Source organism: Patiria miniata, unplaced genomic scaffold (assembly GCF_015706575.1).
Source record: "Patiria miniata isolate m_02_andy unplaced genomic scaffold, ASM1570657v1 HiC_scaffold_28, whole genome shotgun sequence".
Taxonomy (NCBI): Eukaryota; Metazoa; Echinodermata; class Asteroidea; order Valvatida; family Asterinidae; genus Patiria; species Patiria miniata.
In genome coordinates, this window is record NW_024037067.1 from 2,873,576 (window position 1) to 3,148,583 (window position 275,008).

The 275,008-nt window shown below is 39.8% G+C and overlaps 30 protein-coding genes and 1 long non-coding RNA gene across 50 annotated transcripts; 13 read left to right on the plus strand and 18 right to left on the minus strand.

Annotated features, from left to right (window-relative positions):
- Positions 1 to 7,983: 7,983 nt before the first annotated feature.
- LOC119734819 lies at positions 7,984 to 12,949 on the plus strand. 2 transcript variants are annotated; one of them, XM_038208393.1, is made up of 3 exons: positions 7,984 to 8,096; positions 8,210 to 8,329; positions 11,524 to 12,949. In XM_038208393.1, exon 3 carries the CDS (start codon positions 11,672 to 11,674, stop codon positions 12,635 to 12,637), a length of 966 nt encoding a protein of 321 aa, XP_038064321.1. In that variant the 5' UTR covers positions 7,984 to 8,096; positions 8,210 to 8,329; positions 11,524 to 11,671; the 3' UTR covers positions 12,638 to 12,949. The 2 variants fall into 2 exon arrangements, with proteins under 2 accessions (XP_038064321.1, XP_038064320.1); XM_038208392.1 differs by having other exon boundaries at positions 7,984 to 8,329.
- Positions 12,950 to 14,350: 1,401 nt separating this feature from the next.
- On the minus strand, positions 14,351 to 15,385 carry LOC119734820. Its single transcript, XM_038208394.1, has 2 exons — positions 15,041 to 15,385; positions 14,351 to 14,637 (listed from the first exon to the last, which is right to left on the minus strand). The coding sequence occupies exons 1-2, from the start codon at positions 15,363 to 15,365 to the stop codon at positions 14,384 to 14,386; spliced, it is 579 nt and encodes a 192-aa protein (XP_038064322.1). The 5' UTR covers positions 15,366 to 15,385; the 3' UTR covers positions 14,351 to 14,383.
- A 4,321-nt stretch (positions 15,386 to 19,706) lies between these two features.
- On the minus strand, positions 19,707 to 30,802 carry LOC119734818 (D(1A) dopamine receptor-like). The gene is made up of 2 exons (XM_038208391.1): positions 28,416 to 30,802; positions 19,707 to 21,996 (listed from the first exon to the last, which is right to left on the minus strand). Exons 1-2 carry the CDS (start codon positions 29,216 to 29,218, stop codon positions 21,672 to 21,674), a joined length of 1,128 nt encoding a protein of 375 aa, XP_038064319.1. The 5' UTR covers positions 29,219 to 30,802; the 3' UTR covers positions 19,707 to 21,671.
- Positions 30,803 to 31,903: 1,101 nt separating this feature from the next.
- On the minus strand, positions 31,904 to 41,450 carry LOC119734817 (tRNA-splicing endonuclease subunit Sen54-like). The gene is made up of 10 exons (XM_038208390.1): positions 41,066 to 41,450; positions 39,145 to 39,303; positions 38,316 to 38,379; positions 38,033 to 38,116; positions 37,543 to 37,638; positions 36,989 to 37,038; positions 35,446 to 36,767; positions 35,067 to 35,127; positions 34,403 to 34,516; positions 31,904 to 33,783 (listed from the first exon to the last, which is right to left on the minus strand). Exons 1-10 carry the CDS (start codon positions 41,080 to 41,082, stop codon positions 33,630 to 33,632), a joined length of 2,121 nt encoding a protein of 706 aa, XP_038064318.1. The 5' UTR covers positions 41,083 to 41,450; the 3' UTR covers positions 31,904 to 33,629.
- A 481-nt stretch (positions 41,451 to 41,931) lies between these two features.
- On the plus strand, positions 41,932 to 51,286 carry LOC119734911 (sodium-independent sulfate anion transporter-like). Of its 4 annotated transcripts, XM_038208542.1 has the most exons (16): positions 41,932 to 42,037; positions 42,453 to 42,772; positions 43,188 to 43,410; positions 43,937 to 44,102; positions 46,015 to 46,069; positions 46,191 to 46,290; positions 46,706 to 46,857; positions 47,283 to 47,355; positions 47,644 to 47,694; positions 47,893 to 47,953; positions 48,064 to 48,260; positions 49,000 to 49,130; positions 49,462 to 49,629; positions 49,919 to 49,984; positions 50,106 to 50,220; positions 50,369 to 51,286. In XM_038208542.1, the coding sequence occupies exons 2-16, from the start codon at positions 42,557 to 42,559 to the stop codon at positions 50,395 to 50,397; spliced, it is 1,803 nt and encodes a 600-aa protein (XP_038064470.1). In that variant the 5' UTR covers positions 41,932 to 42,037; positions 42,453 to 42,556; the 3' UTR covers positions 50,398 to 51,286. The 4 variants fall into 4 exon arrangements, 3 of the variants coding, with proteins under 3 accessions (XP_038064470.1, XP_038064472.1, XP_038064471.1); XR_005272131.1 differs by lacking the exons at positions 49,919 to 49,984; positions 50,106 to 50,220; positions 50,369 to 51,286 and adding an exon at positions 48,505 to 48,601 and having other exon boundaries at positions 49,462 to 49,553; XM_038208544.1 differs by lacking the exons at positions 49,462 to 49,629; positions 49,919 to 49,984; positions 50,106 to 50,220; positions 50,369 to 51,286 and adding an exon at positions 48,505 to 48,601 and having other exon boundaries at positions 49,000 to 49,376.
- Positions 48,063 to 54,451, minus strand: LOC119734912 (ADP-ribosylation factor-like protein 16). Of its 2 annotated transcripts, XM_038208546.1 has the most exons (6): positions 54,096 to 54,451; positions 53,158 to 53,216; positions 52,876 to 52,995; positions 52,488 to 52,603; positions 52,161 to 52,360; positions 48,063 to 48,246 (listed from the first exon to the last, which is right to left on the minus strand). In XM_038208546.1, exons 1-5 carry the CDS (start codon positions 54,154 to 54,156, stop codon positions 52,189 to 52,191), a joined length of 528 nt encoding a protein of 175 aa, XP_038064474.1. In that variant the 5' UTR covers positions 54,157 to 54,451; the 3' UTR covers positions 48,063 to 48,246; positions 52,161 to 52,188. The 2 variants fall into 2 exon arrangements, with proteins under 2 accessions (XP_038064474.1, XP_038064473.1); XM_038208545.1 differs by lacking the exon at positions 48,063 to 48,246 and having other exon boundaries at positions 51,444 to 52,360.
- A 106-nt stretch (positions 54,452 to 54,557) lies between these two features.
- On the plus strand, positions 54,558 to 63,338 carry LOC119734909 (hepatocyte growth factor-regulated tyrosine kinase substrate-like). Its single transcript, XM_038208539.1, has 15 exons — positions 54,558 to 54,742; positions 56,501 to 56,585; positions 56,781 to 56,856; positions 57,520 to 57,612; positions 57,772 to 57,892; positions 58,160 to 58,281; positions 58,504 to 58,628; positions 58,762 to 58,945; positions 59,137 to 59,190; positions 59,377 to 59,418; positions 59,581 to 59,754; positions 59,990 to 60,197; positions 60,320 to 60,492; positions 60,700 to 60,957; positions 61,070 to 63,338. The coding sequence occupies exons 1-15, from the start codon at positions 54,595 to 54,597 to the stop codon at positions 61,643 to 61,645; spliced, it is 2,439 nt and encodes an 812-aa protein (XP_038064467.1). The 5' UTR covers positions 54,558 to 54,594; the 3' UTR covers positions 61,646 to 63,338.
- On the minus strand, positions 63,076 to 71,858 carry LOC119734910 (cytosolic endo-beta-N-acetylglucosaminidase-like). Its single transcript, XM_038208541.1, has 13 exons — positions 71,665 to 71,858; positions 69,953 to 70,148; positions 69,039 to 69,187; positions 68,752 to 68,906; positions 68,092 to 68,240; positions 67,680 to 67,845; positions 67,452 to 67,555; positions 66,536 to 66,644; positions 66,156 to 66,346; positions 65,641 to 65,777; positions 65,316 to 65,520; positions 65,034 to 65,160; positions 63,076 to 64,628 (listed from the first exon to the last, which is right to left on the minus strand). Exons 1-13 carry the CDS (start codon positions 71,741 to 71,743, stop codon positions 64,227 to 64,229), a joined length of 2,169 nt encoding a protein of 722 aa, XP_038064469.1. The 5' UTR covers positions 71,744 to 71,858; the 3' UTR covers positions 63,076 to 64,226.
- A 315-nt stretch (positions 71,859 to 72,173) lies between these two features.
- LOC119734908 (centriolar coiled-coil protein of 110 kDa-like) lies at positions 72,174 to 79,682 on the minus strand. 2 transcript variants are annotated; one of them, XM_038208537.1, is made up of 12 exons: positions 79,557 to 79,682; positions 78,898 to 79,070; positions 78,415 to 78,543; positions 76,755 to 78,267; positions 76,205 to 76,486; positions 75,808 to 76,079; positions 75,324 to 75,440; positions 74,975 to 75,076; positions 74,670 to 74,786; positions 74,165 to 74,343; positions 73,785 to 73,847; positions 72,174 to 73,598 (listed from the first exon to the last, which is right to left on the minus strand). In XM_038208537.1, the coding sequence occupies exons 2-12, from the start codon at positions 79,054 to 79,056 to the stop codon at positions 73,349 to 73,351; spliced, it is 3,183 nt and encodes a 1,060-aa protein (XP_038064465.1). In that variant the 5' UTR covers positions 79,057 to 79,070; positions 79,557 to 79,682; the 3' UTR covers positions 72,174 to 73,348. The 2 variants fall into 2 exon arrangements, with proteins under 2 accessions (XP_038064465.1, XP_038064466.1); XM_038208538.1 differs by lacking the exon at positions 79,557 to 79,682 and adding an exon at positions 79,317 to 79,529.
- A 2,001-nt stretch (positions 79,683 to 81,683) lies between these two features.
- On the minus strand, positions 81,684 to 84,271 carry LOC119735020 (manganese-dependent ADP-ribose/CDP-alcohol diphosphatase-like). The gene is made up of 3 exons (XM_038208699.1): positions 83,922 to 84,271; positions 82,845 to 83,603; positions 81,684 to 82,420 (listed from the first exon to the last, which is right to left on the minus strand). The coding sequence occupies exons 2-3, from the start codon at positions 83,590 to 83,592 to the stop codon at positions 82,128 to 82,130; spliced, it is 1,041 nt and encodes a 346-aa protein (XP_038064627.1). The 5' UTR covers positions 83,593 to 83,603; positions 83,922 to 84,271; the 3' UTR covers positions 81,684 to 82,127.
- A 2,054-nt stretch (positions 84,272 to 86,325) lies between these two features.
- On the minus strand, positions 86,326 to 92,496 carry LOC119734726 (protein Njmu-R1-like). Its single transcript, XM_038208266.1, has 10 exons — positions 92,362 to 92,496; positions 91,467 to 91,562; positions 91,099 to 91,224; positions 90,543 to 90,692; positions 90,368 to 90,425; positions 90,094 to 90,210; positions 89,774 to 89,838; positions 89,393 to 89,604; positions 88,011 to 88,182; positions 86,326 to 87,734 (listed from the first exon to the last, which is right to left on the minus strand). Exons 1-10 carry the CDS (start codon positions 92,484 to 92,486, stop codon positions 87,581 to 87,583), a joined length of 1,275 nt encoding a protein of 424 aa, XP_038064194.1. The 5' UTR covers positions 92,487 to 92,496; the 3' UTR covers positions 86,326 to 87,580.
- Positions 92,497 to 92,753: 257 nt separating this feature from the next.
- Positions 92,754 to 97,783, plus strand: LOC119734729 (meiosis-specific with OB domain-containing protein-like). The gene is made up of 13 exons (XM_038208268.1): positions 92,754 to 92,931; positions 93,125 to 93,182; positions 93,448 to 93,579; positions 93,841 to 93,916; positions 94,280 to 94,472; positions 94,730 to 94,830; positions 94,974 to 95,026; positions 95,143 to 95,238; positions 95,527 to 95,622; positions 96,037 to 96,193; positions 96,345 to 96,534; positions 97,117 to 97,203; positions 97,610 to 97,783. The coding sequence occupies exons 1-13, from the start codon at positions 92,794 to 92,796 to the stop codon at positions 97,700 to 97,702; spliced, it is 1,470 nt and encodes a 489-aa protein (XP_038064196.1). The 5' UTR covers positions 92,754 to 92,793; the 3' UTR covers positions 97,703 to 97,783.
- Positions 97,784 to 97,973: 190 nt separating this feature from the next.
- Positions 97,974 to 101,621, minus strand: LOC119734728 (heat shock 70 kDa protein IV-like). The gene is made up of 2 exons (XM_038208267.1): positions 101,117 to 101,621; positions 97,974 to 100,743 (listed from the first exon to the last, which is right to left on the minus strand). Exons 1-2 carry the CDS (start codon positions 101,302 to 101,304, stop codon positions 99,015 to 99,017), a joined length of 1,917 nt encoding a protein of 638 aa, XP_038064195.1. The 5' UTR covers positions 101,305 to 101,621; the 3' UTR covers positions 97,974 to 99,014.
- A 6,789-nt stretch (positions 101,622 to 108,410) lies between these two features.
- LOC119734730 (PHD finger-like domain-containing protein 5A) lies at positions 108,411 to 110,507 on the plus strand. Its single transcript, XM_038208269.1, has 3 exons — positions 108,411 to 108,522; positions 109,061 to 109,251; positions 109,676 to 110,507. The coding sequence occupies exons 1-3, from the start codon at positions 108,471 to 108,473 to the stop codon at positions 109,763 to 109,765; spliced, it is 333 nt and encodes a 110-aa protein (XP_038064197.1). The 5' UTR covers positions 108,411 to 108,470; the 3' UTR covers positions 109,766 to 110,507.
- Positions 110,508 to 111,213: 706 nt separating this feature from the next.
- On the minus strand, positions 111,214 to 114,347 carry LOC119734732. The gene is made up of 2 exons (XM_038208274.1): positions 114,145 to 114,347; positions 111,214 to 113,396 (listed from the first exon to the last, which is right to left on the minus strand). The coding sequence occupies exon 2, from the start codon at positions 113,379 to 113,381 to the stop codon at positions 111,750 to 111,752; it is 1,632 nt and encodes a 543-aa protein (XP_038064202.1). The 5' UTR covers positions 113,382 to 113,396; positions 114,145 to 114,347; the 3' UTR covers positions 111,214 to 111,749.
- A 76-nt stretch (positions 114,348 to 114,423) lies between these two features.
- Positions 114,424 to 124,132, plus strand: LOC119734731 (tRNA (guanine(26)-N(2))-dimethyltransferase-like). 4 transcript variants are annotated; one of them, XM_038208270.1, is made up of 15 exons: positions 114,424 to 114,626; positions 115,242 to 115,437; positions 116,279 to 116,541; positions 116,648 to 116,703; positions 116,923 to 117,041; positions 117,851 to 118,038; positions 118,820 to 119,045; positions 119,365 to 119,513; positions 120,398 to 120,487; positions 120,818 to 120,890; positions 121,308 to 121,442; positions 121,803 to 121,997; positions 122,363 to 122,442; positions 122,895 to 123,014; positions 123,866 to 124,132. In XM_038208270.1, the coding sequence occupies exons 3-15, from the start codon at positions 116,297 to 116,299 to the stop codon at positions 123,954 to 123,956; spliced, it is 1,767 nt and encodes a 588-aa protein (XP_038064198.1). In that variant the 5' UTR covers positions 114,424 to 114,626; positions 115,242 to 115,437; positions 116,279 to 116,296; the 3' UTR covers positions 123,957 to 124,132. The 4 variants fall into 4 exon arrangements, with proteins under 4 accessions (XP_038064198.1, XP_038064199.1, XP_038064200.1 ...); XM_038208271.1 differs by having other exon boundaries at positions 114,424 to 114,608; XM_038208272.1 differs by lacking the exons at positions 114,424 to 114,626; positions 115,242 to 115,437 and adding an exon at positions 114,920 to 115,166 and having other exon boundaries at positions 123,866 to 124,130.
- Positions 124,133 to 131,340: 7,208 nt separating this feature from the next.
- Positions 131,341 to 161,461, minus strand: LOC119734733 (neurogenic locus notch homolog protein 1-like). Of its 5 annotated transcripts, none has more exons than XM_038208277.1 (53): positions 161,023 to 161,461; positions 157,718 to 157,837; positions 157,342 to 157,490; positions 156,735 to 156,945; positions 156,267 to 156,380; positions 155,671 to 155,784; positions 155,096 to 155,209; positions 154,865 to 154,978; positions 154,458 to 154,571; positions 154,010 to 154,123; positions 153,689 to 153,802; positions 153,308 to 153,421; positions 152,941 to 153,054; positions 152,449 to 152,562; positions 152,226 to 152,339; positions 151,691 to 151,801; positions 151,175 to 151,288; positions 150,787 to 150,900; positions 150,539 to 150,652; positions 149,535 to 149,648; positions 149,307 to 149,420; positions 148,896 to 149,009; positions 148,573 to 148,686; positions 148,063 to 148,176; positions 147,804 to 147,917; positions 147,424 to 147,537; positions 147,035 to 147,148; positions 146,567 to 146,680; positions 146,215 to 146,328; positions 146,001 to 146,114; positions 145,487 to 145,600; positions 145,139 to 145,252; positions 144,505 to 144,618; positions 143,991 to 144,104; positions 143,671 to 143,784; positions 143,104 to 143,217; positions 142,752 to 142,865; positions 141,991 to 142,197; positions 141,627 to 141,770; positions 141,191 to 141,319; positions 140,911 to 141,027; positions 140,573 to 140,683; positions 139,989 to 140,105; positions 139,388 to 139,504; positions 138,450 to 138,677; positions 138,218 to 138,325; positions 137,712 to 137,825; positions 137,232 to 137,342; positions 136,863 to 136,973; positions 136,285 to 136,420; positions 135,440 to 135,481; positions 134,103 to 134,261; positions 131,341 to 131,884 (listed from the first exon to the last, which is right to left on the minus strand). In XM_038208277.1, exons 1-53 carry the CDS (start codon positions 161,096 to 161,098, stop codon positions 131,800 to 131,802), a joined length of 6,351 nt encoding a protein of 2,116 aa, XP_038064205.1. In that variant the 5' UTR covers positions 161,099 to 161,461; the 3' UTR covers positions 131,341 to 131,799. The 5 variants fall into 5 exon arrangements, with proteins under 5 accessions (XP_038064205.1, XP_038064203.1, XP_038064207.1 ...); XM_038208275.1 differs by having other exon boundaries at positions 134,022 to 134,261; XM_038208279.1 differs by lacking the exon at positions 157,718 to 157,837 and having other exon boundaries at positions 134,022 to 134,261.
- Positions 161,462 to 163,769: 2,308 nt separating this feature from the next.
- LOC119734985 (Golgi apparatus membrane protein TVP23 homolog B-like) lies at positions 163,770 to 168,096 on the minus strand. The gene is made up of 6 exons (XM_038208651.1): positions 167,986 to 168,096; positions 167,820 to 167,896; positions 166,623 to 166,857; positions 166,337 to 166,462; positions 165,541 to 165,669; positions 163,770 to 165,099 (listed from the first exon to the last, which is right to left on the minus strand). The coding sequence occupies exons 1-6, from the start codon at positions 167,986 to 167,988 to the stop codon at positions 165,052 to 165,054; spliced, it is 618 nt and encodes a 205-aa protein (XP_038064579.1). The 5' UTR covers positions 167,989 to 168,096; the 3' UTR covers positions 163,770 to 165,051.
- Positions 168,097 to 168,237: 141 nt separating this feature from the next.
- On the plus strand, positions 168,238 to 170,198 carry LOC119734984 (mitochondrial cardiolipin hydrolase-like). Its single transcript, XM_038208650.1, has 2 exons — positions 168,238 to 168,830; positions 169,186 to 170,198. The coding sequence occupies exons 1-2, from the start codon at positions 168,365 to 168,367 to the stop codon at positions 169,407 to 169,409; spliced, it is 690 nt and encodes a 229-aa protein (XP_038064578.1). The 5' UTR covers positions 168,238 to 168,364; the 3' UTR covers positions 169,410 to 170,198.
- On the minus strand, positions 169,752 to 182,619 carry LOC119734980 (UNC93-like protein MFSD11). Of its 2 annotated transcripts, none has more exons than XM_038208647.1 (10): positions 182,529 to 182,619; positions 175,068 to 175,332; positions 174,711 to 174,872; positions 174,032 to 174,155; positions 173,464 to 173,504; positions 173,268 to 173,333; positions 172,679 to 172,804; positions 172,165 to 172,336; positions 171,893 to 172,028; positions 169,752 to 171,404 (listed from the first exon to the last, which is right to left on the minus strand). In XM_038208647.1, exons 2-10 carry the CDS (start codon positions 175,171 to 175,173, stop codon positions 171,246 to 171,248), a joined length of 1,092 nt encoding a protein of 363 aa, XP_038064575.1. In that variant the 5' UTR covers positions 175,174 to 175,332; positions 182,529 to 182,619; the 3' UTR covers positions 169,752 to 171,245. The 2 variants fall into 2 exon arrangements, with proteins under 2 accessions (XP_038064575.1, XP_038064574.1); XM_038208646.1 differs by lacking the exon at positions 182,529 to 182,619 and adding an exon at positions 176,309 to 176,538.
- On the plus strand, positions 176,944 to 183,374 carry LOC119734982. The gene is made up of 5 exons (XM_038208649.1): positions 176,944 to 177,598; positions 181,232 to 181,505; positions 181,671 to 181,742; positions 181,935 to 182,111; positions 182,537 to 183,374. Exons 2-5 carry the CDS (start codon positions 181,233 to 181,235, stop codon positions 182,789 to 182,791), a joined length of 777 nt encoding a protein of 258 aa, XP_038064577.1. The 5' UTR covers positions 176,944 to 177,598; position 181,232; the 3' UTR covers positions 182,792 to 183,374.
- Positions 183,375 to 183,453: 79 nt separating this feature from the next.
- Positions 183,454 to 193,223, minus strand: LOC119734981 (short-chain dehydrogenase/reductase family 42E member 1-like). The gene is made up of 11 exons (XM_038208648.1): positions 192,984 to 193,223; positions 191,272 to 191,440; positions 191,010 to 191,105; positions 190,681 to 190,741; positions 189,690 to 189,808; positions 188,392 to 188,467; positions 187,724 to 187,806; positions 187,336 to 187,467; positions 187,097 to 187,226; positions 186,518 to 186,588; positions 183,454 to 186,181 (listed from the first exon to the last, which is right to left on the minus strand). The coding sequence occupies exons 1-11, from the start codon at positions 193,046 to 193,048 to the stop codon at positions 185,960 to 185,962; spliced, it is 1,224 nt and encodes a 407-aa protein (XP_038064576.1). The 5' UTR covers positions 193,049 to 193,223; the 3' UTR covers positions 183,454 to 185,959.
- A 2,662-nt stretch (positions 193,224 to 195,885) lies between these two features.
- LOC119734979 lies at positions 195,886 to 201,417 on the minus strand. 4 transcript variants are annotated; one of them, XM_038208645.1, is made up of 2 exons: positions 200,940 to 201,417; positions 195,886 to 197,866 (listed from the first exon to the last, which is right to left on the minus strand). In XM_038208645.1, the coding sequence occupies exon 2, from the start codon at positions 197,837 to 197,839 to the stop codon at positions 196,163 to 196,165; it is 1,677 nt and encodes a 558-aa protein (XP_038064573.1). In that variant the 5' UTR covers positions 197,840 to 197,866; positions 200,940 to 201,417; the 3' UTR covers positions 195,886 to 196,162. The 4 variants fall into 4 exon arrangements, with proteins under 4 accessions (XP_038064573.1, XP_038064570.1, XP_038064572.1 ...); XM_038208642.1 differs by lacking the exon at positions 200,940 to 201,417 and adding an exon at positions 199,363 to 199,968; XM_038208644.1 differs by lacking the exon at positions 200,940 to 201,417 and adding an exon at positions 199,251 to 199,274.
- A 189-nt stretch (positions 201,418 to 201,606) lies between these two features.
- Positions 201,607 to 209,125, minus strand: LOC119734986 (DNA polymerase subunit gamma-2, mitochondrial-like). Of its 3 annotated transcripts, none has more exons than XM_038208655.1 (10): positions 208,908 to 209,125; positions 208,317 to 208,525; positions 208,065 to 208,206; positions 207,636 to 207,741; positions 205,773 to 205,946; positions 205,226 to 205,369; positions 204,789 to 204,866; positions 204,366 to 204,460; positions 203,911 to 203,968; positions 201,607 to 203,543 (listed from the first exon to the last, which is right to left on the minus strand). In XM_038208655.1, exons 1-10 carry the CDS (start codon positions 209,063 to 209,065, stop codon positions 203,484 to 203,486), a joined length of 1,224 nt encoding a protein of 407 aa, XP_038064583.1. In that variant the 5' UTR covers positions 209,066 to 209,125; the 3' UTR covers positions 201,607 to 203,483. The 3 variants fall into 3 exon arrangements, with proteins under 3 accessions (XP_038064583.1, XP_038064582.1, XP_038064580.1); XM_038208654.1 differs by having other exon boundaries at positions 201,608 to 203,543; positions 203,911 to 204,007; XM_038208652.1 differs by lacking the exons at positions 201,607 to 203,543; positions 203,911 to 203,968; positions 204,366 to 204,460; ... (1 more) ...; positions 205,226 to 205,369; positions 205,773 to 205,946 and adding an exon at positions 205,998 to 207,333.
- Positions 209,126 to 214,063: 4,938 nt separating this feature from the next.
- On the minus strand, positions 214,064 to 220,066 carry LOC119734987. The gene is made up of 10 exons (XM_038208656.1): positions 219,959 to 220,066; positions 219,061 to 219,238; positions 218,685 to 218,974; positions 217,881 to 218,029; positions 217,142 to 217,313; positions 216,763 to 216,891; positions 216,149 to 216,436; positions 215,604 to 215,954; positions 215,121 to 215,384; positions 214,064 to 214,649 (listed from the first exon to the last, which is right to left on the minus strand). Exons 1-10 carry the CDS (start codon positions 220,059 to 220,061, stop codon positions 214,582 to 214,584), a joined length of 1,992 nt encoding a protein of 663 aa, XP_038064584.1. The 5' UTR covers positions 220,062 to 220,066; the 3' UTR covers positions 214,064 to 214,581.
- Positions 220,067 to 225,210: 5,144 nt separating this feature from the next.
- Positions 225,211 to 227,016, plus strand: LOC119735055 (low-density lipoprotein receptor class A domain-containing protein 3-like). Its single transcript, XM_038208747.1, has 4 exons — positions 225,211 to 225,292; positions 225,863 to 225,982; positions 226,329 to 226,595; positions 226,853 to 227,016. Exons 1-4 carry the CDS (start codon positions 225,211 to 225,213, stop codon positions 227,014 to 227,016), a joined length of 633 nt encoding a protein of 210 aa, XP_038064675.1.
- A 587-nt stretch (positions 227,017 to 227,603) lies between these two features.
- Positions 227,604 to 229,466, plus strand: LOC119734988. Its single transcript, XR_005272136.1, has 3 exons — positions 227,604 to 227,694; positions 228,081 to 228,239; positions 229,032 to 229,466. It is a non-coding gene; the product is annotated as an uncharacterized LOC119734988 (long non-coding RNA).
- A 1,853-nt stretch (positions 229,467 to 231,319) lies between these two features.
- Positions 231,320 to 231,958, plus strand: LOC119735056 (ficolin-3-like). The gene has a single exon (XM_038208748.1). The coding sequence runs from the start codon at positions 231,320 to 231,322 to the stop codon at positions 231,956 to 231,958; it is 639 nt and encodes a 212-aa protein (XP_038064676.1).
- An 81-nt stretch (positions 231,959 to 232,039) lies between these two features.
- Positions 232,040 to 239,833, plus strand: LOC119735057 (monocarboxylate transporter 12-like). Its single transcript, XM_038208749.1, has 4 exons — positions 232,040 to 232,211; positions 235,827 to 235,970; positions 236,079 to 236,897; positions 239,284 to 239,833. The coding sequence occupies exons 1-4, from the start codon at positions 232,040 to 232,042 to the stop codon at positions 239,391 to 239,393; spliced, it is 1,245 nt and encodes a 414-aa protein (XP_038064677.1). The 3' UTR covers positions 239,394 to 239,833.
- Positions 239,834 to 241,146: 1,313 nt separating this feature from the next.
- Positions 241,147 to 258,374, minus strand: LOC119735058 (dynein beta chain, ciliary-like; the record flags this gene model as incomplete). The annotated part of the gene is made up of 17 exons (XM_038208750.1): positions 241,147 to 245,204; positions 249,044 to 249,226; positions 250,037 to 250,279; positions 250,474 to 250,593; positions 251,284 to 251,565; positions 251,685 to 251,822; positions 252,245 to 252,521; positions 252,748 to 252,941; positions 253,060 to 253,182; positions 253,664 to 253,834; positions 254,169 to 254,474; positions 254,772 to 254,976; positions 255,634 to 255,992; positions 256,166 to 256,278; positions 256,439 to 256,634; positions 257,527 to 257,637; positions 258,339 to 258,374. Coding segments are annotated over 17 exons (3,675 nt in total), but the record flags the coding sequence as incomplete, so codon positions are not given.
- Positions 258,375 to 264,255: 5,881 nt separating this feature from the next.
- On the plus strand, positions 264,256 to 265,667 carry LOC119735060 (microfibril-associated glycoprotein 4-like). Its single transcript, XM_038208751.1, has 3 exons — positions 264,256 to 264,302; positions 264,906 to 265,215; positions 265,272 to 265,667. Exons 1-3 carry the CDS (start codon positions 264,256 to 264,258, stop codon positions 265,665 to 265,667), a joined length of 753 nt encoding a protein of 250 aa, XP_038064679.1.
- Positions 265,668 to 275,008: the final 9,341 nt, after the last annotated feature.

Genomic DNA, 275,008 nt, shown 5'->3' on the forward strand with positions numbered 1-275,008 from the left:
TAACGCGCGTACTGCTGGGGGCGACCATTATTGTCGCCCCTAGCGGTATACCGCTGGGGGCGACCGATATTGTCGCCCATAGCGGTATATATTAATGCTTGTACGGCTGGGGGCGACCGTTATTGTCGCCCCCAGAGGAACTTCCGCTAGGGGCGACCTTTCTTGTCGCCCCTAGCGGTAAATATTACTGCGCGTACCGCTGGGGGCGATGGAGTTGTTTTCTTGAAAATAAATGAGTGGTCTTTTAGAAACGACAGCTCGTGGCTGCTTTTCAAAAAAAACCACATTATTTATGTAGTAAAAAAGTGCCTACATTTGTGCACAACTGAAAAAAAAATTGTCCATGTGGCTTCATCAAGTACAGAGCTACAACCACTTCCCAAACTGTTTTTATTTCATTTTTAATGCTCATAATAATTTGAAATGGATATGCTACATTCACAAATATCATATTAAACTGGAGACGAACCAACAAAGTGAAAATGACACAAAGAACGTTCCATTACAATGCATTTTTATCAGACATTTATTCTTTTCATAATTTATCTACAATGTTAGTGTAATTCAAACATAATCGACGTCGAATTTTTTGGGTGTTCCAAGCAAAAACGTTCCGATTTCCAACGTAGGTGGCGCTATATAAATTTCGTTCACATTACAGCGTGCCTCACGCCGGGAATTTGGCCCGGGCCGCCAATTTCAATTACGGAGGCGGGACACGTGTTTTCCTACTTTCTTTTTTTTAGGAGGGGGGGGGGGGGGGTTAAGGGTTAGAACACCAAACCTAAATACAGACATTATTTAATTCATTAATTTTTTTGAAGCTGAACATGGCCCCATATCAAGCCTGCTATTAACTCCCACTATTCAGGGCCTAAAATATTCTGAAGCTGGTTGTGAGACCGCGTTTTAAAAACATCAATTTCATTAGCATTATTTATTGAAATAAGCCCCTATACCTCGCTTAAAAACACTAACAATTATAATTTGTTAGACCCAGGCATATATCATAATACGATAATAAAATATGAATTAACGTCCGCTGAGGCTTAAACCCTTTCAACCCCCTCCCCTCCTCCAAAAGAAAGTGTCCCGCCTCCCCTTTTATGGGCGTCAGTGCCGCGGCCCAGGCGCAACAAGCCAAATGCTAGTGAGCGAAAATATATATAGCGCCACCTACGTTGGAAATCGGAAAGTTTTTGCTTGGAACAACCAAAAAATTCGATGTCGATTCTCTTAATACGGCGAATTTTTGCATTCTGAAACTACAGTTTTGTTCAGTTTTCAATTTCCTCTTCAAAAAGTATCATTATGTAGGTTAAAATGCTGTATAAGAGCTGTATTTTGTGATTTTCCGCTTGAAAAACACCCATTCAGATGCACTCAAGCGTGGAAAAAGATAGCGGCGTTTAATCCTTTCGCCTCAATGGAAACATTTTATTGTTAACGCCAGATTCAACAAAGGAAATTAACAAAAGAAATGGCCTTCCCTGCATCCGTTGAACAAGCGTGTTTCGCGTGCAAAACACGTATTGTTCCTCTTTGAGTGCACTGAAACGCACGTTTTAATTCAGTTCACACCCTCTAACCTTCTGCAATCAAATTCTGATCAAATGAATCAGTTTTTATGTACTGAAATCTCGGAATCAAACTCGTATTAACATTATCAGACTGTACGTTACGTCCATGCGTACGGCGCCTACACGTGGCAAGCTACTGAGAAGCCTATATTACGGCTATAATTATATAGAACGCCAAGTTAAGTAGAAAGGGTTTTGCTCTTGTGGTACGGCATAGGAATCCCAATCAGGCGTCCCGGGTTCAATTCCCAGCTATGTTACTTTATTTATTTTAAATTATATATATATATATTTTTTTAAAGTTTTCCCGTCCAAAAACAAAAATGTTAACATGAAATTGTCTAAGTATGTGTGAAATATGTGTTCTCAAAATCAGATAAAGAGAGAAATTTTGGGCACAGACATTTGAAGGACAGAATTTATTTCATCCCCCCCCCCCCAAATAAATATATAAAAAGATTTATATATAAAATCTTCACACAAAGTCATCTCTGATTTGACATTTGAAGATATGTTTTGCTTGTCAAAGAACACTTTATTTTGTTTTTAAAATCCAAACTTTACATACTTCATAATACAGTATTATAACCAAATAGTTGAACCCTAACATCTTTTACTAGGAACTGGACCAATTCCATCAAAATCAATCAATCACTGTGCGTCTAATACAAAACTGTGTTGGCATTCATGGACTTGCTACACATGGCTTTTATCACAATAGCAGTAGAGGAAGCTAGGCAAAATCAATCGGATACCCCTAGCACTGCTTCAGACCATTAGGCCCAAATCCATCATACTCCATCAGAATCTACTCACGCCAGGCTTCTGGACACAGTCCCCCAACATCCACCAAAATGGGGGGATGGATTTTGATGGAGTTAGGGTGGTTAGGGTTCAACATGCCATTAGAATTGCACAAGGAGCTCTTCAAAGCACTTAGAAGATTCTCTGAGCTGTTTAAGGAAGACAAGGCAAAGTACTAAAGCTGGTCCCAGAGTTCACAATTCTACTCGATTGGTTCTCATTTTGGCAGAGTGGAGATAAAAAATGCAATTTTGTTGTCAGACTCTTCATCCAAGTGAGAGATAATTGAGTTGAGTTCATATTCCAGGGCTCATGCAAAGTAGTTTGTGATGCAGTCCTTGAAAAATGCACCTTTGTGTCTTATTTAGCCTATTTTCAAATTTCGTGGTGCCATTTTTAAGGGTAATTGATGCCTTTTTGGTTTCATGCTAATGTAAATCACCACACTCATGAGCAAAAATGTGATGTCATTCCGGGAAGAAACCTGTATGTTACAGCTATTTCGGCACAAAAAGCTGTCCAGAATTTTAGATATTTTGCTGCTGTAAATGTTCTTTTCTTTGGTGATTTGTTGTGTCAGTACATGGCAGTAAGCGCAATATTTTCTCACAAATGTTTTCAATGAGCAGATTTTTGGTTTCATATTTGAACAGAAAACCCCTAAACTGAACAGTGTCTTTTTGGAATGACATCACAGCAACAGCACCCCCAGTTGTTGAGAAAAGCATGACAATTTTAAAATAATGTTTAAAAAGTGCACTTTTGAATGAAATCAACCAAAAAGGGATGTCAAATATTGTCGTTTATTTAAGTGGAGTAGAATATTGCACAAAACGAATTTCATGGACATTTTAGTGAAACCCATTGCTGCCAATTTAACAGATTAATGGAACTTGGTAAACACAAAGCTGAAGGTTTCAGTCCATGGTCCAAACACAGTGATTGCACTGGTAGCGAGATACTACAGTCTGAATTGCACACGGTTTGATTCAAGGTGGGATCAAAAGTCTGCAGGAATTCGTCCGGATGCCACAGCAGCTGCTGGGAGTGTACAAACCTCCTCAGCCCTGCAGCATCCTCCCAGCTAATGTCACATGTCAGCACCTCGGTCATCATCTCTGTGTGCTATGACAACACCTTGGTACATCGTTGTAGCTGCTCAGCGAGTGAATTCTACCTCTTCGGCCTCTTCGAAGACACCAACCTGTGCACCATTCACGCCAAGAGGGTCACCATCCGGCAGGAGTTTCTGCTGGAGTAATTCTGAGTGTCTCCTCTGATACCTCACGTGCTCTTCTTCTAGTTTCCTTTGGAAGTTGCATTTCTCCTCTTGCCTCCGTTCTCTGTCTTGGGCATCCTCTCTGATGTGACTGCTACATGATGGATGAGGCCCCTGGTATCACTGCTGCTGTTAGTGTCTCTGCTCTGCTGCTCTTCTGGTCACCCAGTCATCAAATGACCCCGGATTCAGCCCAGTGTAACCTGATTAAATCACATCATAAACAAATTTTAATGGAACAAATACACTTGATAGTGACTTAGAATCTTGCAATTTGGATTTTTGGCCCCTCCTTCCATAAAATCTGGATTCTGGATCCACCAGTGATGCCTCATTGAACATTTATTAACAAGCCAAGCAAGTTCAAAACCAAAATGAATAAATACAATCTCTATTCTTTTTCAGTAGTGTATCTCGGGGCCACTTACAGAGGAAGGAATTTATTTGGGGAAGGCCTCATTTTTGGAGCATGGGGGGCAGCACAACACAATGGTTTTGGTCATAGTTCTTTAGAAGGGATGGCACAAGGGGTCAGGACAGGCATGGAGTGTTGAGGGTGGGGGCTTGTTTCTCCCCCACATCCCTACCTGGAAAAATGTTGCAACCTGATGCCACTTCCACGTATGTGGAAGTGGCTGTCGCCCCCCCCCCCCCCACGGCTACGCCACTGATCAGGGGTGTGAGTGACCACTGATAAAAATAGCTGAAAACAGCTGAAAAAGGTGTTAAAAAACTGAACTTCGGAAATCTCATGTATACTTCTTAGTCCGAGTAACTTGGACCCAACTTATCGCCTTTTTTAACATTTGGACATGGTCTGGCGATAGTAAGGTCCAAGCTAATACCGAGACCTAGACAACACAGTCCCAAAAACCAACATTTTCCAACAAAAAACATCAGATTTCACCTTCAAAACGGCCTCCAAATTACTAGATATGTCACCTGAGGTACAAGTAGACATAGATGATTAAGATGGTTGTACTTAAGTTTACTTACGATCCGGAAAAAAGTGAAATTTTCCGATCAATTCTGAAGACCCCCTCTGCCTAGGTTGTCGTTGTTGTGCTCACGTTCAAAACTGCATGATAATGGCGTCTGACCTCGACCTCATGCAAATGTCGTGACAGCGCGCTTGCGCATAATGCAACGGCAGATTCCCCTGCGCCGCGCCGACGACTGTTTCCTGATGTAGAGTGCTGTGTAAGTTCGCGGTACGCCTAGGAGTCAGGCGCTAGCCAGGCGCATGGCTGGCGCTCTACATCAGGAAACAGTTGGCGCGGCGCAGGGGAATCTGCCGTGCATGCAGTGCATTATGCGCAAGCGCGCCGTCACGACATTTGCATGAGGTCGAGGTCAGACGCTATTATCATGCAGTTTTGAACGTGAGCACAACAACAACAACCTAGGCAGAGGGGGTCTTCAGAATTGAACGGAAAATTTCACTTTTTTCCGGATCGTAAGTAAACTTAAGTACAACCATCTTAATCATCTATGTCTACTTGTACCTCAGGTGACATATCTAGTACTTTGGAGGCCGTTTTGAAGGTGAAATCTGATGTTTTTTGTTGGAAAATGTTGGTTTTTGGGACTGTGTTGTCTAGGTCTCGGTATTAGCTTGGACCTTACTATCGCCAGACCATGTCCAAATGTTAAAAAAGGCGATAAGTTGGGTCCAAGTTACTCGGACTATATACTTCTGTACAATTTCTGAAATCCAAAACAAAAAAAGGTGAAATCAGCTTTAAAGCTGAAATTTCACACCCCTGCATCATTTTTTGACCTGCATGACCTTCAATGAGATGATTATATGAAGAAAAATGTGGCGTCAGGTTGCAACCTTTTTTTCGTTTAGCCTACCTGTGTCACATTTTTGTTTTCATCAAAAGGCATTAGATTAATTAAGCATGGAGCTATAAAAAGGAAAGCACCCTGTCTAAAAATACTGCTTTTTTTCACTTGATCGTTATGATGCGCCTTTCAATTGTCCCCCCCCCCCCCCGCATTACTTAGCAATCAGCAATTAGCATTAGCAAACATGGCAAAACGACATCAACAATTCACAGATAAAACTGATCAGAAACAGACGAAATTTACGCGATTGTTAAGAACGTCTTACTCTTATAGCAATCATTTCCAACTAAATGCTTCCATAGAATTGAGTATTTATTTGGGAAATAATCTTGTTTTACTCACAATTTTTGACGTACGGTTCACGTTCGATAAATAGCGCCCTCTATTGACACAGATTATAGCGCCCTCTATTGATCTAAGTTTTTCTAATAACGCCGACCAAAGGGCTCAATAGAGGGCGCTGTTAATTTGAACAGTAGAGGGCGCTAAATATTGGATCCGTAAAGCACAAATAAAACGTGATAAAGGGGCAAGGGCGGATCCAGAACACAATTTTGGGGGGGCCAAAAAAAAATTTGGTCCCCCCCCAAAAAAGTGGTCTCAAAAATTACGGCGTGGGGTTCGGGGCCCGTGAGGGCCCCGAAAATTTTTTGGATTCTAGATGCTCTGTGGTGCGATCTGAGGCAATTTCTGACCACTTTAACCAATTTTTTTTGAGGAAAAGATGGTGGTGTACTCATTGCCTGCCTTTATTGCGATGTCACATTAAAAAAAAAAAAAAATTGGTTTCGTTTTGGGGGGGGGGGCCATGGCCCCCTTTGGCCCCCCCCCCCTGGATCCGCCCTTGTAAAGGGGTATTGAAAATCACTTTTATTTGTGAATTTTGAATAGAAAGAGAAGAAGAAGGGTCGGCGGGGAAGAGAATATCGGAGCGGGATGGGAGTGAAAAAGATTGAAAGGGTTCTTAGCAATAAAAGAAAATTAAAAATGCCTTTACTAAAGAGAATAATTTAAAGTTTAAAATTCAGTTTATGAAATGTGACCTCCGACTCCAGATTTTGTCCCAAGAGGAGGCTGCCCCGGCCCATGTCAGTCACCATTTCGTGTTGAAACAGCCAGAATGCATCAACGGCGTCTTCTGCTGACTTGTATCTCGGCGACGAAGGCACAACTTAATTGTTCGTATCACTGAGTTCTCCATTCAGGCTTTAGTTGTATTTTGGGTGAGTTTCAACATCACTTTGAAAATTCATGAAGGGTACAGAAAAATAAGGTTCTCTGCCGATGCATAACTGAGCCCAATTTGTGCATCCCAGTTTTAAGATAACAATGATATACTTTGTATGATAGGAATTATTTTGCAATTAGGAAACTCACAATCATCCACCGGTGCACCCCCCAGGGGCGTGGTTTGAGGATTTGGGCATAATGTGGTAAAGATAATTTGCTTAAGAAGTGCAAAAGGGAACAAAAACTGAATCGATCGATCAAATTAAAAATAATTACACTTGGCCATTGATTTTCTTTTGTTTTTTTTATTTCGAAACAATTAAGCATGACTAATTAAGCAACTAATCTGGCGGATTGCAGTGAAAGCGTTTTTTAGTTTAATCATCAAGTAAGACTTGAAATCTCTTTGCAAGGCGATAATTTAGTGAGAGTTTGCCGTGACAGCATGTGGCAGAATGAGAAGATGCAATGTGTGGTTCTGAAAAGAACCGGTCGGTTGTGAAACTCGATGTTCCGATCAGTCAGTGCTCTGATATCGTATCGTCTTCAGAAGATATTCTGCCACATGGTCTGGAATCACCGCAAACTCTTACTATTTTATTTCGTTGTCTTCTACTCAAAATACAGCCATGTTTGGATTGACTCTCAGGATTAAGGTATCATTTCTTATAGCGCTCATCCCACGCAACAATATTCCCTTGACCTAGCCACCTAGCTTAGCAATCGTTATTCCCGTGGTTTATGCTTTTCTTGTACTTTTTCTGTTGTTTTTCTCTCTATTCTTTCGATCAGATTTGATTTGCATTAAATTGTTTATAAATTGTCTAGTCTGAAGACCATTTTGTATACAGTGATTTTATTTCCGTTATTTGTTTTGCTTCAACATTAATTTCTAGTTCCTTGCATCATTGACATTTTGATTCGTCTTTCATTTCTGGATGAATCCGCCTGGATTTTCAGCGATTTTCACGGCGGACTAATCATCAAGATTACGGTCTAATCAGGATGATCCTCCACCAAACACTTCTGAACGAGAAGTACACTCATCCATCAGTCGGCGGGGGCTGCTTTAAGAATGGATTACCCCCATCAAACAACCCACTATATAGTTCGCATACAAAGAACTCATCGCAGCGAATCGATCTTTTCAGAACTATCGACAATTCATGTCACCTTGACGACAGTGGTGGGATTGCGCAGGCGCGAAACTGTCCGGGGGACAGGGGGACAAATCGAGGCGCCTGGTGCTGAATAGAGGGTCATTGATCGGGGTACGGTGAAAGCACGAAGAAAGAGCGGAGAGAGAGTGCACTCAAATGAAATCTAGTCAGTCTGCCTACAGACGAGTCTGAGTAGACACATGAACAAACATTCAATCTTGTTGTTAGTCGGTTATGAGTTTGTTTACAAATACACAAATCTGTTGCCAGTTATTACACGAGGAATGTTTATTCTTTCGATTCAGATAAATATTTAATATCACCGAAGCTTGGAAGCTAAAGTGCCAGCATAATTATGTGGATGGACTGCACGCACATATGATGTAGTGGTGACCTTCCACCGATTCTCTAAACGGAACTAAATGGTAAGAAACAATTTAGTCATTCCATAGCATCATGATTATAGAGACTACGTTGTTATAATATTCGCGCTATGTGTTGTACACGTGTATGTAAACGTAGTCGAGTCAGCAGAAAACGTAGTTCTTTGAAAAGTGATATGAAGTGCTGGAATGTAGAGGCCATACTCATCACATTGGACGATGTTCTTAACTTCCGAAGTAAGATAACTGCACATGAAAACAACAAGCAAATTGACCATGACATCGAAGACTATATTATGCTTGACTCTTCTCACATTTCGTGATTGTTTCTTTAAAAAAAAATGTATATTCCATCCCCCCTGTCAGCTCGTAGATAACTTTGCAATTTCTGGTTAAATTTACCAGTCGGCAGATCATAACAATGTGCTGCTCGTACTTACAACAATGAAACACAAACAGTTTTGAAACCACAGTAAGAACAACGTATTTAGCTTTATTTTACCAAAATTGGCTGTTTGCTGATGTAAGCAAATGACACGAACGCTGAGTTCACGAGTTAGTCGGGGTCTTCCTAACATGAGTAGATTCACTTTAAAAGTTTAATAATCTATGCCAACAAACTCCATGATTAATGAATAATGAAGCCGTGTTTTATCTCGTTGTGATGGGGTCCGTTGTCCCCCGTCTTCTCATCGATTGTGCCCAGTATGTTCCCATCTACTTCCCGCATGATAAAACACACTTTACAACTTGTATCTAAGATTGTTAGCAATCCCTCGCTTTTATTTCATTGTCAGATAGGCGCTTGTATGCAATGTTCATCGATCTTCTTTGAAGTTCTTTGAATGCTCAGCAGACCTTCTGAAACACACTTCAATTTTTGATGATACAGTCTGTTGGTTCCTCTTTTCACAGACATTTTTCTGAATAGTGTACGACCTCGATTGGTTATTGGGTGGTTTGTTTGTGTGTGTATTGTTTGCTTTATTGATTTCTGTAATGATTTATGCAGTAATAACTCCGCTGTCTATCCAGTTACAACTTTCGGCCATTTTCATACATTCTAACCATTTTCTTTTGTGTCCTTTTCCCGTAACTCGATCAGCTTCATTTTCTTTACGAAAAGAAGTAAAATCTCATCAATCAATTATCATTTTATTTGTCCGGACGAATTTTGTGCTAAACAGGGGAACATTGTAGTGCAACTTGCGACAAGTTAATTCAACGTTTCACGTCCGTGAATCGCCAACCGTTTTATTTTAACCTTCCGTCCTTTCATTTATTTAAAAAAAATCAAAGACACATACATTTTTTGAACCTTAAAATTTGATCCGGTTGTATTACCATGTTCCCAAGTTGCTTTACATTAATTTGTCTTCAATAGTGAAAAGGCTTCTTTATTTGTCTCCGAACTCACCCCTCCTAAAAGAACTTCTGGTGTACGCCGAACAAAATTAATTTATTGTGATAAGTACCCTGTTTTCCGCATGATCTACTGAAATGGTCACCTATAGAAAACCTTTGGGTTTCGGGTCTAAGTCAACAAACAGTATCCGTCTGTAGGTTTTGGGCGCATTCATCTTTTCTTCGCTGAAATTGGCGCCTCAAGGTGTTCTGTTCTGCTTCTTTGAAATCTGTTCTTCCAATATCCTTGTAAGATGGTGTGAGTGCTTCTTGCATCGGAAGGAGAGATCATTCTATTTACACAGAGATTCTCTTGCGCGATTTCCAAGATATGTACGAACGTGGCCGGTATATCCACAGACGAAGGCTGGGTTCGGTGGCTGTTTTGTGTTGTGATTTAGACGGGTTGCGTTCACGTTGGCCATTTTAATGCCCATGGTATTTCATCCTGATTTGGATGGTGGCCATGATTGTACTATACATGTACATGTAGGACATTGCAGAGTCTTATAGGCTTGAAGTAAATCAGTGTACGAGTACATGTATTGCGTTGTTTTTTTTAATTTTTCTCTCTCAAAATCTAACCCTCAAGTTCAAAATATTTCCTTACACGCAATAACTCAAATTCTTCGCCGCCGCACGCCACCCACAGATCAAATGTTAAAACTCGCTATTATGTGACGCATCCGGTTGCCATGACAACAGAAACGCTACCCCACTAAGCAGCGAGTTTACACAAGTGTCTCTCTTGATTATTATTGGCCATTTGTTGAACTCTGTGACCTTCAGGTGACATTGACCTCAGATGATGTCACCCTAACCCTTCCATGGCCGGGTGTTTATTGTTGTTGGTCTAAAGGCACAATGCGGGTTGGTTTATTGGGAAAACATTGGGCATATTGCACCCAACAGAGAAAATGATGGGGCTTTATGTGATAGCATTTATCCCAACTTTGTAACGTTTTAAAACCTGTCATATGAAAAAGGTTACTCCTACACACCACGAGTACTGACACTTGAGTTCACAGACACTGACACGTTTCAGCAAGAGAGATATTTCGCTGTGTATTCTAGCCACCATTATGGGCACTCCAGACAGTCATAGAGTGCTTCGTTTTCACTTGTCTAAACTCTCGTCATATTTCTGTTCGCACGATCCATAGTCCAACAATTTTCCGTTGATTCACACAGAAGCGAAAGAACCAAAGAGTAAATCCTCAGAAACCCCCACGGTATTCCATTTGGTGGTCTGCACACAATGAGCCTACTTGAAGGTTCCTATGACAGCCATGGCACGGCAGTGTGTTCCTATTGTAACCAATATTTACCCTTGCCTGATTGTTGTATCGAGTCCACTGGGACAATGATAAATCATAATGACCTCCTACTCAACAATTCCTTCTGTCAAAATCTGAACTTCAAGGTTTGAATCTGCTGAAGCATTTAATTATACATTTTGTAATTTCATTCATCGGTCAGTGGCGTTCATTGTTTGGTGAAACCGCTGCAGGATCAGGACTCCAAACGGACTCGGTAGTACTTTTTTTTATAAAGCAGAGTTCAGTTTGATATTTCAGTTGAAATCTTTCCCAAAATATTCAGTTGGACGAATGCTAGTGGAAGTCAAACCTAAACCGTAAAGGTTGTCTTCTTTCTCATCTTAACATTCAAAATGAGTAATTTCACAACGGGAGTTAGGGGCCGTAGCTATGCCTGTATAACTACCGTGGCCTACGTGTTATTTCTTGGAGGGTGCCGCTGTTTCTTGCTATTTTTGCTGCACCCACAGTTGATCGCATTTTGGTAACATTGATTTCCTTTTTACATTGCAGATAAACTACAGATTGTAATGCAAGATCACGGAGATCGGGTTTGAACGACACACCAAGAACAAAACTCATTTGTCGGGAAGTTTGTGGACTCTGTATCGCCTCCTCCATGCCGTCTGTGTGAAGCCACGCCCATCACATCGCACCCAAGATGACAACATCCAAGAAACCATCTAGTGCGCCTGCGCGGATCTCGGCCAAGGATGATATCTGGAAGGACATCCACGACTGGGCCAAGCCTAGTGGGTCACGTGGGGAGGAGGGGGAGGGGCATGAAGGCGAGGGGACGGCTATGATTGGCTCCCAACTCAAGGATAACGTGACTGAGCAACGAATGCTGGAAGGAAGGCTCATGGATCTGTCTAAGGAGAGATACAAGTTTATCGTTCAGGTGGCGTGGCAAAGAAAGGCCTTCGTAGATCGACAGAAGGCCAAGACAGGAGTGATGAAAGACTTATTGAATGGGATCGACACGTCCCAAGTAGCCAGCGGTAAAGGGACGAACTATAACGCCCGTATGCATGTACGACATGATACCTACAAAAACCTCGCGCTTAAAACTTACGCTGAGGGACACAAAAGTAACTACTCAACATCGCCTCAGACTCAGAAGGCGGAGTATTCCGAAGACGGTTTACTGGAGATGAAACCAATCTTCCCTAATCCTACTCATCCCATATTCAAGACAGAAATCCCTTCATCATCAGGCAGTCAACGGTTCAACCAAGCACGACACATGATGCTGGACCGACGGAAAGCTGGCGGTGTTAGCTTCCCGTCCCTCGATGCAAACACCGGTGGCGGAGGAAGTCGTGTGCCGGTCCGTGGTACGCGAAGCCATGGATTGATTACGCAACGTCAAAGTATGCCGGCCACTTTCCTCCGCAGAGATGTTCACAAGATGACTGCGCAACTAGGAGACTTACGAGAGACCAAATCAGCGAGTTGTATACCCAAGTATCTTAAATACAGAGCCGTGTATGACGGTCGGTTTAACCGACTAGAGAAGGTGCTGTGTAAGCCATACACGGGAGCTGAGATGGATAGTATGAGGAGTCTATTGAGGACCTTACCCCCTGCTCCCTCGACCTCCCCAGCACCTGCTGGCGAAACATAAATCAGGGAGGGGTGCTTAAACACATGGAGTGAAGGGTGCTTAAACACATGGAATGAAGCAGGGTATTTGTTTTCAGGAATTAATGGAATAGCTATCAACAAATACATGTAATGACATGCAGTTAACATACATATAATTGCCGAATTTATTAGGTCTCTTCAGAGGGAAATTACATCACATCAGCTTTTAATATTAAAATAGACACTGAAATATGGTAGCTCTATTGGACCCTAACAGTCCTGAATCTTTTACTTTTTAATTGTATGTTAGTCTTGGACACCTTGCAGTGGTCAGCTTAGACGCAGTAATATTGCATACTGCGAACGAAGCAACATAATAATTATTACACATTCAATATCGTGCATCACTCTCAATTACTTTGATTTTTTTAAATAGATTTTTAAATACCACAGTGAGAAACTAGGAAAGCGGAAAGAAAAGTACGTTTGCTACATAATTTTATTTTAATATATGCTAATTTGTTTGCCAATGTATGTAAATACGACACTGACTGCATGAACGACGCACTTTATGGTTGTCAACAACACTATTATCTATATATTATGATTAACGTTATTCATTTCAATGCGATGAATTTGAATATGGGTTAAAATCCCCCTAATTCAAGTTAATAAAATATAATTAGACATTTAAACATTGATCATTACAAATCACGTGTTCTTAAGGCCAAAAAAAAATTCTCCGGTTTCTGGTATGGAGCTTGCCCAAAAAGTGGTGCGGCGACGCGGCTTTTTTTTTTTTTACCTGATTTTTTTGCTTTAAATGTCGGCTGATGACTGCAAATGGTGCCCGACTAAACTTAGTGCAAATACATGTATATGGGAGTTCAGAGAGGCCACATAAAGCTTATTCTCGACCATAACCCAATCTAAAAACACGTTAAAATTGTGCAGCAGCAGGATTCCAGTCAAACCAGTGAGTTTGGCGGTTTTGAGACATCATCTTTCATTGAAAAAAAAAACTTTTTCATTTTGCCGACGCGCATGGCTACTGCGACGCGCGCGCATACCAGAAACCGGAGACTTTTTTTTTTTTTTAACCCTAACCATTAATGCGGTACAGTATTACATTGCACTCTACAGGCGGTTAAATATCCTCACCATGACAACAAGACGCTGATGTTTCAACGTGACGTATTTTGCACTGACGGTCATGGTTAATATATACAGCTTGATGGGGTGATTCTAATATTTAATTTACCAAGGTTAAACATCGTGAACACATTCTGTCTGCATCCATTATGGCTACGTTAATTATGCCAGTTTAGAAATATGAAGAGTTTCATTCCAAAACGTGACATATCCATTTGAAAAAGATGACGATTTTGCACGGTTATGGAACTTTACAGAATAAAACAAGTATAATACCTGTTTCTAAACTTCAGTTTTCGCTTTATTGTATTCTGAAGTTGTATTTAAGTATAATAACAAATTGCTTTTGGGTAGCCAAGAGAACAGGAGTCTAAAAGGGAACAAAATGGCGTACATTGTATATCGCGTTTTGGAAATAAGGTCTTCATATCGACGTCGTATCTGGCTGCGTCACCATCTGTCTCAAGAATGGTTTGATCGATTCAAAGGATTCACATCAAACCCAATACACGTAGAAATACCCTGAAGCCATTGATGTTCCCGACACGGAAACAGCTAGAGGTTTAAACTCATGAAGTACAAACCTGAAACCGATGTCGGGTATAGGGTCATAGTTTGTTAAACACCCGAAAGCCTAGTTGCACGGTGTGAGGATTGTCCACTCAGCATACTCGTCGGAGTACAGTTCAATCTTCCTGATGTCATGAGGGCCGGGTGAATGAGCGAAGCTGATCATAGGGTCGTCACTTCCATCTCTTCCCACCTGTAACTCGCTGGTAGAGCTTGATATCCAGAAGCGACCATTAGCCCATTCGATTCCTGTCCCAACATTGTCATCACCCCATGGATCGTAGCGGCGGTAAATGGCCGATGAAAAACGCCTGAGTTCTGTCATGAACGACGAGAGAAAGTGGGAAAGTGATTGACAGAGACGACTTCATGATAGGCAGAGAACAAAAATGAAAATCAGCCATGAAAATACATGTACATGAAAATGCTTTTCCTTTTGCAATATTATTGATTCATACTCTGTTATTTTCTTTGCTAGAGTGGCATTTTGTCTGGTGTCGAACTGAACTGTAAATTTAGTTTCAAAGTAACAAGACAAAAACGATACTCAGATATCGGTGAATATATTTTCAAAGCAAACAAATATAAAACGTCCGAAAAAATAAAGAATTGTTCTTCTAAGAATGAGCAAAAGTCTAAATCTGGCTTAAAACGCCTTGACGAAACTTTTTGAAGACGTTGAAGTATTTGAGCCTGAAAAAGTTTTTCATTTCCAACTTACCTAGTGAGAACAGGTGTTTGTTACCGGCATCGTAGAGGTCCACGCGAATGTTACCGGCACTCTGTAAGGTAAATTCCATTCGCTCAAGAGATGATGAGAACTGGCCCTGTTCAGGGTACGAGGTGGCAGATGAATCAGTCGTGATAACAGCACACGCTGATTGGATACTTTCAGTAGTCATGTGATCTTGACTTTCTGACTGATGGTCATCCATCTTGGGGCATCGATCCTGTCCCCTTGGCATGGCTGATTTCAACCACAGACGTTTGTCGAATTCCTCCCCAGGAGCCGGCGGCGACACGGGACCGAAGTGAAGTGTCTTCATCTTGCTCCTAGCGCTACCACAGATAGCTACGGGGTAGAGAAGAATCGTTCCCGTCATAATAACGAACTGACCTTTCACTCGTACAATCAAAAAGTGCTGGTAGGCCTAAAGGCAATTGATTTTGATTTCAAAATAACACATGCAATCTAGTTTGAAAATCAAAACCGAATTTTATCAGCAATTTCAAAAATGCCTTATCAAAGGTAAAATGTGTTTTGAAAAACATTATGCACAAAAGCACAACTTACAAAACGCGTTATATTTCATAGTATGAAGAGAAAACACTCTATAAGAAGCATCTCCGAGATCAGTAACTAAACTTCTAACGATCAAGGCACCGAATACGAACACTGCGTCTTTTCCTGACAGTTGAAATTAAGAGTGGTAAAGGCACACATTTTTTTTTTAAAGATTATGTAAGGAACAAAAGACATTGCCCATTAGGGAGAGAATGATATTAAGTTTACTAATCTATACATACCATACATAATCGCAAACGTCAGGCAAGTCCAGCACAATCCCATGATTACTTTTTTAGGTGGTGCTGAGCCGCGGGTGTACGTCTTGATAATCTTCTGTACAGAAATTCACTTTCCCCAACATGCAGCGGACCACAAGTAATAGTTTGGCGCCTCTACTCCTAACGACATCCCTCCGTAACTATGGATACGCGGTTTACCGACGGCACAGGTATTGTCTGGTGTTAATGAGGAACTCGGTCGTGGTACATCCTCTTCCAGCTACAGTAGTTCGAAATTAGTTACTGTTGCGGAAACAGCGTCGTTTGGGATTTAATTAAGAGTAAACAGTTCACGAGTATCTTGATCATTGTTTCGATTTTCTCTCAGCGAGGTTTTTATAACTAGTTTAAATACTATCTGGCACCTTCCACCTAGATATCCTCGCCCAATTAACTTCGCAATACGCAAGCAACGTGGGGCGCTGACACAATACGCATTATTAATTTAAACGTGTGCGCACGTTCAGGAAGACGTGTTTAATAATAGACAGGCATGCATGCAACAGTGATGTTGTCTTCAGGGCTGTGTACAATATTAATAGCATCGATTATGCAGAAAACAAGCCGTGGATGTATAGACCATTATCATGTTGCAGCCATTTGATTGTTTTCCCATTCCAATCAATGTAGCCAAAGCGAGGCTGGAAGGAAAAATAGTCTGGTTCATTTTTTTGCACAAAAACATACCATTCAGTGCTGGATACAGGGAACATGACTGAAATGGTCGCAGCATGATAAAGGTCTATAGTTTTCATCTTGGCACCAAGAGGTAAAACAGTCTGCGAAGCCCACCCCCAACGGTGACATCGATCTATAATTTAAATTTGGAAAGACCAAGCACCAATCACAATCTGTCCATGTTCCTACTGGAACGCATACCACAACAGCGCCATCATGCGTTGACTAAATAGGCCTACCATGATACCGCCTCACAATATTAATTGAAGTATCACAGGCCACGCCGTTTAGTATTTTCAACGACTGATTCATGTTACAGATGAAGACTGTAAGGATTGCAGAGCAGTATACTGCCATAGACCCGAGTGATAATTACGCATACTTCCAAAAACTATTTATAATTTTCTCCAAGGTGTTTGAGACACTCATCAGATTAAAACCTATTTCATCTTTTTTCATTTTCTGTTCAATTTTTGGACGAAATTTCGTCCAAAGATGATCACCCCTAAAAGTAGTCCTGAAGCCCATCGCCATTTTGAAAAAGGACGTCCACGCTCCATTTCAAAGTCATAGCGCTTAAGTTTATCCGAATTTCACAGAAATACGAGCTCGCAGTGCCCTGCACGGCTTCCTGACCCTTAATTTTCACAAACCATCAAGTTCTTGGGCCTCAAAATGTTCAAATAATTATACCGGAACATTTGAGGGCATGCAAATCGTGATTTAGTCTATGTGATAGGCCCTGGCTCTGGCGAAGCCCACCATGAGACTTGGCTATAGGCTCCGTGGATTACGGGTAATACTAATCGTGATCGGGCCAGCGTGGGCAAGTTTGGGCTGCACCCAGAGATAGAGAGTAGGTCTAAATTCCGAAACAAATGACTGAAGGCGCAATTCACGTTACTCTATTCTCATGTTCACAAAGCGTAGAATTTTTTGATCTTTTAAAAAGTTATTAGATCGATGGAATAAAGTTGGAGCACATTCAAATGTTAACGTTCGTTTAATTATTTTAAGGTATAAATTCTTTTTAAATGTAATCAGGGAAAACAACTAAAACCTTACCAAGACTAAATAAGGCCTTGTCAAAATGACGATCCAAAATGTTTGGGTTTTGTTTCTGCGTTTCCTGAGCAAGATGTTGTTATACTTTTCTTGTGTATTATTTTCCGACACGTACCATTACCATATTCTTTGTGGATTTGCATATTATAAGTTGAATCTTTGTTTGTTTCCTTCAAGGACTCAGCTAAGAGATAAGTACCCTCACCACCTTGACAGTATCAAGATGCCATCTACATGTATAATGCTTCACTGCCATTTTTTTCTTTTTTTTTAGAATTATGACCGAATGGTCGAAAAAATATGTGCCTTTCAGACACACTCAGGCATCATGTTGCTATCGATCCACGACGAAATAAAAAAAGGAACGCATTGTCATGTTTCTCACACTGGCACAGCCATTTTCCCATTAAAACGCCATAAGAGAACAATAACGCATTCGTGAAATGACTGTTAGACACTTCCTGATAATTGGCGAATGAGTTCGTGGCGAGTTGTCAAGGAAACGGTACAATGACACATGTGCAAATACACAGTGAAGGCCTAATAATCGTGAATAAATTGAGTGACAATAATTTATGGCGGTAATTGGCTTGAAATTCGATGTACATGATGATGGTGTCTCAATTTACCAATACAGCTTCTAGGCAATAGGGATCACCTTGCAAACTAATATATTACGACCTTTGGTTGCTGCAAAGTCAGCATGTCAGATGGATCAAACGTGCGCCTCAAAGCAAATGAGCTCAAAATAGGGGAGTAGTATAGCGCCCTCAACGGTTCGCGTACAAACCAATTTTTATTGTTACATTTAACCTAACCGTAACGAACAGACATACATGAACATTGTATTTTAACCCTTGGGGGGGGGGGGAGGACATTTGCCCACTCCACCCCCTTTATCACACCTGCAGACGCCCATTTTGTTAAATGTGTCTTTTTATTATAGCAAATATGACTTCACACCGTTCCTTTAATTCTTTTCATTTTCTAGGGGGGGGGGGGCGGAGCGCCCCACCTTGCCCCATCCTGGCGACGCCCATGCCAGTATCACACACAGCAAGACACCCCCATGCATACGCCCTCAAAGAACATCAATACTAAGAGACCAACGTCTCCACGTGGCATCTCTTCCTAACGATAAGCAGGTTTCTTAAACAGAAGAAAAGAAAGAAAGATATCGAACTAAAGTAATCTCTTTCAAAAAACGACACGACCAGCGATGTCATAATTGATAACAAAGTGACATGTGGAAATGCCAGTCAATCCGTAGCAACCAGGAACGAATCCGGTCTGGAAAATGTAGACAACAGTTTCTTGGGTAGTTTAAGTCTGCCTATCAATGGTCATTAGAATAGAATTAAGTGGCGGACTCGACTCGGCAGAACGACACGACTACCGGAGCATGCACTTGCTCAATGCAGTATCTTTACCTTCCAAATTTAACAAAAGAAAGACAAAAAGTTAGTTGTGTCTTACCTTGTTTGTTGTCTAAGATGCTTCCTGACGTGCTTTCACCCAGACAAGACGTGGTCAAATGATTTCTGAACCAGAGAAAAGCCACGAATTTCACCAGACAACCTTCATTTACGGCACTGCTCACAATGATAGCCATTTTGTCTGGTTCCCCGATAACAGTAATAGCATACGTAATCCCACTCGTCAAGGTACCAGTCTTTTGGCGCTAAAGGTGTGTTGTTGGGAGTTTCATCTATGGCATCCATCGTATGTAATTAGCTGAGACAACCTGAACATGATTAATATGGTGTAGGCCTATACCTGGAACAGGTCTGAGTACGAAAACGATGAAAAATGTCGCTTTCATTCAAGGCTGTCTGAACATTTCCGAGAATACGTGCCCTTTGGTCCGGTGTAGAGTCGACAGCACGAGGAATGTTGCCGCTGGCGAGGCACGTTCATGAACTTTAAATTCGAATTAACTTGGCAATATTATATTCACGATATGCTAACTGACATAAACCGACATCTTCCCCCAGTCCTTGTAAGTCTTAAATGAAGATCAATTAATCAACTAAAATGAAGATTACAAACTTGGTGGAAATATATACGTTCGGTGCGTGTTGAGACAAATTATTTATTAATTATTGAATAAAGTCAAGCTTGCTGAACACAGGTGTCACAAGATATGTGTGTGCTTTTAAATAGTGTAAAACAGTGTAATTATTAAGATAAACCTCACGTGATTAAATACATAATTAACATGACTTAGGTACTTAGATTTTTTTATACGAAAATCACATGTGATGAAGCAGATTTTTGGCACGAAGGTTGACGTTTGGTTCCGTCAATCTCAAATTTTCTGTTTTTATATATCGGATTTCAATTTGACGAACCTGGCCAAAAAAAGAGAGGAATAAAACCAGTTATTAGGCCTACGATTGCTTACAGCGTGTTGTGATTTCTAGAAATTAATACTTTTAGAAGTTTTAATTTGTCCAATGGAAAAGGTGCGCACGTTTGTCATGATATGACAAACTGACATTTTGTAAGTTTGGGACTGCCTTAGTAACTTACAGTTACATTGCAAATTTATGTAAATATTCATATACATGTTACTCTATTTACAAAAATACTTTACATAAATACGAGCATAAAAAACCTCTCTTTCAGGGTTTTTCAACTTCGCAACTTTTGAAACAATTAACGCCCCAAAAACTAAGTTCATTAAGATATTAAAAAAATCAGAAAAGGAGAATCGTTATAGCACCGCATTTATCTTTGTATTTCTGAAAAGTGTCACTGTGCCTATATTTTAAGAAAGGTCAGAATTAAGTTCCTCAAATTCACAGCTTAAAAAATTGTTCCAATTGATGAAAATGTTAGCACTGGTTCATTAAAAAGAGGAAATAATTTATGTTTTTTTGGTTGAATTTTCAGGGGATTTGGGGCTGTGTGAAGCTTAAAAAATCTGGTTTAGACAAATAGATCTGATCAAACGCAAACATGCACGACCTTATGCTCTAAATAACAAGAAAAATATATTATAAATATTTATAGCGTGTTCCAATAATTACAAGACAAAACACTTGTGAAAACATACACGATAGGAATTCAATGCATTATTTGCAGAAGCGTGAGCAATTACAATTTGATAATTGGACTTGAATGATAAGTGACATGTGAGGTGTGATTCAATTGTTATATTTCAGCATAAAGGAGGCACGTTGCTTGATTACGTTCATCAACGTTCCCTTTCGTTTGCCCCGCACTTATGAAATACCCCGAAATGTCTACGCCTTTCATTGTGATGTCTTTCAATTTTTTAATATTCCTTCAGTCTAATCAAGCAACGTCCCTCCTTTATGCTGAAATATAACAATTGAATTACACCTCACATGTCACTTATCATCCAAGTCCAATCTTTAAATTACAAAACTGAAATTTAATTAGTTTTCATGGTCAGCTGAGACGAGAGTGTAAATCTCAAGGAATGCGACGATTTCTTAAGACAAGGCCGTGAACACACCTTGTCATCTCAGCCAGAGAAATCAATAATAAACAATAACTGCCGAGCTACCTGTCACACCTGCTACTTAACGAAATCAAACATGATTCCTAATTCAAATAGATTGCACGATGTTGTGAAGACAACTTCGTGTTTTGATTTGACGTATGGTAGATGAATTAAGTTTGATTATAATATCACATTTATGATATTTTGAAACCAAGAAGGCTTGAAACTGAAAACAAAATGGAACAGTTTGCAGCAGCGGGTTATGTCAAATTAATAATGTTGATCAGATAGGAGCGAATCGTGCTGTTCTGATTCAATCAGCAAAACTCATGTATATTAGGCCTAAACAGATAGCACAATCCAAATCAAGATCAGAATATAACTTACTAGATTACGACCAATCAGATCAGAAGTGATCAAATCAGATGAGTTATTTACATTGGATCAGACAGATTTAGATTATCCATATCTTAATCGGCTCAACTGAACCCTGCGAGTCTGTGGTCAGCGGAATGAATTCCTATCACATGTAAATCTCAAATTAAACCAAATCATAATCATGTGACTTTCCCTAATTGTCAACGACCGGCTCTTCGGACTGCCTGCCCTTCCGTCGACAGGGTGTGGTCATCCACCTGCCAGTAGCGCAGAGAAAATCGCAAGCAGCTGCCCTGAATTGGGCGTTCCTCATGGAGTACACCAGTGGGTTGCAGGCGGGGATGATAAAGACAACTGCAGCAGCAACAGTCAGATAGATCGGTGATGAGTTATTATCACGAAGACTACCGAAGCTAACCACGAGACTAAGAACCATGATGGGAGTCCAGCACAGAACGAAGATACTGAGGAGGATCAGCAGAGTGACGGCTGTACGAAGATCGGCATGGCGACGGTTTCTGCACAACAAAACGAGTGAAACATCGATATAAGATTCGGGGAAAGAAATATTTTCGTCTGTTGAACCCGAGTGTTGAGAATTTCGACACGTTGCTTCAGACGCGTGAATATTAACCATAGGCGTAGCCAGCGGGGGTGAGGGGGTGGTAAGGGGGGTATTTACCCCCATCCCCAATATTTTGTTAAGACTGCCCTTTGCCATTCAAAATGCTTTTTTTCACCAGCGCTTATCCCCCAAATATATTGCCCTTATTTTGTTAATGCCCTTTAAAAATGTGCCCTCTTATGTGTGCCCCCCCCCCCCCCCCCCCCCCCCCCACTATTTGATTTTACGGAGGCCAAGTGTCCAGAGAAAAAAAACGTGTCTACATTTCGGCATAGTTGTGCAAGTGCCCTTTTCAAGACATTTTTAACCCCCCCCCAATAAAATTTGACCTTGCTACGCCCCTCTTAACGGAGATTTATAAAAGAAATTAGTCGACAAAGTAAAAAAGTATTCATAAACCATTTCTCGGCGCATGCGCTTCAAACATTGCATGGCTGATCGTTTGCAAGAAAACAAAAAAACCAGGAACATTAACAATAAATGACTCAATTATAAAGATGCGTTTATTGGTTCTTCTTTAATTGCATCACAAATGATAAAAGTATTGCGTACCGATGTTTTTAAGTCTGCCTTAAAAAAAAAAAAAAAATATTTTTTCAACAACAAAAATATGGCGACATGAAGTTGCAAATGATCGTATTTAAAACATAACAAAAAGTAACATTTCACATTGGTCAACTAAACTGACGGTCTAACAAAAACGAACGGAATTTTCTCATTACACAAATTGAGAACACTGGAACGATAAATCACAAGCGAATCGAATCCAGGCCCGGTCGAGGCTGGCAATGTGATGAATGGGGCCAATTCGTTAGCCATATGCTTCCCATCAAATTTTAATGATTGAGCTGGCAGGAATTTGTGTAAAGTAGGTAGATTTGTTTTCTGTATTGATGGGTTGTTATGGCAACGGAGTAGAAGCAGTCACGTATCACTAGCCTTTGCTGTGTTCGTGACTATAATTCTGATGGCGTAAATAGCAAATTTGATGTTCTTAACAACAGTGAAATTAAGTTTTAATACATCTCATTAGGGCCATTGTGGCAAAAAGAATATGGCACGACTAATAATACAACACACATAATACAAAAACCAAAAAAAAAATATAACATGCGCGTTAGATATTTTTGATCGATTCGCTCACACCTAATAAATGTCCACTCAATTCGAGAGAGATTTTTCCCAAAAGCAATTTTATATTAGGTGGAGTAAATAAAATACAAAACCTCCAGCTTGCTATGGGTATGTGTGTTCAGTTCCAATCTCATGGTAATAATAAAATATCGTTAATTCATAATAAGTACAATGCGCAGTTAAAGCAAATAAATAGTCCCACCTTATCCTATCCCCCAAATACCCTACAACATACAGAAGGCCTTGAATTACGTTATATTCTGCATATTCAGCTAAATAAGTGTTTTTGTTGGGATGGGAACAAATCGACGTTCACCACTTTCGCCATGATATGTTTCCATGGCAACCATGGGGAGAGTGCCCGAGAACCATTATACAAGGTGGAATCGTTGTCCGTAATAATTGCAATTTCAAAGTAACGCATCATCCTGGGTTGACCCTTGGTGAAAATAAGAGGAAAGAACGGCGGATCAGCGGGGTGGATAAAAACACATTGATTAAAATAGAGGAGCGAGATTGGAGTTTGTTTTTGAGTTCACAAAGTGCCGATTCCGTTTTCTTCAATTTTTTGATCCAGCCACGTACAAATCCCATGAAAAATCTATAATGCTGTCATGATCCTTACTGTTAAAAGGTTGAAATTCACGAACATCCTTAGAACTTCCTTTTTTTTAAAGACTTTTTTCAAAACGGAAACTCTATGTTTTAAATAAATTACTTTGGTTAGAATACCCAGTCTAAAATTAGAATAAATTGTTACTTTATTTTTCATTATTTGCAGCATTGTCACAGTATTCCAGTGCTTTGTAAAAATAAATACAACTTTATATGACCAATTATAATGTTTGCTCACGTTGACTTTCATTTAGCTGATTTTAATATTAATTCAGTGATTTCCAATATGAAGCTACAATGTCCACTGTTTTGCAGCATCCTGCTGATTTGCCGTTGTGCAAATATTCCGAGCTGTACGAATCAAGGTCCCTCAAATCCAGACTGTTAAGAAACTGGGGCCATTTCACTCTATAATGAACCAACACGGACTAGATCCAGGCTCGCTGGAGAACTGACACAGGCCTCTGTGTATTATGCTAGCACGTCAAGAAGCGAGACAGCAAATATGACTCGCGAGAATTCATTAACGAGATGAGAAATATGACACGAACGTATCACACGAGCCAATTGTCACTTAGGGTTTATTATTATGGTCAGAACCTTGATTTGATTTATCTGTGGAAGGGGCCTTGTTATTACTTTTGGAGTATATGCTATGATGAATATGTCATCCATGAAATATATATATATATATTTGATATGAAATATGGGAAGTATATTCCACTGAAACAGCACAGCTTGTACAGGTAGCCTATGCGACCATTGCGAGGTACATGGTTGAAAGGCGGACATTATTTGAATGTATGATTACGACGACAGAGAGTTATATTTTGCAAGTGTAGCCTCGTTATCATGATGCAGTGCCTTGAACACCAATAATAGTGGATACGCGATATACACACATTTCATTATCATTATCGTCCACATTTTTACGATTCCGAGTAATACAGTCGATGATATTTTGACACTTGTATCAATTTGATTGTCTGCTAAAATGAAATTAATGTTGGTGTTCCGATTAGCAATTCAACAATAATGCACAGCGATTATTCGTGTGTTGCCTCCAGTAAGATTTCTCGTGTACAGCGCGATTCCGAATCGTAATACGCCACCGATATCGATTTCGTCACACGAGACCTCACACACGCACACAGGACGAGTCCTGTAGGGAAATATCAGCCCACGAGCACTGTGAATTAGTGAATACCAAAACATCCCATTTTTTCCCCGTCGAGTCCGGTAATTTCATTAGTTTCTTCCTTAAATTGAGTAAAATTGGGAAACAAATGACCTCAGAAAACGTGTTTTCATTGTTACAGCACTTCCCCACCGCGTACAATCAGTGACAATGCACAGTGTGCAAAAAGCCGGATGCCAAATTAAAGCAATTTTCCAATGAATTTTAATAGTATGACCTTGCAGCAACAAAATGCTGACGTTTCATATCAAAGGAACTGCTCGTTTCTTTTGACCACGTCGTGGGATTATTGTTTCAATTCGTTTGTATTGTACAATACAAAGCCCATTAATTTCAAACCAGAAAATTAAGAACAAAGAAAGTACACTATAGTGGAAAGAAAAAAAACCACATGTACACACAAAACCCTAAAATGACAGTTAGCTTGAGATTTGCTGAGATTCTGTCAAAAGGTTATTAAACATCAATCTGCGAAATTGTTTGCAAAATTGCAAATCGACATAGATTGGGGTTCAGGTGTTGATAAATGATAGTTTCTCAGTTGTCTCAATCCGTTGTCAGTGTGAGATTATGACATTTTCTAATCTCAGCTTCAAGCTGTGTCTTTGAAATTTGAATGCATCTTAAATTGGCAATTTTGGTCGCAGTGGTTGTTTTTCAGCATGTTATAGTCTTGGCAGTGCTGACATGCATCTATACAGTATAATGGGGTAAGGGTCACATCATCTCACACGATCATTTCCGGTCTCAAACAAAATAACCAATAAAAACTTCTCCATATGAATATTTTATGCAGATCCTTAAAATTTAATTCTACATAAAATTAAGGCAATCGGTGGCTCTGTGAATGAAGCAAACGTGTTTTTTTTTCTTAATGCTTGACTTAATGCTATCTTGGCATGATAACTTTCTTTATAATATTTCTTACATACTCTTGATACAGTAGCAGTGTTCATGCTTTCATATTATATTCTCCCCAGACACAATCGGGAACAAAATACCTGCATTATCCTTTCAGGCTGAAGAACATATCACCATGGTAACGGCCATCTATGAAAACAACTTACAGACTGACAAAAAGCGAAATAAGCCTTGAAAAATGCAGGCGCCGCGAGTCAGTTTATCCGATGTTCAATATGGAATATAATGACGAGGCACGTGATACACTTCGTGCTCCCTAAAGTTCCAACTTCAACTCCGAGTGTTCAGAAAAGAATATAATGTACAATCGGTCTTCTTTACGAAATCAACAGTGATTGAGGAGCCAAATATACTCAAAGATCGAGGGAGCAAGAGTATTTTTTTGTTAAAAAGACTGTAGTTATAAAATTAATATTAACTCAAGAAATTTATGTTTTCTGTCTCATAATAATCTGAAATTGGGGCCAAATGGTGGAATAATTGAAGAGGGATATAAGAAATTAGAGAGTCACGATTGATCTCGACAAGAGACTATAGATACTGGAATTCACTGCTTTTGATAAGAACTGTTTCTCTTCCCAAAAGAAAAGCACAAGATTTTTATATATCGAATAACCCGACAACATATTGGCAGGATGTTTCGGGAAAAAAACTTCAGCTTTTGAAAATACTATTTGACCAACCATTATTTTAAGGGTGAACGCGCACTCTTTTAATATTTGAATTTTCTATAAATAAGAAAATCCATAATGACGATTCTGGAGCAGTTTAACACAGTGTACGTGTGCGCACAGCCAACCTTGACCATGACAAGATTGATGATTGAATTCTGTCATTATGGAGAGCAATTCAGACCGACTTCTCATGACTAGCGGCTTACCAGGCTTTTCAACAGCATTACAATCTACCATAGACATTATGCGGACGCCTATGAGACAGCGCGTACTTCAACGAACATGCATTAAGCCACTCGAACATGGAGCACACTCCTTGTCAGAAAACGAAACATCCCATATAAAAGCTACACGACAGGCCCAAATGCCACATTATGGCAGGTAGTCTTTGGTGATTAATTTCAAAATTATGATATCTTCGTTTTAGATAAGAGCAACAAGTTTCAGGCGAAAAAATCCCTCGAATATTAAAACAAAACAATTTAAAAATCCAAGCGGTACAAAGACTGCGAGATATTGCGAACATATATATACACTGTGAAGACCTAATTAATTGAAATAATGGCGTGATGCCCGAGGGGAAAAAACAAATGAGCGGTTCTCTTTTTAAATTAGCATAAAAACACCACACTTGAGAATGAAAAAAATCTAATGTTAAATTTTGAAAGAAATTGGCTTAGCTTGTATCCCTAGCACAAGCGGACTTGAACAACGCAACAGCTTGTTATTTCTATTTTGCTTTAGGACATTTTCAATTAATGTCCCGTAAAAATTATAATGATTAAAATACGAAAACAACAAAATCTGTTGTCTACTTCCTGTGCCAAATTCGGGTTCTGGATTTCTTGTGACGTGAATAAAGAATGAGATCAATGCGAAAGTGTGATGGAGAAAATCTTAAAAATTGAGATGAGAGATTGTTTTTGAACGCAACAAGAATTGACACACATATCCAAAGCGAAACTCCACTTTAACACAAATTCATTAAGTATTTCCCAATATGTGACCTGTGCAACCTCCAAATTGGCCACAAATTCTGTTTCTCTCCATGTACTGTGACACTACGCAGCGTTTGCCGCAGTAATTAAATCAGGCTGATGGTCGCTGTAGCCTGCATCAGTTTCTTTCATGTTAATCGCCAGCATTTTCCTCTGTTGCTCATACGATTTGGAAAACAGGTCAACTGTCTGGCTTGCGAGGCACAAAAACAAAAACAAAATGGAAGAAAACAGATACAGTTGGGGAAATAGAGAACTCTCTAATCAGACAGATGTACATCGTAGTTTTTTTGGTCGTTAGGTTGGTAACTTTTCCTGTATAACTTTAGCAATCATAACGGTTCCACACTGTGAGAGCTTCAGGAATCAGACAAAATGGCGGCACTGTTAAAGAAATAATCAAGCACACCGTAGCAACAGGTTGAAATGAATTTATATGTTTTTGTTTTACTGTATCCATATGCAAGGCACTTTACCAAAGACATAAAAGGAGTAAATATTAACCTGTGAAATTTTGCTCTTGGATCCAACATACAAAGTTCACCTTCAACAGTAAAAATGATGGAGTGCAGATATTGACAAAATCAATCTAGCGCCATTTCCGACGTGTGCCCGGCTCAAGTGCGTTGGTCTCAATCTTAGGTGAATTATCTTGGCTCATGATCTTTGATTTAACATTAACTGGTTGCGGAACTTTTGTTGCTTCACAAACAAACAATCAAACAAAATGATCTACTTATGGATATATGCCTTAAACTTATAAAATACTCACTGTTTAGTGGGCCTTGCCAGGATCATGTTATGAGGCTTGACTGCACCAAACACGCTGGGTCCATCTTGTACCACTGACTGACTAGCCATCTGTGACACAGTGTTAGGCAGGTTACATCTTTTAGCGCCTACAGCTCGTATCCGCATCTTGACGCGCCTAAACAGGCGCATGTAGGTGACTGTCATTGTAGCCATAGGCGCAGCCACGACTAAGGTATAGCTGACGATCTGACTGGCAAATGGTGGGATTTGCTGGTGGAGGTCGCGGTTATCGTTGTTGAGATAAACTGACTCGGTTTTCTCCAGAACTCCCCAGATGATGATGGAAATGACGGCAGCTGCTAAGGCGTGGCTCCAGGCGTAGATAGAGAGGTTCTGGGCGCGCCTTCGTCCGACCTTCTCGCTGGTGTTGGGTTTGGAGACCACAGCGTATCGATTGATGGCAATCACACATAGGAGCATGTTGGAGGCGCCACTCAGTAGGATCAGAAAGAAGAAGTGAGCCATACTGAGGTCCACAACGTGCCATTTGCCATAGAAGACGCCTGCAACAACCATAGGTAAATTAATCAAGGTGTTAAGCAAATCAGCCACAGCCAACATAAAGGCTAAGAAGTTACCTGGCTTAGCACCTACAGTAGCCCAGGCATGTCGTAAGGTCCCAAGGACTACCACGTTACCTAGCACTGATGCTAAGCCTAACACGGCAAGAATCACACAGAAAACTACGATCATAATCGGCGATGTATCAGGATCAGTTTGCCTTGGTGATGTTATGTCGGGATCTACTGTAGCGCTTTCCATGCTTGCTTCGAATGTTGTTGCTATAATAGGTCTACTGTGTTCTTAACCAATTTTCTTGTCTTTCGCAAACAAAATATCCGACGAAGACCATTAAAACTTGCCGCTTACTATCATGTTTTTACGCAACGAGCAACATGTCAACGCAGGGCTGCAGCCATCACATTATGTTCAGCCTATATATGTCACTCTTGCGTAGGAGAATAGCGACGTGGAGTACAGCACGACCGTACCTGTTGATAGGAGGAACTAACCGCACATAATCTAAAACATCCTCCAAAATCCATCACCGAAGCGAATGAATTCAGAATCAAGGCAGATACACTATGTGAGATGTACGTTATCCCTTAGCTTATTCTGCAATCCATTAAGACATTTTTTGGTTCTTCTAGATATCTAGATGTCTCTCTAGATATGAGTCAACGACAGAATATCGCGGATGATGAAAAGAAGATGGAATAATGACCCGAAACGTTGTTATTTGCTGAGCTGTGTCTCTGCAATTCTACGTGGGTGTCATATCCAAACTGAGGAGTGCGTCTGTAGTGTTTGTCAGATATTACATCGGATAGCTGTTGGGTTGACGTAGATAACTGACTTGCTGTGGCAGATAGATGGTACAAATTGCACGTTGGATGCTTGGCTCTATAAGCGCAATCGTCGACAACATTCAGTCTTTTTGCAGCACGAGTCGGTAATCACAACCTTTTAGAAGGAGCTCAATTCCCAAGTTTCTCACTCCAGTAGATAGGACTGTCCATCTCTTATACCTCACGGGAATTACATGTAAGCTGGTGAAGTAAAAATCCAATCTCAAACTGACTGTTTGCAATCAGCACCAGTCAGGAGACAAGTGGATTACTGTCGGCGTGGAATTGACGGATGTACCTGATGACGCAAGCGGGTATGTTGACGAGGTTTTGATGCTGCTCACAATCTTCACTGCGTCTCAGTTCCTCTTTTGATTCACTCCGCAATGTATCAATAAGACTCTCATTTATCATTACCTCCAGAAACCGGTGCTGGAGATAGGATCAATAGGACACCAAAATGAAAATGATTAGCGACAAAAAGGAGTAAAATGGCACATTTCCGCGGTTTGTCCATTAATAATGGACTTTGTGAGCGTGTAATTGCGAATTCGTGAGCGCAAATCATAATGTCTACACTGCCTCCGACTAGTGGTTGTTCACGCCTGACTTATCGTTCCATCATCTTTTGTTGAATAAATTATCAGTTTCGTCAAACGAGCTGCTGGCTGTGTGCGATGCTAGTCGTAGTTTCCGTAACTGATCAGTTCTAGAGCACGTCTCAAAATGCACCAACAATCGGCGTCAGGTAACCGGCAGTACCCGCTCGATAAGTGTTGATGCAACCGCTTGGAAACCTCACACTACGCTCCAAGCACAAATTCTGACCTGGATTGGAGCTGTTTTTGCCCGCATGAAAATCCTGCCGGACGCGCTACTCCCGGGGCGTGTAACGCCAAGCTGAAAAAGAGAGGATTTGTCCCGGTCACTTTAAAGTCAATAAGAAACAGAGATGCTCTCTCGGGAGAGTGAATTGAAGATGAGGTAAGACAACAATCACATCTTGACAATCAAGCAGCTTTCAGATGTGATGCGCGCCCACGTCAAGAAGTTGCATTTTGTTCAGCAGTGCAGAGCCAGAGAATGATGACAATCTGAAATGCCGCTCGACGTTACCGGCGACTGTTCTATGCTTTCAGTTGGAAACTGATGACCGTAGTTAGTTTGGGAGTTTGATTTTAGTAAACACAAAGAGAATAGAAGACAATTTCAACAGAAGAACAATATGACTAAGAATTACATCCTTCTTCGAACCAGAAATTCTATACTGGAGCTACGACCGACATGCAGTAATAATTATGAATGATCTCTTTTTCAAACGACTACATGTACATGTATTTGTAGCTTATCAAAATTAAAAAAACTGTAAAATATTTGTCTCGACGTTTCGGGCAGCATATAATGGCCTTCTTCGATGAAATAAAGATTAATTTTATGAGATAGTTGACCACAATATTAACACGACTTCATGTTTAAGTCTGCTGTGAGTGAGTGACAGTTGCTTGGGCTTCCCATCCCTAGAGACCCGTCCCCGCTCCTGAAGTAGACTACTAGCAGATGCGCAAAAATCTGGCATAAAATATCACAAACAACGCTATGAAGCAACCACCAAAAATAAACAAAAAGGGGAAGTTTTCCTGCCTCTAGCCCTGCGTCATCATGACGTAACACACAACAAAGTGGATGACTATGAGCGCATGCGCAACCGCAAACATTTGAATGAGAAGGCTGGTGGCTATATGCTACCTAGCAAGTTCGAGCGGTCAAATTTAAACAAGGAAACGGTACACGTGCAGACGTTCGATTTGACGCCAAGATTTGGGGGGAAATTGCATTATCCTTTATATCAGACTTGCAAATGTGTAAGCAGTCTAGTGGCCGGCCGAGTAGATACAAAAGCCCACACCAAATAGCCGTTGCCTCATTATGATTTCACTTGTAATCACAGCTGGCCTCGGCTTTAGAAAAAAAAAATTAAGCCTTAGAAACCGGTAAAACAAAACTAATAACACGTCTGAGCTGAGCTCGGAAGAAACGGCAAAGGCAATTTTCAATCTTAGAATCGGGGGAAAATAATCAAAATGGTAAGGACAAAAGCCTTGTTGCGAAGCACAGTATGTTTATTTGACTAACAACTTACAAGCAACTGTATTGTTTACAACACGTGTGCAAGTCAGAGATATTACTAGTGTATAATATTTTATCAGTTTAGTAGATGCGGTAAATATCATCAAAACCTTTTACTTAAAACCTTTTGGAACGAGGATTAATCTACAGCCCAAAATTACATCCAGAACAGTGAATTACAATCGAATTCAAATTTTCAAATCTGACCACGAGGTGCACTTTTTCGATTTTTACAACGGTCAATGGTGAGCCAGTCACCTTGTTCCTTGATTAAAAAACACAATGTTTATATGCTGAATATTTCAGACACTTCAAACTCATCAAGATTTTTTTTTAAACAACAAGACTTTTTGTGGACACCACATCAGAGTTCCAAGAAACAGATTTTACAAACTGTTTCAAAGAATGGTCTGATGATTAATAACTCTACAAGGCAGTGACAAGTGACAGGCCCATGCAGTGTACACAAAAATAACAATATCTGTACAGTATTTTACATCAGCAGGGATTTTATGCCATTTATGAGACAATAATTTGCTGAATTTTAACACTACTTTCTGTTCTTACTCCTGATTGGTTAAAATTGGGGCACAGGCTATTTCATTAACCAATCCCTGAGCATTTTAGCCAAGAACCTTGCTGAATCTTCTCAAATCAACCACACCACAGGAACCCCATGGCACGTGTCTGCAAGTCAGCATTCAAGGGTCATCAAGCCTCACATAAAGTTGAGGTAGCTGGACTCTATTTTCCTCGATCCTACAAAATCCTCTGAAACCTCCGGGTAGATTTTAAAGAATCTGGAAGATTTGATTTTTATATGCCAGATCATGAAATATGAGACTCTATTCAACTACTTATGTTTCAAGGCAACTTTGCACTTTTTATATTGTCTGGTCAGGCAAACAGGAAAAATATGGAACAAGTACACAGAAAATAGTTTCCAAAAGAAGTTCATCCTATAAGAATGTCAGTTAATTTGGAGTTTTTTCAAAGTTGAACAGTTGACTGGAGCGGGGTTTGAACCTGCGACCTGATTACCGTTCCGGTGCTCTTCCAACTGAGCTATCCAGCCCTATATTGGTGGTTCCCCAATTTGTCAATGTCTTTGATCAAGGGGGGCTGGTCAGAAGCCATAAACGTGTATACGTCATGTTGGAGTTGTGTAATCACATATGAAACGTTTGCATCCTGTGTCTGTGTGTTGTGCTCTAGAATCAGTTTATCAAAACAGAGACCAGACTATAAATACACATGCACATGAAGACGGGTATTGCAACAAGATGAAGTCTGCACAAAATTTAAACAGGATTTATATATTTACAGATGCTTATGAGCTCCGTGCGCTAACAAAGAGGGCGCCCTTTTACCTAACAACGACGTCCCATGGGCGGGACATTTAACTGGTTGACGCGCACCGTTCCTTGTGTGTGACGCACGTACACCAGGGGATTTGTACTAAGTACACGCAGTGGTACGGCCACGCGTCGTGGCAAAATTGCAGTCAGGCACCCCCAACTGTACTTCCTTTGCCGGTGAGGGGGTACTTGTGAACGGAGCAGATAGTACAGTCTTGTTCAAATCGTGGGGTTTTCTTGGCCATGACTGAGGCTGTTTTGCCTCTGAAAGGATGCTGGACTGTCCATAGCCATACACAGACATCCCTGTCTTACACCAAGGCGTAGACTCTCAAGATCTTAACCAAGACTGATATCAGTAGACAGTTCAATGCCCTTCAGAGTGTAGAATGTGATGTCTCCATTATCCACTACAGCAACAAGAAGTGTGATTGCGCTGGCTTGTTGCAAGAGGTTGGCAAGAGTGAATAGGTCAGGCACGGCATCTGTCACTCTAAGAAAGAAATAAGACCCAAAGAACGTCAATATCCTCACTCGGAACACAACTGTCTTACCCTATTTGTTTACATTTTCTACTATAGAGTTAAGCTTGAACAGCCAACTCGACCCAAAAAATGAATCACATTTTAGGATGGTGTCAGTTGGAACAACATCAGAGATTGACAAGATATCATTCTTATACTGTCTGAAAGTGATGGTTCTTCAAAATGCAATAAGTTGCAAATTCAGGGACAAGGGTTGAAATGACAAAACTGCCATACTGGCAAACCACTTTTCATTTCATTTTCACTTTTGGACAGCCAAGCACTTGTCATGTCATGTTCCAAGGAATGCATCTGTTGTCTGATTGACAATTGACCATGACGTTGATGGGGCTTCATAACAATTTGCATCACTGTATCTGGTCCTTGCAATACAGACGAGGGCACCATTTACCCGAAGCAACCCACTGAGGTGACTATACATTGGTTATCATCTGCATGTTTGTTTCATCAAGTGCCGTTTGCTCCATCCTGGCTAACCACGAATCTAATATGATACACTCTACACACTGTACACAGTCCTACCACACGAGGGCCTGGATATGCACGAACTAATGAGCTTGATTATACCTTGCAACAACAACATGAAATTTGGGTCGACCAGGCTGCGTTTTCTTGTGGGTTGGACTCGAGAGAAACACATCGAAGGCAAGTTTGATGCTAGAGCCCAGCGGTGGTGACAATCTAGTGAATGATAGACGACTGTGATTATTATTATCATACACATCCCCCTGTTGGGTCAAGTGGAAATGAACTATAAATATCCTTTTAGGACAAAGGGTGACAGAGATCTACTTATAATAGCAGCGCGTAGTTCTATTCATATGGAAGATCTGGTGTGCGGCTATCGAAAGTCACAGCAATGTGTCAGTAGCAAAACCACAAGTCATAGCCATAGACTCAGGAATAAACAAAGTGACCATCTGTGACTTGTAGGCAAGCGCCACTATAAGTCCCAGCATTGTGTTCGAAATTCTTAATGGTAGTGCACTGTTTGAAACTTAACAGTTCTGGATCCATCATATTCCAACACCTGCTTGATCTTCATGGATTCAGGCCTACGGATCCTGGCTGTTGGAACTTATACAGAGATCAATGTCCCAGTTATGTACAAAGAGTGGGCCATTAGGTAACAAAATAATGCTAGATTTGGGTAGATTAATGTCGAGCAAACAAGGTCAAGGGATTAGGGTCAGGACCACTTGTGTCAACACAAAGAGAAACAATGGCATACCTGACATGTTCAGATGACACATTAGCACTGGAGATGACCTGCAGTTTGCTCAGTAGGTTTCCTACATCAAACAAAAATAGAGTAGTTATCTTTTTGACTGAATAACTTGGTAGCAAAGGTTGTGGGGATAATGTGACAGACCTTCTAACCAAGCAAACTTCGTACAGCAAAAACTGAATACAAGCTGAAAGATCAAACAGAATGTACTGCCGGTGAAATTTGCTACACCCATTTAGAAGCTCCATAAAATTGGTTCTGGTTCTTTTTAACTTAACTTTGGTTCGTTCCCAAGATTCAATATAAACCCGGTGTCGGTACAGGTTGATTTTAAAGAGCTCCCATTGGACAGAAAAGGGTGGGATGTATTGGTGGTAATTACCAGTATATGTGGCTTCAGAAGGATGAACCAAAGGTTTGACATCACCCTGCCAGAGATGAGCAGTTGGACATTCCAGAAGATCTTGGCTATCCTCTTCAACCCCAAGCATCAATAGTTTCTTGTACTCTCCCCAGTTAGTTGGAAGTTTTTTCTTCATGAAGCCTGCACGGTCCTCTAGACTGGATGCTGTCTTCCCACTGTTGGCCATCATCTTACCAGACGTGGCAATCATCTTAGCGGAGGTTTTCAACAGCTCTTGGGAAGCTTTCATAAGCTGTTCCGCATTCTCATCACTCATATCAGACTTTTTGTCTTTGGATGCAGGGATCTCTTTAGATTTACAGTCTTTGAAGAAAGCTGAGTAGTTCTCAGACCATTTTCCATCGGCCAGGTTGGGCAGCTTGATGGTCTGGAAGTTCCAGCTGGAGTAAGGACAGGACATCGAGTCACTGTCTGAACGGTCATTGAAGGTTGGCAAGAAGGTGTCTAGGACATCATCAATGTTGACAGAAGGAGTGCAGGATGGATGGGATGTACCTAGGTCAGAGCTTTCCCAAGGGGTGTTAGATGGCCGCAGAAGCTTATCAAAGTCCTCCTTCTTGATTTGGAAGTTGAGTGGGTATTCCTTCAAGGGGTTGTATTTGGTTGGAGAGTCTTCTGATGAGGGTAGTCGATATAAGGCTTGGTTGGTCTTCACACTGCTATCTCTACCGCTGTCTGAGTAGACGATGAGCTCATTATCAAGATCTAGCTTACGTCGCTTCTTGGAATGCTCTAGATCCTCTTCTTCTTTACCTTTCTCATCTGACTCAGTGTAGCTGGTGCTGCTGGGTAGACTTCGCTTCACTGAGTCATCAGCAACATTATCGCTGGCTTGTAAGAACATCTTGTGATAGTTCAGCAGGTTGATTGATGCGCCAAATCCCTCTTGACGGACAGGCCGCACCATGACAGGGCTATCTGAGTACAAGGAGCTAGCCTCTGAGGGTAGGTTGTTGATGCTGCTGCTTGTCTCTGATCCAGGAAGTGGAGGAAACCCCCCACTATTCATAGCATCCCCAGTGACAGCTTGATCGTTGGATGCTCGGCTAGAGACTCCAGCGAAGCTGCTGTTGCTCATGTCATTACTCGTCTGTTGACCTTCAGGAATGGAGGTATGAGCTGAGGTATCACCATAGCGATCTATTACCTCCTCTTGCATATCCGTCTTGGTATCATCATCCATCTGCTGGAACCATCCCTGCACTTTCCGATAAACCTTCTTTTGATTGTGACGATATTGATGCAGACGGATGCGATACTCATAATCTGTGATATCATTCCTGGAGATAGAAAATAAAGAGAGATGGTCGCCTTTTTGAAAAAAAAAGTACTTCTAACAGTACAGATAAAAAGTACTCATTTTCACTTAAGCAATGGAAATCTAACATCTCTAAAGCCGAGGTTACAATCTTGTCAATGACTAAAACTCTTTTTAGTCTGTGAAGGAGAAACATGAAGTAGCTCAAGACAAACAAAACCAAGCAACTTTCCAAACTCTTACTCTTTATGTCTTGTGGTGATGTATCCCAGTCTCATCAGATGGCTGTAAACCTGTGAAAAAATAAAGAAATAAATCAAATATGGAACTCATTCTGCAAGAAAAAAATGAACAAAACTGCCAATTTCAAAGTTTCTGGGAGACATTGCATGTACGTGTACTATAAGTTTCAGCTCCCCAAAAAGCAAGTAGCGCCACAAAAACTAGAATCTGAAAGTATATACATGTATGCCTCTGCCAATAAATTGTGTTAACAAGATTGGTTTGATATCTCTAGTTACTGACTCGCTACACACGTACCCTATTAACAGTGAAAATGAGAATAAGACCTGATACTGAGGGCACTGTACAGCCACTGCTGCAGTGTGCCAAGCTCAGGTATGTTCGTCTCACGCACAGATACTACAAATTGTTTTGCAAATTTGAAAAGTGGCTGCACAGTGTTCATACTTGGCACTATGCTTGTGGTAAACCACTGATGGGCCTAATGCGTCCTTCATAGGCTCTTGTAAGTACACCTTACAGCGCCCTCTATGGTCCTGAACAGAGTCCATTACCTGGTAATGCTCCAATGAGAATTGCTCAGGTATCATCAGCTCATATGCTTCCTGCATTGTCAATGGTACTCCCCGATGTCTCAACTCCATGCCATTCTATGTGAAGAACAAATGGGGGGAAAAACCACTTTTTTAAATACATGAAGTCTCCTTAGGCTTGTCCAGCGACCCCAATCAAAAGCCATCACTGATGTGATAACGCACTCATGTGAATGTCCCACACATTCTTCATAATGTATTTCAATGTAATGCATTTCATCAAAGGAGTATGGAGTGCGTGTGGACAACCATGGCATGAACATACCTTCAAATTGTGGTCACCGGATTTCACAGTCTATAATGTGACCTGCTTTCAGTAATCTAAGAATAAAAGAAATACCGGCTTGTATCCAGCTTTTTTTTTTGGGGGGGGAGGGAGTGGTAGGGTTAAAGAACAGGGACATGACCTTTGCAGAATACAAACTTGGGGTTTGATCATTTTGGTGCTTACCATCTCCAACAGAAAGAGTCCCTCCTCAGCATACAGGTACTTCCGACCACCAGAATGGTACCCCATGGTCTGCCAAAACTTCCCCTGTCACCAAAGTTTTAATATCAAATATTAGTTTATATTTTGTGCACTAACTAGTCAAGTTTCATTGTGATGTTCTCCAATACTTGGTCCAATTCCCTTCACACCGACATTTACATGAAGTACGAACCGGCCTTAAGACGAGCCAAAAATGATCTCTTGGATTTATAATTTACCAAATTTAACTGTGACCTTCACTGACCTTTTCAACTTTGACCTCCACCAGCTCCTTGCAGGGACTCCATTCACCTATGGCCAAATTGCTTCTGCAATATTAAACACACACACAAATTTCATTTGCTTCCTGCAAAATAAAAATAACTACAAAATTGTGTAATCTACTTTCTAAACCACTGTTAAAATGACAAAACAGTCATTACATGCAGGACTAAAACATTCCAATCATCTTTTCCACACCTCTGACATACCAGAACAATGATCCTTCTGCTTTTGAGTGTTTGAGCAACCAATATCCCAGATTGTAACCACCTCAAACCTAGTACATGTTGAAGAGGCTAATCTATTTCCCCTCTTCATAGACAACAGACATCTTCCCCTTACATTGGAATAAAAGCTTGATTTTGATTGGAAATCTATCCTTGAGAGTTATTTCTTGGATAATAACTTGAGCTTTGTTCCCTTGTTTTTAAGGAAACAGACCCAACAAGAATGCAGAGTTCACTAGTTACCCAGTCAATCCAAGCCGTTACTTTTGTTGTTGTCACAAATTTCTCACAGATTTCTGAAGACAGGGATTGACAATTCGGTGACAAGACGATGAAATCACAGGTTTATCATAGATTCCATAAGAAAATGGAATTGTGTTTTAGGCCATTTCAAAGATTACAGGTTGTTGGAGAAAAAATCATTGAAATGGTGATACACAATATAAAAAAGATCAGTGCAAAGTGATTTATGAATGGTTAAAGATGTTCAAAGTGAATTATCACATATGAAACAAGAGAGAAACTATAAAACAAGAGAATGCAAGAATCCTGCAAAGTCATCAATTGCTGTGCAACGATACTCACAGTTTAGCCACCCTCCGTTCTTTCAGTAACGTAATTTGCTGCTCATGAAGACTCCGCAGCTTCTGTTCCTGGCGTTGGGAGCCATCCGGACTTTTTTCCTTAGGACCCCTACGGGGAAGAGAAGAGTCCAGCCGTCTATAGTTCATCAGTTCCTCCGTTCTGAAACGAGAAAGTTTAAATGGTTACAGAATGCTGTGACTTCAGCACACGATCAGCTGTACACATATTTGTTAGATACTGTTCAATTTAACAAAATTTGTCTATTTTCCTTTCGTATGCAAAGTGCTTATTATTGGCATTTTGATTTTCTACAAGAAACAAACTATCAAACGGGTCCTTTACATTTAGAATATCAATGTATCTCATATGCACATTACTGTTTAAACAAAAGCCTACAGGACAAGCTCATCTTCTTAAGTAACTTCCATAAATTAAATTCAACAGAGAGCAGGAAATGCAAGCGTATGTAATGCAGTTTTTTTTTTTTGTTTTTTTTTTAAATTTTAAGTTAGCCTGAGGGCATTTCGTCATGCCAACAAGCTGAAAGTCATCTCAGACAATCCCATTTTCTTCTTCTTCATCATATGAGGGAGTAATTGCAGAATTGGAAAGGGGAAAATTCAATTATTTTATTTTAACAAATAGCGTTCTGGAAGCTTAAAACTTAAGGCAACTGATGAATGTATGTGCCCAACAATAACTTGTAGAATCCATCCAAGAATAGGGAAATAAATTGTTGACAAATAATATCCGTGAATGTGCAAATGTGAAATGTAGCATTCCTTGTATGTCAATTGTTATGTTATATTGACCTGAACATGTGTAAAACAAATTAGGATGAAACCTTCATGACGGCATTTTTATCTGGAAAATGGATGACCAGAAATCTGCTTCCTGGTATAGGCCTAAACTTATATTTTAATATTCAATTGAATGAAAGGTCTAACATTCCAATATTCAACTGATCTAATTAATTCAGCCTTTTTATAAGCAATAAGACCATACTGATTTCTTTCATTCCGAAAAGGGTTTAGTGTCAATCTTTACAGAGTGAAATTGAAACTACCCGTATGAAACTTTCACCTAAGTTACATGTGCACAAACCATGCAAAAGTGAGAGTGGCATCTACAACTACATCTATGTTAGATCACCTGATCAAACAATTAAAACATTATAACCATTACAAACAAATAGATTTCATAAATGAATTAATTTCTGCTAAAAAAAAAAAAACACTTATTAATTTATAATCATCCCACAACATTTTGATAAAAAGGCTATTAGTGCTGCAGCAAGTGCAAATCTATACTCTATGTATCTTTGGTTTACTGCATGCACGGTCGTCGGTCAATCATGTTAATATTTGGATGTCTAGCTGGCTTTGATTTTTGAAGGGGACACATGAATATGCATGAGCTATTTTTTATAGCGAGAGCAATATATTCTTGTATCCCCCCCAAAAAAGGCCATCCAATAAAATATTATTATGCTGACATGGTCCGCAAGAAATAAAGGAACAAATGTTGCAACCTGACGCCACTTCAGGGGTTGTGTACAAAGTCTATGGAGCTGAGACTAGAGTCAAGAAAATTGAAGTATTTCCTATCCTAACAATTGGAAATGTTTCTCACTCAGTCCAAAATTCATGTCTTATCATTAGTTTTGCAATGAAGGCTTCATTATGAAGAAAAACGTGGAGTCAGGGTGCAACATTTTTTCCGAAATAAATTTCAGGACATGGTCACAATTATTTTTACATTACAGTTACACTGATTCTTTTTTTTGCCACTGCACTGGCAATGACTATTGTCTGGAACCTGTGGGAAGTAAATATAAATAACATGAATAATAATGAACTTGGCATAGCATTGTTCGGTGGTGATGTGATCATAAAAAATGTCTCTTTTCAGTTGGACTTACCTTAGAGTTTCTGCCATACCATCAATCAGATGAGAGGGGCTGCATGTACGAAAAACTCTGGTAGTGTGCACGTGTATCAAGTTTCCTAAGGTGTTTTTCAATCATGTCAATAGGGCCTAATTCCTCGAATAATGCCGGCCACAGCTGAGCTGTCACTCGTCAGCTTTTTCAACCCCAAAAATCGCCGGAGCTCGTCAGCATAATAACTTATGTCCTTCATAAAATACTTGCGTTATAAGGTTACAATGGAAGATTTCCAATTCAGCAAATTTGACAGGCTGCCGGAAAATCCTTCATAATCTAAAAGATACCTTTTTAAACACAACTTCACGTGCATGTCCACGTGAAATTAATTCGACTGGTCCCGCCCCACACATACAGCTACTAAATTGTTACCCGCGCAGTGTACCAGTGAAAAGAAGGTAAACGCATCCAAATAAATAGACTTGTTACCAGCCTTTCCTTCTTCTTCTTCTTCTTCCAATATCTGCGCACTACTAAGGCACATTGTTGGCCGCAAATTTCAATTACTGTCTGATGTCAAATTCGTTATAAGATCGAATTATAAGAAGATTTAAACTGCCTCCCCTCATTATTTTTAATCCTGGCCACGCCCTTGAAAAATTGTAAACACTTGGGGGCGTTTTCATGCGAAGTCACACATAATTTGCATATTTTTAAAGTTTGGTAGTTTCGCACGTGGACTTTATCATCGTGCCGTGTTTTTATTTACTTTTAATGACCAATATAAATGCTAGCCTTGACCAAAAAGATAAGGGGGTGTTGAAAGGCGAGGAATGTTGTATGTTCCAAGGTTCAAAATATCTACACCGTACCACAAGCGCAGATCGGCCCATTGATGATCAGTTACTTGGCGTACGTGCTCCACCAAAGCATCTCCACTGAACGGGTACCGCGCCGCATGACGGTGGCAGCCGAAGTCGAACTGTAGATGTGGAAGTGCATGCATTGGTAAGTATAACTCCAAAGTAGTAAGATATTGTTTTCTTCTTCTGGATAGAGTGTCTTAAATGTCGGTTAGATCAGTTTCCTGTTATAATAATTGAACCGTGGCTTTTGTCAATTTTTACATTTTTAGCGTTTTTAATTGGTTTGTTTTATTTTTAACCTCTAAAAACGAAACTTTCACAGTTTCACCAGACAGAAAAATGAGAAAGCTTCACTTAGCCTTAATAATAATATTTCTTACAAAATCTTGGTAACTGAAAGTACCGTAAAACCGTAACAAAGTGAACTATCTGGTAGTATTAATACAAGATGTTTTTGTTAAACATCAACTTAAAAAAAACCCTGATTGTTGTAATCAAAGGATAGTGGAAAATGAATTAAATTATGACAATGTTTTTAATATGCATTTCTGTTACAGAAAACTCTTCAAAGCATTCCTCGTATTTGTTGCTGTGCATTTGTTCAGGAGAAACTATTTGGAGGCAGAAAAATTCCACGAAAAAAACCCACTTGAAGAAAGTAATGTCTTCAGACCAAGTTCAAACGAAGTTGAAGAAGGCTGCCTGGGAATATTGTTTCTCAGTGGACGTCTGGAAGGATCGTTTTCCTTTTACCAGATGGCTTCCCAAGTATCGACCTAACAAAATCCTGAATGACATCATTGCTGGCTTGACTGTAGGGCTTACAGTTCTGCCTCAGGCCCTGGCATACGCAAACATCGCTAAACTCCCTCTGGTGGTAAGTGTAGTGGATCTTTTCCAAGTTCATCATTATTTATTGGCCAGAATTTTCCTTCCGGGCTTAAAAAAGTATGTTTCAAAAAGCCCCCTCTTGAAGACGATTTTGTTTTTCATTTTAAATAGGTAAATGTGGTGTGTTTTCTTTTAGTTCTACCATCCTACAGAATACATTTCCAAATTCTAAGGATTTCAAATTCATTGAGATTTCAGACATCTTAGAAAATAAATATATATAACTTGAAGTCAAAAAGCTACAAAAGCATATCCAGGTCAAAGGAAAGATACTATTTGTCCAGTGATTAGCGTTCTGAAAGGAAATGGTTTTATTTTCTACTCAAAGCAAGTAACATATTGTTTTTTTCCCTCTGTCATTTATGTGCTCAATGTATTGTTTTTCTCTTGCTTGTTTGCAGTATGGCTTATACTCGGCCTTCGTAGGTTCCTTCATGTACTGCATCTTTGGTATGTCCAAGGATATCACCGTTGGTCCCACTGCCATTATGTCACTGTTGGTGGCAGATTACGGCAAGCCACTGGATGATGGATCTGAAGACGCACTCAATGATCCAACCTATGCTGTATTGCTGGCATTTTTCTGCGGCATTATACAAATTGGTATGGGAATTTTGCATCTGGGTGAGTACAGCAAAGTTAGATTTTTTTCAAAAAAAATATCTGCTTACAGATATTATTTGCTAATGGTGCCAATAATTTGGATCATAATTTTAAAACATGAGAAATCTGGAAATTAGCTTACCTTGGTTTTCTTAACACATTTCAAGCTTCCCAACATTCTATGAATAAAATCAATATCCTAATATTTAAAAGAATTGGTATGATACAACTGATGCTTTAATGTGATTCTGAGCTCTGTAAAGTATTTGTGACTTTCTTTGAAATAACATTCCAAAAGGCGGACTCTTTAGACCAATAGAATTATGAAAATTATGCCTTTCCACTTTGGTGTGTGATGAAAACACCTCACGTTAGGGATGGATATGGACTTACATTGCCTTACATTTTCTACAATTTCATTAAATGACAGTATTTTGTTCAATGTGATGAAAGTTCCTGCCTACCTGCATAGGTTTGTTAAACCCTTCACAATTATGTGGTAATTGTCTCTTGATATTCAATGATATTAATGTCTTTCTGCCCACAGGTTTTGTCACTAATTACATTTCCTCAGTGGTGATATCAGGCTTCACATCCGCCTCCGCTCTGACAATTGGTTTTGGTCAAATCAAAAACATCTTAGGCATCCGCTTCCATTCTGAGGTCTTCACCTTGGATCTTTACAACATATTCAAACACATCGGAGAAACAAAGTAAGACTTATATTATTTTCCTTTTCTCTGGTGTATTGGTTTTATTTTTGGAAATTAATAATCAGGAGAAAAGTATTTCAAAAAGTTATTATGACAGTCAATGATGTTGCAAACCAGATTTAGTCTTTGCTGGGCTAGGGGGATATTAACACTCATTATTGCAGTCAAGCCCTCATAAAAAAAGGTTTTCTGAGATTTTCAGTGCAGGCCATGCCTCATTCAAAGCAAACGAATCTGAACAATAGTTGGAATATTACACTTTGTCACTCTTAGATGCACTGTTTAAGAAGATAAGGAAAACGTTCGGAAGTTGCTCAAAAATATATATAACATTTTAGTTTTTTTATTTTAATCCATTTTTTTGTCCAATCAGTTCTGTCAAGAACTAATTAACATTGTTCTCATTGAACAAGTACTGCAGTGAATGAATGAGACGTTACTGAAATAGTTGCATTATTTGGACATTCTGACCATGGTAAAAAGACTGAATTAAATATGGCAGGTTCAACAACTTTTAAAAATATTGTTATACCTTGACACTTTGTTCCTTCTCCCTTTTCAAAAGACCTTCATTTTGCCCCTCCCCCTATCTGAATTTTCTGTCAAACAAAAGCCCAAACTTCAAATCGTAGCAACATATCACTGTGAAAACTCAAAAGAGATAAGTTGCAGGTTTGTTCTTGTTATACCCTTGACATTCTTCTTATCTCACAGGGAATAACCCATATCAAGTCCTGGGGGCTATAGTCAAATATTTACTCGGACACCATTTAACAAAATCACTTTATATCGATCATTCAATCACCGGAACAAACAGTACCAGGGGACATCGCAGGGAAAAACCTTGTGGGGTCGGCAGGCAAGTTGTTTACCTTTTGAGAATTGTTGGGAGACGAAATTTACTCATTTAAATAAACTTTACAAAATACAAATAAATGTCTTGAAATAGGAAATTGCATGTGTAAATTCTGGGTTTCATTACACACACAAAATTTCTTTTTGCTCGCCTGGTTGAACAAATATTTTTCATATTGTCCTCCACATTATTATCATGTGAACTGTTTCATATACATGTAATTGTATAAGTTCATTTTATGTAACCAGGAGCAGTTGATGGAAAATAGAACAGTCCAGAGTGCGGTGTTTACAAATAAATATTGGCTATGATCCAATTAACAAGAATGAACCTGACTAAAACACAATCATCAGCTCAGAGACAATATCACAGAGACGACTATCCCCCCCCCCCCCCCAAAAAAACATGGCAGTTTGGCTCTTTTAGGGAACGTCCCTTGCAAAATCCTGTTTATAAATATTTCCTCTGATGTAGGTGTACTTTGTATGTGTAAGGTAATCCTAACAAAGACAAATAAATATTTGTCAACCATAAGTCAACATTTGGATGAATGGTCATGGTGTAGTCTAGGGGAAGTCCCTTGAAAGAAAATAGATAAGATAAGGTTTTGTGATTATTATGGTTAAACAGTCAAGAAAAGAAGTGCAAATATTCAACTCCATAAAAGGAAAACCAAAAAGATGATGTTTATTCTTGTGAAATTTCTTGGCTTCTCAACCTGTTATCTGATGGAAGTTTTACAGCTGTTATCTGATGGAAGTTTTACAGCTGTTATCTGATGGAAGTTTTACAATCAAATCCCTAGCTGTTACTAGTGACAAAAGACTGATCAATTATCAAAAGAAGATTAAGCAGAAAAGTTGCAAACACTTTTGAAAATCTTTTTTTAAGAATGTTCAATAGTATTTAGCTGAAATAGTTGGATTTAAATAAAGCCCTCAATATAGTATAATTTTCACATATCTTTTTATAATTCATTTATTTAATAGGCAACCTTTTTGGAATTTAAATTTACATATTGTTTAAGTTTTTGTTTGCTATTTTGTTTTTCCTCAGATGGGCAGACTGTACCTTGGGCATCTGTTGTATTGTGACTCTTGTTGCACTGCGGGTGAGTGGTTATTATTGGTGATTGAATGATGGTGAGGATTCACTCAGACAAAATAAGACTGCTGACACTGCTCTGGTTCACTGATTAATTGCTTACCCTCAAACTTTTTCTCTCTCTACAGATGGTGAAAAACAAAAGTCAAAACTCCCTGAACCAATTAAACAGCTCATCGCCATGGCAACGGAGGGTAATCTGGAAGACACTCTGGATCATAGGCACAGGTATTCTCTCAATCAATTGATGAAGATAATTTAAAAGAATTGTATATAAAACATTTCTCATTTCTTGCTTACCATCTTACTGAATCATCCATTTTTAATGATTGTTCACACATCTAGAGTTAGTGTTAACAGAGTTTCCACACCTTCCACCTCTGTGACTTGATTTCAAACCTGTGTTTTCTGTCCCTAACTGGTTCCTTTATTTAATTTTTAATTTTGCATGGAAACCCATTTCACGAATTTTTTCCTCCCACCTCTAAAATTGTACATTTCTTTGTTGTCCTCTTCCTATAGGTTTCTTCAGCTTCCAACCATAGTGCCTGTACACTTTTAAGAACCCTTGGTTTGATAACCATAAAGAATTAAAAGGAAAAACTAACAAATGTTTTCCTTCTCTCATGTTGTGTTATATCAGGTCGGAATGCAATCGTAGTCATAATTGCATCAGGTGTCGTGTATGCACTCATCAGCAACGATTACGATGGCTACATAACAATAACAGGCAACGTGACCTCTGGCCTCCCTCCGTTTCAGCTTCCAGATTTCCAGGCACCTGGCATATTGACGGTGGGTCTAGTATTACATGTATATCTGTCATTTTTTTGTTCAAGAACATTGTCTTTATGGAATTATCAGGTCAGAGTTATGTTGAAAATTGTGTGTTTCATTCAGATGTTTGATTTCAGAGGAGAAACTCTCATTCTTTGTCTCTTGTATCTAATGTTTGAATGATCTGGCTACAGGGTTCTTTTCTTTTTTTAATTCAAGTTTCACTTTTTTTTTTTTTTTTTTTAAGTTAGTAGTACTATTGACATTTAACTTCCTCCTTCGAGGAACAGTGCTTACAAAAGTTACAGTATTATGAAGTACTGTAGTACACTGAATCTTATATCTAAATAAATATAAATATAAAAGTATTGAGTAAAACTACTGAGTTTGTTTTAATTCATGAACGATTACATTGATTCCTTCGTACATCCTGTGTCTTGCAGTATCTCAGGGTTGGTCTCATCATAGTTCCTCTGATTGGTTTCTTAGAGAACATCGCCATAGCCAAAGGATTTGGTGAGTTGGAATAGCAATGTAACCACAGGGTCAGATGAGGTGATACCCCTGATTGCCAGGCTAATCATCTTTCTTGTTGAATAACAACTCAAAAAAGTGCAAATATACATGCTACTATACAACAAACTCTGGCAATTAAACTAAATGATACCGGTGCCCTAATAATGATACCCTAATTGATACCGGTACTTCCTCCTGTTGGTGACAATTGGTAAGAGCTGCTTATTAATGTCTTGTTTCTAATATTTAATTAAACTAAAGAATTATTTTAAAACTTCTTTTCTACAGCTCGACAGAATGGCTACAGAGTGGAGTCCAACCAGGAACTGATAGCCTTGGGTGAGTCATTATTGATGTCTTTTGATTTTCTTTTTAATTCACGTAGAGAAAAGCTTTCTTAAATAAGAATAAGAACTGACCGTTCCAACTCAGTTTTATTTTTTTTTGGGGGGGGGGAGGGGAGGGGGCATATATTGTTTTCCTTAAATGATTCAATTTTCACTCCACAGCTTCGTATTCCTTATATTTTATATTCAGGTTTTTGCAATATGGGAGGATCCTTTGTCTCCTCATACCCAACAACTGGCAGCTTTTCAAGGTAATAAATACATCACTTTATTCTATTCAACTCTGTCATTTCTTGTCCCTTTACTTCTTTTTTATTGAAGTTTCTAACAATACTTGTAATCTTTTTCTCTCTGTCCCCAGGTCTGCCATCAACAGTCAATCCAGCGTGGCCAGTCCATTGGGTGGTCTAGTGACTGGTTCTCTGGTTCTTCTAGCGTTAGCTTTCTTGACACCAGCCTTTTACTACATCCCTAAGGCTGCCTTAGCAGCGGTCATTATCTTCTCCGTCTTCTTCATGCTTGATTATCAGATCGTTGGCCATCTCTGGAAAATCAGAAGTGAGTCCAGTTTCCAATATTCTTTTTTTTTTGCTTTAAAATGAGAGATTTGTTTCACAAATTCATCAGTGTGTTTCCAGCAATTCACAACTTTTTTGCATCACCCTCTTCCACCTTTGTGGTTTTGCCGACACAATCTGTCAACTTTCAATCTTTTTTGATTAGCATTTCATTGCATAGTGTTTCGGCCTTGTTCTCCACCCACTCCCAACATTGTGCTTCTCCCATTTCCAACTGAACCCAGCAATTGGCCAATCAACACCTTCATGCTACAACTGTGCGCTCCACAGATCATATTGCCAGGCTTCACCGATTCTTAACTTTCACATTCCTGAAAAACGGTAAGACTTGTTTTAACAGAGAACTCATGCACTACAATGTCTGCTTTTACTCACCAAAAATTAAGAATAGTTAATCTTCACAAATAATTTATTTAAAGGTAACAAAATAAACATGGCTTCTGACTAGTGCCCCTTGAACAAAGATATTGACTAATTGGGGAACTGCCAACATAGGGCTGGATAGCTCAGTTGGTGGAGCACCGGAACACTTATCTGGAGGTCGCAGGTTTAAAGCCCACTCCAGTCAATTTCTTTGTTCAACTTTTCAATCACAATAAAAATTAAATACATTTCAGCCTATTTCTCCATTTAATTCATTGCGAGGGGTCACATCAACCAACTGAGTAATACAACATTTATTATTTTAAGAGTTCTTTTGTTTTTGTTTGTCCTCACAGAATGGGAATTGCTGACATTAATTGCAACATTTTTCCCGTCCTTACATCTTGGTGTTGAGTATGGTACCATGATCGGCATTGGAGTAGACCTTCTCATGCTACTCTTCCCTGTGGCTAAACCAAGCTACAAGGTCAGGAACCAGACATAATCCCTCACACAGCACTACAAGTTGAAATTGAATTTAACTCTGCAGAAATGTATCAAGAATTAAATCCATTTGATGGGATTTGATATCTTATAATTTTACTTATTTGTTTTTCCAATACAAAATTTATATTTATTTTCCTATAGATGTACATGCTATATGAATTGTATTTTGTTCATGGTTGGATATAAATAAATGTTATATTGAATTGAATTGAATTGAATTGAATTGTTAATACTGACACAATGTAGTACAAACAAGCATTTCAATTAATTTGGAGGTTTTGTTTGAAAGATCAGTACTGTTTTACTTTCAGGTCGAGCAAGGTAACCCGTTAGTGATTCGCTTCAAGCAAGGATTACGTTATCCGGCTGCAGACAGACTGCAGACAGTACTGGATGAGGAGGCTTTGCTCATCGACGAACCTAAATCAGTCATCTTAGATATGAAACACATCAATGCCATTGACTTCAGCATTGCTGAGGTGAAACTAAACAGTCCTGGTCAATCTGAATACATGTTAGCAAAGATTTCATAATTAAATAAATATTGAATGCTCTTTACAATTGATTGATGGTTCAGAAATATCTTTTCCCTGAAGATTAAAAGTAAACTTTCTTTTTCAATTTTCTTTTACTTTTAAGTTCTAAATGAAAAAGTGCACTGCTAGTGTGTTTTAATTTACAACTGTATGCAGCAAATGAAACCAACTGCTTTGTAAAGAAGTGTTAAAGGCAAAAATGTAATCATTCTGGTTTGGATTTTTTCTTCAGGAACTGCAAGATAGCGCCAAGGCTTTTGAGAAGGCAGGGAAGAAACTAGCAGTAGTCAATGCAAGAGTAAGTTAGGAATTCTTTTGCCAATTTGTTGACATTTCAAGTTGTGAATATCGTTCGCAATGTCAATGTTGTCAATTCACCAACTTTCATAGCTTACTGTCTGTTCTATTTTTTTCTTAAGTCTTCAGTTAAGAAGATCTTAGACAGAACAGACATCAAAAGTCTACCAATCTATGAGTCGGTTGAAGTTGCCACGGAGAGGATATCAGCTACAAGGCCTGCTCCTAGTCCAGCTGGTGGGTAAAAACCTAACCCCATAAACCCCCAAATCCCCCCCCCACTCCATCCATCTCCCCTCCGCCATGCCATTGACCAATGAAACGACTTAAAATTTAGTCACAATATTATTCACCTGCATTTAAATCTATTTTTTTCATTTCACAGAGATGGAAGCATTTGATACACCTTTGTAAAGGATTCGGAATCGACTGTAAGCCTACGAATACTTCAGTTTTTATGCACAGTAAATAAAATGCATGTTAGTTGGTCCAGGAAAATATGTAATTCACTTCAGAAATTGTCAGAATAAAAATTTAAATTTTGCACTAGTAGCCTGTGGGATATCATTGACCGTCCCAAGTCCCAGCATTCCATTTGTTCTGAGAGTTCTGCAAGTTTTTGTAAGACTTTCATGAGATTGTTTCTGTGAAGCAAGCACTGGTTATGTAATACTCAATAGAGAAAGTACTTGTTAAAGCTATGTTCTACTTCTAACCTGTGAAAAGTTTAAGACCTTCAGTTACGAAGTGAACTGCTTGGCCGGCTGTGTGTACACTTATTTTCTTTTTCTAACACTTCCCTGGTTATTGGTAAAAGTACATTATGACTCTTTCAGATGATGTAGAAAGCTCTTTCAGCAGATGCAATATTTCATTCAGCAATTAAAAATTTAGTTTGTCATTTAAATCTTTCATTTTTTCTAAAACAAGTAAATTTCATCAGAAATAATTGTATGGTTTATCAATTGTTTGAAGAAATATGTACCTATATTTTCTATGTGTAAGTTATATTTTTTTTGTACTCAGATGCAATTCCAAGTATTTGTGTTTATCTCAATTCGTAAATTTAGATAGCAGCTTGCTTTTTGGATTGTGCAAAATGAAATCAAACAAAACATGAAAGTTAAACATGTATAAAAAATAAAAAAATGTAGGCGTACTTCTGTTCAAATATGTATGACGTACCACACTTGAAAATAAAATGTGCTAAAAAGGGGCTTAAAATAGACTTAGTCTATATATACCTAGTTCTATTTTATACCCAGTTCAAAATTTGGACTGAAAAAAAAGGTAAATTTGGAGCAGTAGTTGAAAAATAGTTAGGTTTTTCCAACGGTGGACAGCCGACCACCGTTGGAAATGTATACAAAAACACCATTTTCTTGAAAATGACTTCACACCAGGTGCCATAATTTTACAGGATGCTTGAGACTGTCATTTACCAACATCATAGGAAGGCATTTCGTAAAAACTTTGTAGTTTTATTTTTGGATGTTTGCAAATGTTGTATATTCCCTTTAAGTGAGAACATACTCAGGTTTACACAAAAGAAATATCTTATAGATCGCTTATATTACATTGTATTCAGAATTTCTATCAACAAGTAGACATCAGTAAATATTCAGATTGTAAAACTTAAATATACTTTTTGTGTAATTAAGAGTTCCTAAACAGAAGTACTCATTCAATGACCTTATTTAGAGATTGGTAGAAATACAGATAATCACAACTACCGAAGACATAAATTCATGATGAACATGTGATGCTTTATCATTTCAGTAAGTAAGTTTACACACTAAAGATCAAATAAAAATCACAACTAGAAACATAATATGAATCTCATGAATTGTTTCTTGTGATAGTTTTCAATGAATACGAGAGGTAAAGTGATATATTGCACAATGTTCGTCAGACCACACACAAAGCATATATACACACATGGAATGAGATTAAAAGTTAAAAGTGGATAATTCCAATCTATTCAACCTTAATGATTCCTCCATTGCCCACAAGCCCTGTCCTCTGGGGACACCCCAAACCACCACTCAGGCCCTGTCCCTCCATCCCACCAGATATGCAAAAGCAATTAATGATAACTGGAAAACCAGCAGAATTTGGAGAACTCAACGCTCCCTCTGTCAGCCCCCTTCCCAGTGACCCCACCTATGACAACCTACCCTGCCAAGCACAATCCATTTGCAAGCATCATAGTCCTCCTTTACTGTTTGCCGCAAGCCACTTGACAACCTCACTGAGCCCCTGGCCATCCTTAGCACTGATTTCCAGCACTGTGATTGGCTGCAGAGCTGTGTTTATCAAGTCATCAAGTCTAAGAAGGTACCTGAGCTCAGCAAGTGGCACACTTAAATGAAGGTCACTGGAGAAAAAGAAGAGCATCAGAAAACTCTTAAATTTCTGCTTCTAGTAATAACTTGTACATAAGAGTTATTGTAGTAATAGAAAAGACATTCCTGAGTCTCCTTTTAAAATTTCAGAGGACTTACACTTTATTGAGAAGGATAAGGACGTTGACCTTTTGCATCTTCTCTGATTGAAGAGTGGTCAGCAGCTGGATGCATGAAGCAGACACTTGGGTAGAATTGGACGCATCAATTACAAACTGCAATTCAGACGAATAAATAATACAACAAAATACAAATTAATACGCAATTTAAATTTATTTATTACAATAAAACCCAAATCATATAGAAGTGATCCTTTATTTCCAGGTAACACTGCAGTTACTGCAGTAGATGGTAATGAATTCTTAAGTAGCACGATGAAAAGTTACTCTTTCAGTTGATAGACACAGGAATAGTTGTCAACTTCAGTCAAATATCACTCTTTGAAATTCATTATCAGCTCATATTAGCAAAGTCTTGAATTTCTTACCATCAGGGCAGAGCAATCTGAGAAGTAATTGAACCAGATGGGTGCCATGGCTCCGCCTAGTTCCCTAATCGTCACCTCATTCCTCTTACTGACACTGACATTCACCAAATTGGTGCCAACCTATAAGTAAGAACGACATGTTTGGTAAAATAAGATTGTATTTCAGTTTTACAAGGAAATCACAAAAGACCAACAAATAGGTAATACATAAATACATAAAATATATGAATAAACAATACTTGCATTATTTGAATAAGAAATACAGAAAAATACTCCACTTACTGTCGGAATTGTTGATGGATTTTCCTCAGATTCAGTGAATGAACCTTTGCTGGAATAATGTGTAAATATGTCAAGGAGGAACAACGCAAAATATGTTACCACAAAAAAAATGAAAATACACACAACTTTTATGAATAATTTTGAATCTACATGTATGTTACTTGTTAGACATAGGAAATCTAATTTCTGAACCTTGATTTGTTTCTTTTAAATAAGCCAATAACAAAAAATGAAATTTAGTGGTAAATAATGGTTACGTCAATCATGTTTGTGTGGGAAAGAGAAAAAGAACAGAACAATCCGGTGTACAGACTTTTATTCAATCATTCACTTTTTGTGTCAATCTTTCTAGCCAAATTTTACCATGAAAACACTAGTTGAAAATGTGTGACTTCAATGAGAGTCCCAAAGTTAAGATAGTAAAAACGTGCAACACAAGAAAATAGAATGGCACATGAAACAACCAGTCCAACACCCCTTTAGTACTGCATATCAATCAACAGTGTCAAAGAAACATCTGGGTCTCTTTTTCTACACATTCTCTCCAGCTCCAGAGTCATGCCACCAGACTACTGAAGGGTCAATTTTTTTTAAAAAGTTGGACAGGTACCAGTTTATAGGCTTAGACTGCAAGTTGAAATCAGTTGGCTTCATCATGTTCATTTTCAGGTGGAATCTGTTGAAGAAAAATCGCCTTTAGCTTAACAACCTCAAACACGGCTGGTGAAATACTGAGGACCTTGTCTTTGCCTCATGAAAATTTTGGAGAATTTTGTCAGCTAAAGAGGCTAAAGTGGGCCTGATTTTGTTTTGCATGTTTTTATTTACTCAAGGTCTGTCATGTCTGTGAAAACACATAGTGACAATCACTGACATACATAACATAGTAGTCATACGATTACGACTCCTCACACTTTTTTCTACATGACAAAGGATATTCTGAAGACGTTTGAGCAGAAGAGTCTTTCCGACTCCGGTCATTCCAATCAGCAGACACATAATTTATCGCTATCAAGACAAACAATATGTAATTTTAGGATTAAACTCTATTACACGATAAAGGAATAGTACACCTTTTGCATGGGCAGCGCCATATTGGATTGCCGAAAAGAATTGTGGGAATCCTCCACTTCCTGTGCAGTGACCTTGATCTGACCTCGACAGTTATTGGAACTGTATTTAATCAGGACTGAATAGAAAACGTTAATTTTGATCGACGATGGGTTTCTCTTGATAGATCAAGATTCTTGGACATTGGATCTACTTGGTGTGATTTAAAAATAAGGACAGTAAATATCATGCTGAAATGTATCATCGTCGTCTGCATTATCATGACCTATTTTAGGGTCAATGACGTAATGTTTAGCTGATAACCATTTCAAAGGTCTTATGGTTTGATGTCGCGCGCGGGTACCAGTGTTCCATTGTAGATTACGTATGCAGCAAGTTTGCGTTGAGAACTGCGGCCTGTGCGGATTATCCTTTTTAAGGAGCATAGTTTATTTTGCCAGTCATTTAGAAGTCCAAATTATACTAGTGACGATGTTTTCATCTTCAGGAAAAGGCGGATTCGACAGAGCATTGGGTAAAAAATATGACAAAATGTCGTTATGAAAATACTCTTGGATTTTGTTTTTGTGATTTGTTTTTGTTCCGGAATCCGGGGGGGGGGGGGGGTCCTCATCGTTTTGTCGGTACAACTATAGAATGCAGGGCCACTTTACTCTACATCCGCGCCTCCGTACGGCTGCGTGGAGGCGTGGAACCGCAGTCGACCTAGCTACCTCTGAAAATCGATCGTGGAGTCGTGGAGCCGCAGAAAATTGCGCCCTCTATCGGTGCGCGTCTCTGCGACTCCGCGACTCCGCGCCTCCACCACTGAGAGACAGTGCCCCGTCGCCCTCCCCCCCCCTTCCTAATTTGCGCGCCCAATTAAAGCGACTCTGCGACTCCGCGACTCCGCGCCTCCGCGACTCCAGACAGTGCCCCGTCGCCCTCCCCCCTTCCTAATTGGCCCGCCCAATTAAAGTGACTCTGCGACTCCCCGACTCCGCGCCTCCGCGACTCCAGACAGTGCCCCGTCGCCCTCCCCCCCCTTCCTAATTGGCCCGCCCAATTAAAGTGACTCTGCGACTCCCCGACTCCGCGCCTCCGCGACTCCAGACAGTGCCCCGTCGCCCTCCCCCCCCCCTCCTAATTGGCCCGCCCAATTAAAGTGACTCTGCGACTCCCCGACTCCGCGCCTCCGCGACTCCAGACAGTGCCCCGTCGCCCTCCCCCCCCTTCCTAATTGGCCCGCCCAATTAAAGTGACTCTGCGACTCCCCGACTCCGCGCCTCCGCGACTCCAGACAGTGCCCCGTCGCCCTCCCCCCCCTTCCTAATTGGCCCGCCCAATTAAAGTGACTCTGCGACTCCCCGACTCCGCGCCTCCGCGACTCCAGACAGTGCCCCGTCGCCCTCCTCCCTTCCTAATTGGCCCGCCCATTTAAAATGGATATGGATGCTTCGTTCTCAAAAAGATTCCGCCGAGAATTGCGCCCTCTATCGGTACGCGTCTCTGCGACTCCGCGACTCCGCGCCTCCGCCACTCCAGTGCCCCGCGTCTCCGCGATTCTGCGACTCCAAGACTCCGCGCCTCCGCCGCTCCAGACAGTGCCCCCAACACATTTACAAGCACGCCCTCCCTTCCGATCCTTCATGAGAAGCTTTGAAGACAAGTGCAGTGCATTCCTTCGCTGTACTTAGCACTTTTTTGCAGGTTTGCATATCTATTACTCCTATTCCATCCACGCCTCCAGGCAAAATAAAAAACCTTGCTTCGGCGTGGCCCTGCATTCTATAGTTGCTCCGTTTTGTCTATTGCTTCTTAGTTATTTTCATGACGGTTTATAATGGGCTTAATTGGTAGTTACTATTTACTGCCAGGCAGTTTTTTTTATGGTCATGATCGCTTTATGTACAATAAGAATAAGGTGGTAATTATGCGCCATCTTGTCGACGGGTAATTTACACGCGTTGCTGTCAGGGCTGTGTACGTATCGTCAGTGGAAAACTTTGGCGCTTCCAAGTCATCATGTAGTCATTCCAAAATGCGCCCGCGACTAGCAACGCGTGTTCTTTTTGCCCCGTGAACAAGATGGCGCTACCAAGAAACACCTTATTGGACATATTTGAAGGGAAATGAAGAAGGGCCAATAACAAGTTGTTTTCCTGTTCCCATGGAGGAAGGAATTGTTCCTAATTTTAAGTGTGGGGGGGGGGGCTGTCATTATTAATTATTTTATCAATATTATAAACAGCAACAGAATCTGCTGGAACTTTAATTTCAATTTTGATTTCAGAAAAGGCCACAAGTCAGTTGTTGTTGGAGCCTGATTGGGACGCTACCCTGCAGATATGTGATTGTGTCAGACAGAAAGATGTCACGTAAGCTGTGTATTCAGATCAATTCATTGAATGTATTAAATATCAAAATAACTGAATAGAAGTTGTTTTGTTAATTAAAATCCAATACAATTGTGATAATTAATTAATTTCCCAATTTTTTGGTAAATTAAATCACAGAAAACGCTGCATATTTAGGAAGGTTTATGCTTGTGTAATGTTTTTTCTTCAATATAGTGGCAAGTATGTCATCAATGCTATTCGCAAGAAGCTGTTTGATAAAAACCCAAGGGTGACCCTGTATGCTCTTCAGGTAAGCAAACTCATCTCTTAGTCTTACATATATTATGCTCAGAGATCATTCTCTTATTAAAGCTACTTTTATTTTGGCCAATCCAAAACTTGACATGTTGTAAATACCAAACTGGGACCTTGAGTGCTGAAATTGAAAAACATGCAAACAAAATCTGGCCAACTTTAAACCCCCCCCCCTTTAGTCAATAAACTTCTCCAAAATTTTGATGAGGCAAAGACAAGGTCCTCAGTATTTCACCAGCCAAGTTGAGGTCTGAATTCAGTTTTTAATGGCGACCTTTCTTCAACAGTTTGCCCCTGAGAGTGAAGCCAAGTGATTTCAATTTGAAACCTAAGACTAGACTGGTACACATCTAATTTTTTGAAAAGATTGACCACTCAGTAGTCTGGTGGCATGACTGGAGAGAATGTGTAGAAATAGAGTTTGGTACCCGATGTTTCTTTTGACACAGTTGACTGATGCCGTACTAAAGGGGTGTTGGACTGGTTGTTTCATGTGCCAGTCTATTTTCTTGTATTACATATTTTCAGTTAAGTTTTGGGAATCTCATACCCAGTATTGAGAGTCCCAAATGTGAGTGGTAGAAATTTCGGACTATGTGAATACCATAAAATAGAAATACTGTAGTAATGATAAGAGAACATATATTTATGTTATCAGGTTCTGGAGTCATGTGTGAAGAACTGTGGGGCAACAGTTCATGAGGAGATTGCTTGCAAGCAGTTCATGGATGATATGAAGGAACTGACGAGGGTGAGCTATAATTCCAAACTTTGATAGTGAAAATAACATTTGAACTATGAACAACTGTGTGTCTCCACCAGCTGTCATGAAGGCTATACCCCCAGCTGATTCACTGTACGTTCCTTTTACAGTGTCTGACCAATTTGTGTGATAAATTTCTCTTGACAGTCCAGTAACGATGGCGTGAAGAACAAAGCGCTAGAGATGATCCAGGCTTGGGCTCATGCTTTCAGGAATGAATCCGGCCTCAAGATTGTGGTAGAAACTTTCAACCAGTTAAAGGGAGAAGGTAGGAAACAAAGTATCAGACTTTGAATTTTAATTGTGGATTGATCTTAGTGTCCAACAAAGTTTGACTTAAAGGTATGATCTCCTGCTTACTAGTTCTGATGTAAAGCCACTAAGACATCAGAACTAACCTAGTTAAAAAGCTACGCTTTTAAAATACTTGCTAAAAAGTCCATAAATGAAATGGTAACATAATAGTACACTTTAATACATCAGGATTTTAAATGTGCCTCAATTGATAGTTGCCATTTTTATTTCCATTTTTCAGGGAATACCTTTCCACCCCTGAGAGAGAGCGACGCAATGTTCATGGCAGAGAAGGCCCCAGAGTGGGTTGATGGCGACAGGTGTCACACCTGCCGCACTGAATTTGGAGTTGTACAGAGAAAGGTACGACAAGAAACCACATGTAATGAGGAAAGAATGCCAAGTAAACCATTTATATAGAATGTTGAATCATTCAACTTCATGAACGGGATAGGGCAAGGGAGGATGGCTGATTCATTGATGCAAGGTCTCATTTTGTATTACTAAATCCCTATTGCACTCCCAATTTTCTGGAAAATTGTACATCTTTGTTACAATGGCATCACATTTATGTCAATTTCACAGCATCACTGTCGTCACTGCGGCCAGCTCTTCTGCAGCAAATGTTCCTCCAAGCAGCTGCCTATCCCCAAGTTTGGGATTGAGAAAGCCGTCAGGGTGTGTGACCCTTGCTACAGCAAGCTGACCAGGTAAGAGTCATAATTAAGAATGTATGAACACTTGAAATTGTTAAACACAGAAAATATGTGTTGCTGCTGGAAAATTAAGAAATTGTTTGTTTAATTTTGGATAAGCCATTTTCACTATTTGTTTTTTCGTCAGCCGTACTGAGACAACCTCTGGTTCCGGGGACAAAGATTCCGATCTTCCCTCTGAGTATCTGAACAGTCCCTTAGCTCAGCAATCCCAGGCCCCACCGCAGCGTAACGAGAGAGAGTTACAGGAAGAAGAGGAGTTACAACTAGCCATGGCGCTGTCGCTGGACGCTGCAGAGAACAAGCACATCGTATGTTATGCCAAGACACTTGAGTTTTATGTGGCTACAGTGCATAGCTGTGCCATCTTTACTACCCATTTTATTTAAATGGCCTATTGTTGGTTCTTCGTTTGAGTCAAACAACACAATTTGAAACCAGAAATAATTTTCGGGACCCAGTCACATTTATCATTTTTTAAAAACTTTTTCTTTCATTTCAGATTAACAAGGATAAGAGTGGAAGTAGTGGACCCAGGTCCTCTCCTCCCCCAGCGGTGAGTAAGCCCCGCCCCCTTTAGTCCCTCATGATTACTTGTCCGTTCATTTCAGGCGACCAGGTTATTCAAAGACTAGGTGTTGAAGTTTTTGAGGTGTGGGTGTTGGTGAAGAGAAAAAAAACGAATTGGATAAACATGAATGATTGTGTTGACTGAATGAAATGTCCTTTTGTCCATATGCAGACGTCCTCCGCTCCAGTCATGGATCCAGAAGCAGACCCTGAGGTAAACGATTTTGTTCCACATTTGAACTGTTTCTTGATATTAACGTAAGTGTTAAGTGATTGCTTGAGCAAGAAACCCTTGGGTACATATTTCTTAATTGCTATACCAATAATTAATTCAAGTAAATCACAAACTAAAACCCGTTTTTTTTTATATTCTCAGCTTGCTCGTTATTTGAACCGCTCCTACTGGGAGCAGAAGCAAGAAGAGAACGTCAAAGCTTCGGCCACGCCCTCGGCGCCAGCCAACGCCCCTGAGCCTACACCAGCTACTGCCCCGCCCCTAGCTCAGTCTGTGTCTGCACAGCCTATGTATGCCACAAGTAAGGTGCAAGAGGTAGGATACCAGACCTTTTAGCAATACAACATTCTATTTGCAGTTGCACTGTTATAAATTCTAAGCATATAGTTGTTCAAATAGTTTTTTTTGCGAGTAGTATGTGGACTTAAAATGTTTCATTCTTAAGTGCAAAGAATGATCCCTGCCAAAAATGCCAAAAGATTTAGTCTTACGTTAAAAATTGCAAATTTGACATGAAGTGATGTGCAAGAAATTTTGTTTTCTCTGACAGGTTGCCCAAAACGGTGAGGTACCAGATGACATTGAGTTCTTGAGAGCATTGTCTACCAACATGGACGTCTTTGTCAATCGTATGAAGAGTGACTCGTCTCGTGGTCGTAGCATCGCTAGCGATACGTCAGTCCAGACATTGTTCCATACACTCACCCAGATGCATCCTCAGCTGTTGAACCTACTTCAAGACAAAGAAGACAAGAGAGGTATGACGTCAGGACAGGAACACTAGATGCCAAGAATTTCATTGTTGCTTAATCTGTTGCAATATGCCATTAGAAATGAGATCATTGATTGCAACAACCCTTGATTTGTTTGATTTCTTCAGCCAAGATGGAGAATCTTCAGGACAAGCTTGCTCAGATTCACGACGCTAGAGAAGCACTGGATGCATTGAGAGATGATCACAGAGAGAAGAAGAGACGTGAAGCAGAAGAAGCCGAGAGACAGAGACAGATCTTACTGGCTCAGAAACTGGAGATAATGAGACAGAAGAAACAGGTGGGTTGGTCTTCTGGTCTCAGCAAAAAGTCTGAGGTCTTCCAAATCCTCACATTTAGTTCCATTTTTTTAGACTCCACTTTGTTGCAGCAGGGCTGCTCTCTTAGCAACGACTCGTTTCAGGAAAGATTTATAGTCTGATGGGAAGGAATAGCAATAGCTGTAAACCTCTGTTACTCTTGTCCTTTCTATTCTGTATTTCACCAGGAGTACCTGCAATTCCAACAGCAGCAAGCTCTGCAGCGACTGCAGGAACATGAGAGAGAACTTCAGATGCGACACGAGCAACAGAAACAACAGCAACAGATGCGACAGATCCAGTACACAGCCTATGCAGGCATGCAGCTACCTCAAGGTGGTATGATGGCTCCCCCACCCCAAGGGATGATGTCACAACAGCAGGGGATGGTACCCCCACCCCAGGGGGCTATGATGCCACCTGGCCAGTATGCGCCACCTCCACAGGTTAGCAACTTTCCTTGCCTTTTAACAATTTTTGTTTTATTCAAGTTCTGGTTGATATGGAAAAGCCTTTCTGGATGTCTTCAATTCTTGTACTTGTTTTGTTTTTCTGCAGACATTCAGCCCGCCTTCTTCAATGCAAGGTTCCCCCGCCCACAGTGGTTACACCCCCCAACAGCAGGCATACTCTGCCCCACCCCCTGCCATGGAACCTCAATCCTCCATCCAACCCCCATCCACCACCCAACCTGGTTATAATCAGGCCTATCCACAACCGCAGCAATCATACCAACAAGTCCCCCAGCAAGTCCCCCAGCAAGTCCCCCAGCAAGCACCCCCGCAGGGTGGGGCTTACCCTATGGGGTACCATCAGCAACCCCCGTCCACCCAGCCGCACCCCTCACAGGGCCCGCCTAGTGGTACCTACTCACCCCTCTCCTCACTGGATTACCAAACCCAACCACAGCAGCAACAACCTCCCCAAGCTAACAATCCTTACAACATGCAAGGCATGGCATCCTCCTTACCCCCTACCCAGCAGTACGGAGCCCCCACCCAGGGGGGAATGTATCAACAGCCTGGGGTAGATATGCAGTATGGAGCAAACCAGGGACAACAACCTGTCACACAGGCCCAGACACAACCCCAGCAAAACCAACCCCAAGAAGCATCTCTCATATCCTTTGACTAGAACCCCAGACACACCAGCGGTGACAGAAAATGACTTAATATTCAGCAGTGTAGTCCAAACATTCTGACTAACAGTTGAATAAATTAGGATGTACATGTACACAGAAAATGAAAAGTAATTACTTTAAACTGATTCAGAGATGCGATACTTTTTCAGTGGTAGATTGGAATGTGCAGCCTCAAACGTTTAACGCTACATTCAATTTAATTATGAAAGCTATATCTGAATTCCAAATTCACCGGCATTGTCCAAAATGATCACGGCTAATCCTTTTATCACTGTCTTCTAATCTTGGGTGTTGACAAGGCAGTTCACTCGCATTGATTTTTTAGCAATTAACGGTGAAGTAATCTGTACCTATAACCAGTGCATTTATTGATAAATAAAGACTCTTCAAGCTCTTGAAAATTTCTCAAGTAAGTACATGTAGATCTTAATGAGGCCTGAAGTAGCTTTGTACAAGTATATCAGAAGTATGTCTACAAAGTCATGATTATTACATGTACATGTTTTGATTAATGTTTATAGCCCTCTATACAAAAAAAAGCTGGTACACGTAATACAGGAAAATCAATCAAAGTGAACATGATTGAACATTAATATCTTTGCGATTTCATCTCATCCAGAAGAGATGTTATATTCAGGACATGTGAAAGCAAACATCTTCAGCTCAGGTCCCTGAGGGACGTGTTCATATTCATCTCGGAGGGATGGGGCCCAAAATATCAATATCAGAACCAATTCACTTCAGCCAGTGGGATGCACATGTGAACAAGAATTGGCAGCTTGTTGTACACACTACCTGTAAGACGCGTGTACTGTATGCACATTAACGTCCTAAAAAATGAAAGGACAATAGTTTGCACATTCAAAAATGCTTATGTGAATCGGATACATTAGGAAAAGCAAATGAACCGTTGCATGTAGACCTGTAAATTGCTACAATTGTTAAGTGCTTGATGTATTTAAGCATTTTGTATCATTCAAAAGCATGTTTACATGGTGAATTTCTCAATTTTAATTTTTAAACTCTTTTTAATTTTGTTCCAAGTTCCAGTTTAACATTTAAATTTATTAGCTTTGAAGTCGCAAAGTGTAATGAACAGTCTTTAAAATGAAATAGAGTATTGTGATAAAGGTGTATTCTGAATCATTTTCCTTATATTCTGGACATTAATTATGTATGTTATTAATACATTGGTGTTTGTAAGGCGTGTGGATGTACACTGCTATTATGAATTTAACTAAAAAACTAAAGTATCACCCAAAAATCCTTATATTGATTTGAAGTAGTGGCCTGTTATTTGGGGGTTTTCCGTCGTTTTGCAATTAAACAATTATAAACCCAATTATTTAGAAATGTTTGCCAAAAAATAATTCAGAATGATTTAATTTTGTTTATGAAATACCACTTCCATTTCAAGATACAGTTAGACTTGATTTTTTTTTATTCAGCCTCTTTACAACCAACAGTGCACATCTCAAAAAGAAATCCCACTTTACAATCATGCATACAGATACATCGATAACTTAAGTATTTTAAGGCCGATTCCGTCTTAACCAAATTGTCATGCGTCGCAAATTTTGTGATATACGTTGTATTAGCAATATTTGCAATGTAATTAGAAGTTGACACAGTTTAACATCAGTGTATTTCACTCAAATGTCATAAAATAAAATTTGCTTCATTAGATATACACTTGCACATTTTCTACTTTGTAAATTTCTATCTTCACATACTTGTACTACCATTTTTTCTTCATTATACATGTAGCAGGACATTATGAAAGGCACAAAGTGAACATTTTTCACAGCTTTAAAATAATCACACCAACCTTTTTAATTATTTTTCCTGTTACATGAGAAGTTTAATATGCATGCAATAAGCATTTTGTAACAACTTGATATTGCACACTGAAATACTCAGTAAATTGAAGACTCTTAAAACGTGCTTGATTTTGTCACAAATACCCTAGAGATATTACAAAATAGAACTTTTCTTTGTTAAAAGCAGCAAATATATTCATGCCAGTAATACTTGGTGTGGCCATATATGTACTTACATTTATACAACTCTTATATCATTTTATGGTTTGATCATATTCCAATAATTCCAATGATGATTGCCAGAATGCATGAGAAAATAAATAACACTCGGCCTACTGCTATGGAGCAAGTCATGTTATCCAATGACATGGATAGATTTTTAAATGAATATTCAGTCTGACTCGATTATAAAACAATAGCCAATAATTATTTCTCCAAAGTTTCCTTTATTCATCAGGTGATTTGGAAAGCTTTTAATTGTACTTTCTCAAATAACTGATTAAAAAAAATCTCAAGTCTATAATAGCAATAAAAAGAAAGGAAGAATTTCTACAAAATGTAAGGAACATTAGGATTTTACTGAGACGCATTATAAAGCCAGACAAAATAATTCTCAAATTAAAATGTAATATACAACTGCAACTTTTTTAAGGTATCATTGTAAGCAAATTTCCTAGGACCACAAACTGCCATGGTAGACATGCCAAGACTTACACGGCACAAAGCCTAGATACAGACAGCACCATGATTATGTTTAGGAGTACATCACCTTGATTCTAGTAGCGCTAGCCAGTGGTGCAGCAAACCCAGCAGCCGTTGTGGGTTGCACAATCAACTCCAATGACCTAGCTTGATTTCCTGCGACCTTTGACACCAGCAGATGACAGATGCGGAACGTCTTAGCGTGGGCACGGCCAATGAAGATGGTATCGGTTTCCTTAATATCGCGGGATTGGTTGGGATCACGATGGACTCCTTGACAGTAGACATCAAAGTGAAGCGTATCCGGGGCGTAGTTCCAGCGAAGAGTTGCACAGAGGGACCAGAATGCATCACCCTTGGTGAAGATGGGTAGAGGTGGGTGCCAGGAAAGGTCAACGCACTCTAGGTCAGTGACCTGGGTCATTTGATCTCTCAGCGCGGAAGGGTCACAAATCTACAGGAAGTGAACAAGCACAAAATATTGATTGACATTTTACTATAAATTTTACCGAATTATAGACAAGATTATCGAAAAAACCAAACAAACACGTGCACTTCATATATTAATCAAGTTTATTTTGAGTTGCATACAAATATCCTGCACGCAACTGTCAAAATAGACACAAATTTGAATTGTTGAACGATTTTTCTCAAATTGTACTGACCTTTGACCTCCATCCCAAATTCACTAGGCCTTCACTAGACACATGACCAATCCACAAACCAACGTTGCCCTCGTTATGTCAAGTACTCATCAAGTTATCGTGCTCACAAGGGACACACACTGACACAGCAATAGGAAGGCCAAGACAAACACTATGCACGAGAACAAAAAGCAATTCAAGATAAATATGAATACCTTCAATTCTCCAAGTCTGAGACTGCAGGAAATCTTGTCTCCATCAGCTGTTTTAGGGAAGCACATCACACCCATCTCAATTACTTTACTATCGGCAGAGAAGCAACTTTCAGGTAGGAGAAAATGCCTGTTGCAAAACAAACAACACTCTTGACTTTAGTAAGCTTTTATCAAGTTAAGAATTTTTTATATCATACTCAACCAATATAAAACAAAAACAACAAGAGGGCACAACACTGGAACTGCAATTGAATGGTTTTAGGTTCAACTCCTGTTAATTACCTTGTCTTCCATCCACCTGATGCAGTACCTTGACTATCCATTCCTAACGCTGCATCCTGCATGGCTTTATGACTGCGGCCAATCAGCGGTCCGAAGGCCCGACACTGGTCAGTGATCCCAACAAGCTGGGGTAGCCTTGGGTCAAGGAGTTCAGACTCGTGAAGACCGTAGGCACTGACTGGGAGCTGACTCTCTTTACCGGCATCTGATGAAAATTGACAGACATAAATATCAACTGAACCAGCACCTGTGACCACTGAAACACCACACAGGTGTTCTACCAATAAGCATTCCAAAATGATTAAAATGGTTGAAATTCACAGACCTGCAGCTGTCCAGAGCAGAATCTTTTCCCTGCTGTTACTAAGTCTCAGGTAAACACATGCATCTACACCTTGCGATGGTTTGATGGAATAGGATAGGAGTAGTGGATGGGATACAGCCAGATTGGTGTCAAACACTCTGTAAAGAAAACAAACCAACAACAATCAATTCTAACTCTCTCAGCATTTTACTAGAATATTACTCTGCAACTCCAGGCATTGTCGCTGACGTATACATAGGGAATCAGATTGGCGCAGTGGTTACTTTCCTCGCCTTCCACTGCTTTTACCCAGGTTCGATTCCTGCCCGGACCACATGTGGATTGTGTTTTCAGTCCCTACCTGATAACGTGGGTTTCCCGAGAATATTCTTCTGGGGTTTTCCTCCCACCTCTAAAACTGTAATTTATTCTCATTGTCTCCTCTCTACATGTTTCTTCAGGTATGCTAGCTACAGTGCCTAGGGCGCTTTTGAGGAATCCTTGGTTTGTTTACCAGAAAGAAATAAAATAAATACCTGAAGCTTTGGACCATTCCTGCATTCAAGTAGCCGCTCAGCAACAGACTACCCCCTCCACTGTACCCATCCTCTGTACTATGAGCTATACGCTGTCCTCCATTGCTCTGTGCATGGTCAAACTGATGATTGTCATAGGTGGGTTGTATCTGCTGCGCGCTCAGGTTGCACCAAGCTTTATTCATCACAGCCTACAAATGAAGCAGAGTCAATGGAGTATTATGGATGCTGCCATACAAAGATCATTTTTTTTAAATGAATTGGTTATGTGAGTACAGATTCCATGGACAAACAAGAGGAAACGCTGCATTGTCCAACTCTTCTTCTGAACAAGTCTCCACCTTTAAAAATTGACAAAATTGAGAACTTTCTTTGCCTACCTGGCCATTTCTGAAGCCCATCTCTCCAAATCCTTGACAGAAGTTGGTGAAGAACGGCAACGATGCAATGCCATGGGTAGGTAGAAATTCATCCAGTAAACTCCAAAATCTGTTCACAAGTCAAACATAAATAATGTGATTTGAAAGTACACAGGAAATGCCATGAACATGAAAACGTAAGTAGTGAGAATGACAGATTTAACATGTTGGACTGAATTTTCATGTCAAAATGTTATTGTTGAATTCAGAGAAACTGCACTTGCTTTGGAATGGAATGCAAACTGTGTTATTACCTGCCAAAGGGCAGGGAAGAATCTTGCTAATATGGGGCACACAAAATTATACATCTATATGCAAGAATAAACACAGAAAATAAAAACATGTTTGGGAAATGTTTGAAATGCAATTAATGAATAAGTCTACAGGGCTTTTCTACGGCCTTTGGAAAGCAGTGTTTTTTTTTTTACTTAAATGGACTACCCTCGCAAAAGATTATAATAAAATAGAAATAAATACAATAAATTTAATAAATGTATATAATCTGTCATTATACCGAATGTCAATATGTTAATATGTCAGTCCGGAATAGTTGAGCTTCGGCATCATGACATCTTCTGACCTCTATATTTCCTGTTTCCCCTCATTTCCTGTTTGCATCATATCACGTACTTTCTCTTCCTGATCTGTCCAATCTATAGTAACCAAATATATACTAGTCAATAGTAACCAAATATATACTAGTTTACAAAGCCAGTGCTCATTGTCAGTTTTACCAAGATGCAATCGAGGGAATTGAAATCTTCGACTCACAAGCTTAATAGAGGCAAGCAACTTTTATTTGCTTATAAACAAAAAGTTCTTGCGGGAAACTTAACATGACTTTGTGTTAATGTGAAAATCTAATAAATGTCCTTACTTGGTTTGGTTTGTAACAAATTCCTTAGCACCATACTTTTCATACACCCAGCCTGGAGCAAATATAGCAGCTGACAGGTTGTTCTGTCGAATCACAGACATGGCCTAAAAAGAGAAAATATTATATTATAATAAAATATTATTCATTTATTAGATTTTCTTTCACATTGCATTTAAACTAAGTGAATTTAAAATACGGAAATCTTCAAGTTTTGATTATATAGCATACTTTGTTGGTGTTATAACCGCCTCCACCAAAGCAATTCCGTCCGAAGACATCCACGCCCACAAACACATCAAACTGTCGACTCCCTGCTGCTGTGGCGCTGCTTGCTAACTTGGCAGCATTCCAAGTATAGTTGAGAAAGATTCCATCGCATGCGTCAAAGAAAACCCTGACAAATAGAATCACGACAGACAGATACTTTCAGCTATTATAAAAGGAAAATACTGGATGCGCCCCCCCCAAAAAAAATAAATAAATAAAACACAAATTCACAAAATGTCTTATGGACAGGAATGACATAATGAACACAGTATTTCATGAGGCTTAATTTATACTCATGTTTACATTTTTGCCTGCCATGTCCTTGTTGGATTCAATAGAGGGTCACACTCCACAGAGGTCATTACTTACTCACCTGTTGAGGTCATTCAGCATGTCCTGCCATCGCAATGACCCATCTGTGATGACACTGTCATACCATATGACCTTTGACCCTGGAACATGTTCATGCATTTTGCTGGGCAGGTATCTCATGAATTCCACCAGCTGAGGCATGTGTTGCGGCTAATAACAAAACCAAAACAAAATACACTTCACAATGAAAATGCTGAGCTTTTGAAATCAAGTCTAAAATGTGAATTGCAGGGCATAACTGGGATCAATTTCACACAAGTTTAATGAGAAAATTTAACTCAAATACATAAACTACTCAAATTGGTCAGATTTTATAACCAAAAATGTCTGGGGTTTGGAACAACAGGCCAAAGGTGCTTAAAGAAAATTTGTAACAATCAGTCAGAGATATTGTTTTCTTAAAACTATTTCAAATGCATTTTCTTAAATCATGTAAGGAATTCATCTGGGATTTGAGAATTTAAATTAAGAAACTTTTGCTTTTGGAATGTTACAAAAATGTAACATAAATGTGGAAATAGTAAGAAAAAGATGATTAATTTTTTTTTTACATTTTTACATGTGCGCTACATTTGGTGTCAATATCTTTCTTTTTAAGACCATGATTTTGTGAGTGTCAGTGATAAAACACTTTTCAGAAAAACACAATCGTATTACAAACCAGAATCTTGTTTTCAATGTTGATCAGCCATCCATCAAACTTGTAGTATTTGGCGATGGCTACCAGTTTGTCAGCCAGTGCCTTGTAGGAGGCTTCTGAGGCAAAGGCCTGCGTACACCGTTGGAAACCATCGTTCCATTCAGTGATCACGGTACCTGGGTGGTAAAGAATCATGGATAGGACGAGACAATATCAAGCATTGTATCCTGCTGGCTTCTGAGCTCTGTTAAAAAATAGTTGGGTCCTGCGAAATATTCCCACTTGACAAAATGTTCGTAATGATTTACCTAGCATTGGTACTCCGTTCTTATGAGCTGCATTGGTCCATCCAGGGGGTGGGATGGTGACGAAATAATGACTGAAATACATGAACATGTCCAGGTACTGCCAATGGTAATAGCGATAGCAGTCAGTCTTAGGAACGCCTTGCACAAACCTGCAAAGAAAATGCAGTGGAGAAGACCAAGTTGCTGAAATGTAGAATGATGCATTCACACAATCACCACAACGTCACTGCCAATCAGCCACTTTTAATATGATTTTTCACACATCCTAGGGAGTTAAGAAATAGGCTTACTGCATAAAAAAATTATTTGTTACAATTATAATTATACTGACTATAATATTAAAAGGGTCAATGCGAAGAAATTTCTGTTGGAACACATTTGTGCAACTTTCTACTCCTCTTAAATGCATGAAAACTATTTAACACCACTTTTTGGTTAATTTTATTGAAATTCATTTTCCATACTTTTCTGGACAACTGAGGGCACTGTTGTCATGATGTCATTTCAGGAAGACACTGTTCAGTTTAGGGGTTTTCTGTTCAAATTGTGAACCCAAAATTTGCTCATTTAAAACATTTGTGAGAAAGGGTTGCTCATTGGCTTACTGCCATATGCTTACATAATGAATCACCAAGGAAAAGAAAATCTATGACAGCAACTTTTGTGCTAATAGCTGTAACATTGTTGTTTCTGCCCAGAATGATATCACGTTTTGCTCATAAATATATAATTTGTATTTTGCATAAAAAACAAAAAACACCAAAATACCCTTCAGAATAGCAAAATGAAAATTGGAAATGAGATTAGATAGGACACAGAGGTGCATTTTTAAGGATAGCATTAAAAACATTACATTGTTTGGCCTTTAAGAACTTTGAATTCTACACAATTTCAATGTTTATATATGTACTTACCTGTCATCTACATAACCTCCCATCATATCATGACACACCAACGTCCGGGGGCGGGGTTCACTAGGCTCCGCCCTCCCAGCCAATTCAGCAATCGGAACGTTGAATTCATCTCCCTCTGGTTTCCAAGTCAGAACATCCTCCATGGTTTTGAGGGGTTGACATATCGGCTCTGATGTGATTGGCTCGTACTTTCCCTCTAAATCACATAAAAAGATAAACATGATTGATAATTACATGAAAATAATAAGACAATGTCACTTTATATCAGAGATTCCGTCCTTGGGAATTCCGTGTACAGAGGTGAACAGGGAACCACTATAGCCGGACTGCGTCTGGCTGTACAGTACTATCGCAAGCTCTGTAGTACGGCCAGACCACTAATGCTTCCCTAAACGCTGAACTGTCAATGGCTATGATGTAGCGATTTTGCTACCGATTCTGATCGAGATTATCTTCTCATCTAGGACAGAAATTTCCAAAGTTAAGGTTTACAGTCGTAGACGAACCCATACCTTTTCGAAAAAACGTTCTTTTATCTAAAATGTTCATCCAACTGGCCAAATGATGACTTTCAGTCATCATCTCCCACAAATATCGTCCTGAAAATGTTCCTCCATGCGATTTCAAAATGGCGGCCGCGTTGTAATGTATGCATTATGCGGGCACACTTGGGCAATATCATGAATATGCATTTAGTTCATGACGTTTGTCAGGCGTGCGGGGCGGCTGGCCAAACGAAACACGAGTTCATGAACTGATAATGCATATTCATAATCTTGAGTCTGGCCGTACTACAGAGCTTGCGATAGTACTGTACGGCCAGACGCAGTCGGGCTAGGAACCACTACTTCTAAGGGTGTTATTCTTGCACTCAGTACTTTGACCACATTTTTTACTGAATAAACTAAATCCTACACAGTTTTGGACTCGTTAATAAAAATGTTATTAAAATAATACACATTTGTTTGAATATGAAACAAATGAATTGCTATTAATCTAGGCAAAAAAAACTGCATGCAAAAAGGCAAACAAAACTGCTTCCAAAATGTTAATAATCATATCATAATTAAGAATTTGAAGTAAAATAAATTAAATCCAGAAAGGTTTCATATCTTGCAGGCAGTGGCAGGTGGAGAAAGGAACTTGGAATTAAGTGAACATGGTGAACGACTGAAAATCATGCAACACACATGACACAATATACACCCAAATATCGAATGTCAGACAAGTCGACCGTTGAGACAACTCGACTCGGGACAAGTCGACCGTTGAGACTACTCGACCGTTGAGACAGGTCGACCGTTGAGACAACTCGACTCGGGACAGCTCGACCGTTGAGACTGCTCGCGGCCGGTGCACGTGGGCGCACAGGCCCGGCACAAACGATGTCACCGTGCACGGTACGGACAAGTTGACCGGCAAATGGGCGTACAGGCTAGGCCCGGCAAAAAGACGAACGGTGTGCACAGACAATCACGCTGCGCTATATCGGGTCTGTTTTATGCAACAACAAAAAACCTCATATGTCATTCATGTCATTACACTCAACGGTCGACTTGTCTTTCCATTTATCGCACATACGGTCGAGTTGTCTCAACGGTCGAGTTGTCTCAACGGTCGAGTTGTCTCAACGGTCGACTTGACCCGAGTCGAGTTGTCTCAACGGTCGACTTGTCTGACCCCCCAAATATCGTACATAATCAAACTCTTACCAAGTTGCAGAGGTGTTTCCTCAACTTTCACTTTGGTCTGGAATTCCGTAATAATCGCTTGGAGTTCATCCGATGCCATTGCAGATGTTTGGAGAGGATGTTTTTCAAGTCCAAATATCGTCCAGGGTTTGTCTCCAAGGACGCCTGCTAAAAATGCTTTCAGGACTTTAAATTAGTCTGGTTTCCACTTCTACACACCGTTTGTAAATAGTTGTAAGACGTTTAGGTATAATTCCAGATGTGTCAGCAGAGGGCGCTATTCAACTTTAATGGATGAAATTAATCGCCGTTCTTTTGAGCCCCGCCCAATGACGTTTTGACCAATCACAGCCGTGACTGATGTCCGACATGCGTGCGCGCACACGGCTGGGGGGGGGGGGGGGGTAAACATGCAGATTGGCATTGGGATGTCATAGATATGACCAAGCAGAGATAGATGACTTGAATGTAAATTTGTTCACGTTAAGAAAGTAAAATATTTCTAATTGTCACATTTATTCTGAGGCAGATAAGTTTCTTCATCTTATAATTCTTTATTGATATGAAAGTGCTGGAGGATTTAACTTGTACAACTTTGACAATAAGAATGATGCTTTATCCAACATTTGTATGAAAAATGTGCAGTTGTGATGCTTTAATTCAAGATAACAGAGTGGGATGTACATTATGTAAGTTGAAAAGACTTACAGCCACAATTTGAAAGCAGTCATTTCTAAGCAAATAATGCGCTGCACGCAAAGCTTAAGGGGTACACCCTTTCTGGAATTCCCTTTTCAGTTCAAATAAATCAATAATTCCAGCAAATCAAACATTTATGAACTTTAAAGCAAATATAAACTGGCAAAATAACAAAACTCCTTCATTTAAACAATGAAAACTTTGGTGATGAATCAATTATATTCAAACGTGCAATTCCTAATGCAATTGTAGAACGCAAGACCTAAATTTGGGCTTAAAAGCCCTTTTTTTTCCAATTTGAAGGTACAATTAATCTTTGTTCTGGTATGTTGTCATCTTATCAAATCATTGTGTGTACAGTCATTAAAAGTTTTGGACTCTCATTTTCAGGAAAGAAAATTGCATAGAATAATGTAAATAAACTCCGTGCCGGTACTCAAATTCTGATAGTCATTGTCACAAATCATGTAAAAGAAAGAAGATAAGACAATGCCTCTCCACTGTGACTATCTGTCAACATTCATCACTGAATACTTTGCATTTTATACACATCAAAACAAACACAGCAATCTTTGTAAATTAAACTAATGAACGTCTAAATTGCACATAACTAGAATACAAAAAATGCAATCTTGTACATTATTGCTTCATTAAAGATTTGCATAAAGTGTTTGCCCACACTCGACTTAATTTACAGTGGGCATAAAATACTCAATCACTGGTAATGTACCAAATAGTACCATCTTATTCATTTCAGCTGATTCTTGTCAAATCTATATCAATAATCAAATACTGTCAATCAAGACAAACAGTTTTATAATTTCACTGTCTAAGAAGTAACATTTCAAAGTCAAATGCTGACTTTGAAAGTAATCAAGTTTCTTTCATGTTTTTCCATGAACTTGAAATTTAATTACTTAAAGCTTACTTAAGGCAACTGATTTGTCTGCAAAACAGTTTTGCTGTGAAAAAGTGTCGACCCAAACTCTGCTTACCAAAAACCCTTTTATTTTCTGACATCCGTAGTCCTGCGAGGAGCTTTCTTAGCAGGATTAGCAATGGGATATAGCGACCTGCGCACACCTTTAGTCTTAACTGTCACTGGTGACCGTGTCTTGGTTGATTTCACTCCTTGTGTAGCATTGCCTGGTGCCCTCTGAGCTGTGACTTTTGCCCTACTGAGGTCATGGGTCAACTTCTTTGAGTCTTTGGACTTTGGTGGATCTTGGCCGATGACGATACCGTACTTGGAGGGTCTGTTAAAGTGAAATTACATAGCGTATCACTTCTACTCTACATCAAAAATGTGACTTATCGATACAAAATTAACAAAGTAAATGAAGTGGATGGAACTTTTAAATGGTGGGAAAACATTGTGAAGCACCCCAAAAAAATTGAAACTGACACAGATCCGAACCTGGGTTTGACTGGTATCCACCTACCTGTATGTGTTTGTACTTGCTGGCCTGGCAGGGGACCGTTGACTGACCAATGGTTTCAAGATTCTATGGAAGTAAATCAAAGATAAAGATTACTACCAACGTACGTCTTTCTTACTCTCTATCTTTGTTGCTTCAGTATGTCCATGCTTTTTGGATACAAAACTCTCTAAAATTAAATTACGAAAAGATACAAATAGTTTTCTTGTGCCCCAACTTCCAACAACAATATATTGATAAGCAAGCCCTCTCATAGATTGATTTTTGATGATGGTGTCCTGAATTGGCAAAGATGAAATCGGTTTGCAAACGCAGGTTGTTCTTAAGTAGCAGCACTAATGAAAGGATGGAGAAGCTTCATGACAGGGTAGTCTACTACCTACCTGCCCTCAGCAGCACTGGCTGGTCTGCCCCTGGAGGACAAACCTCTGCCTTTACTCGCTGATTTGAAATCTCCAAAGATTCTGGCTTCTGCCTCCTTGGCTTTCTTCTTTCTCTCTAAGGCTTTGACAGTGGCTGCTGATAACGGTTTGGCTGGTACTCGGTCTGGCTCTGAGGTTACCTGAAATTTCATAATCAATTCACTCAATGATTCAGTATTCACTTTATGACCACTCATTTGTTTGAAGTGCCTGCCAACAGTCCAGAAACTAATCACCCAAACCACAATTAAAAGACATTAATGAGGTACCATACTCAGCGGACGACTAACGAATTCAGGTGCAAGTGCATTTAGCCCAATTGCAAACATTATAAGTGCGTGAGTCTGGACTGCAGGTAAGCTGGTAATACCTACATCTTCTTATTTTTGTTACTGAAGTGATCGATAAAACTACCAGCATACTATCACAGTGCCCTCTTGTGGTGGACTTGTGTCAAGGCTGATACCTTTGTGGTCTGTCCTCCCTCTGTACTCAATCTCTTATTCCTCTCAAGTAGACTCATTCTCTCATCGATGGGCAGAGTAAAGAAGATGTCATACAGATCATACTGGGCAGCTCGGACCTGAAAAACAGAACGGTAAAAAAGCCCATGAAAAACCATACTGAAACAAAACCCTTTATTCTCTGAATGATCCCTGATTACAGTTTCCAAGTTTGCAGCACTGGTAATTACTAACAAAGCTAATTATTAGTTATTTTCATAGCCTCAAACATTTTTTTTTTAAATGTCCTGTTAGGAATTTGTCTTACCTGGGCAAGAACACGTTCTGCCAGCATCATGTCTTGCATGGACATGCCGCCTTTTTTGATGGGAGTTTCTGAGATGAACTTGTCAGCAAAAGCTACTGTATCCTGTTCAATGGTACAGACAAAAAATCCAACCATAAATATCAAAACATGGTTTGGAATAAAATTCAAGCTTTCAATTTGTATTTTTAAATGTCAAAATGGTCCTCTCATTTCTGGGAATTTTGGTACCAAAACTCCTGAGGCATCCATGGAAAAAAGTCACTGTCAATGAAAGAATATACAGTTGCACTGAAAATTGGGGATCAAAAATACGACTGAAAGGGCCCATCAAAGTGGGTCTTAGTCTTACTTTGATGGTTTTGATGATTGACTGTACTCGATGCGTCTTGAAGATTCGTCTGGTCAAGTATCCTTTGGCAACAGCGGAGATTTTGTCAAATTTCTTCTTCATTGTTGGTGAATTGATCTGTTGAAACAAAACAGTATGATCCATTCTTACATAAAGGTACCCATGTTGACATCAGATGTGATCTCCTCACAAGAGCCAGTGAATGACACACTATGTGTGTACACTAGTTCGTGTGCGTATTGCACTGAGTATGCTTTTACAGCACGCAAATACATTTTCATCTTAATGGGCACAAACTCTGAGCATCTTTGCAGAGGTGATATTGCACTCAGGTGTAATAGTGCTACAGTCAACACAGTATGTCTGAAAGACAAGGGCTTACCAAAAAAAGATAGGGGAAGCAGTTATAAATGTTGGAGAAAATGGGGGCCCTGGCCGTGCCTCTTTTGTTACATCCTCTGTTTTATTGGTTTGACTAATTTACCTTGTTGTGAAGATTGATTCTTACTGGAGTAGCCACATTCTCTCCCACACCAGGTGATCTGGCAAGTTTGCTGGTATCCCCTCCTAAGTAGAATGGTTCAGCCTGCCCTCCACTGCCCACCTTGCTGGTAGACTTGACTTCAGGAGAGACCATTGTGAGAGATGAGGGACTGGTGTGTTTTGAGGGGACATCTGGTGATACATGCTGTGAGGACTTTGCTGATGTGGGTGTTGACTCTTTTGAACCAAAGCTTGCTGTAGATGTTATGGAAACTGTTGAAAAGAGACAGAAGTTAATTGCAAATATGTTGGCATTTTTATTTCAGATTGTTGATGAAAGCAGCTGCCATTGGAGCGGCTCCGTGAACTTGAGACCATGATGTTGTTCCATTACTTACCCTTTCCTTGAGACTCTACCAAGACTTCAGTTCTCCCAGCTACACCCTCCCTGCTTGCTGCCCTATCCTCCTCCCTACTGGTTGCCTGATCCTGTTGCTGCTGCTGTTGCTTCTGTTGGAAGCGTTGCTCTAGCTGGGCCATCTCTTGCTGTAGTGTCATCTGTGCTCGCTGTTGCTCCATCAGCAGTTGCTGCAGTTGTTCTCGCTGCTGCTGTTCCAGATGTAGTCTCATTTCCTCGAAGTACTGCAGTTGCTGCTGCCAGACATTCTCCTCTGAAAGTTCTGAATTAGAAAAACAATAAAGTCATCTTTCAGTGTTCACAAACATAAAGTGGTGTTTTGTTTGCTTTCAATTGCAAGATAAATGTTGTTTGCACCACAAAATCTAATATATTGACAGCACTATGCATTGACAAATCTGCTACTTGATTATGCATCAGATTTGTCACTCTGTGGAGCATCAAGCATACCAAACTCATCAGTTCATAATGCAACCAACAAAAGTCACCGCTTTGTCATTGGTATCAGTATTAAGATGAATAATTTGTACCTTCTGTTAGATCAATCTTTTGACCTCCAGATCCAGTAACCCTGTCAACCTCAGCCTGTTTGGACTTGCCATTGATCTCGATCTCACTATCCTTTGTAAGTTCAAGACTTCTCCTGGCTGATGGTCCACCATCTTCACTTCCAACATTGACACGTGGTGCCTCGTTCCTAGCCTGGGCATTCAGCAGTGCTGGGGAGGGGTGATCCAGGGTGTACGAGTTCCGCCGGACACGCTTCTCTGGAGAAATGAATTCATTTTCGCTGCCTGCACTGTCTGGAGAGGCTTTGATAGTTTTGGTGACAGAAGTGGGATTACCTCCATGGCTGTCTTCCTGACCTACCGGGGTCCCTCTAGGAGCCTCTGGGTGAACCTGCAAGTCTTCATAGGTAGGCAGAGGGGTCTCAATAAGTGTATTCCAAGGATCATCAACATCTTGAAGGGTGGATGCAGCACTAACTGTTCTGAGACTTGATGGCAAAGTACATGACAGACCCGCAGTGTTGGTCAGTAAGGTTGAACTGGTGGAGATGAACATGGATGACTCGTCATCCTTCGGAGATGCTACTTTGCTAGGATTTTTCACTGACAGATTATTTCCAATTAGTTCTGATGGTTTTTCAATCATGATGGGGCTTGGGTTGTCCAGCGGGGTAGAGGAGGGAGCTGCTGAGACGTCAGAGAAGAAATGAGAGGAACCTGCAGGCATTGGCAAAGAGGAGTATTCCCCAAGAAGGCTCAGGTAAGTCTCTCTTTCTCCAAAAGGGTCACAGTCATCATCATCATCTTGGTTAGACCCTGTCAGACTTGGCATTAGGTGGAACCTTGACAATGGCGAATTTTCATCTTCGAATCTTTCCTCTGATGCCGGTATTTCCCTGCTTTCTTGGTTCCAAGAGCAGGCTAACTTTACTCCTGCTGTTGATCCCAAAGAAGTGGAACTTCCAACCATGACATTCTTTGGATGTTGAAAGTTGGTCTCATCTTTGTCAGTTTTGGGTGGAGTAGTCCCTGTGATTCTGCCAGCAGGATTTAAGGAACTTGAGTCTGATTGGTGAATGTTTCTTCCAGGAACAGACAAATTGCTAATGGAAGAAACCGCAGCATCTTCTGTGAAAGAATGATTACACAGTTTTTCTTCAAGGGTAAGTGTCCTGTCTTGTGTCATATCAACTGGGGTGTGGCTGGTATCTTCCCGATCTTTAGGACTGAAGTCGGAAGCTGCAACAACAGTCTGGTTGAGTAGACTTGCATCGCTGCTGCTACTAGTGGATCCTTGTGCACTAGAAATACCTCCAGCAGGGTTCGCAACTAGTTGAGGTGCTTTCGTACCCAGACCCGACAGTGATGCTCCTTGATCTCGATAGATGGTGTGGTCGACGGTCTCAGTATCTGTGTTTGTTGATTCGTCTGGAGTTGGTGGGCAATCTGCCAGATTCGGGGATGCAGTTTCCTCTGGCTCCAGTGAGATGGGTTGGTCATCTACTTGGCTGGCTTGACTCGATGATCTCCTCTCCTGTAAAGAATTTGTGAAATAAATTAGCAATTTCATGTAAAAGAATCACCTCTATCACCCACGTAAAAAAGTGGGTCTCATTGCTAAATATCTACTGTTTGTTATACCTAATTGAGCCACTAAACAAAGCTACACTCCAAGTCTCACCTCTATTCCATTGACGATACCTTGAACCTTCTCCAACAACTTGAGCCTCCTCTGATTGGCCAGTTTCTGCTCTATCTGGACCGCCTCATGTCTCAGTTCTCTCATCTCTAGACGCTTTTGTCTTGTCATCTGACAATGATAAAAGCAGAGAAACATTTTGGAGAGAGTTCAGTGCAACTTGCCTTTTAACTGCAAACAGCAACAAAGTCAACTTAAGTTGCAACTACACTTTGGAACTACACAAACACAAATGTATCATTTTTTTGATGACAGGAATGTTTTCTTTTTCTACAAAAACAATGAACATGAATGTTCTTGTTCATTGTTGGGCTTTAACATTTTAATTAAAATTGCAACCACACATTTCTGTTTTTCTTATTTTGACCCCTGCCTTTTTACTTCTGGTTTAGTAAAGTGTTTGCGCTACTGGTACAAGTGGTAGGTGGTAGGGCTAAAACTGAGGCATATCATTGTTTGACTTACCACAGGTGGTGGGATTGGTTTTCCATTCATCTTGATTAGTGACTCAAATGCTGGCGTATTATCACCAGAGTTGCCATCTTGCCTGCTGTGTTCATCCAATTCCAAGATATGAAATGAATACAGCCGCTGCTCAATGTTGGCTAATATCTCCTCCATCATGAATTATTCATCACCTGAGTATGAAGGGTCATACATCTTATTTACTCCATCAAATAAATCACAACAGGAACGTCGTTAGTAATTTTTCCCAGCAATCACCTACGTAAATCATCAGATTCAGAAAGCGATAACATATTGTAAAAACTCAAATTTAGCATGTTTAGCAGGGAAAATATTGATGCATTTGGTGAGAAAACACTTAGAATTTTTCAAAGTGGTCTCATATAGGGTTTGTATACAGGGTCACGGTTTCAAGTTACCTCTATATCGTATGTGGAATTCTTTTGAATCGGATGACCAGCGCCCTCACACATTTTCTGATGCAGCAACACTGCATTGCACCGACCATGCTGACGGTGCATGTCCGGAAACTAGGCAACATCTTTTTTCGGTTTAATATCTCTTTTCGACATAAATGTAAATTTTAAATCTAATTATTAGATTGTATTTGAGTAGATTATATTATAAACTAAACATATTTCTTCATCGATGGCACTAACCGTTAATAAATAGAACTTTACAACTCTGCAATAGTGTCGTCGGCTCACATTTGTCGCTCGCGCTGTTTTGGAATTCGACGGAACACTATTTTGTATCAAGTTATTTGATTGGTGTAAAATACCACGGCAGCTCCGCTGTTGCTGGTCGATTTAGCCAATAGAATCTTGTCTTATGAATAGCTTAAGGCCCTGTGATGTGCCGGTCACAAAATTAAACTTGTAAAAGTCGCTCCTTAATTTTTTCCCCTCCCCAAACTTGATAAGTGTGGGCGTGGTTTCAGGGGAGGACTGGTGGTTGAGGTGGGCATTTCGTGTCAAGGATTTTTTGTAAGTAACATTAATATATAACACACTCACTCAAACTCACTAAAAAATGTTCCAGGCACATTGGTGAACTGAGTGGTGTGAAAAGGTGTGGGGGGGGGGGGGGGGGGGTCGGGAGGTTAGAAAAGAATGGTGGGGGGGGGGATGCTCGGACCTTAGCAACACCAGCACTTGTGACTCAGTCCAGAAATTGAGGGGACACAAAAACATAATTTTTAGTATTAAAATCATGCTAAGCCCCTCACCCCCCCCCTTTCCCTCAATATTGCCCGCCCTTAGAAGATCTCCCCAAACCAACTTTTCACAAGTTGAAACCACGAGCTGAAATAGAGCAATAAGTCGCACAAATGTGAAGGGTAAAACTGTCTCACAACAAAATAGTCAAATTGAAAATGATGTTAATTGCTAATGACTAGTTCTTTTTATTTTTCCCAGGTTATAACTTTGGTAAGCAATATTGTTTGGCTTTAGATAGACATTTAACATGGAATAAAATATCACATTTTAAATTCATTGAAAAATTTAATATGGAATGTTTAAAAGACTCTCCAAACATTCAATGTTTAGAACCAATTTATTTTACATTGAATAAACACCTCAATATGAAATGTTGCAAAACACTCTCCCAACAATAAAAGTTCAAAATCTATTTATTAAACAATAAAATCTGTGAGATGTATTAAAGCTTTGTGTACATAGGACATAATACTGCATACCAAGTAGAATAAATAAGTATGTTGAAACTGTTTTCCAATGGAAAAGTAAGGTAGCACTTTAAGTTCAAAATGTTTTCCGAATAACTTAAAGGGAAAATACAACATTTGCAAACATCAAAAAATAAAACTACCAAATCATTTTGAAATACCTTGCTGGACTGTTAGTGAATGACAGTGAAAAGCATCCTGTAAAATCATGGCACCTGGTATACTGTCATTTTCAAGAAAAGTGGTATTTTTGTATCAATTTCCAACGCTGATCGGCCGATCAGCATTGGAAAAAACTGGCTTTTTTTCAAATACTGGCCCCAATTGACCATCGCACTTGTTTGCAAACGATTACACACCTATGAACGGGTACAAAGCAGCTAGACTGGTTCCCTGACCTTACAATTCCCCAATGTATGTAAACTGCTCTGTTTCTTCTTAAATGGAGTCAGGGAACCAGACTACAGGAAAATGATTGTTTTTCTTGGTTTTTATAGCATTTTTGAACCCAAAACCTCAAAAAAGTCAGTGTAACTATATTTGCTATATATTTCCAACCCCCCAATTCCATCCATTTCTGAAAATTACAGCAAAAGCAAATGATGTATATTCCCTTTAATAAATTAATATTTTTTTTTTTGCATTGAGCTTAAACAAAATCTACATGTACATTCATATTTGATGCATTATCTATTAAAAAGGAGAGTAAAGATGCATAACTTAGAAAAAAAGGGCAAGATTCTTAAGAGGATTTCCATTATACTGCCAAGTCAGCAGACACAAACTGTATTTCAAATTTATTATATCAGGACTATTTCAAACCTGAGGTTCATGTTTATCTTTGGTTTCCGCTCCCTCTTGAGAAAATTTAGAAGTTTTTAATTTTTTGGGGGAGTCCAAACCAAATAAAAATACTCTAAACTTTGGCCTCACCAAAATGATAGATGGAGATGACTCAAGAATATCAACGAGTATTGAGGTAGTCGTTTAATTGTATGTTTGTGGCATTTGAAGAAAAAAAAAAGATTTTTTTCCACCCATCCACACTATTTTGTTTTCAAATATAATAGGAAAACACACACAAATTTTCCATAACCTAATAAAAAATATCGATATCAACAGAGCTTACAAAAGTACAGTGCATTGTATTGGAAGATCACACACACACACTAGCACGTTTGTTGATGGTGTAAATCGAGGATTTTCTTTTGTTCCTCTTCCCTTTTCCTTTGTTTGTAACTTTTTTGCAACGGCTCTCATTGGTTTTGTACATGTTTTCCAACCGAGGAGTCCTCGATTTGGTTCCTGTCCTCGATTCATCGATAATGTTGCACGTGTGTGTCCTCGATTTATACCATAAACAAACACATGTAACACTTGTCTTCCTTTGGATAACTATTATATACAATAAGAGAAGAACAGAGAAATCCTATCAATAATATCATTAATTTGCATTGCATAATCTCACCACACTCACTCTAAACCCACCATAAAGCATAAACCCAGGATGTGTTATAAGATATCAGTCATTTGGATGCTTTAATTAAGCAAATATCATCTCAAGAGAACCCATTTGTCCAACTCCATGAAGGACAAGTTTGTCGGCGTACACCAGAATGGTGCCAAAGCCATTACTGCCGGGTGGAACCTCCACTATACCAGGCAAGGTAACAAAGTGGATACCAGACGACGCATCAATGGTGTGTGCATAGTTGTGGGTATGGCCGGCAAATGCAGCAACAACACAGGGAAAGGCTCGCAACATCTTGTCAACCTTTGGATAATCCCACAACAGACATGTGTGATCTCCATTGACTGGGTAGATTGAAACATGCCCTAGGAAACAAAAATACAAAGAAATAAATGCACATTTCATACAATTAGATAATGTACAATGTGTCAACTTCAAACTGAAAACGATTAATGCAATATCAATCTGGCATCAACATATCAACTCGAATGTAAACCTATTTGACTTCATTACCTCCAAGTTTTCGGTTTGTCTCAACTACAAACATACCACATTATCCCACAATAAATGTCTTGACACCACGTTGTGCCACAAGTTAATAGCAAAAGGTCATCTGGCACATTGCTACAGATCTATGCACTACTATTGTACCATTACAGTGCTGAGGAAAAATCTGTCGAATTTAATTTCCAGAATGCACTAAACTTTTCATTTGAGGGAGATGATGCAATTCAAAGTTCATTTTGTTATTTAAGAGTAAAACACAGCACCAGAAGTGCATTGTCTTACCAAACAAGATGACTTTTTCTTTAGTGGAGCATGCTCCTTGCAGTACATCTTCAAGCCATTCCAACTGCTTCTCTCCAAGCCCTCCATTATAAGCCAGAAATCGCTTTTCGGAGACTTTCAACCCAGCAGGAGATTCCAGATCATCGTTCTTGTTGACTGTACGTACACGATGCAGTGACTGCTGATTAATGGGGCACTTTTCCACATGACCAATGATGCTTTCATTGAATGTGTCTAAGACCACAAACCGAAATCCTGGAGCTGGGCTGAAATGGTAATATGAAGCCAACCCCTCTGCACTGAATTCATTGGGCTGGATCAAGTCAGGAAAACACTCACACTTGGAATCTCTTGGAGTAGTCTCAAACTGAACTCCTGAGAAAAGCCTACTGTTCATTATCTCAACTCGATTGAAATTGTAGAACTCATGGTTACCGAGTGCATGATGTACGGTACATGGAAGCCTATCAAACTGGTTCAAGATTACCCTGAGACTGCGCAGTGATTGTGACTTGCCTCCTTCATTGTTAAAACCATCAATGATATCTCCCAACTGCATGACAAAATCTGGCCGCATCGCTGAGACATCGCTGTTCCAGTAGTCTATGGCTTTAGTCAGAAGTGCCACGGCATTGCGGTAGTATCTTGTGTGTGTCTTTGTGGAGTTCAGGCGGTTGTCTATGTCAGCATACTGAATGTCTGAAATCACACCAAATGAAAACAGACAAGCAGATGCCGTGTCCTCCATTTTTTGGTTTTCTATAAATGGAACAAACACAAAAACCGTGATAAGTAATGGAATCTGAAGTGGATGACAACTTGAACAAGGTGTGAGGAATTTGGGATAGACAAGCAAAGAGAAGAAAAATAAATCTTTCTAAAAGAGACTTTCTCTTCAAAATCTTGTGCAAAATTAACGTGAATTTTAATGAGAACCAGAGTTGGGCTGCTGCTACATAAGAAAGCTGTGCCCATTTTTTTTTCATGAATGATCTGGGGTTAGGCCTAGTCTTTGACAGTTTGGCTGATATTATTTATTAACGTAATGAAATTAGAACAATGCATATATATACTCACAGGCGCTAGGCGGCAGGTCTTGCACTTGCAGTACAGTGCAGTTGCAGTGCAGTTGCAGTTGCACACAGGCGGCCGGCTGGCGGAAAGCACTCACTCCATGCACTGCTGTGCTAGCTAGCCTCAGCTAGTTCCGTGGTCTAGTGATGATGCTTTCCACGACCCATAGCTTCATATTATGAAGCCCAAAGTTATACAATACACTAAATCATAGACCCGTAAACAATGCGTTGTTGTATACCGTGTTTACAGGTCAAACTAAATCAGAATTATTGGTGGATTTCGGTCGCCGACACGCATGACATAAAACTGGCCGGCGAACCGAACAATCGCCTGCTATAAAAGACGAACAGCCTGGTCTCTCTTATTAATTCCTCTCTAAATTATTTACATGTCGATATTTTTCAGATAAAATCTCAATAAAATTAAGTTCAATTAATCCCCTAAAACGTTTTTTGACTCTAACTGTGCCATATGTTAAAACTAATATAGGCAATACAAAGCCGTACAAGTAATCAAAAGTTATTATTTAAACAATATTATTATGTCTTTATGGCGTTCCATACTTCCGAACTGGTTTTTTTCTCTTGTAAACAAAAATATCGAGTGCAGTGCAGTGCCAGTGGTCAATAAGACATGATGAACACATGATGAACACATGTTGTACGTACCGGTCGCGCCCCGCTAGCGTTAATACCTGCATACGAGTTCATGTGATGAACATGTGCGACACGAGTTAAAAGTCTTATCATTTTGTTTCCTCCGTCCTTTCTTTTGTAACATTTCCATTAAATAAAAGTTAAGTTTCTGAGGGAAACGTGAAGTGAGGAGGCACAAACTGTTATAGACAATAAAACAAAAGGGAAAAGAAAACACCCCAGCTGGCCCTGCATTACAAAACCTATTAAAAGTATTATTTCGCCAACCCTCGGCATCAGTTTTATTGCTCTGTTATATCATGGAGGAATAAGAAACAATATATCGATAAATGAAAATTATGAAATAATATTTTTGAACCGGTCTGGCCATCACATCATGCATGTGGGTTTAAAGCTCCATGCGTGTACTTTAATTGAAGTAGTGAGCCACTTACTGACTTAGTGCTCAATTCCGGCTTTGTTTGCAGTGCACAATCTCTTTTTCCTCTTTTTCCTCGCCGTCCGTAATTCCCCCCCCCCTCCCCGTTTCGTCCCTCCCCCTTATGACCCCGCCCTACTTTTATCCCCTTATCCTCCCCTTGACCTATTTCACACGTGAGATGTTTATGTGTTTGCCTTGCCTGCATGCCTGCGTATCTCAGCCTGTGTTCTATGCCCTGAAGGGTGGGAGTGACATGACATGTTATCCTCTCCTAGTAGGCAGCTGTCATCCTTTTTCCTGTCCTCGTGGTTTACTTGTTGTTTGTTGTTGTTCTTTTATCTGTTTTTGTAATATGTATTTTGTAGTTGTTTTATTTTGAGTATTTTTATCTGATGGTATTATACTTTGTATTTTTTTGCTTGAATAAAGTACTATTATTAGAATGAAAATGCTAGCTGCAATTGCTCCAATCACTGCACCGTTTTCCACCGGCCGTTCCGTCACCGCAGCGCTTCATAACGACTTCAAGATGTGAAATCGAAGAAAAGTTGTTGGCAATAGCGCTGGTATATTAGTAAAGCTATCCATAGTGATTTAAAATTAAATGTAAATAAAAAAAAAACGCGACGTCGGTAAGTTTCAAGTAACTTCACGATGAAGGGTTTCCCAAAGAGTAAATGTGTAATTTGTACAATCGATTTTGGAGTAAAGACATAAAATTGTCGTGATGGCTGCATGCTATTGAATCATTATATTATCACAGTGTATTATGTCAGGGTCACCCACACTTCGCAAATTGAGAGTGATATGATTTCTAATTGGTCAATGCGTTTGTGCATTGTTGCATGTATGGATTCATTAGGCCCGCCCACTCACGTGGGTAACAAAACGTGCCGTTGACCCGGTCATTATACGAATGTACGCATGTCAGACCATCACGGCTGTACTGTGATTGGTCAAAAACATCATGTGGCCGGGCTTAGTGGATGATTGCTCTAAATATTGGGATCAATTATATTACACACGTCACGCACCGTAGGACTCGTTCTAATGCATCTGACGTCATATGTCTTTGTTCCTGCGATATTACCATAGCTCTATAGATTACACATGAACAGACACATATACTGCAATTTAATTTATCATTGAATATTAAACAAAAGCGGCCTCTGTGAGGGTACACGGTCAAGGGTTCAAGACTACTCCTTCCTTCATGATAATACTCAATCCATAAACAGTGTAGTCACAAGTTCTATCTACCCATTTCAAATTTCTGCATGCAATAAAGGTAATTAATTGAATGAAAACAGAATGATCGCATTCAAAATTCGGGACTTTGCCATGTTTCATCAATAAGTAATTTATTGCAGCAGTAATCCAATGAATACTCGGCTTTGTTTAGCTGTTGTAAAATTGGATAAAACAAATCACATGATGAACAAAATATGATTACGGTCATTCACCATCGGAACCCCCTTTAACTGGAATAGGTTTTGCACAATTCCAATGTAAACACTGCATTCTTAAGACCAACATTTAAATTTAACTTAGTCACAAGTCATTGTAGTAGTTTATTATAAATTCCCAAACAAACCATTTCGTTTTGAAATCATTTGTCACTGAACAAAACCTTATCTTTTTGCATGATTTGAATTAAGTTCCATGGAAAACCTATCCAACTGCGTTGAAACTCATTTATTATTTCTAAGCCCACTATGTTTCATCACATGCATTTCAAATTCAAGTTCATTCTATTTTTTTTCAAGGCTGCTCATTCATAAGATCATGAATGATCCTATGATCTAGAATTTGAAAGGCAAATATAATATATGTGCATTATATTCACTAGGAATCTAAATAAATTATACATACATATATACATGTACACGCCCTTTGTCTGATACAGTGTTACAATAAAAATGTTTTTTTTGGTCCTGTCATGGCAAATTTTCATACCATTGCAATTTTTCATATAACACTTTTTTATTTACCATGTAGTCAAACATTTGATAGTGTTTCATGCTCAGTTGAGAAAGGCTTGCTTATTGCTGTTTGGAAAAATTGTTGATTTGCTAATGGTTTCAACTACTACAAAAAACTATGTGATCTGCAAAACAATGAATACTACTATTGGTAGAAATATATGGTCTGTTATGCAAATTATATTTATACATCACTTTTTAACTTTCCAATAATACAATGACAATTTGAAATGACTTCACAGCTAGACTGATTTACTCATTAAAACTTGTATTCGTGAATTTACATTGGAATGTCTCTTGTTAGACTAATATTGTGCAAAAAAAGTAAGAGAGAAGCAAATTTTCTAATAGATTTTGTTCTATGCTGAACTAAGTTGTCCACTAGTGTGTGCTTGATGATGTCATTCCATGACTCTCCCACAAAGCGGGCGACATGCCCATAAAGTGGGTAACACGCCCATGAAGCCGGCAACAGGGAGCAAAGCTTCCTCCCCTGTGAAGCCTGCAAGGTGCAGCCTCGTTGATCATAAAGAGTAAGAAAGGTTAGCAGACCTCTTCAGTGTCGAGCTGTGCCATGGCCGTCAAGCCATTCTGTACCACTCACGCCCTAGCGAGGGTGCCATTACTAGAGATGAATTCCTCTAACACATGCAGGACACTCTGTGTATCCTGAGATGTGATTGTGTTCTCATCTTTCCAGATGTGGCGTAAGAGAACACCACCATTCCCACAATCCCGTAGGAAGGCAAAGGCTCTGTGTAAGGACAAAAACGTAAGAAAGGAGAGCACTGATTAATAATAATAAATCGGGGTGAAATCTCGTTTATTTTCAAGTGTTGCGGTGTCTGTTTGTCCATTTTGTCTTTTGTCTGTGGGTTTTCTTTTCTGTACAAAGCAGCTTTAGTTCACAAGAAAGCAGGCCAAGATGTCCCACTGTTACTGAAGTACAAAACATGTGACATTGGAAGGTTTCACGCCAAACTATCACAGTAGGTGGGAAAAAACCCTCAACAGATTAGCTCTTTCTCACCTATAGAGGGCGTAGTGGTCAGATTCTGCTTGTCTGACAAGACGTTTGAGGGTATTCAAGTCTTGAATCGTGCGCAGCTTACAGTCTTCAATAATCTGCCTCAGATTGGCTGGGTTCTCCCTGTTGCTTGTCAGCAATAGCCGTGTCCACTCTTCACAAAATGGACTGCTCTCTGAAAAAAACAACATCATTATTACAGACCAGGGGTGTGATTGGACAAAAATGAAAAATCCACGAACTTCGGTTGACATGTAATATACATGTACATGTAATATACATGTACATGTACATGTACATGTATTATTGTACATGTACTTGTATAGATGTACATGTATACATATGCATGCACGTATGTCCATATATAGGCCCTAGGGCATGTACATTTTATGTACTGTAATTTCTGTAATGTTAGCAAATTTTGTCGCTTCAGTAAAGAAAACAAATGGGGGAAAAATTAAGAAAATATCGTCTGGTCATTTAATAATATAATCCATATGTGATTGATTCATAAAGGCTTTTTCTGTGTGTACTGTGATGTTATTACTTTTGCATGTTGCAGAGAGAAACGATTCACACAAAACAATATGAACGGTGCTGAAAAAAGTTTAATCTTACTTTAATTTAAACTCCAGTCCCAGGCTTCAAAAACATTTTTGAAATTTGGTGTTGGTGGTGGCTATTTTTCAAAACACTACTGCAGCTCAAACTGATTTCCATCCACTGTGACACTTTATTACCAGTTCTTCCAGCCATACTCTTGAATTCCTTGACAAAATCGCGGCAATATTGACACCAATGTGTTTGCAAATTGCTAGCACACGATCGTAACTGCACAGTACATGCACAATACACACACACATATCCACACGCAATATACAAACACGGGGTGCTGCAAACCCATTGAAAATTATTTTTAGTCTGGTCCTCAAGTACTCCACTGCGCATACTGCATTAATGTCTACTAGGTTCTTGACCGCACTGCATTAGACTTGTCACCAGTCCATCCATTATCGTAAATTAGAGCCTATATTTCGCCAGAAGTTTTTGGGCAATATTATTACGGTAACAGAAAAACATTAAAAATCCGGAATCCGCAAAAAAATTCCGCAGGCGTTAGATTAAAAATCCGGAAATCCGGAAAAATCCGGAAAAATCACACCCCTGACAGACAGCTCTAGTGAGGGTGGGCAATCCTGCTAACATTCTAGGTCAAGATGTACGATTCAACTTTGAAGACTGTCATAGTTGAGAAATGCAACAGACATGACATTTGAATAAACTTTTGTATGCACTAAAATATCATTGAGAAAATAATTAAAAGCAATATTTCCTTTGGGTTGCTATATGAATCTACCATTCCTGTTCTCAAAATTAATTCTTACCAGCATTTTGAAATTGTTGTGTGTCTCCATCAAACACTAGCTGGACAGGACGTAGTGAGTTAGTTACCGTCTTTCCGTCAGACTGATGTGACACACTGGCACTGGCATCCAGATCAATCAATGTTGGTTCTGATGAAGTGGTGCCTTGAGAATTGGAATCACTGTCGCTCATGTGTTGGAGAAGGTCTGATAAGCTACACACTTGTACAAATCTACACAAGAACAGCAGTTAACACAATTAATGCCATTTAATGATGTTTGGTGTTTTATGTTAAGGTTTCTCAACGTTAGGTGTCCTGCCTCCCCTAGAACTTTTCCAAAGAGTAACACCCCCACCCCTAACAATGCCTGCCTACGTTACTACGGTATTCATGTACTTACTTCATAACATCTGATACCACTTCTTCATCTCCTCCAAGGAAATTCAGCTTGTCATCCAGTAGTGCCTGAACAAGAGATGAAACACAAAGCAAATAATAGGACAAGGATTTTGGCAAGCTGTAAACACTATTGGTCGATGCAGCATTGATAGTGCATGCTACATCTGGCAGAGTGCGGTGCCACCTGACTGAGGACTACCTTCCAAACCAAAAACTGAAGGTGCTCTTAGGTGAGCGAGATGCGATATTGTACTCCCTGATTCCCCTCAACCTAGCCCCACCCACCCCTGCGGCTAACCCTGATAACTGATGTTATCTTACCGTGTGTATAAGTAATGAGAGATCTTCTTGGAATCTGTCTGTACACCGGCACACATATTCTGCAGCTTGTTGGTACCATCTTGCCAAGTAGCTTTGTATCTTTGTCAACTCCTTAGCCTTTGGGTAAGAGCGAAAAATATGAAATTACTGGCTTGAAAATCCCAAGGAATTATTTCGGAATTAAGATGAATCCAACAACAGTAAATTAAAAGACATTGGGTGAAGCAAACTGCAGAATTTATTTTCCTAGGTGCATTGTTGGTTTTCTACTTACCTCAGAATCCAAGACAGCAAGAAGGCCTTCGCTATAGGCATCTAACTCAGGTCTGAATGTGTTGCAGGTCAAGAAAATATTACACCTTTGATATACTATGGGGTCACAGAGCGTAACAGCGAACAATCTTGATTGTGTAAAAAGGATTTATCAGATAAGAAAGTGTTAAGGATATAGTTCCAGAGCAGCGCTTGTTCCCATTAGGAAACAGATGACATATTCAATGGATGTGTAGAATGTACTGGGTGGATCATCAGGGTCCAAGTCCGATTCAGGAATGGTTTGTTGTCTCAGGAGGTAGTAGTAACAGGACAAAACATCATTGCTGTCAAACAGAAGGGGACAAAATTTTTTTTTGATTTATTGGTCATGAATCTGAAGTAGATACTCAACAAAAAAATTGTGGAATTTTGTGTAAGGATATGTAAATTTTAGTAGTAGAGTCACCGCTTACCTTGATGAAGGTCAAAACCAAATATTAATATCAATATACTTTATCAAAGCTGACTAAGATACATGTAAGATTCATTCATTTGAATGCATAAATGTAAAAAAAACAAAAACTAAATGATGAAATACTAAAATACTTAATGAAGTAGATTTCTCGAGCTTTGATGTCACTTCCATTTGGCCCACACCATTTTTTTTCAGCTTTAGGAGACATCTCAAGTTTTCCAGGTACGCATGGGTGAACAGACATAAAAATAGAAGAATAAGAAACACTGAATCACCTGATATCTACAGTGTTGACATTACCACTGCCTCCATAGACAGTTCCTCTTGATAGCCTCTTGAAGATGAACTCTCTTAGCTCAGTTTCCTGCTCTGCAACAAGGTCAGTAGCGATAACGGACAAACTGCAACAGAACAGTAGGCCTAGTAAAATGGAATACTACTGCAGCAGTGATGGAATCACCTGTCATGTTGAGAACATTTCTTTCTTTGTGAATAACTGTAGACAATACACAATGATAGTGTTTTTGTTTGAGTATACTGAGCAGTTGAACACATGAAACCACTGCTGTTTTTGCAAGAAAAGGAAAACTGGCATGACTGGAATAACATTGTATGCATGGTATGATTGTAGGCCTAGTATTACCTAAAATCTCTGTTGGAAGTGGCTTCCCTCTGAAGAAAATTTGCAACTGTTGAATCATTTTTGTCAACATCTGGTCCTAGGTCTTGAACACTGGGCCTGAATAATGGATTAACACAAATACAATGTCAAATAAGGGAACTAAATTCACTTTTAAATTATTTGACCTGCCAAACTAGTTGGCAACATTAATCACATACAGGTATGTCATAGATAAAGGGCAGGGTTTTGAATTTTTGAGGGAAATTTCGGGGGAAAATGACGATGACAATGAAAGAACGCAACACGAAAATAAAGATAGCGATCAGCGCGCAATGTACCGTGAGCACGCAAGTCGCGCTGCACCAACCGGCCCGTAAACCACGTAGGAAAATCATAATTTCTACCCCAAGAAACTGTTCAAAAATTACCAAAAAGGTGTCATTACATTTACATTAAGAGAAGTCTGCTTTAGGTTGACAGTGTCATTTTTTAGTAATAAAAACAATATTGATTCTAATTTGATCAAAACAAAACAGGGTCCTTACACTACACGATCGCCATGTCAATGACACACTTTGAAGTTTGCGTTTTACTTAGTTTCACTAGCTTGATGTTTTGCTCAAATTAAACAAAAGATAAAATAAAAAGCCAACACACATCACTTCAAATTCACATTTCCAAAATACATTTTGGTCAAATCCAATTTTAAAAGTCTGTACCGCAAACTTATTTTGATGACTTGGCACACTCACCGCCACTTTAAAATGTGTGGAGTGACTTGAGCTTCTGTGTGTCGAAAATACATGCCCCATAGCATGGACAGCATACACAGCATCAGGCTGAGCCAGCTTCTAAAACAGAATATTGCATTGTTTTCACAAAACGCATCTAATAAAATAGTTCTAACAAGACTTACCTATTAGCGTGGTAGGTGTATAATGCAAAATAGTGCCTAGATTGAACATTCTGAGCGTCATCGGCAGATAAATCGGTTGTCAATGTCTTTTCAATTTCATTTGCGGCGTCCGTGTCGGCTGACATTTTGTTTTTGCAAATTCTGACGTCATAACTTCATTAAACATTTGACCAATCAGATAGCAGAATTCTTAGCACTTAGAAACAAGGCGCCATTTTTAAAGGGAAAAAATGTGGTGCTCACATTATTTACAGTGCTAGTGTTTAAAACGGCTAGAATTTAGTTCCTTCGCGCGCTTCAAATAGTGTTAGAGCTTATCACAAAATATCAGCATTCGAATACTGGGAGTAATTGCAGAATACCACTCGGAAGTACTTGTAAAGTTTTAAGTTGTGCCAAAGAACAGAAGGAGAAAATCCGAAACTTGACGAAATGGCCTGGTCGGGAGGTTTTGGGAATCAGGAAACGTGGCCAGATGGAACCCGAATCCAGAGCAATTCTCTTGGCGCCGGTCATGTGAATAACGGAGTTATACAGTTGAAAGATATTTCACCGCATGCTGCAAATACTGTAAGTGGTTCCTCAGACTTTTGTTCTACATTTTACTTTTAACATGTTGCCTGTCAATGACAATGTCAAGCCTATCTCGTGGAACTGGAAGCATATCAATTATCATACAAAAATAGGGAGTACGAGTCAACCAGTCATGCCAGTTGACCTTATTCAAATTCAGGCATTCCTCTTCTTTTTCTTCTTCATTAAGTTCATTATTGGAGTTGTGATCGCCAAACAGCAGCCAAAGTCAATACCAAGCAAATCAGGTAAGTGAAAATTAAAGCCATGCTCATTTTTTAGGTCAACAAATTACAAATACAAAATTACAAGTCCATGATTGGGCAGGATTTTCTTTAAATTAGAAGTTAAAGGTTTAGTATTTTCTCCAAAGTAGGCCTACACATGATGAATCATGAATGAACACCTGCAAAAAGATAAAGTTTTATTTTCATAGAATAAACATTCTTTACACCTTGTTAATTCACACAGACACTGTCAAACATAATTTTGAATAATATTTTACTTTCAAAGATCCATCAACAGATCGTGGTTTGCTCAGCTTTACTTTGAGAGATTCACCCATGGATTTCATCAATGGCACATGCTGGGGTTCTGAGCTATACATACGTGACCTAGCCACAAAATTCAAGATTGGGGACATTGGTGAGTAGCCTACTCATCTTGAAGAAAACAAACGAACAGCATTTGCTGTGTTTAGTTGGGGGAAAAAAACAAAAAATCTTTAAAAAAAAAAAGGTTCATCTGATAAAGAACATAATTTATATGTAATGATGTTATTTTATCTGACATATGATTCTTAGTTTTTGTTTTCAATGTTTTAGTTGATTTACCTATTCTTGCCAGTTTGGACTGGGTTGTATTTCTGAATTAAATACAATATCTCAATCTGATTAATTTGAATAGTTGAGATTCGAAATCCTCAGATCCAGAGCAAACAGAACACAGAGCAAGAAGAGCGCTACAGACCCTGGACTCCAAGGTAAAGTCATCCTCCATTTGACTTTATAGTAGCAACAAGAACCTAGAGTCTGAATTGTGACTAAAGCAAGATCTTTGCACAGTTTCATTCTCAAAAATGTGATGACATCAATCTGAATGCAGAAATTAAGACATTGTGGTATTTAATCGCAATTTTTCATGTGTTGTTAGTTTTTTAATCTAAATGTCTGTTTATTTTATTTTTCCATTGACATACATATTTCTGATAAAAGAACATCATTGTTTGATTGAAAATATTTTTGCGAGTAAATTCCTTTCCTTCTTTTCTTTAATTTTCCTACTGACACCTTTATTTCTGATGGTGAGAAATGACTGTCCATATTTTTTGTGTTCCAATTCCCAGCCAATACCAACTAACTCTAAGTGAGAAGTATTCCACACTGAGCCTGTATGGAGGATGGAATGTGGAAATTTACAATCCTCTCCAGCATATCCCAATCCGTGAGAGTGACAATTACTACACGTTGGCTGATGTGATAGCAAATGGACAAAGCTTACATGGGGAACACATTAATGTCATGGTACTTCTCAAAAAGGTGAGTGTTTTCATCTTTGTTAATATCCTCTGTATCATTGTAATTGTCATTTTTATTCACGTCATTGCTATTAATGTCAGCACCACTACTGTCCTCTTTTGATTATTTTCATTATTGTTTTCATTACATTGAACCATCTTTATCATTTTTATCATTGGCAACAAATAACTGTTTGAAATGGTACCTCCTATAATTGAATCACTTGGATTTGCAAGAATTTAAAAAAATGTGATTTTGTGTATCATTTTTTTCTTCAGAATGGGATCCCAAAGGACATTGTGACAAAGACTGGTAAAAAGATGCAACGATGCGAAGTCAAAATGTATGATGAGACCTGCCACTCCTTTTCACTTGTTCTGTAAGTCAGTTAAATAATATGTTTTGATTGAGACACCTTACATGGGTTTTGAGTTGTTCATACAAACATTCTCAAAAATAGACAATTATTCAATTGTTACAAGCTTAAATTTTAATTTTGATATTTTCAAAATCATTTTTTAGATGGGACACAGAAAACATAGAGCTTGTCCAACGTTGGAGTCCAAATGAGACAGGTGATTATGATTTGCTGTTCACATTTTGTTCACAACAAATGACAACAAAAAAATGTGGTATTTGCCTTGATTTGGTTTTTCTTTTTAATTTCTCCTCTTTTGATTACCTCCTTTAGTTGTGTTTGCAACTGACATCATGGTGAAGTATGACAACTTCCGGTCATGCATGATGGGAACGGTTGATTCCAAGACAATTTTCATCACTAACCCAGGTATTAAGGAACCACCATGATCTGCAGTTTTGTCTCAGATGTCAAGTTTCATATTAATTGTGATGTGGAAGAATAAAAACAAGCTACAATCCCCATCTTGGTATTAATTGAGTTTGGGTCGGGGCGTGCACACATCCTTTTCAATTTGACTAGAGCTAAGAACCTGAACTTAAGCACACAAAAAAGAAATAAAACCAAATCATATACCCTTTTACTGTAATTTTGCAAAGAGTGTTCATAAAGAAATGATTTATCAAACAAATTAATTTATTCTTTTACATTTGGTAGACACACGTGAAGCACATGCTCTGTTCAAGTTTGGCCAGTCACGTGATCCAAATGAGGACCAATTAGATGAGGACTCAAGCAGACCAGATACTGATTGTAAGCAGAGAAAATATAAGTTGGTTGCCATTCATGGTATTAAGAGTGGAGATTGTAAGAAAGCACACTCACTTTTTAATCAAATAAGCAACAGGGTATTACAAATGGAGAAAGAAGGGCAAGGCCTTGATATATACAAAGAATGGGTCATTGATTAAGAGTGCTACACCACTGCAAAAAGTAAAGCAACTCGTCAATTATTGTTGTGAAAAAAATATTTTGGCTGCAAAAGTTGTAGACCGTAAGAAACACTTAAACAAACTTGAGAATTACAAAATGAAATTGATAAGAAGTGATGTGGATGCGATTAAAAGTTTGCCCTTTTGCAGAAACATTTGGGCTTATAGACAGATAAAGCTTCATCAAAAGAACAAGCAAACACAAACAAACAAAATCTGATTTCTTTCTTGTCAGTGAGTAACATCAAGGAGGTCTACAAAGTGGATCAGATCAAATGTCTGGCTGCAGAAAGACCAGACGGCTCAAGTGGCGTTGATTATGGCATCACCTATGTCTTCCTGGCAGCGTTCGACATTGACAACAGTTCAAAGAACTGTGTCTCTATGAGATGGTGAGGCTTAGTGTCTTATTTGTAGGTTTTTCCGTGCAGTTTTTGTCATTGTGTTTCTTTTGATATTCTTCAATTCCAGCATTTGAAAGCCACATCAGCCGGCTTTCTTACATGCATCACCCATGATATTTTGATTTGTCCTCATCTACAGTTCAAGTTGCAAGCGCCGTGTCGACAGCACCAGCTTCACGTGCACCAACCCCAACTGCCCGTCCTCTGTCTCAGGTCAAACAGAGACGGTCATGACCTTTGACATCTTGACTGACCTCTCAGATGCCACAGGCACACTGAGTGGATGCTACCTGGGTGGAACCCAAGCTGAAGAAATGTTGCAATGCACGGTAAACAACAATACAACATAAATACAACATAAACAAAACGATCAAGATTAAGGAGTTAAATTGAAAGGCTTCTTCACTCCAAGAAGTTTACACACTTTGTTTGCGAGAAGTATGATGGACTGGGACCTATGGAAATTATGGAAATACGTTTATATAGGGTTGGGATGGTTGAAATCCTTCAAAATCTCTCACATATTTGGTTTAAACAGCAGATACTCAGGTTAAAGTCACCCCTCCATAAACTAGTTATATTTGTGTTTTAAAACCACTCAAAAAACTGAATAGCATTTGTGGAAAGGTGGCTCAGTTTGTAATGGAAAATTTCATATGTAGCACGATATGAGACGGAGGGACCCCCCCCCTTCCTTTGTGTTGGTCATTGTTTTCCAAACTCAAGAATTTTTTTGAGATATCTAGGGGGATGAGTCTGGTAACAAAAGTCTAGGGTGTGTATAGGGTATAGGGAGATGGGGGGGGTACCCCTTCATCTCATATCGTGCTAGAAATAGAACATTTTGTGGCCTTCTTGAGGAATTTGCCATTTACATCGGTGACGATTCTTGTACTCTTCCAACATTCCAGACTGATGAATTTCTGCACTACACAGAGCAACAGAAGACCGATCTTAAGTGGAGGTTCCTGCTGGAAAGATGCAAGCTGTACTTCAAGGTAAACAATTCACAATCGTCTGTAGATGGTTAGAGAGCCTGGTTAGGATTGACGTTTTCAAAGTGGAGACACAACAAAAATTACATTTCACCAATTATGCTCTATTTTCTCCTATTGTTCCCCTATTCCGCACTCAGAATACAGTGAAATCTCAATAAGTCAAACTCTGATGTCTCAAAACTGTTAAGTGAATCCATTGCCTTTAGTAATACAACCCTGTTTAACTCAAAACTCTGCTTAGTCAAATTTTGAACCAGTTCCCTTGAGGTTTGATTTATCAAGATTTCACTGTGTGTGATTCTGTCAGTTATTTGATCTCACTGTTTAAAATACAGCTATGCTGGGTCAGGTGATCTGTTGTATTTTCTTCACTTGCTGTGTCGTATTTATCTCCTTTTTCCCCCAGATTTCCAGGTACGGAGTGAATAGTTCTCGACGCATTGTTCGCATTCTCTCCTGTAGTCTCGCTGATCCGACTGAGATTCTGCCACATCTCTAGACAGGAATGGATTGAGCAGCAATGGTAGGTGGAACCGACTGCCATTAAGTTTGTCTCCCCCTCCCCTTCATCCCCCCCCCACCAATTAAAAAAACCCAATTACATCAAACTACTCAAAGACCCTATAAGACCTCATGATGTTCTTTGTATTTTACATTCTTAAAATACTTTTATTGTGAAAAAAAATGTCAAGCTTGATATAAGAGACTGGATATCTGCAGCACAGCTCACTTTCTTTTATCAAATATTAACGAATATTTATTGAAAAATATGTTGTGATAAAATGATAAACATTATTTATTATCCAACTACAGTAACAGTTGATATATTTGTTAGCAAAGAAAAAAAATAGTAAATTCCACTATTTATATGTAAAATAATACAAAAATATTTTAAATTTTCACTGTAAAAAGGTAAACTGCCTTTTTCGTTCTAAGTTGTACGTAAGACTGATAGTGATACTTCAACCTTTTCATATATTTTACCTTGCTCTATTCCTTATTCTATTTGTTCATTCTTTCATTTAAAATTTAACCAAGATTCAACAGTAGACCTTTACAAATACTTATTGCAAACATTTGTTGATGCAAGTACAGCACAAATGTAGGCACAACAGTGGTTTGAACACAAATCAACAATAACCTAGCTTTCTGTTAGTACGTGATATTTAAAGGGCAATTCTGTTGATAATATGTCAAAGATTTTGAATGTTTACAATCTACATGCCGTTCAGTACTTTAAACATTATAGTTTTCATTTAACAGACTAAAAATAAATACATTTGTGTGAATGTCAAAATTGCTTTTAATTCTAAATGCTACATCCCTCCATGTTTCACAGTGTTTACATGTCGGTGAAGGGCAAAACCTAATATTGATTTACATCACCCCAACGGAAAATTAAATCTTGTGAATGTTTTACACTTATAACGAAAATTAGATTTGTCAAAACCATTTACTTTATGAAAATACATTCAAATATTAGCGCAATTGTGACAGATTTTTGATAAGGCAAAAAAAAAAGTTCTGCTTCCGATTGCATGGCATTTTAAAATTGGGTAGGTAATTTTGTTTTTGTAGGCGTTTTTTTGTTGTTGATCATATGCAGGTGTCTGCGTTATTTTTTTTTTTTTTTGGCCTTAGGATACACATCTCCAAACAACATAAATTAACTTGCTGCAATTATGAAGCATATTCCAAGGATCAGATATTGAAGAATGGTTTTGCCATAACAAGATCAACATTTGACATTGAATCTAAATTTAACAACATCAGAAATATGCTTAAAAACAAGCCTTGAAAATGTCTGGCATCTAATCCACCTCCTCCACAGTAGGTCCTTGTTGACAGCCTCCACCAGTACCCTGCTGGTTCTCTGGCTTCCCTGCGTTGTATAACTTAGCCATCACAGGTGAACACACCTTCTGAAGTTCCTCTAGTTTGTATTGATACTCCTGCTTATCAGCCAGATTGTTGTTATCTAGCCAAGCTAGAGTCTCCTTCAAAGAACTCTCTGCTTTTTCCTTGTCCTCGACTGCTATCTTGCTCTGCAAAGCTTCTTCATTGAGGGTTGATTTCACACTGAAGATGTAGTTCTCCAAGTTGTTCCTTGAAGTGACGCGTTCTCTTTGAGCCTCATCTTCGGCCTTGTACGTCTCAGCATCTGACACCATCCTATCGATGTCTTCCTTGGACAAGCGGCCTTTGTCATTGGTGATGGTGATCTGGTTGCTCTTGCCAGTACTCTCATCTTTAGCCGAGACGTTGAGTATACCGTTAGCATCAATGTCTAAGGAGACTTCAATCTTGGGTACACCGCGAGGAGCTGGAGGGATGCCAGCTAGCTCAAAGATGCCCAGACGATTGTTGTCTTTTGTCATAGCTCTTTCTCCTTCATAGACTTGGATCGTAACTGCAGGCTGGTTGTCAGCATAGGTGGTGAATGTCTTGGATGTCTTGGTTGGGATGCGGCTGTTTCTCTCGATCAGTTTGGTCATGATACCCCCAGCAGTCTCAATGCCAAGTGAAAGAGGAGTAACATCCACAAGAAGAACATCTTTGACCTCTGCACTCTGGTCACCACTCAAGATAGCTGCCTGTACAGCAGCTCCATAAGCTACTGCCTCATCTGGATTGATGGATCTGTTCAAGTCTTTTCCATTGAGGTAATCTTGCAACAGCTTCTGAATCTTGGGGATTCGTGTGGAGCCTCCAACCAGCACAACCTCATCGATGCGATTCTTGTCAACTTTTGCATCCACCAATGCCCGCTCTACTGGGTTAAGGCACTGACGGAACAGATCAGCACATAGCTCCTCAAAGCGAGCTCGGGAGATGGATGTGTAGAAGTCAATCCCTTCAAAGAGAGAGTCCACTTCAATACTTGCTTGAGTGCTGCTTGAGAGAGTTCTCTTGGCTCTCTCAGCAGCTGTCCTCAGTCGACGGAGGGATCTTGGATTTGTGGTCAAGTCCTTCTTAAACTTCCTCTTGAATTCTCCAGCCAGGTGGTTGACAAGACGATTGTCAAAGTCCTCACCACCAAGATGAGTATCGCCGGCCGTGGAGAGAACCTCAAACATGCCATCCTCAATAGCCAGGACAGACACATCAAAGGTGCCACCTCCTAGATCAAAAATCAGAACATGCTTCTCCCCTTGCAGTTTTTTGTCCAGTCCGTAGGCCAAGGCGGCAGCTGTGGGTTCATTGATGATCCTGAGAACATTGAGACCAGCAATCACTCCGGCATCTTTGGTAGCTTGTCTCTGGGAATCATTGAAGTATGCTGGTACAGTGATGACAGCATCTGTAACCTTATGCCCAAGATATGCCTCGGCTGTCTCCTTCATCTTAACCAGCACCATGGAGCTGATCTCTTCTGGAGGGAAGGTCTTAGCCTCATTCATGTACTCAGCTTGCAGCATGGGCATCCCTTGTTTGTTGATCACCTCGAAGGGCCAGTGTTTCATATCTGCTTGGACCGATGCATCATCAAACCGACGGCCAATCAGACGTTTAGCATCAAAGATTGTGTTCACTGGATTCCTGTAGCAAGACCAAAAAAAAAAGACATTTCAGATTAATAATCGTCAACTAACAAAGGTCAAGTAACTTTGAAAATTGGTATGAAACCACAGAGTTAAAGACCAAAGTTAAAAAAAAAACAGGTAAAAGTTTTGCAAATTGTGAAACAAACAAATCAAACCATTATCCTTTAAAAAAAAAATTCCAATGATCAAAAAATTCTAAATTCTAAATTTTTCAAAATTTCTATTGTACATCAAATATTCAATTTGTTTGAAAGTTTTAGTCAGACATTACATTTTGATTCAACACTTTTTCAAGTGGATGATCAGGGAATCTTTTGAATACATCCAGTAAATTCAGAAGAAAAATTAAAAAGGAAATTGAAACTTACATAGCAACTTGGTTTTTGGCGGCATCTCCAATAAGTCTCTCCGTGTCGGTGAAGGCGACATAACTGGGTGTGGTACGGTTGCCTTGTTCATTGGCAATGATCTCCACTTTGCCATTCTGGAAGACACCTACACAGGAATACGTCGTGCCTAAGTCGATGCCAATAGCTGGGGTTTTAGACGGTGCCATGGTCGATAATGTGAGGCTAAGTTGTGGTGATAGTACGATGAGCGAGTGTGTAGCGTAAACAGGACGGGATTCCGGTTGTTCTCTCTGGTATTGCCAGTGGTACAGCTGCGGTAGGTTACTCGGTAGGATATCTCTGCTGTACTGCAGTATGAAGAACAATTTCCAATCTTGCTTGGTCTCGCCATTTCACCTGTTTTTATGCGATTTTCGAGTTTTCTCGAAAGTTCTGCCATCAGCGCGAAGCTCCAACTTTAGCTCATCATTACGCCGCAATCATGCCAAAATGCATGAGTCATGTATCGAGAAACTTCCAGGGATTTCCCCGAAACGCGTGCATAGCGCCCTCTATAGTTGAAATCTCTTTAAAAAAAAAAAAAAAAAAAAGTTCGCGAACCTTTGAATTAATAATTGTCCACGCTATAATACTTAAGTTTAATTAATTTAAAACTGGAAGAAATTCCACAGTCGTACAAAGAAATCTTTGAGACTGATTTCAAAAAGGAAAAAAAATGCAACTGTTGAAGGGAAAAGGGGCAATTTATTTCATTAAACATGTATATTTTTAACCCTTAAAAGTGTTTGATATTTTGACAAGTTTTTCACAGCCTCTGGCCCAGATCTCAGCCATGGAATGACAGATTATTCAAAGACATCAGCAACGTATCTAGAACTGTCCTTTACAAAACAAAAGTGGGATGAATTCAAATTTAATACGAATAATGTTTTAAAAAGAATATTTATGATCTCTTGAATAGATTGTTATGTGCCAGCCCCCGCCCCCTCGATATTCCCACCGTGCTTTGTCGATTCCACAGGGATCGTGTCATATCCCCAGCCCGTATAAACGTATCATTCTGTGAAAATCTGCGAAATCGTACCCTCTTATTAAATAAATTCATTTGAAGTCGCATCAATAATCACATCAACATAAAAATCGTAACACATTCTTTTTGTGCAAACTTAAAATTTATTGTGTTCCTTCTGCGACCATTTTACAAAATTCAACATAACTTCATTATAATTAATTGGATTAATACTAATAGACAATCATATTTTACACGCAAATTTAAGTTAGCACTTTTAGTTGTCTGTTACATTTGTGACCATATGTACCATAAGGTATTCCGGTATTTTGTTTCCAAATCGACATCAGGAAGATCATCTTTCATTGTTACCCTAGCAACGGGTCATTCCGTAAGTGATGGGACTGGGGAACACACGCGGTGTTTTTTTTATGTCGTCGGGCCGTCGGCTGGCTGGATGGATACACAGTGCATACATGCTGATTCGGGCATTGCACTGTACCCGCGATGAAATCGGTAATTAAGCATATCGGTGGCACTGGCTGGCCTCCGTAATATAATCAGCAACCACGCTCCAGGAAATGATGGAAGGTATAGATATAATACATGAGAGCATTTTTCATCAAGATAAAGCAAGTCCCAAGCGATGCATAGGCCTAGATGAAGCAAGTAATGTATAGAGAAATGGATGGTGAGCCGGATTCATTATAGCTTCAGCAATAAATGCTTACTGTCCTGGGATTAATGTTTGAATGTTTTCGAAGACAGGGGAAACAAATAATACTGATCAAACAAAAACTCCAAATTTGAGATTAATAAGACAAAAATGCTTATCGGCTATAATCATCGAAAATGTGTCCTTCACACACTGCTTGTCGTCTGCAAGCACTAACCGAGTCGTGGGGTAAATTAATCATTTCATTTTATAGCGATACAATTGGAATTGAATTGAATTGAATACATTTGTCACACACATTGGGCTGTATAAATATACAGTGAAATGCTCTGTGATTCTGCGTGCCTAAAAACATTAAAAAATACATCTAAAATGATCACACAAAAAACATAATTGTGTGTGAATGTTTCAATGCAACTTTATATAAAGGGTTGAGAAAATGTCTGAAATTTATCATTGCAATCACCATACATGCGATCATTTTGGGGTCCAGCCACTGTGATTATCAAATTGATATTTAAAATAATAAATCGCGAAAATGTATTATGACTTTTTTAATATACCATAAACTTATTAATTCACCCTGTATCGCATTGTTGAAGTAAGCGAGCGCAACGCTATGCCTAATCCTACAGATTGAAAATTTTCTTGTTTTTGCTTTATGACATATGGAAACACACAGACAATGACTGAGAGATAGAGTCCAAAATCTCTGCCTTGCTCTGAGGATTCGTTAAGTGTGTGTCCAGCCGTCAAGTAGATGCCATGTAATTTTTGATCCATCTTACAACGTCGAACACACGTCTGTGTTTACATAGATCTTCAGCTGCACCATGTCCTCTTGTATGAGTGTACAGTCCTCCATGGTTCCAGCTAAGAGATGTTTTGATAAATATAAAAGGCCACAGTGAGTCATATCGAATATTGCAAGTATCTGTATACAACCTGATTCAAAACTGGCCACCAAAGAGAAGAAAATTTGTGTCGGCGTTCATTCCTATGCCATTTCAGTCTGCGGTAAAGACGTGATTTTGTATGATAATTATTTTTGCCTAAATGCCAAGTCCAAGACATGGTTAATGTAGATTTGTTTGCGATATTCAATCATATAAGTGCCCAAATATATCGGATGACGAAATACATCCAAACCAATTTAAAAATAGGACAAGGCCTATGCTATAAACATGACAGAAAAATTAACACATATTTTGTGGGGAAACAAAATCCAAGACTCAGCCAAAGGTAGTATAAATATTATGATTAACAGTTTAGAACACCTAAAAACAAAATCTTTACGGCTCAGATTTGATGTCCAAAACATCCTCACTCTCATTATAAATTGGTGATGTAAAAAGTGAAATAACAAACGCCTACAATTAATTCAGGACTGACACTGAAATTAAACTCACCGTGCCGTAAAAATAGCTATTGAATAGGATAAATTTACATACATGAAAATAGTTAAGTTAAGTGAATCTCTTACACATTTATACTTTTTTGTAATACTGAAACAGTCGTCATATCATCCTACGATTCTTTTTATAATAGACATTTTTGTACATTTCCCAACACAGTTGGTGAGATAATAAGATTCAAGGCCTTAATTACCAGTACCGTGTGGCCTCTTGACATTCATTTTTTGACGGTCAATTTTATCGGTGGCATTGAAAACCACGACACAATGTAATACAATAAAGTTTGCTATAAAACACGATAAAATCTCGCACGCGCTCGTTGGCTGAATTGTAATTTGATTACAAAGCGATCGAGATTTAATTGCGAGGTGCACGTCCCTGTGAGAAATGTGCATAATAGACCACGAATTCTTTACTGCAAAATGTCATTGTATATTTCGGATGATATTCGTCAACCGGACTGTTCAAAGCTTGACAGCCTTGCTCGGTCATTAGGTAGATTGTATTTTTTTTCCTCATTTTTTTAAAATTAAAATAACTTAGCTTTTGTTCTTCTCAGATTTAAAGTAGCTTTCCATCTATCACTTGCGAATTGTCTAATTTGTTTTTAACATTTAACTTCCATGCTGGCAGTTAATGAAAATAGAACAAATTGAAAGATTCCTCACTATACTTTTAAGATTATGGGGGAATGTTCTTAAAGTATTTTCGTTTACGCGTTTTTGTGGCTTTTTTTTCGGTGGGGGGGGGGAGTAAACAATGCATTGGGGATGGCGGCCGCACCCCTTCTTTATCGATTCAGCGGTGCCTGACTTATCTCAGTCAAAAGCCTCGTATTGTTGAATAATATTCCTGTATTGTAATCGCCATAACACTCTTCATTAAAAAGATTATCATTTACCTATGGATATATTATATAACGGCAAGCTAATAGGCTTATCGGTTGATATTGATAAGTAAAGTCTCAACTTTCCTGAAATAAAAATAATTCCATCCTTATTTGCTATTCAAGAAAATATATATTAATGTTATGAGTGTATTTACATTTATATTAAGTGCATAATTTGATTAAAACATATCGTTCACACTGTTCATTGTTGCGAAGTTATTTTTTCTGGTCCCTGAGACTTTTGAAGGTGCGTTCGAACTCAGGGCTACAAGGGAAACATGGTGTTGGGATGACCATGAGTGGCTTGGCTGGCTTGAGTATAGAGACACCTGTGAGGGGTAGGGTCGCCTGCATGCCACGACTATCCTCAGCTTTCAAGCGAGCTGTGGCTGGGTGGACGGGCCGTCCCCTCTTGCCAGAAAACCGTACGTGTAGCCTGCCTCGTCGCGGGAGAAGAACCTTGCTGTCCTGGCTGATGTCCTCTCCTAGTACCTTGTATCTTGAGGATGGATGTTTCAATTGCAATGATTGGTTAGCACGGTGAGCAGCCCAGTTGTTTGTAAGCCACCGGTCATCCACGATCCGAGCTCCCCCGAAGGAGACTTTCTTGCCTTTGTTGTTTCCCTCAGAGCCGGTCACATCGTCGTCTTGACGCCCATGCTCTCCTGCTCGTCCTGCCTCCTGCGTGTCTTGTGATGCTCCCCGCGGTTCCTTTGACTTGGATTGGTTCAGCTCTGCAGGTATTCTAGATTCCTTCCCGTGGATCTGTTTGGGTATCGGAGGGAGTCTGTTTGATGTCACCATGAGTGGTGGCTCGGAGTGTTTGTAAACTTTCCCCTCATCTCCGATCCGACAGCGTCGCAGCCGGCAGATGACACCAGCATCGTCAACGTCCTCCCCACATTTGATCTGTAATGTACCAGTTGGGTGTCTGCGATATCTAGTCTCCTCAGACCCAGTCCCATCGACCAGATGACAGTCTTGACAGATCTGCTCCCTGTGTCTTACCGTACGTCTTAAGGTTTGACTCGCCGTTTCTTCTAGTTGCCTCGTCGAGGATGCATGCAGGAGCCTCTGCGGTGTGCGGAATTTATAATTCTCGTACATGGAGCAAATTTTGACTAAATCTTCGCCCTTCATGCTGGGTTGATATCAAGCCGTCTGTACTTATAGGACGTATACGTGCATCCTCCTCAGCCGACAACTCAAGTATGTCGTCATCTCACGGTTGACTACAGTGACTTGATGAGCGATGTTGCTGTAAACTCCTACACGGCTGCACGTGTCTACGCGTCATCCCAGGACACTTGGCGCGCATATCTCGGTTGTCATTATCCATCGGTTCGTCCTCCCTGCCTCCTCTCCTCACTGATTTCGTCTTAATGATGCATATTTCTTCCGAGGGGGCCGCATTCCTGTCTCAAGATACATACAACGGAAACCTCATCACACGCCTTATATCACTAATTACATCTCCCTGGGTGCTTACATGTTCCAGAGCTATAGCATAATGAGTTCCCGCGGTATTATGCAAGGCCGAATATGCATTTGATCCGCTATCAACGATAGTGTTATAAATGCTTGAAAAAAAGCTAGGATTACTACACGATTGAGAAAAATATGTATCACGCAACGAATTAACTAAAGACGATAAAGATAAAATAAAAACCAGCTGTGGTATAAACACTAAGATAATTATTATTATTTATTTCCAACAAAACCTCCATAATAGGAGAGGACAAAATACAACATATTAAAATAAAAATTATACAAAACTAGGTCACAGCGAAATACCTGATAAAAAAACATAAATATAGAAATAATGTTAAACATTGTTTTACCAAAACATCTTTCAACCTTTTAATGTGATGAAACAGTATCCTCAACATCTACAGAACATCAGTAATGCAATTTTTTGTTATAATCAGTGGCACGAGACTCCCGGTACGGCAAGATATTGAGTCGCGCATGTTATGGAACAGGAAAACCGTATTTTTTGTATATATCAACTCAATAGTCTAGTACGCGTACATTCGTCAAAAGGCGAAAAGCAAAACAAAATTGGAAGACAGAGAGACGATTTAAGAGTGAACAATTAATGTTTGGCACCAAATCAAATCGAGCAAAAAAACCTCAACTTATCCCGGTGCTCGGATGCTGTACTTAAACACTGGCCCAGTGTTCACAATTTTCATACTTGATTTTTATTGCATATTTGATATGATTTATCAGCATCTCCACCAGGCTCTGAATATTGACGTCGGACACACAGAATTCTCTTTTAATAATGTTACTTTCCATGACGGTAGTAAATGAAGACTAGTGATGGTCAGACACGACCCAATCCTTTAATGCACCGTTTAGTATTCTTTCACACGTACAGCATATTTTTTTAATTATAATGATTGTGTTTTTTAGTGCGGTACAAATTAGAGCCCTGCTCCGGCCAGGCAATAAGCCCCGCACTGCAGGCTGCCTTTCCGCCCCACCCAAATCCAACCTCATCCCTGTTGAGAACATATCTTGCATCGTGCTAATTAAATGCGAAGTTCTCTCATACTCACCGCCATATCCAAAGTTACATGCGATCGCAAAGTACTGAATGCAGTTACAAAATTTAAAATCTAGTCCAAAGATCTGCAATCAAAACTTAAAGAGTATTTTCCCCCCATTTTTTGTTTGTTTGTATTCATTTTCATTTGTTGTTACAGTGTTTAATTATTGTTATTTTTTGTTTTATTTATTATATATGTATTAAACATGTGTATTTGACTTAATTATTTCCCGTCATGTATCTTACTGCCAGTTACTGAAAAGCTGGAATCAATACAGAACGTATTTATAACTCATACAACGCCCGCTCCGATCCAGGGGTCATCGTGACGTATATAATGACGTATATGCAAATATCAAGGCAAAACACGACAAACAAAATCACAAATTGAATAGTACAGACAAACGCCGTTATCAACAAGATGTGTTCCAATCGTTAACAACGTGGCATTGAACACAGCAGATGAGACCCTCTTCAAAGCAATCAACCTGAAATGTGTGCTTCTTAATTACCGACAAAACAGCTCCTTAATTTCAGTTAAAAATGCGAATACTTTCCCATTCAATCCCTAGCATTACATCTTATATCATTTCTATAATCTGTACAAATTTATGGTCACTGCCGATGGCATTCTTAAAATGCTTATATATTACAATTTGAAGGTTGAAATTCAAAATAACTGAATAATTATTTGAAAAGAAAATGACAATGTTTCATAAAAGAGAAGCTTCATTCATTTCATGCAATGTAAACTTATCATCATACCTCTACCGATAGAGGGCGGTATACTTCGGCGTCACATACGTTTTCGTTTTCTGAAATTTTCAACATGGCGAAACATCATCCTGATTTGATTTTCTGCAGAAAGCAGGCTGGTGTGGGTGAGTTGCCGTGAATTATGAATTGATTATTATGTTCAATTAATAACATATAGTTGTGTATAAATTGTGAACACAATTTAACAATAAATTGAAGAAACAGTGGACGAAATTTATAATACGCAGTGTGTCCAGATTTCGGACATGTCGGACATGTGGGACCAGTGGGATTCGACAGCACTCGCCAAAGCCTTTTCCCAAATTCCACTGTGCGGGCGCACATCATCATTATATTCAACTACATCATTTATTTACTTTCGAGAGATAAACAAAGCATATAATGCACACAATACTGTGGAGAGTATTGGATACTAAAGACATGAATCTGGGACTTACAAACATTTCCAATTTTGTCAAGGAACACTTGGAAAATTGACTTCACTCCCCATCATGTCCATAATACTAATAATAGTAGACATTGTACATAATAGTTTCTAAATGGAAGGTTGTCATTTCACATATTTTGAGGGAAGCTCTTAATTTTCTGTTTACAGCAAAAAACTCACAACTGACAATTGATTTTTCCTGTTCTATGTGCTAGCTATTGGCCGTTTGTGTGAAAAAGATGACGGCAAGTGTGTCATCTGTGACTCGTATGTACGTCCCTGTACATTGGTACGCATATGTGATGAGTGTAACTACGGATCGTACCAAGGGCGCTGTGTGATTTGTGGGGGACCAGGCGTGTCTGATGCGTACTACTGCAAGGAGTGTACAATACAGGAAAAAGATGTGAGTATCTTCACCTTAATCATCCCTATCCTTCAGGAAGAATTTTGCAGGATTGAGGAAGGTAGAGCCCAGCTACTATTTCTTCACTTGACAATAGAGCCTGCAAGTTGACCCCTGGTGGCGCACTTCCAGACCCCACGAAAATGAACATTAGCCTGTACAAGTCTGAGTTTTTAAATTTATTTTTAGAACATTGATTTCTTAAGAAAATGTCCCTTGGAAAAGGCCGTTGTAAAATTTTTGCTAGCATCTCAGTTTAAGGAAACTGAAAAATTGCACGACATCAAAGAGAAACATTGTGCCAAAATTTATAATGCATGCAGCTCTTTATACATGGTGAGTGGGAGCAATATCTTATAAGAACCCTGACCAATGAAACAAGGATAGCTGAACAAGTCAACATTTTCTTTATTCACCTATACAGAGGGACGGCTGCCCAAAAATTGTCAACTTAGGCAGCTCCAAGACTGATTTGTTCTACGAAAGAAAGAAGTACGGCTTCAAGAAGAGATGATATCACTTACAGGGAGACAACCATTTGGACCAATTGAGGACGCCTGCCCAGATAGGAACATTGACCGATTGATGAGCAGTGACCAGTTATGAATATCTGACCAGTTGAACCCAGTTGCTTTTTAGTAAATAATTCAAATAATGTCATGAAAAGATTGGACTGCATTGAGACTTCAAAGAGTTGTAATGAAAGTCCAGGCTTACATGAGATCAGTTCAAGAGTTTTCTGGTCAGTTCACATTGTTTCAAGCTAGCATGGCATTCAATTTCCTTGCATCTTCACTTTGAGAAGTACATATGGTCTCGTCTCAAGCGACATATGTTGGTATTGTTCATTGTGTGTATTTGTCTTGACTTTCAAATAAGATCACTCCCCTTTAGACTTAAAAGCACTGATAAAATTCCTAAAGTCCTGTTCAATCGCATTAGATACATAAACAGTTAAATATGTTTTGCTCTCTACCGCTCTTAAAATCTAAAATTAGTTCTAAAGAGTTCACATGTTTCACTTCAGACTAGCGTGACAAAACAACAGTGACATACAAGTACTGTAATGGAAAATCATTTTTGTTTATCTGCTGTACATATCAAGTTCACATAGGGTGAGGGAGGGGGTCGATACACATGTAGTGGTGTTGGTTTAGGGTATTTGTGTTACTTTTTTTTTTGTGCATGTATGGATGTGTTAACACTGCACAGGTCTCAATTTTTGGCCAATAAAAAAACACAAATTAAAATTTTAACTGGCATAACTTGAGTGTGCATGATTGAGGCGTCAAATTTTAACAATCCATAGAGATATCATCAGCTTTATAGGTGTAATCTACTATCTGTAATTTTTACGGTTTGTAACGTACAACTTTTGCAAACGTAAAAAAAAAAAAAACTACCAAATTATTATGAAATACCATAATAGTGTCAAGCATCCTGTGAAATCATGGCACCACAAATGTCCATATTCATGAGCAAAAGTGTGATATCATTTCAGGTGCTAATCTCAATGTTGCAATTATTTTAGCAGCAAAAGTTGCCGGCGAGAAGCATTGATATTCTACTGTCGTTAATGTTCTGTTGTGTGGTGATTCGCTGTGAGCAGACTTTTCTCACAAATGCTTCCAATTAACACATTTTTGGGTTTACTATTTGAACAGAAAACCCCTAAACTCAACAGTGTCGTCCTGAAATGACATCACAGCAACAGCGCCCTCAGTTGAAAGGAAAAGAACAGAACATTTTAAATGTTTCAAAAGTGCACTTTTTAATATAATTAACCAAAAAGGGATGTCAAACAGTTTGCATAAAACAGTAGAAAATGTGTTCCTAAGAAAAGTGTTGCCATGAACCCTTTAAATACATGTAAAGGAGCTTTTACGGTAATCAAACTTACAATAGAAACCATGGTCTCAATTTTTGGTCTCGTGAAACTAAGAACGACAATCGAAAAAGGAGTTCTCGATATTCTCAAAATGATATGTCTTTATATCTCTTGTAAAATAACGGAAAATAGAAAAATAGAAATCGTTGGTGTTTCTTCATTTTAAATTTAATATAATACATTGTTTCCATGTCTAAATTAGACAACGTTAGACATCTATGTTCAAGAAACTTTTAAGATACAAATCAACATCGAGGAAATAAATACGAAATGAAGTTGCTCTTTCAGTTGAACTCTGCATTATAAAGTGCCACATTGTGATTACAAAACAACTTGTCTCGCTGGATATAGGTCTCATAACGAGGGTTGCCCGCCCTCATATCCCAAAAGGGTATTCAAGGATTTTACTTTCTCATTACTGGCAAATGTTTCACTGTTTCCCCGACAGGAAACTTCTTCGGTCAGCCATTATCTTTTCTGTAAACCTCTCTTTATGAATATAATATTCAGTAACGCGCAATAATTATAATTAATGGAACTTCAAAACCAAACAAAATGAACAAGATAGAACAAAATTGAACAATTTTCCTTTCAATCGTGGACGCTCTGTTCAGAGATTTGTCCAGGAAAAGTTCATCTGCGTAAGTTGTGCAAACTCCTGGTTATAGGGCCGGAAGAAATCCCTGAGTTGTTGGATGACGTTGGGACCGAGGTCTGCTTTAGGTAGAAACCCAGGGGTACTTGGGTGTGGGCAACCGGACCGCATACAAGGCGCCTGTCTCTTCTTATCGTAGTAGAACATGCTCCTCTTGTAAAATGACTCCAGACCCAGAAACTTCTCCAAGTTCTTGAGTTCACCGTACAGGTCTTTATCCACGCGCTCATGACTCAATATAAAGAATCGATCTCTCGGAAAGCTCTGCAACCACCTCTTGAAATGCATGGAGTAGACACTTTCTCTTGTCAATCCTTTGGACATATCTACCTCGCCATAACGACTGAAAATCATTTCTACGAAGTGTTTGGCTTGTGTGGCAGGCGTTTCGCCTCTGGCCATGGAGGGGTTGCGATTGAGCTTCAACTCATATTCGTGTCTGAAGTCCGATATGGTTCTCTCCACGGGATCCCGCACGCATACCACGAACTTGACATTGGGCGGTAGATCCTTCAACATCCTCTGCGGTACATTCTGGAAGACGAAATATGACGGTGATTTCTCAAACTGAAGCATGTTTCGTGAGCTAAACCCCATTCTAGATCGGTAGTAGTCTATGCCGCTTTCGTAGTCAATACTGAAGTAATGTATTTCTTCCAGTAATGCGCGAGCAATCTGTGGATGTTGCACAAGGTAGTACAAAAACGCTGTTGTGCCGCCTTTTTTTACTCCAAGGCAAATGACTGTAGGTAAGCGTTGTTCATAGCCCAGTTGGCGCATGCCGGCTCTGAGCACGGCCCATTTCTTTTGATCATTTAAGTTTGGCCAAATAACTGTAGCCTTCTGCTTGTCATATTTCAGTCCCGTAATGTTCGCGAAGGATGCCTTAACATCTGGGGACATAAACCTGAGTGCATTTCCCAACAGTTGGGATGAGGTGATGGAGTAACGTCCGCCAGTACGAAGAGGGTTAGGCAGAGCAACTGGTTTAGTTTTAGGGATGTAAAGCCTAACTGGTGGGCTTTCCTTGACGATCATTTTCTTGACGATCACTTTCTCGTCCTTGACGATTGCTATATCATCCTTGACGATTGCCGTTTTATCCTTGGCGATGGCCGTTTCATCCTTGACGCTCCCGATCCCTTTTTCATCCTTGACAATCGCTGTTTCGTCCTCCACGTTCTCGTTGATGATGGCCTCCTCGGCTCGGTCATTCTTCTCGTCTGTTTCTGAATCAAGACCAGGTATCTTCTCACCGTGATTTACGTGCTTTGCCTCGTAAATCGTCCAAACAGACTTGCCACCTGTCTCTTCTATTTCTGAATCAGCTGCAGAAATCTTTTCACTGGGGTTATCCCGGTCGGATCCAGCGGAACCAATGTCGCTTTCTTTCTCGTAGCGGCTTTTTATTTTGGCAACATCAAAACGGCTGACTGGGGCCACGCCTCCCCATCTCTGATATACAAACCATTGGTCTGGTTCGAATACAACCAGAAAACGACCGAGTGTGAAGGATGCTAGACACAGTAAGAATACAGCCCCCTTGGTCTTCAGACTGCTTGAAGACATGGTGAAGGTGATTCTCATCAACTTTGGCACAACCTGGAAGAGCAATTTCATATCATTTCAATATGATTTTCAGATGTTATTTTCATTTAACTTTCCCTAGGGCTTACGGTAAATTGGTTTGTAAAGCGGCTGTGGTGTTTGCCCAAAGACATCAGCCCAGCTTGAAGTTGAGGTATGGCTTTGTGTATGGCTTTTATCAACTTGAATGTTTCCTGAAAGTCACCTCTAAACTGCATTAATAAAATAAAGTGGAAATAGAAAGAGGTAAATTCTGGTACAACCATGCATGCAGGTGCGGACAAATCCATAAGACGATGTTATTTATTAAAGGCCAAACAAAGAAATTTGTGGTTATTACAAAGAGTCGTCGTTACGTAATGATCAGTATCTGCAGCCCTATCAATGTACACGAACATGTATTCAACATTCACCTGACCATTGAGACATTCTTTATGAACTGGCCAGCGGCATTAGACCTATAGACTACAGGCCGAGTACAAAAAAAAACCCCAAAATGGCTGGACCATTTTTTGAATGAAGTGCTTCAAAATGTCCGTAATTTGAAACGTATATGAGTGATTTGAATGATTCTTGTAATTGTACTAAAAGAAATCTTAATGACTGTGCTTTCATATCCTAGATTTTAAAAGTGCTACAGGCAGACAGGCAAAACTTCATTCAAAAATTGGTCCTGCCATTTGGGTTTCGGGTTTTTATAGTCACCCTGTATTATAACGTTTATCGGGTAGTAATACATGGCAACAACCATGAGCAAGCTTACCTGTGTCAAGGTATAAACAAGGTGACAAACAGAACGCACCCTAGAAAGTACCAAGAATCATTCCTCTATCTATGTAAGAAGTATACATGTAGCTGGCTGCGTGTTAATTAATGAGCAGGTACGGACAGCCGCTGTACATGGTCCGGCACTAGGCTACTGTTGTAGTTGTGCGTCACCTGAGCATCCTCCGTGGTCGGAGCTTAACACTCAGGGGATGATTAACCATTCTAACAAACAACATCAATAAGTTAAATCTGTGGAATTCCATTACTGCAAAGTACGCGGCGCAAGGGTGGTACTTTTGCCTGGGTACGTCCTCATCAGTCACTTGCGCCGTCAACTGCGCATAGTCGCGTCGTGCCGATTATCGCGTTGTGCCCTGGCATTGTCGAGTCGTGCCGTCGCATTGCGCACTGTCGCATCTTGAGTGAACTGTCCAGAGTTTTGCCAGTAGATGACAACAGGTATATAAAGCGCCATGGGTAAATGACTTTTTTAACAACATTATAATATAATTCATTATTTATTATATAATTCAGTTTTCGGCTTATTTATTATAATCCATTATTTACACATCATGCTTTTTTTCTGGGACAATTATATATCAATAACTGTTTGACAGTTTTCGTGATATGTAAATACATAATTTGTTACAAAGCACTGGACAATTCACTCAAAATGCGGCAATGCAATGCGCATCAACAGTACAACGCAACTATGCAACGGCACGACACGGCCATGCGATTTTGTGTGTGTTTTTCTTTGGATGGGGCCAATAACTCTTAAGTCTTAAGGCTCTTGAACTTGTTTGCTTATTCCATTTTGGGTTGTTCTGGATGTAGATACCCAAGTACTTGCATTATGAGATGTCTTCAAGATTGATCCACTTGTTGTTTTTACCCCTTGCCGTTACAAAATAACCCCAAGCCGTTTGGCCTAATTAACCCTATATCCACCTGAGCGAACGTATGCGGCCGATAGTTGTTACACCTTGATTAAAAAAAACAGTGAGCCAAATAAAGGTAAGAAATTATGGTCTGCACTCTTTCGCAACTTCGTCCCCAGGGTTCACTTTATTTTAACTTCTTTTCCTATAGTATATATACGAGAGTGCGTACTGTTCAACACTACGCAAACGAGATTGTACTTGACACTGTTAATTGTGAAGAGCGCCACCTGTTGTTTGATTATCATGACCATATCTCTGCTTGTGTGTCTCAAAAATCGTTGGAGCAGCTGCAGCACTGCTCTAGCTGCACTGAGACAGCTCGATGTACCGGTCCGTGTGTAAGCGTAAGTCTAGACTTAATTTGTTTCTCAAGTTTCAACTTCCCTTCCCTTCTCCAAACTGAAAAGATTCCCATATCTGGACAAATTGACAATTACCACCATCACATACACAGAGCACACGAGCACACGTGGACATGATGGAATAGCAACCCACTAAAGGCACCATGCCACTCTCTCCACAATGATTGACGAAGGTCAGTCATGTCAGTCGAATCTGTCAGTGTCACCATGAAAGAAACTGAGAAACATTTCCAATTTTGTTAGGAAATACTGGGAAATTTTCTTGACTCTCCGTAGACGAACACAACCTATTCGTGTTTAATACAAATCACACTTACAAATTACTGAAACAGTCTGCACCAGGATATCTCTCCTCTCCTCTGAGTTCTCATATTCCAGAACTGTTCTTACTTCCTCTGTTCTTCTGCTGGAGAGTCTCTAGTGTCCATAAGTCATGTAAACAGGCTAGTGACAGCGCATTCTCCATTACCACCCCCGCTTATGGAATAGCCAACCCATCCCATCAGAAATTCTGGCAGTGTTTTGTCCTTCAAAAAGTCTGCCAAGACATGCAAGATCCATCTTTTCCCAAAAATCATGGCTGTTCTCTTTTCTTGTCTTTGTTTAACATTGTACATGTACTTGTTCTAGAATTAGAAGTCCCTGTGTGCACACAATACTTTCCAATTCTAGAAGTAAGCACCTTGCATCCTTTGGCAATTTGGCGCTCTATAAATCCAGTTATTATTATTAATATGACCAGAAATTAAAAAAACAAAAACATGTTGGTCCTAGGCCTAGTACTTTTTACTAGCAATAATAACTTCTTACTTTTCAATTGCAGCCCAAAATCAAACACAACATGGAGATGGATCTTCATTTGGAAGCACAAACCACTCTGCAAACCACAGGGTCTGAGTCCGTTAACACAGACAGTATGGACATGGAACATGGAGAAAGCCCAGACAAGGAGGCTACTAGTAAGAGTGCCACAGAAACCAGGGGTGCTACACCTGAAACAATACGGGAAGGCCAGGCTACGATCATCTTCCCCTCATTGAATGAGGTGTTCTACAATCCTGTTCAGCAATTCAACCGAGACCTGACGTAAGTTGAGTACACTACACACTCAAGATGTGCACACAACCAATCAAGGCTTTTTGCTGTTCATTTCTGTTACATTCATGCTGTGTCTATGTTTTCAATTTTACAGTATTGCTGTTATTAGTGTACACGCTGAGCTACAACTTGCTGCCAAAGGATTGAAAGGTACAATTTAGGATTTCATTGATCATTTTCTTTTGTGTGTATGTGGAAGAGGAATCCAACAGAATTCATGTTGTTCAATAACAACAATTTGTAGTTCTGCATGGATGGACTCAACAACCCTTGCTTAGCAAACTTTGTTGGTGGCTTGTTTTTAATTTCCTTACAGAAATAGGAATTTCATAAATTCACAGTAAGAAGGAGAACTTGTTTACTTTTCAGTTTCATATGAGCCCAGAAATCAAGAGCCTGACACAGCCGACAATGGTGCAACGTCAACAGAAGGAAGCAACGACCCTAGCGTGGCAACAGACACCTATCGTCCCGGTGAATATTGCCAGGTAAATTAGACTGGTAGAGGATACCTATCCAGTACAAAGTGTCTTGATAATGTGCAGATATTGTGAACTAATTTTGCATGCACAAATTTTGTTCAAAATTTCAAACACTCCATATTCCGATTAAATAGTAAATTGTGCGAGAAACAACTTTCTGTTTCTAAGTCTACACATTTCATTGTTGAACATGTGATGCATTGTTAGTCTCTGTATTGCACTCAGTGAAATGGACTTATATTTTGTACTTTTTTTTAAGTTGCAAACAGCAGGGCCAAAAAAAATAATAGTTCTGCTTCCGGTTACCCTACCTGCCCCATTCTGACAGCCCCTACCCAATTTTTTTTTTGGGGGGGGGGGAGTGGGGAAATGAGGAAAACCCCCAGAAACCATCAATTACCTTTTACACTTGACTCCACACAGACACCTCCATATGATAGTACACAAAAAACAATTGCTAAAAAACTTCCCTATCTACCAACCCTATCTTCAGATATGTGATCGGAAGCAGAACTATATTTTTTTGGCCCAAACTTATTAGCTAATATTCAGTCAACTTATGAGTCTGTGACAAACGTCAAGCCGTAGTTGAATCTTGAACTCACTTGCGCTACTCAGAATTCAAGTGTGTATTATCTGTTCTACATAGTAACTGTCAAACCTGGACCATATGAGGGATGTTTCCATAGACTGCCTTACACACTGCTTTAGATGCCTTTTTCTTATATTCCTTGCATTTAACCACTCTTACCGCTCATAGGGTTTAATTTAGACAGCAATATAATTCTTTTGTTTAAAAAAAACATGAATTTCAGGAAGGCCTGTGTGTTCTAGAGGGTTTGTCTGCTACCGGGCTGAGAGGTGTACGATATGCCAAGGAGATCCCGGGATTAAAAAACATTGTGGCCAACGACTGGAATGTCGAAGCATTCAAAGCAATTGAACGGAATATACAACACAACGGAGTAGAGCACCTTGTCACTGCAAGCCATGCTGATGCATCGTAAGAGTTCATTGATATCCCGTCACTAGACAGGGTTAGGGAAATTTTCATAGATACACTTTGTGAAGTAAAATTTCCCCAAGAAATTGTCTTGAACAGAACCTGAGGTTTTAACTTGAGGTTGTCATCAATTGGCTCCAACTGTCATTTCATGATGGTCAGAGCATATCAACCAACATTTGAGCAGTTTATCTTCTTGTTTCAAAGGGTGCAAAAAGATACAACCAGAAAGCACTCAGAGAGCACAAACCTCCGCCAAGGCTGAACATTTCCCCGCCGTATTGTCTGTACACCCAAAAAGAATAATTACATAAATGGCGAAGAATGCTTAAAAAAATCCTGGATCCAGACCCAGATCCAGATCACTTCCAAAATCTAATCGATTTGTGCGTGTACCAAGGACCACCCCTAAAAATATCATGCAAATCCGTCCATAATGTTTTGAGTTATCTTTTTGACAGAAAAAAACAACCAACCAACAAACTAACCAAATCCGATGAAAACATAACCTCCTTGGCAGAGGTAATAAATGTCCCAACAAAATGACCTAACACAATCACTTTTTAGCCGTCACATGCAGCATGTCAAATTCCTTCACTAACTTGGAAAGAACTTGCAGTACTAATTCGACTGAGCACAGCTATTTTTACTCAGAAAAATGGGACTTGTAAACATCCAGTGCCCAAACATTATTTCACCCTCTCTGTGTAAATGTTCTACAACTTGTGGTTATCATTCAGTGGACTTTATAAGAATTTCAGCTCATTATGTTTCCTGACAGGCTTCTCATGAATCAATATCGGCTGAGTGACCGTGTGGACGTTGTGGATTTAGACCCTTACGGCAGCCCAGCTAAGTTTCTGAATGGCTCAATGCAAGCTGTGAAGGACGGCGGGATTCTCTGTGTGACCTGTACAGACATGGCGGTGCTGTGTGGTAATCGTAGTGAAGCTTGCTATGCCAAATATGGAGCTATGTCACTCAGGACAAAGTACTGCCAAGAAATGGTAAAAAAAATTACTTCAGAATCATGTTTTTTTAATGTTTTTAGTAATTTGTGAAAATTTGTAGTTATCAAACAGAGGTGTTATTATTTGGGGTTGGGTAGGGGTGGTGATTAGCATAGGCCCCCTACTTAAGCTTAAGGCTTGTTCCCCACGTCCTATCCACCCCTGGTGTTCCCCATCTCAGTAGTGAAGCTTTAGTATCGTCAAGTTGGACGTAAAACACAGCCTTAGTAAAGCCACTATTTTTCTCTGAATACATGTCGATATTTTTCCTGCCTCTAACCCCTGAATCTGTATTGTATAACCTTTATCTTGGCAGGCCTTACGTATTGTTCTGCATTCCATAGAGACCCATGCTAATCTGCATCATCGATATATTGAACCTCTCCTATCTGTCAGCATTGACTTCTACATCCGACTCTTTGTACGAGTGCATACCAGCCAGTCAAAGGTCAAGCACTCGGCTGCGTAAGTTGCATTCCCTGTCAATTTCTTATCACTATAATGAGTCAGTGATGACCTTCTTAATTCTTTTGCTACCAGAGTTGCATAGTGAAGTCAATCACAAGTCAATTGGGAATCGAGTTACGTCTGTCAGAAGTCCATTAATACATACTGACCTGTGACTGACTTGTGATTACTTGTGATTGATTTGTGATGACTTGTGATTACTTGTGACTGACTTGTGATTACTTGTGATTGACTTGTGACTGACTTGTGATTACTTGTGACTGACTTGTGATTACTTGTGACTGACTTGTGATTGACTTGTGATGGACTTGTGATTGATTTGTGATTGACTTGTGATTACTTGTGATTGACTTGTGATTGACTTAAGTGATTACTTGTGTTTGACTTGTGATTATCTTGTGATTGACTTGTGACTGACTTGTGATTGACTTTTGATGACTTGTGATTGCTTGTGATTGACTTATGATTGACTTATAATGACTTGTGATTGACTTAATTTCAACACTTTATTCATTCATTCATTCCTGACCATGTTTTTGTGACCAACTTTTAAGCTATACCCCATGGCTTCTAGCCAAAGCAATGCCGCTTACAGTAAACCTTGCACAAGGAGCCCAGTCAATCATCATTGTGCACGGTTTTCCCTTTGGTGCTAAAAATTATCTTGTGAATGGAAAGCCAAGGGGCTCATAACGAAAGCTGCAGGGATATTTTGTTGGTGTGTTGGTTTTTTTTGTTTTTTTTGGCACCAGAAAGCAAAAGGATTTCTCTTTCAGTGCCACAGTGTGATGAAACAAAGTTAAACAAAAAAAACGCAAGTTGTGGTTGTATTTTGGGATTTGACTCTATTTTTTGAAACTGTTGTTAACCTTTGTTGATAGCAAGAAAGCTCTGGTGTATCACTGTGAGGGATGCGATAACTTCCATCTTCAGAGAATGGGCCGAGTGATTCCAATTGGGACAGATGCCAAGTAAGTAGGCTTACAGGGAACACTTTGAGTTTCCTTAACTCACAATTAATTATAACTTGTCAACAACAGAAGACAAAGTCAGAGACCCAATGTATGATTTCCTTGCCTCACAGTACAATTCATTTTAAATTGTCAGCAACAGTATAGTCTGGAAACCCAATGTATAATTTTTTAATTGATTTATAAAATTGTGTCGGGGTTTGGGGCATTTCCCCTCCCAATCTTCCCAAATCAGTGCCAAATGGGCCAATCAAGGGTCGAAATCCTCTCTGTAATGGTACCATAGTTTAGAAGGTTCTTTATCTGAATCAGCTGAATTTTTTTTTTCAGGAACTTCAAGTACAAGAATACGTATGGACCACCCGTCGGCACAAAATGTGAAAACTGCAACTCCAGATTCTTAGTAAGTATTCCATCGTGGAAGGAATTCTAAGTGACTTCACAATGTCTCCAGAATTACTTCAGTCATTATATGGCCAACAAATAAGTTTGTATTATTTTATACCTTTCTTCCTTATCCCCTTGTGGTTTAGATCAGAGTCCGAAGCCCAAACAGTGCCCCAAAAATTGGACCTAAATGCTCTGGAGTCCAAAATTAATCTTAAAAAAAAAAGATTAGATCCGAGTTCAGACTTGACTTGATTTGATTTGAATAGACGTATTTTAGGTTAATTTTTTTGTTGGGGGGAGGGGGGTCTAAACATATGCCCAGACTTGACAAGGTGAGATGTGAGTCTAAGACCATTAAGAAATCAAAAAGTAAACTGGAATTTTGTCTTGATTTTGTCAATTCACTCAAGTTTATACTTTCTTTCTGTAGCTAGGAGGACCGCTATGGGTAGAACCAATCCATGATCCTGACTTTGTGAAGAAACTCTTGTCACATGTCAACGCCCACTCAGATCGTTTCCATACCAGTCCAAGGATGAAAAGTATCCTGACACTCGTCAGCGAGGTAGGTCATTATCTTAACTGTGGTTCCTAGTTCACTGGTCTCTGTTGTCTTTCATTCTTATGTTCCTCCACCCCCACCCCACCTGAACCCCCATCCCCCACCCTAACCTCCATCCCTGACCCCATCCCCACCCTAACCACCACAAACTTGTGTGACCAATACCAGTATTCATGTGCAAAGTCTAGTAAGCAGATATCTAGCAACGAAAAGCGTGCAACAGGCCTCTTTAGACTAATGAAAGTACCTACATGGTATAACAATTATGAATTGCTACCAAAGTACTCAACAGTGTTGGTGACCTTTTGCATTTTCAAGTCTGAAAAAGGTACTTGTAAGTGTACTGTTTTCCCATATTTTCAGGAGCTTTTGGACTGTCCCTTCTATCACAAGTTCAGCCAGCTCTTTCATCATGTCCGCAGTGCCTGCCCGCCAATGAAGAAGTTCCGTTCTGCGTTGTTGAACGCCGGCTACCAAGTGTCTTTGTCACACATCACAGCTGAAGCCGTCAAGACAAATGCTCCTCATTCTGTCATCTGGGATATTGTCAAAGAGTGGGTAAGCTTGTCAGCTTTGTGTTTATGCCTATTGGTGCTATTCCCTTGTGAACTGGTGCCTCAGTCCCATGTTCTTGTGGGTCATTTTGCGAGTCAGGGGTTCAAGTCCAGCCTGGGGTTGTCCTGGCTAGTGTTACTAAGCGAGACACTCTGTCGCTAATTGCTTCTACTCACCCAGGAGTAAATGAGTACCTTTGAGGGCAGAGAGAAATTTCATCATTGTTATCTTGCAATAAACTAGAACTTTTTTGCAGTTCTTATTTAACACTTTGAAGTTGTTCCGAGAAACCAAATGCTAATCTGTGTCTTGTGTCAAATCAGACAAATCACTTCAAATCAAATCATGTTTGTCTGATAATTTTGCAGGTGAAGCAAAATCCCACTCCAAGGAAACGGAAGCTAGAGGAGGACTGCATCAGTAATGTCATATTGAACAAAGAGGCAAGGTATGTATTAAAAGTCACCAAGAAGTCAGACACTTTTTCAGACACTGGCCAAGATGTTGACGCAATTTTCATAACTTCATTTAAGGAATGAGAAATAGGGCTTTAAAAAATCCTGAAAGTATAAGTTTTGATTCAGTCATTCTGTTGATGGAATGAGTATATTCAAATTGATAGACCTGCCAGTTTGCAGCGTCATCATGTCGAGGTAGCGGAAACAATAGCACCTCGGGTACCATAGATCCCCCTCCTCTAAATGCAAGCATCCTCCATCAATGGGTGAACCTTGGGTGAATCTGGCAGCCATTGTCCGTCCAGATTTCCTTTCGTTTTCTCACCTGCCTCCCACAATGCAACACAGTAAGTACAGAATAGCATCATTACGTCTCAGCTTTATAAGTGTCTATCATTCTTGCAGAAAAGCTTAATGGGGATTTGACTTTTTATTTGTGTAGGATCACAGTGTCATTTGATGTCAGGCAGGACGCAATGCCGATGTCACACAAACAGGGAATGACGAGATTTCCTGCCAATCCAGCACCAAACTGGGGCCCCAAGGCCAGAGCTAAACCATCGTAAGTAAACAAAGACTCTGAGCTTGAACAATAGACGATGCGTTGTTACCTACTTACTAGAGTCAAGTGAAGATATGTCACATGCTCATTTTAGTTTATGAATGGTGTGAAGCGTGTGACATTTTTATCACCTAAATACTCAATATTCAGACTTATTTTGCAGGATCATTGCCCTGTATGCAATCCGGCCAATGATCATAAGTTCCAGTGCGTCTCAAAACTTGGAATGCCAGGAACACGTCTTTTTGAATAGTGGCCTATTATTGGCGTGTTAGCCTTGCTTATAAATAGCCTGTTGATCTGGTACAAGGTACCCTGTGGAGACATGTGAAGGGAACCAAAAAATAGGGAACAAAAGATTGTATACATCTCCACAGGGCAATTTCTATAGGTGAATACGTCTCCGCAAGGTTATCATGAAATAGACATGGATTTTACTCAAAAACTAGGAATTTCCAAGTTGTGTTGATCAGTTGCAAATTGAAGTATTTTATAAGTCCGAGTTTCAGCCCAGGAAAATTCTTCTGGGTAAAATAGGAGAATTTTGAAACTGCACTTTCAAACTCTAAATGGTAGTAATATTTTCCAGTATATGTGTAGTTAAACAACACAAGATGCTCCGTTTTTTTTATAAATTTGAAAGTAAAGGCCCTAAAAAAGTCCAATCAGGGTGTGAAAACACAAACAAAACAATCAACGTTGCCTTAGAACTTGGACAAATTACGTAAGCATACAGGGTCCGTTGATTGGTCATTAATCTGAATTTGTGAAATTCAATATTTGGCAAAGGTTTTTTGTAAGCCTTGCTTGCAGCTAAGAATGTTTTCTTTATATTTGCTTTGAATTTGAAGGTCTTCATCAGAAACTCTGGAGGAGAAGCGAGCAAGGTTACAGGACAAGCGAGCAAAGCCCAAGGAACCAAGAACACAGACTGAGACATGACCCCGCTGGAAAACTCACTGTCTCTGAGTTTGCTGTAAATATGAACAACTATGAAATGCAATTAAAGGCAATATACAACATTTGCTTTTGCTGTAATTTTCAGAAATGAGTGGATTTGGGGGTTAGTATTTTAAAACAAATATTGTAATACTGTCTTTTTTTCCCGTTTTTGGTTGGTAGATGTTGGAAAAAACAAGAAAATCATATTCTTGTATATAATACCTGACCCCACTTAAGATGAAATGAAGCAATTTATAGACGTCAAGAATTGTTAGGTCAGGGAATCAGTCTAGCTGGCTTGTACCTGTTCACAGGTGTTTAATCAATTGCAAAGAAAATAAGGACTAACTCAATATGATTAATTTGGAGCAGTATTTGAAAGAGTCAGTTTGTCCAACGCTGGTCGGTTGACCAGCGTTTGGAAGTTGATACAACAATACAACTTTTCTTGAAAATGTCAGCACACTAAGTACCATGATTTTACAGGAGGCTTTAGACTGTCATTCACTAACAGTCCAGTATGGTTTTTTATGGGGTTTTTTTTGGGGGGGGGATGTTGCAAATGCATATTCCCTTTATCAGGAGTGGGGTATGTGTGAGTGAAAGTACAAAAACAAAATCAGGCTAGCTTTACACTCTTTGTGTGGCCAAAACAAATTGAACTTCATTTAGCAAGAGATGAGGTTTTGTGTGTTTCTCTAGTTGACTTTGAAGTCTCCTTCAGATGTATACATGTATGTCTTTTTCTTCGACCCGAAAGAGAAATTTAGGTTTCAATTTGAGGCATGTGACTAGAGTGGAATAGGAAAATGTATCGTAGCAGTTATTCATGAAAATCAGCCAAGAAATAATTGCAATACTGTGTCAAACTTTTTACAGGGAATGTACAACATTTGCTTTTGCTGCAATTTTCAGAAATAAATGGCTTTGGGGGAGTAGAATGTTATCGCAAATATTGTTAAACTGACTTGTTTCTTGTTTTGGGTTCGTAGATGCTGGAAAAACCAAGAAAAGCAATCTATTGTTTAGTCTGGTTCCCTGACCCCAACTTAGATGAAACGGAGCAATTTATAGACTTTGGGGAATTGTAAGGTCAGGGAATCAGTCTAGCATGTGTGCTCCTTAACTGGTATGTTATCGGTTGTAAAAGAATGCAGAATAACTAAATATGAAAAATTAGGAGCAGTTTTTGAAAAAAGCTATTTTTCTCCAACGCTGGTTGGCCGACCAGTGTTGGAAAAATAAAGTTTTTGGCCTCAAAATGTCAGCACACCAGGAACCACGATTTTACAGGATGCTTTAGACTGTTATTCCCTAACAATCCAGTAAGGTATTTCGTGATAACTTGATCATTTTGGTTTTTTTGACGTTTGCAAATGTTGTATCTTCCCTTTAATTTGTATGCTTGGGTCTTAGTATATCTATGACTGTCTTTATGCTGTATTTTTTTTAATAAGATATAATGCCTGTGCTATTTTCGAATTTGCTACAATACATTTTGTTTCAAGTTTTTTCTAAAAAGTTCTTCTTTTTAATGAGACATCACATAAAATTTAATGTACAAAGGGTCAGATGTCCAAAATTTACATAAAACTATTTGTTGAAGATCATCAAAAAAAATAAATAAAATATGACAAGCAACCTGTTTTGGCTCTAAATGTTGTAATGGCAGTTTTATCCATTTTTTTTATTGACTTGGATTAAATATTGGGAGTAATTAATTGAGCTTGTTACTGTGTTTCTTGTGGAGTGGTTAAGTTCAAGATTTTAATATGAAAAAATAATGCAGCATTTTCCATTTTATCAGAGTGATTCATTCAATTGTCTGGTAAATGTAGGTCCAATATTTAGTGCCCTCTAAATATATTGTTCGTGTACGTGCAAAGATTTGCAATGGAATAAAAAGAAAAAAGACAAGAAAATTGGGAACAAAAACAAAACTTTCTGCTGTTAAGCGGCAATTATTTGAGAAAAAAAGATACTTTATTCTAAGAATGTTTTTGCCCAAACATATCCCTCTCATTTGAATGTCATAAGATCCCCCCACCACCATGAAAAAAATCTTTGATTTTGGGAACAAAATTCATGTATCCTTAGGCAATATTTACAGTTTCATTGTTTATTTTTGAGAAAAAAAAAGTAACATAGCCGAGAATCGAACCAGGGTCGCTTGATTGCGAGTCCCGTGGCGTACCACAAGAGCACGACTCTTGCTGACTTTTAGTGCGTTCTGTATAATTATATCTCAAAGGTAGACTTCTCTTTAGCTTTGCACGTGGCCCATATGTACGCTTAGACGTAACGTACAGTCTGATAATGATAACACGAGTTTGATTCCGAGATTTCAGTAAATAAAAACTGATTCATTTGATCAGAATTTGATTGCAGAAGGTTAGAGGGTGTGAACTGAGTTAAAATCGTGATTTTCAGCGCACTTAAAGAGGAACAATACGTGTTTTGCATACGAAACACACGTGTTCAACGGATGCAGGGAAGGCCATTTCTTTTGTTAATTTTCTTTGTTGAATCTGGCGTTAACAATAAAATGTTTCCATTGAGGCGAAAGGATTAAACGCCGCTATCTTTTTCCACGCTTGAGTGCATCTGAATGGGTGTTTTTCAAGCGGAAAATTACGTATTACAGCTCTTATACAGCATTTTAACCTACAAAATAATACTTTTTGCAGAGGAAATTGAATACTGAACAAAACTGTAGTTTCAGAATGTAAAAATTCGCCGTATTAAGGAAATCGATGTCGAATTTTTTGGTTGTGCCAAGCAAAAACTTTCCGATCTCCAACGTAGGTGGCGCTATATATATTTCATCGACAGTGCATACTTCTCCAAGATACCTTCACTAAATCAAAGCCAGAATTTAAGAAAGGTCGCCCCTAGCGGAAGTTCCTCTGGGGGCGACAATAACGGTCGCCCCCAACCGTACAAGCATTAATATATACCGCTATGGGCGACAATATCGGTCGCCCCGAGCGGTATACCGCTAGGGGCGACAATAATGGTCGCCCCCAGCAGTACGCGCGTTAAGATATACCGCTATGGGCGACAATATCGGTCGCCCCCAGCGGTATATCGCTAGGGGCGACAATAATGGTCGCCCCCAGTAGTACGCGCGTTAAGATATACCGCTATGGGCGACAATATCGGTCGCCCCCAGCGGTATATCGCTAGGGGCGACAATAATGGTCGCCCCCAGCGGTACGCGCGTTAATATATACCGCTAGGGGCGACAAGAAAGGTCGCCCCTAGCGGAATTTCCTCTGGGGGCGACAATAACGGTCGCCCCCAGCCGTACAAGCGTTAATATAAACCGCTAGGGGCGACAATAATGGTCGCCCCCAGCGGTACGCGCGTTAATATATACCGCTAGAGGCGACAAAGGGCGCCCCCAGCGGTACAAGCGTTATACCGCTAGGGGCGACAATAGTGGTCGCCCCCAGCGGGCCGCGGTACGCGCGTTAATATATACAGCGCCACCATCGATACAAACGGGTAAAACGTTAGTTTGCTTCGAAATCTAAATATTCATTTATTCAAATTGGTGCTGAAAAGGCAAAGCCCTGGGACTGCAAAAGCTGAATGAAATGGCGTCTCCAGCTAATACCACACACCACGTGCTTCTTACGCCGGGTACTAGGCTTGTTTACAGGCGTTTTGCCTATCTCCTTGCGAAGCGCACGTGCATAGACTAAGCTAACAAAATAAGAACACCGTTTCGACGGATGCAAGGGAGTCTATTTTCTTTGTTAATTTTCTTTGTTGAATCTGGCGTTAACAATAAAATGTTTCCATTGAGGCGAAAGGATTAAACGCCGCTATCTTTTTCCACGCTTGAGTGCATCTGAATGGGTGTTTTTCAAGCGGAAAATTACGTATTACAGCTCTTATACAGCATTTTAACCTACAAAATAATACTTTTTGCAGAGGAAATTGAATACTGAACAAAACTGTAGTTTCAGAATGTAAAAATTCGCCGTATTAAGGAAATCGATGTCGAATTTTTTGGTTGTGCCAAGCAAAAACTTTCCGATCTCCAACGTAGGTGGCGCTATATATATTTCATCGACAGTGCAGTCACTGAGCCAAACAAGTTACAAACAAATTAGTTGAGGAGGGACACTGTCTTTTTTATGGAGGGGGAGGGGGGGGGGGAAGGGGGAAGGGGTTAAACACCAGATATAATACAGACATCAATTCATAAATTATTTGTTTCTGAAGCAACCATGACCCCATATTGATCAAGAGTCTCACTAGTTATTCAGGATCTACAATATTCTGAATTGGTAATGAGGCCGCGTTTTTTCAAACACCTTTTTTTAATGCACGTGTAGTATAATTTGCACGAATACTGCAGTTTGCTTCATAAATAGGCTACATAATTGAATGCACTTAATTTCTATTTTATATATATCCCCTCATACCCCCCCCCCCCCTCCGTCCAAACAAAATACAGTTTTGTAACCCCCCCCCCCCCCCCTCCCACTTATCAACTCCGCCATACCGTGATCACGGGTCGCCGGTCCCAAGCCAACCCACATGTTTCCCTACGCGCGCACAAAACTGATAAAATAGCCATCAATAATAATAGTGTTACATTAATTCTCAAACAATATTTCTGTAATGCCAATAGGTCTGTCACGGTACTCTCAATACGTCTGTACCCTTCCCCCTTCCCCCTAAAGAACCCGCCAACCCCGCCCCTTCCCGAGGTAAAAGTATGCTGTGGCAATTGCCAGTTTGATTTTCTCTGACACACGTGTGAATGAAAAATGTTTAGCGCCACCTACGTTGGAAAGTGGAAAGTTTTTGCTTGGCACAACCAAAAAATTCGACATCGATTTTCTTAATACGGCGAATTTTTGCATTTTGAAACTACAGTTTTGTTCAGAATGCAATTTCCTCTGCAAAAAGTATCGTTCTGTAGGTTAAAATGCTGTATAAGAGCTGTATTTCGTGATTTTCCGCTTGAAAAACACCCATTCAGATGCACTCAAGCGTGGAAAAAGATAGCGGCGTTTAATCCTTTCGCCTCAATGGAAACATTTTATTGTTAACGCCAGATTCAACAAAGGAAATTAACAAAGAAAATAGACTCCTTTGCATCCGTCGAACCTTGCGTACTTTTGTAATAGCCTATTACGCTACACGTGCGTCACATAGAGGTGCTAGAACTGAACGGCTCGTTAACAAGACTAGCGGATTAGTGCGGCGTGCATGCATGCACGCCGCTAGACGCCAATAGGTGTTTTTCAAAACTCGGCCTCATTAATACATTAGAATAGGTTAGGTCGTGATTAGTGTACTTTGAGTCAATAAGTGGTCATGTTCAGCTTGAGGACAATCAAATCATCTAAATTTAGGACAAACTTAGAGAGTTTATTATTTTGGTTTCGAAATGAAAAGCTTCCTAAAGATTCTGAAGCTAGCTGAAATGTGACTGAACAGACTGGAACGAAGCCGAGATTTGAAAAATAGCCCAGGTGCCAAATCTTATTTCACCAATGGGTAATGAATATTCATATCAGACTTATGTACATGTATGCATTTGCGCGGTCACTTATTACAGACTCTAATAAAAAGCCCAAAATGCCCAGACAAAAAGGGGAAACAAAACCAAAAAACAAACTGTCCACATAAATCATTGTGGTGTCACTCTTTGCTGTTTTTATTCCAATCATGTTCCAATCAAATACAATATACAATTTGCGTATGAATTAAAGCACTGTTTAAAACAATCCAAGTAAAAATCAATTAAAGAAAAGATGATTCAATTAACTACAAGATGAAAGGACATCATGCTTGTACCAAATTATGTAGCGAGACAAATTCTGCAAAAGGGTGTGCAGAGAAACATTCAGACAGAATATTGCAACCTGACGCCATTTTTTCCTTTACGATATCATCTCAATGGAGGTCAGTCATTGCAAGAATGATAAGATATGAATCTAGGACTGAGAAACAGTTCCAATTTTGTTAGGAAATACTAAAAAACTAATTGTCTTGACTCTCCATAGACTTTCTACACAACCACTGAAGTGGCGTCAGGTTGCAACATTCTTTCCAAACATTCAACTGTTTTTTTGGTTTTTTTGCCTTTCAGTGAAAAATACAATTAATATCGATATTTAAGATCCTTCCTATTACCAAGTTTTTACTCTACCTACTTCCAATCTTGGTGGGATTTCGTTTGCCAAGTGAAGTGCGTTCTGTCACTGGCATACAAGTCTAGGTTCAATAATTGTACAAGTTTATGAGACACTACATGTATTTGTTATTAAGTGCAAGTAACACAACATATAAAATATGCACTGCATGATCTGTGTATGTCAGTTAAAATTTAGTACAAATTTGGCAAAGGCAAATCAATTACATAGAATGTAACGCAATTAGCAATATCAGAAAGTAGACTGTCTTAAACAGTGTGGTATGAAAGTCATCAGTAGCAAATGATACCAAATGGAATGATAAAATATCAAACAGTTTTTCATTCCCTCTTCAACTGAAATGGCATTTTTTTTATTTGGCGCTTCATATACAACTATAGTTTTTGATGAAACAATTTTTTATTTTGCTGGATAGCAACATCAAAAAAATGTCTTAATGTGTTGCCTCGATCGGTTCCTACATCACCACAATATCTCCATTTAAGTTGCCCGCTCTACCTTACCAGTAATATGTCAGGTGAATTTCAGACAAGTACCCCATGAACAGAGATCAACCCGTACCATTTGGTGGGATGTTTTCATTTCAAACATATCTTTCTGCTTTCTAAACCTACTTGCCTGATAAATCTTTTCTCTGTATTTTCTAAATTAACTTTGCTACCAATACCTAGAACACTGTGTAAATAAATGAAAACTCAGGTAAAATCACAAAAGTTTTTTCCACAAAAGTCAAAGGCAATTATTGAAATATTTACATTGCATTAAATTAAGTACATTCCTTAAACTTTAATTGAAGAACAAAACTATTTTTTCTTCATAAATGCTATGCATATTATCTTTCTACAAATACATCACTCTTTTTAGTTTTCATGTACATGTACAATAATAACCAACTCTAAAATTACTACAAATTCCAAGTAACAGTCAAAAAGTTAAAATTTCTGCAAGTAAACTTTTTAAAACTTAACCTTACTGTTACAAAAAGGCACTTTCAAAACGCCATGCTGTTCTCATTGCAAAGAGAAGACCATAATAACAAAAACACTCAGATTACACAGTACTGTGACAAACGTTCTGACCATATCAGCCAAATCAGACATGACCGTAGTAAAGAAACTGACATCTGACCTTACTTCACAACGAGCACCTAAAATATCTACATATGCAACAATCAAATCTTACTGCAAAAAGCTGTATTGCTTTCCTTTTTTTCAGTTCAAAATTTGTTCCACAAAAGGCACTAACCTGCATTGCCAATTATTCAAGCACTATTCACTTACTCTCAGCTTTTACATCCGAGTATAATATTGTAATAATGAAAACTGTTAACACAAAAACTGCCAAGACATAATTAATGAGCCGTTTTGCAAAACATTTTGTTCTTGTGCTTCAAATCTGTGTACTAGGAATCCCCGGTTGGTCCAATCAAAAAAGAAATTCAGCAAGATTCCAAGTTTATTCAGCCACTTCCCAAAATCTGAAACTCTTCTTTTTTTCTATTTGAAGAGGCTGATCGGAATGGCCCATAAAATCTTGGTTATTTTTCAAAAAGAATTTCTAAACTTCACCGAAAGATACTTAAGCACTGAAAGCCAACTTGAAAACTTGTACAGCCTCAATCTTAGTGAATGACAAAGCAGTGATAATACGAAGGTAGTGTCTTCCTATAATGTTGTTCTCGGCGGCTCAAATTCCTCCGTGCTGACTGGCCAGGGGTTCTCATAGCTGTTAATTTCTGCAACAGTAGACCTGAGGACCAGACAAAACAAGTCAATCAGTTACATGGATACATTGACTAATTGCCTTAGGCCCAAAGTGGTTCCTGTTTGTATTGGGTTTTTTTTTCAGGGGTAGAAGATGTTTCCAGATATGGGCCAACTTTCTTGAGAAAAGTTTTAGATGGGTTTCGAAGGTACATTTCGCTTATCCAAGATGTTCTTTTGTAAATTGATTAAGAAATAAAATGTTTCATAAACTAAATTTGTCTTTAAAACATACCTTACAACGCAAAGAACATGATTAATTAAGAACATATTTTTCAAAGTATTATTTCGCACTTGCCAGGCAAATGATAAGCTTTACAATGTTAGTAAATTGCATAGTGAAAGGCTATTTTTTTATGAGAGCGGGGAAAAGGGGAAAGAATGCTTGAAGACAAAAACTGACCCCTGAATTTTTTTGCAATGTGTTTGAAGCTTTTTCTGCACTACAGAGGAACTTAGCAAATGAAAACAGTTGGCCATTATTGACAGAAACATTACTCCGTTACAGATGATTCAAGTTGGGAAAATCGAGGGTCATAATTAAAGACAGATTTTTTTACAAATCTTCGGGTGCACCATGAAGTGATGTATCATCTATGGATTTTGTGCTCACGATACGTCGCTTCCTGGTGCGACCGACGAAATGTTACACATCGGACTAAAGAAGGGGAACTTTGGGGAGGAAGGAGAAGATGGAATGAAGTGGGAGTGGGGGAAATGACGTCACTGGTTCAGTAGCTGGGTGAGTGGTGAGTCCAACACAGACAGGGTACCAACAGAGTGGAGGGGTGCAATATGACTCATGATGTGACAGATACACCATCAGCTAAGCTAGCTGACACAATTATGACGTAGTAAATAATACTTTGAGGTGACATATCGTGATATTTGCCATCCATGAATAAGCCTCTGTACAGATGACGTCAATATTTGTGCGATTTCCTTTGGGCTACGAAACCGCAATCCCCATACCACCAGGCTCCCATAGAAAAGCGCACAGGTAAAAGTGTGACGTCATTTGTACAGATGCTTATTAAAAACATGGAGACTGAGCTGTACCTTGGCCTCCAAAAGAATCTTTTCAAATAAACTAGAATGAAATGTAACAGCAATATTCCTTACCGGAAAAAAAAAATCTGGCCAAAAAAAAATAGCTAGTGAAAGCTCCCTAAAAAAAGGAATTTGGTTTATCCATTTTGCAAACCACTGTTTTTTCCTGTTCCGAAAACACCCACTCTAATTGTTGTCACAGCATACCAGACCACACAGATGTTAATGGTGCTGTATGAAATACACAGAATGATGTTGTGTATAGAGAGGATGTTTTTTAATATCTCCAACTACATGCTGCACAGCCCATGACAAGTTTCCACAACTTCAGAATGTTACGATGTCTGATTTGTATTGGTGGTAAAGTGAGGGTGAAAAGGTTCATCAACTAGCATGGGTATGCTAGTTAAAGCAAATCAAGTTCAGTTATTTTGCTGCCAGTAAAAAAGGATATTTTAAAGGATATTTTATGTTGGTACGCATGTTTAATTCTGTTTGCAAAAATAACAGCGTTGCTGTTGAAACACCCCAGCCGGAGTCCAGTTACCATCCGGAAACCATTAACCTTTAACTCAACTTGGTGACCTTGACCTTTGGACCCCAAACCAATCCCAACTTGCTTGTACCCAAGGACAACCCCCTACCAAAGTTAGAGACCAAAATCTCATTTCTAAATCAAGTTATCATCTGGAAACCATTAACCTTTAACTCACCACATTGACCTTGACCTTTAAACTTTTGACTCCACAAATTAAGAGAATTTTTAGTGGACTAACCTGACTATTAATTAAGAGTGTTCCCTTGTTGTAAGAGGCATGCATGGTGAAGAAAGTACGGAAAGTTGGTTTGAACTCAGTGTCCCCTTGTAATTATTTTAAAACTTCCCTAAGTGCTATGTACACTGCTGCTTTGTAATAGCAGTAAAATGAGTTGAATAAAATGGTTGCCAGCACCAAGCATCTCAAATCAGGGAATTTAACTTCAAGTGTGCAGGAACGGAATGGGGGATAAATAAAAAGGGATACTAAAAAAGGGGAAAAAAGAGGTAAAAGTGTGTGTTGTTAATCAGCAACCTTTTGAGTGGTGTCTTCTTGTCATGGTTTGCCAAGCCGTTCATCAACATCACCCAATTGGGTTCCTCATCGTCCTCATACCTGCTACCGTTGCGCGGCATAAACCCATAGTTGTTGTTTTCAGGGCTGCCACGCTCACGCTTGTGGATGGAATGGTTGAGGGCGGTCTCGTGTTCCAGCTCGTCCGCGCCGTGCATGCGCGTGGCCTCTTCTGCATCGTAGTTATAACGGTGGTGCTTGCTGTACAAATGAGACAACAAGATTGGGTTATTTTTTTACTGGAATACACAGGCAACAAAATAAGTTGTCATGTTGTTTGGATTGTGTTCTTAGGCAAGACACTTTACCACCACTGCTCCTCCCAATCAAGGAGTAAAATAGTAACTGTGAGAGCAGAGACAGTTATTGTGTTAGCTGATAATACCAAAATGGCAGCATTGAGCTGTATACTCCCACGGAAGCTGAGATCTTAGGATAACCTTGTCTTAGGATATCCTAGATCTTAGGATAGTCAAGATCTTAGGATAACCTTGTCTTAGGATAGCCAAGATCTTAGGATAACCTTGTAAGCAGAAATAACAGGGGTAGTAAAGACTTGAAACCTTTTGGCAGCAATCATTTCATTTGTTTATAGGAATAGCTCGGACAATCGTTTATTTTTTATAGAACAGCCCTTGTTATGTAGAATATTCATGATCAAAAGCATCCGCTGATTGGTCAATGTGCTTAGCCAATCAAAGGAAAGGAGTCGTCTAGGTACAGTATAACTTTGCACAAATCAGCTAAAAACTCAGATTTGGCAAGAAAATGTGATTAACTTCCCCTGATGGTTACACACAATGTTAGTGAGTTATTCAAAATTTCACTGGGATTAAAAATAAAGGTGTTATGTATGAATGAGCAATTCCGTAAATTTTGACCTACATGTCGGACACTTTAACGAGCTGTTGTTGAAAAGGGAATGTGACACATCACTATACCTTGACATTTCATGAGTGTAGAAAACAATTACAGACCAAACTGTTGTACATCATGTGGTCGGATGTAACACAGAGAATTGGATTTTACGGAACTGCCCAAATGTCAAACACACTGGTAGTTAGTACAAATGTTAGTTTTATTAACTTGTGTTAGCAAGTGAAAAATAATCTCCAAACAAGTGGTAGTGCCAGAAGTACGGGTAACACTGTATGCAGGAACATATTTTTCAATCGTTCGATCTTTTATCAAATGTTTTACCACAATTTTGGAAGTATTGATATTGTTTCCACAATTGCAATCTTCAGTCTTGTCTTCCTAACGTTACCAGGCGTGCATATCGTTTAATCAATTGAAATCTTGTAAGGAAACACAATGCATACAGCGGTAGCAAAGTTTTATGAAAGCAAAGATTAAAATCAAACATGCTTGGCACTTGCCCGAGGGACTCAGAATCCACACGATGGAGGTACTTGTCACGTCTAGTCAAATCAAAACATTTACGAGGGGAAAAAAGGGAAGAAAAATACAACGATCAAACTCAAAGAACATCAAAAGAAAAAGTAATGTAACTAGCAACAGCTGTCGATCACAGAATTGGCTTGCAACTTTCTCCCTCAGACACACAACAAAATAGTGACTCTGCAACTAATGTTATTCATTTGCCACACTGCTTGTAAACCAATGTTTAAAAAGCAGGGTTTTTTGAACTTAGAATGCAAGTTTTTTTCCTTGTTTGTTGTTTACCAAAATCCATTAAGGTATCAATTTGAATGACTCCATATGCCAATTCTATGACCAACATAATAAAACATTGGGTGCATTAGGAACATAAGAAGCTTAAAATTACATAACACACTTTGTGCAAACAAATTGAGCAACAAAATGAGGATGTACAGCATGCATCATTAACTTGCAAGGCAGTTTATATACAGAGGCATGCGTGCAGTGGTGATTAAAAGAGAAACAATTAACAAACTTGCCAAGCAAATGAAACTACAACATTTTATTTTGTGTTATTTATTGTAATCTTTAATGAGGGTAGTACATTTCAGTTAAAACAAATCTGCCTTCCAAAGGAGCCCTCAAACCATCATGATATGTTTTGCATCTCGAAATCTAGCCGAATATGGAGGAAAAAAAACAATTTCTTTCAAGGGACTGATGAAGGTTTTATTACATTCAAGCAGTGTTAGCTAATGTTAGAATCAACTCTATTATTCATTACATTTGCGCATTATTTGTGAATCAGTTGTCACGGCAACGAGACTAGACTTGTACTCACCTAGGCTTGCAGCTGTTGTAGACAACAGCAACCACCACGATGAGAAAGATAACTAGGAGAACACCGCCTACGATGATAGCGATCCAATACGGCTGGAGTTGAAGACTACCAAAGGCCCCAGAGGATCCAGTCTCAGCTACAAAACCAGCAAAAAGGAAATGGAATTGAGCACACTGCAGTGAATTTACTTGTGCGTTGTTACGTATCTTGCATAAGAATCTTAGGATGGTTTTAGAGAGTCTGCAAATTGCACAATGAATTATAATGGCACTTAATGCAGTCGGTGTGTATAAAGGGTGTGCATCAGGTACCATCATGTCACGAACCCGTGGTTTTTTCCAGTAGGGTTCCCGATTCACGTACTACTCACAAATGCACACCCCTAGTGTGAGTTGGTGTAAGCTATACAACGTACAAACAGAAAATTCAACAATTTCAGTTTACCAAGAAAAGAATAACAAACTGTTCGCAAAGGATTTAGAATGACTCAGGAGTCTCTCTCCCCCCTCCGCCCCCCCCCCCCCCCCCGGCCTCAGAGCCCCACCCCTAATTCTTCCCCATGCTACAGGCAGACTTACTTTCGCAGTTTTTGCCGCTGAATGTTCCCACACAGTTGCAGGTGTACGTAGTGACGGCATTGACACATGAAGCCCCATTCAGGCAGGGACTGCTCTTACAAGGATCATACACTGAAATACAAGATGACAAAAACACTGTCAGTCGATCAGTATGTGAAACTAAATCACACAGGAAATATCCTCGTTTGATGAGCAATTTTCAACTGAATATAAACAGCTTGTAACGTCTTTGTGAGAGAGGGACGAATTTGAATGGAAAATGGAACTAGTTTCCAAATGTCTGTGAGTAACAGTTTTTTTTTTTATCTCTGAGGGTGCAATTATGCAAGGAACCCACACATCCGAGGAACATTTGCAATGAATCTTTACCTTCACAGTTCTTTCCAGAGTAGTCTGGGTTGCACTGGCAAGTGTACATATTCTGTCCGTTCAGACAAGTGCCGCCATTACGACATGGGTTGCTCTTACATTCATTGATATCTATCGCAAACGAAGAAACCAAAAAAGTGTCATTTAAATGAAATGAGTGACGTAGACAAAGCTTTCTCCAAGATCAGCAGCAGTTTTACAATGTCAGTATCATGAAATAAGAGATTTGATATATTTCAGTTCATTCACTTATCTTTCATTAAGTTTTTATCTCATTTCCGAAACCTTTTTTTTAAGCCAAGAGGTGTATATACACACATTACAAGTGTTGGTTCCAAAAATCTTTGAAAGGAGTCACCACTTCTAAAGTTGACCGTCTCTAAAAAACATTTTTCTCAAGATGGAAACATTTTGGACCAGGAAGCTAAATATATTCCACGAAAAAATTATGCTGAATTCAATGACGAGTGTCAGACCTACCTTCATCACAGTTTGTTCCAGCGAGTCCATCTGGGCAGGTGCACATGTAGGAACCCTGGGTGTTACGGCAAACCTCGTTACTACTACAGGGATTATTCAGGCACTCGTTGATGTCTGCATGCAATCAATCAATCAATTAACTTTCAAGAGAGGGAAGGTTTGGTGACATTCAGTTCAAGTCTGGAAATGGGATTTGCAATGTTGGATGTTGGACGGCACAACTTGGGAGAAGTTTGCAGATTGGTAGTGTGAAGTGACTGATTTTAAATCAGAAAGTGGTTTCACGTTTAGGTCAGTTTGCTCTGACTGTCAGTCATTTTGGGGAATACTGATGAACAAATTTAAAATAAAACAGGAATTTCAAGCAACTTTCTGGTAACTTTATACAAGTTGAAATACTTCATGGAAAAGGAAAGTGAGTCTGATACAAAGCAGAACCTTTAAAGTCCCCCGTTCCCCTCCCCCCCCCCCCCCCCCCCCGACTTGTCCCGTGATGCATTGCGTACCATTTTGGCAGAAGACGCCTTCGAAGCCATCCTGACAGAGACAGATGTTGCTGCTGCCGCTGGTCACACATGTAGCCTGGTTCTCACAATTGTTGGTGACGCAAGACACTGATGAGATCAGAGAGGACGGAAATCAAGTTCGACACAAGATAGTACGGGTGGTTTGCCACAAAACCAGTGCACAAAACACAGAGTTCAAATCACAGAGCTCAGATGAGTCTTGAGTACTTACAATACTCGCAGTTCTTGCCCGTGTACTGCCCAATGCAAGTACAGACGTAGGAGTCTGGTGTATCGGAGCAAGCCGCGCCATTCTGACATGGAGTGTTGAGGAAACATTCATTGACTGATTGGCAGAAGGGACCAGAGTAGCCATCAGCGCAGGCACAGGACAGAGTCGTAGCACTGGTCTGACTGCAGGTACCACCGTTAATACACGGGGCATCTGCGCACAGATCAACTGTTGGGGTTTTACAATACAGACACAAAATTGAAATGGGTGGAAAAAATGGGTGAAAATATTGTATAAAACTGCAATTTGTGCAATTAATTTTCAGCCATTGAATGGAATGAGGAGTGGTAGATTTTAAATGGTATGGAGGGAAAGGGAAGGTTGGGATAGGGGCAACAGGGGTGTAGTAAAGGGGCAACAGGGGTGCAGTAAAGGGGTAACAGGGGTGCAGTAAAGGGGTAATAGGGGTGCAGTAAAGGGGTAATAGGGGTGCAGTAAAGGGGTAATAGGGGTGCAGTAAAGGGGTATAGGGTGCAGTAAAGGGGCAATAGGGGTTCAGTAAAGGAGCAATAGGGGTGCAGTAAAGGGGCAACAGGGGTGCAGTAAAAGGGCAACAGGGGTGCAGATGAGGGACAACAGGGGTGCAGCTGAGGGACAACAGGGGTGCAGCTGAGGGGTAACAGGAGTGCAGTTAAGGGGCAACAGGGGTGCAACTAAGTGATATAATAAGGGGTGCAGCGGGGGGGGGGGGAGCAATAGGGGTGCAGTTGTACTGTGGGGGAGAGTAACAGAGGTTAGCTATGGAGCAGGGGGGGGGGGACTATGAGGAAACAGGGGTTCAATAGGGGAAACAGGGGTGCAGTTGTGGGGAGATAGGGAACTGCTAATGGGAGACAGAGGGGGACATGATGGGTGATGATGGGGCACACCATGAATACCTGGAGTCTGGCACCGGTCTCCCTCATGAGACACTGGGCATTGACACTGATAGGAGTTGGTCTGGAGATCGTTGGTGCAGGTGCCTTGGTTCAGGCAAGGACTGCTAGCACAAGGCACTGAGAGAGAAGTGGACAAACAGACATGCTAGAAAACATCAGAACCAACAAACCACATGCAACAAAGTTGACATGCACGGCACAGTCTTTCATCAAAGCCAACAGAGCTCACGTTTACAGACATATTACTGGGTCTCTTGATATCTATTAGAAAAGGCATCGAGGTATAATTCCTGAGTTTCTTCACAGTATTGCAGAGATGAAAACAGGTCATGCCATTTTAGAAAATCATGCAAAACAAGCAGTAAATGACACAATAATCATAGACTTCCCAAAACAATGACATTTAAATGAGAAAGTTATATTCAACTTGCCATGAGAAGAGGCAGAAAACAGTCTAGAAGTGACGGATATATTCTCACTGGTTCCCAAATGATATTATCGCACGTTAAGAATCAATGCATACCAGGAAAGGGTCCCAACACGACATAGATGTTGCACATTTTCACTACTTTAATAGGGTGTACTAGTTGACATAACTTACCTTGGAATTCGCAGCGATCACCAAAGAATAGGTTTGTATCACACTGACACATAAAGCTTGTGGCATCATTATCGATGCATGGCTGTCCATTGAAGCATGGACTACTGCCACATGGTCCTGCAAAGAAAAATTCCAAAAACTTTCAACTTTAAAATTTGTGCGGTGACGTGGGACACTTTTCGGTCTGGCTCAAAACTCATGTCAGCAGGTTTGGTTAAGGAAAGTTTTTGGTGATTGGCAAATTTCTGTGCTATGGGGAGTCAGGTTGGTGAAGCTGTACTTTCCAAGCGCTCGCCTTCCACCGCTGTGACCTGGGTTCGATTCCTGCCTGGGCCAATATGCTTACAATCCCTATTTGACTCTGTAGGTTTTCCTCAGAAAATTCTATTCTGGGGTTTTCCTCCCACATCTAAAACTGTAATTTCTTCACAATGTCTTCTCTTTACTGGGCCCCATGGGAGACCAGTGCATTCCACTAAATGGGCTACCCAGTTAAATTAAGAATTAAGCTCTATTGAAATGGGCTATTGGCTAGAAAACCTCAAAAGGAAGGGAAACAAATTGAATGATAAAGTTGAACTCACGGTCAGCGCATTGGAGACCACTGTAGGGTGAAACACACTGACAATTGTAGCCAATGGATGTGATTTGGCAGGTGCCTCCATTATTGCATGGGTTACTGCTACAGGCTGTTCCTATTGGTGGAAACAGATGAATACTAATAAGGCCTCATGAATATGCAGTAAAACCTTGTGAATATACATTACTGTGATTGTTGCAAGCTTGCAGGTCATATAAAACTACTTACTTCTTCCTGCACTTTTTATTCAAATATTTTCTGACCGCTAAGGACAACAAATCATCTTTTCTGCTTGTGTCTAAACTAGCCTCGTTAATTCAGAATTTGAAAATTGGTACTTACTTGGGTTTTGACATCTAGTTCCCATGTAGTTGCTTAGACACAGACACGTATAGCTCAAATCATTGTTTGCAACACAAGTGCCCCCATTCATGCATGGGTTGGAGCCACAAATGGAAGCTGCAGAATGCAACAAAAACAATATCCAAAAGAAAACAATTATTTGCCTCATCAATAATTTCATTCATTTCATATCTATTGACATTGTTTCTTTTAACTATTTGACCAAGTATAATTAAAAGTTTGACAAATTCAAAACTTTGGGCAAGCACTGTATACTCACTTGAATCGGATTGACACTGCAGCCCAACGTAGGGAGTGACGCAAGCACACCGGTATGTGTCGTCTGCCTGAGTTAGGCAGGTCCCTCCATTGATACATGGATTGGATCGGCAGGGGAACTGGGTACCAGCTGTGCAAGAGAGAATGAGAATTGCTTCATTATCTGTAGGGAACCAGTTAAAGGCATGGCTACCACTCATGGGTGTTACAATCCTCACTATGTCATAAATCTTTCTCTTTCTGCTTTCTCATGAACTTTGTTGTGAAGAGTGCAGAATGGCAATTGTGGTAAAGTATACTGCTAAGGGACACAGGCAGAATCATCTGCATATCGTGGCCAATTATCCTAGCCAATTTATTTATCTATTAAGGGCAAAGATGCACACAATTAGTATCTTTAAACAAATGACATTATGAAAACTTTGCAGTATACTTACTGTAGCAAGTGTCTTGGACATCCACGCTGAACCCTCGCTGCTCCTTTGTGTCATCAGTAACAAACGTCATCCAGAATGAATTGCCAACAGTAGTAAACAAATCTGGTAAACCCTCGCCAGCAAACGTGTTAAAGGTACCCACACCTGAACGTGAAAAGAACCAACTTTGGTCAACAGATCAACACAGTTCAAATCCCTACAAGACAACTGTCCTTTTTCTAGGCCAAAATACAAGGTATCATTTTCATAAGAATTCATGGCTCTATTGGATTTGAATCCACAAAAAGTACATCAAATTTCAACACAGCTAGAGAACTTTTCCGTGCAAACTAAAATCCTAACCATAGCATATTCGCAATCTTACCCGAAGTTATCCCATTGCCTACTCTGACCAGATCATACTCCATTTCCGTAGAGAAGTCAGTGAAGATGACCCTCATGGGGTTCCCAGAAACTGTCTGGAAGCCCCAGGCACAGTTCTGACTAGGGTCATAGCTGGCGGGATAGTTGGGGGAATTCAGCGTCTGGTGACCACACTGAGTCAACTGGAAGTTCACATTGCAGCCAATATCTGGTAAAGCAAGGAAAATGAAATAAAACAATGAGTACAGAACTTCGCAGGCTTGGAGCAATACTTGTTTCTGATTGGGATTCGTTATGGTAAAAAATCAGGAATGGAAAAGTTGAGATGCTCCTTACTTTAGCGAGGGAGTAACACTTTTCAGGAACAGCACAGGATTTTAAAGACGCTCAAATTTTGTTTCAAGATAGCATCTGCACAGTGAATATGTCTTAGTAGTGATGCTGTGGACTTGAGTTTTGGGAAGGGAAGCAGTTCAAATCCAGCTGCTGACAATGTGTGGTGTCCTTAGGCAAGCCACTTTACGCCCATTTATCTCTTTCCACTCTGAAGCAGAAATGGGTACCGGCCTTAGCTGGGGAACCTGTGATGAACAGGTATCCTACCTGAAGTGAGTAGAAACACTTGATCTCTGTTGTTTTATGCTATGGATATCGGAATGCTGCTGAGGAAACACCGGCTTAATCAGCCACACTGTCTCAGGAGAGATGGGTTTTATATCATCTTGGTTTTTTTTCATCTTAAGTTCAAAGTTAGTGACTCACGGATTTCACAGTTAAGCCCAGCATACTCATCAGTACAAGCACAGGTGTAGCTGTTGACTCCATCCACACAACGACCACCGTTCTGACACGGATTGGATAGGCAGTCCAAAATATCTAAGTAGGAAAGTAAAATAGTTTCACATGTAAGATACAAAAATAAAAGCAGCTTAAGTTGAAATGAAACCATTACACTCAGAGGTGAACATTCTGAGGTGTTTCCCTACACACAAAGAAGAGCGTGTCAATGATCCACGTTTTGAAGAATTTTACAATTTTCAGAACCGTTCAGTTAAAACTGCATGTCAATCACCAAACAATGATTATCTTAACTGCTACAAGTTTGCACGCTTACCATTTGCGCAGGTTATTCCTGTGTAACCTGCTGGACAGTGGCATACAAATCTATTCAATTGGTTCTCACATCCTGCGCCATTCTGGCAAGGGTTACTCTCGCACTCGTTGACGTCTGCAGGTTGCATTAAAGAGAAAAGCCACAAATTGAAATTTAGAAGAAAAGACTACAGAATGTTTCAGGATCCCGTGGGCTTGGGAGGTTGTGTCCTTGAGCAAGACACTTAGTCACAAGTTGCTTCTCCCCATCCAGGAGTAACATCAGTATCTGTAAGGGCAGGAGCTGAGATGATCTTTCGAATGTTTTATGCAACTGACCGTGCCACAGGGTTAATAATGATAATGGGCTTTTCTTTTTGCATGGACAAAAGGCAGATATACGAATTATATAACTACATTCCACAAAATTTGTTCGACATGTTCAATTATTTACAAATGTAGCAAAAGTCCCCGAATTTCAAACTTTGTAAAAACTTACTTAATGTAAAATATCTTCTCAAAATTGTACTAAAGAAGATATAAAGGGATATGAGCTGCAATCAATTGATTGAGACGGGTCAGCACTTACCTGCTCCACAGCGTGAGCCAGTATAGCCAGCATTGCAGAAACATTGGTAGGAATTGACCCGGTCAAGGCACACTCCGTTGTTCAAGCACGGGTCGGAGGCGCACTCATTGATCTCTGCAATCAGAAAATGGGGTCAAATATTGCCTCAAATTTTACATGCTATGAAAAAAAAGCTGCAAAGTGGAGATTTTGCTGGTTAAAAAGTTCTGTTCAAAAAGCCAGAGACACTTATTCCCTGGCCTGATTGTTTTTACTGATATTTTCCTTCTAGAAAGAGATTACTAATGCAATATTTCATATAAAACTGCCTTGAAACTTACGTGTTGAGCATGTGGGATCGTTATAACCAGGAGGACAGACACAAATAAATTGGTTGGGACGATTGAAACAGTCTCCGCCATTTCTGCAGGGATTACTGGCGCACTCATCAATGTCTGTAAATGTCAAAAAAAAAGGAGGCAGGTTTTTGCACGGAACTTTTTTCAACTACATATCCCAGATTTTAAAGAGTGCATGAATTCAGAAAATTTGATAAACTGTATGTCAGCCAAAGCACTTTTTCCAGGATAGCGGGTGATGTATTTTGTGCATGGTATTCACAATGAATATTCATGAATAATGGTAAGCCCATGATTGGTCAACAGGCCACACGGTATCATTAGACTTGTCACAGTCCATAGGATGCTTCTACTTCTACTTTTAAACCAATGGCAATAAACAACACAGAATAAAATTCTTCACTAACTGGACAAAAAGTTTTAAGCAAATGCGTCAAGAAATCACACGACAAAGTTCCCCTTCACATTCCCTTTCATATCTTGGTTCAATGCTTACCTTGTTGGCAGTTCTGCCCACTATATCCAGGTTGACATTGGCAGATATAACCATTCGTTTGGTCGACGCACACTGCATTATTCTGACAAGGGCTACTTGTACAATCATCAATATCTATAAAGAGCAATAACAACAATGAAAGACCACAGAAATGTTGGTTTTGTCTTATATTGGAATTATAACAGTTTGCGGAGGGACTTTGAGTCAGACGTTCAGAAGCAGTTGCAAAAATTTTGCAGGAACTCAACAGTATAAAGTGGTTTTTTGCAGAACCAATAATTAAAACTGGAGATTCTTGATAGAACCAAATGTTTATCTGAACATTCTTGGCAGTACTCTCACATCACTGAAGTACAATCTAGAAAAAAATATTGCCAGGAAACGCAGCCCTTCACTATTTCAAAAGTATACATTGGTTCTTCAAAGAACCAAATGGTAGTTATGGTTAATGTTCTTCCCAGCTTAGAAAAAAAGTGGTTTTAGAGGAGGAATGGAGGAACATTAACTTGAATAGAATGAAGTCGTTCTTGGAAGAACCAGATATGGTTTCAATATATCAATGTTCCAGCCATGACATCATCCACTTCACTGGTTCGTGTTTGGACATTCCACCGATAGTTCATTGCCTACTTACTCTGTTCACAGCGAGCTCCCATAAACCCTGACAGACAGTTGCAGGTGAAGAAGTTGAGATTATCCACACATTGGCCGCCATTGGCGCAAGAGTTGGGCTGGCAATCGTTGATATCTGAAATGTGAAAGTCATCCAAAAGATACAAATTGTTAAGTCATTCTTCATAAAACAAGCCAGTCTGAAGTTTTCCCGTTTTGTATTTTCATCTTCAGTTACGATGCTAAATATGTACACTGTGAAGACTTTCAAATTTGGATCCTTAGTAATCTCGCTCTGGAAGGAGTAGGAACTTTGTGAGTTTTGAGAAACTTCCTTATCTGAAAGAGTGACTAAACAAGCCATGCTTACTGTTTTCACAGTTGTCACCGTCGTACCCTGAGCGGCAAGTACAAGTGTAGCTATTGACCAGATCCGCACATACACCTGAGTTCAGGCAGGGACTGCTAGCACACTCATCAATATCTGTATGTCAATAAAGATGGGAGAATAAATAGCAAAACAAGGGATGTGTTTTTTGATCTAGCTGAAACTGTAAGAGGGAGAGATGCCTACTGGTTATGGTTTGTGACTCATGATCACAGGGTTAGGGGTTCAAATCCAACAAGCTGGCCACATGTTTTGTCCTTGGGTAAGCACTTTACCATACTTGCCTCTCTCCGCACAGACATATAAATGGGTATGTGCACAGCTAGAGAGTAACATTCAATGAATTGCAATCCAGTCCAGGGGATAAGAGTAATGCAACCATTAGGAGGCTGAATTGAAGTTTGTGTCACAGCTGGAAAGTTTGATGTTTTTTTAAGTGGGGTGGGGGGGGGGATTGGGAAAACAGAAAGAGTCAAGACAAAATGACTCAACTTACTTGTTTGACATAACGTTCCCTCATAACCATCGGCACAGAGACACTCTACGCCACTTGTGAGAGCACGACACGTTGCTCCGTTGAGGCATGGATCACTGAAACAAACATCAATTTCTGGAACAACACAGAAGGAAATCAAGTTATTAGAGCCGCTCTGTGAATAACTATGCGGTGCAAACATACAAACAGGAAAGGACAACTCATCTCAACTCACCCATGTCACATGTGGTCCCATACCAGCCTGATCGGCATACACATGTAAAACCGCTGGCTCGATCAAAGCAGGAGCCTCCGTTCTTACAGGGCTGACTATTGCACTCGTCATAATCTGAACATTACAGTGAAATAAACCACAGAAAACAGATATAAAATAACAGTTTAAAAAAAACAAGATATAACAATTATATTAAAGACTATAATAGAAACTGAAATGTATGTCAGAATAAAGCCAAGTGCAGGCTTTAAAATCTACTGAGAAAATACTTTAAGTTAAATAGAGGGCCTTTGTTATTGTAACTTCATTGCTATCTACAATATGGAGTACTTCTAAGCTTAATATAACTCACCAATCTCACAGTTAGCACCCTGGAAACCATCGCGACAATCGCAGGAGTAAAAGTTGGTGAAGTCTCTGCACGTCCCACCGTTAGTGCAAGGTGCACTGGCACACTCGTTGATGTCTGTCAAGATGAAAACAAAAATCAGATATCTTTGGACTGAGATTGAACAGAATAAGGTAAAATAACATACGGCTAATTTCACGTTGCAGAGAATTTGGTTAGCACAAAATGTTTGTCTGAGCGTCTGAAAAAAGTCTTTGAAATGAAGGAGGAACACCTAGAGAGGGGATTGGGTAAACGTTGATGAAAACGCAAGGAATCAGTGGAATTTGACTTCAAAATGATGCTGCACATACTGCCCAAGTAAGTGGTGACTTCATTTGTAAAGGCTTTATAGTCACTTAAGCTGCAGACTTGAGGTAAAGTCTATTCTCTGTGATACAGCAATAGCCTCTGTGCATCTCATGGCCTTACTTGTGTTGCAGTTGACTCCGCTCCAGCCGTCCAAACAGCTGCAGGTGTACTGGTTCTGTCCATTGGCACACGCTCCTCCGTTCTGGCAGGGGTTGCTGAAACACTCATCGTAATCTGTCAACAAAAACACATTCTTAACATCCGTCTTAAAAAGTTAAACACTACATAATGTTTTGCTGAGAGTTATTTGGGGCTGGGCTTTTTTGAATAATGGTCTCAACAGTCTAACCTCACTAATTATACAGTCAGAGAATGACTAGAATGCTGTTGTCTACATGACCTCTGACTAGGTGTCAACTTCATCTCAATATTCACACAGGTTCTATGTTACCTGTCCTGATATATGAGGAGAGGCCTCCAGTCTCAATGATAGATATATCCTATCTTACCTTGTTTACAGTTGGTTCCTTCCCAGCCTGGTGGACAGATGCAGGTATACTTATTCAATCCATTCATGCAGGTGGCTGTATCCAAGCAGGGGCTGCTTGCACACTCATCAATATCTGGTGGAAAGATTCCAGTAAAACGGTACAATTTACAAAACTTTCTTACGTATACATTTGCTATTATCAGGAATCAGGTTGGCAGAGTGCTATTTTCCTGATCTTCCATCGCTGTGACCCAGGTTCGATTCCCCACCTATAGGATGTGTGGTTGGGTTTTCAGTCCCTGCCTAATTCGGTGGTTTTGATCCTCCCACCTCTCCCAAGTTCTTTGAAGTTTTCGGGGGGACCACTACAAATGCTGAATTTCAAACGATAACTCTTACCTAAGTCACACTGGTCTCCTGTATACCCAACGATACATGCACAGGTGTAGCCATCTAGCAAATCAGTGCAGGAGCCGCCATTTTGACAAGGGTTACTGGCACACTCGTTAATTTCTACAAAACAAACAAATCATGTCAAGAATTTAATTGAATGCTATAAATAAATGCAATTGTCTGGTAAGATACTGTACAGTGAAATTGTCAGAGCTGCTCCAATGAATACAATGTCTTCAAGAATAAGCCAAGATATTTGTCTTACGTGATTCACACCGCATTCCTCCGTAGCCTGGCTCACATTCACAGACAAACTGATTGCGGTCATTCAGGCAAGTTCCGTTGTTCTGACAGGGGTTGCTGGCACACTCATTCACATCTACAAAAAAAAATTAAAAATCAAAGAAAATATGTTTAGATCTTCCAAGAGAAGAAATTACTTTAACAGATCCGGTTGGGAGTCAGGTTGGCGCAGTGGTTCTTTCTTCGCTTTCCACCTCTATGGTCCGCGTTCGATTCCTGCCCTGGTCCACATGTGGACTGGGTTTTCAGTCCCTACCTGATTCCGTGGGTTTCCCCCCAGAATATTCTTCTTTGGTTTTCCTCCCACCTCTAAAACTGTAATTTCTTCTCATTGTCTCCTCTCTACAGGTTTCTTCAGGCTTGCGAGCTACAGTGCCTGGGGCTCTTTTGAGGAATTCTTGGTTTGAGTACCAGAAATATAACAATTATAATAATAATACCTACAAATATTGAATTGAACTGTTTTACTCACCCAGTTCACAGGTGGTTCCTTGCCATCCAGATAAACACAGACAATTCCATCGATTCAATTCATTGTTGCACGCAGCACCGTTCAGGCAGGGAGTGCTTGCACACTCGTCAATTTCTGCACGCAAAATAGAAATATTCACAAGAATGTTGTATTTGTTGTTACAAGTGATTGAAAATTAGTGCAAATGTCAAACATATATGGGGTAAAATTGCTGTAGAATTTAACAAGGCTGGTACAAACGTCATGCAAATTAAAAAACTGAAACTTCGCATAATCAACCACTAGTAAACCGTTGGTACTTGATCAGAGTTAACTCTACGTACCTGTCTCGCAGTTGATACCACCATAGCCGTCCCTGCATTGGCACATGTAACCGTTGATCATGTTGGTACATGTACCCACGTTCTGGCACGGCCCGCTTGCACATTCATTGATATCTGTCAAAGTGCAAAAAATATCATCATAATGTGGGCTTGCGACAGTCTGTGATTGTCTGTGATATGTTATGATGTGATATGTTATGATATTACTTGAACCATCTTTGATAAAGAGGTCTTGAGTTCTGCCATGTTTATTCAAAATCGGCGAATAATTGGCAAAGTCTTGAAGGAAAATCTTGCTTTTAATATTTACAGCTTATTTGGTGAATGTTGCATTAAGGTTAACTTTTGTTTTTCTTGGGCCCGTTATTTAGCGCAGAAATACAACATTTTCCAGACATAGTTCCAACCTACCAGTCTGACAATTCTTGCCGCTATAGCCTGGTAGACAGTCACATCTGTAGTCATTCTGCAGGTTTTGGCAAGTGGCGTTGTTCATACACGGCATGGAGTCACATTCATTGATATCTTGACACAAACACAGAAAACAAAATTAATATTAAAATCAACAAGATATTAAACTGACAGAGATAACTTCAACGGACCATATCAAAGCGAATACAAGTACGATGTGAGACTTACCAACAGAGCAATGATCACCGGTCCATCCTGGAGCACAGGTGCATGTGTATCTATTCACATCATCCACGCATGTGCCACCATTGAAGCACGGACGACTGGCACACTCATTAGTTTCTGAAACAAGACGGAAGAAATATTAACCCTAACCCTTCACAATTCTTCAAAATCAATCAGGGTAGTAGTAAACCTGCACAGTTTTAGTCAACTCAGACAAATGAGATTTGTAGTTTCTGTCATTCATAATTCAGGCACAAAGGACTTTCTCCAGCAAAAAATACAAGCACCGATAAAGCATGTGTTTCCAAATTTGAAGTTGTGTAGTCCATTTGATTTTGCGAACTTGGTGTCAAAAACACTTCCAGATTTTTTCTCCAGCAAAAAAAGCTCACATATCAGAAATACTGTTTTAAATGTTGTACATTTATGGCTTCAATTTTTCAAATATTTTTGGTTAATCTTTATGAACCCAGCATTCGATTACTTCCCTGGCGTTTACTCATGCAAGCGCGACTGTGTTTGAATTAACTCTCAGGGGACTTCTCGCATTTACTTGAGCCTGGCCTAAGTAACCGACCCACTGAGTGGGTTACTTGGGTAAGTATCCCACAATACAATGCAAAAACATGGCGGCTAAGTCTAACGCTGCGGCGCCGGGATGGTGTCTCAGCTTCACTTCACACTAGTACTAGACGACGGGAGGAAAGTGAAGTTAATTAAACTCAGCGTTTCTTGTTCACTTTGGAAGAGCACATACAGTGGCCACCATGGCTCACTTTGGACGGCTCGAATCAATTTGCAAAGGGGATTCAATCGCCACATGACCTCTTGACCCAGTCCGGTTGCTATGACTCGACCTCGAGTAACCCGAGATCATTCGTATATTGCTCCAGATTGCGCATTGCACATGATTGCTCCATCTATACCCAAGACAAAAGTGTGGGAAGGCGCAAGGGAAGTTATCGAACGCACTAGATGAATAACAACACCCTAACAATACTACATACCTATATGACACAAGATGCCAGTGTAGCCAGGCAGGCATGTGCATGTAAACTGGTTCTGACCGTTGTTGCAAGTTGCACCATTCTGACACGGGTTGCTGTCGCATTCATTGTAATCTGCGAAATAAACAAGGAAGACATAAGAGAGCATGTTCTTGAAATATGGCTTCTCAAACGCTCTGTAACAAACATTTTTAGTAAAACTTTTTGTGAAAGTTTGAGTTTTATGACACCCTCCTTTAAGCACTTACCAAATTCACAGTTGGTACCCAGCCTACCAAGGGGACATATGCACTGGTACCGGTTGAGCTGGTTCAAGCACGTTGCACCAGTTTGGCACGGCTGGTTGAAACATTCATCAATATCTGGCAAATGAAAAAGGTGAACACAGGTTTTCTTGGGTTAGCAGTTTTCTTGGAAGATTAAGAAAATTAAGATTGAAAACTTGAAGACTGCCTGGGAAGCATTAACATCCTGCAGTCAAAATTAAAACTCACAGAAGTTTTATATTTTTGATACTCACAACACTTGGCGTATATCTTTGTTTAATAATGGAGATTGACATATGATACATTTATTTTGGCACAACCAGGTTCTATACCTAGGCATGGGGGAGGGGGGGGGGGGGTCTGTTCTCACCTGTTGCACATGTAGCACCCGTCCAGCCAGGTGCACAGGTGCAGTTATAGAATGCTTCATAATCGTTGCAGGTGGCTCCATTCCTGCAAGGGTTGCTGGCACACTCGTTGATATCTATAAACAATAACATCCAATAAATAAAAAACATTTTATATTTAGGGGTGATAGGGTGTTTCATAAAACATGAAGTAAAATTGTTGAACAAAATGGTTGGCAACATCTAGTTTTTGACTTGTTGAACTTTTTGGACCTAAAAGATTTGGTTTCTTTGACCGAAAAGGTATTTATGTATGGGATTAGATATGTGTTTGGTCGGTATTAAACACTCTGTTTAAGACTTGTTGAAGTCTTGAGTGCTGATAATTACCCTCGGCAGCATTCCAGACTCCAACCAGTCTTAAACATAGTGTTTAACACCACCCAAGCACACAGTTATTCCCATATTATCATCAGGTTATGAGCTTGAGAAGAAAGTATGAAAACAAGTTATTTGTGGAATCCAAACGAGTTAATTACCAATGTCACACATGATGCCTCTCCATCCATCATTGCAGTCACATGTGAATTGGTTCACTTGCTCAGAGCAGACACCATTGGCACACGGGTTGCTTAAACATTCATTTATATCTGCAACAAAAAGCAACAAAGTTAGTCAGATTTGAAGCTGTGTGTGGCAAACTAACATTTAATGGAGGTTTCTGATAACACAACATGGAAATATCTGCAAAAAACGAATGAATAAACACTCAATGTTTCAATCAGTGTAGTCTAACCATCCTCAAAAATACCCCACTCAAGTCAAATGTATGTGCTTCACAAATATGTGGACTGCTTTTTAAGATCCTACTGAGAAAATTAAATTTTAAAGGACAAACTATTTCGACGCCAGAAGACCTTAATAGAACACAGTGTCACTAGACCCTAAAACTACCGAAGTTAATTGGCAGAAAGTAATCCTTATTTTTATCATTTTTAATAAATTTATCATAAAAGTTTAAACTGATAAGTCAAATATAAGAGTGCTTGAAGACAATTTCAATAACTCTCCTACCAGTTTCGCAGTGAGTTCCCTCAAAGCCTGGTCGGCAGCTACACTGGTAACCGTTGACTTGGTCTACGCAGTTGCCGCTGTTCTGACACGGTGTGCTTGCACACTCGTTGATGTCTAAAGAAAGCAACAGGGAAAAGATGAATATTTCAAAGCAACCTGTGTTTGAAAATATGATCACATTTATCAGATAAGACAGAATTGGAGTCTGATTGGTTGGACATACTCTGTCGGCATTGAGGCCCCATCCAGCCTGCTGCACAGTCACAGACGAACTCGTTCTCCTGATTCTGGCAAGCGCCTCCATTCTCACACGGGTTGCTCAAACACTCATTGATATCTGCAAAAGCAATAACGTAAAACACGCTAAAAATCAAAGATTGTGTTAAGAGTTTTCCCACTCACTGATATATGAGCTCTGGGAGTATAGGGCAATGTGATGAGGCAAGTACAACCCCCTCACTGGTGACTGGTGTAGGACACTTCCCTTTCCCTCATATGCACTTTTTCTAGACTGGTTCCCACCTCTACATTTCAAAGTCTACAATATAAGAGGGACTGGGAACCAGATAACTTTCTCCTTTTTTTTTTTTTTTTCAATTTCTTTTTATTATGTGACTTCCTCCAGCTCTGAACCCCAAACATTCAAAACAACAGTCAAGCTGTACTACCCAGCCACTGTACCGTCACTCCAATTCACCCCTGGTTCGATACTCACCCAAGTTGCATGTGGTTCCCTCCCAGCCGGGCTGGCAATTGCAGCGATACTGATTGCGCTCATTCAGACACTGACCACCGTTCAGACATGGGTCTGAAGCACACTCGTCAACGTCTGTGGAGAATCATATGACAACAATGACTACTTTGATTTCGCTTTGTTATTCCTTTATGAAAATGTTTCATAAAATTCAGCATCGATTTGAAATGTATGGACTTGTATATGCACTCCATTATTGGTTGCTCCTTGTCAAAGCAAATCCAGTCTATGGACAAACTTTGTTCAATTTTATTTTAAATAGATTCTCATCACAGATCGATAGTGATTTTTGAGTGATATTGACCAAACTTCAAATTAGACATTTTACCAGTTTGGCATTGTGTTCCTGTCCAACCAGATGTGCAGGTACAAGAGTAGCTGTTCTGTAAATTGTTGCAATTTCCTCCGTTGAAACAAGGTTGACTGGCGCATTCATTGATGTCTGCAATCCAAAAAAAAATTAACAACTTTACACTTCTTCAAAGGCATGTAAGAATTAAAACTGATAATTAGCCAGAAACAGACCTACCTATTTAATGCCAAAAACCTCACTCAAAGTGGTGATTGGAATGATACCAATACCCTGTGACATTATTCTGCCTGAAATGGTATTGTTCGGGAGACAACAATCACGGAAGGTTGTTTAAAAAGGTGTGTCATACGGCACACTTTATTGCTTGGTTATCAACGGAATCCAGTTACATCTTACCAATATCACAATTAACTCCTCGCCAGCCCCCAGTACAAACACAGTCGTAGCCATTGAAGCGATCAGTGCATGCAGCACTGTTCTGGCATGGGCCACTAGCACACTCATCAACATCTGCAGACAAAACCACGCCAGGAATGACACATTAGTGGGCTGAACAACAGGCTAAATTACAAAATGGTGCTTAACGAAAGTAACAATGCACACAAGAGTTGTGAAAGGATTATGCAAACCTAATTGTGTCACTATTTCAGACAAATTCAATAAAAAAAGTAAAAAAAATTGAAAGTTGCCGAGATGGGGTCCAGTTCATGTACTCACCGACTGTGCATGTATCTCCCTCCCAGCCTGGTTGACAGGTGCACGTGTAACCGTTGATGCCATCAACGCAATTTCCTCCGTTACGACACGGGAAACTGATGCACTCATTGATATCTGGCAAAATCCAACATATCAAATTAATATTTGACACAAAATGTTTCATCCATGATAACTGATTGAGGTACTCGCTGCTTTAATGGATTGCAACTCCATCCGATCCCAACAAGTGGAGTGCTAAGACATCTGTACCAGAAAGCAAGAGGTCGTAGGTTCGAGTCTCACCCAATCCATGCTACTTTTTTTTTCACAAGCTCTGTTGAATATTGTACTAATGAACAATTTTGTTGGTGAAGAGAAAAGTCCAACATTAAAAAGTTGTCACTGTAGACCATAAAAACTCCAATGTTCATTAGGGTGAGCGGGTGTAAGGGTTAATTATGTGTCTTACTTGTTTGGCAACGAGGCCCTGTGAATCCCTGCACACAGGCACATACATAGCTGTTGACCATGTCTGTACACGTCGCTCCGTTAGCACAAGGGTTGCTCAGGCACTCATCAACATCTGCAACAAACAGAATACAAAAGAAATGGACTGGGGAAGGATTCAAACCTGGGACCCCTGGAACGTACCAGTGCTTCACAAACTGAGCTGTCCAGCCCAAAGTTGGCAGTTTCCCAATGAGGTTGTAAACAGTAATTGACTGCAGCAGGAGTTGAATGTATGACCTCCAGAATGTCATTCCAGTGCTCTACCAACTGAGCCATCCGGCCCTGTGTTTGAAGTCTTTCAGTAGTCAAAGTCTTTGATCAACATATGTGGAAATCGGTGAACAAAATGAAATGATAAATACTTACTCTCCGTGCAAGTCGACCCTGACCAACCAGAAGCGCACACGCATTCGTAACTGTTGATACGATCGTTACACTGTCCACCATTCTCACATGGGCCACTGCTGCACTCATCGATTTCTGCAAATACATACAAGCGCAAATATATGTTGAAGTGAATGAGTCGGTCAGTCGGTGAGATAGGTAAAGTGGACACTTGTCTGGCTGTGATAAAACATAAACAAATAACAAGCTTACCACTCTCGCATCTGTCTCCCTGGTAACCGGGAGCACAGTTACAGGTGTACATGTTGATGCCGTCCATACACTGGCCTAGATTTAGGCAGGGTCCTGAAGCACACTCATTCAAATCTAGAAAGACAAAATAATTTAAACAAAATCATATTTTGATTCTCTGACAAAGTGCTATACCTATAAAAACCCTGACTCCCTGAAGCATTTTTTTGGCCGGGAATCTTTCTAAATTTTAAAATCTCCACCATAGTGTGGAATCCAATAGATCATTCTTTTTACTTGAAACTTTCAAGAAGCATCGAGCCTCATAGTCACATCTTCCTTAACCTACAGAATCTCAAAATACAATTCTGGTCGATTTTGACAGGTCTGGAAGAGTTAGAGCTCAGCTGCAGCTGTTATACACTGTGCAATGATTGCGAATGAATTTTCTTGGAATATTGTGAAGAATGGTTAGTGTTCACGAATGTATATAAATCTATGTCGACCATTCCCGCAATGCACTACCAGTAAAGCAGGGGGTACGTGCAGCTTTTCTGGGTAGTTAATCACCGGTATCAGAACAAGTCTTGACTTACTTGTTTCGCAGTTCAAGCCGGTGTATCCAGCCACACACCGACATCCGTAACCATTCACTACATCCACACAAGTGCCGCTATTCTGACACGGATTACTGGTGCATTCGTCAATATCTGTGGCCAACAAGAAATTAGGTTAATGAAATACTGTACATCATCAATTCAAATTTTATTATTGTAATTCCTGGAACCAAGGATTCCTCTTAAGAACCCAAGACACTAGTAGCTCAAAGCCTGAGGAAACCTGTTCAGATAAGATAATAACTTTCTGGGGAAAATCCACAGAATCAGGCAGGATTGAAGAGCAAATCTACGGTTCCTACTTCATGCGAATGTGAAGCGAATTTGATGTCATTAAACATTTGCTGTGAAATTCGCCGGAGTTGAAATATGTTAAACTTTTACGAATTCGCAGCGCGAATACTTGCCATGACGTCACAAATTCGCCTTCGCTTTTGAACCGGGCTTCAGCCTAGGTGGGATTGGAACCCAGATCACTGAGTTGGAAGGCATTCCTACTTGACTCCATCAAATTGAGTCTCATTATATGTGCTTTGGTTATTTGTCCTCTTGTATTTGATGCAGAATCTACTTACTCATTTGACAAGTGTCGCCCTGCCAACCAGCTGCACAGCTGCATGTGAATGTGAATTCTGCATCAGTACACGTAGCACCGTTAAGGCAGGGGAAACTGCTGCAGTCATCCAAGTCTGGCAAAATAATCACAAAAATAGAATATTCTTGACATTATCAAATGTACATGGATTCCTCAGAAACATGTTTCGAAAAATTCATTACTACACTTTTTCAAAATGCATAGTATTTCTCGACAGTGAGTCACTCACAATCATATTTCTGTCAAATTACAAGTCTTGTTGTTCATCTCAAATTCATGAGTGGATGAAGTATGTTTCCTTTGTTGGGTAGCAGCAATCATAAATTGATAAACTCAAAATGCCCTGTCACAACTTGAGTCATTTACGCAGGTTAACAGCAACCATTCATTGTATTAGAATTATTTGGGCAGGGGAACAAAAATCTGTCATTTTTCAGTTGATTCTTACCTGCCATGTACGTAAGGCTGAAGCCAAAAAACTCGTTGCTGCTATCGGTGGTGAATAAGATCCAAGCCTGATTGCCACTGACTTCAAAGGTATAAGGGAGATTTGCCTGTTGAGTCTCAACACTATTACCATCAAATTGAGCAATGGCTTGGTTAGGATCCACGGTGGAACCACTGCCATACTCAAACGGATCCTTGCCGTCAACTTCCACCTACAAAAAATATTTGTGAAAATTCCCAAAATCTATTATTATTTCATATACAAGCTGGAATCTTTTAGTAAATTTGTTAGTAGGTTTTGTGATCATTTCAACAATTTATAATTCAGATATGCTGACATTAGTCAATTGACTGATCGTTGGAAATCACATACATTTATTGATTTCTTCCAAATGACAGCAAGCCAAGCGGAATAATTTTACAGGATGCTTAGTACCGGTACGATCTTTAATTCAAGTAAGCTTTTTGGTAATAATTTCAAAAGTTACGTTTGGGATAAATGCACATGATCCTATAGTATAAGCCTTTAATTTAATAAAAGCATTGTTCATTAGAACTCCTGCAGTTAATTTAATTAATAAGTATTTAATTAATTATGATGAGTTTACCTGAAAGGCACTGATGGAGAATTGTATCTTCTGTGCTTCTACCACTTGAATCAGATAGACGCAGTAGTCATTTTGATTGTAGTCGTTGGGATAGTTCGGTGACTGAATCGTCCCAGTATTGCTGAAGTAGTTCTCGCCACACGTCCGAGCTACAAGGGATCAAAATGATAACAAGAGAGTTATATGCATCACCATCATATACAAAAGCCAGGTCACACAAACAATACTGCATCAGGGCTCTATCAACAAACCTACCCACCAATGCTCCAGCATTGTGTATTTCTACTCTAGAGGAACTAGAAATTGAAATGCCTCATTTCTCACACTTATTTTAAATTCACAGATTGAGTTGTAAGTTTAGGATGGAGTTACTTACTTCTTGGTAATGTCTGTTCACAGTTTGTCCCGTGGCTTTGGCCGTTAGGACACAGACACACATAACCTCCACTGGAAACCTCTCTACACGATCCTATCGAACACGGATTGCTGTTACATTCTGTCAAAGGAAAATCAAACATCAGGTTAATTACATTCCCAGTCTTGTTTCTTATTCAGTCGCCAAGAAGCCTCAGTCCCTGCTCAAGGTCTGTTCAGATTGCATTCGGCACCTGCAGTTGAAGGTCCTAGCAGTTATGACTAGACGTCCACTAATGTGGTGACTTAATTTAGAGAGTGGATAAACCTGGTGGATTTAACAGTCACAGGTGGCTAGGTACAGGAGAATTTCATTTGGATTACTTTAGTCGACTGAGAAGAATTAAAGTGACACAACCTTAATTTATTACCACAACATGAAATGATTGGAAACATACATGGTATACTGACTTCTTTACCGGCCCACCTCATATGATGTCATTGTTAGGAATGTAAGGCTAAGCGGGCACTGTTCATCTATGACACATTTTCTTAACAGCAAATTATGATTAAAATGTGCTTTTTTTGGCTCATTTCTATTCTAATTAAATTCAAATATCAGAATTTTTGAACTCACGATTGCCGTCTGCCTTTTATTAAAGGCACATGATGAATAAAGACAAAACAATTTAGAAAATGTGAGTTTTAAGCATTTTAGTCATAATCTGCACTCTGATTTGTGTGCAAAATAATCACACTTTACTCTGCATTAAGTGTACACATTTCATTTTTCAGGGACCAAAAAAATACTTTCTTTAAATCAATTTCTCTTTGCTATGCAGAATCCGATGGAATCCAAACTTGAATTAAAATGTTTCTTGTGACTTTCTCTACAAAACCACATCAAAAACAAATGCAGAAAATTTAATCCAAATGTATCACTATCCTGCCTATCTTTGTCAGATCTAGAAGGGAGCTTTTTAAATCTCTTAATTTATTTTTCTCTTTCACAAAAATGTGTGATTTGGTTGTACACTTCTAATCTCAGCATGGCAAAATGCACTAATTAAACAAACCAATCATAGCTTATCATTGCTGTGCAGTGACTAAAGGACACGCCTACTCCAAACAATTAGCCAATCAGGTTTCAGTGCCTGTATGACAAGTGATTCTGACACTTATAGCATAGCAAGCTCTGTTTTAGTTTTATTTATCACACACAGTTCATGTAACATTGAAACATATAATTGCTCAAGGGGTTAGAATCATTCCATGATAATATGAGGACATTTTTTTACTAAATTATTGACACAATACAAGTTTCAGATGATGTTCATGTGTGACATACTTTTCAAGTCAATTCAGAGTCAAGTTGGTCACTACAAAATAGGCCTAAAATAGCAAAAAACACTTTAAAATAAATCTCACAATTGCAATTTTGCAATGCGAGATGAGAAACATTTCCAAGGAATAGACAAGAACACACACTGAAGGAGGAAGCTTGCCTTAGTTAGGAACAGACAAACTCACACAGTCACGAACTTCAATTGTCATATTTACCTATTTTCTAACTTTGCATCTTTCAGCACTTCATCTTGTGGGCCTAGAGAATACTCATGTACGTTTTTAACCGTATTGAGATCGATTTACGCACAAATTGTACTTTTGAGCACACTTCATAAAATAAACCGAACTCATAATGTTGCACTCTTGCACTGAACTTGGCGAAAGAGCGCCCTCTATTGTTTTATTGTGTATTGTCGATAAATGCCGTGCATGCAATGTGACAATGAATAGCGAATAAAAAATATCTAACATATCTTTCTTTATTCGTCGTTGATGTTTTGTTTCTTGGGTTGAAAAACTCCGAATTCGATGTATAACCATCGTAAAAAAATCAATAATTTATCAATTGAACAGTAAGTTCAATAATGGGTTATCCATAATATTATGCACCTTGTCTGGGTTCTGCGTTTGTGTGTGTAACGGTTGAATGAACACAATGTAAGGACGAATTGGTTTTGGCATTGAATAATCCCTGGTCGTTTTCTATTGTGGTTGCATCCCTTGTTCAACGTTACCTTGGTAACGTATAAACACATCTCTACACAAAGGAGCTCGGTTATATGCAAAGCTCGTTGCTCTAATACCGAGTGTAGGCCTATGGCTATATGTGGCTACATATACTCCCAGGACTGAGAATATAACAGCATCAAATACTGCAATGTAACTTAAAAATGGAATTCGCTTCATTACCAATTATCATTTCTGAGTGAACCAATATTGTTGTACTTGAATGTGCTTGGATATTGAAATTGTAATTGTAAGGACATTTTTTTTACCATCATGGATATGTCTGATATATTTCAGGGCGCACTAGTTTGAATTAAACACTAATTACGCACGGTATATAGGAAATTCTGGAAGTGAAAAAAGAGAAATAACATCTAATGCATTTTGTGTTGGCGAATCCTTGTTTTAAAAAAATGCCCCACTCTCTTGATAAAACAAAAAATGCGATTCATAATTTTTTTCATTCAAATCAGAATGCAGTATTTTGTAAGCAATCTAAATAAATTTATTTAAAAGTCGAGAAGCCCGTTCACTGTTTAATAAAGCGACATTTTCCGGAATGTGTTCCAGCATATCATTCATTGTCAACTTGTCACATCTGCTGACAATGCGCACATCTGTTGCCATCATAAGTAATGAGTATGAACAACCAGTACGGCAGCACCCTGATGAGTGGACCAATCAGTATAATAATTGAATTATGAATAGTCTTTTCTTCACAGAGGACAATAGACACAGATGGTGCCATTTTATAAAACAGCTCACCAAATTGTTATATGTCAAAATTGCGCGGGCTACTTTATTTTTTCTTGCTTAATATTTATTTATAATTATTAATTATTTGCAGAAATAAAAAAAAAGAATTTGATTGCATAAAACGTTTAATTTAATTTAATTTAAAAGTACTCATCTTTCAAATTTCGAAACACACGTTTTTTAAAACATAAATATGAAATTAACAAGTATTTTACTATTTAAAAAACACACTCCTTTTTGTTATGAATTCGTATTTGAATTGCGTAATATGTTTGCCGGCTATTTTCATATTCAAGGCCTTGCGGCGTGAATACTCAAGAAGCTAATACCACCCATTTGGAACACACAATTTTGGGAGAAATGTGGAAGCCATGTTCTTACCCCTGTATGTAAAAAGAAAAAAAAGGCCTTAAATGAATAGTAAAAAGATTACAATTTATTTTTCGATACTTTGTTTTAGAGAAATGAAAAAAAAAAGAATGAAAAACCATTTCTTACCTCCCACACAGAAGACTTCAGACACCATTGAAAGCGAAATGACGACACCAAACACGATACTGCTGAACTTCGCCATGTAGACTTGGGAAGAAATCCCTCAGGAAAAAAGGAAGAAAATCTAACGCAAATCTGTAATTTCCAACCGAAAACACAGGCTTCCAACCGTCCACCTGTTGTGCGTAATTCCAGTAGCGCTGTTGCCAAGTCAATCGTGCAACCGACGCTACATATTTCTCCGCAGATGATTACAATCTTTGACAATTTTCACGTGTTCTCGATCTTCGTGTCTCAGTAGTTCACAGTAGAGAAATCAATTCATATCCTGTCCAGAAATTGTCGCCACAAGATATATCATCCAATGATTCCTGAACGATTATTTCTCCATGTAATGTAGAATTTACTCCGCACGACAAGGTGAAATTTCTACTTTCGAAAATAGTACAGATATGTGTGTACATTTGTATGGCTTGCTTGTCAGTTACGCTTCAGACGGTGTCAGCGTCGGTGCGGCTAGGAGCTTTAACTGCAGCCGACCAATCAGGGTGCTTGTTACAGGTAATATCGATCCCGTCTTTTGTTATGCTAATAGCCATTGGAAACCACTCGGGTGTAAAGTGTGCATTGGCTTATGCGCTTGTGCATGGTATGGATGGCGCTCTCACCTGTTGTTGTGAAATGAAAACTTACAAAAGCCCAGTCATCATATAACCTGAAACCTATGACCTCATTTTTTCGAAGGCGAGTGGTGTACAAGCTCAAACATTGAGCCCGTCCCCCCCCCCCCCCCACCGCGCACGCACCATTTCAAGTGCAAGTATTTTTGCAAATAAATCAACGTACATTTTGACAAATTATGCGTAAAGTGAAAATATAAGCAAACAGAAAAGGCAGACCTATAAATGTATTATCAGTTATATGCTTTAGAAGCTTGTCCAAATGAGCAAAGTGTCATTATATTTAAATTATTTGACTGTACAAATGACATTGAAAATGTTTTAATCAGGAATGTATAAGAGATGTTTCCCCAGTTTGGGGTAGGCCTAATTTGTTGACGTCCACCGATATGACATCAGGTTTTGAGATTGTCTGATGACGATGAAATGAAACCTGGATCATGAACGAGTCGATCCTAGCAAAAGATGAACCTAAACCTTGGAGCGAAAAAAACTAATCTTTAAAATTACGAGAGAAAAGTACGCGTAAAAAAACGGAGGAAGTACTGCCACTAGTTAAAACAAACTTGTTTGTCATGGTACATTTACTAATGTATAATTCTGTTTGTGTACGGGTACACTTTTCACTTATGTTACCACACCGTTCTTCCTCAACAATAGTCTTGCCGATTTTTACTTTTATCATGATCATGATAAAATATTGAACGACTAGGTGTGGCATTTATACACGAAGGCCACACGATACGGTACTGAGGCAACGCCCAGCAGGTCTTGGCATTCTGCGTATAGAGTTGCTCCCCAGTCACCATGATACGCTGCCTGTATAGGGCATGCATAATTAACCACTCATTGATAAATGGCCGTGCGACTTGCGTAGTACGTCTACCACACAGATGGCATATTAATATCATGGCCTTGGGGCACGCATCAGTTTAATAATAAAAGTCAACATCAATTTGCGATGTGCACTTTTAGGAATGCTCTTTACGCGCGCACTGATGATGTAAAACTAACAATTCATGCCGTATTTAGCAACTACCAGATAATAATCCACATCAGGTTGAATGCATAGGTTGTAAGTAGAATTCAAATGAATTGAATCCATGATGTCTAAAGGCGTGAAGCAGTTCATCTTCGGCTGCATGGCGAGGGACTGGCGGGGACGGGCAAAAGAAACCTTTTTTTTAGCACACGATTTTTTTTTGACAATCTATGAGGAGAAACACATGTTCACTACCCAAATGTCCCAATGCATAAAACTCAGCATCGTTCTATACAATATTAAAGCAGTTTCATCTATTGATACAGGATAACATCTATATATTTTTTCACGCTCATTATTTATTTTCTAACTGGCATACACAAGATACGTCCCTTACATTACGCATGCATCGGAGATGTTTGGATGATGACCACCGATCTATAACGACTGGGCGTTGGCGACTTAGTTCCAGACCAACGATTCTAATTACAAGAATATCATGTTTCAAGTGGGCGTGAATTTGGTCGATAACATACAAACGGTCGATCCAATTAAGAGATCTCGTTCATTTATTGGAATGTAACAAACTCAATATATGACTTTTAAAAAAAAATAATCATCCTTGCCACAATTAATTTATCATGAAACCACATTTTTGTGGCAATTCACGTACATGCACGAAACGAACGTGGTACGAAAATCCCATCCTTCCGCGGTGAATATCATCGAAGCTAGACGTTTCCGTGTATGGTTGCTTAGCAACGCACAACCCGCTGAGGGCAATCATCCATGCGTAAAATCCGGCAGACGACACTCGCTTCAGCGGTAGCTTTGAAGGGCGCCCTCTATCACGATAGGATGACGAGGTTAGAGTGTACACCTCGATGGCATTTTATATCAGGTATGAAATAAATTTTTGTGTGTGTGTAATATACACGTCTCCAAAACCTTTCTTAACGGCTTGGGCATTCTCTTAGTAAAAATATGATTTGCTTTTACTTGGAACACAAGATTTGGACTCCTAACTCTGCACCCATTTTATTTTCTAATCAACCAGATATTGGCAAAGAAAAGCACAAAATTCCACGGAATTACCTTTCTTCAATAGGATATATTTCATAAAGGGAGTTTTTACAACATAAAAGCAAAATGTACAAAGAAAGTAGATTTGAGCTACATACAAGAATTGATATGGAATGTAAAAGAAAAACAAAAATATGCAAATTTGAAGTAAAAAACCAAGACGAAATTTTAAGCAGAATACATTTTCCAAACATTTTTCTGTCTAGATAGAAATATATGACATCAATCACCAATCATTAACTTTGGCCTAAATTCTTCTTCCATTTGTCACAAAAATATTTGTTCACAAAAATGTTCAGTCGCCTTCAAGTGTTCAATATGTATAATTTTAATATCCCCCATACTTCAAAAATGTGAATCATAAAAAGAGCAATTTTGTTTTTTACATTTTCTCAAATTTCCACCAAAACTAAATGTTTTTAATATTGTAAGAAAACAAAACAAAAAGCAGCATTTTAATCTTTTGGTGACATCAGTGTTCATGTATTACAATTAGACGAAAACAGTTCCAACTTTCAACATGACACAGAAGTTCAAAGTTCTCAACTTATAAGCCGTTTCAATATTTGCACATGATTTGAGCTGCATATGGAGGGGAACATTACAATTCTGTGCCCCTTGCAAAAATTCAAAAAGGGCCCTCTTTGAAAAATAACTTTATTAATATTTACAGTATTTGAAGAAAACAATAATAGCCCACCAGAGCCCTTTTAACTTGAAATTACATTTACGTTCTGCATACAATATCTTCCCCAATAAATTAGCCACACTTTTCCATCACCTTCAGCCCCAAAGGCATTTCACCTTGAATCTTCCTGAATCCTCTAAAATCCAAACATTGGACTAACTCTATGGCACATGAAGAAAGCCAGGCCATAAACCACCCATGTACAGTAATAGTGGCTGAGCCTCAACAGTACTGATTCTAAAGCAATCCTTTACCCACATACCAGTAAATAAAGCTGCACCCAGGCAAATGAGTTCATCATTCATTTTAGGATGTGACCTTGATAGCTTTATGGAGTACCGAAGTGAATACGTCACGCGCACAAAATGTGTGTGGAAGACATTAGCGCATGATTCAACCTGCGAACCAACACGCACGTGACTCCATTCATTTGCACTACACTTTCTGGTTCAAAATGACGTCACACTTCAGTACTCCATAGCAAAGACCCTACAACAAAAAAACCTCCGCATACTAAATGGCATGTTAATATAGAAATTATAAATAGACAAGATATGTACAACTACAAGCATATAAGCTTTAGTTACTTGCCGACTCTTCCATCATCCCTGTGTTGTACCTGTGCCTGTTGCAGTTGCACTGGCCATGGCCTGCAAGAGCAAACAAACAACAAATTATATAGCCATGCAAAGACTGTCAGGGCTGCTTTTCATTCTGTAATTATCAATCCAATTACGGACACTTTGGAAACTTAAAACCACAGACGTTACAACTTCTTTGAAGAATTGGTGGTGGGGTAGGTTTGGTAGGGGGGGGGATTGTAGTGTCTTGGAAAATTTTGAAAGATGGGGGTAGGGATGGATGAAGTTGGACATCATCTGGCTCTAGGTGGCGCTGTTCACATACAGGAAGGTGGACGGAGGCTGGACATCATTCAACACAAGATGGCACTGTCCATGGTAAAACAATGGTACGTAACTTTACAAATCTCTCCAATCCCCTTTACTCTTACAATTGCTGCCCATGCTCTCAACATCCTTGTTAATAGATTTTATTAGATTTGACCGAAACTGAGATGGCCGAGTACCTACCCTACTCATCATCTGTTGGCCCAGGAACTGCGTGGCCATTGTTGACAGCTGTTTCCTCGAACTGACTTTACATCGGACGTAACCAAAGAGATTGGCAACACTCAGCACCAGGGCAACTAGCGATACAACCTGTCAAGAACCAAAATAAAAGAATTGACTGATGAGGGATTCAAACCTCCAACTCTAAGATGCCAAATTTATCAACACTGCTGATTTGTACTTGCATTGCAATGTGCGATTCAATGGCCTTGACAAGTACACCATGAGTAAAGGCATTGACAAATAAGCCATTTGGGAGTTAAATTTGATTAAAATCTGGAACGCTAACTTAATCCAATGCTTTGTACGTTTTAACTTTACATTCTCCCGACCAAAGAGACTGTTGCCATACTACGTGATTTGGGGCAAGCCTGCTAGCAACCCCCAGCTCCAGCATGGTCTGGTGTCTTTGTGCCATTCTCACCCATTGTGAACAATGTATTGGTGCTGAACGTCTCTTACGTGACTATGTAAGAGCTTGCCCCGAATCATGTGATTAGCAACAGTGTCTTTGGTCTGGAGATTTCGAAGTTAAAATCTGCCAAGCATTCGGAGCAAGTCAGTGTACCAGATGTTTTTCAAATTTAAATCCCGAAGGGTATAGGTCACTCCCAAATGGCTTATTAGGAGACTACAGTGCTGCATAGCTCCCCTTGTGAGTGTCCAATGTAACACAACAGCTGGTGGTACAGTTTTTGAATCCATTTTGCTTCTGATGGGTTTTGAAGTATTTGGGGTGGTTAGATGTAAAACTCACCATCCATGCAAATCTGAAGGAGAATAGATTAGCGAAGACAAAGATAACCCAGAGAATTGGGCAGATGACCAAACCGAGCCAGAATAACCGGGACTCTGTGGCTGTCTCTGTGTTCTTCTTGGATCCCTGACAGAAAGAAGAGAAATTAAAATTTTGTCACAATTTTTAAAGTTGCCACTTGACTTAGAACTAAACATGTTATGGACTTATGATGACTTGTTTACAACTGTCAATGGATCTAAAACCAATTTTTAATTTTTTTTTAAAGATATTTCTTCATATTCACCTTTCTGGACTCGTACACCCAATGACTTGTTCCGTCTTCGTCAATGTGGTTCCACCAGCGCAGCCCAACAAGCAACCGACCCGTCACGTTCTTGACCGTCCAGAAATCCAGTGAGACAAAAAAGAGGATGACAACGAAATCAACGATGAAGCTGGAACTGTAGAAGTTGCAGAAGAGATAGGAGACTAGCGCCCCCACTCTGAAGAAGAGATGAAAAAAGGCCGCTGCGGGATACCTGTAGTCATGAAAAAAACAACACATCTCTCTGAATCATTTATCAAGAAAGTCTTAACCTGTTACAAATATGGTTTAGGAAATATTATTCCACTTTTTATCATTCACTTTGACAACTTGGCACAAGAAAGTGCTGTGATGGAAGTTTTTCAACACAACATTTATGACAAAGTTCAGAAGATACAATTAAAAAACTTTCAAATTTTTGTCTTAATGAAAATTCATCTCATATTATGCTTTAAATTTACTATGAAGTCAGTTTTAAAATTGGGTAAGTTTTTCGTACCAAAGTGTTTTTGCAGCACCCTCTATTGCAAATGACTCTCCCTAACTTTAATAAAAGACCTCGACAACTTTTGAAACATTTTATAAAGGCAGTGGATATTTGACCGTGAACTGGTCCCTGATTGCCCTCATTATTGTACCAGCACGGCACTAAACATGTACATTGACCGTTTTTTGGAAATCAAAATTTTAAGCGTAACAATCTTAATAGTATGGTTCTGGTCTAACAGTGTCATTGTGACTTCGTTTTCACAAGATGGGAATCAGACCTACTACAATTTGGGACTTTATTTCCCTTCAAAACAAATCCTCCAGAGCCTCGAATCAGAAAAAAAAAATTAACATTAACAACTCTGTAATTAGATGTAGGATTTAATTTAAAGTAAGGCAAAAAAATGTTTCGAGTTCAACAACAGCTGCGCTGGGATTTGAATTCAAGGGGCATGACTTGCAAGGCAGGCACTCTATCCACTAGGCCACACATTTGCCTGATGTTTATTGGTATTTTTATAATGTAGGCCTACTCGTATATACATGTGCATGAGGGCGCTATATGATCTGCTGGCTTAAGTTAAGAACAATAAGTTAAGAATAAATGTGAACAATAACACTGACTAACCCCATACTGCATTCATTTGCGTTGTCCGGAAACTGGGCATCACGGGGAACATTACTTACCGTATTGCTCGCTTCCTTCTCCAATCATCTTCTGATCCAAAATCCAAGGCAACATCTTCTGTGTCGTCTAAGCTCGCCTAGAAAGAAAAATGATTTCAAAATATAATCGATTTATCGCACAAAAATCGTTAATAATGAAATCCAGAATGCACAGAAATGTACTCACCATGTTTTCGACGTCGTGTCTTTCACGTAAATATTCGTGAAATATCGTAGTCAAACGAGATTTGAGCCTTTCGGTAAAAGTAGTTCCTAAAATGGCAATTAATTAGAAATAATAACAAGAATTATATTGCAAGGGATGATAAAATCGTACTTCGTTTTTGGATTACTTTGTTTTTGAACAAAACAATAATTTGAGTATGGCTTGTACCGAAAAAATATATATCATATGATATATCACTCCGCGAATGCTGCGCATGGACATTTAATTATGAGAGGTGTTGCTCGGCAGTGCAAGTTAGCATGCTTTGTGCACAATATTTCTAGTTTCATGTTGAGAATTTGGGATTTCGTTCATTGTCTGAAAAGGGAGATTCTGAAAGATGAGTTTACGCTCGTGGCCCACAGTTATTCTCGCATTTGGAGCTTGTTCAGAAGTACTTTACTACTTGTACAAGACGAAAGTTCACCAGAGGTTGTGGAGCTATTTTGTTGCGTCGTCTGCTACCCGGAAATCGACCATTGAAACTGCACGATCTTTAGACATATTTCATCAAGTCTTGTTCTTCCCAGACAAGGAGCGCACCTGCCCTGACTTTTTCTTGTCGGAGAGAGGGTGTGGAAGGCCCAAGTGCCCCTTCTCCCACAATGTGACAAACTTCAGCAGGATGGTCGGACACATACAGAAGGCCAAACAATCCCTAGACATTTGCATGTATACGATAACGAATAATGACTTGGCAGAGTTAGTCGTCAAGCTGCACGAAAGAGGGAATGTGGTGCGGATCATCACAGACGATGAAGCAATGAACATGTCTGGGACTTTCATCGGAAAATTCCGAAGAGCTGGTAGGTTCATTGATTAGTTAAAACAGGGAATGGAGTTTCAGTTTTGTCCAAATCTGGGCTAACTTTTTAATCTTTTTGACTTATCGGATATGAACTGAAAAAAATGTATGACTGTTATTCAACAAAAATGTCATCTCATCCCACTCTTATCACAAGTGTAAAACTATTGCAGTAAAGAAAGGAAATGTTGAGTTTCATTTATTAAGTTAATTTTTAAATGTTACTCATCAAGCCTTGGAATGGGATGCATACGTGGGAGGGTAAAGTGCACATTTGGCAAGTTGGCATAAACTTTAAAAAAAAAATTAAAAAAAATAAAAATTTTCTCTGACAACTTTTGATTTATTTTGTGCAGGGATCCAAGTACGAAGGGATTACTCCAGCTACTTGATGCATCATAAGTTTGTTGTCATCGATGGGACGACGCTCATCAATGGTTCCTTCAACTGGACTTGCCATGCCGTCAACAGCAACAATGAGAATGTGCTGATTACAAATAACCCAGAGATTGTTGAGCCGTTCATTGCAGAGTATGAGAGGTTATGGGAGGTCTTTGACCCGGCTAAGCGACCTCCTTGACCCGACTAAGCGATCCCCTTGACCCAGCTAAGCGACCTCCTTGACTCCAAAAAGAGGACCAACAATGAGGCTGAAGCATCCACATAACATACAATATACTTAACTCCCATGTCATGCTATCTCCAGCTGAAGACCTTAATAAGTGGAATCTAGAATTAAGACAAGTCCCAACCTGAGCATATTTTGGAGTTTTGGTACCATAATGGATTTGCATTAACTTTGTGTAATGTTTGCTAGTATGACTAAGACAGTGGCTTTTCTCTCACAGTTACAGTCCAAATGTCTGAAGAAGTACTAGTAACTCAACATACTACAGTCAAGAATGGAAAAAAAAAACACCAATTGTGATTTTGCAAAGCTTTTATTCATCAATTTTCTTTGGCAAAAATAGAAAAATACATCACCGTCGATAAGCTTCTGATAAAATTTGTAGCAGTAAAGTTACACTTCACAGAAAAAAATGGCACTTTTTTAAATTGCCAACATTTTTAAGTGAAAAATAAATGTAATTCAAATAGATACAACACTGTAGTTTTGTATTGTACACAATCACGTTTGATAATAAGGGGTACATTTTTATTACATTTGGTATATATTTTTTTAAATTCAATGTGATTTTATAAAAACAAACCCAAATTTCAACACATGAAGTTTTACATCACTTTTTTAATCACCTATGATTGAAACTTAAAACAGATTTTAGTATTTGTCCACTTGCTGTTTAAATGTGTTTTGCTTGTGGCAGGTACATTGTTACAAGTTCATTATTAAACAATTTTAAGGAAAACATTACTGATATAACGATCTCTTTTTCTTTATTTCAGTCTCTGCTTGATGTAATTAATACTGAACCCTAACCTGTCCTTCATTAATCACACGCAATTCCACACCACCACCATTACTTTTTGTTTGTGAGTACTATCCTTTTGGAGGCGAGTTTTTGTTTTTAACATTGAAATCATTTCAATTTTTAATGTACATAACATACAACATATTCAGATCATATAAGAAGGCTTTGTATAAAGGCCAAAAGCAAGGTAAAATAATACCAGCAATCCAGCATGCATCTATATTTACACACAATCATTCTGAGTTGACCTAGTACATTTTTAACTTGGTACATATGAAAAATCACATGGACGCTGTGTAACTACTATGCTTTCTGCAGTAAAAGTATACTCAAAAATGCTAGAGTGGCCTTCCCCACCCCCAGCCATGTTTAATCAAATGGACATTTCTCAACATTTGTTAGCCCCACTTTATTAGAGCTGATGTAAATGAGAAAACAAAATTCTCATATGAAAAAAATATTTCAATACGTCAGCTGCAGAATCACACCAGTTCACTTTGCTGGTGCTCCAAGCCTACAACAATTAAAGGAAACTTTTATTTTTGAAAACAATTGATGGCCTTTCTATCTGGATACAGTCAATTAACCAGTTCACACCGGGATTATTTTGACAAGAACAGAACGATGCGTGGGAATACTTTTCACTCTACCTGAAGCCAGGGGAGTTGTAGCCATCACCCTCAGGTAGCACGCCCATATTACTGGCCTCGCTCGTTGTGAGCGGGTCGCTGACCGATTTTTCTGGCCTCGCTCCCTGCATCTTTATCTGTCATCTTTTCTGAATACTGCAAAACATTTGCGTGTATACACGGCCTCTGGCGCGAACTGGTTAAGGAATGAACTGGAACCAATTTTTAATGGCTTTTTATACCACATAATTATGTAACAAAATTGACAGTGAGTCAATCACACGTCAAATCACAAGTCTGGTTGCAGGTAACAAGGGATGTAATTCAGAACACTTGGTCTCAATTTAGCTAACCTGGCTAAATCTTCTCATATCCTTCCCTGACTCTCCTGCTAGCAGTCCACTCCACCACGGCAAAGGACATCGTACCCAGCACAGCAAAGACGACAAGAATCAACAGCTGCCAGTGAAGGAGAAGATGCTTGGCATAGAAGAAGGCAATGGCTGCTGATAGAGACTGTTGAAACAATCAAGAAACAAACAGACTTGAGGAGAAAATTGTTATTCAATATAATATTGAGCAAGTAAATCAACTTGAGAGGGATGTTAACCTGTGACCTTTGGAACACCATTCAGCTAAGCCATGAAGCACTATGCTAGCAATCTCCCAAATTGACAATGTCTTTGTTCGTGGGGCATTAGTCAGAAACCATAAACCCATTTCTGCCATGTGGTTAGGGAAGTCAAGAGTGTCACTGCAAACGTTTGATGGCAGGTCATTAAATAAGCTAAAATGATACTATTTAATTATTAAACTCATATTATAAGACACAAAAGTTAACTTAGTGACCAAAGTCATATGTGATGAGCCTTTACCACTCTGTTACCTCCAACGACAAGACTTTTACTGTCCATTCTCAATAATTTCTCGATGCGATGACATAGAACTAAGTCAATATTTAGCAATGACTGGCAGAATGAAAAGATTATGTGACTGGTACCTACCTGTGTAAATTTGAACAGTGCAAAGGCAGGGGCACTGTCGTTTGGAAAGAGGTACCCCAGAATGGAATAGACTTGGGTGTTGAAACAGGCATCTCCAAAGCCAAGCAGAAAAGCAGTGACTAAGGCAAGCGCCAGACTGTGGAATGAAGAAAGACGTCTCTTTTTAAAAGACAGGTAATATTTTAAGAAGAAATTCAATTCAAGTAAAGTTTGACTTTCAGCATATTTTTTTAGTACAGAATTGTGAGATTTGAGGGAAATTTGATAGTTACTTGGGTTGGATGTAGCCTTCTTGGTTAAAGGTGTCACTAATGGGTGAGCCGGAGGGTAAGTTGACGAGGGAGAGATAGAAGGCGATGATGTGAACGATGAAGCCAAGCAGGACGATGGGATCACGGCCGTATTTGTTGGTACGACGTCCCATCAGGCCAAAGATGGCTCCACCTGCAGCATGCGAGATAGTAAAGGTAGTAAACTAAGAACATTTCTATGGCAGGGACGGTACAAAAACAGCTCTTAAATTTCAGCTTTCCAGAAAATAAAAATTCAGCTAAAAAATCCTAACAAGAAAAACTTGCTTTCAAAATGTCATATTTTTTACTTTTGATCATATTTCACACGCTTAGACCTCTGAGACCTTGTAAAAAACTTATTATTACGATTCAAACTGCAAATGTGAATTTTTCATTTTGGGACTGCAAAAAAATTCCAGTCTGGTAAACTTTTTGACAACTGTCCCTGTAATCTATTAGATTTTAATTTGACATTTGACCCCTATGGGCATACCTAGGATTTCTCCACATCCAATCAAGATACCACACAAGGCGACGTAACTCTTGGATTTAATACCAAACAGATGGGTGTTACCAACGCAGGTTCCATAGACACCACTGAAGTACGTCAACTCAAGGCCTAGGAAAAACAACAAAAATGGACAAAACGACAGTTACAGACTTCAGCAACTACACCAAGCTGTTGTTTATCTGATATTTCAGGGGGAGTAAAATGAGCGAAACCTTAAAAGTGGAAAGGTTCTGTAGCTTGGAAGGTTGGAGAAATTTCGAGGGGAGGCGATGAAGAAATGTTCAGATGTAGATGTGGGAGGTGAACGCTGGAGAATATTTCTAGGAAACCCTTGGAATCAGGCAAGAATCGAGAACACAATCCACATGTCTGCCTGGGTGGGAATGGAACCCGGGTCACAGAGCTGGAATGCGAGGAATCTAACCACTGGGCCAACCAGACTCCATTGAACCTGCAAGCGTGACATTAGGAATATGACTGTGCTACTAAAGACAAGAATTTAATTATGGCATAAACTCAGAGAAGGTTAAAAATGTAAACAACTATTTTTTAAGAATGTGAAACAACTTACCTGTGTAAAAAAAACACACCATCAACAGCAGCATAGCTTTCATCTTGAGTAGTTGGAACGACCGAACTAGAAAATTAGACCCGCAAAAAAAGACAACTTATGTAGGATCTCAAAACTTTAAGGTTACTCCACAAGTCATTAGCACTAATTTGCGCTACAAAAACTGCCTGTGTGTGAATGTTGGTATGCAACTCACCTAATGACTGGACTGGGCCCAACCTGACATCGGTATCTGGGCTGTGACAAACAGACACAAGTACGGGAGATCAGAAAAATGAAACACGTAAGCAACAAATAAAGGGGAGTGTTTCAGAACTGGTGGAACTTGGACCCAGAGTGTAGTCAAATCTGTCAAGTCAAATCACAAAGCAGGTCATAGGTTAAATCACAAGTCAGGTCATAGGTCAAATTACAACTTAGGTCAGAGGTCAAATCATATGTCAGGTCATAGATCAAATTACTACTCAGGTTAGAGGTCAAATCACAAGTCAGGTCATAGGTCCAATAATAACTCAGGTCAGAGGTCAAATTACAATTCGGGTTACAGGTCAAATCACAAGTCAGGTCATCGGTCAATCACATGTCAGGTATGGGTCAGATCACGTGTCAGGTCACATGTAACATGTAAGAGGAATGCCATTGTAACAATTCATGTGAACAGCTCGTCACATGACTTGAGACCAGATGTCTCGTGACGACTTCATTACAACTCTAAGCAAAGAGCAAAGCAGTGTATCTTTGTCTAAGGTGGTTAACATATCTACCTCTGCTCTGTGGACTGGATGGAGCTTTCGTCCCTCGGTGGCACTTTGCGAAGCAACAGGAATATCAGCACTCCGATACCAGACACAGAGGTGAGGACGAGGAAGATGGTCGTTCGTGTTGTTTCTGAGGAATTAAGAAACACTTGTAATAAGTTATTTCACATTGTAGGTAGGCCACAATCATCCTAGGAACTTAATTTTACACACATTCAAGAAGTTTTGTTTTTGAAAATGAAAAAGACTGCTGCAAACTGCTTTCTGACTGGATTGACCTGAAATATACAAATCTAAAAAAGCAAGGCGGTCGCACGTTGCGATGTCAACAAGATCTTCTTCAGAGGCAATATGATGGAGGTACAAGAAAGAAACATGTAGGGACTCACAAGCATGCAGGGTTGGGAAGACAAACACAAAAAAGGTATTTAATAAGGGGACAGACCAATGTGGATGAGTATCAAAGGGAAAGGAGTAGAAGAACAAACAAAGGACGCATTAAATAGGGGACAGACTATGAGGGATTAATGGGGGGGGGGGGCCACACCAGTGTGGGCAAGATCACAGGGAATGGGGTGGAAGGACTAACAAAGGACGGATAAAATGGGGGAGGGCAGACCACGAGGAATTAAGTTATGTATTTATTAATAAAAAAAAGTTAAAGAGTTTTTCCTGATCATCTTACCAGTTATGTACGTGGCACTGGTTTTCCCAATTTCGAAGTAGATGAAGATGTTTCCAAAGAGGAGACTGCACTGAAGCATGGCCCAGAATATGCCACTGTTACGTCCCATTGTCTCACTGGTCGAGTTGATTGTCAGAAAGTTGCCCTGGGCCGTCCATATCACTGCAGATGGTATCACAATGATCCAGAAATAACTTTCACATGTCTTTAGTTCCATACATAGGTGGTCTTCAATTTTTTTTAATTATTATATCTACGATGCCTTGGGATTGATTTACAGACTGTTTGGATTACAGTGACAATTTTGGAAGTCATTGGCAATTTGGTAAATTATTAACAAAAATCAAAAGATCTTACATGCTGCAGCTATTCCTAGAAACACAGACATCATGTACAAACTCCATATTTTGAGACTCAGGAAGATGGCTATAAACCCAGTATAGACAGCCCCACTGATGAACATGGTCGCCCGCGGACCGATCAGACTGACTACAGAGGGCGCTAGCCAGTTGGAGAATGCAAACACTCCGTAGATGATGGCTAAACTGTAGTAGCCACTCCCTTCAAACTCCTGCCGGGTACTGTTGGACGAGTCGTGTTGGACACTCTCAATCACCGTTTCCTGAAATACAGAAAACAAAAAACAAAAACAAATGGAAAAACACTTTTGAAGTATATAGCCTTTTCTAGGAATACTTTGAATAGTGGAATGAATGGTTGAATTCGGACAAATTTCTGCTGCCATTGTTCACGAATGCATGCACTTTTGACCAATACTGAATGGCAGGCAACAGCCGTACCGATGCACTTTGCCAACATTTGAAGCAAGCTAGTGAGGGTGCAATTTCAGCATGATGCTTTCGTGAACAATGGCAGCAGAAATTTGTCCGAATTCAATCCGAAATTACAAGATAACTAGACCTCTTAAACTAGTGAAAGTAATGAATTCAACGTTTTTTTGCTATAATTAAGCAGTTGTAGACGGGATTGTGTGATTATAAAGTGACAAAATAATTCCATTCTTAATTTGATTTTATGCTCTTTTCTAGCAATGGGACCTTCCACGCACAGGTCATATGGCATTGTGTGGCTGATAATACGGAAGTAGTCCAGTATTTCAGCTTCAGCCACATCATACATGACATGGGGGCTTGTGACGGATTGTGACCCTGGCGTGACGTGACTTGGAAAGATTCCCAACATACGCGCAACGTACGTAAACACACATGAACATGACCGCTGTATTTCGTCGGATCGGCAACGCGAGGTTGGTGAGTAAAAACTAAGATTTTTCTCCCAAAAAATTGTCCCATGATCCAAATGTCAATCGTTCTATTAACATTTCAGTTATACTCAACCAACTCAACTTTTTTGGTGGATTTGTCATTTTTTTGTGTTTCAGAAAGTGGAATTTCAGACAAAGGTATTTCGTCTTTCAAAGGGCATTTCCAAAAACCATAGTCATAGAGTGCTGACTCCCGAAAAATCACCATGCTAGAAGGCTGACGGAGAGAAGCCTTCTAATTATATGCACGGGTGAAATAAAATTGGAATCTTTCCGGAATTTCCCGGTCCCGCGTCCCGTGACGTGACTTTACCTCAATTCCGGAAGTCGTCTGAAAAGCAGTAAAGACAAACATAAATGCGAATCCCAATATGATCACATTATACATCATGATGTCGGCCATTTTGCTTCGATTTCCACAGGATACAGGCAATTTCTGCCTCAAATTTTTTTTTTAAATATTGAACTTAGCAGTTGAGAGGTCTCAATGAAGGGCCGGTTGCGTGCACTCGCAGTCATATGATTAACTGAGGTCTGATTCCTTCCTCTAGACCTGAACAAGGCATGCACTAAAATGTAAGCGTAACCAGTCTAGATTTAGAGCTTTGTATAGAGCGCCCTCAACATGACATCACTCGTCGCGCGACAACACCCACTTTATTACGCCCCTCCCCTCCTCTACCCACCACAGCTACCACGCTAGAAAGTTTATTAATGGAAGATCGCCCTGGTGGTAGGCGTGGCCATGATGGTTATTTTGAACATCCTTCAAGATGTACTGGCAAATGTTGCCTTATAAGTTCACATGACCACGCACGCCTCTTTTAACGGGTCACGTATGCGTGCGTGCGGCAGGTAGGGTAACCACGAATCTTCTACACGGTGTAGAAGATCCGGCCGTGGGGTAACCACAGTACGGGGCCGGGGGGGGGGGGGGAGAGGCTATTTGCCCCTCCCCTTGGAGTCTCGTGTGCGTTTTGGCCACTTCTTTCCCAGATTTTTATCACGCGCACAGGTACGGGCGGAGTCAAAGACACTGACCGTGGACGGATTGAGAATAGGCCCCCATCTTTTACATCCCTTTCGAAATTACGACTTTAAAGACAACTTTACGTTTACCCCTACTTTGAACCTCTGGAGTAGGCTTATCCTCATTTTTTTTTTTCATTTTCACCCGTAGCCGTACTTTTCAACTACCAAATACCTGCAACCCCCTTTTTCCAATTCCATTAATTTTATTCCCAATCCGGTTCCGATGTCCTTGAACTTGGCTACATTGCAGGATACCGATCACGTCGGAATACGGTCCAGCCACAAGCCGCGAACTTACTTCCCGGAAACTCAACCATCATGCACGCTGCATGTGATATATCCTTCAATTGACGAATGTGTATCAGCTCATTATACCCATGTGAAGTCTGCAGGCGTGCACGTTCAATCAATGTTGGGGTCAGACGGCTTGCATTGAGATCGTGAGTGACTGCACGTAGGCGAGTCTACATAATCAACACAGATCGGACGTCTCTGCATTTTATTCATTGCTACCTGCGTTATCCACATCGTGTCTAGACTCTCCGCAGACGGTTTTGAGATACTACAAAATGTGAGTACATGTATATTTGCAAGTTTTTGGTATATCAGACAGAGTTAAACTAAACTTGATATGATTCAAATTGAATTTCATATTGACTGTGAAAATATAGTTGTAGCATGTATAGGAATGAGAAGGATTCGTATGTTATGTCTATATATTATGTCTAATTGTCTATAGTTTTATTTTATCTCACGGGGATTTGAATATCTTGATGTATATCAGGCATGTTGCTCTACATAATAGTACATCGAAAATTGTTGAAGACTTTGTAAAACTATCACACACCACAATGACTATAAATACAGTGTGGCGGATCCAAGCCGGGGGCCAGGGGTGCGGAGGGGCGCCCCGCCCCGGCAGCGCCGCTCGAGTTCTCTCAAATAAGACAATTTTTCACTAATTAAAGCCCTACCGATCCGCCCTCGGCCTCCGGCAGTAACCTCTCCGGATCCGCCTTTGAATTACAGACCTTTTGTCTGTGTGTGGGGAAACCATGATTGCTTTGGGGTGGGGCTATGGGCAGGCGCGGTTCTAGAACCAATATTTTGGGGGAGCTAGCACGGTGGATCCAGAATTTTTTTCAGGGAGGCGTGCTGAAATGTAGACCGGTTAGCCCCCCCCCCCCCCGTAGAACCGCGCCTGGCTATGGGGCTGTGAAGAGAACTGGGCGTTGTCCGTCTGAGTTTACAAGACAAGTTTCCAGTAGAGCCGGTTGTGTGCCATCCCCGAGCGAGCTTGAGAAACTGCCCCATTGATAAATTATCTTAAAATCTTGACAATAGCTGGCACAGTGCTTTGGCCACTGAAGGTGGGGCCCTCCGGAGTACGGATTTCAGTTAAATTTCCTAAATGTCCTTCCCGTTAGCCCCTCCCTTTGCAATGAAGGTTCTGTTTCATTCTAGAGCACTATAATGATACAGAAAAAAAATGACGGATGATTTCACAGCTGGCCGATGGCATAGTCCACGTGGGACATTGCCCTACTTGCGGAATAAAAATGTCAGTTCCGATTGTGAAACCAGAAATTTTACTTAGTGAACCGGACGTAATCAGTCACAAATTCGATATCCGTGTCTATCTTGTCGCATGATGTGATACCATATCCGATAAGCAGGATGCTGGGTGGTGTAGCAACCGGCTAGCGGAAGCAATCTAGGCCGCATATCCTCGGCCTCAGAACATGGCCCGATGCGTTCTTTTTTTTTTGGGGGGGGGGGAAGTTGGGGTATAGACGGTCGTAACCCCGCCCACCCCACCCACTTGGGTCGCAAAAAGAAATTTAAAAATCATGCAGAGAAAGTACCACATGCCTGCTACCCCCCCCCCCCCATCATCTACCCCACCCACTTCTAAATCTGTCCCTGTTGTCATTCATCTTCTTAAAACAAAAATTCGATACATCGTTACATTCAACGTCGATACATTCAACCCAATTTCGGCAAGCGACCAGAATGACAACTGAGTTGGTACTGTCCCCCCCCCCACACACACACACACACTTTTAAGAAGCGATTGACGCCTTTGGACCCAGCAGTATTACTTTTCCTGACAAACTGCTGTCTTATCGTTACCCAAACCTATGATATGAAGTTCAAGTGAGGCTTTTAATGGACTGAAGTTGTTGGATGGGTTGTTCACTTGGAGTTAGTGATCTTTTTATGAACATGGTATTGTGCAATGAGACAGTTTCTCAGCTGGTATTTCCCGGTTCAAGTATTTCGCAAGATGGTGACCCTGAAACTCCACCGGAATAGGAAATCCGGACAGACTAAAAAGTTGTAATACTGCCAAGTGCAATATTGTCCTCTGGAAAGAAAACGTGCAGACAAAAATTATCGAGCAATGGACTTTATTCACGAGTCGGCCATGTTAAATTGAAAGCGAGGTCAACTCTTCAGTTTTGAAAATTGCGAGTAGAAATGATAGCAATGAAATACAAGTGCATTACAAATTAATACCAGTCTGCTAGACTGATAAGTATTAAAATTTATGATTAAACAATTATACCCAAAATGTCCACATTTTAAAAAAAAATCGAAAGTGAGGCTTAGAACGCACTCTGGCAACATCTCATTCAACAGTTTACAATTTATAAAATAGATTCAGGGACTAGGATCTTAATTGGCTTCGTCGTCAATTAGCAGTGATGTAGTGCCTTGATGCTGGGCCTTGGCCTTAAGGCTGCCTTAAGGCTGGATTTTAGGGCCTTGGCCTTGGCCTCGAGGCTTGAGGGCAAAAGCCTTGGCCTTGGCCTTGGCCTTGAGGGTTCAGGGCCTTGCAAATTTGAGTCAAGGCTCTTCAAGGCCCATAGATTTTTGCATTTTCCAGATAAATCTGTTCGAAATTTTGCTGTTACCATTTTAATCGTATTACCATGGAGGAGGGAAGCACCCTATAGATTTGTGTGTTGGGCACACTTCCACTTTTGTAGCATCACATTTTGTTACCATTGTAGTAGATTTGCTGCAAAAATATTCCGTTTTTTGTTTAGTTAAACCATCATTATTTTTGTTTAGTTAAACCATATTGAAGACCTGAACTTATACTTTAATAGATACAGTGCAGTCATAAAACGGTGTAGGCCTATGCGAGCATGTTGATTGCAATTAAAGAAATGTTGTTCTTCGTAACGAGCAATTCGTGATGATAAGGGCGGATTCAGGGGGGCCAAAAGGGGCCATGCCCCCCCCCCCAAAAAAAGAAACCATTTTTTTTGTATGTGACGTCGTAATAAAGGCAGGCAATGAGTACACCACCATCTTTTACTCAAAAAACATTGGTTAAAATGGTCAGAAATTGCCTCAAATCGCGCCACAGAGCATCCCCGAAGCCCAAGCCGTAATTTTTTGACCCAATTTTTTTTGGGGGGACCAAAATTTCTTTGCCCCCCCCCAAATTGTGTTCTGGATCCGCCCTTGCGTGATGATGTGTCACTCATGTGACTATAATTAGTTCTATATCAGTGGTCATTTCATAAAACAGGGCCTTGGCCTTGGCCTTGGCCTTGAGGGTTAAGCCTTGGCCTTGGCCTCGAGGCTTGATGGTCAAAGCCTTGGCCTTGGCCTTGGCCTTGAGGGTCAAAGCCTTGGCCTTGGCCTTGGCCTTGAGGGTCAAAGCCTTTGCTCCAACACTGTCAATTAGGTCTATTGCCACGACCTGATAGACTTGGTCGTTTTGAAAAGGGGATTTGGGGTGCTTCATGCCACGCCCCTTTGATTATCCCCATGTCTCTGATACAATGATGCTTTCTGCAACTTCTATCGCTCAACATGATTGGTCGTTCATTATTTTGTGATGATATCGAAAGCGGAATATAACGGTTTAAACGATTTGCAGACATAGTCTGAGTAATTGGGAGACGAAAAGAAAACAGCCGTTTCCGTGGGAAAATTAATTTTATTGATTCTATGCAATCTTTGCGGAAATGGTACGTTGGCAGGGGATGGGCAAAGAAAAACCCAAAATACAGGCATACGTCAGTAATTATTCAGAAAAGGTGGAGAGTGTGCAGGAATCGTGTGCACACAAACCCTTTTGCACAGAAGTCAAAAGGAATGATTATGTTGGTACTTTCTCCATCATAATTTGTTTTCGAATTTATCAATCTTAAAGAATTCCATTATTATATTGCTTGCTTGACAGAATGTCGAATCACACAGCTCCGACCGGTGCCCCGACCGAAGAACAGACCGCCAACTCGGCCGAGAACTCCAGGATGCGACCCACCGGCGCAGCACCGATATCAACGGGCCAATCGGCGTTCATTCTCCCACGAGGAGTACGCATCACTGTGCTCGTGTCATCCGTTTGCCTGCTGATAACCGGTTCAGTGCTGCTCATACTTGGAGCCATCGGCACAACCAATGGTGCCCTACAGGGGCTCACGGGCATAAATGCTGCCACTACCGGTGTGACGGTAATAGTCTTCTTTCTTTTTGTTAAATGGGGGGGGGGGGGTCAACAATTTCGTTCATGCACGTACCATTAAAATCTCTTTAGTTGGTAATTAAGGAGGGTGCTTATTGGCCGGGTTTTAGACCTTGCCATTTATTAACTCAGATTTCTGTATTTTTCGTTACAGCTTACTATCACCGGTTCTATTGGCTGTTTCGTTTTCTTCATGACCAGGGCTGACAAAGTTGGGAGATGGAAAGTAAGTATGTGACCCAAACATTTCTTTGTTAAAAGTAGATCATCACATTACAGCATGTGACGTCACATTTCTGGAGCTGGCTCTCATGGATATGGCAGTGCTGTTGCATGCAACCCTCATCTACGACATTCCTAAGCCAAAAGTTATATTTGTTTTAATAAAATAGACCTTATGTTTCGTTCGTTTCTGTAGCTGATACTATTGGTGGTTGCCTGCCACGCCTCTGGGGCCTTTGCCATACAGTGCACCATTATAGCCGGGCAGATGACGTCGAGAACCCCACCCTGTGAGAACGTACCGGTGACCACCAGCGACGAATTGGTAACCGGCAGTGGCACAGTGCCGCCATTGTTTACCTGCGTTTCTGATGTAAGGAGAATAGCCGAGAACCATCAGGGACAGTTTCAAAAGGGGAGGGGAGGGGCGGGCCAGTTTCTCAGCGAGGAAGAGTAGAGTCATGAATGTTCATGTCCACAAGCCCACATATTTGCAAATTAAACCTTAAGTCAGTTTTGCAGGTCTCTGATCGTATCACATAAGTTGCCATTTTTACCACTCAAAATGTTACTTGATTTTAAGGTGACATTGCATTTAAGTCATCACTAGTTAATCATAAATCAACACCACACAGACACTCAAATGAACGATGACAGAGGCATGCGTTCATCGTTTTAGCCCATTTTGTAACCATGTCTCAATTAGGCCTATAATTCTGTAGGCGTACAATGAAAGTTATCCAAATTAGGCCTGCATTAATTCAAAATGAAAGAACAATATACTTCTTACATTTTCAGGCGACTCCTCAGGTTCTATCCCTAGTCATCCTCCTACTATCCATCTTGGGATTTCTCCTTGGCATCGTCTGCTCCGCATCCTGTTACTACGCAGTACCTCGTCTGTTGTGCTGCCTCTGTGACGCTCCGCCTTACCATCACCCGGCCAAAGCGAGCCAGGAGCCAGCTACACCCGCCGAGGTTCAGCCGGTACTGGCTGGCCAAGCTGAACCGGAGCAAAATCAACCTACTGCTGCCGACATCGTCGATGTCTGATCACAGGACCAGAGCAACGCACCAACTGCATTCATCAAAATCCTTGTTCTTGTCGGCAAAACCATTGTTTTTGTTGACAAAATCGCGTCAGTCGGCAGTTTTTAATTTATGGCGCCATAAATAGCGCCACCTAGAGCCATACGATGTACCCCGGACGGTTTTAAAAGTCAACAGGCGACAAGCCCAGAGGCAATTTGTTGCATTTTCATTTAGGACTCTGAAACATTTTAAAACATTGCCCATTGAAAAAGAATGAAAACGACACCCAACTCTGGCCTCCATGAAGACGATGTGAGGCTTCGTGGGCAGAAAATACATCTAAATAGAGTATGAGGGGTTTAAGTTCAAGAAAGCAAAAACAAAAGGTGAAGCCAAACAAAGCCGAAGTTTAACAATACCCACTACCGGTATTGTTTAGTCTCAGCTCAATTCGCCCTGCTCACTTGAAAATTTAAAGTCAGGAATGGCTTCGTTACAAACTGGAAGAGGGGGGGGGGGGGTTGCAGAAACTCGTCTTTTCTTGGATTTCATGACACCGACAAAGCTTGGATAACCTCACCACTATATGAGGATTGTTCTAATTGATAGGCTAATGGAATGAGAAAACCAAACTTTTGTACCTGTAGGGAATCACTTGGCCTGTTCCACTTTTTGGCGCGGGGGGGGGGGGGGGGGTGGTTTTGAATGTTGATATTCTTAGCATTTGAGTACCTGCATAATTTAGAATCGTGTTATTCAATTTCAATAACTATGAAACAACTTCACTGCTTATATAATACACTGAGTGAATTTTTAAATATATCTTTGAATTGAAATTGCATGATTGAAATTAATTTATCATTATATTAAAAATAAATCTCCTAATTTCCTTCTTTCTGTCATTTTTCATTGGCATAAACATCACAAAATAGCCATCTATCACTGATATATATATAACAAATGCTATTTGTCCAAAAAAATGAGTATCAACGTAATTGAGGTTACAAAATGTTTTGAACATTGCGTGTACATATTTTTTGCGTGTTTTGCATGTCATTATGATTAACAACTATACACAACCTTTTTGCAATGTGCAGTATTTATATCTCAATTGTCTATAAATTACTTAAATTATGAACTGCTGTACAATTCAACTGTACAGACATGAAATATATAGAACGATCGTCTTCAAACTTTTTGAAATGTTGTCAAAGACAGAATGGGGTTATTTTCCACACAGAATTAAAATCACAGAGAGAGGCCATTGACAAGGATTTTTGTAATAGTTATGCGCCTTTCAAACGTCCCCCCCCCCCTCCCCACCCCCACCGCGGGGATTTGGCTACGTTTTTCATGCCCCAGGGTGGGGATTTGGGTCACTCAAATTACATTGTTAACATTGGCGTGTTACATTAAAGGCAATCACTAGTGTGCCCCACATATGTATGTCAGGGCATGGTCGGGGATTGTCACTTAAATTTTGCCCGAGGGGTGGGGATTTTGTCACTTCAAAAGTGACAATCCCCACGTCTTGGGTGGGGCAGCCCGGGGGAGGGGGGGGGGAACAATTGATAGGCGCATTACATATTCTTGTTTATTTATAAGGGCATATAATTTTTCTGTAGATCTTTGATCTTTTTCATCAAATATACTGTTACAAGTTTATTATAAATATTTTGTAAAATTTTACAATTTTGGTCGTTTGAAATAAATCTGTTGCTAAATTACACAATAAAAGGCAATGAGAGAGTATACATGTACAGCCAAAGTAATGTTACCAGAAATATCCCATGTTTTGTATGGCTTATCAAAATAAAATTATAGGCAAAAATGTCTCCCAAATAGTGGACCCATAGTCTAGAACTAAACATGAATGTATTATTAAAGCTATTCATGTATTTCCTATGCATCAGAATATATCAAATCATAAATGATAACCCATCAATTATTACAGACTGAATTTCTTTAAAAATCTTAATAGCAACAAATACAAACATTTAATAACAAATAATCTGGAATAAATGTCTTAATTATAATCACAACTATTACATAGATTGTAATACACAGTCTTTCTATGACAGCCTGACTCTGCATTAATGTACATGTACATGTACATCTAGAATAAAGCATCTACAATTACATCCAACTCACACAAGTTTCAAAGTTGTTGTCGGCAAAACAATAGTACCTTCAACATTTGAAAAATTGTACTTAAAAATAGATTTCACAATGATTTCTGAATTTTGTGCAAGAAAAAATTTGAGGTCTGTGCAAAAATCTAGATTAAACCATTTACCATTTTACATAATTTTCAAAGTTGTCATCGGCATATCACAGTTTGAAAATTGAATACTACAGACAAAACGTTTTCTGAGGGTTTGTGCACAAACATGGAAAACTTAATCTGGTTCAAGTTCACATGGTAAAGTTTTTCAAAAGTGGTAAATATGGTTAGGAACGAAGCGGCCTTCCTGAGTAATCTCGTGTTGAGTCACAGACACCAGTACCTCCTCTTCACAACAAAGCACACATTATTCTCATCTCTCTTAAGAATATTTCTAGCACACCAAATGACAATGTAATACTGATAAACTGATCCGTTTTTAATTGTTTTGCACTACTTGCCAAAAACAAAATGACCAATGGGAAAACCCCAACCTTATGATTTCTCTAATCACCTAAAAATCTTACGCAAAACACTAAAGACACCAAAACACCATAGAGAAACGACGAGTTATGTCATCTGTCTTTGCTCTAGTGTGAGCACGTTGATGTCAATAATAAGCTCTGCGCGTAAACCAGAATACGCAGGAAAACTTTGGTATCTTTAGACCTTGTGTGCTAAGGTGTTCGTGGGCAATTGTTTTGTTATCACCTGGATAGGTATGAGTGATCCTTGTGTGCATTCAGCATTACTGAATTTAACTAACAAAGAACAGCCTTTGATGAGACATCCGCAACGCATAAGGTCTATGGCCAGTCAGTGAATTAGTACTGTTGTAAGATTTTTTTTAAATGTTAAAAAAACATAGGTAGGCATACTCTTATGAAGGCAAATTACAAAGTACAATTATAGTACATTGAACCAAACTTTAAGAAAACCAATATGGTTCTGTTGGCAAAAACAACTGCACACTAGTACACTGGCAGCCTCAATCCGAACCCCGACCCAATGAATCCCTGCCCAGCCTACAGCAAAACTGCAACCAAGACAATGATGATGGTGATTGACAGAACGATCTTGAAGAGAAGGGACGAGGTCCAACTAGAGCTAGTTTCCGGGTCTTTGCCGTAGCCTAACTGACGTAAGTGAGCCAGGGAGTCTTCTAAACCTCGTTGGAGAGGCTGATAACCCAGCTGGTCCTGTGCCTTCTCATAGCTGACTGTGTGGTGGAGAGCTGCCTGGAACATCTGAGTAAATTAACCATAAACCATAAAACTCAGTTAAATAAAACTAAGCACTGACCAGAAAACTGAGTTAAAATTAACCATCGACCATAACCTGAGCCAAGCAGCATTAACTGTTCAGACATCAGTTACAAAAACATAAACCATTACACAGGCTATGGACAATTCACCTGGTTTATACCAAATAAAAGGAGATGCACCATTAACAATAAACTTGAAATGAACCAATTAAACATTCACTATAAAATAAGAGCTAAACAAAATTACTACTTGTTAATTTTAGAGTGAATTTTTTTAAACTTATTAGAGTCAAGAATAAGATTATTCCATCATGCTTACCTCAGTTCTAGTGAAGCCGACAAAGTTGTAAAACGGTTTCACAAGAAAATGCACAATTTCAGACAGGAAGGCTGCAATGAAGAGCAATCAATTTTGTAGGTTTAATTGCTGTCATGACTCACATTTGTTTGACTTCAATAGCATAAAAAATCCTAATACCTAAAGATAAAAGACAGAAGCAGAACAATAGATTTCTAATGATATCCAATACTTCAGTATAAGTTTGTTGTTAAGTCTTAATGAAATGGTTACAATTAAATGTTGCAATTGATGAATTTAAGGTTTTAAAAGATAAACCTGGGGTTCTTGGCACCTTGACTCCCATTTTGAGGCATGTCACTTATCTTCACTTGTGATCTACAAAATCAATTGCCTTAAATTTGACATTTGGGTTTCTAGAAGCCCTGTGCTACATTTTGGGTACTGCTTTCCTTGGGGAGTTTTGCTAGGAAATTTTCACAAGGTATTTTCTTTTTAGGATGAGTGACAACTGATACACTGGCTTGAAATCCAGAAAGTGACGGGGGGGGGGGGGGGGGGGGGGGGCTGCCCACGTCACTTCATTATACTATTTCTTACCTAGGCAATATAGCACACCAAGGGGAAGCCAAGCATCAGGGAAGGTGTAGCCTAAGCCGGTGATGATTGGTTTGAAGAAAAGGCAATTGTTGATGGGTGTCTGGTCTGTGATGAAGTACGCCTGGTTTGCCTGGAACACGAGACACAAAACAATATCTCTGACAAGGTAACTATTACTGATGTTGGGTGAAAGACCGCCCTCTATTGTTCATGCACAGAGTCCATTGTTTGTTCCTTACCGATATGTGATTCTTGCCTGCCGACAGCCCGTCTGCCGCCAGTAGGTGGCCATTCACCAGGTTGTCCACATGAACCCAGTTTGTTTTACTGTCAGGACTGCCCAGGTTTGCCTTGTAGATTTTTAAAATGCCCTGTGAGTGGATAAAAGATAAAACACAATAACATCTTCCTTTCAATCCAGAAAAATACAGAGGATTATTTTGAGTGTTTATCTTGGGGCCTGACATACCAGAGTTTGCCTTTTTGTGATTTATTCATTTCAGCAGTTTGACAGACATGGTTAATCTGGTTGAGAAACCTTTTCCCAATTTTTCCAACTTTCATTTTTTTTTACTTAATTAAAATTTAGTCAATGTTTGGATTGCAAGGGCATTCATATTCCCTTACCACAATCCTACTGAAATGTCTCTGTTCTCCAGCACCATAGATGCCCGGTGGTCTGATTGCACACGTGTGCAATATCTCACCATCTGCACAAAAAAAAACAGTACAAATTAGAAGCCTCAAGAAATGATTTTGCCCCACATGCAATTTATCATGAAAATATCCATATCTCTAAAATATACAGATGTAGATCCTTTAGAATTTAACCCACATTTTTTATTGTACAGTGAAATCTTGATAAGTCAAACCTCAAGGGAACAGGTTCAAAATTTGACTTCAGCAGAGTTTTGAGTTAAGCAGGGTTGTATATCATTGTTATACTACTGAAGGGAATGGATTCTGTGTTTGACCTAACATTTGTTTTGATTTATCAGAGTTTGACTTATGGAGATTTCACTGTACATGTATGAAGTGCAAATATCTCATTAATTATAGGATTCAGAATAAAAACTTCAAAGTCTTTTAAAATTGCGAGGGAACCCTACACTTTTAATTCACTGAAATTGAAAGTTCATTTAAATTTTAAAATAAAACAGCCGGTTGAACCTTTGCAAATCAGAGCAATTTAAATAAGGTCAGACATGAGCATGTTTTATGAGGGTTGGTTTTTTGCTAGTAGTGACATGTGCATTGGATCCTGATGATGCATCTGAAGATCACAATCTACTCACTTTGTGTTTGTCGTCCGTTTGATTTTAAGACAAGCACCTCTGCAATGCTTTTAGTTCTGGAGTAGTCATCTGCATGCTGTAAAGATCACAATCAGGAATCTTGACCTCCTCATTTGCAAATGAAGTAAACGTACAAACTCCATAGCTTTGCCAGATACACAATGTAACTCATTCCAAATTGAAAACATTTAATATGTTAATTATTGTGAAGTGAATCTATTCTGCAGTATCACACAGCAGCACAGCTGATAGCGTATCTCAACAAACTACAACACAACTAATAGCAATGACTTACAATATAAATGATACAGTGGGAATTATAAATTCACAAATTTCAAAACATAAATTTTTCTATACAACTTATAATCAATGTCAAGTATTAAAGCAAGCCCTAGAAAGGTCCATCAGCTCACGTGTGTTGTACAAGTTTTGCTCTGTACATTTTGCATATTGCTGTGAACAACCTTTTCCCATGTAAAATAAAATTGCCTTAATACAGCAGGGTACAAAGAGTTGTTTGGAATTCATATCAAGAAAGTGTTGACCTACAGCTGATAAGCAGCTATTTTTAAAGCTACAGAGATATGAGTTATCTTGACAGTGCAATTCTACTATTGCTTTGGCGTAGCTTCATGCAACAATCCAAAATCCAGCGTGCAGTTCATTTTTGCCTTACAATGTTATGTTTTCTAGGTTTGTTTGACTTCAACACAACACTATGAGAAGAGAAACGCAAAAGATTCACATGGTTGTACCATAAGTTTGCAACAACTCAAAGTCAAGGACATAATAAATTGTGGCAACGTTTCTAACAACATATAATTAAAATAATAATATATTACATTTATATAGCACTTTCTACGGGTGTTTCAAAGCGCTCTCTATTTTTTAGAGACAGGTAAATGAAGTTGATGAAAATATGAGACACATTATGTAGCGCCTTTATTTGGGTTTACAAGGTGCTGCGGCACACTTTGCAGCCACTGCCACTTTATCTAGTGACCAGGTGACAAAGTAAAAGATCAAATTTGGAAAGGGGAACATCCATTCTTAGTATTAATATTAATGTATATCAATTGTCATGTGTAGAACAAAATTAAGAAAAACGAACAAAGAACAAACGAAGGCACAAAAAACTTAATATCCAAATTGTGTACAAAGTGTCAAAAATGGCTTCAGATAAAAATTCCTTCCGTAAGTCTTTACCAGATCGAAATCCGTTATATGATTTTTTTTTAAGCAAAAAAAAAAAAGCAGAGCACAGACAAACCAACTCTCTGGAAGGGATTGTAACTTACCTCCTCAGGAGGGATCCGTGGGAGCTCTGCCTCAGTAGCCATGTCAAACGCCTTGCTGCCCAAAACAACATTGATAGTACTGGTGTAAACTAGCCGAGCAACGTTCTGCTTGATGCATGCTAACAAAAATATAAGTGAATATAAATAATAATTGTTATAGCATGCAGAGGTAGCTACTACAAGGATGTGGTGCAGTAACTGCAGTTAAGTGTTCTCCAATCTTGCTGCTGTTTTTGTTCGGCATTAGGCGAGTACCTAGTGGACAGAGGCCATATTCTGAGAGATGTATCAAGATTATTCACTGTGTTTATTCCTACCCCCTGCAGCAAGGCATGATTCCAGATCAATATTTTCATATTTTAGTTTGCTAACTTATAAATAACAAAAAGTCAAAAGTAGTTCAACTTTTGCACTTTTTTCCCTTGTTCAGTAATTCCCCCTTGTTCAGTATTTCTAACAAAACCTTTTCCCTCTGGGTAACATTGTCAAATAATCTCTGCCAAAAAAATTCCCAAATTCCAACGGCACATACTTTATGAAAGCCAACCAAATGTTAGATTTCAAACGATTTTGTAGGGTAAAGGTTCAGAGAAACATCTATGGTTCTCAAATACCCTACAAAATCTATTGCCCAACAAGGTTCACTGGGGCACCAATTCATATGAAGTGCTGAATTTATGCATTTATTTGTACGAAAAGATCAGCCATGCTTTTCAAACTCTCAATGACACTAAAAAAGACAAAGTTCACAACACTTGTAAACAACGACCAAAACTGTATGATGCCAGAGTACAGGTTATTCACGACACTTAAAATCTATTTTTAGGTGCGTGCGTGACAATTTTAGATCAGTGTACTTTGTACCTTCAAGTTCATAGTGATAACATTCATGGATGAAAATGTGATATCTCATGCTTCATTTTTTTAAATTTCAAAGTAAATAAAAGTAGCCACTACCTCTTACAGACAAGCAACAGAATGAATGTCCTACCTTCTATGACATTTTCTGTTCCTCCAACATTGATGCTCTCTATAAAATCTCTTTTCTTCATCTGAAAAAAAATTCAAAGAAAAAATTATGCCATTAAATAGAAGCTTGTTTCACATTCTTTTAAAATAAATAACTCAAAAAAGAGTCAAAAGTTGAGCAGAAAGGACAATAAAAACAATGTTAACATAATTTGCATTTTATGAAAGACTTGACTTTTTACAATTAGTTGATGAATTTGTTGAGAGAAGGGCCAAAACGTGGGCTTAGTTTGCATGAAATCACACTGACTTGTTGGTGAAAAGGATTTTGTTGACAAATGAGACATTTACCATTTCTGCTCCTGACATGCCGAACGATGCAATATGGAATACGCAGTTGACATCTTTGCAGAGTTCCTCCACCAAATCTCTGTCCCTGATGTCCCCCTTTGTGAAATTAACAAAAAGGAAAAATGTAACTCAACACAATTTGTTATTCTCAACCAACAAAAGCTTCTAAAATCCTTATCATTGCATTTAATTAAACTGAGAATGTAGATGTAGGCCTGTACACCATTGGAATTGAAAGTGAAAGGAATAAGCTTTTCCTAACCTGCACAAATGTGATATCTTTGCTGTAGTCCTCAATGGGCGTTCCTTTGTCGGTTATAACCACTGCGCATCCAAGCATGTGTAGCGCCCTCGCTAGATGAATGCCAAAGAAACCACCGCCACCTGTCACCAGAACTTTTTTTCCCTTGAGAGACGGTACATCTAATGTGCTGAAATAATAACAATGTTGGCTCAAGGTGTTAAGTCTGTTTGAATTTAAATATCTGCCATAAAATGGGTTGTAATAACAATGAAATAATGCAATATTATATAAATTTAACTAAAACAAATTACAATAACACTTATTTAATCAAATTTAGGGCATGGATACATGTTAAACTAAGCTACAGATTTCCTGTCCTTTATATTCAAGTTATTATGAAGAAACTATTCTTTAAAAAATACTGCCCCTTATGTTTTTTCAGTAAATCATGCTTCAATATTTTCGGGGAAAAAGTTACAACCTGACGCCACTTCATGTGGAGAGTCAAGAAAATTTTCTATTCCCTAACATGTCTTAATCATTATTGTCAGGTTGCAACATTTTTACCATATTTTCCCTGCTAAATTTGACTTTTTAGGACATGCTAACGCTTTCTGATGGCTGAAGTTCACTGCAGGGAAATATTAAAAATAAGTGATTTCCAAAGCATGGAGTCCAATAGCCCCATAAATGTGGCTAGTTTACTGGACTACCTCCGTAAATATAGGCCACACTTGGAACATGTAGGCCTATCCGAACATGCAGAACTTTGTCAAGTTTTTATTTTCACATTTAGACTTTGTTTGTAGTTTATTTATGCTTTAGAAGCACAGCACCCTCTTTAGTTTAAAGCAATAGAAAATTAGTCCCCCCTTTTTCAGACATCTATATTTCATATAATTTCAAGGTTCGTTTGCACACGTTTGCGCATCTCAATTCCAAAACATTATTACAAATTACATAAAAAGTAGATGTCTGAAAATTGGAGGGACCAATTTTCTGTTGCTATAAAGAGGGTGAGTATGCTTCTAAAGTGTAAATAAACTACAAATAGTCTAATTGTGAAAATCCAAATTTGACAAAGTTCTACATTTTTGGGCACATGTTTCAAGTGTGGCCTTTATTTACAGAGGTAGTCCAGAAATTGGCCACATTTATGGGGCTAGGACTAGGAGTCCATAGTCCAAGTATGAGATTCTTCCCTTTTCTCATGAATATTTAGTTTATTTCAATGGATACTTCAAATACGTCCAAAGATTGATCATTGCAACAGCGATCGTGCGCGGCCTAGCGGATAAGAGACTCGTGTATCAAGCAAGCGTCCGAGGTTCGAATCTCGATGAAGTGAGCGACTGATTGATAAATAGAAATTAAGGAAAGGAGGGGGTGAGAGTAGAGGAGGGAAAGTGGAGGGAATAACCATAAACATGATAAAAAGAGGTAACTTTTGGCGCTAGAAAATTAATTGAAAAAAGTGGTGATCGGATAGCTGAATTTTTCCGATCATGCAACAGTGTGCAATGCATGCTGTGCCTAGGTTGAATAACTCCAGCTGACATGCTCATCAGGAATTCATGTGACTTCTTGTTTGATGGGTATTTCAGCTGAGTTACTCACAACATGACTCGGCTAGGCGGCTAGCTATGGTACCGTTTCGCCCGCCGGTTGGTTGATGGGCTTCTTGTCATTTTTTAGTGATACGATCTGACCAATAAAAGTGACTGGATTACCTCAGTAAATCACCCACACGTTCTCTGTGCCTCTCTGAACCTATCCATGACTTGACGGTTGCCATAATCTCCCAAATGTACAAAACAAATCGACAAAACGAACGAGGAACGAAGCATAGAGCAAGGAAGTAACTTCGAATGCGATGCAAATTTCAGTGATTCCAGCTGATCTTGTGTTTAGTCGGATACCGTCCGCAATCAAGGTACAGCTATAGCTTCAACACATGTAGGGACAAATAACCACACCGATAAATAAATGGACTTGTAACCTAGTCCTCTATTTGCTTTCCCAACTTTCGCTACAAGGGGCGTGGCGCGGGAAGGGCGTTGTGTGGAACTTCTACCATTCAGCCAAAATATCACGCTTTCCATATAATTTGCGTATATACTGAAAATAAACAAACCAGAGAGCAACTGTTTGGATATACGTAAAACAAACGTTTTGTCAGGCAGGAATTTCCATTTTTTTTCAAAATCACAAGTTACTATTTCATATTAGGGTAGGCTCAAAAATTATTCATGTCCAACAATGTTTTTTAGCCTTCCCCCACCCCCATCCAAAAAAACTCACCAACAACAACGGGGGAAAACAATTTCAGACAATAATGTCTCAAAAAGACTCATATTTTACATACAAGTGTTTATTACACACTTTACTCACGTTAGAATATTTGAAAGGCACAATTCTTTAAAAACTAATACGTTTGTGTGAAAATATTAATTTCTCAAAAGGGCATTTTTTTTCTGGATCCTCAAACCCGAGGAAAACAGCTGTTAAATTTCAATCATCCCCGAAAAATAATTTTCCTTGAACAATGCCAAATACTTGACATTTTTTTTCTTCAGTTTTTGTAAATGTTCACTTGTACAGTGCAATTAGGCTGACGCCACTTTTTTCTTCATAGGCCTATAGGCCTATCATCTCAATAAAAGGTCAGTCGTTGCAAAAATGTTAAAAAGACACGAATCTGGGACTGAGAAACATTTTCCAATTTTGTTAGAAAATACTTGGAAAATTTACTCACTTTGTACACAACCGCTGATGTGGCGTCTTGACACAGTGTATGAGATTTACATCATTGTTTACACCGGAGAAATAAAAAATTTCATTGTCTTTAAGTAATGTTCGCAAAATGTTGTCGACAACTTTTACACTCGTTCAGTTAAAGGGCGTGGGCCCGTGCAAATGCAATCCTTGAAAATGCACCTTTGCGCCCCATACATTTGTTTTCGATTTTTGTTTTTCCATTTTCAAAGGTATATTGGTGCCTTTTTGGTTTTCATGTTAATGCCATTTCCATACTCAAAAGTGTGATGTCGTTTCAGGCAGAAACCTCAATGTTATTATTTCAGCACCAAAATTGCCGGAACATTAGATATTTTGCTGCGTAAATGTAAAATTCTGTTCTTTTGTGATTCGTTGCATCAGTGCATAGCATGTAAGCCAGTGAGCAGACTTTTCTCACAAAATGTTTTCAGTTAGCACATTTGTGGGTTCACAACTTAAACAGAAAAATCTTTTAAAACTGAACAGTGTCTTCCTGATGACATCACAGCAACAGCGCCCACAGTTGTCCGGAAAGGAATGGAACATTTTAAATATTTTAACAAGTGCACTTTTCAATAAAATTAACCAAAAAGTGATGTCAAACAGTTTGCATACATTTAAGAGTAGAACGTTTCACAAAATATGTTCTTAAAGAAAAATTCATCGCATAGACCCTTTAAAAAGAATAGAAATAGAATAGAAAATAGTTTATTAATCCATCAAGGAAATTACATTTGCTACCGGTACAATAAAGAATGAGTAGTTTACAATCAAAGATATGCAATTTTACAAAAACACTAAAAATTACATGCTATCACAAAAACACTAAAAATTACAACCTATCACAAAAACACAAACAATTACATGTATTGGAGATTTTACGGTAAATCAAACTTACAATAGAAATCAAACAGTTTTAGTATCATGAAATTTAGTACGACAATCGAAAAAAAGTAGTTCTTGATGTATCTCAAAATTAATGCCATGTTGTCTTTGTTTCTCTTTTAAAATAACTAGGAATAGAAAAATAGGCATCGTTTGTATCAATTTTGTGAATCAATTTTAGTATCATAAAATTAAGTACGACAATCGAAAAAGAAGTTCTTGACGTGTCTCAAAATGACATGTTGTCTTTGTTTCTCTTTTAAAATAACTAGGAATAGAAAAATAGGCATCGTTAGTGTTTCATCATTTTAATGTTAAAGGGAATATACATCATTTGCTTTTGCTGTAATTTTCAGAAATGGATGGAATTGGGGGGTTGGAAATATAAAGCAAATATAGTTACACTGACTTTTTGGAGGTTTTGGGTTCGAAAATGCTATAAAAACCAAGAAAAACGATCATTTTCCTGTAGTCTGGTCCCCTGACTCCATATAAGAAGAAACAGAGCAGTTTACATACATTGGGGAATTGTAAGGTCAGGGAACCAGTCTAGCTGGCTCGTACCCGTTCATAGGTTTGTAATCGATTGCAAACAAGTGCAATGGTCAATTGGGGCCAGTATTTGAAAAAAAAAGCCAGTTGTTTCCAACGCTGATCGGCCGATCAGCGTTGGAAATTGATACAAAAATACCACTTTTCTTGAAAATGACAGTATACCAGGTGCCATAATTTTACAGGATGCTTTAGACTGTCATTTACCAACATCCTATTAAGGTATTTCGCAAAAACTTGGTAGTTTTATTTTTCGATGTTTGCAAATGTTGTATATTCCCTTTAAAAATACATTGTTTCCATGTCTAAATTAGACTACGTTAGACATATACGTTCAAGATACAAATACATGTACAAACATGCGAAAAACAGTTGCTGTTTCAGTTGAACTCTGCATTATAAAGTGGCACATTGTGATTACAAAACAACTTGTCTCGCTGGATGGTCCGATAAGGAGGTTACCGACCCTCATCCCAAAAAGGTTTCGAGCATTTTGTTTTCTCATTACTGGCAAATGTTTTACTTTTTCCCCGACAGGAAACAGTTCTGCGGCCAGCAGACCTGTAAACCTCTCTATATGAATTATGATTAATATACAACGCGCAATGATTATGATTAATGGATCTTCAAATCTGAAAAAAATAAAAAATAAAACAAAGTTGAACAATTTTCCTTTCAGTCGTAGACGCTCTGTTCAGAGATTTGTCCAGGAAAAGTTCATGTGGGTAAGTTGTGCAAACTCCTGGTTATAGGGCCGGAAAAAATCCCTGAGTTGTTGGATGACGTCGGGACCGAGGTCTGCTTTAGGTAGAAACCCAGGGGTACTTGGGTGTGGGCAACCAGACCGCATACAAGGCGCCTGTCTCTTCTCATCGTAGTAGAACATGCTCCTCTTGTAAAATGACTCCAGACCCAGAAACTTCTCCAAGTTCTTGAGTTCACTGTACAGGTCTTTATCCACGCGCTCATGACTCAATATATAGAATCGATCTCTCGGAAAGCTCTGCAACCACCTCTTGAAATGCATGGAGTAGACACTTTCTCTTGTCAATCCTTTGGACATATCTACCTCACCATTACGATTGAAAATCATTTCTACGAAGTGTTTGGCTTGTGTGGCAGGCGTTTCGCCTCTGGCCATGGAGGGGTTGCGATTGAGCTTCAACTCATATTCGTGTCTGAAGTCCGATATGGTTCTCTCCACGGGATCCCGCACGCATACCACGAACTTGACATTGGGCGGTAGATCCTTCAACATCCTCTCCGGTACATTCTGGAAGACGAAATATGACGGTGATTTCTCAAACTGAAGCATGTTTTGTGAGCTAAACCCCATTCTAGATAGGTAGTAGTCTAAGCCTATTTCGTAGTCAATACTGAAGTAATGTATTTCTTCCAGTAATGCGCGAGCAATCTGTGGATGTTGCACAAGGTAGTACAAAAACGCTGTTGTGCCGCCTTTTTTTACTCCAAGGCAAATGACTGTAGGTAAGCGTTGTTCATAGCCCAGTTTGCGCATGCCGGCTCTGAGCACGGCCCATTTCTTTTGAGCACTTAAGTTTGGCCAAATAACTGTAGCCTTCTGCTTGTCATATTTCAGTCCTGTAATGTTCGCGAAGGATGCCTTAACATCTGGGGACATAAACCTGAGTGCATTTCCCAACAGTTGGGATGAGGTGATGGAGTACCGTCCACCAGTATGGAGACGGTTCGGCTGAGCAACTGGTTTAGTTTTAACTGGTGGGGTTTTCTTGACGATCATTTTATCGTCCTTGACGATTGACGTTTCAGCGATGACTGTTTCATACTTGATCGAATGTTCATCCTTGACGATCGAATGTTCATCCTTGAAGTTCCCTGTTTCATCCTTAAAGTTCCCTGTTTCATCCTTAAAGTTCCCTGTTTCATCCTTGAAGTTCCCTGTTTCATCCTTGAAGTTCCCTGCTTCATCCTTGAAGTTCCCTGTTTCATCCTCCACGTTCTCATTGATAATCGGCGGGCGGCGGTTAACAATGTTATCTTCAACTTGGTCATTCTTCTTGTCTGTTTCTGAATCAAGCCCAGGAATCTTTTCACCGTGGTAAATCGTTCCCAAAGACTTGCCACCAGCCTCTTCTATTTCTGAATCGGCTGCAGAAATATTTTCACTGGGGTTATCCCGGTCGGATCCAGCGGCACCAATGTCGCTTTCTTTCTCGTAGCGGCTTTTAATTTTGGGAACATCAAAACGGCTGACTGGGGCCACGTCTCCCCATCTCTGATATACAAACCATTGGTCTGGTTCGAATACAACCAGAAAACGACCGAGTGTGAAGGATGCTAGACACAGTAAGAATACAGCTCCCTTGGTCTTAAGACTGATTGAAGACATGGTGAAGGTGATTCTCAAGGGCACAACCTGGAAGAACAATTAATTTTTTGTTTAAATATCAATTTCAGATGTTATTTTCATTTTATTTTCCCTTATATCGGAAAATTGGTTTGTAAAGCGGCTGCGGTGTTTGCCAAAACACCACAGCCCAGCTTGAAGTTGAGGTGTGGTATTGAATGTTGAACGTTTTTTGAAGGTATAGTCCTATACTGTACTAAACACACTGAATTTGATCAAGGGCGGATCCAGAACACGATTTTTTTGGGGGGGGGCCCAAAAAAAATTTGGTCCCCAAAAAAGTGGGTCAAAAAAACAAACGGCGTGGGGTTCGGGGCCCGCTTAAGGGCCCCGAAAAAAAAAATTTGGATTCTAGATGCTCTGTGGTGCGATCTGAGGCAATTTCTGACCACTTTAACCAATGTTTTTTTGAGGAAAAGATGGTGGTGTACTCATTGCCTGCCTTTATTGCGATGTCACATAAAAAAAAAAAATTGGTTTCGTTTTTTTTGGGGGGGGGGCATGCCCCCCCCCCCCTGGATCCGCCCTTGAAGTTGATCTTATCAACTTGATTGTTTCCTGAAAGTCACCTCTAAACTGCATTAATAAAATAAAGTGACCAACAAGAAGAGAAAGAGGCGAATTCTGGTACAACCATGTATGCAGGTGCGGACAAATCCATAAGACGATGTTATTTTTTAAAGGCCACACGAAGAAATTTGTGATTATTGCAAAGAGTCGTCGTTACGTAATGATCAGTATCTGCAGCCCTACCAATCAATATACATGTACATGTATTCAATTTCAACAACTGACAGAATAAGCCATTTGCGAGTAACCTATACCCTTTGGGATTTACATTTCAATAACATCTGGTACACTGACTTGCTCAGAATGCTTGGCACATTTTAACTTTGAATTCTCCAGACCAAAGACACTGTTGCTATTCACATGATTCGGGGCAGACTCTTACATAGTTACGTAAGAGACGCTCAGCATCAATACATCGCTCACAATGGGTGAGAATGGCACAAATACACCAGACCATGCCAGAGCTGGGTGTTGCTAGCATAAGGCTTGCCCCGAATCACGTGATGTAGTAACAGTCTCTTTGGTCGGGAGAATGCAAAGTTAAAATGTGCAAAGCATTGGATTAAGTCAGTGTTCCAGATTTTATTCAAATTTAACTCGCAAATGGCTTATTGTTCCATGAACAGCCAGCGGTATATCACGGATCATATACACATACAAGGATTAACTGTCACATTTGACGTGTATTTCCCGTGTAAATACTTCATCTATGACGACAAAAACTGCACAATACCATCTTTATATCACAAATAGAAGTATTTATGTTTTAACAAGTTATACATATTTCCGTTTTATATGTCCTGTAAAAAAAAACTCGACATACCTGGAACATGACTGGGCTTTCATATCCTAGATTTTAAAAGTGCTACAGGCAAAACTTGGTTTCGTTTTATTTTTTACTCATGCACTCTGTATTACAACTTTAGCAAGCTTACCTGTGCCAAGGTATAACCCAAGGTGACAAACAGAACGCACTCAAGAAAGTAACAAGATTTCATCTACAATGTATAATAAGAAGCATAGCTCAGTAGCTTCGCTGCGTGTTAACAACGGACAGTCGCTGTATATGGTCCAGCTCTGCACGGTGTAAAGAAGAGATCGTCGCTACTTTTGTAGTTGTGCGTCGGAGCATAACAGCCAGCGGCCATTTCAACAATAACATCGTCTATCTCTCGTTAATACAAAGTTGAGGTGTGGTATTGAATGTTGTACGTTTTTTGAAGATATAGTCCTATACTGTACTAAACACACTGAAGTTGATCTTATCAACTTGATTGTTTCCTGAAAGTCACCTCTAAACTGCATTAATAAAATAACGGTGGCCAACAAGAAGAGAAAGAGGCGAATTCTGGTACAACCATGTATGCAGGTGCGGACAAATCCATAAGAGGATGTTATTTTTTAAAGGCCACACGAAGAAATGTGTGATTATTGCAAAGAGTCGTCGTTACGTAATGATCAGGATCTGCAACCCTACCAATATACATGTACAATGTAATGTATTCAATATTCAACTAATCATGGACAAATTTTTCCATGAACATTATATTTTTGAATATTCATGCTCCTACTTTTTGGCATTTATTATTGAAGTCTGATAAGAGATAACTACATAACCATGTTAACGCCGAGCACAATATCTTGAGCTTTAAAATGAACTATGAAATATCGCAATTGTTTTATCGGGTCGGGACCACATCTCTCTCAAACTTTTCAACGAAAGCCTAATTAAAACTGAGATTTGGGTAAACAGTGTTCTCCTTGGAAAAGGTGTCACATTTGACGTTGATTTCCCGGGTAAATACTTCATCTATATGACGAAAAAATGCACAATACCATCTGTTATATCCTGAACTATTTTTTTAAAACAAGTTTGGAACTTGTACATAATTATCTACACAAGGAGTGGTTTTGCTTTAAGTTTTATGAAAATGTGTCTGTTATAGATGTCATGCAAAAAAACGACAAATTGAATGGCACACATGGAATATTCGCGATTGACATGCCAACGGGTATCCATGCGTTCAACCAATAAACCATTTGCGAATTAATTCGAGTTACATCTGGTACCATGACTGCTCGAATGCTTGGCACATATCATTTTTGAATTATTTATTTGCAGTCTTAGTTAAACAGGATGGCCTCCTCAGTTAAAAAAAACTGTTTTCCTTGAGGGCAAAAATAAGATACAAATTAAAACTATAAATCAATTAATTAAGTAATATTTAAAATAAAAAAAATAAAAAATACAGTTATTAAAATGTAAATGAATTCTCCAGACCAAAGAGACTGTTGCTGTATCACGCGATTCGGGGCATGCCTTACGCCAGCAACCCCCAGTTACTGAGAGACGTGCACGTCTTTGTGCCATTTTCACCCATTTTGAGCAATGTATAGAGAGCTTCTCTTACCCAAGTGCAAGAGCTTGCCCCAAATCAGCGTATTTGCCCCTGAATTAATTATAACGTTCATCGGGTAGCCATACATGACAAGAATCATTATACAGGCTTACCTGTGCCAAAGTATAAACAAGGTGACCAAAGAACTCTAGAAAGTACCAAGAAGCATTTCTTCATTCATGTAAATAAGCGTACGTGTACGTGTACAGTCGAACACCTTGATAACAAGGTCCTTGGGACTTTATAAATTCATTCATTCATTCATTTCGGGATTTATTGTTAGTCCAAGGTCTAAAAAACAAAGACTTGGGACCTGAAATCTTGCTTGTAATAAGCATGACGTTGTATTGACAGTGCTCTTCTTATCAGGGTTCGACTGCAAGACATAAGAATAAGACATAAGAAAACTGTATTAATCTCAAAATAAAGAAATTACAATGCTCGCAAAGCCTGCACTCTACGGTAAAGAAGATCGCTTCTTCTGTTGTGCGTCGGACCAACAAACAACATCATCTATCTATAAGGCCAAAAAAAGTCTCAGGTTTCTGGTATGGAGCTTGCCCCAAAAGTGGTGCGGCGACGCGGCTTTTTTTTTTTTTTTTTTACTTTTACTTTTTTTCCCCTTCAAATGTCGGCTGATGACTGCAAATGATGGCCGACTAAATTTAGTGCAAAAATGTATGGGAGCCCAGAGTGGCCACATAAAGCTTATACTCGATCGTAACCCCATAAAGAAAACACATTGAAATTGTGCAGCAGCAGGATTCCAGTCAAACCAGTGAGTTTGGCGGTTTTGAGACATCATCTTACATTAAAAAAAACTTTTCAATTTTGCCGACGCGCATATGGCTACGGCGACGCGCGCGCATACCAGAAACCGGAGACTTTTTTTGGCCTGTAATCTAACATTAACAAGGGGCGGCGGACGCTTTTCAAACTGGGGGGATTCACCAAAAAGGGGCCCTTGTCCCGCTGATAAAGGGGGAACCTTCCGTTGGTGCCCAAAAAGCGGGTCAACAAATTCACAGCACACATGGGGTTTGGGACCCGCTAAGGCTTAAGGGCCGGCCGGGGAAAAAAAATAGATTTTAATGCTCTGTACGTGGTGCTATCTGAGGCAATTTCTGACCACTCCACCAATTTTGGTGACATTTTTTCTCGTGGTGGTGTACGTATAGTTGCTGCCTTTTTTGTGACGTCAATTGGGGGGGGGGGGGGGGGTATGGCCCCGTTGCCCCCGGATCCGCCCTTGGCACACCACACACCCTCCGCCAGCGGCAGTAACCTCTCTGGGTCCGCCCATGAATTTGACTAGTTATGTAGAGAGGGGCACTGCCACTTTTGATGGCCAGCTCAGTGACCAGGAGCACTATTATTTCTAAAGGCCAGTTTTCCATGAAAGAGGTACAATTTTCATGTTGCGAGCGAGGCACTAATAAATTGTGCTTTCGATGGCAGTTTTTCATCTCGAGAAATTATCGTGAAATGCACTTTTGTTTTTGACGGCCAATTTCCCATCTTATGTTGACAACGGACAGTCGCTGTACATGGTCCGGCACTGTTCGGTCTAAAGAAGAGATCATCGCTACTTTTGTAGTTGTGCGTCGGAGCATAACACCCAGCGGCTGGTTGGCCATTTCAACAATAACATCTTCTATCTCTCGTTAATACAAACACTGTTAATACAGAGTCTGGTTAAAACAAACGTTAAGTCTTGGTCCCAATTGTGCTTTACGTGCACAATGAATGGGACTGATGGGATGTTCCGCTTAATACAAAATTCTGATATAAGAAACATCTTGGCTACGTACGGTTGACTGTATTATTGAGAGTGGACACGCGAACACCTTTATAACACGGTCCTTGGGACAAATTACCTCGTTATAACAGGTACCTTAATTGTATGAATAGTAATGGAAAATAAAAAATCCCGAAGACCCCGGACGTAAAATTGTGCAGGACGTTTTAACAGTGCTCTTCTTATCAGGGTTTGACTGTATAATCTAACTATAATTCAGAGATTCTATATTTGTCTGTGGGGGCTGTATGCGCGTTTGTTTATGATGTAAACCAATGAGAGCTGTTGCAAAGAAGTAAATGTATAAACAAAAAAGTATAGACTTGGGGGGGGGGGGGCAAGTCTGACCGGCCATATACCTTTGTTGCCTGCTGAGGAAATGTCTGTGTTATCTACATTTTAGTGGACTTTGTTAACTTAATGTATTCACATTTTTACCCTTTTAATTTTTATTTGGATTCTAGTTGCTCTGGTGCAATCTGAGGTGATTCCTGGCACTTTCCCCACTGAGTACATGTAGCATGAATACTACGAAATACAGTATACATACTCATATCTAAAGATAAAATTTGCATCGGGCTTAGCTAAAATTAAAATCTTACAATTTTAGTTTTATATAAATTGAAGTTGTTTTTACAGCAGGAGGCCCCCCCCCCCCACTCCGGCTAGACAGTCATATCAGAAGACCAAGGATTCAATTTCAGTCTTTTGAGAGTGAGAGTAGACTCTCCGTTGCTAGGCATGTTTATTTCATTTGCTGTCATACTGTAAGATCGTCCCCAAGCTCATGACTCATAACTTGCATGTGCTGCAGTCACCGAGTTGCTCCAGTCATTAGCTCGTTGCGCTATTCCTATCCTCATCCAGCCTCTAGGTGGCGCTCTATAGTTTCTCTTACCTCGGTGATGTGCAATTGTTGCTGAAATTATAAATATAAATAGTGTTAATCAAAATTGTTGAGAGGAGAGTATATAGAATATAAAATGGTTATTAAATGTCATCTGAAGTACAGCCCAACAGACTGATGTGGTATTGACCTATTGCCGTTTGCGAGTTAGCCACGCCCCTTAGACAACCCTATGGAATGTTTGTACAATACGTTTTGTTTGTCTCAGATTTTGCGCGTTCCTCGTCCATTTGTATATCATGTAATTGGACAATATTTCACAAGCTGTGTTGACGCGATTCTACCGCGATAGGTCAATTGTGTGGGTAAAGTGGCTTGCCCAAGGACACAGCCCATGGCTTACAGTTAGAATCAAGCAATGTTTCTTTTATTAGCTCACCGTTATCATTGTGTCTCTATGCCGCATCCTGACTACACCAGTCTTCAGAGTTTTATCACTAAGCAAGACAACAAAGGGGATACCCATCTCGTCAAATCTAAACAAAAAATATAGTAATTAAAGTTTAAAGAAATTGATAGCCAAATATATGATACAGAGTTTGTGAGTAGGCTTTTTTATTCTAGGTCTGAATTCTTCTGAAGGTAACATGTGGATTGGGTGTTTAGGTTTGGTGACCTTTGACTAAGGTATTCCATTGTCACTGTTTATCAGTTTTACATTTGCCTTCGTTAGAGTGATGCGGCTTGTGAGTAACTTGAATCTTGCTTTTGACTTCTGTGCAGGAAGTAATGGACATACTTCTGGTTCATAAGTTAAGCGCACGGTCTATTTTTTTTTTTCCGGTAAAACTGATGCAAAAATATAAAACTTTAAGGAGGACAACTGATACAAACCTTGCTACATGTTGGCCAATGACTGGGCCGAGCTCATTGACACGATGGCAAGAAATACTCCCTTTGCGCAGCTCTTTAGCCAAATATTCACAAATCTGTCAATCGAGATGAAAAAAGTGGGTAACTTTTATAGTTCACTGCAAATGCTCCAAGCAGCCAAGATATCAGAATATTTTCTGAAAAAAAAAAATACTTGCAACGATGATTTCTTATTAGTTTTGCATTCTGATCATCCTTTTCTGACCAGAAGTGGTCAGCCCCAAAAACATGTTTTGTAGCCTCAAACTGCTAGCATTTTTAATCTGAAATTTGTAAGCAGCAAATGAAATCTTGAAGGCTGTCACATAAAATTTGCTCTAGGGTGTAATAATGCAAAGAGTCTAAACCCTTCCATCACAATAAAAACTAAAACCAGCTTCATACCTCAATTATTTCCTTTGTTCCCTTGATGGGTAGAACAGCTACTTTGATGGGTGCAAGTTTGACATGCAATCTCAACACCTGTACAAAAAATATGAAAAGAACACAAAGTTTGGAGATACATGTATATATCCTCCCTTTGGATTTACACCCATGCTTCAAATTCACTTTTCAGAAGTGAATATCTACTCATTCAAGAGGAAACAAGTAAATGACAGAAAGAGGGTTGCTACCTGATGCTGCTTTTTTCTTTTTATATCATCTCAATGAAGGTCAGTCATTGCAAGAATGATGACAAGACATGAAACTGGGACCGAGAAACATTTCCAATTTTGTTAGGCAATACCCCTTATTTTTTTAGACCCTCCGTAGACTTTGTACACAACCACTGAAGTAGCAACTTCAGGTTGCAACATTCTTGACTATGATGCGCCACTTACCATTCTGTGGTTGATCTTCTGGCCCTTGCTGTCTGTTCTCTCCTTTTCTTGATAAGCATCTAGGAGTAATGCCAGTATGCCCCTCTCTAGACCACATGCCATCTCAACCACCTGGGGTAGAACGTTCTTCCTTCCCTCCCGACCCTGGCATATTGAATCACAAGAGAAGTGCGCTTGGGACAGGATGATTCTTCTGATTTAGAAGATATTAAAGTCTCAATTACGCAGCTTACGGCCTTATGAACTACCTACACAAGTATTCCCTTAATGAAGATGCATCTGAAGGACCGTTTGGGTGCCATGTTGTCTCCAACATGCATTCCACATTTTTGCCTTTCTCAATCTAAACACACCAGAGTATGAAACAAAAGCTGATAAGACTCAGGAAATAACATCGTTGTACAATACATTGCAACAGAAATGCCTAGTCTTTGTAAAGAAAATGAGAGCCAGTTGCTATGGCAACGAGCCAGTGGCCTCTGAGTGAGATCATGTCTACAAATTGGTCAGTGATTTTTGAGCCGATGTCGAGCCTATGTCAACTCACATGGAAGTCTACGCCTGTCTCCTTCTGCAGCCGTTCCAGTTCACCACTCCCTCTGTTGGATATTCTTTCAATCGTCTCTACTCCCCAGGGAAACTGGAACTGGATGTCTGTTGTGCGCAGGAGTTCGGACTGCTTGGTCTCTGACATCTGGAAGCTAGACGGAGCACCTGAAAACTGTGTGTGAGAAGCAGGCCACTTAAAGGAAGAACATTTAATGACAAAATATGCTCTTGGTCAGAAAATAAATTTATTGAATTAAATCACCAAAGGACTTGTTATAGAAAAGTATACAAAAAGGTGAAATGAAAGTGCTGGAATTCAATTTTGTGTGTAACATTATTCTTTTGTATCGTGCCAAATATATTCATCAATCAGTTTACAGATTGCCTCTCAACTGATAAAAATTTACATGAAGTAAGTACTGTTCATTTTTTTTTTCTCGTAAGTTTTGAATACATAAAAATGGTTCCTAACAACATCCTGAAGGAATACTTGATACAACTTTGGTAAACATTTTATCTAACATCCTGAGAAATTATTTTGGAATCTAATTTTTATCTCTGAGAAAAGCAACTTGATGAATACCATTAATATTTAAAAGACTGTTATTTTCATTTTAATTAAAATTAAACACCTTACGTTTAAAACTTCCCACTTACAATTTTGAAGCGTTGATTCATACAATACACTTACAGACTCTGTGCACAGTATGCCCTCTATTTAGTACAAATATGTCATTGTTTGGAGAAAAAAAATAAAATCACATTCCCTGCTCATTTAAAAATGGCATTGCATGCTTTAGGTAGAATGCAGCTAGTTTGTCCAGCATGGCATTCCAGAGCTCTACGTCTGGAAGAATTCGCTCCACGTACACGTCTCTGTCCGTGTAGACAACAAAATCACAGAATGGCGCACCGGTTACCATCAGCTGACCTTGGACCTGATAGTAATAATCGTGGTCCCGTTTCAGAGCGAGGGCGCTGTTGTCACTCGTAGATTTCACCATGTAAAACTGTGGGATGGATGCGACAGCTTCACGAACCATCATGCCTCTGGCGCTGTAAGGACACTTGACTTCCAAGATACCAGTCTGGCCTCCATCGCAGACCTTCCCGTCCGGAGAGGCACCAAGAAAACTGAACGCTGGGTTGACTACAAATCCGCAATTGTGGACGTGGAGATGTGGATTTCTCTCTGCAAACACCATCTTAGCTTCATCTTCATGGTTCTTCCCATACATGACAGCTGGACTGCTATCTGCTTTAGAGTTGAAACCAAACAAACTCATCAGAAAGGATTGGTTGACTGCCTTCTTTCTCTTCAGAATCTTGCCAAATAAGGAGCTTGTTAGTCTCTTCTCCCTGGTTTCAAACCAGTGTATGCAGCTTGCCTGACCCACAGTGGCTTGCTCTAAATCCACAGCCTCCTGCTCTGTCAGTGGGGTGACCGCGTTGCACTCCGCAAACTCTGGCTTGAGCGTGAGGCTAGCCTGGATAGGGAACCTTGTGTTCCCGCAGGTTGCCTTGTTCTGTGGTAGTTTGGAGCCTTTGGAATAGTTCCTCTGTGAAATGGACAGACATAGTTTTAGACTTCTCACCAGGTTGCCTTTATCCGCTGCCCTCCTCAGCTCGGGAAACAGAATGCTGCTGAAAAGGCCCACAACTGCCTTGCAATAAATCGCTTTGAAGAAGATGGCAAGCTTTCTCTTTTTCACCATTGAGGGGGTACTGGTACACAGAGTCAATAATAATTGCTTTATGATTTATCATTAGGGAACAAACGTCAGATTAATTCAGAATTTAGGGTAGGAACTGGAGTGACAGTCAAGGGGGGGGGGTCTGGACAAAATTGGTTTTGGTTTACCTTTCTCCACCACTGAATCCTGTCTCGTTGCCAGTCAATCATCCAACGATCCGCAGTCTTAGGGGAGCAGTAGAACTGGGCTGTCATCTGAGTAAACTCAGGCAAGCTGCAAAAAAATAATGAAAACTTTGAAGCTAACATTAGACCCGTGTAAAAGCTTCACTGTGAGAATAGTTTTGGTAATGCAAATCATTTGATATAATTTACCGACTTTTTGGCCAGGGTATTGACCATGGTACCTGAGACGCAATTTTCAAACAAGTTTCACTGAAATGGCCAAATTAACTGTCAAAAACATCTGCAAGACTCAACATTGATTGAGCATTTCCATTACAATCTGGCCAGCTGGTTTTTTTACAGAAATTGACACTATTTCAAGATCCAACAACTGCACTCAGAAACTCATTCTCTTGAATAGCCTTCACTCACTCAAAGATATATCTGTCGTGATCGTCATCTGTCAAGCTCTCTGATTGGCCAGTCCTTCTGAAGCATTGACCAATCTGGGCCAGGCCAAACGGCAGTCTGCGACTGACTAGCTGAAGTGTGTTGTAGTACTGCGAAATGGTACCTGAAAATTAACATTGATATACATTTTTTAATTTGTTCAACTTCAACATATTGCAAAGAAGATGTCATCAAAGAGTCTTAAACAGTTCATCCAAGTTTTTTCATGTTTACCTTGATTGAGGGAATCACGAAGTGTCCAGTTCAAATTCTCTCCTTGTGTTTGCATCTCATCACTACTTGGGATAACGGAAAGTCTACGATGATCGTTTATATCATCTGAAGAATTCTCTGATTGGTTAGTATTTCTTATAGACGTCTGCTGTAGCTGTGAGCTTTCTATGCCAAACATATCTTCTTGAGATGAAACAACACTCGTCCACCTTAAAAAAGAACAGAAAATGTGAATCAAGTCACAGCACCTTCCCAAGTCATCTAATCTCAAGTCACATGCTCACTATACAGAACCATGACAATAGGCTGGCACGGACATACGGGAATTTTTACGTTGGCTTGTCAAGCTTCCAGACCTAAATTCTTTAAAATCAATGGTTCTTGAGTTAGGACTGCTGACTAGTAACAGCTAGCAATCGATGAAAACTGATGCGCAAATGAATGTACATTTTGTAGATGTTTTTCATTGGATGACGTCACTCCACCCCAACCTATTGCATTCTTTTGTTATTTTTGTTATGTTCATCTTTTTTCCTTCATATGTGATTAACTTGTGATTGACTCGTCTGACAAGTTTCCGAACAAGCATACCACTCATTCTGAATGTTGCGCCTCAACAAGGTGCCTAGGGGTCCGTAGTCATAGCAACCCTTGACCCCTGACCTCCCGAGGTCACAAGATGGATGGATGTATCCATAGCGACTGCATAGTCCAATCAGCTTCTGCAGAAGGCCTGCCTCTTTGCACATTCTCTCAAGTCAGCAGACTACGTCTCTAGCGCTCTCAACTGCAAGTAAAAGAGGGTCAACTGCATTTTCACTGATCAAAGTTTTCATGTTGATGCCAATTGTTGACTTTTTGAAAGTTTTCTTTGATGAAAAGGTAACAGTAACACCCCAAGGAAAATGAGCTGCTTATCCCCACACACCATTTCATGGATACCACTGATCTGTATTATGATCTATGCGATCACGGGGTCATCTATTGGGGCATTTCAATTGAAAATACGTCCCATATGCTTAGGATACAATCATGACGATGCAAGATGGGGCGTATTTTCATTGAAATGCCCTTCCAAACACATGTTCACGAAGATATTGTGGTATCCGTGGAAACATTTCACTTTTTTTCAGAGAGATCTTTTTTTTCTGTGCAAATTCATACTGTTCTATTGAAATTCAAATATCAGAAGTTTTGAAATCATGATTGCCGTCTGCCATATATTTACGGTTTACGTTTTTGGTTATATCATTCAACAATACATCACTCGCCCATATAAGAAAATAGAAATCATGCAACCTTACGGCCTTATGGCTAGCCACTGTATGCCGTTGGCGCGCCACCAGGTGAAGCACGAGACTTTTGGGTTGGCGCGCCGCCTATCGATCCTCGCCTGTAAAAAGTAACCGACTCTGGAGGGCGCTAGATAAGTTTCACTGTTGATTTTGTCCATGTCAACAAAGCAGTGTGTGAATTTGACATTGGTCCTGAGTTCAGTGCATAATCTGATAATTGAGGGTTTTTATCATTTTTCAAATGTTTTACTGAGTGTGTTATTCTGTGGACCGGTATCGAATTTCGAGAAAGGTGGGGTCATTTAGCTTGTTGTTGTTTGTTGTGATTTGCTTTTTCAGTTTGGTTAGTTCAGGTAGTTGGTTTCATCATCTTCATCGTCATGTTGGGCGCGATCGGTCGATCTGCGCGATCGGTCAATCGCGCTGCGCTATTTGGTCGATCATTATGCGATCGGTCGATCCCACTGCCACCAGTCGAACACATTTTCTTTCTAATTCACGGCTCTGGAGGATTTTTTTTTTAAAGGTCCAAAGCCTGAGTCCAGGATATCCTACAGAATTGACCCATTGTAGTTTGTACAACGCGATCGACCGACAGCACAGATTGACCGGTTGCGCCCAACAACTATAAATCCCAAAATTTGGGACTATGTATGACATATTCAATTAAATTCATTCATTACCATTCAATTCATGTTTCAAATTGGTTCATCCCCTGTTCTAGTTGAACGAGCATGACGAGGCACTCTGTTTTTTTTCTCTTACGGACACAGATTCGATTCATAATTAAATGCAACACTTTCAAGGCATCAGATGGAGCAGGCAGCCTCTAGCCTGGCCAAAACGTCTCTGCGGTTGTGCTCATGTTTTGGATGCACAAACACCAATTAACCAGGCAAACAAGAAGTTGAAAATCTGGCCCCAATCAACCAACACATCCACAGATTCCACACAAGAGAAAGCTGTGGATATGTCACAATCAGCAAAAGCAAGATGGGGGAGCAGAATAAAGCCCACTTCAGCAGAAAATGCCTCCGTGCAGCAAACAAGATCTCTCTCCACTAAAGTGTCTACATGTGCAATGCCAACATCAATTAAATTAGTGGATGTAACTTTACATGGTATAGGCAATGAGAATGTGCAATCTAACTTGATGTTATCAACCACCAAGTTGAAAGCATATCAACAAATACCTTCAAAAGGTCAAAAGAGAAATGTATCAACAGGTTCTATTAAGCAGATTAGTCAACCACCAAACAGTAGTTCAGGTGTTGTGGATCAGCAACTAACAGATCAGCCACTGGATAGTGACACAATAAACTCCACTAACAACTCAACTGAGACTCCACAAAATCAACACAATGCTACTTCCACTGGGGACAAATCAAGGTCACCCACTCCCCAACCGCCAGACCCAGAAACCTGCTGCGAGAGCGGTTGCGCCAACTGCGTGTGGATAAGATATGTTCAAGAGATGCAGGAACATGCGCCACTTGACAAGGAACAGGCAACGAAAGTACTGGATCTTATTGAGGATCACAATGTCAAGATGTTTGTGAAAATGGAGTTGGGGTTGTAGGATTACGTGATTTGCATCACAGTATTATCATCACAGTATGTTAATTGCAGCCTACTTCATGTGGAAAAAGGTTTTGCACTACTGTGAGGGAAAAAAAGTCTGTAGTTTTGACTTGCCATCCATAGATTATTTGTCACTAAACCCAACATCAAAAAATCTGGTTTTTTAAAACTTAAGTTGAAGACCTTACGTCTGTTAGGTCTTCAACTACAGTTTGGACAATTTTTGAGACAATGTTTTGGCTGAACACCTGTTTTTGCTTTAGTTCGAACTGTTTTCTGTTCACGGGAAATTTAATGGTAGATCCATGGTATTGGCTTTTGGTGCATTGTCATGGTTACAACTTTACAATGGAAAATGTTAACAATCTGCATAATATACATTGAACATAAACAGAACTGCATGTAGCCTTATTCTCTTCCCAACTTTTAGCATCCCACTTTGCAGTGTTTCGATGGATTTAGTACTGTAACTATTCAGTCTAGCATGCCTCGTGTCTGTTTATACAACGAAGAAAGTGCCCCTTGATTACTGAATATTTAGGAGCTTCTGAATTGTATTGGAATTAGGAATAAGTGCTTAAACACAAGGGTACTTTTACGAATATGGGTTTGCTAAGTTTTGGAATTTCATAATTGGGACATGATAGGCAACCAGGCATTAGTTGAGAAAATAAAAAATAAATTAAGGTTGTTAAATTGTTTATATTTAATGAGGTAGAACCGTGTAAATATTAAAAAGAGCCTTTAAATACCAAGTTTCCCAGCATTTGGAAGTTAATATCAAGTATAACTTGTTTTTGCCATAATCACCATAAAATGGTAATGTACAGTGCAGTTGTTGGTCCCAACTTGCAGTCTCAACCAGGCGGGAATTGTTGTCTAGGCCCCCCCCCCCCAAAAAAAAATATTGCATAAAAACACGGTACATGTGTAGTAGCAATTGCGAATGCCCCCCCCCCCCCCCAAAAAAAAATTGTAATGAGAAGGGGGGATTTGTAAACTATACATTAATATAGTGTGCATGGTTGTAGGATATTATCAGCGCTCCACATTGAAAATCCCCCCCCCCCCCATTGATTTTGGGAGACCTAAGTGTCGGGGAGAAAAAAATTCTACATTTCAGCACGCCTCCCTGCAAACATTTTTGGATCCATCTATGTTAGCCTCCCTAAAATATAGGCTCTAGAACCGCACCTGGTCTCAAGTTATAAGTTGGGACTGGTGGAATGTAACATGTTTCAAAATAGTAACATGGTTTACAAATTCAATCAAAATGCTATTTCAGTATTTTCACACATATAAAAATTTCTACCGATTTTGCAAAATGGTATACCTCCATACAAAGACACTACTCTACGCCTAACGCCAGTGAAATTGATACCCGTTTTGCTGTTGTACATTAAGCAACTCATCTTGATTATTAAAAATAACAAAAAGTTGTAATATTGAAAAGTCTGCTTAGTACATGTATTTCATTATTTCCTGAGGAAAAAGTATCTAGTGAGCGTGATTGTGCACCTACGGCAAGTATCGACGCTCTTGTGATCTTATTCACGGCATTCAACACTGTCCATTAATTGGAATTATCATCCACGCTTGGCAATTATTCAATGGATGTATTTACTGACGTACGAACAAAGGCATAAAATGATCTTAATCTGTCGGTTTGGTTATTTTGACTCTCACAACAAATCAAAAAGGTCTTAACGTCCAAACTGCCCACAACATTTACAGGGTGATTAAAAAAACCAAAAACCCAAATGTTGGGACTGTTGTTTAAGTGAAGTTCTGCATGTAGCACTTTCAAAACCTTGGATATGAAAGCCCAATTCATAAGCTTTCTTTGTGTACAAGAACCATTCAAATCACTCTAGTACTTTTCAAGTAACGGAATTTTAAACACAACCACCGTTTTAAAGTTCTGTCCACGGATGACAGAAAAAGGTGTGCGTTCTTTCATCAAAAACGAAAACAATTGTGGGAGCCAAAGGGCCCGATATGTTCGTAATACATATATTAGCCAAATATTCGTTATAGCTGTGTTCGTTATAGCGGCATTTCACTGTACCTTAATTTGTAATATCTTTTACAAACCAAAACCTAGGCCCTACATGTAGCTAGTCAGTACTAGCTATGTTTTAAAACAGACCGCTTAAATTTTCGCTGAAGAGCCTATGTCTAATAACACACCGTTTAAGTACATGTATTTTCAAGTTACCATTTAAATTATACAACTTTCAAATAGGCCTACTCTAGTCTATGGAAACGAAAAAAAAGAACTTATTATGGATTAAGTGTTATGATCAAAAGAAAAAATCCGATGCATTTCAGTTGTTGCACTTGACAAAGTTATTGATTTCATTTACTGCGATTTAATCGATTTTATTTTGATTCATGTGTCGATTTGATTTTTTTTTGTTCCACACAGAACGCCGCCTAGTGGTTACCTGGGAGGGATCTTTTTCGTGGTATCACACAAATATAAATGTTTCAGAATCTTTGTAAATAACACACACCGTTTTACAATAATTCGAACTTCAAAAACTACCCCTTCTTGCCGTCTCTTGATGGCGCAATTTCCAGTGTGGACAAGCAAGTTCGGGCGAGGACTATATCTATAGCTTAAATTCCCCGAAACATCAATCAACATTCTATATGTCGGTCACATCTTACTGTATCTTGAAGAAAGCCATATAAAACCCAAAACCAGTGGCTGAACTGAAGTTTCCGTTCTTGAGTTTGATACGCGTAGAATGAACGAGTGGAAAATTTCGGTCGTGCGCTGTACCCTGGTATCGACACCCGTCTGTTCAACAAATAGACGGGTATCGCGAAGGGCTCGTGTCATTTTGCAATTAAACGAGTCAGGGTACAGTGCGCTAACGTATGGAAGTCAAAGAGAAATTGTTCACGTTCCCGCATACTACGCGCATCGGGCGCCAATTTCCCTGTTATTTCTGGAAAATGACAGGTCCTGTGCGAATTACAATTCGCGGATAGCCCCCTTATGTAAGTACTACTAAACAGGCGCAATTTCAGCTCAGAAAAAGCCGCGGATGGTGAAAATAGAAAGTCTTGATCGTTTCTCTGATCTGACAGCGATGGCTATACGGTAAAATACGGGTACGGAAACTTCAGTTAGGCCCCAGATTTTGGGCTTTGTATTTATAAGATTCTTTATTCTTCGAAATACAATAAGACGGGAATGTTGATGTTTCGGAGAATTTGAGCTATCCATCGATCTGTTGTAACTTTGCAAGAGCCACACACCGCACACACTATTTCTGCCGCCATGTTTTTTAGTGTTGTATGCCTCGCTTTAATTATCAAGATGGCGTACCCTGATCAAGCTCTATTGACTAGAGGCGTTCGCAAGTTGTTACTGGTTGTCATTCTAAAGCGAGGTTATCCTGCCCATTGTTGGTTGCTGGTTGCGCGATCGGATGAACGGGGAATGCTGTAAGATAAAAGAATACAGAAATGAAAAGATATATAGACGCATATAAAGTTATAGTGATACTTGGGCTAAGTAGGTATGTAGCCTACATTAAAGAGTAATTTTTCATGTTGCCTTAACCCTTAGAATTTTCCGCTGAGCAATAGGCCTATCTGGTTTCCATCATGTAGCCTACCACACAAAAAAGATATATGCTTCGTTAAAATAGCCTATTTGGTTCAGGAGCGGATGACCAGCTCCTTATTCAGAATATGACACTTCTTTGATGCGTAAATTCATCGTGGGCTGAGATTTGTTTGTATGTGCAAGGGTTCACTGAGGAACTTTTATCTAGTAATAGTATTCATGCTAATCGAAATTATAGCGATTCGCTTTGAGCATTTATTTTCTGGGTGACATACCATCTTCAACACATTATGTGCGAAGCAATAAATTCTATTAGCAGCTCCACTCAGTTGCCCACTCACTTACCGTTGGGGTCTTGAGTGTCCCTAGCCTTAACTCCTCGTTTAGTGAACAGTAAGTATGCCATTACTATCAGACACATGACAGCAACACCAGCGACAACGCTGACACCTATCACGGCTGCTCGCATCATGTTCCGCTCATTCTTCAAGTCTTCGTACCCGTACGGCTCCCGGATGCCTGTGGTCACTGCGTCCGGCTCTCGGGTGCCTGTGGTCACTGCGTCCGGCTCTCGGGTGCCTGTGGTCACTGCGCCCGGCTCCCGGGTGCCTGTATTAATAAACGTTATTAATTGCATTAGTCTGAAATTCTTAAACAATAATTACTTCTTGAATATTGAAGAGCTATACTTTCAACTTGTCTTGGTCCATCAAAATCACAACCGGCCTAATCAAGTTCATTGCAGTGGTGCATAGTACAACTCGTGTAGTCCCCACAACTACGGAACATGTCATATGTGTATGTGTTCGTTTGTTCCCCCATACGTACCTGTAGTATACTCGGCCAAGAATCCATTCTTGCCAACATTGTTGGTGTTCAACTTGACGCTGGTTCGTGGAGAATCCACCACCACTGTGAAGGAATCCCAGCCTTGGTACAGAGCCAAGCACATAGCGTCCTCATCGCCCACCGTCAGATAATTAGAGCAAGGGAGGAGTGAGTGGAGCGTTTCGTCCGTGTGGATGCCAGTGAAGCGGAATGTGATGGAGTTGACTTGATCTCTCGGCTCGATGTTCCAGACAAACTCGTAGACACCGGACATATCGGTAGGGTCAGGGAGCTGTACGGGGTATCCGATGAAGCCATGATGACTGCTGATGTGCATGACTGGCTCAGGATCTACCTCAAAAAAACAAAACAATGGTGTTACCTCCAATACTAATACTGACACTGTGTACAGTACATCTTCAACGGCATAGAATATAAAGTAGTATAATACTCCGCACAGAATCACCATACATGAGGAACATTAATTTGAGTAAGGGGGTGAACGTGTTAACTACAAAATGGAGCCAGCCATTTTTCAAACTTACCCTTCAGCTTTCCAAGCTCGTAATGATCAGCAGCATAACCGGGAAACCAACTGGAATGGAACTCCTCCACCAGTTTGAATCCTGGGCCAGCCATATCACATTCGTAGCCTCCCAGATCCCTACGCCTAACATCAAATGCCACACAGATACCGGACGCAAGGCAAAGGGCTGCGCAGTCGTTCTCATTCAGGACGAATTCTTTTTGACTGACGTCCTCGTTTGGAATCTTGAAATAAACCGAGCCCGGTTTTAACGTGTCGATTCGATCGAAGATGCTGATTGGGAAATCTGTTTAACCAAGACGGAAAAAACAGTTGGATGAAGCTCAACATTTCAATTATTTGAGGCATTAAGCTGATGACAAAATGTACTAAGTTTTTTTAAGGGAAGCCATCAATAATTGTCTCACATTAAAAACGTACGTGATCGCAGCATGGAAAACTCATCACGTGTTTTTATTTAAGCTAAGTAACAAAAGTTGTGACTTTCCTCAACAATGAAAAAAGCGCCAATACACAAAACAAGACCACGTCATCCGCAAGAAATTCGCAATTAAAAAGGTCTGCTTTGGATCAACCCGTGACTGTGCAAAGACATATAGCTCATATACATACCACAACGGGAATACGGCGCTTCGTCGCTGTTAGACAAGCAATCTTTGACTCCATCGCACTTTGCATCATATGGTATACAGCCTCCACAGTAACATCTGTACAGACCACGATCGGTGCAGTTACTGTCCTCTGCGAGAATAAGGGTCAAATGTCCATGAAGTTAATTTTACATCCGATCATTCATAAGAAATTTCTCCTCTGACCATTTACAATAATCAGATTGCCTTTTCGTTTTTTTTTTTTTTATACTTATGCACACGTTTACTCGCTCTTTAAGTTGTCAATACTACTCCTAAATGAAATACGGAACATGCACAATTGACGACTTAAACGAGCAAGTGGTTAGTTTGTTAACAAACGAGTTTAAGACGTTTCTTACGACGATCTGGGTCCTCCCCATCAAAGATCGGAGCGATCCAATCTTGGAATGCTGTCAGTCGAACGTAAACTCCGGGATACCCAGCTACACCGCAGCCATAGCCGAAACTGACCACGCCGACCTGAAACCACTTGCCGTCGTACTGAGTGACCAACGGTCCTCCACTATCACCCTACAAAATATAGCAGTGTTCTTCAACAATAATTGAACATCTTTACAAATGTCAAGCCAAGTGACCGTCAGTCAGTGAGATAGATACAAAGACACTTGGCTGTGCACTGTGCACGCAATTTCTTTTCAATTGATTCAGAACTTGCTCTTAACAGCATTTGCATTTGTCTGCACATTGGTCTGATGTTGCCCAGTCATTTGCGTTTTTGGGGTAGTCCTATAAGATAGCACTGCCGGGTAGGCCTACTCTTCACCAGTCTACGACCTGTCTACGTCACACGTGACAATCAGTCTGTCAGTCACTCAGTCAGTAAGGTAGATATAATAGAACACTATAGGCCGGTCCTTTGGGATTAGCCAAAAAAATGAAGACGACATATAAACACTGCCATCAGGGCAAACGAGTCTTGATGAGGGATTGCACAGTATCCACCCATTTGAGTACATGGTTATTGCTCAAACAGCATCCACGCCAGAGTCTAAGCAAGGACTGTCTCACTCTCGATCAAAAATGGCGGTTCCTGCTACAAAGTAAATATTACATAATTTTACTTGATGATCAACCCACCCCGCAGGAATCTTTGCCCCCGTTGGTTTCCCCAGCGCACAGCATGTTCTCAGTGATGATCACATCCTCGCTCTCGTACGTGGATTTGCAGTCGTCCTGATCGACTATGGGAAGCGAAACCTCCAGCAGATCCTCGCTACTACGAGAGGCTGAATTATGGGCGAAAGAGAAGAACTAGAAATCCAAGAAGAATGTGTTTTGAGGGAAAGGAAACCAATACGGAATTTATTTTAATGATAGCAGTTTCTCATGGTGGGATGGATGTGGTCTTAAGTTCCAGATAATAAGTTATTGAAATGCTTACTATTTTGATTAGTCGCTGCATGCGTCAAATTTTAGACTTGGAGCGTTCCACTCCTAAATCCTTCTGTATGACATTCTTCGCGCATTGCAGACAATGAAAACAATATTTTGGTTGAAGCCAAAATCACGTGGACAAATTGAAGAAAACAGTCGGTCTCTTGACCTGCATGACGTTTGATTTAAGGATTGGCATGGGATCAAACTAGATTGAAATCACATTGATAATTTCTCCTTTTCGGGAATGTGTTTTGGAATGGGTGGGTGAGTTTGTTTCTGCATTCCATAGGGGACGTTGAACAATAGAGGACAATTATAGGGCCCCCAGTTCCCGAAGGTCCTCAATTTGGCGATGTGTACAAAACATATAATAGGAGGTCCTCCTAAAAAGTTATTGGGTACAAACAAAAGAGGGACAACAGGGGTCCCCGATTGCAGGCAAATACACACTTGGGTGTGTTGGGGAGGGACAGGGGGTGGTGTTGGTGGGGGGGGGGCACTTACAATTTTCGGTACTTCCCCAGCCTGTCACAGTAACCTGCGTGCCAACAGGGAACTTATCCGCCATATCAGTGGTCGGTAAGCACACAGTCTGCACGTAGTCTGTCAAATTGAACGGCTCTTCCAGCTTGAAGAGAGCTATGTCCGAATCATGGTCAGTATCACAGATGACGTAGTCGGGATGCATGAAGATTTCTTTGGCTGTTCTGACCTGTGTGTTCGCTGGGTCGGTACTGTATGAATTGGTTCCCATCTTGAAGGTGAAGAGTTCTGGTTTATTTGGAATCGTAATCCTGGGAGAGATAGAAAAAATAGCTCAAGTAATTATACAAAAAAGTTAACATTGCAAACCCGCAAACCGCACTAATTACTAACTTACACACAGTGTGCAGCCGACAGGACCCACTGCAGGTCAATCAGTGTCGCTCCGCATACACCGACCCCATCGCGTATCATCAACGCCTGCCAGGGCCACTCGCCAACTTGAGCTGGCTTACCGCCTACTATCAACAAATCACTGCTAACGAACACTTTCTGCTGGCCACACGTGGAATGATCTGAAAGCACAAAAAAAAATATTAAGGCAGGATTCTTAAAAAAAAACCCCAGCAATTTCACCTTTTTGTGTATCTCATGTGTATCAATAAAGATCATTTTAAATGCATGTTTTTCCCTTAGGTTTTATGAAACGAATGATTTATAAGACTAACTCAGTCAGGGAAGCAAATTCATAAAGGACACGCATCCTCACATTTCATTTTTATTATTGGAAAAATATATGTGGTATTGTTGAGTTCGAAAATTGCTGCAATAGACCTTTATCATGCTGCCACCATTTCAGTCATGTTACCTGTATCCAATAACAGTACTGAATGATAATGTTTTTTATGCAAAAAGGAACCAGACTATTTTTCCTTCCAGCCTCTCTTTGGTTACGTTGATTTGAATGGGAAAAAATCAAGATGGCGGCAACATGATAATGGTCTATAGCTCATTTTGTCTATAGGGTCAGAGAAGGGCCACGGTATCTTTGACCTTATGACCTCTGAAGCAGGGTAAACTTAATTATTAACATGCGCAGAAATGCCACTCCTTCATGTATACGTGAACTACATGGAACTTAGAATCATCAGGGCGCATGGCAAGCAATGCAAATTAATTATCACAATATTGAGGTGTACAGTCTATTTTGCAACTTAGCATTTTGAAAGAGTTGCACATCACGTGACTCGATTTCGCAATGTCTTACGACTGTTTACTGAGTTTATTGGCCTTACTTTGGTAAGAGTGGCTGGTTCCCACCAATGCCAGCAACGTGAAAAGCAGCGAAATCAGGGAGATCTCCATTGTATTTCCTTTCTGGGTTAACAGTTCATTCATGTTGACTAATCTTCCTAGCTAGATTGGACAAAAACAATTTGATTATAATAGTTCAAGTGTGAATAACGCAACTGGCTCAAAAACAAGACAAGTGACATGGGATACTGTTCTACCGGATAACTTTTTTTCTCTTTCAATGGTGATATGCGAAACCAAGCCAATGTTCTAATCTAATGTTTAGGCTATTATGTTTCACTTTTAAGTCATGGTAGTCATAAGCTATGACGACGTATCTTCTGTCATGAAGCAAAACGGATTATATGTTTGCAAAACCAATCATATTTCGGCAGACCTTTTACATGAGGGGATCCAAAATTAATAATGGATAAAATCGACTTGTTTCAAAATGACCTTTTTTTTCAATAGAGAAATTACCTTATTTATTTTGTAGTTAATCATTATCATTATCTATTGTGTAGTGTTGAGCCGATTAAGGCCGCTATTCTGCATTGACTGCCGCGGGACAAATGCCCCTGCCAAAGAGACAGGAAAGCCCGTTTGTGGGTGCAATCTTGTTCTACACGGGTTTCCTTGCTGAGTTCAGTCACGTTTTGATGTGAAAAGAAGGTGTTTTTGTACCCAGTAAGTCGAGGAATAAAACCAGTGTTTTCATGAGACATCAGGGCTTGTGTGACACTGTGGTTCTCATTGTGTCCCGACACTGACCCCCAATCGACACTTACGCTACAATATTACAAGCTTGACCGTTGTATTCACAGCTTCGTTTTTTCTTGTTTAACAATGGGCTATAGGCTACAAAACAGTGTGTTTCTTTTATTAGTTACAGTTAACCTCACACTGTAAACTCATTCTTAAAGACAAATTTAGGAAAGTAAACAATTTGTCTCTCGGCCTAAAAAGTCAGTGAAGGAATTACATGTAACTCATCTGGATAAATCGCAATTTACTCGATGATGCATTCCGCTTAAGACAAAACGGAACAATATCGGTTCGGTATTTTATATATTGGCCCCAAGCATGCACAAAACAGCCTGGATTATGACGATAAAGGCTTTAGTATAGTCCTACACTGACAAAATCATTTCTTAAAGCTAATTAGGGGCCTATAGTATAATACGTACGTGAATATATTTCAACGTGAGAACCGACACGTACCTTATCAACACAGTTTCACGGATGTAGAGATTCTCTCTCCTCTATGTAGTCCTGCTTTATATGACAACGACTGCAATAAACAAGGTGACCCCGAGCTATACACCCAGCAAAAAAATGACCATTGTGTGGACTTCGGACATATATGCAGGGGTCAAAGGCATTATCTGTTTCAAAGGAAAGCCTTTTTTCAGGGGCTATTTTTACTTCTAAACACAAAATGAAGTACCATCTAGTACCTTCTACAACCGCCTGCCATACATTTCAAGTTTCAATATTTGCCTGTAAATAATTTATTGTTCCACGCTTTAATTAAAACCAGATTTCACTTATAATCACAAAGCACTTTTGTTTACCAAACCTTCACTCGAAAAAGGGGCATAAATGAAAGCAAAAGGTAGATTTCTTATTCTGTCTTTCTTTTTAATTTTGTTAGATTATCGTAATGAAATTGTTTTACTTAGTGTACTTGTTGTTGTAATTTCCCAATTTTTAACGTATTTTAATATCATGACGAATATAGTTCTTTTAGTGTATAACGATTTTTTAGGTAAAAATTGTAAATTAAACCACAGTTCGGCCTTTTGGCACAAAAATGAAATCAAATAAACCATAACCACTTCTTTTTTTTTAGTTTATCAAAAATCCATCACTGTATCGACTGAATGGAGAGTCGCTTGCATCAATGACGAAGAGCATATTTAGCAAACACGGCATAGTGTACCAAAATAAATATTCAGTGATATCAATTGTCAGTATCTACAATTCAAATTACTGTAACAGAAAGGCAATTATTTCACTGAGCCTACCTGATATTTCAAATATAATTTCCTCATGTCTGTTTTCCATTCACAATTAGGCTTCCGGAAATGTTCTTAAAGCTCTATTTTACAGAATTTTGGAATAAATCGAAACCGAGTAATCGAAAAGAAAATTCAGAAATCTTCCCTCACATGTTACCAAACATTACACCATATAGTGTATAAATAGAGACGTTATAGTACTGCAATACTATGACTCCTTTTTAAAACTCTTTACGAAGATTCGAGGCTAAAGCATAATCTTTAAGAAGTCCATTTTTACCATTAATTTGACCGCATAAAAAAGTTTAACTGCGTTGCATTATTATTTTTTATTTTTTGAGTTTGAACTTTGTTTCACCCCTTTTGGCTTGTTGCAAGGGCAAGGATTACGAAACGCGTCACCAACTCAATGATTAACTCGTGCAGACATTTCTCTTCAAGCCTCGAGTCTCCGCCCATAGTTAATGATTACACGCCGACCAAAGTAAATTCAACCATGATATTGAGTCTCGACTTTGAACTCCGAAAGTGGAACCAAAAGGAATATCGAGAAAACAAAAATGCAACCATTCAAAATGAAAGAATGCTTTGGTACTTTGAAAAATTTCCATATTTTGACTCATCGGATTCAATAGTCAGATAGGCCTACGTTAAAAAAGTGCATTGGTGTAGAAATGACAATACATGTATCTCCTATTGCATTTTAAAAACAATTTATTAGCATAAATAAGAACTATACATGCAAATGAAGACGTCTTGTTAAACACAAATAATCCTCTTTCAATTTGCTTCAATCTGATGAAAGCTTTCGAGTTGCTTTTAAGTTATTTTGTCGAAGTAATTATTGACTAGTCCGAGGACCAGACATTCACGTGGGCAAAGCCACGGGTGAACGGCTGATATATCGTAGCATGTACATTTTATGCGACACCGCGCGCCAGCAAATCGGAGTGGTATTCCGCGGCCATGACGTCATTTCCATCAGAAATATGGACTAAGCTGTTGATTGGTCAATTTGTATATGCTATGTTTTTGTAATACAACAGCGGGTTACTAAATGGTCAGAATCTCGAGGTCAAAACGCAGTCTTGTCTTTCATAATTAATCACCGAATCTGCTCGCATATCATAGACCCTTGCTGTGCATGGGGCCAAGGGCGGATCCAGAACAAAAATTTTTTTGGGGGGGGGGCCAAAAAAATTTTGGTCCCCCCAAAAAGTGGGTCAAAAAAATTACGGCGCGGGGTTCGGGGCCCGCTTAAGGGCCCCGAAAAGTTTTTGGATTCTAGATGCTCTGTGGTGCGATCTGAGGCAGTTTCTGACCACTTTAACCAATGTTTTTTGAGGAAAAGATGGCGGTGTACTCATTGTCTGCCTTTATTGCGACGCCACATAAAAAAAAAAAAAATTGGTTTCGTTTGGGGGGGGGGCATGGCCCCCTTTGGCCCCCCCCCCGGATCCGCCCTTGCATTGGGCTATTCCACAGACTAGTGTACGGCGGGATACCAGAAGTTCAAGCGAACCAGGTGAACTTAAATTCAACTTTTCCAGATCCTGAGTTAAAAAAGAAAAAATTTCCTTCACAAGGGGTGTGGCTATATTTTGATAAGGGGAAGGTGCAAAGTACATGGCGATCCTTACCACACTTCAAATAGCTTTCCACAAAAAAAAAAACAGAGTCACAAGTTCAATGATAACATTCAATAATAAATAATCTAAACTGGGTTAATTAATTACCCATTTAAAGGTAACTATCATCTTGTCCATGCAGAAAGGTTTGGTCGAAAGAGAGTTTTGCGAGTGGAGCTTGGTTTGGGGTTCAACGAGTAAAGAGGAAACCCTGACGTTACACTCTGACGACTTTGCCTCTGAAGATCCTGTTAAGATCGCAACCTCAGGCCGACTTAATTTGCTTTGATTTGATAATAATCAGGTCAATCCAGTCAGAGAGCATTCTGCAGCAGTTTTATTCATGTTTATGACGTTAGAATAGAACATATTTGACAGAACCAAGCCCTTTTATCATTAATCATTTGCAGCCTTGGAGTCCGATACTCCAACGTGGTTGATGGGTATTCGTGCATATACTTACAGCAGTCACATCCCGTCCCACGCCGGGGCTTGTGTCATGCGTTTTTTATAATAGTGGCTATGCAGCCTGTCGAAATCGAATCGCTGCAGCTAGCTTGAATAAGAAAAACCGATCAAGTCTTTTGCCGCATAAGGTAGGCTTCAACGTGTCCTTATCAACGATTTGATAACTGGATCAACGTGCCTTTCTCTGCCAGTCAGTTATATATTTTTTTAAGACAAATTGCAAAACGAACCATTATTAAAGTCATTGAATATATAACCTTTAAACTATTTACAGGATCATGAATAACCGAAACTGAATTTCTCTGTTGTAATTTTTTATTCAAGACACAATATGACACCAATCGACTAAACAATCGACCAACGGACTTAATCGACAACCCTGACCAACAAACAGTCGATTTTTACCGAGCAATGTTGTTTAAACAGTAACTCGTAATTATTGCGTTGACGGGATAAATACATGCATGGCCACTGCAAAGAAATTACAATGTCATTTTGTGAAGTATTATGGCCATTCACGAATTTCGAGTATTAGAAAAGTTTGGCTTAGTACTGCGAACATTGTGGATGACTCACGTTGTGGATTTTTACTAGTAATTTTCAGGCGTCAGTATAGCTTTAATTTGTGATGTCAAACGTGTTCCAAAGTTCACGCTCACGCAGTATTTAAATGTGGATTGGAGATCACAGTGCCAGTTCAGACCAGAAAGTGGCGTGCATGTTGGCATGCGATCATCCTGCAACTGCACAATTTGCTGAAACATTTCCGGAAGGTTAGAGTTGCATTCGAGATTTATTCAGACTGAATATCGAATTGCTCACTGCCAGTTTTTCCTAGTACATTTTTGGGAATACTGATATGCAATGTGAGCCTAGAAGTATAACGGCTATTTCCAGATACGGCCAAGATGATGTGAACGTTTCGATGCAATGACGGCTTTTCGATGACGGTCAGAACATATTGGCCAAAACTTCCTAATCAAAATTAAAAACCACTCCTTTGCTTCTTCTCAGAACCATACATCGACACCTTACTTCAGAATCCGCGAATTTATAATTTCAAGCTTTGGTATAATTTTGTCGGCATTGAATTAGATTTTGTCTTAATTTGTTGGCAGAGACGGTGATTTCAATAGCATGGGTTTGCCAGGTGTTGTCGCTACAGCCTTGGGTCTTGTGCTGGTCGTGACCCAGATACGGACCAGCCAGTCTTTTCAAGGTAGGTACTCGTGAACCAAAAGAAATCTAAGACTCGCTATAAAAATATACTTCATTATCAAATGAATGTTATTTAAATGTGAAACTGACTAACCCAAAAAACCCAAAAAACTAGTACTTGACACGGACTCTTTTGTTTAGCTTTACCCATATAGGCATGATATATTGATTGGAAGTTGTGTATAGTTGAATCATAGGGAAAGGACGTGTCTTTATGGTTGAATGTTTAAATTCGTCGTGAAATGTCTGTACTCAAACTTATATAAAACGTTAGGAAGGGGCTCTGGTGGACAACAGGTGATACTCAGACTAGTGCATGCATGGTGATTATGTACCAATTTTAGACATGCTAAGCACACAATACATGTACAATACATAATCATTAGCATTTATAATCCTTGTCGTTTCGGGGGATGCACAATTCGCCATTAATGGAGGGCTCCATGAGCGCATGCAAAGTGATCATCTTTTATGTACCAATGTTAGAAATTCTAACCACACGATACCTAGCAGAACAAAAATCATTATCATACATTGTGTGTATTTTCAATGCTATTATCCTTGTTTACAGAGAAAAGCGATTGTGCAAGTGATGGTCGCTACATGTGTCGAAATGGTAGCTGTATTCCTTACAGTTTGAAATGCAATGGTGCTGCCGATTGCTTCGGGCAGAGCGATGAGTTGTATTGTGGTGAGTTATAGTACTTGGGAGCACCATATCTATATCTCTCTTTTAAAGATACACAAGAATTGGAAGAATCGAAATGCGTTTGGCTTAATTTAAACGCCATTGGATTAATTTCGCGTTTGGCAGAACTGAAACGCACTTGGCAGAACTGAAGTGCGATTGGCAGAATTTGAATGCCAAGGTTGTTAAACAATATCTGCAATACTTAAAATTTGTATCTTTGTTACCGTTGATAACTCAAATCCACCATAAGGTCTTCATAATGAGAGAGACACATTTTTAGCGTCTGAGTGAGGCATTTCACTTCTTTGTTTATTCAATTAAATTTCATTGGTTTTTGTTCACACAGATAAATATATCATTGAATACAATCCGTTCTTCGACGTGCGTCTCAACGACTCTTCCGTTATGCAGCAAAGTACGGTAGATACACCTGAGACTTGTGCACGGCTGTGTCGGGAATGGACTCCCGATCCGAACGACCAATGCGTTGCCTTTGATATCTCCGTTTACAATTCTTATTACCTGTGCAAGCGCGCCAGAAAGGGATACGAATTGGTGCCTAATGAAGAAGAAGGATACGTCCACTTCGCACCAGATCATAACTTCCCAACAGGTACTAGTATAGATGACACTTATTTCGTCACTTTTTCACGAACTCATACTTGATTGGCTAGTGCTCGGGCCGCGGGGTCGCATAAACTTTGCAATTGCTCACATAATATATAAAACGTAATGTGCATGATTGGTGATTATCTTTTATTGTACCAATTAATGTTAGACATGCTAACACACAATACATAATCATTAGCATTTGATGTTATAATCCTTGTCGTTTTGGGGGATGATTTTGTATTTTTTTCTTGCTTCCAGAGGATAACGATTGTGAAAGTGATGGTCGCTACACGTGTCGACGTGGTGCCTGTGTTCCTCATAGTTCCAAATGCAACGGTGCTCACGATTGCTACGGGAGGAGCGACGAGTTGTATTGTGGTGAGTTTGCAGACTCTTGTTATAAGTACTTGTTAGCACCATAGCCTATTTGAGATTGTGGACACGATGGGAGGGCGCTATATGGTTTGGGTAAATACAAAAACTGTACCTAAACCAAACAACGCAGTCCTAATGTGTCTGCTATATCTCAAATAGGCAAATATCTCCCTCTTGGGAATAAAGTTAACAACACGTTTGGAAGAGCTTGAATGGCATTAAAAATATCTGTAATGCCGCTTTGTCACCGTTGAGGGCGTACTTGTGCACTGTCCATGACAACGTCTCCATCACGAGAGGGGCACATTTTAGCGTATGAGCTAAGAATTGTGCGCTGCATGAGGTGTCAATCAATTTGTTACAACCGACAAGATAATCCTTTTATTTCTTTATTTCACCTACTTTTTCCTTTCTTTATTGTGTGTGTGTGTGTGTTTTTTTTTTTTACATAGATGAATATGTCATTGAATACAATCCGTTCTTCGACGTGCGTCTCAACGACTCTTCCGTGATGAGGAAAGACTTGGTAAATACACCGAATACTTGTGCATCTCTGTGTCGAGCCTGGAAACACGATCCGAACGACCAATGCGTTGCTTTTGATTTCTCCGTTTACAATTCCGAGTTTTACTGTTGCAGACAGGCCAGGAAGGGATACCTATTGGTGCCAAATAAAGGAGACGAATACATCCTGTTCAAACCAGATGACTACCAGCCACCCACAGGTAGATGACACTCAATTTTACCGGCCCTTATTATTATCAAAGAAATCTCGTTCGTTATCGTGCCAATTAACAATGTTTACTTAGCGAAATGGATTGATTATATTGTCCGGCTTTCCAGAGGGATTCAATTCTCAATCGGAGTGAAGCATCGAACAACCTCCGCCATGCGCTATATACCTTTGCGACAATGTTATTTCATGTACTAGACGTGCCGTGAAAGATACACATATACTTTTACAAACTGTACAAGTGACCATTCACATCCAGGTTGGTCACATGATCCTTAGATAAAAGAATCATCCACGAATCTAAAATGGCACCTCTGGAACTGCGTACAACCATGATCAAAATGACGACACATTTCTGTCCCGCCTGTTCTCCCACAGACAAGCCCGGCCTGTCTCAAACAGACATAATCCTCATCAGTGTTTTCTGCTCCTTGGGTGGTGTGGCCATTATCGGCCTCCTTATTGGTGGCTGGGTTTGGCAGTCGAAGAAGAAAAGGAAAGTGAGCAGGCCAACGACTGAAGTGAACGGAGACCACGGTAAGTATATACACTTAATGTCCATACTCGAATAGGCATGGAGTAGAAACTACGACCCGGAGCAATCTTCAACTCAACCCTAAACTTTATCCAAAGCCAAACTCAGACCATACATAATGTACTCAAATAAATACACCGAAAGCTTATTTTTCACGTACTGAATCATATTCCAAATCCTGACCACAACGCCAACTTAAACCTGAGTATTATTTCGGAGTGATTTTCTTACGTATTGTCTCTTTTGAATCGTTAATTTAAGTTCTAGAAATAACAATGATGACAATAAGTATTATTTTTGGAAATGGTAGCTTTTACAGGGGGACATTCCCACTTGTGCACGAAAAAATCCTAACTTTTAAATGACCCCTAACCTTTACCTTATCCTACCCTTACCAAGCTTTGTAAATTTGGGTTTTGCATCACGAGAAATCGATTAATAGCCTATTTGCGACATTAAACTTTGGCCTAGAAATAGGACTTGAAGCATTAGGAGACATTCAAATCCCTCCTTAATCTACCCTGTCTCCCCAAACAAGTATAACTCTTGATAATAACGTGTCACCGTGGCCGGCCGGCCTAGTAATACATGTTAGCCAACCAAAGGTGCTGGTCTATCTGTAAATCGATGGGAAATTAACAGAAGATGATAAAAGTCAGAAGGAAATCGTGGGTTATTTTGATAGGGGTGGGGTGGAATGGAGAGTGGGATGTTTTCTGTCTCTGCAATTATCTGCCAGTTAACGGTTGTATGTTTATAACTGTCTTGGTATTTTCTTCCTTTTCCTTTCACAGGAGCGAGCATTGAATTTGATTAAACCCAACAAGTCCAACCGACGAACGAGCCTAGCACTGACGGCCAAGAATCCAAAGAAGACGGCCGAGGAAAGTGTTTTCTTGCTGGGAGGGGGGCTCTTATACACCCTACCTCAAACCAAATCAAGTATACCTCAATATGTGCACCAAAATGACAAGAAATATATTTAAAAAAAAAATTGACCTTCAATTTTAACATTCCGAAAATTACGGCCTGCAAATGTTTACCTCGAAACAAAACTGGTCTGAAGCTGCGCCTTTTCTTTTGACTATAAACTTAGTATTGTGCAAGTGTTAGTTTTAAATCAGAAAATTTAGCAATACAGAAGTTCAAATTACTTACATGTACTTTGATAGAAAACAAGTTCCAGTTGAGTTTTAGTCATTTCCTTGTTCCTATGGATATCTGTGTGATCTCCTGATCCTATAGCTACTTCTGTCTTCAACGAGAGGAATCCAAATGGCGTATGATGCTGCCCATGCTGCTGTCTTACACAATATCCAGGCATCGATCGATGGCATGGACCAACTAGCTGACAATTCTATTTGATGAAGAAAAAGCAAAGAAAACATCAATGAGGCAACCTTAACATAGATGCTTCCTCGTCAAATGGCAAAAAATGTACTATATTATGATGAAAAAAAATGCATTTTATCAAGACATTTATTATTGTAATCAAACGAAAGACTTCCCAAATATTTAGCTGCAAATCTTGTAGATTGAACATTTTGAATGAACTCTTGTACAAAGCGGGAAGTCTGCAGCATTTCAACAGTGGATCTCCATTCTGGACTATAAGTACAAGATTTCATTTATACCCATTCCCAAAACAAAAGCTTTGTGGGCAACCTTTTAAGCTACATTTCATGAATTATTTTTGCAGCAGTGACTCGTGCACTCTTGGTGTGTTGAACGTTTTATTTAAAGGGTCACCACAAACTAACTCTGATATCTAATCCTAACAAAATTTGCTTTTTCCCGTTATAATTTTCTGATGTAAATTTCTGTATGAGTTTTGTCAAAATATCTCATTATGTACGATATTTATACTTATTGTACAAAACAATTTTGTTTATGTCACATTCGGTTACTTTTTGCACTTGGTTATTCAAGGCTTGCCCTTTTTTTGGCAATAAATTCCAACTTTGAAAAAAAAACAAATTGCTAGATTTAGTGGAGATGATGTTCATTCTATTTACACATGGTACAATAGTCTTTGATGGGTGAGTTTTTGCGGGGACTGTACTTTTATTTACCATTTATGAAAAATTGCTGGATTATAAGTTGACATTCATTCATCATGCGGCAGTTATTGTCCACAAAGGCACAAACCGAGCTACATTTCCCACTTGACAAAATGGATCACTTAATGGACTGAAGATTGGTGATTGCTTTAACAATTTCGACGTTAATATCCCCCAGTACTTGAGCAAGCATATTGGCCTATTGTCCTGTGATACGCGTCCCTTTATCTATACAGTAAATCGAACAATTAAGCCTACAGCAAAATTGATGACCGAAGTAAATGCCCAATTGCCCATAATTATGATACAATGCGCGTTGCAGCCAATGTGTCTCCTTTCATAAATAATATTATTGGTCCAGCCCTAGCTCCGATCCGGTCGTGCGAAATCCCCTTCCAAAACACGTTATGCGTTGTGCAATGATTCAGATCCTGGCAATTGAAAATGGCCCTAAGAAATCCAGGCCAAGGTTTCTCTTTTAAACCGATTTTGATATTTTTAAAAATAAAAATCAATAGTACGTCGTCACACAGTGTGCTGTGTGCAGCATTTTGCTTCAATTGAATTTTCAGGGGAGATGAATAATGGGAGACTTCACGTTATCGTTTTTAACCGAACTGGATAAAACCAGGTAAAATATTAATGAGATACTTAATGGATGCCGTATATTATACGATCGCGAGTTGCCCCCAATTTGCATAATGGATGAGCCTGGACCAATCGTCTTCAACCATAACGGCAGTGCGCGTTTCGGATAGCCAATCACATCCCAGGAATAGTCGACCGCCTTTGCGCTGATAGCACGCAGCTCTGTGGGCTTGAGGCAGTTCTCGTGAAAGCTCTCACTACCAACTGAACATTTTGTCAGAAAAAAAGTGTTTTGAATCCTCCGTTAATTCTGCAGCTCATGAAAATTTATTGACACCTTTAAATGTTCACAACTGTTCCGATTATAAACTTGAAATATGGCAAATCCTACTAGTCATCTTCAAAATGCTCGTCTTGTGTTCATGTTTGTTTTTATGGCGACTGTCTCTTGTGTGACTGCCGGATGTACGCCTCCTTGCAGACGTCAACAGACGTTTTATGCTTGCAAAAACAGAGCTCTGAAAAACGTCAACTACACAACGAAAACTGTCGGTTCAAGAGTCATCTGCGGAAGAGACTGCAGCGCAGATCAGAAGTGCAGATCTTTTAACTTCTACAAGGATAATTCCTTGTGTGAACTCAACAGGGCCACGAGATATGAGCACCCAGATGCATTCCTTGAACATGAAGGCAGTGAGTACTTTGGCCCACGTGAATGCACGGCAATGCTCCCATGTCCTCAATTCCGACGAAATTGCCAAACTCTTACTAAGGCGGGCTTCAACTCCAGCGGTGTTTATACGATCTACCCAGATGGCTGGTGCGATGGTTTACAGGTCTACTGCGACATGGAAACTGACGGCGGGGGATGGATCGTCTTTCAGAGGCGACAAGATGGCAGTGTGGACTTCTACCTTAACTGGGCCGAGTACCAGTCTGGCTTTGGCGATCTGTCCGGTGAGTTCTGGCTCGGAAATGACAACTTGGCCAAACTTACCGCTGACGGTTGTCAGGGAAAGTGGGAGCTACGGGTTGATCTGGAGGACTGGAATGGAAGCACGGCTTGGGCTTAGTACGGAGACTTCAAAATCTCCGGAGACAACTTCACCCTTCATATTGACCAATATGACGACAGCAGCACTGCAGGGAACGCAATGAGATACCACGACGGATGGCCGTTTACGACAAAGGACAACGACAATGATGGGAGATCGGGACGAAACTGTGCCAACGATCGTGATGGGGCGTGGTGGTTTGATGACTGTGATGTGGCTCACTTGAATGGCGTGTATGTCCCTGGTGGAAATACTGGCACCGAGGTTGACGGTATTTTGTGGGACAAGTGGAGAGGCGAGTCGCATTCCCTTAAAGCCTGCAGCATGAAAATGCGTCTGGTGATCAAACCGTAAGGAAAACCCTCAACGAGAATTGAGAAACATGAAATAAATCTTGTTCGAATTACCATATGGAACGCCTTTATAAACATTTAATTTTACACTTTTTATCGAACTGATATTGTTTTTGCCGACATTAAACATCAAAATACCACTGGCACACATCATGAAATTTGACTCTCCACTTTGCTATTTGGAACTGAAAGGATTCTCATGGAAATTACTCCAGTGTTTAAAATCGAAATAGAATTGTAAGAAAGATAGCAATCTTGTCTGTGTGCTCACGGATTGAAACGCATGTTTATTTTGTAAATAACTTTGCTGACTTTTAACAAACCACCGAAGGAGGAAATGATTACGCAAAATGTCAAGTGACTGTCTTTTGTTTTCATTTTAAAGATGGTACAGCTCATGAAGAAACGTTGCATGCTAATTTTACTGAATCATTCCTGAAAAAGAGACGATTGAAAAATAGGCCCATGCGAACCATAGTGACACTATTGTGGCACAAAAACTGGAAACAATCCATTTCTGAATATTCCATCCTTCCCGGTTTTTCTCTATTTTGGTCTTCTTTTACCGAATATTACTAAAACTATACGATCCATCGAGCCTTTCTATTGTAAAATACAATTCAAATTCATTCTTACTTAGTTTAATGTATTAGTTATTGTCAAGATCGTTTGTCTCGTTTTAATGATCAATGACGTTGAATAAACCGAGTGATGGCGGGCTAGTCGAGCAACGATTCGATTGTGGTTTCCTGTCCAATCTTGAAGGGCAAGACCTACTTTGATTTATATTATATCACCCGACGCAAAAATTCCATCTTATAATACTGTCCAATCTGCTTTTCCTGTAAATTTGGGGCAGATCCAGGATGTTTTGCAGGAGGGGGGGGGGGGGAGGTTATCAGCAGTCAATGCTGAAATGTTGACACTTTTTTCTCCAGCCACTGACCTTCGTAAAATCAATGAGGGGGGGGGGGGGGGGGGGGGGCTCGTACATACTTTCAATGGGGGGCGCTGCAAAATTCACTGTCAGATTTGTTTCGGGTGTCACAGCAGGGGGAGGAGGGGGTCCACATGACGGTTTATGTATTTCTATGAAAAAACAAAAACATGATCGCTCTGTAAATCAAGTTACCACCGTTTTCACAATTAAATTCACAAACATCAGGATACACACGAGTCCACACTACAGATAACACACTGCCCTCAGTTGGGGGCGCAGTGGATCAATCGTCAAAGAAGGTTGACATGTTGGGGAAATATAATATACAACCCTTTTTAATCTGAATTCTTAATCAGGTGTTATATAGTAGTCTTTTGTTATATTTGTGGAAATAATTTGACAAGTATAATTCAGGAGAGTTCGATGTCAATTGTGATGTCAGTCATCACATTCATCAATGCTTGAATAAGCACCCAGAATCCTTTGCGATGCCATACACTGATTCTGAACAAAGAGTTTTTGTTTTATGAATCTGGGTCGCATCACCGGTGAAACTAACGGTCTCACTTATCCGATGTGCTAACTTTTCCAAGCGGATTCAGCGGATAATTGAGCACGTTTAATACAGTCACATACTCATTTATATCGTTCTTACTTTTCCTTGTGCAGGGTTAATTCCAAAAGAGGGCGCTATCACTGTACAGCTCGGTGTTTCATTTTGAACATTAATTTTGATGGCTGATGATTTCGGGACAAAATCCCGAGCACTGTCAAAAGAAAAGAACCCAGGAACCAACCAGATAATCATTTCAAAAAGTCGTTTTTCAGAAACACATGCTTGCTTCAGTTGGGCAAGAATTGTTTTTGTGCGGTTGCAAATCATATCAAATCAGTATAAATCCCCCTCTAGTCATTAAATATGTTTATACTAGTGGGCTGGAAACTGTCAACCCCCCCCCCCCCCCCCCCCCGAAAAAAACTATTTGAATAAAGAAAATTAATCTAACTTCGGTCTTTGGTGAGATACAAAATGATACACGATCGATAGCCTTACTGCTATGTCTGCCGACACCATGTCGAAGCAAAAGATATATGCGCGGCCTAGGCCTACATCGTACACTTTTTTACTGGTACCCAAATTACCGATGATCTAACGTTCATTAGTACAACCCCAAAGAACGCAGCACACAACTTAAGTTGGCGAAAATGTACACTACTGCGCAATTTCGCGCATGCGTGTTGAAGCGAAATGTCCTCATCGGCAATTTAAGCACACCGGATCAGTGACACTGGTCGGCGCGGCCTACACAAAATCTGTCAACTGGAAGAGATCTGAAATTAGAAAACAAATGTTCCGATTGTGCAAGAGTCAAGTTGAACTGTGTCGGCACGGCAACACTCGTTTGTAAAAATCTCTGCGGCTTCCTTTGCTTCGGTAAAATATTACAAACCATTAGTTGCTACACGATGGGAGATTCTCATGTTCGAAATCATGACAACACTTTGGGATGGTTTGCAGTGATGGGAACATTCATTAGCTGGTTCGCCTGGATTGGGATGGTCAAAGGAATGTCGGTGATGTTGCCTACAATACGAGATCAGTTTGACAGCCAAACCTGGCTAGTTGGATGGATGGTTGCTATCTTAGATGGCTTCATAGATTTAGCAGGTAATACTGTTTTTTTTTTTTAATTTAAAGTTTTGAACGTGGTTGTATCTTTCTTTAAGAAACTGATTCGGTTAATATGAGAACTATGAATGCTAGGCACTCAAACTTAATAATAATAATAATTGTCATCACCCTGGATTGGACATTTGTGAGACATCCCAATAGACTTGTGCACAATTTTTTTTTCAATTTTCAAACTTAAATGTGCACTAATTTTCGGTATGTCTACTAATTAGACCACGAGCAACAAATATAATCTAATGGCGACAATAAAATGTTGCCTCTAAAGGGGGCTGTGACATTAGAGAGACATGAAAATGTTTCCCTAATGACCGATGTCTCCCATCGTGCGAAGAAATTACAATAACCTGTCTCCTTAATGGTACCATTACACGTATTATTATTACTATACCGGTAATGGTCATTAGCGAGACTTTCCCATAGACTTGTGCACACAATTTTTCAAACTTAATGTGCCATACCCAATATTCCCTTGTCCTTTTTCCACAAATGTCGGTATGTTTGCTAATTAGAACGCAGTTACAAAGAATACAAAATAAAATACTTCAATTTGCGGCAAATCAACACACCTAGGAAATTCCTAGTTTTTGAGTAAATCCATATATCTATTTCGTGATAACCTTGTGTATATTCACCTATATAAATTGCTCTGTGGAGACGTATACATTGTACAATCTTTTGTTCCTATTGTGCACATGTCTCCAGAGGGTACCGTGTACCAGATCAAGTCACACACACAACGGAAGCTCAAACACACGTTTAAACACCCACACGACGTTTCACACTCACGCACACGACGTTTGCTCAGGCACACGACGTTTGCCTGTCCGTTTTAGAACACCATACGTTAAATCAAAATCCGTATGCTTGCAATTGATCACTTGCGTTTTTCCTTCTTTAAAGGCCCCCTGGCATCGCCAATACAAAGACGATTTGGTGTGAGGACGGTTGTCATGGTGAGCGGTTTGTTTGTTGGTGTTTCTTTCGTCGTTTCTTCGTTAGTGTCCAACTTGGTTGGCATGACCTTGGCTCTGGCACTGTTGGCAGGTAAGGGTGCATCTGAATATCATCTTGGCTATCGACCGGCAGTAACACGCGCCGATTCAGCAGTTTGAAATTCATTGTATTTTGTTTCATTTTCTTTATTGCATACAGCACCTGCAATAGGCGTGTCCAACATTGTAACAAGGGATTTGATTGGTCAATGTTACACTGAGAACCATACAAGGGCCTTCGGGATTGGCGCAAGCGGCGCCTCGGTGGCATTTGTTGTCTTCGCGCCTGTGACGCAATGTTTTCTAGAATTGTACGGATGGCGAGGGACCATGATGCTGCTGGGTGCCTTGTTGTCACATCTTGTAGTTTGTGGAGCATTGCTCAGACCGAACAAGAAACTAAACATACAAATTAATGATTACGAGATAATCAGTGAGGATGTTTCAGCGGATGAGACGAGTCCAGTAGATTATGGATGTCGATGCATCCTAACATCCATCAAGGATCTGTTCAAGACTGACATGTTCACTTCACCAGGCTATTGGCTCGTAGTTCTGGTAACAATCGTCACGACAGTCGCAGCCACAGCGTGGGTTGTGTATTTCGCACCGAACGTTAACCAATCCAAACACTTCTCTTTAGCCGATGCTGCCATCTTTGTATCAATATTCGGTGTGGGCAAGATAGTCGGAAACCTAGCTGCTTGTTTCTTCGACAGTTGTCAAGTTGTCAGCACAAATGCTTGGATGGGACTGGTAGTCATTGGTAGTTGTGCGTGTTTTTTGATTGATCCGCTCTTAAACTCGTATTGGCCCATCATGGTGTATGCCTTTATCTACGGCTGTTTCCATTCCTGCACGTATACTCTTTTGGATGTTCTAACCAAGAAATCTGTTGGCGCGGAACAGCTGGGCAGTGCTCTAGGATGGATCGGTTTAAAGGCGGGCCTCGTCAGGGCATTATTTGTCTTCTTTCCAGGTAGGGTCAATTTGAAAGTTTTTTACGCATATTATTGAATGTGAACAAAATACATGCCATCAGTAAACGAAACGCTGTAGGTTTACTGTTGGTCGAGGGTCATTTTGTTGTTAAAGGCAGACTAGAAGTCCGACGATTAAAAAAACAAGTGTCAGCACGTGTCACATGTCGACAATTGAATAGTCATAATTCGTTTGGGCCTAAATAATTTTAGCTCAAAATATGACGCGGAGACTTTGTTACATGTCTAGTCTTAGCTGACACTCAGACAAACGCTTAAGGGCATACAATTACTACTAATATATACTCATATGTTGCTTAACTCGTACAATTATTATCGGGAAACGGTTAATTCTGAAATTTGGGAATTCGACAGCGAAGGGGGGGGGGTGTCAGGACACACATTTATATCACTTTTTTTGTGCTGGCACACAATCCCTTCAATTGTGGACCACAATGAACGAATACGTATACAAAATGTACAAATAATATAGTCCAAGTTGAGTATATGAGCGCTCATCCGATCATCTGGCATTCAAAAGGGTGCATGCACCAATCAACCTACAGGTATTAAACACACTGATGAAAAAACCCGTATTTTGGGAGGAAGACTGACCTAGTTATTGTGGACAGACGGACGTAATGTCTATAGACTTTGGTGAATGTTGGCGACATCATGGACCTGTTGTGACATTACAGAATGGCTGCATACAGACCAAAAAGTACTCACGGTGAAAATATGAAAAGAAATGTATACTTACCAGACAACAGATGAGGCCGGTATCTTGAAAAACGATGGTATCCAACTCGTCATTATCATCAGCCGCGCAGTCCCGCACGTGCGTGTATATGTACTTGTACTGTCTTTGAGGGCCCGTGCAAGCTGTAGATAGTACCGAGGCATGACACACTGCTCCCGCCTATCTCATAGATTCAAAACTTGAAGAAACCTGGAGATTATCAGGAACCATTCTACACTGTCTAAAAAAGGCTCATATCAAGCCATCACCCCAACATCGAAACAGAGAGTTTGAAGGACGCTTTGCCAAAGTGAGCCTGCACTCAAGTTGCGCGGCGCACGTGCACACCAAAGACATGTCGGTCCACATTTCTGGGTCCCTGACCCGACATTCCAGATTTATCATGATGAAATAGTCTTGTTAGCCGGGAACCAGCCTACTTCACAAAAACAGCGCCAACTTTTCCTAGTCGGTGTACAATTTGCCAAGGCTAACCACACTGATATGACACAAACCCTTTGCGTCTTCTTAAATTAGCAGACATTTACCATCAATTTTAAACATTTATTCATAAATACCTCAGACAGTTTAGCTATTCCTATTGGTCGAGAGCCCGTCACGTGGCCGGTCTTAAACGGATGATAAAGACATGGCTAGATGGGGCCAATTTCATAGAGCTGCTTAAGCACAAAATTTGCTGAAGCACAAAAACGTCTTGCTTAATAAAATCAGGTTACTGGCCAAAACTCCATGTGATTGTTATGCTAAGTAAACAACAGCTAAATACCAGTCACAAGCAATGTACATCACATGGAGTTTTGGCCGGTAACCTAATTTTACTAAGCAATGTTTTTTCGTGCTTAAGCAAATTTTCTGCTTAAGCAGCTCTATGAAATTGGGCCCAGGTCTTAAACACTTTTCCAGTGTCACAATAAAATGTGGACTCCTAAAAATCCAGTGCCTCTTACCGTTTCATTGGTTGAACGTTCACAATCCTCACGTAGGCATGCGCAACACTACAAGCGAGTCAGAATTTTATAGTTCTAAATTCAAAACGCAACGCCCCAGGTGCGTTCTGCGTGACATCGCGCAGAACATGTTACGCGCGCGTCAATCTCCATAAAAGGGTTGTTTACATCTTACTCGCCAGCTGAACACTCCATTATTTTGCTAGAGGGATGTTTCAAAAAGCATGAAGTGAACTTGTTGAACAAAATCGGGATTTTTTGAACGAATTATTTGATATTTTTTACGGATAAGGTATTTATGAATGGGAATAAATATGTGCTCGGTCGGTATTTATCACTGAGTTTAATACCGCTTAGAGTCTGGGTGCTGATAATTACCCTCGCCTCCGGCTCGGGTAATTATCAGCACCCAGACTCTAAGCGGTATTAAACGAGTGATAAAAACCTCCGGAGCACACATTTATTCCCTTATTTATCGTCAGAAGCAGAAATCTAAATAGGCCTAAAGACTGTTGAAACGGATGGTGACTTTTATTAGAAATATCTAAAATTGACTATTTTTGTAAAACCCGTTTAATTTAAAACTGCAGCCTCTTGCAATCACTTGTAATAACTGTCTTTCTTTTCATGTTACCTCGTTTTCCGTTAAAGCTTCAATTTGTTTTGTTTTGCCCGCAGGACTGATTTACGATATCTACGGCAGCTACACTCTGGCGTTTATTCTGTTGGCTGTGATCAACGCGTTAGCATTGCCTGCTCTACTGGCGCTGGCATGGCGTCAAAGATAGTCCGGGGATTGTCCACGGAAGCTTAGGGTCCGCACAAAATGTGTTTGCATTATCTTGTCATTTGGACCTTGTAGGGCAATATTCCGATAGCTATTGTGCCACCTTGGCACGCTTGAGCATTTTTTAATAGTTCCCGGCACAAGGAAAATATGAGTTTTCTATCTATGCAGGCTTTTGCCCAAACTTATCAATCGAGGTGTCCAGACCATGTTTGGGGGTAAACAAATTCATTTAAGCCATTTCTATTATGTATTTTATGCATAATATGCAAATCAGCATCCTCCATTATTTAATTTCCATCTATATCTCCCAAAGAGTTTGTCCAATCGTATAAATTAAAACGAGGAATCTAAACCCATATGTCTTAGGGTGAAAGAATTCATTAAAGCCATTTTACAATGATAATGTGTATATTTTATGCATAATATGCAAATAAACATCCGCCATAACTTATTTACCACTTGTATATACCTTCACAGGACTTTGTCCAAATTGTATAAAACCAGGTATCTAAACCCATTTTTTTTAGGGTCAATGATAACTGATTGACTGATCCACTAAAACTTGTGAGCCGGGCAGTGCTATTGTACAGGTTTACCCACTAATGCCAATGAATGGGTTAAATCGGGCCTATTGTGTAGACCATTGAATAGCCATTGTGAATCAATTGACTCGGAATTTATTGCGCTTACGGACCAGCTTACTATCTTGTGTTGCTGGATTTCTAATGCAAATGTGGAAAGCTGTAAGGCGGGGGGGGGGGGGGGGGATAGGTCACCCTATAAGTGAGTTGGGGTTTGTCACTTTTTTCTTGTTATTGTAATCATCAAGTTACATTAACTTTATCATTAACTTTATAATATTTCCATTTTAACTTCATATGTCAAAGTTTTAGACTTCAAAATATTGTTTTCTTACACATGAAGTGCATAATTTATAACGCATTTTTAACAACTCTTCTCTTATTTTGCTCAATGTTTGTTACATCCATCATGTAAAATCAATTTGATTGTTGTATTGGGGTTAAACATAAAAACTATTAAATACATAAAAATAAATAGATTTCACTCATTAGGAACAGAACAATGAAACAAAGAACTCCATTGGTTCACTTGTCATTAAATGCATTTATTGATAAAAGGCACAAATTCAGAACAGAAAAGAATACAAAGCAGTGTTTTTTTAAACCACATCAAATGTTCTGAAGACAATTTTAACGAAATATCCATAAACTCCCATCAATCTGAAAATGCACAAGTAAACAATATCTCTTCACTTGTATTTTCTCCAAATTATTCCCTGTTAAGAACTTTATAATCTTATTTTCAATTTTGTTTTGCCATTTTCCAGAGTGTTTTGGTGCTTTTCTGTTTTATATTTTATGTCAATGCGAATTTCCATATTCATGACAAAACTGTGATGTCATTCCAGGCAGAAACTTCAATAACAGCTATTTCAGCACAAACAATAATTATTGGTAGAATTTTGGAAATTTTGCCGTAGTAAATTTTCTGTTCTTTGGTGATTCGTTGTGGTGTAAGTACATGTACCAGTGTTGGAGTCGAGTCCTCGAATCCGAGAACATACAACCCTAAAGCTAAGAAAATTCCTGAGATTTCCCTAGGCAACGGACAATACATGTTGCTGGACAAGGATTATGCTTGGGAAAAATCCCAAGATGGTAACCGTGAAGCGGCGAGTGAACACAAGAAGCGTGGGCTTGGCTGGCTCCCGATTCACGAATCCTCAGTGCTATGACTTGAACTAGACCAGGCCGTAGTCAAAGATATAAAATAAAAAGACTAGATCGGCAGCGCGTGCATACGTGTGACCTTACCTGGAGGGTCACGTGCTGGAGGACACATACAAAAAACGCGCGCCAACGTGACGAACGCAATGCCGTTTACGCGCACAATGCGCTGTGTATCGGCACCCATGGTCTACATGTGGATTGGGTTTTCAGTCCCTACCTGATTCCGTGGGTTTTCCCCAGAATATTCTTCTGGGGTTTTCCTCCCACCTCTAAAACTGTAATTTCTGCTCATTGTCTTCTCTCTACAAGTTTCTTCAGGCTAGCGAGCTACAGTGCCTAGGGCATGCACTTTTAAGGAATCCTTAATTTCATTACCAGAAATCAATAAATAATTTAATAATCATTTACTTTACTATAAAAAAGGAGTAATTGCTTCAGATTTTAAATATTTACTTGTCAAAACTTAATGCATTTATTAATGTTAATTGCGAAAGATTAATATTAAAAATTTATAAAGTACAAAGTAATACCATAGTTCGTATGAATAAAAAGTTGCATTTGCATTTACTACCAATTTTTAAAAATTAAGCGAATGCTTTTACTGAAAACCATTTGAGTAAATGGCCTGCACAGTGTAAAGGTTTACAGGTTTATAAGTTTGCAGAAAACATAATTATCGTAACCGAACGGATAGCGGCACGTGTGGGCGCAACGCGTACAAACTCGGTGTGCATTTCTAGCTTCGCATGAGTTAAGCTAGGTCACGTGCTTGGCGACAGATACATTTAGCTGTATGACTTTATGTTAATTTTTGCATGTCCACGAGAGACCACAAAAATGGCACACATTTATCGCACAGTGAAGAGGGCATATGCACGCGCTGCCGATCTAGTCTTTTATGGGTTTTTTTTTTTTTAATCTATGGCCGTAATACAGACTGCAACTGCACTCGCGTTGCATTCCAGGACGAGCTATAGAATCGATTAAAAGGAAATGTACTCGATTTGTCCTCCTGAGTACTGGAGTCAAGTACCAAACCATCGAGTCTGTGCAAAATTTGAGTACAAAGAATTGAGTGCAGGTCAAGTCCAAATAATTTTCGAGAACTGATAGTCGAGTACGGGCTGAGCACTTGGGTGTACTCGAGTACGAGTACAAGTACTCCAACACTGGTAAGAACATGGGAGTAAGCCAATGAGCAACTCCTTCTCACAAATGTTTTCAATGAGCAAATTGTGGGTTCACAATTTGAACAGAACTGAAACCCCCAAACTGAACAGTGTCTTCCTACAATGACATCACAGCAGCAGCGCCCTCAATAGTCGGGAAAAACAAGGACAATTTTAAAGGTTTAAAGAAGTGCACTTTCAATCAGACTAACCCAAAAAGGGCTGTCCAGTAGGTGTTCATACATTTAAGAGAAGTAGAAAGTTGCACAATATGTGTTCCTAAGAACAATTCCTCGTATGGACCCTTTAACCTTATATTATAATTTTGGTCCTGTTCACAATGGTGGCAGAATACTTCAAAACTTGCATCACTCTTCTGTGAATTCAAATCTATCACTGCAAATACTACACATAGAGAGACTTTAATACATCATATTGAACAACCAGCACAGCTTCTGCTTCATTCAAATCCAAAACAAATTTCAATAACAGACACAAATATAATTATTCTTATTTTAAAATTGTGGACGGACTGCAGTGGCATATAAAATTTGAAGATATAAATACTTGTATTTGAGTGGCAATATTAAAAAGTGCAGGTGGTCTGTAATGTATCAATTCAAAGCATCAGTCGGTTGAAGGTAATAAAAATCAAAGCAATAAATGGTAACTAAATGGACGGCACTGAGGCATTGAGTAATACAGTCAATGCTTACAAATACTTTGCATATTTATATGTAGCACTTAAACTTCGCCCACCGTGAACGTGGGCGTCGCCAGGATGTTTAATTAGCAAACTCCTTGTACTTTCTCTAGTATTTTTTGTCTGCGAGGGCATAACAAATACTGACGTAATATTGAGTTGGTCAAGGGCAAAACCCACTATTGAACAGAAATAATTCCATCTTATTAATTATTTTTCTGTAAATAAGTTATGAGAAGGAAACTGGTGAATGACAATTGCAATCAATTATGGCAAACAAAAATCCCAAAACTGGCCTCAAATATTAGTAGTGAATGCTATGAAATTAGGAACAGCTAAAATTTCCAAAGCCATATTAAACATGAATAACACATGATGGCAAATGGGCCTTCAGATTTTTAAAAACTCCTCATGAGAATCGTTTGTATGTTATGACATCTATGGAAGAACTGAAACAAACCTTTGACTAGAACTGCAAAAATACACAATATGTTATGAATATCAGATGTTTGAAATATTTACATCAACTGATTCTATGTACATTTGGTTTCTTTCAAAAAAAATGCAACACGCAACCTTTTGGGCTAACATTTAGAATTGGAATGCACTGAAATTTGAATGATTTAAACTTAAGTTGAAATGGTCCCCTTTTTAACCCCCAAATTTAAAACTGTAAATAATGCTGTAAAACAACTGTTACACTAAACCCTCTCTTTAAACCTTGGTATTTGATTTTCTATCAGCCAGAGATTAGCCTGGTGCCTATATGGTGTTGTGATAGCTTCACAGCAATCTCCATGTAGGTCTGGGATCTAGACCAAGGTGGCTGCAACATGCGGAAAAAGAGGTTGCAGAATGCTTGACGCTTAAAACTAACTGTTAAAGAACAAGAGATAGTAAGGCCATTTTTTTTTAATAACATGGATTACAGAGTCACCGTCACAAAAATTTGATTTAAAAAAACTAATAATGGAAAAAAGAAATATCACACCTTTTGAGTAGCAAACACAATCTTTTGATTTACTTTTAACCAAGCAATCGTGGCGTCAGACCAAAAATTGAGAAAGGAATAATCGTACATTATGTACCGATTTACTATAAGCTTGTTGATTGATCGTATGTTCTTGCATGTTCATCTGCATTTGTGACGCGCAGTGGGTATACTGCTTCCCGTCACCAAAACTGTTCTAAGAATTAGCAGAATGAACGGAAACCAGCTGCATCGATACACAAGCGCTTTTCAAACATTGGCAATGAAATATTTTAAAAACAGATTCCAAGCAATTGTTTGGAATGATATATAAAATGTTGATAATTTGTTGTGCACTTAAATGGAACATCGGTTGAACACTTTCAGAATTGAAGATTGCGTCGGAATACAGGGCGTACTATTATGTGCGCGTTGTAAAGGGCGCCCCCACATGTTTGGTGTATTTTGGAAAACATTTTGGCTACCCGCCCAACCGCGGGACCTGAAAAATCCGTAATCCAAGTACTTAAATGAAAATGGCCTTAGTGTGGGAATAGCCTTCAGCATTCTTAGACTTTGTACTTCAGAAGGTTACCTTTTAGACTTGGAGAAGTAGAGCCACTCCAGCCAGTGTCCACTTAGCAGCCTTCTCCTTGGACTTGAGATTGAAGGTCCAGACAAACGTCGGACCACGCTGCTTTGTCTTGTAGACCGGACACTCATAAATGTTACGTGTTTCTTGCTTGTCCACTGAGATACCACGGATGAAGGTAACTGGCATCGATGGAGTCAGTTCCTTCAAGCGAGCGTCAGCGATCATTCCTGTCTGGGTGTCCCAGCGAGCTCCTTCCATGAATAGGCCATGGACGTACGCCCCTTCACGAGGAGCGCTGCTGAAATCCTCCTTGTTCTTCTTGGTCACGTCACACTGCAAGCACATCTTGTCCAGAGGCCATTCATTCTTACGTGCCATGGACTGCATGATAGCCGTCAAGAAGCTCTGAGGGTTGAAGAACCCACCCAGCCAGACCACCGTGGGTAAGGCAAAGTCGGCTGTCCAGCTCTCTAGTTCCTTGATGCGGAGTAGAAGGTCCGCGTACCAGCCTGCCAAGCCAAGCATGCTGGGGTAGGCACGCTTGTTCCAAGACTCTGGCACTTGATCCAGGAATAGGGCATTGCTCAAATCCTCCATGTCTGATGTGATGGTAAGCTCACCCTGGTTTCACAAATCAATCAATCAATCAATCAATCAATCAATAAATGAAGTCCTGTACCAATCACGTCGGTCTTTCAAAAGTGGCACATATCAGTTAAGGAAGAGCTTCAATGAAAGTCTGCAGACTGTGTGCAGAGTTCTGCAGAACCCATGTTCATGCTTAGATTTCAAAAATGTTTATCTAAATTTAATAGATTTGCGGAATCTATTTTTGAGCAATACAATGTATACAAATACTAGTCTCTTTTGAATGTGACGATAAAAAAACTATCAAACAATGTCATTTAAAAATCAATTATTTGAAGCCTGATATTTCGTGATTCGTGATCACCTTTTTGTGCATAAGAGACACAAAACAACCCTTACATAAAACCTTTTCAGAGGGTTGCTGTGTCCATAATAGAAAAATTTTTTTTTTTTTTTACTAATTCAATTTTTTTATTTAAATATTTGGTTACAAATTTGTCAGGGAAAAAAACATTAACAATTTTGTTTGAATTTTTATTTTTGAAGCACAGGAAGGTCAACTTTTGGAAGCCCTGTCAATAAAAAAGTTACCCCCTATTAAATACGGCCCCATGCTAGTAAATAAAGTAATCCATTGTTACTGGTTGAATCAAAGTTCTTTATATAACCCTAACCCTGTCAGACCAATGCAGTGGTGGGGGTGTGAAGGTCTGTGGACCCTTGTCCTTAGTGAGCCATCAACACCAGTGCATAGACAGCCAATTCGGAGACAATGAGAGCCATATAGGCTATAAAGCCAATCCCTATCCCTAAAGATAGGGCCATCACAGATTTGTCCTTTGAAAAAGTATAGATCTCTGACTCTGTGCCATATTCCTTGTATCATCCAAGGCACAATGCCACAGTTGTTTTCTGTTGCATTCAGTCACCATCTATTGACCCTCAACCTAACCTTGTTTGGCCTTGGGATTTTTGACATCATTGATCTTGCTACACAGGCTTGTCATTTTGTCAAGTGCTGCGTGTTAATTGCTGCGTTTAGCAGGATATACTGTGCATGGTTTGTGACCGAGGGGTATACCAGTGTCCCTGTGCCATAGTATACATTGATTCACTGCCACATTAAAAGGGATCTGCGAGTTGTGCTTGATGACATGACAGGCCCAATTGGCAATTCCACACTAATGGGCCCAAAAGTGTGACATTTAAGAAGACCATGAGAAGACCTTTTCAGTTTTGATATAAAACTAGGATCTTGGTCTCTTAATTTTTGTTGTAAACAGTGCAAGCTTTGAACAAATATCCTCACCTGCAAAGGATATAACTTTTTATGTTAGAAAATACCGTGGATATTTTTTATAAAAGTGTTATATACATGTATGTAACAAAGGACAGACGTTTTAGATAAAGTCACAAAGTAAGCATAACATCTAATGATCCCCTAATGTTGTCTGATTTAAGAAGATGTACCCTGGAGGAATGCCATCAGTCAAAACCTAGAAAACTCAGAGTCAATCTGAAGAATTATTTGAAATTTTATAATCAGGATTTATACGTACGAACAGACTACATATTTGTCACAAAATGTCTGTCCCTATTTGTACATAGCCCTAATCACATCATAACTTTGATGCCAGTGCAAAAGCTGTTATATTTTCGTTTGATAACAAAGTAAAATGGGATGATAATGTCAAATGAAAGTCCCTATAAGAATCTGAATTTGTCCTCAGCACCCTTTTCCTTGCTGCAGTGTGTCTGTCTGTCCATGTTACGTACGTATAACACAGAAAAAAAGACATGTTTATTGTCTCAAATAAAAAAGGTATCATCTCTTGTATTTTCTTGTCCTAGTCACATTCAACTTCAGCAAGGTTTAGGAACAAAACTTAAGAAAACACTAACTTATATTTTTTATATGCAACATCCATATCTACCGTAATTTCCTGCGGATAAGGCGCGCGGCGGATAAGGCGCAGGTCCCTAAAATCACCCCAAAAAAATTCAAACGCCAACAGATAAGGCGCACCGCCGCATAAGACGCATGTTTGACCGCACACAGAAGAACACCAGGCGTCACCCGGTGTCGGTACATCGCCACAAAGGGGCCATTGTGTTGCCTTAGAACGATCACACTATTCGGAGGATGAATTAAACTGTAACCACATTGGCTGGTAACATGTAGAGCCATGAAGAAAAGACCAATGTAAATTGATACCGACCTTCAACATTCAGCCAACGCGCGCTGTGCATGCTTGCTTGCGGTTTCCGATCCTAGCCTTCCTTGGCCTTTTGTTAATGCAGTGCGGCCCAATCAGCGGCCAGAAACGATGGTCCACGCGCTGTCTGAAGATATTGCAACACGCACGCTGGATAAGATTCATAGACTTGCCCAGTCCCTCCGAGCCAGATGTTGCGCCCTCTACCGGTGACTAATACAAAAACTAGCGTCGCCTATATGTATGTACCATACGAAAATAATCCCGTCACACCGGGGGAAACTACACTAGGCCTTTTAAAATTTTCGTTGCGTATTCTTCCATTTCTAAACCTTTTTTATTCGTGAAATTTTACTTATTTTTCCATCCATAAATGACTCTGAGTTCGCACTCACCAAAACACTTCAATTTGGCACAGAATCATGGAAAAGCTTACGAATACGCAATGAGAATAGTGCCGATAACGCGGTGCGTCTGGAGGTGACAAATCTGTAGTATTGATTATAGAAAATTGGAAAATGATGTCGAAGTACATCATGTGACCATTTTAACCAATGAGAAGCTTCAGAACCAGGGAATCCCTTATCGATGCATTGGTTTCTGCCGTGATGTCACACAATGAGCGAGCGGCGCTGTTCGATTTCACCAGTTAATTTATGCACGTACGGATCCTCTACGTACAGATCCGTGATTTATGTCGGTGAATTTGCGTAATTTTTGTCGGTGAATTCATAGCGCTGTTAAAAACTGATCCATCCTGGCCTAGCATGCAACACTACCGCCACTCGCACTCCACAGAGCGCGCGTAATTCCGAACTCAGTGACCTTTTGGACCCAACATTTCCGTACGAAAAGGTGGATCAAGCATAAGTGGGAACGCCACTTGCGGTTTCGTTGCGGTAAGATAACGATCACACCAAAATGCCGGATCTTGATCCACCTTTTCCAAATTCAAGTGGGAACGCGGTGTAAGGGGGATCAACGTATTGCGGCATTGTTGGAATGAAAGCACGATCATGGGGGATCAACACATCGCGGCATTGTTGGAATGAAAATACGGTCACAATGTCTGGAGAGTTGAGCTTGGTTGACCGCATTATTGATTGCGGCATTGAAAGAATTCTTCACACAAAGACCGTCACTTTGAACTCAAGCGACACCAGATAAGGCGCACCTGTAGATAAGGCGCAGCGATGTTTTTGTGGTCTAGAAAGTCAGATAAGACGCGTCTTATCCGCAGGAAATTACGGTAATTGGCCCATTAGCCCATATAAAAAGTTCCACTTTGGGATTTGAAAATTTCTGGTTCTGGAGTTTTACAGTGTCATTATCTTAAGTACTGGTACATGTTACATTATGCATGGTGAAATAATCTGAAAATGCAATTGCAATGGCACAGTGGGAAAGCAATCTTATAAGAAATCCATGCAATTTCTAACTCAAGTAAGAACATAATTAATCTTATAAGAATTGTTATCCTTTTCTTACTTGCTGTGTATTCTTATAAGAATCTTAAAAGATTTGGACCCATTTATAAGAATCTTATAAGAATCTTATAAGATCTTTTAAGCTGAAATCGTACGGGTTCAGCGTCCCCTTCAATTGAGTCCGTAAAGGTGGCAATACGAAAGACAAAAACGACAATTGAGTACTGACCTTCAGTCCAAGGTCCAACTCCTTGAGAGAACGTCTGATTTCTGAAGTCAGCGTGTTCATGCGTTCACATTCCTGGAAGGCCACCACGATGTACGGCGTCCGCTCCTCCACTTTCCCCATGATTTCCAGCATGTTGAATTCATCCGGTAATTTCTCCACAATCTCATCCAGTAAGGCCTTGATCTGTGTGTGACAAATCACAGAATATAATCAGACACGGGGACAAATCTACAGCCATCTTGGTCTGGTACCTTGAAGGCCACACAGTGATAAAGCACTGGCTTTTATCTCATAAAGCCAAAAGTTTATGCCATATATATCTGAACAGGGTCCCAGCAGAAACCAGGTTTTAACTGTTTTGGGCATACCCTGGGTAAAGAAATGTAATAAATAAATAAATAAATAAATAAATAAATAAACAACTATTAGTGACAGGTTTTAGCGTTGGTATTCCGCTAGGTTTATAAATTTGCCAAGCAATATTTTCTAATAAGCAGGCCTTGGTCTCCAATAAGGAAGCAATCTATTTCAATGGTGCTATATGCTCTCATCGCCATTTTTTGCAGAAAACTTTGTTTAATATTCAGGTCAGTATTCAGAATGCCTTTTTTTAAAGCCCATTGTCATGATTGTGTATGTCATCGTGAAGGTCTAGTGCTTGGGCCTTTAAGAGAGCACTTTACAACTTCACTTTTCGATTTCTGCATTGTGTGGTATACTTTCCGCGCTTCACTGCTGACATGAAACCACACAATACAAAATCTATTCAACAGACTCATAAAGCAAACTGGTCATTCACACAAAAATCCAGAGCAAAGCATGTTGTCAAAAAGCTGTGAAAACTGCTGCATCCTTGCCCTAGTGCACCATGACCCACTTTGCAAAACGACCCGCGACAGCTTTTCTATACGCTGATTTCTTTGTATTTTGCCTGGACTGACATATTTTGAATCTAGATTTTATGTTTTGAGGGCAACAACAAGTGTTACAAACCTTCTCCTCTCTGCTGGAGCCAGCCCCTGCCCCGGCCCCACTGTCTCGCGGCTGCATTTCCAGTACCACCTTGAAGAGATTGTCGGAGGTGGTAGTCAGGAAGCCAATCTCGGCGTTGGGGTGTAAGCCGTACAAGTAGGGGCTCTCTGGGGGTAGGATCTCATCAATGTACTGATGGTAGCCGACATAATCCGAGTTGGGAGGGATGGGGAAGCCTGGCGCAAGGTATACCTCACCATCAAGCTGAAAATTAGAAAAAGAAAACAGAAAAACATTCAAACTACGACAATGACTCCCATGAACGATAGTGTGTTCAAAATACACATTACCTTAAATTGAGAACGTCTTTGGCATTCACGAAAGCAAGGCTTGACCGCAGTCGTGGCCTTTGCCAGAATGGTCTATACCATTCAGAGTTTAAGCATCTTTGGGCTTACCATATCAGGCTGCATGTATTCCTCCAGGTATGTCCTACACAGACGTCGATCCCAGTCATCAGTGATGTGACCACCGTACATGATCTCACCAAACAAATACCGCAGATCCTCCCATGGTACCTAAGAGATTCAAACAAAGACAAGACAATCAGGAATCTGAATCTTGACTGAATGACTCTGCTTTATAAACACTTATAACTTCTGTGATCTGATACACCGGCCCTCTGGAGACATGCACACAATAGGGAGCAAATGATTGTATACGTCTCCACAGGGCAATTTTTATAGATGAATACGTCTCCACAACGTTTTGACCAAATAGATATATGGATTTTACTTAAAAACTAGGAATTTCCAAGGTGCGTTGATCTGTCGCAAATGGAAGTTTTAGAAAAAGGAAAAGTCCGAATTTCAGCCAAGGATATTAATTCTGGTTAAAATAAGAACATTTTGAAACTACATTTTCAAACTCGAAAACTTTACTACACGAGAACAAAGAAATGTCTCCACAAGGATGCACATTTCAGTATGCTTGGTGTGGTGTGTTTCTGTACAAGAAATAACATTTATTATAACCCTAAAATAATTTTAAAGTGGGCTTATTAAAGAAAATTAATGCCAATTTTTAATTCTTTTTTGTAGAAATCAAAGAAACTTATTTGACCATCGTTACAATTGCTTTTGCAACTTGACAGACTTCTTTGCAAGAGATTTACATTACGACACATTATGCTTCAAACAATCACTGTATTTTGATCAATTTTAATCAAAATATGTGTAACCGTAATTCTTGATGGAACTTGCTCCTACCTTAGAATTTGCCTCCAAGTAGTTGTACAACACATTGACAGAGATAGTCAAGTCCCCGGTGTTGAATGGGTAGACTCGGTTCCAGCCTTGGGGACCAAACTTACGACGTTCGGCCACCACGGCGTGGAAGTAGCACAGAGAGAAGAGGATAGCCTTGAATTCAGCCTCCCGGGCGCACATCTCCAACGTGTCCTGGTCAAAGTTATATAAGGCCTTGTGGAGGTTGGCAAACATGCCGGTAGGGGGCTCGTTGGTGATCTTGATGGAGGCTTGAAGGACACCCTGGGGAAGAGGAGGGCAAAACTTGCTCATTATCAATTACCTTGGGCAATTCTCGGGGAAATAAAGAAAAAGGCAAGGCATGTATTCAATTGAAGGTAATAGCACAAGTTCTTGTGTACCTGTGGTATGATGTGGTTATCTGGTGTGCCAGCAGGTTCAGCGCTCATGAAGACACGATAGTCAGGATGACTTCCCTCGCCGGTTGATTCCAGTTTCTTCTCAAGGGTGCTCAGCCACTTGGCTACCAAGTGGATGTTCTACAATGACAATAAAAAGTTTCTTGAATAATAATCAGTGACAAGATGTAAATAAATTGGTGGATGTCAATGACAAGGACAATATACCTTAATTTGTGTATGTTCTTTAATGACAAAGTAGATGAAATCAATTTTCGATTGGCGGATTTTCAAAAGTGACGATGTACAGTTTTTATTTGACAACTTTAACTGCAAAAATTTGATATACTTTGATGACAATGTCACCATGCTTTACTTAATGGCTTTTTTTTTTCCTTTTTCTCTTTGGTTTGACTTTCTTGGGGGCAAACTGGAAGGAAGACAATTGGGGGGGGGGGAGGGGGGGGGAGGGGCCCTGCCCCCCTGTAGCGCTGACACTAATGAGGGTGACAAATTGTTTGAATCTGTTGACGGTGAGACTACAAGAATACCATATGACTGACCTGTAGGATGACCCAATGTCCCTCCTTGGCAGCCAGATCCATACACTGTTCAGCTACAATCTCCTGGCCTTGGCCCAAGGACACATTATGGAAGTTCTTGTTGTCAAACGTCCAGCCAATCTTCTTGCCCAGGGCCTCTACGTCCTTCAGGGGGTCCACGCCCGGCGACAGGATGAAGAAGACTGGGGTAGCTGGTCCTGTCTCCTCAAAGGATTTGGAAAAGTCTATGGAACGGTTCTCCACGTACTTGGTGCCCAACTTCTCCTCGATGAAGTTCCTGCATGAAGACACATTTTTACATGTTATTTTTAATAATCAATGGCTGTTTTTCATGATGGATATTCTACTTGTATGCCTGTGTAAACTGAAGCCTTTGTTTTTAAAACTTGATTTTTTCTTTGGCCTGATCTTGAGATCAAGAATTGGAACCTGAAAAGAAATACTCCAAAGTTTGGCCTGATATGACTTGATATGACGTCTTGCATGTTGACCATCTCCCTTACCTGACTGCATAGGACATTCTGTCTGAGCGTAAGGCACGCATCATGCAGAGTTTCTGCAGGGAAGATTTGTTCTTCCATTCCTGGGGGAACTTCTCCTTCTCAGGGCACTCGCTCTCCACAAACTTCTTCCAGCGTTTGGCCGAGCCTTCGATGTCACGGTCCAGATTGCGGAACTCCTCCATGGCCGCAAGGGACTGGATAAACAAAAGAGACGATAAAGAATGCAATGAAATATCAAAGCATTAAACATGGAGTGGATCTGTTTTTGTCTTCTCAGTCGAGATACAGCTTTCATCAAGAAGCATGCTTTACCTTGATGGCACCCCAGGCAGGGTTGGACAAGAAATCCACAGGACTGGTGACGTTGACTTGAGAGGGGAAACGCAGTAGGAACTCCAGCTCAACTGGGTTGATTTCTTTTTTCATAAGGAGAATCTGTGGTGCCAAGAAAACAAATTAACAATATGTTTCAGTAAAAACAACAGAAATGTACAGGGCCTAATTTAAACCCTCATATCTGGTTCGTAAGTGTTGCGTCATTTCTACTTAAACCACGCCCACCACACACTGAGTAGCATTGGGACCACTGGAACTGGAAGTAGGGCCAAGTGGCATGTTTAGCCAATGGGTGCTGGTAATCAGTGGTGCATGCGTGTGTATGACGCAGTCACCTATGAACCAGGTAGTGCTTAGTATGCAATGCTTATCAAAACAAGTCAGTGAAGAACAAAACTATGAAAATTTGTCGGCACGATCATTTGAAAATAAGCCACATGTAATGTGTGCCATTCTTGTTCAGCTTGCTTTCGATATTTGAATTAACAGACGCACGTACATTCTGTGCCCTCTATTGGCTCTCGTGAGTAGGCACCATAGCGCCCTCTATCGTTATCATTTGCAGCATTAGCGCACTAACCTGAAAAGCAACCTGCGTGGTGAAGATGAGCTTGTCTTGCTCAAACAGACCCCTGGTGGTGTAGATGAAGACAGAGTAAGTGATGAAATCAATCAGGTTCATGACGCGTTCCTTGACGTCTTCGGCTGGTTCCGCTTTCTCGATGGCCTTGGAAAAGACTACGTTGAACGCCTATGATGAACAAAAATTCTGATTGTAATAAGAGTGATTTTATATGAGACATAGCATGCTGTACATCAAATAAACTTGGTATCAAACAAATTTAAAACACTGGGTTGGGAAATTTCCTCACAATTCTGATCTGAAAAAGGTTTAGGTTCTGTGAAGTAACGACCATATCTCAAAGAGATTATGGACCCTATGCACTAGTACCCCCTCAATGGTGAAGACGCCAAAAAGAATTGATATTGAGGGACATTAATGGACTAAATGGCCAACCACAATGTTGGATTAGTGAACAGTGTACTTCAAGAAAGCGAAAGATTGAAAGGAACTGCCTGTTTACCTTGAGAGAGAACTGATAGATAGGATTGATCTTGTTCAAGTCATTCAGGATGAAGTATAGCAGCGAGGCTCTGGCAGCAGCAGGTCGGGACAGCTCCCTAGCCTCATTGATCTTGACCTCCGTGATTTTTGCCTCTTCAACTTTGACCTCAATCTCAGCGGCTGTTCGCTTGGTGGTCTCTAGGTTCTCCACCAAGGCCGTGTCACCCAGGAAGTTTCCTTCAGCGGAGGACAGACGAGAGAGGAGGTTGTCTTCCAGCTCCTTCAGGATAATCTTGAAGTCGTTCTGTTGCTTAGTCAGATCCGACTGAAATAAAAATGCGAGTGATTCGAAGGTCACAATTAGTGTTGCTACACTGAATTCTGCTTAACACATACTTAAACCATATTTTCTGGTACCCAACTTAATGAAATTCCGCCCAGGTGTTAAGCCTACTTGGCACCAGTCTATTTTCAACCTCAGTCTCACTCTGAGCCCAAGATACCAATACCTTGGCCTTTTCCAGGTAGGCACCAGACTGTTTATTTTAACTTAGCCTCACTCTGAACCAACAGTTTCTGTAAGAAATCCAAGATAGTTATCCTCGGACATCAAGTCTGGTACCTTGAGTTTTTCCAGGTCGGGTCTTTCCTGGGCCACCACGTTAGCCAGTAGCTGGTCTTCCAGACCGTCGCGGGTGACAGTGAAGTTGATGAGCGTGGTCTGAGCCTGCATCTCAGGTTTGTAGTGAGGATTAGCCAGCTTGGTGTGAAGGATCAAACGGAAGAGCGGATTGTACTCCACTTCCTTCTCACCAATCTTGATGTATCTGTAGAAAGGTAAGACAAGTTAATGTGAATAACTCTAAATGCCGTATGGGCTCTGTGCACAAGTACCCCATCAACAGCCAGAAAAAGAGAGTTGGGGGTGACCTAGACTGGTTCCCGATCCATCCACTGCGTATTTCAAATGTATCTAAAGTTATTGGAGGCGGGGATTAGTCTCGGAGACCATCGCAAGTTGAATTCGAACGTATTCGCGCACCGATGACGCCTGGCGCTCACGCGAAGACGCGGTGGCTATAACTTTTGCACATTCAGGAATTCGTGCGTACTTCGCACGCGAACCAGTACAGTACAGTACGTGCACACTGTATATCTCGTCCACGGAGCTCTCAAAAGAGGTAAACAGGCACCCTAAAAAAAGAGTAAAATTAGGATTCCCTGACAAAAAAAAATCCAACTTCAAAGTCATGAAAATGAATAGGACTGCTGCGAACTGCTTACCGACTGGATTGACCTCAAGTATATACAAATCTAAACAAATTAATGCGGCCTGACGTTTCAAACTTAACAAGTTCTTCTTTAGAAGCAAAAGACTTAAAAGTCAATGTAATTTCAATTGTTCTCTGTAAATTCTTTAAACTTCTCTAAAATTAACGGAATTGCAAAGTTAACTAAAAAAAAAGCCTGAAGAAAGCCCTTACCGTCCTTTTTTGATGGTGTTACGTCCAAGTACAGGGTCTAGAACTGGATCCACCGATTCCTCCATATTCTCAATCAGAACTGTGTCACCGTTGGAAATAGCCCGCTCAATAACGTCCAAGTACCCACGCTGGCCCAGTCGAACCACGCGCAGGTCTTCTCCATATTTGGTCTTGATCCACTTGACGCCTTGGAGCTGAGGATCAATCATGAGCGGCCAGCGTTCACAGCTGGACAGGATGGTGGCGTTCTCGGTGGACATGCAATCACTGGGCAGGTTCTCGTTGTTCCAGCTGGCGATGGAGGCGTCATCTGTCAGAAGGCTGAGGGGATCTAGGCCCTCGGTGGTAGGGATTGGGGTCTGGTGGAAAGAAGGAGGGTGAATTAGATTTATAAATTGATAAGCTAAGAGCAGCTACCAAGCTAGCAGGAAAAGATTGAACTTAGAATGGACAGCTACTGACTGTGAAATCTATTAAGAGTGATTTATGGTCAAAGCAAAGTGTGTGACTCTTAAAGAATCCAGGTTTTTACCTTCTGTGATTTGATGAAAGGCAGCCACATGTTGTCCATTAGCTCTAGACGGAAGCTCTTGGTGAAGCATCCCATGTACGACACAAAGGCAGTGATCAATAACACATCACCAGCTGCAAGAAAGAAATGAGGTACAGCACTGGTCAACAGAGGGCAGCGACACAACTGAGTGTACAGAATTTTATGGCAGTGACATATTTTTGGACCAGTTTACCACGGCTGGGTCTGTAGATGCAGCACTGTATAATCCTGACAGAGTATAGGTCAACTTACGCAGGGTCTTTTCAGCTTCTTTGAATGCAGCTACTGCCTCACCCCAACGTACATTCTCTGAGGCTAAGCCACCCACCAGACGGTTCGCCAGGGTGATTGTCAGCGTGGTTGCCTCTGCCTCCTGTTGGCATTTCAGCTTGTCTCCTGTAGCCTTCTCAAACTTGGCGGTCAGCTCGGCCAAATTGGCATCAAGTTCCTAGAAGTCAAGAAAACACATACACCGTTCAACAATTTTAATGTCAAAGATGACAATTCAAGCACCCTCTGCTTGACTTCATTTGGCAGATCTGTAATCAAGTTCTTGTGTAAATCATAAGTCATCAAGTCAGTCGGTATCAAGTCAAGTGCTCAGCTTTTCAAATCAACTGTGACACTGTTCAAACCCTTAGTATGTCTGGAGTGACTTGTGACTGACGTATGATTGATCTCTGACTGACTTATTTTTGACTTGGTACTTATCTGTGACCGACTTATAATTGACTTGTGACCAGACTTATGATTAACTTGTGAAAGACTTATGATTGACTAATTGTGACTGATTTTGACTGACTTGTGACCGATTTCTGATTGACTTCTGATTGACTTGTCACTGATGCACGATAGATTTCTGACCGACTTATTATTGACTTGTGACTGACTTATGATGGCCTTGTGACTGACTTATGATGGCCTTGTGACTGACTTATGATTGACTTGTTACTGATTTGTGACTCACTTCTGATTGACTTTGTTATTTAATCATTTTTGTTTTCTTGTTTATTTTTCTTATTTCTCAATCTTTATTTTGTTTGTTATTTAATACGTTATTTAATTAATATATTATTTTATTTACTACTTATTCATTTATTTCTTTGATTGTTTGTATGTTAGTTTACTTATTTATTTGCTTGTTTTGCCTTGTTTTCTTAAGTATTTGTATGATTTGGCCAGGTCAAATAAATAATAATAATAACTTGTGACCGAATTGTCATTGAATTGCGATCAGCTTGGAAATGACTTTTTCCATTTAAACATTGACTCTATTATTCCCATCCAATGCTAACGAGTAATGAAATTGCATCTCGAATACACAGATGTCAAAGACTTACCTGAATTTTGGCCTTGATGATGGAGAGTTTGTCCTGAGCTGCCTGGAGCTCATCGTTGGCCTTCTGTAAGGCAAGACGCTTAGGTTCCACATCACAGTACACCTCATAGAACTTTTTTTAAGAGACGGATTGAGAGAATTCCACAGCTTTGACCCTTCATGTTTAACAGTTTTTTGAGTTAAAGTTGTACGAGCCCAGGTCTGGTGAATAATTACATACCACTCCGCGCACGCGATTGTGCAAGTGATGGTCGCTACATGTGTCGAAATGGTAGCTGTATTCCTTACAGTTTGAAATTAACAGAAGATGATAAAAGTCAGAAGGAAAAACATGGGTTATTTTGATAGGGGTGGGGTGTGATGGAGAGTGGGATGTTTTCTGTCTCTGCAATTATCTGCCAGTTAACGGTTGTATGTTTATACTGTCTTGGTATTTTCTTCCTTTTCCTTTCACAGGAGCGAGCATTGAATTTGATTAAACCCAACAAGTCCGACCAACGAACGAGCCTAGCACTGACGGCCAAGAATCCAAAGAAGACGGCCGAGGAAAGTGCTTTCTTGCTGGGACGGGGGCTCTTATACACCCTGTCTCAAACCAAATCAAGTATACCTAAATATTCGCACCAAAACGACAAAAAATATAGGGGCCCTATAAGAAACTTGGCCTTGAATTTTACTATTCCGAAAATTACGGCCTGCAAAAGTTTACCTCGAAACAAAACTGCGCCTTTTCTTTTGACTATAAACTTAGTATTGTACAAGTGTTAGTTTTAAATCAGAAAATTTAGCAATACAGAAGTTCATTTTACTTACATGTACTTTGTTTGGTAGAAAACAAGTTCCAGTTGAGTTTTAGTCATTTCCTTGTTCCTATGGACATCTGTGTGATCTCCTGATCCTATAGCTACTTCTGTCTTCAATGAGAGGAATCCATGATGCTGCCTGTGCTGCTGTCTTACACAATATCCAGGCATCGATCGATGGCATGGACCAACTAACTGACAATTCCAACTGATGAAGAAAAAGCAAAGAAAACATCAATGAGGCAAATGTCAGAACTTGACATTTCAGAGTGCCCCTGTGGCCAACTTAGCTAAATTCTTCGGTAGGCCGAAGAAATCAGGCGACCCTACCATTTATGAATGGGTCGAAGAACTGGACGCTTGTTGTATAGGCAATTAAGTCTTGAGGGTAATGATAAGGTATCCGCAATTCTTGACCATCTGGGAGGGGTAGCCAAGGAGGAAGTCCTGTGTTGTCCCCCCGGTGATCGAGAGGACTACAACAAATTAGTAGGCATCTTACGTGCCCGGTTCGGTCTACAAGAATCAGTGCAATCATTGAATGCTGCCTTTTATGCCAGAACTCAACAGGAAGGTGAAAGCCTAGTTGAATTCAGCCGCGCGCTGATAATATTCTACAATCAAGTAGAATCTGCCGCTGCTGATCCCCAAGAATCCGAAGCCCTTGCTCGATTAAGAGAAAAAGCATTAAGGGAACAATTCGTTAAGGGCGCTGCTCGTCCTTACGTCAGGCGCGAGTTGCGTAAACTGGACATGGACAATCCTGATCTCAGCTTCTATGAGTTTAGGAACATATCCTTAAAATTATACCAGGACCTTGATGGGACAGTGGAGAGTAGTGAAGCATCAGTAGACAAAGTTGTCACAAGCAAACAGAGTAGTGAGATCCAAAAATTGATAGACGGACAGGCCAAACTTATCCAAATAATGGAGAATATATGTGCGAATCAAGAAAAAATTAATGAGGCATTAAGAGACCCTGTCAAGGTTGTTGAACAGTCCAACACTAGGCCCACAATCTCGGGAAGATCAAATCTGAGGTGTGATTACTGCTCAAAGAGAGGTCACGAGTCCGTAAATTGAACAAAAAGTTCAAAAATCACATGATCCCAATGCTAATCTGGGTGGGCCAAGCCCAAGCCCCAGTAATTCCTCATGTGTGCAACCCAATTCGGGAAAAGCCACACCTCTGTCCTAGAGGGCAATATATATGGCAGAGGTTGTGACAGAGCCCAATTCTAATGTCACTGAATCTACTGAAGTAATGGAAAATGATAAAGTTAGTGCTCATAATTTTTGTAGAGAGCTTTTGGCACAGTCTCCCACTACTGAAATTGAAATAGGAGACGATAAGTTTGAAAAAGGGGTTGAAACTAATGCAACTTCTCTGCATGCATTTAGCCTTAAGGGACAGGAAAAAGCAGGGAAGACCCAAGATTCACTCATATTGACTCCGGAAGCTAATGAATATTTCGATATTTCGAAGCAAACTTTGTGTGATGATAATGTATCCAAAATATACGAGGCTGAAGTGACTGCTTCAGTAACACAATGCACTGAGCTACCTGCTTGTGTACATGTAGCCCAACCATGTAGGGATGACTCACCAGGGGTCACTCATTTAGTGTTGTCTTCATCCGATGATGAACAAATTCCAAATAGGTCAGAAAAATCAGACACTGGTCTTCCAGATGACAAGTGTCATGCCGTAGTGCGACATCAGAATGCACCACAGCAAATTGTAAAAGAGGGCTTGCAGCTAAGGTCTGAACGGATCCGAGAGCGCCTACATGGCTGGCCTAATGCCATTACTTGAACTAATAAGCAAGTAATGCACCGTATGCGCTAAAAATCATAAAGAAGAAAAAAAGAAGAAAAGTTAGTGTTCTGTTCTTATACACAATATATGCCATAATATGTTCTAAAAGTTTTCTTGTTGTATTCGTTACCAGTCTATAGCGGTACAGGGGCTGCCTTCCGAGGCTAGGTGACAACCACCTCATACCCGCTGGTCCCAAAAAGCAGTCAAAACAAGAGGTTTTGTAGTTATGCAATTTTTAAAGCATGCGTCATATATATTGTATTTTGTATCTTTACGATTAATATTAAATCATGTCAGACAAAGCCAGGGTGTTCCTTTTTTGGCCACTCCTTCCCAGCTGGGTTGCTGCGGCAATCAGGGTGAGTAAATACCAGAATCGATGAGTCTTAGCGATCACTTTACAACATTTGAAGGTCATCCAGGTCTTTCATATGCCCGCATTTTTGATAGCTTGCCACATTATCTTTACAAGCTCTGAAGAGATCAATCATATCTAGGGCTGGGCAAGTGTCATGTTCAACACTGATTCAATCACAGGGTCAAATCAAAGATAATAATAGGCTTCTGAATGATAGCTGAAGTTTGATACAATCGAGGTGTACTTGCAGAGACTTTTGAATAATCCGAAATATCTTATAGATGGGTGCCATCCAACTGTGAAGGAATGCAAAAGTATTGCAGAGGCATCCGTGAAGCCATCTATCATTGTGGGATATAGAATATGCATATTAAACATCGTGCCAAATGTGATGCACGAAATGGAACCTTAACCTTGCTTAAAACATTGTTTAAACTTGTATTACATTTTGTATTATGTAACATGTGTTGTATTAAGACACATTAAGACATACATTGTGTTTCATATCTTTTGCACATGTCTGAAGAAGAGAGCTGTTGAATTTTTCATGTGTTGCTCGGGGGTTTGCTCCTTGAGTGTGGGGGATCCCCTTACCACTGGACAACACAGTGTTTGCTTAAAATATGTTTAAAAAATATAGTGTAATTTTACCTGATGTTGTATTGTTACTTATAAACATGCGCAGTGATGTTTGCGGTGATGTTACACATTGTAAGTATATACATTGATCTTTGGTCATGGAAGAACCATTCGAGGGCGAAGGTTCCAAAGCAGGGAACTTGTGGCGATCCGACTCAAAACAAGACTTCACTCCTCGGAGCATGCAGCAGACTGCTGACCACATCATCTCCGAGTGCCCCCTCTATCGCCCCCCAAATGAGTACCAAGGCCTGATCGATGTTGATGTTGATGCAGCAACCCGAGAGTGGCTTCTCAGCAAGCACCCAGAGATCTAACTACCTCTTTGTTTTGGTTTTCACACGCAAGAAGAAGAAGACTCCTCCTTGAGACAAGTCTATTGTTTACTGTTTACAGCGTCTCCATGTAACGTTGCAGCCACATTACCGCAACCATGCCGTGCATACGCTTGGGTGAAATAGTCTCATAAATGTAGTTTATCTATCTCCATACAAAGTATTAGACGTAATTAATATTTGTGTATAATCATGGTCATTATACTTGAATATTTCTATCATAATTATAGCGAAACAATGTTTGTAAATTGTTGTATTATGCCGAGTGAAGGCCCAGTGCTTTAACCTTACGCGACGTGCTTCGGTGTACTGCACGGCGCTAGCCATCCTCTCTCTCGCTGGAATTGACTTCGTACGGAAGTTGATTCTATACGTGGAGAGAGCAGGTTTGCGCAGTGCTCAGGTTCAGGCTCAGGCTAAGAGTACATTTTACTCATAATTGAGATTTTACTCATTACTAGTTTACTACATGTATACCATATAGCCCATTAAATACTAGTCTATACTAAGGGAATAAATGTGTGCTCCGGAGGTTTTTATCACTCGTTTAATACCGCTTAGAGTCTGGGTGCTGATAATTACCCGAGCCGGAGGCGAGGGTAATTATCAGCACCCAGACTCTAAGCGGTATTAAACGAGTGATAAATACCGACCGAGCACATATTTATTCCCATTCATAAATACCTTATCCGTAAAATTTTTTCAAATAATTCGTTCAAAAAATCCCGATTTTGTTCAACAAGTTCACTTCATGCTTTTTGAAACATCCCTCTAGCAAAATAATGGAGTGTTCAGCTGGCGAGTAAGATGTAAACAACCCTTTTATGGAGATTGACGCGCGCGTAACATGTTCTGCGCGATGTCACGCAGAACGCACCTGGGGCGTTGCGTTTTGAATTTAGAACTGTAAACTTCTGACTCGCTTGTTGTGTTGCGCATGCCTACGTGAGGATTGTGAACGTTCAACCAATGAAACGGTAAGAGGCACTGGATTTTTAGGAGTCCACATTTTATTGTGACACTGGAAAAGTGTTTAAGACCAGCTAGCCATGTCTTTATCATCCGTTTAATACCGGCCACGTGACGGGCTCTCGACCAATAGGAATAGCTAAACTGTCTGAGGTATTTATGAATATACCATAATTATTTGAGATACACACATGTAACCTAGACTATTACTAGACCATTGAGATTCACTGAAATCATTGACAAATACTGAAGTCATCACATGTAATGTTATATCACTGTCATATTAAGCTGATGTGAAATATTACAGGGTTTAGTGCCATTAACCTTGACAGCTTTGTACGCTTTACTCCTGACAACTTTTATTTATTAATTTATCTCACCAATTGTCTTAAATTTAAGATTAAGTTTTATTAAATCATTTGAAAACATCTTGCCAGTAAATATTGCCTTCCAATTCGTTCTCATTTCTGATTGTTTTTCCCATTTAATTGCCAAGGAGATCTGTTCTTAATTAATCATTAAGCGGACTTACCACGTTAGGCAGCAATTACCCTACACGTAACCGTGACATTAACATAGATGCTTCCTAAATGAACTATGTTGTGATGAAAAAAATTGCATTTTATCAAGATATTTATTACTGTCTTCTAATAAAATCAAGCGAAAGATTTCCCAAATATTAAGCAGCAAATCTTGTAGATTGAACGTTTTGAATGAACTCTTGTACAAAGCGGGAAGTCTGCAGCATTTGAACTGTGGATCTCCATCCTGGACTATGAGTACAAGATTTAATTTATACCCATTCCCAAAGCAAAATCTTGGTTGGCAACCTTTAAGCTACATTTCATTAATTATTTTTGCAGCACTGACTCGTGCACTCTTGGTGTGTTGAACGTTTTATTTAAAGGGTCACCAAAAACTAACTCTAATTTCTAATCCTATACCAAAATTTGCTTTTTCTATGTTATGATTTTCGGATGTAAATTTCCTTATGAGTTTTGTCAAAATAGCTCATTATCCACGATATTTATACTTATTGTACACAACAGTTTTGTTAATGTAACATTCGGTTACTTTTTGCACTTGGTTATTCAAGGCTTGCCTTTTTGGCGATAAATTCCAACTTTGAAAAGAAAAAACAAATTGCTAGATTTAGTGGAGATGATGTTCATTCTATTTACACATGGTACAATAGTCTTTGTTGGGTGAGTTTTCGCGGGGACTGTACTTTTATTTACCATTTATGAAAAATTGCTGCACTATAAGTTGACATCCATTCATCATGCCGCAGTTATTGTTCACAAAGGCACAAACCGCGCTTCATTTCACACTAGACAAAATGGATTTCTTAATGGACTGAAGATTGGTGATGGCTTTATCAATTTCGACGTTAATATCCCCCAGTACTTGAGCAGGCATATTGGCCTATTGTCCTGTGATACGCGTCCCTTTATCTATGCAGTAAATCGAACAATTAAGCCTACAGCAAAATTGATGACCGAAGTAAATGCCCAATTGCCCATGATACAATGCGCGTTGCAGCCAATGTGTCTCCTTTCATAAATAATATTATTGGTCCAGCCATAGCTGCGATCCGGTCGTGCGAAATCCCCTTCCAAAACACGTTATGCATTGTGCAATGATTCAGATCCTGGCAATTGAAAATGGCCCTAAGAAATCCAGGCCAAGGTTTCTCTTTTAAACCGATTTTGATATTTTTAAAAATAAAAATCAATAGTACGTCGTCACACAGTGTGCTGTGTGCAGCATTTTGCTTCAATTGAATTTTCAGGGGAGATGAATAATGGGAGAGTTCACGTTATCGTTTTTAACCGAACTGGATAAAACCAGGTAAAATATTAATGAGATACTTAATGGATGCCGTATATTATACGATCGCGAGTTGCCCCCAATTTGCATAATAGATGAGCCTGGACCAATCGTCTTCAACCATAACGGCAGTGTGCGTTTCGGATAGCCAATCACATCCCAGGAATAGTCGACCGCCTTTGCGCTGATAGCACGCAGCTCTATGAGCTTGAGGCAGTTCTCCTGAAAGCTCTCACGACCAACTGAACATTGTCAGAAAAAAAGTGTTTTGAATCCTCCGTTAATTCTGCAGCTCATGCAAAAAAAAATTGACACCTTTAAATTTTCACAACTGCTCCGATCATAAACTTGAAATATGGCAAATCCTACTAGTCATCTTCAAAATGCTCGTCTTGTGTTCATGTTTGTTTTTATGGTGACTGTCTCTTGTGTGACTGCCGGATGTACGCCTCCTTGCAGACGTCAACAGACGTTTTATGCTTGCAAAAACAGAGCTCTGAAAAACGTCAACTACACAACGAAAACTGTCGGTTCAAGAGTCATCTGCGGAAGAAACTGCAGCGCAGATCAGAAGTGCAGATCTTTTAACTTCTACAAGGATAATTCCCTGTGTGAACTCAACAGGGCCACGAGATATGAGCACCCAGATGCATTCCTTGAACACGAAGGCAGTGAGTACTTTGGCCCACAAGAATGTACGCCAATGCTCACATGTCCTCAATTCCGACGAAATTGCCAAACTCTTACTAAGGCGGGCTTCAACTCCAGCGGTGTCTATACGATCTACCCAGATGGCCGGTGCGATGGTTTACAGGTCTACTGCGACACGGAAACTGACGGCGGGGATGGATCGTCTTTCAGAGGCGACAAGATGGCAGTGTGGACTTCTACCTTAACTGGGCCGAGTACCAGTCTGGCTTTGGCGATCTGTCCGGTGAGTTCTGGCTTGGAAATGACAACTTGGCCAAACTTACCGCTGACGGTTGTCAGGGAAAGTGGGAGCTACGGGTTGATCTGGAGGACTGGAATGGAAGCACGGCTTGGGCTAAGTACGGAGACTTCAAAATCTCCGGAGACAACTTCACCCTTCATATTGACCAATATGACGACAGCAGCACTGCAGGTAACGCAATGAGATACCACGACGGATGGCCGTTTACGACAAAGGACAACGACAATGATGGGAGATCGGGACGAAACTGTGCCAACGATCGTGATGGGGCGTGGTGGTTTGATGACTGTGATGTGGCTCACTTGAATGGCGTGTATGTCCCTGGTGGAAATACTGGCACCAAGGTTGACGGTATTTTGTGGGACAAGTGGAGAGGCGAGTCGCATTCCCTTAAAGCATGCAGCATGAAAATGCGTCTGGTGATCAAACCGTAAGGAAAACCCTCAACGAGAATTGAGAAACATGAAATAAATCTTGTTCGAATTACCATATGGAACGCCTTTATAAACATTTAATTTTACACTTTTTATCGAACTGATATTGTTTTTGCCGACATTAAACATCAAAATACCACCGGCACACATCATGAAATTTGACTCTCCACTTTGCTATTTGGAACTGAAAGGATTCTCATGGAAATTACTTCAGTGTTTAAAATCGAAATAAAATTGTAAGAAAGATAGCGATCTTGTCTGTGTGCTCACGGATTGAAACGCATGTTTATTTTGTAAATAACTTTGCTGACTTTTAACAAACCACCGAAGGAGGAAATGATTACGCAAAATGTCAAGTGACTGTCTTTTGTTTTCATTTTAAAGATGGTACAGCTCATGAAGAAACGTTGCATGCTACTTTTTACTGAATCATTCCTGAAAAAGAGACGATTGAAAAATAGGCCCATGCGAACCATAGTGACACTATTGTGGCACAAAAACTGGAAATAATCCATTTCTGAATATTCCATCCTTCCCGGCTTTTCTCTATTTTGGTCTTCTTTTACCGAATATTACTAAAACTATACGATCCATCGATCCTTTCTATTGTAAAATACAATTCAAATTCATTCTTACTTAGTTTAATGTATTAGTTATTGTCAACATCGTTTGTCTCGTTTTAATGATCAATGACGTTGAATAAACCGAGTGATGGCGGGCTAGTCGAGCAACGATTCGATTGTGGTTTCCTGTCCAATCTTGAAGGGCAAGACCTAGTTTGATTTATATCACCCGACGCAAACATTCCATCTTATAATACTGTCCAATCTGCTTTTCCTGTAAATTTGGGGCAGATCCAGGATGTTTTGCAGGAGGAGGGGGGGGGGAGGTTATCAGCAAATCAATGCTGAAATGTTGACACTTTTTTCTCCAGCCACTGGCCTTCGTAAAATCAATGTGGGGGGGGGGGGGGGGGGGCTCGTACATACTTTCAATGGGGGCGCTGCAAAATTCTCTGTCAGATTTGTTTCGGGTGTCACAGCAGGGGGAGGAGGGGTCCACATGACGGTTTATGTATTTCTATGAAAAAAACAGAAAAAAATGATCGCTCTGTAAATCAATAATTTACCACCGTGTTCACAATCAAATTCACAAACATCAGGATACACACCCAGACTTGTTTCACATACCTAGTGTGGACTTTCCTTTCTTTTCGTGTAGTTAAGGAACACCAGTGGAAAAACTCATTTTTCTCAAACTGTGAAAACTCTTACAACCCAATTTTTTTTCAATGATTCCCTTTAGTGTTTCTCTTCATTCTGCTACAGATAAACCTAACCCAAAAATGCCTCTAAACCTGTTTTCCAGAAATGGGGAAACACTGTGTGGACGTGGGCAAGTCCACACTTCGTCGCTGCTACCTACATTATGTGGACGTCTTTTGTTCGGAAGTCCACACTGCGTATGTAAGACAAGCTCACGAGTACACACTACAGATAACACACTGCCCTCAGTTGGGGGCGCAGTGGATCAGTCGTCAAAGGTTGACATGTTGGGGAAATCTAATATACAACCCTTTATAATCTGAATTCTTAATCAGGTGTTATATAGTAGTCTTTTGTTATATTTGTGAAAATAATTTTATTTTATCGTTTATACTACGACGACTGCTACACAAATTGCACGTTCGGGTTGAAACAGGACCTGAAAAACAGCTCTCAAAGGTACCTTTTGTATTAATTTCACGACAGACACAATAGTCGTTTTTATTTCATCACACCTTAGGCTACATATACCCGAAAAATGACGGAAATGTCTTTGAGCATTCCACAACCTCTTTCATACAGTCACATACTCATTTATATCGTTCTTACTTTTCCTTGTGCAGGTAATTCCAAAAGAGGGCGCTATCACTGTACAGCTCGGTGTTTCATTTTGAACATTAATTTTGATGGCTGATGATTTCGGGACAAAATCCCGAGCACTGTCAAAAGAAAAGAATCCAGGAACCAACCAGATAATCATTTCAAAAAGTCGCTTTTTCAGAAACACATGCTTGCTTCAGTTGGGCAAGAGTTGTTTTTGTGCGGTTGCAAATCATATCAAATCAATATATTTTCCTTCAAGAAATCCCCCTCTAGTCATTAAATATGTTTATACTAGTGGGCTGGAAACTGTCAACCCCTCCCCCCCCCCCAAAAAAAAACCCACCTATTTTAATAAAGAAAATTAATCTAACTTCGGTCTTTGGTGAGATACAAAATGATACACGATCGCTAGCCTTACTGCTATGTCTGCCGACACCATGTCGAAGCAAAAGATATATTGCCCGGCCTAGGCCTACATCGTACACTTTTTTACTGGTACCCAAATTACCGATGATCTAACGTTCACTAGTACAACCCCAAAGAACGCAGCACACAACTTAAGTTGGCGAAAATGTACACTACTGCGCAATTTCGCGCATGCGTGTTGAAGCGAAATGTCCTCATCGGCAATTTAAGCACACCGGATCAGTGACACTGGTCGGCGCGGCCTACACAAAATCTGTCAACTGGAAGAGATCTGAAATTAGAAAACAATTGTTCCGATTGTGCAAGAGTCAAGTTGAACTGTGTCGGCACGGCAACACTCGTTTGTAAAAATCTCTGCGGCTTACTTTGCTTCGGTAAACTATTACAAACCATTACTTGATACACGATGGGAGATTCTCATGTTCGAAATCATGACAACACTTTGGGATGGTTTGCAGTGATGGGAACATTCATTAGCTGGTTCGCCTGGATTGGGATGGTCAAAGGAATGTCGGTGATGTTGCCTACAATACGAGATCAGTTTGACAGCCAAACCTGGCTAGTTGGATGGATGGTTGCTATCTTAGATGGCTTCATAGATTTAGCAGGTAATACTGTTTTTTTTTTAAATTTAAAGTTTTGAACGTGGTTGTATCTTTCTTTAAGAAACTGATTCGGTTAAGATGAAAACTATGAACGCTAGGCACTCAAACTCAATAATAATAATAGTTGTCATTACCCAGGTTGGACATTTTCAAACTTAAATGTGCCTAATTTTCGGTATGTTTACTAATCAGACCACGAGCAACAAATATAATCTAATTGCGACAATAAAATGTTGCCTCTAAAAGGAGCAGGAAGAATCCTCTTTCATGCAGGGACTGTCTTAGGGCGCCGATGAACTCGTACAAAAACATGATGGATTCCAGAGTTCAATTTGTTTATTGCGAGAATAAATTGGCAAACTTTCACCACTACATGTAGTTTTGAACCCAGTATTTAATGTGAGTGTAGACCTATGTATGTCAACTAGGTTGTTTGTTTTTATGGTTTGCATTTTTCTCTCTGGGGAATGGGATTGCTTTTGTTTCTCGGTTTTGTTTTGTTTTGTTTGTAATAATCTTTTTAGCCCGTTTGTCATTCATTCCCGTTATTGAGTCTGGTTGTTTGGTTTGTTGGGGTGTTTGTTTGTTTGTTTGTTGGGTTGTAAGAGTATTTACTTATTAGTTCGTTTTTATATTTTTGTATCTGTCTGGTTTGTCTAATGTTTCACCCTATGATTTTTTTTGCTGAGTCTTGTCTCATCTCCCCGTCTTGTCTCGTCTCGTCATGTCTCGTCATGTCTCGTCTCGTGTGGTTTCGTATGATTTGTACAATTTACTTTTCAATAGTACTTTAATTTTTATGAATGGAATTTTAAATCTCTTTTATTGTCAGAGGTTTGGATAATCGTCTGACGACAATTGTTTTTTTACTTTTACATATCCGTGGCAGCCTGTCCAACTTTTAGCTTTTATTTTATGTTTTAAGATTTAAAATAAAATTATTGAATCAAATAAATCAAATAAAGTTTCTTCAAGTCTTTATTACGCTGGAGATTTCCCGATCGCAGTACATATGAGAGGCAGCCCGAATAGGCGCGACCTAATCCGGCCAAATTACGATTTGTATACTAGTTTATCTGTAATAATAAAGAATTTTGGCCCCTGCACTTGAGGGTCTGTATTTGTAGAAGTGAAGGGTCCATGTCCCTGAATTTGGATTTCTGAACAAAACATTTGAATGGAATCTATATTGATATGGAGTGGAAGGAATCTGTTTTTTTTTTCTCAAAATGGCGATGGGGTGATCATCGTTGGAGGGAAAACTCACCCAAAAGTCATAGGTCAACCCCCCCCCCCCAAAAAAAAGATTTCCAAAAAGGTAAAGAGGATTAATTCAGCTTTCATTTGATGTATGTTTTGATCACCTGTGAGGGTTCAGAGTATGTTCCCCGATTTGTTTAAATTGGGGTATTTATCTGCACCCTTAAACGGAGTGCTGTAAATTCAGGGATCGCATCAACAACTGCTTTCACACAGTCGTGTTTGTGCACCATACTTTCCCACACATAATCTTTTCATCTGGAAGGCTCATGTCAGAGGAATGTCCCATTAAATTGTTTAGAAATTATGTTGAAAATAACATCTTCATGGATTCCCAGCACAACTCCTCACAATAAGCCCAGTGTTAACAATATTTCTCGTTGTGGGTCTGAAAATGAAAATTGTCGGTTTGTGTATTATGAATATGATCAAGTGAAATTATTTATGCAGTATTTTGCCCTTTTCCCTCAAAATTGCATATTGTAATATTGTCCATTTTTATCAATTTGCTAGAATATGTGATACCTCACCAACAAGTATCTTTTAACGAAATTCAATCAGAATATTTATCATTTTTTTAAATTTTTTTTAGTTGTTTTGTTACTTGTTGGTGTCCCTGCCACACTGTACGATGGTGTAGCCGTGCGTTATGCACGTGGATTGTTTACTTTCGTTTTGACGGGGACTTTACTGAATAGAGTCTGGTGACTGTACATAGAAATTTCTTTGAATAAAAGTCGAATCGTTCATTCATGTGCACTAATTCTGCAAAGCAGGGGCAGTGGTTCAAGGATATCTATTTCGACTTGCAGAAAGTGTGCAAGAACGCGACTTGAATGCTTTTATGTGTTCACAATTCAACGACGCTGTTTAGTTATTTCACTGTGTGACACAGTGAGAAATTTTGGAATCATAATGGCGTCAGCGATACTTGCTGGGGAGCTCTTGCGTACCATTGAAGGTACCTAAAAGTAAACATAACAGCATAGAAGACCGACAGACGAACATAAAATGTTACAAAATAAACATATTTGTCTGGATAATTGTTTAGGGCGTTACCGGCAAGATAACACAAACTTGGTGTCAAATAGATCATGGGAGTTACTTTTCTTTGACTTTTCATACAAGTTTACATAAACTTTAACTGTATGACCTGCAGTGGCGTAGCCACGGGGGGGGGGGGGCGTGGGGGGGCCATGAAACCTTGTCGCCCCCCAGTCGCCCCCCCCCCCCCCGCTGAGATTTCGAGTTTCTAAAAAAATTATCATTGATCTACATGACGCCCCCCCCCCATGAAATGTTCCATCCCCCCAGCGCCCAGAAAAACTACACCAGAAAAACTACGTTGTCCACAAAAAGGTTTAAATTGTAACGCCGGAGAAGTATATGCTCAATTCCTGGCTAATGTTGAAGGGTTTAGGGCAATAAATGCATTGCCAGTTGATGTAGAATACGGAGCCGAAGGGACAGTAGAAACTTTTGTGGAAAATAATGCCTCGTGGCATCATTCCTGAGGTAATCATTTATGAGATAATCATGACGTAAGACATTGCATTTTAACGAATCATTGATCACAACAGGGGATAGGAGCGAGGGTCAAATGTACATGTACATACATGTTTAATTTAATACATTATATTAGGAAACATCCCTCATTTTATCAAACTATTTGTATTTAAATCTTTTAAAGATAGTCTAAGAACAAAATTGGCAACTGCACTGATTTCCTTGATCTCAGAAACGTATATTAAATGTAAAAAAAAAAGATCCATGGCTTATTCCTAACTACTATTTCAATTTTAATGTATAAGTGTGTAATAATCAGCCGATGACGTCATAATGATGTCATAAATGGCCCTTCCCATCATCCAAATGTTTGCATCCTACCTTTTTTTCGAAAAAGTAAACAATGGAGATGCTTTGGTGTGAAAATGGTGCTTTTGTCCACCCGTGTCGCGATTTTATCACTAAGGTACCTCACTTTTCCGCTTATCTTTGGAACACTAAACATTTAAGATACTAATAATCAATTACAAAAACCTTTAAGCATAGAATTTGAGCCTTTCTCTCTGACTTAAAAACAACATCTCACAATACCACATACTGTTTGCATGTTAAAACAAGGTGTCAAAGTGACTACCCAAAATCCATGATTTTAGCCGAAAAAAACAGGTCTTTTGACCAAAAAGGTTTTTTTGACCCACAAAATCACCCTCAACTATATTCCATCCCAATGACATACCACTCAAATGAAAGATCTCGTTGTCCCCTTTAATTTGATACCAAATTTGTTGTTGAGATGCTTGCAGTTCTGAAGATTATTATTAAGTTATATTTTTTCATGTAATAATTAGCTGATGACGTCATAATGACGTCATACATGCCCTTTCCATCATTCAATTTTTTGCGTCCGTCTTTTTTTCGAAAAGGTATACCATGGAGATGCTTTGGTGAAAAAATGGTGCTTTTGTCCACTGTGTAACGATCCTTAGCATTTTTGTTACTAATGTACCTCACTATACTATGTACATGTGGATTCAAACACTAAAATGCCACTTTTGCAATATACCCCGTAATGCTTCATTATTCTGTGCGACTTCATCATTGCCCGCATGAAAGAGGTTTTTTCCCCCAATTCTTTTCTTTCAGAATTCTAAACATTGCGCGACATATACTGCCTAGTTTTAAATTTCCACACTAATCTCACACCGCGCGGTATGCGCCTCGTATACCCCTTTTGAAACTCCCGCACTTATCTCATTCAAAGTGAGCAACTGGGCTTTCAGTTTCCATTGTTGTTGCATTCGACATGGGTGTAGGGAGGGGGGAAAAGCCCCCCCCCCCCGAAAAGCCAAGGGGGGGGGAGAGAAAAAGAAAGAAAGAAAGGAAAGAAAAAGAGGTGTGAAGTCATATTTGCTATTAATTTAATACACATTAATTAACAAAATGGGCGTCTGCAGGGGTGTCAATGGGGGTGGGGTGGGCAAATGTCCCCCGCCCACCCAAAAACCAAATGATCAATTGATAATATGCTAGAGAGAGTACAATGATTTTGGGGGAACAATTTGCTTTGCCCCCGCTACAAAAAAAAATCCTGGCCACGCCCATGCATGGGCGTCGCGAGGGGGGGGGGGCGCGGGATCAAGAAAGAAAAACATTGATATTGCTGTTAATTTCATGGCTGGGGTGGGTACATGTCCCCCTTCCCACCCTCGAAAAAAATTATCAATTGAGAATATGCTAAAAAAGTACAGGTTTTTTTTTTTGGGGGGGGGGAAGGTGCTTTGAGCCATCTAGAAAAATCTTGGCGACGCCCATGGCTCCAAGCTTCATTTTGAAAGGGCATATCAAATTCTATCTCCAATGTGTGCGTTTACGGATGGTTTAACATTTTACCGCAATCCATGAAAGGAAAACATTGGCATATACTTCACAGAGGACAAACATTGATATTTAGGATTGGAGACGAATTGATTTGGTGACTTTTAAAGTATTTTTTTAATGAAAAATAATAGTGGGTACTTATATATAGCGCTTTTAACTAAGATCAAAGTGCTTTACATTATCCCTATTATTACCCCTGAACATTGGGCCTATTATTACCCCCCCCCCCCCCAAAAAAAACCCTTTTTTTTTTTAGTGACGTCGCAATAAAGGCAGGCACTGCGTACACCACCATCTTTTCCTCAAACAGATTTGGGTAAAGTGGTCAGAAGCTGCCTCAGATCGCACCACAGAGCATCTAGAATCCAAAACATTTTCGGGGCCCTTAAGCGGGCCCCGAATTTACACGCGGCATTTTTGGGACCCACTTTTTGGGGGACCAATTTTTTGTGCCCCCCCCCCCCCCCAAAAAAAAATGTGTTCTGGATCCGCCATTGTCCCTGAGGAGTATACAGCTCGATGCAGCCACTTCGGCGCAAGGCAGCTAAAATCAATCAGGTGGGAAGAAGCAATGGGTGACAAATTAAGTGCTTTGCCCAAGGGCACACGCACCACAACCCCAGGGCGATATAACAGGGCGATATAACAGGGCGATATTATGTCTGCAAAGACCAAAAAGCCACAGAATGCATTATCTTTTAGAAAATAAGCATATTGTGTTGCTTATGCAGAAAATTAATGATTCGTACAGTCTAGCCACGAACCATTCTGTCAACATTTCAGAACATCATTTTATTACGTCTGTGCAACGACCATAAAACAGCCATAAAACGTGTACGGTTTTTTTTAGATGACAGGCATGTGTTACATGAACTCTAAGGACGTTGTCGTTTATATTTTCGGGTAGCCATGTGCAGCACCAGCAATGCGCTATAAAAGTTATATTGTCTTCCATATTATTTGCCGAGGCAGCAACCAACTTCCAACAGAACAAACAGTGATCCAACTCCTTTTTTGTGCGGTAGTGTACGTGGTTAGGGTTTGTGACTCATGATCAGAGGGTCAGGAGTTCGAATCCAGCTGCTGGCCATATGTTGTGTCCTTAGGCAAGCCACTGCATCCACACTTGCCTCTCTCCACAGAGGCGTGTAAATGGGTGCCGGTGTAGCGTGAATATTCGACTCCATGAAATGTGGACTCATTGGTAGTACTGCGCACGCGTGAGTACTATACTATGCTATTTTTAGGATCGTTTCGGGAGAGTGACCTGTCACGTGCGAGGGATCAACCAATAATAGGGAAATAGGGGTCCGATTTTCATAGGAGTCGGATTTTCATGTGACACCGGCATTACCTGGGGAGTAACCTGCGATGGACTAGCATCCCATCCAGGGGGAATAGAAATATTCTCTGAAACTGGAGATAAATGCCGGCGCTGTCCATGGCCCAATGGGCCACATTTGCTCCTGACAGACTTTATTACTTAAAGGGAATATACATCATTTGCTTTTGCTGTAATTTTCAGAAATGGATGGAATTGGGGGGTTGGAAATATATAGCAAATATAGTTACACTGACTTTTTTGAGGTTTTGGGTTCGAAAATGCTATAAATACCAAGAAAAACAATCATTTTCCTGTAGTCTGGTTCCCTGACTCCATTTAAGAAGAAACAGAGCAGTTTACATACATTGGGGAATTGTAAGGTCAGGGAACCAGTCTAGCTGGCTCGTACCCGTTCATAGGTTTGTAATCGATTGCAAACAAGTGCGATGGTCAATTGGGGCCAGTATTTGAAAA

What these genes read in the sequence shown, in the direction of transcription:
- LOC119734986 (XM_038208652.1), bottom strand. Translation starts at nt 209,065, where the DNA reads ATGTGCAAAGAGGCAGGCCTTCTGCAGAAGCTGATTGGACTATGCAGT. An exon ending in CGCAACATTCAGAATGAGTG is followed by an intron (nt 208,526 to 208,907) that starts GTATGCTTGTTC and finishes TTCTTTTTTAAG; the next exon opens with GTGGACGAGTGTTGTTTCAT. An exon ending in GGATTCAGTGGTGGAGAAAG is followed by an intron (nt 207,334 to 207,635) that starts GTAAACCAAAAC and finishes TCCATTTCACAG; the next exon opens with AGGAACTATTCCAAAGGCTC.
- LOC119735055 (XM_038208747.1), top strand. Translation starts at nt 225,211, where the DNA reads ATGGGTTTGCCAGGTGTTGTCGCTACAGCCTTGGGTCTTGTGCTGGTC. An exon ending in GACCAGCCAGTCTTTTCAAG is followed by an intron (nt 225,293 to 225,862) that starts GTAGGTACTCGT and finishes CCTTGTTTACAG; the next exon opens with AGAAAAGCGATTGTGCAAGT. An exon ending in GAGCGATGAGTTGTATTGTG is followed by an intron (nt 225,983 to 226,328) that starts GTGAGTTATAGT and finishes TTGTTCACACAG; the next exon opens with ATAAATATATCATTGAATAC.
- LOC119734911 (XM_038208542.1), top strand. Translation starts at nt 42,557, where the DNA reads ATGTCTTCAGACCAAGTTCAAACGAAGTTGAAGAAGGCTGCCTGGGAA. An exon ending in TATGGGAATTTTGCATCTGG is followed by an intron (nt 43,411 to 43,936) that starts GTGAGTACAGCA and finishes TTCTGCCCACAG; the next exon opens with GTTTTGTCACTAATTACATT. An exon ending in TTGACTTCAGCATTGCTGAG is followed by an intron (nt 49,630 to 49,918) that starts GTGAAACTAAAC and finishes TTTTTTCTTCAG; the next exon opens with GAACTGCAAGATAGCGCCAA.
- LOC119734819 (XM_038208392.1), top strand. Translation starts at nt 11,672, where the DNA reads ATGACAACATCCAAGAAACCATCTAGTGCGCCTGCGCGGATCTCGGCC.
- LOC119735056 (XM_038208748.1), top strand. Translation starts at nt 231,320, where the DNA reads ATGGCGACTGTCTCTTGTGTGACTGCCGGATGTACGCCTCCTTGCAGA.
- LOC119735057 (XM_038208749.1), top strand. Translation starts at nt 232,040, where the DNA reads ATGAGATACCACGACGGATGGCCGTTTACGACAAAGGACAACGACAAT. An exon ending in TACTGGCACCGAGGTTGACG is followed by an intron (nt 232,212 to 235,826) that starts GTATTTTGTGGG and finishes CCTTCTTTAAAG; the next exon opens with GCCCCCTGGCATCGCCAATA. An exon ending in ATTATTTGTCTTCTTTCCAG is followed by an intron (nt 236,898 to 239,283) that starts GTAGGGTCAATT and finishes TTTTGCCCGCAG; the next exon opens with GACTGATTTACGATATCTAC.
- LOC119734733 (XM_038208275.1), bottom strand. Translation starts at nt 161,098, where the DNA reads ATGGCGAAGTTCAGCAGTATCGTGTTTGGTGTCGTCATTTCGCTTTCA. An exon ending in GGGTACCAACTGTGAATTTG is followed by an intron (nt 150,653 to 150,786) that starts GTAAGTGCTTAA and finishes TTTATTTCGCAG; the next exon opens with ATTACAATGAATGCGACAGC. An exon ending in GTGGATTCTGAGTCCCTCGG is followed by an intron (nt 134,262 to 135,439) that starts GCAAGTGCCAAG and finishes TCATTTGTACAG; the next exon opens with CAAGCACCACCGTTATAACT.
- LOC119734985 (XM_038208651.1), bottom strand. An exon ending in AGAAGGAAGCGAGCAATACG is followed by an intron (nt 166,858 to 167,819) that starts GTAAGTAATGTT and finishes TCATGACTACAG; the next exon opens with GTATCCCGCAGCGGCCTTTT. An exon ending in GGGTGTACGAGTCCAGAAAG is followed by an intron (nt 166,463 to 166,622) that starts GTGAATATGAAG and finishes TCTTTCTGTCAG; the next exon opens with GGATCCAAGAAGAACACAGA.
- LOC119734726 (XM_038208266.1), bottom strand. Translation starts at nt 92,486, where the DNA reads ATGTCAGCCGACACGGACGCCGCAAATGAAATTGAAAAGACATTGACA. An exon ending in ACTTCCAACAGAGATTTTAG is followed by an intron (nt 91,225 to 91,466) that starts GTAATACTAGGC and finishes GTTCTGTTGCAG; the next exon opens with TTTGTCCGTTATCGCTACTG. An exon ending in ACAAGCGCTGCTCTGGAACT is followed by an intron (nt 90,426 to 90,542) that starts ATATCCTTAACA and finishes GACCTGCAACAC; the next exon opens with ATTCAGACCTGAGTTAGATG.
- LOC119734728 (XM_038208267.1), bottom strand. Translation starts at nt 101,304, where the DNA reads ATGGCACCGTCTAAAACCCCAGCTATTGGCATCGACTTAGGCACGACG. An exon ending in GCCAAAAACCAAGTTGCTAT is followed by an intron (nt 100,744 to 101,116) that starts GTAAGTTTCAAT and finishes GTCTTGCTACAG; the next exon opens with GAATCCAGTGAACACAATCT.
- LOC119734732 (XM_038208274.1), bottom strand. Translation starts at nt 113,381, where the DNA reads ATGAGAATCACCTTCACCATGTCTTCAAGCAGTCTGAAGACCAAGGGG.
- LOC119734984 (XM_038208650.1), top strand. Translation starts at nt 168,365, where the DNA reads ATGAGTTTACGCTCGTGGCCCACAGTTATTCTCGCATTTGGAGCTTGT. An exon ending in CGGAAAATTCCGAAGAGCTG is followed by an intron (nt 168,831 to 169,185) that starts GTAGGTTCATTG and finishes TATTTTGTGCAG; the next exon opens with GGATCCAAGTACGAAGGGAT.
- LOC119734912 (XM_038208546.1), bottom strand. Translation starts at nt 54,156, where the DNA reads ATGTGTCTGCTGATTGGAATGACCGGAGTCGGAAAGACTCTTCTGCTC. An exon ending in TCTGCTCAAACGTCTTCAGA is followed by an intron (nt 53,217 to 54,095) that starts ATATCCTTTGTC and finishes ACATATTTACAC; the next exon opens with ATTATTCCAGCAAAGGTTCA. An exon ending in CTTATCCTTCTCAATAAAGT is followed by an intron (nt 52,361 to 52,487) that starts GTAAGTCCTCTG and finishes CTTTTTCTCCAG; the next exon opens with TGACCTTCATTTAAGTGTGC.
- LOC119735060 (XM_038208751.1), top strand. Translation starts at nt 264,256, where the DNA reads ATGGGAGAGTTCACGTTATCGTTTTTAACCGAACTGGATAAAACCAG. An exon ending in ACCGAACTGGATAAAACCAG is followed by an intron (nt 264,303 to 264,905) that starts GTAAAATATTAA and finishes TGAACTCAACAG; the next exon opens with GGCCACGAGATATGAGCACC. An exon ending in TGGCTTTGGCGATCTGTCCG is followed by an intron (nt 265,216 to 265,271) that starts GTGAGTTCTGGC and finishes GACGGTTGTCAG; the next exon opens with GGAAAGTGGGAGCTACGGGT.
- LOC119734910 (XM_038208541.1), bottom strand. Translation starts at nt 71,743, where the DNA reads ATGGCATCGGATGAACTCCAAGCGATTATTACGGAATTCCAGACCAAA. An exon ending in GAACGGAGTACCAATGCTAG is followed by an intron (nt 68,907 to 69,038) that starts GTAAATCATTAC and finishes TTTACCACCCAG; the next exon opens with GTACCGTGATCACTGAATGG. An exon ending in TGGGCTTCAGAAATGGCCAG is followed by an intron (nt 66,347 to 66,535) that starts GTAGGCAAAGAA and finishes CTTCATTTGTAG; the next exon opens with GCTGTGATGAATAAAGCTTG.
- LOC119734730 (XM_038208269.1), top strand. Translation starts at nt 108,471, where the DNA reads ATGGCGAAACATCATCCTGATTTGATTTTCTGCAGAAAGCAGGCTGGT. An exon ending in CAGAAAGCAGGCTGGTGTGG is followed by an intron (nt 108,523 to 109,060) that starts GTGAGTTGCCGT and finishes TCTATGTGCTAG; the next exon opens with CTATTGGCCGTTTGTGTGAA. An exon ending in GTACAATACAGGAAAAAGAT is followed by an intron (nt 109,252 to 109,675) that starts GTGAGTATCTTC and finishes TCACCTATACAG; the next exon opens with AGGGACGGCTGCCCAAAAAT.
- LOC119734908 (XM_038208537.1), bottom strand. Translation starts at nt 79,056, where the DNA reads ATGATGGAGGAGATATTAGCCAACATTGAGCAGCGGCTGTATTCATTT. An exon ending in CAATCATCAAAACCATCAAA is followed by an intron (nt 75,077 to 75,323) that starts GTAAGACTAAGA and finishes ACCATTGAACAG; the next exon opens with GATACAGTAGCTTTTGCTGA. An exon ending in GCAAGTACAAACACATACAG is followed by an intron (nt 73,599 to 73,784) that starts GTAGGTGGATAC and finishes TCACTTTAACAG; the next exon opens with ACCCTCCAAGTACGGTATCG.
- LOC119734818 (XM_038208391.1), bottom strand. Translation starts at nt 29,218, where the DNA reads ATGGAAAGCGCTACAGTAGATCCCGACATAACATCACCAAGGCAAACT. An exon ending in CTGGCAAGGCCCACTAAACA is followed by an intron (nt 21,997 to 28,415) that starts GTGAGTATTTTA and finishes TTTGTTGTGCAG; the next exon opens with AAACCGTCGCCATGCCGATC.
- LOC119735020 (XM_038208699.1), bottom strand. Translation starts at nt 83,592, where the DNA reads ATGGAGGACACGGCATCTGCTTGTCTGTTTTCATTTGGTGTGATTTCA. An exon ending in AGAAAAAGTCATCTTGTTTG is followed by an intron (nt 82,421 to 82,844) that starts GTAAGACAATGC and finishes TTTGTTTCCTAG; the next exon opens with GGCATGTTTCAATCTACCCA.
- LOC119734817 (XM_038208390.1), bottom strand. An exon ending in GAACGGAGGGTGGCTAAACT is followed by an intron (nt 38,380 to 39,144) that starts GTGAGTATCGTT and finishes TTAATATTGCAG; the next exon opens with AAGCAATTTGGCCATAGGTG. An exon ending in ATCACCACAAGACATAAAGA is followed by an intron (nt 36,768 to 36,988) that starts GTAAGAGTTTGG and finishes TTCTATCTCCAG; the next exon opens with GAATGATATCACAGATTATG.
- LOC119734729 (XM_038208268.1), top strand. Translation starts at nt 92,794, where the DNA reads ATGGCCTGGTCGGGAGGTTTTGGGAATCAGGAAACGTGGCCAGATGGA. An exon ending in ATTCAAGATTGGGGACATTG is followed by an intron (nt 93,580 to 93,840) that starts GTGAGTAGCCTA and finishes TAATTTGAATAG; the next exon opens with TTGAGATTCGAAATCCTCAG. An exon ending in TTGGAGTCCAAATGAGACAG is followed by an intron (nt 95,027 to 95,142) that starts GTGATTATGATT and finishes TACCTCCTTTAG; the next exon opens with TTGTGTTTGCAACTGACATC.
- LOC119734987 (XM_038208656.1), bottom strand. Translation starts at nt 220,061, where the DNA reads ATGAATGAACTGTTAACCCAGAAAGGAAATACAATGGAGATCTCCCTG. An exon ending in CTTGGCCGAGTATACTACAG is followed by an intron (nt 215,385 to 215,603) that starts GTACGTATGGGG and finishes TTATTAATACAG; the next exon opens with GCACCCGGGAGCCGGGCGCA. An exon ending in GGACACTCAAGACCCCAACG is followed by an intron (nt 214,650 to 215,120) that starts GTAAGTGAGTGG and finishes TTTATCTTACAG; the next exon opens with CATTCCCCGTTCATCCGATC.
- LOC119734909 (XM_038208539.1), top strand. Translation starts at nt 54,595, where the DNA reads ATGCAGCAAGTTTGCGTTGAGAACTGCGGCCTGTGCGGATTATCCTTT. An exon ending in TGCTACAGCAAGCTGACCAG is followed by an intron (nt 58,629 to 58,761) that starts GTAAGAGTCATA and finishes TTTTTTCGTCAG; the next exon opens with CCGTACTGAGACAACCTCTG. An exon ending in AGTATGCGCCACCTCCACAG is followed by an intron (nt 60,958 to 61,069) that starts GTTAGCAACTTT and finishes GTTTTTCTGCAG; the next exon opens with ACATTCAGCCCGCCTTCTTC.
- LOC119734820 (XM_038208394.1), bottom strand. Translation starts at nt 15,365, where the DNA reads ATGAAGACACTTCACTTCGGTCCCGTGTCGCCGCCGGCTCCTGGGGAG. An exon ending in CAAACACCTGTTCTCACTAG is followed by an intron (nt 14,638 to 15,040) that starts GTAAGTTGGAAA and finishes CGTTCATGACAG; the next exon opens with AACTCAGGCGTTTTTCATCG.
- LOC119734981 (XM_038208648.1), bottom strand. Translation starts at nt 193,048, where the DNA reads ATGGCAACCGTCAAGTCATGGATAGGTTCAGAGAGGCACAGAGAACGT. An exon ending in AAGATATCACATTTGTGCAG is followed by an intron (nt 191,106 to 191,271) that starts GTTAGGAAAAGC and finishes AATTTCACAAAG; the next exon opens with GGGGACATCAGGGACAGAGA. An exon ending in GCATGTCAGGAGCAGAAATG is followed by an intron (nt 190,742 to 191,009) that starts GTAAATGTCTCA and finishes ATTTTTTTTCAG; the next exon opens with ATGAAGAAAAGAGATTTTAT.
- LOC119734982 (XM_038208649.1), top strand. Translation starts at nt 181,233, where the DNA reads ATGTCGAATCACACAGCTCCGACCGGTGCCCCGACCGAAGAACAGACC. An exon ending in CTGCCACTACCGGTGTGACG is followed by an intron (nt 181,506 to 181,670) that starts GTAATAGTCTTC and finishes TTTTCGTTACAG; the next exon opens with CTTACTATCACCGGTTCTAT. An exon ending in ACAAAGTTGGGAGATGGAAA is followed by an intron (nt 181,743 to 181,934) that starts GTAAGTATGTGA and finishes TCGTTTCTGTAG; the next exon opens with CTGATACTATTGGTGGTTGC.
- LOC119734979 (XM_038208642.1), bottom strand. Translation starts at nt 199,425, where the DNA reads ATGAAATCTTGTTACTTTCTTGAGTGCGTTCTGTTTGTCACCTTGGGT. An exon ending in TGGGTTATACCTTGGCACAG is followed by an intron (nt 197,867 to 199,362) that starts GTAAGCTTGCTA and finishes TTGTTCTTCCAG; the next exon opens with GTTGTGCCCTTGAGAATCAC.
- LOC119734980 (XM_038208646.1), bottom strand. Translation starts at nt 176,398, where the DNA reads ATGGCCGACATCATGATGTATAATGTGATCATATTGGGATTCGCATTT. An exon ending in ATCCAGTCCACAGAGCAGAG is followed by an intron (nt 173,505 to 174,031) that starts GTAGATATGTTA and finishes TGTTTGTCACAG; the next exon opens with CCCAGATACCGATGTCAGGT. An exon ending in GAAGGCTACATCCAACCCAA is followed by an intron (nt 172,029 to 172,164) that starts GTAACTATCAAA and finishes TTCATTCCACAG; the next exon opens with TCTGGCGCTTGCCTTAGTCA.
- LOC119734731 (XM_038208270.1), top strand. Translation starts at nt 116,297, where the DNA reads ATGGAGATGGATCTTCATTTGGAAGCACAAACCACTCTGCAAACCACA. An exon ending in ACTGCAACTCCAGATTCTTA is followed by an intron (nt 120,891 to 121,307) that starts GTAAGTATTCCA and finishes TTCTTTCTGTAG; the next exon opens with CTAGGAGGACCGCTATGGGT. An exon ending in ATATTGAACAAAGAGGCAAG is followed by an intron (nt 122,443 to 122,894) that starts GTATGTATTAAA and finishes TTATTTGTGTAG; the next exon opens with GATCACAGTGTCATTTGATG.